This window comes from Aotus nancymaae, unplaced genomic scaffold, assembly GCF_030222135.1.
Source record: "Aotus nancymaae isolate 86718 unplaced genomic scaffold, 86718_ANA_hifiasm-v0.15.2.pri h1tg000010l, whole genome shotgun sequence".
Lineage (NCBI taxonomy): Eukaryota > Metazoa > Chordata > Mammalia > Primates > Aotidae > Aotus > Aotus nancymaae.
In genome coordinates, this window is record NW_026988421.1 from 29,077,552 (window position 1) to 29,365,909 (window position 288,358).

The 288,358-nt window shown below is 41.4% G+C and overlaps 1 protein-coding gene, 2 non-coding genes and 2 pseudogenes across 9 annotated transcripts; 1 reads left to right on the forward strand and 4 right to left on the reverse strand.

Annotated features, from left to right (window-relative positions):
* Nucleotides 1-4,789: 4,789 nt before the first annotated feature.
* BTRC (beta-transducin repeat containing E3 ubiquitin protein ligase) lies at nt 4,790-201,400 on the reverse strand. 7 transcript variants are annotated; one of them, XM_064373962.1, is made up of 16 exons: nt 152,716-152,831; nt 146,946-147,021; nt 134,617-134,724; nt 97,588-97,665; nt 80,326-80,415; nt 38,918-39,149; nt 34,944-35,130; nt 28,742-28,838; nt 27,598-27,735; nt 26,993-27,111; nt 25,084-25,333; nt 24,490-24,608; nt 23,019-23,129; nt 21,270-21,348; nt 7,352-7,544; nt 4,790-5,122 (listed from the first exon to the last, which is right to left on the reverse strand). In XM_064373962.1, the coding sequence occupies exons 1-15, from the start codon at nt 152,793-152,795 to the stop codon at nt 7,383-7,385; spliced, it is 1,926 nt and encodes a 641-aa protein (XP_064230032.1). In that variant the 5' UTR covers nt 152,796-152,831; the 3' UTR covers nt 4,790-5,122; nt 7,352-7,382. The 7 variants fall into 7 exon arrangements, with proteins under 7 accessions (XP_064230032.1, XP_012294916.1, XP_064230033.1 ...); XM_012439493.2 differs by lacking the exons at nt 146,946-147,021; nt 152,716-152,831 and adding an exon at nt 201,282-201,388; XM_064373963.1 differs by lacking the exon at nt 97,588-97,665 and having other exon boundaries at nt 152,716-152,810.
* LOC135274114 (5S ribosomal RNA) lies at nt 48,372-48,490 on the reverse strand (annotated as a pseudogene).
* On the reverse strand, nt 123,641-131,637 carry LOC135273965 (transcription factor E2-alpha-like; annotated as a pseudogene).
* On the forward strand, nt 186,813-186,914 carry LOC135274091 (small nucleolar RNA U13). The gene has a single exon (XR_010341902.1). It is a non-coding gene; the product is annotated as a small nucleolar RNA U13 (small nucleolar RNA).
* A 49,065-nt stretch (nt 201,401-250,465) lies between the features above and the next one.
* On the reverse strand, nt 250,466-250,648 carry LOC135274113 (U2 spliceosomal RNA). Its single transcript, XR_010341918.1, has one exon. It is a non-coding gene; the product is annotated as a U2 spliceosomal RNA (small nuclear RNA).
* Nucleotides 250,649-288,358: the final 37,710 nt, after the last annotated feature.

Here is a 288,358-nt window from a genome sequence, read left to right on the forward strand (position 1 = left end):
CTGGTGCCGCCTGTCCTTAGTTATTAGGGAGGAGACTTCAGTGTAGTTTTGGGCAATGTAGGTCCCTTTTCTTGATCCTCAGTTTCCTCATCCGCCAAGAGTTGAGTGCACCTGACACTCTGACATTCTTCCAGCTCTAGGAGGGAGGGTTCAGCACAGGAGCCCTGATGCTGACCACAGTGGGAGACTGCTCTCATGGCCAGTGGTCAGTCCAGACAAGACAATGAGACTACAAGGCTGATGGAAGCCAGGGAGCCTTGGTCATGTGGGAGGGTTATTAATACAAAAAGCCCATAGATTTTAAAACAAGGACAGGTCAATTTTGGCAAGGATCCTGTGACACTAGAGAGGGAAGGGGGACAGGACTAAGTGGGAGAGAGTCCCATTTGGCCAATGCCTGCAAACTTGTACCTCTCTCTGTTTGTCTGAAGGAGGGAAGGGGGATTTCACTCAGGAACTGCAATGTCATACACCAGATGGTCAAGGGTACCTTCATTCTTACAGCTTGTTGGAGTCCCTCTGGAAACTGCTCCCAGATGTGAGCTTGCTTGCCTATAAACTGATCAAATGGGATGCAGGGGAAACTCGTCTTTTCACCTGCAGAAGAAAAATGTAAATTCTGCATTCAGGTTGGGCTGTGGTTGGCTAAGGTGACCAATTCGCAAATGAGACATGACTCTGGCTTCAATTTAACTCAATGTGGAACAGTAGTAGGTGTATGCCAGGGACCCTGTGCCCATCCATAGCATCCATCCCTGCTTTCTCTCAATCTTGTTTTCTCACATCAGATTTATCTGCAAAGGCATTCTATCTGTGCATTTTTCAGTCTGAATACTGAAAAATGTATTGTCCTTTTTGATGCTGGGGCAAGGAGACAAGACACTTAGAAAATTCACTTTAATCTTATATTTGTGATTTAAGTTACTTTTTTTCTGAACAGTTAAAAAAAAAAACCAAAATGCACTCTATTACCATGATCCTAGGTTGTGAACATATTGGTACATTGACTACACATCACCGTAACATAATCACAAAAGTCAAAGCAGTCAGTACTTAAGAATCTAGAGAACAAAGAGCTGAACCAGCTGACAGCTCTTGGGGAAGCTCACATGTGTTGCCAGGCCTGTACCATAGTTGGAGTTCACCAGCCATCCCTCAGAGCTGTCTGGGTTGGGCTTGAGTGGTCACTGCTTTGAGAAAGCTGTTCGTTTCCTTGGTGCCCAGAGGCCTAATGTCCTAGTTGGTCTTTTCCTTCAGTGTCCAAGAAGGGGAAGGTTAGGAGGGAGGTAACACTTTAAAATACAACTTACTGCACCGATCCTTAATACAACAACACACACAACCAATCAGGAGCTAAGAGCGCCAGCTGTGCTGGTTGGAAAGCACATATTTTAGCTGTCATCCGCCTCCAGGACATTTTAGATCATAGGTACTCAACTTTTAACAGAAGGGGTTTCTAAAGATCAATGCATTAAGTTCCACCTGAAACCAGGCAACCATTATCATGCTCTTTTGATTTCTCTCTTCAGCTCCAAGGATTCTGACACCACAGATGAACTACAGGTAAAGAAGCAAAACCTAGTTTTATTCCCTTAAGAGATGCTCTCTTTCTGACACTATGTTGACACTGTAAGTAAGGAGGTCTGTCTGTTAGTGTCAGCTGTATGGAGGAAGACCAGGGAGGCTGCAACCTAGGCCTCAGGGCTGCATTAATCTGGGTTGGATTGCTCTGCTTCAGGCTGCAGGGTGTTGCCATCTAAGGCAAAAGGGAAATGCTGAGAAGGTCAACTGTACCAAGGTATCTAATCCAATTCTAGGAAAGAAAAAAATTGCCCTGATTACTTCCAGTATTCCCCACCCCTCCCACCCTTGTTTCCCCACACAATCAAGTGCTAAGTAAGGAGTAGACCAACTACAGCTCTTCAGATCAATGGTACTAGGAGTTGGCAAGGGAAGACAGCAGTTTTTTTTTTTTTTCTCTGTATCTTTAGACTGTACAGAAGAAAAATTAAAAAGGACTGTTCTTACTCAAGCCAAAAAAAAAAAACCCAGAATGATTTAGGGGTCTCACAGTCTTTTCTAGTTCAGAAACAAGTTATGAGGGCCGGACTTTATTACTTGTCAGTAGATATCCAAAAAGAGTTCTCGTGTCTAAAGTTAGGAGACACCAGAACGAATTTTGTCAAGGGACAAGTGCAATGGCCTTCCATCTGTAATTCACATCCTTTCAGACTGCATACAGAAAAGGATGTTCTCAGCAGTGAAATACACACATGTGCAGCAAGGCATGCTGGTCTTGTCCAAGTAGCCCCAGTGTGCACCAAGAGGTCACGTGCCTGTAACAGGTACATGCGCACCTCCTCACCTGCCTTCCAAGAGGTTTCAGCTTGTCTTTAAGAAAGGTTTCCTTTAGGCCCTATGTTGGAAAGTAAATTTTAGTCAGAAGAGACTAATCTACAATGAGGACACCTTCAGCTCTGTTTCTACCACTCCTTGGAATGTGCTGAGACTTTGTCTCTCTTTTTGTTTTAAAAGGTCAAACTTTTTACATTTATTCTAGCCCAGTTGGGGATTAGTGATAATCAATTCCCACTGAAATCATGCAGAGATAGTAAGTAGGGTTTACCTTCTCTGGAAATGAACTTTTACTTACCTGATTATTTCTTCTACATTGAACTGGTAAATGACCCCCAGAGCTGAGAAATGTGAACGATTCAAGTTTTTCAGACCACTTAACTTCATTCCCATTTCCATCAGCAGCAGAGAGGATAACTTGAAGGATATCCTCAACTGGGCTAACGGCTCCACATCTGCAGGGTCCACCCGGATCTCCTCTGTGATGCACTGGACATGTTTCAAAATAGTCTTAGAAACAATATTCTTTCAACTGAACCTAGATTGGAGAGCAAAACCCTGGGCACCAATAAACATTCAATAGCTTCCACTTTGTAATAGCAGCATATGTCAGAAGGGCTAGTAAAGTTATGGCTATTGGACAATATTTTGAGACAGCTCGAAACCCATGCCTTTTAAATGTCTGACCTATGTGTTTTTCAGGGCTGACAGCCCTCTCCCTTCATCTACAGCAAAATCCTTATGCAATCAAAAAACCATTAATAGTCAACACAACAGATGAGGAACCCTGATAGTGGCCAAGTAGAAAACATTTCTTTGTAGCATTTGGGTAGCGGGGAAGGGAATTATATTGAGAAAATATTTCCTAGGCAATGATGTATCATTACACTGGGAAATATTTTCTCAATATAACCTGGACCTAAAAGCTTAAAAGTACCCATAAAGCAGGAAAGGTAGAATGCATATGCATAAACTGCCTCTCAATATGCAGTAACAACATTCAGTCTGGGTACACCTTGGGAAGAGGATACCTTCTTGCCAACCAGGGGTCTCTGCTGGGTGCACCCATACTACCGGAGATAGCTCATGCAGGTCCACTCCTGCCTGAGGAGACCAGCTGGGTGCACAATAATAGTATTCTCTGTGCTCCCAGGTTGGTGTGGCACAGGTGCCCTTGCACCTGAAGCCCACTAGCATGGCAGCTCACACAGCTACCTTCCGAGTGGCCAGGTTTGCCTGGCTTTGGCTGAGGTCCAGCTGTTTATGCTGTTCACCAATTGCCACAGACATTTTACTGGTTGGGGAGAGTGAAGAGCAAAATAAGGTCAGAAGGAGGAAGAAAAGGCAGTTTTTGCCCCATTAATAAACCCTGTGTGCCAAATTTCACCCTGATCCTCTCTCTTGGGCAGCTTTGCCCTTCTGCAAACACTGGGTGTGGGAGAAGCAGAAGGAAGGTTCTGCAGTGCAAGGTTTACATGGTGAGATCAATTTTTGAGAGATGTTATTTACTGGCAAAAAAAAAAATCAGTGTTTTCTCCTGACCATCTCTCTTAAGCTACTTTGATCGTGGTCTTGGCAAAGATACAGGCATCTGGGTACTCACAGGCCCTGATGAGGAAATCGGAGATGGAAACCATTATGCAGAATGCACCAAGTGACTGGCTTTGGCCATTTCAAACCTTTCTGTAGGCTGAGCCTTACTAGTGATTTAAGATGAAGTACAATGCTTTTTATTACACACCTAATTGTTAATGAGAGGAAATGCAATCAGCAACTCCTTTCCACACTCTACATGGAATCAAGGAGACTGCTGAGTCCAGAAAAGATACAGCCATTGATGGAGCCCAGGAAACTTCTGCTCCCCCCGCCCACCCATCCTTCTCTTGGGTGTGGGGAAGGAGAGAGAAGAGTTGCAAATATGATGAGAGTATCATGTTCGAGAATCCACTGTTGCCACAGGGTCACTTGCAGCAAAGGCCTGGGTCTGAAATCTTGACTGAACAGCATTTCACTCTTGCAAATGTTGCATTTTCTGGCTGATCTGCCTCATGCTAAAGGAGGACACTCTCTTCATATACTTTCTTCTCAGGTGGAGCAGAGAGAGAAAAGAGTTGTTGAAGGGGAGTGGGAAAGTAGAAGGGAAGAGGAACAGAAACAAAGAGAAGGCAGGCAGGAGGCCCAGATCTTCCAGTGTATAAACTCCTGTTTTCTTTTTTTTGCCCCAGAGGCTATACAGAGAGCTCTGTCTCCTCTTAAGCACAGTGGGGCTGCGCTGCTCTGGCCAGGTGCTTTGCATTCCTGCATTAACAGGGAGACACTGGGCACTATCTGGCTTGAAGCTGCATCCCCCCTTCCCGGTCCCCTAGAAGTGGGTCTTTCCCAGCAGGCTATTCAGGGAAACTAGTTCTTCTGCTTAATGGCAAAGCAAGAGAGATTGTGGCAAAACACTAAATATATTTATAAGTCATCTTTGTCTGGAACCAATGGGAAATAACTAGGTGCAGAGGGGAAAGGAGGAGGGGAGGAGAGGTTTAAAAGTTCCAATCATTCACAAAAGATAGAAGACATCTTCTGATAGCAGCACTGAAGCAGTCAGCTGTGCTGAGTAGACTGTCCTGGGCCGACTGCAGACCAACTGTGTCCCAACAGGAGTTTCAAAGCCCTGCTCCTCGGCTAGTCCGGGGAAACTGGGCAGTAGTTTGATTGTTACTGTTGTTGCTCGTCCTGGTATTGGCAGATATGTTAAATACCGCAACTTTAATGGGTCCTGTGTGAAAACAGAGCAAACAGTCATTAGCCCCTTTCCCAGTATTTCTTACTTGCTTGAAGAGAAGAGAGCATTCACTTAGCTGCCAATGGGGAAAAGGCTTAGGGGTCCTTCCTAATGCCTGCTCTCCACCTATGCCATGCAGGAGCTTCTGTCTAAGGTGACCTGGCCTGATTGGGAAGTTATACTAAAGGCAGGGCTTGCTGACATGCTCAGGGCTGTGGTATTCAAGCAGAGTGACTCTGATGTCATGAGGCTGAGAGTGACCATGATTGGCTTAGCTTTCACCTGCCCTGTAGAATGGCAGAGCAGGGGTGAGGGATGGCTCTGTGGGCTCTGCCTTTGCCTGGCCATGAACATGGTGGTCCCACTAACAGAAGTGGGGGAATCAAGGAAAGCTGGCCTGGCTGTGTGGTTGGAGGGTACCAGCAATGTAAAGGAGGGGACAGTGTAGTTGAGGATGTGAGCACTAGAAGGGATCTTGCTAACTTCAAGGACAGCTGTGTGAATGGCAGCTGGAAATGTGGCCTGGAGACTAAGGCAGAGGCTTGGATGGGAGACAAAAATTTGAGTCTTCTACATTGAGATGAGAGCCAAGTCTTGGGAAGAGAGAAGGCAGCCAAGGAGGGGACCTCAGGTAAGGAAGAAAAACCAGAGACAGGCTGCGCGTGGTGGCTCACACCTGTAATCCCAACACTTTGGGAGGCCAAGGGAGGTGGATCACTTGAGCTCAGGAGTTCAAGACCAGCCTGGGCAACATGGTGAAACCCCATCTCTACCAAAAAAAAAAAAAAAAAAAAGAAATGGAAATAGAAAAAATTAGCTGGGCAGGGTGTCATGTGCCTGTGGTACTCAGGAGAATCACTTGAGCCTGGGAGGCGGAAGTTGCAGGGAGCTAACATTGTGCCACTGCACTCCAGCTTGGGTGACAGGAGTGAAGCCCTGTCTCAAGAAATAAAATAAAAATAATGAGAAAAGCCACAGAAGACTCTTAGGAGAGATATCTATGTCTCAGGAGTAAGAGGGGAAGGAGGCACAAGTAATCAAGAGAGCCAGGAAGAATATTAAAAATGGCAAAGTGACACAGAAGTCTAAGGAAGAGAAAATTTTGGGTAAAAGGTGGGAGTAGGTATATGGAGACTGCAATATTAATACTAATGACCTCTTTTTCCTGAGGGCATGCTATGTACTCAGTACTGAGCTAAGCACTAGGAATTTTCCATACAGTATCTCCATGCAGCCTTCACAGGGCTCTGTGAGGTGAGTGCTGCCCCTCATGTTACTCATCAGGAGATTCAGGCTCTGGGAAGTTATTTGTCCAAGGGCACACAGCCTGTGAGACCTGGTTGAGGAATGATGAACTGTGTCTTCTGTGAGAGAAAGGGGTGCTGAGGCAAGCCCAGTTGGGCGTGAATCACTACCCTCAGCAGGAACACTGGAAAGAGAGATGCAGAAACATGTAGCTAATGTGTACTTCTGCTACGAGAAGTGAAGCATGCGTGGGAAATACTAATGATAGCAACGCTCCTCAGCAGCATTCGAACTGGTTAGAACACCAGGTACAATATGAATATACCATAGTATGTATGGACAACCTGGATATTTTAGGGTCTTCCCCCTGCCTGAGAGAGAGGTAGGAGACTTGAGTGGGAGGACACATGGAGTTCTCACCAACGTCAGAGATCAAAAGACAGGTCGTCTTTTTGGAAGGTTGAGGAATGGGGACAGGGATATAAAAGCTACTTTTTATATTCCTTTTAAAATCTGCCCTTTTATTTATATGTCAGTGTGAACTTTCACCAAGAGATCTTTCCAGTCACACATTAGACTTCAGAGTGTCTACTTGGCTTGAAAGGACACTATTGTAGGTATTGTTTGATCTGGGAACTTAAACATCACAGGCCTTGCGTCATTACACTACTTAGGTTTTCAAACTGATTCAAATCTCATTTTATTTTCATAACAATGCTACTAGATAACTAGGGCAGGAATGACGAGGCTTACCACACAAGTAGGACCCTAGAATCATCTAGAACTGAGGCTGGCTACCTTGGTGAAAGGCACTGCCCACTATGGCAGCTTTAGCCCTGTCTCACATTGTCTGCTTCCTTGGCTTTACAGGACTTGGGGGACACAAACAGCAGGAGAAAGCTCCATGAAATAGCAACACCTTAGAGCTAATATCCCGTCTCCTACCCATAGTGTTATGTACATAATAGATTTTTATACCTGGGCAAGTATGAGGTCAGTTTATGGTTATTTATCTGGAGATGTAGGTGTATGTTCGAGAAGGGGAACGGGGGGGTTCAGCTTGGGCAGCTGGATCATTTAGGAAGTCCCAGATGAGGATTGTGTCATCATGTGAACTACTGACAATCTGGAATTCATCAAACTGGAGTCGAAAAACTCTTCCGGAATGCTCCTAAAGAAGTAGAAACAAAAAGGGTAGGAACTTGAATTACTCAAAATCAACAAGACACCAATTCAGCAAGATGTCAAAAGGAGTCTACAGAAAGGCTATGATTTGCTGTTAATTTTCTACCATTAAGTTGTTTTCAAAAATAGAGAAAATTTACTTTGGCTAAAGGCAGAATGGAAAAGTCAAATACTAGGCAGCTGTAAACAAAGTAATATTCTTTGACCTAGACATGCTAAATAGCACGCTATTAGTTTCTTATTGCCAACCCTTTTTGGCTTAGGCTGGATGACAGCATTCCTTAGTACCTCACTGGTTTTTATCTTCTCTAAGTGCCTTCTATAGTCAGAGGTCACGGGTTGGTGAGCAATAAGAACTAGTATACTGCTAAATGTTTATCAACCGAACTTCACTACTTTGTAAAACCACTGGTAGATTTCCATGGCATTAAAAACTCTTACCATGGCCAATTATAAGCTAGTCATAGTCAACCAGCTTGCAAAATTCACGAATATCTAATAGCTGGCTCTCATAAGTGAGTATGAGTCTGTTCTAGCATACCACTGGCAGTTACCACCACCCTGATGAAGATGTAAAATGTTACCAGCATACTGGAAAACAATCTTCACACCCCTTACTAAACAATGTTATCTTCACTCCACTCCAATTTTATCATCATCATCATCATATTTTTTAGAGACAGGTCTTGCTTTGTTGCTCAGGCTAGTGTGCAGTGGTGTGATCATAGCTCACTGTAACCTCAAACTACTGGGCTCAAGTGACCTTCATGCTTCAGCCTCCCAAGTAGTGAGGACTATAGATGCATGCCACCACATCTGGTTTGTTTTTTTGTAGAGATCAGGTCTTGCTATGCTGCCCAGGCTGGTCTTGAACTCATGGACTCAAGCAGTCTTTCTGCCTTGGCCTCCCAAAGCTCTGAGATTATAGGTGTGGGCCACTGTGCCTGGCCCAGTGTTGTTATTAATTTGTTTCATCTTTCATTGAATTTCCTATAAATATAACCATAGGGTATGTATTCTTTTGTGCCTGGTTTTTTTTTTTTTTTTTTTTTTTGAGACGGAGTCTCCCTCTGTCACCTAGGCTGGGGTGCAGTGGAGCGATCTCGGCTCACTGCAACCTCTGCTTCCTGGGTTCAAGCAATTCTCGTGCCTCAGCTTCCTGAGTAGCTGGGATTACAAGCACGTGCCACCATGCCCACCTAATTTTTGTATTTGTAGTAAAGACGGGGTTTCATCATGTTGGCCAGGATAGTCTCAACCTCCTGACCTCACGATCTGTCCACTTTGGCCTCCCAAAGTGCTGGGATTACAGGTGTGAGCCACCACATCTGGCCCATGCCTGGCTTCTTTTAGTCAACATTATAAGATTCTTCTGTGTTACTGCATGTAAAACAGTAGTTCATTCTTTTTTATTACTGGTTGATATTCCACTGTATGAATATACTACAATCCATCTATTCTCTTGTTGGTGGACATATGGGCTAATTATAGTTGATGGCTATTATAAAACAAAGCTGCTATGAACATTTATGTATGTGTCTTTTACTGAACATATGCACTCATTTCAACTAGGAGTAGACTCGCTGGGCCATGGGGTAGGTGAATGTTTGGCTTTAGAAGATACTATGAAACTGTCATGAGAACAGCATGGACAAAAAAAAGAAAAGAAGATACTATGAAACAATTTTTTAAAAGTTATGATACATCAACAATTTATCAGAGTTCCAGTTACTCCACATCTTTACCAATAATTGATATTGCCAATCTTTTACATTTCAGTTATTTTGGTAGGTTTGTAGTAGTATTTTATAATTTTAATTTGCATTTTTCTTTATGAAGTTGAGGAAAAGCCTCTCTATCCCTTATTTGCTTAAAGTTTTTATCATGAATGGGTGTTGAATTCTGTCAAATGCTTTTATTGCATCTGTTGATATAAGCATGTGATTTGTCTTCTGTAGCCCCCCTGATGTGATGGATTACATTAATCGATTTCTGAATGCTGAACCAGCCTTGCATATCCGGCATAAATCTCACTTGGTCACAGTGTACAATTCTTTTCATACATTGTTAGATTTGATTTGTTAATATTTTGTTGAGGATTTTTTTAAAAAATTAAGAGTTACTACATTTTATTGGCACATTTTCAAATATTTCAGAAATTGTGAAATTACTAAACATAAGGGCAAAAAAAAAGACCATAAAAGGCTGGGCATGGTGGCTCACGCCTGTAATCCCAGATTTGGGAGGCAGAGGCAGGCAGATCACCTGAGGTCAGGAGTTCAAGACCAGCCTGGCCAACATGGTGAAACCCAGCCTCTACTAATAACACAAAAATTAGCTGAATGTAGTGGCAAGCATCTGTAATCCCAGCTACTTGGAAGGCTGAGGCAGGAGAATTGATTGAACCCGGGAGGCAGAGGTTGCAGTGAGTTGAGCACCACCACACTCCAGCCTGGGCAACTCTTGTCTGGGCGAGGAGAGGAGGGAGAAGCCCATACATATGCCTGAATCAAATATTTATTTGTTTATTTTGAGACAGAGTTTATTTATTTCAGCCAGCTTTTAGTCTTGATGTACTCCATTGATTTCCTGTGTTCAATTTCATCGATTTCTGGTCTAGTTTTTATTCTTTTCTTCTACTTACTTTGAATTTAATTTGCCCTTCTCTTAGTTGGCTCTAGTGGAAGCTTACACTATTGATTTTAAATCTTCTTTTCTAAGCTGTGAATTCAATGCTATAAATTTCCCTCTAAGAGCTGCTTTCACTGCATCCCACAAATTTTGATAGTTGTATTTTCATTTTTATTCACTTCAAAATACTTTTCAAAACATCACATGTACACCATAAATACATAAACCTACTATGTACCCACAAAAATGAGAAGTAAAAATTAAATACATTTCAATTTCTCTTGAGATTTCTTTCTTGACCTACGTGTTATTTAGAAGTGTGTTGTTTAATCTCTACATATTTTGGGATTTTCCAGCTTTCTTTCCATTACTGAATACCACTGTAATCTGAGAGCATATGCCATATCATTTCTATTCTTACAAATTTTTTAAAGTGCATTTTATGGCCCTGATTGTGGTCTGCCTTGGTGTAATTTCCTTGGGAGCTTGAGAAGAATGTGTATTCTGCTGTTGCTGGACGAAGCATTCTATAGACGTCAATTATATCCATTTGACTGACAGTATCGCTGAGTTCAACTATGTTCTTACTGAATCAGTTGCCTGACAGATCTGTCCATTACTGATAGGGGGTGCTGAAGTCTCCAACTATAATGGTGGATGCATCTATTTTCCTTGCTTCTGTGTTTTGCCTCATATGTTTTGATGCTCTGTTGTTAGGTGTGTACACATTAACAATTATTCAGTCTTCTTAGAGAATTGGCCCCTTTATCATTACACAACACTTCTCTTTATCCCTGAAAATAGTCCTTGCTCTGAGGTTTGCTCTCTCTGAAATTAATACAGCTACCCCAACTTTCTTCTGACTAGTGTTAGAATGGTCCATCAGGGCTGGGGCTGCCATAACAAAGTATGGCATACACTATGGGGCTCAAAAAATAGAAATTAATTTTCTTAAAGTCTGGAGACTAGAATTCCAAGATCAAAGTGTTGGCAGGGTTGGTTTCATTCTGAGGCTTCTTCCTTTGACTTATAGATGGTTATCTTCTGCCTTTATCTTCACATGGTCTGTGTGTGTCCCAATCTCCTCTTCTTATAAGGACACTAGCCATAATGGATTAGGGCCTGCTCTAATGACTTCATTTAAACTAATTCACCCTTGAAAGCCCCTATAAGTCCAAATACAGTTCGCATTCTAAGGTAATGGTGGTTAAGACATCAACTTATAAATTTTAGGGGGACACAATTCAGCATATGACATGTGGTATATCTTTTGCTAACCATTTACTTTTAATCTGTCTTTTTTTTTTTTTTTTTTTTGAGACAGAGTTTCGCTCTTGTTACCCAGGCTAGAGCGCAATGGCGCAATCTCGGCTCACCACAACCTCCGCCTCCTGGGTTCAGGCAATTCTCCTGCCTCAGCCTCCTGAGTAGCTGGGATTACAGGCAAGCGCCACCATACCCAGCTAATTTTTTGTATTTTTAGTAGAGACGGGGTTTCACCATGTTGACCAGGATGGTCTCGATCTCTTGACCTTGTGATCCACCTGCCTCAGCCTCCCAGAGTGCTGGGATTACAGGCGTAAGCCACCGCGCCCGGCCTTTAATCTGTGTCTTTATAGTTAAAGTTGCTTTCTTGTAGACAACATATAACTTAGCCTTGTTCTTCAAATCGCTCTGACAATTTCTATTTTTAAATGCGATGTAGGAAAAATACAAAGAAAACCATACCAAGACACATCATAATCATATTGTTGAAAATAAATGATAAAATCTTAAAAGCAGCCAGAGAAAAAAGATACATTATATAATAGAGATGAGTGACTTCCAACTTCTAGTCAGAAACCAAGCCAGAAGAAAATGAAATGACATCATTAAAGTGCTGAAAGACACTGTCAATCTAGAATTCTTTTTTTTTTTTTTTTGAGACAGGGTCTCACTCTGTCACCCAGGCTGAAGTGCAGTGGTGCATGATCATGGCTTACTGCAGCCTCAGTCTCCCAGGCTGATATGATCCACACACTTCAGTCCCCCAAAAGTAGTTGGGACTATAGGCATTGCCACCATGCCCAGCTAATTGTTATATTTTTGAAGAGAAGGAGTTGCCATGTTGCCAGGCTGGTCTTGAACTCCTGAGCGCAAGTGATCCACCTGCCTCAGACTCCCAAGTGCTGGGATTACAGGTGTGAGACACCATGCCTGGCCTATATAGAATTCTTTAGGCAGCAAAAATATCTTTCAAAAATGAAGGCAAAATGAAAACTTTTTCAGAGCCGGGCACAGTGGCTTGTACCGGTAATCTCAGCTACACAAGAAGCTGAGGCAAGAGGATTGATTATGTGAGGCCAGGAGTTTGAGAACAGTTTGGGCAATACAATGAGACCCTATCTCTAAAAAAAAAAAAAAGAAAGAAAATTAGCCAGATATGGTGGCACAAGCCTGTAGTCAGCTATGTGGGAGGCTGTTAGGAGGATTGTTTGAGCTCAGGAGTCCAAGGCTGCAGTGAGCTATGATGATGCCACTGCATTCCAGCCTCGGCTACAGAATGAGATCCCATCTCTTAAAAAACAAACAAACAAAAAAAATTTTCCAAGTTAAACAACTGGTATTTGTCACCAGTGCACTTGCATATATCAAATGTTAAAGTAAGTTCTTTAAGCAGAAGGAAAATGATATCAGATGGAAACTGAATTTATACAAAGGAATGGGAGGCAACAGAAAAGGTAAACGTGTGGGTAAAAATAAACTCTTTTTTCCATCAAAAATTTTCTTTAAAAGATGAGTTTGGGCTGGGCATAGTGGCTCATGCCTGTAATCCCAGCACTTTGGGAGGCTGAGGCGGGTGGATCATAAGGTCAGGAGTTCAAGACCAACTTGGCCAAGATGGTGAAACCCCGTCTCTAATAAAAATACAAAAAAAATAGCTGGTGTGGTGGCGGGTGCCTATAATTCCATCTACTTGGGAGGCTGGGGCAGAGAGCAGCTTGAATCCAGGAGTTAGAGGTTGCAGTGAGCAGAGATCATGCCACTGCACTCCAGCCTGGGTGACAGAGTGAGACTCTGTCTCAAAAAAAAAAAAAAAAAAGACTGCTGATTGTTTAAAGCAAAAATAACAAGTGCTGTGGGGATATAACATATTTAGAAGTAAAATCTATAGCAACAATAGCATAAAGGATGGGAGGGGAAAAATGAAAGTATAGTGTTTTAAGTTTCCTACATTATACACGAAGCAGTACAATATTATCTGATAGTAGACTGCAATAAATTAGAGATAAATATTGTAAACCCTAAATCTGTCCCCACCAAATTAGTAAAATATAACTAAGAACCCAAAATAGGAGCTAAATTGAGATCCAAAAAAAAAAAAAATCAGTCTCTCTCTCTGTATATGTATATATGTAATATATAGAGAGAGCAGAAAAACAAGAGGGGGAAAAAAAAGGGAAAAATAGAAAATAAGTAGTAACATGATAGATTTAAACATAAACATATAAAAAATTACATTAAGGCAGAGATGGTCAGACTGGAAAAAAAAAAAAAAAAAAAAACAAGGCCCAACTATATGCTGAATATGAGAAATTCATTTTAAACATAACGATACAGGTATATTAAAAGTAAAAGAATATAGGCCGGGCACCGTGGCTCACGCCTGTAATCCCAGCACTTTGGGAGGCTGGGGCAGGTGGATCACGAGGTCAAGAGATCGAGATCACGATGAAACCCCATCTCTACTAAAAAATACAAAAATTACCTGGGCGTGGTGGCACACACCTGTGGTCCCAGCCACTCAGGAGGCTGAGGCAGGAGAATTGCTTGAACCTGGGAGGCGGAGGCTGCAGTGAGCCGAGGTCGTGCCACTGCACTCCAGCCTGGTGCCTGGTGACAGAGCAAGACTCTGTCTCAAAAAAAAAGACAAGAAAAAAAAGAGAACATAACAATGTTTATATTTAATATCAAAGCGTTAATTTCCCAAAACAAAGAATACTATGAACATTAAAGAAGGACATATCATAATGTCAAAAAGTCAGTTAATCACTAAGACAGTAATTGTAAGCATGCAGGTACCCAATAACAGAGTTAAAAATACAGGAAGCAGCCAGGCATGATGGCTCATGCCTGTAATCCCAGTACTTTGGGAGGCTGAGGCGGGCAGATCACCTGAGGTCAGGAGTTCGAGACCAGACTGTCCAACATGTCAAAATCCCGTCTCTACTAAAAATACAAAAAATTAGCCAGGCATGGTGGCAGGGTCCTATAATCCCAGCTACTCGGGAGGCTGAGGCATGAGAATCGCTAGAATCCAGGAGGTGGAGGTTGCAGTAAGCTGAGATCGAGCCACTGCACTCCAGCCTGGGTGACAAGAGTGAAACTCAGTCTCAAAAGAAACAACAAGGCCGGGCGTGGTGGCTCACACCTGTAATCCAAGCACTTTGGAGGCCAAGGCGGGCGAATCACCTGTGGTTGGGAGTTCAAGACCGGCCTGATCAACATGGTGAAACCCCGTCTTTAAAAAAAAAAAGAAACAACAAAAAAACCCCCAAACCATGAAGCACGCCAGGTGCCATGGCTCATGCCTGTGATCCCGGTACTTCATTGAGGTTGAGCCCGGAAGTTCTAGACTAGCCTGGGCAATGTGGCAAAACCCCATCTCTACACAAAAATATAAAAAAATTAGTCAGACATGGAGCATGCCTGTGGTCCCAGCTACTCAGGAGGTTGAGGCAGGTGGATTGATAGAGCACGGGAGTCATCACTGTTCCACTGCACTCTAGCCTGGGTGACACAGTGAGACCCTGTCTCAAACAAAAAACATGAAGCAAAAGCTGTCACAACTTAAGAAAAAATAGACAAATTCAAAACTATAGTGGAAGACATAAAAATTCCTCTCTCAATAACTGGTAAGGACAAACAGAAAAATCACTAAGGATACAGAAGATCTGAATATTATAAACCAACTTGACTTAATTGACATTTTTTTTGGATGTAGCTAAAGTAGTGATTAGAATTACTTCTAAAACATTTATAGCTCAACTGATTATATTTTTAAAAAGGTTCAAAATCAATGATCTTAGTTTCTACCTTAAGAAGCTAGAAAAAGAAAAAAAATCAATGAAATGGAAAAAGGAGACATGACTATGCTCCTAAAGACATTAAAAGGATAAGGGAATATGATGAGTAACTTTATTTCAATAAATTTGATACTTTAGATAAAATGGCCAAACTTCTTGGAAGACAAAGTATTAAAGTTGAATTCAGAAGAAATATTAAATCTGAAGAGTGCTGTATCTAAAGAAATTGAAGTTGTAATTAAAACTTTCCACAAAGAAAATTCCAGGCCCAGATGCTTCACTGGTGAATTCTATCAAGCATTTAAAGAAGCATAATATCACATAGGCAAACTCTTAGAAAATAGATGAGGGAACACTTCCAAAATTATTTTTTTAGGCCAACATTATCATGACAGTCAACTAGAGACATAGAAAACAAAGCAACAAAACAATATCCCTTCCAAACACAGATACATACACACAAAAATCCTTAAAAAGAGATCAGCAAAGTGAATCCAACAACATAAAAAAGGATTATATCTCATGAACAAGTGGGGCTTATATCAGCACTGCAAAGGATTTAAAACTAAAATATTCAATGTAATATACCAATTAACAGAATAAAAGTGAAAAAACGTATGATAAACTCAATGGATGTAGGTAAAGCATTTCACAAAATCCAACACGCATTCCTCATAAAAAACTCTCAGCAATCTAGGAAGAGAAGGGAACTGCCTAATCCCCTGATAATGCGTCACTATGAAAAACCTACAGCTGACATATATCTATATATACATATATATGAAATGGTGAAAGACTGAATGGCTTTTGCTTAAGATCGTGAACAAGAAAGGGACATTCACTCTTACCAATTGTTTTTAACACTGTACTGGAGGTCTTAGCCAGGGCAATTAAAAAAAAAATTGAAACAAATGGTACACAGATTGGGAAATAAGAAGTAAAAGTATATTTCTGTATATTTGCAATAAACAATCAGAAATCAAGGTTTAAAAATAGCTTTTCCCCCCAAAAAAATAGCTTTCCCAATAGCATTAAAAATTCAAAATACTTAGGGATAAATGTGACAAATGTGCAAAATCTTTACACTGAAAACTACAACATGGCTGAGAAATTTAAAAAGACCTAAACAAATGGAGAGATAAAGACTCAATATTGGGCAGAAGTCAGTATTCTCCAAACTGATCTAGAGTCAACACAAGTCCAACAAAAATCCCAGCAGATGGTTGGGTCTCAGGCTTATAATCCCAGAACTCTGGGAGTCTGAGGCAGGAGTACTATTTGAGACCAGGAGTTTGAGACCAGTCTGGGCAACACAGAGAGACCCCATACCTATGTATTTATTTAAAAATTAAAAAAAAAATCTAGCAGACTTTTTTTTTTAGTTGAAATTGACAAATTGATTTTAAAATTCACATGAAAAATCAAAGGCCCAAGAAAAACTCTGAAAAAGACAAAGCTGAAGGACTCACACGACTTGACTTCAAGAGTTAGTAAAAAGCTGCAGTAATCAAAAGAAAATTATATTGGAATCAAGATAGACAAAGATAAATGGAACAGAACAGAGTCCAGAAGTAGACTCACACATATATGGTTGATTCATTTTTGACAAAGCTGTAAAAGCATTTCTAAAGGATAGTCTTTTGAATAAATGGTGCTGGAACAAGTGGATATTCATGTGTAAAAAAGCCCAACTGTTTTATCTATATCTTGTACCACATGAACAGATTAACTCAAAATGAATCACAGACCCAAATATAAACCAAAAAACTATAAAACTTAGAGAAGAAAACACAAGGAAAAATCTTTATAACTTTGGATTAGTCAAAGGTTTTTTTTTGAGGTACAATAACAAGTAACATATGCCACAACAGAAAAAGTCAATACAGTGAACTTAAAATTAAGAAGTTGGTTTCTGAAAGACACTTCTAAGAAAACAAAGAAATGAATTATGAATGGGGAGAAAATATTTGTAAATCACATTTGTGAAAGCATTTGTAACTTAGACTATATCAAAGAAGCTCAAAACTCAATAACCACTCAATTAAAAAATGGGCAAAAGATTTTAACACACTTCACTAAAGGAGATATACACATGGCAAAGAAGCACATGAATAGATGTTCAGCATTATTAATCATTAGAGATAGACAAATTAAAACCACAATGAGGATGACTAAATTAAGACTGTGCTCAGTACTGGCAAGAATGTGGAGTAACTGGAACTCTCATACACTGCTATACCATAATGTAAAATGGTAAACCACTGTGAAAAAGAGTTTGGCAGTTTCTAAAAATTTTAAACATACACTTACCATATGACCTAGTCATCTGCTTCTAGGTATTTACCTCAGAGAAATAAAAGCAAAAAGCATACATTCATCCTAAGATGTTTATGAATTCATCCCAAGACATTTCTATGTTTATAGAAACTGTTAATAATAGCCAAAAATGGGAAACAATTAGTGAATGGGTATTGTTACAATACAATAGAATACTACTTAGCAAATTTTCAAAAGAAATGAAATAATTGATGAGTGACTCTCAAAAAAAATTGTGCTTAGAGGCTGGGCATGGTGGCTCATGCCTGTAATCCCAGCACTTTGGGAGGCTGAGGTGGGCAGATCATGAGGTCAAGAGATTGAGACCATCTTGGCCAACATAGTGAAACCCCATCTCTACTAAAAAAAAAACAAAAATTAGCTGGGCATAGTGGCGTGTGCTTGTAGTCCCAGCTACTTGGGAGGCTGAGGCAGGAGAATTGCTTGAACCCAGAAAGCAGAGGTTGCAGTGAGCCGAGATCATGCCACTGCACTCCAGCCTGGTGACAGAGCGAGACTCCATCTCAAAAAAAAAAAAAAAAAAAATTGTGCTTAATGAAAAGAGACAGGCAAGAAAGCACATAATATATGATTCCATTTTTATACAACCCTAGAAAATGCAAACTAATCATTGTTGAAAGAAAGCAGATCTGTGGTTGCCTGGAGACTGGGGCCGGAGGGAGGTGGGATAGAATCTGATAGGAAAGGAAGGAGGGATTAACCAAGGGGCATGAGCATATATCTTCATTATTTATGGTTTCACTGGTGTGTGTGTGTGTGTGTGTGTGTGTGTGTGTGTATATATATATAAAAGTCAAAATTTATTAACTTGTACACTTTTTTTTGAGACAGGGTCTCACTCTGTTGCACAGGCTGGAGTGCACTAACTCAAGCAATCCTCCCGCCTCAGCCTCCCAAGTAGCTGGGAGTACAGGTGCTCATTACCATACCTGGCTAATTTTTAATTTATTTTTTATAGAGATGAGGTCTCACTATGTGTTTCCCAGGCTGGTCTTTAATTGAGCTCAAGCAATCCACCTGCCATAGCCTCCCAAAGGGCTGAGACTACAGGCGTGAGCCACCATGCCTGGCCAAGTTGTACACTTTCAGTATGTCCATTATAATGTCAATTATACCTCAATATATCTATTTTAATAAAAAACTCAATAAATAAATGGTTAAAAAAGAATATAAGCATTCATGAAAATCTTTTTTCAGTATTATTAGCTACAACAGCAAAGATTAATAATCTTTTCAGTATTATTAGCACAATAGAAAGACAAATTAAATCAACAATGATATATCACTACACACCCCCACAAATGGCTCTAATTTAAAAAAATACTGACACTAGCAAGTGCTGGCAAGGATATAGAAAAATTGAACTCTTATACATTGTTGGTGAAAATATAAAATGCTTAAATTAAAAAAAAATTTAATAAATAAGTAGGGATGAGGTATTGCTATGTTGCCCAGACTGGTCTCAATTTGCAAAATCCCATGCTACTCTGAGAAATATCTTGGCGGTTTCTTTTAAATTTAAGCATACACTTTCATAAAATCCAGAAATCACACTTCTATATTACCCAAGAGAAATGAAAACAGTATGAACATAGAAAAGCCTGTATAGAAATGTTTTCAGTGGCTTTACTAAGAATCAGCAAAACCCGGAAACATTCCAAATATCTTTAAATTGAATGAATAAACAAACTGGCTCATTCACATAATGGAATACTACTCAGCAATAAAAAGCAACAAAGTATACATACAATCACATGGACGAATCTCAAAGCCAAACACAAAAGGCTACATACTCCATGATTTATCAGATGTTCATAATAAAACAAACTATAGGGATAAAAATCAGATGAACAGTTGATAACAGTTGCTAGTGGGTAGGGGGAGTAAACTGACATGAAGGGGCGTAGAGAACTCCTGAGGATGATGAAAATGTACATGTTGATGGGATGGTTACACAACTAAAAAATTAACAGAAAAATGTCTTAAAAAGAGTGAATTTTGCTGCCTGGAAATTATGCCTCAAAAACCAGACTTAGATTAATTATAAATGAATGAAAATACACATTTTAGGCCTGGCACAGGGAGGCAGAGGCAGAAGGATCACTTGAGTTCAGCAGTTTGAGGCTACAGTGAGCTATGTTAATAGCCACTGCACTCCAGCCTGGGCAACTGCGCCCTGACCCTTGTTGTATTTAAAACATAGCCCTTTTTTTTTAAGAGACAGGGTCTCTTAAAAAGAAAAGGTATACATTTTAAAAGACATGCGTGAAACATATAGGTAAAGCATGTTTGATATGGTAACAATGTGCTTTAAATACCACAAGGGGCAGGGCACAGTGGCTCTCACTTGTAATCCCAGCACTTTGGGAGGCTAAGGCAGGAGGATTACTTGAGGCCAGGAGTTTAAGACCAGCCTGGGCAACATAGTGAGACCCTGTCTCCACAAAAAATTAAAAAGGTGCTGTGGCTCGAGCCTGTAACACCAGCTACACTGGAGGGCTGAGGCAGGAGTACTGCTTCAGTCCTGGAGCTGGAGTTGCAATGAGCTATGATTGTGCCACTTCACTACAGCCTGGGTGACAGAGGAAGACCCTGTCTTATACATACACACATAAATCCAACAAGGAAGACAACAAATGTAACCTCTTTCTCTTCTCCAGAGCAAAGAATGCCAAATGCTGACAGTCAGGATATAGAACACTGGGCTTCATATGCCTGCTCTCATCTTTGAGTTGTGCAAAAGATTCTGTCCACCCTGTTGCTCAACTAATTTTCTAATGGAAGCAGCATTTATCAATTTGTGCCCTTGGCTAACAACATGATAAACAATTTGGTGCTTCTGAAGGTGATATTCCTCCTTTTGAATCACTTTTTTCCCCAGATGTCAAAAGCGGGTATATAGGGAATAAAAAAGATGGGTTTCAAGTTGCTGGAGGCACTAGCTCTTGAATAGGCTGGAGAACTAAGGGGCTGACCACGGGGGTTCATGTAGATTCCCAGGGCACTTTTTCTGAGGTGGAGTTTCACTCTTGTTGCCCAGGCTGGAGTACAATGGCATGATCTGGCTCACTGCAACCTCTGCCTCCCAGGTTCAAATGATTCTCCTGCCTCAGCCTCCGGAGTAGCTGGGATTATAGGTGCCTGCCACCACACCTGGCTAATTTTAGTAGAGACAGGGTTTCACCAGGTTGGTTAGGCTGGTTTTGAACTCCTGACCTCAGGTGATCCACCCACCTCGACTTCCCCAAAGTGCTGGGATAACAGGTGTTAGCCACCACACCCGGCCCCCAGGGCACTTTTTGAAGGCACAGGTGTACAGGTCCTCAGATTTTGGACAGGTTCCAATTTGAACAATTATATTTTCACTCCCTTAGTACCCCCGGCTGTTTCTGGTGGACGCAGAATTCTTATTCACTTCCTGCACTAAACTGTCATGTAGAGTTGCTGTGCAGCTGTTAAACAGCTGCCATATTTCTGTCCATATACAGTCTCTAAACCATTTTTGGATGAAAGGTTATATAAACAGATTTTATTGTATGTATTTGTTGCCTTACCACTTAGTTGTAGCTTTTGTGATGTTGTAACTATTAAATCCAAATCCATATTCCACAGCACATCAATGTTTAATTTCTTCTCCCACCTGCTCTCCAATGCTCTCTAAACAACAAGGCTCTTACCACAAGGGTCCGTAGACAGAGTGTCCCTGCAGGAGCACGGGGGTCCAAAGCAGCCACAAGATCCCACACTTTAATTTTTCTAAAGATCAAAAAGGGGACAAAAATGTTAGTTAAAAGCAAAAGTAAGGGAACACAGGAAGAACAGCAAAAATTCATGGTAATAACTATGGATGGTGAATATAGTTTAAATGTATGTGATTAACCTAAAAATGAGAAACAGGCTAGCTTTAACCAAACTGAAGACAGTTAATGGTGAAGTTATACCATACTTTGGGATCAAGAGGAGATCTTGTACATTAGACCTCTTAATGATAAGATATTACACAGACCTAGAAAACTACAACTCTGAGGCATCCTCTTCCTGGTCACTTCTAAGAGTAGCTCAGGTCACATATACTGAGGGACTGGGGTCCATGTAAGAGTACTGGAGTTTATACAGGCAAGCCCTCATGTTTTGATTTAAATAAGGTAAATGTAGCTCTTTGAAAAATCTTTTATAGCCATGTTTCCTCAAGGTACATAACAGACAAATTCCAGGAAAGGTGGGTACAGATCAAAGCCAGGGCAATGAGAAAATATAGTCTTGACTGAGCTGGGACATGTCACCACACTCTGAACAGTTTCCCAAGGTTATAACAGTGATGGCTGACTCAAAGCAGAAGTGAGTAGTCTACACTTCCTGCTGTTTGCGTTGGCTAATGAATGTATCAGTATGGTAAGCTCATGAAGTAAAATAATGTGTTAGCTTCTAATATGTAAAAAGCTGCCAATATTTGAACTGTAGCCTTCTACCCTTCACCCTCAAAATCAAACGCTTTGACAAAAAGAAATGATAAAGTGTCCTTCATAAGTGAATACACTTTTTTTTTTTTTTGAGACGGAGTCTCACTTTGTTGCCCAGGCTAGAGTGCAGTGGCGTGATCTTGGCTCACTGCAACCTCTGCCTCCCTGAATCAAGCAATTCTCCTGCCTCAGCCTCCCGAGTAGCTGGGATTACAGGCGCCTGCAACCACATCTGGCTAATTTTTGTATTTTTAGTAGAGACTGGGTTTTGCCATATTGGCCAGGCTGGTCTCAAACTCCTGATCTCAAGTGATCCACCCATCCTGGCTTCCCAAAGTTCTGGGATTACAGGCATGAGCCACTGTGCCCAGCTTACTTTTGTTTGAATTTACTGTGTTTAGGATTGGTGGACATGGGGTCTGTTCACAACATGAATGGATTCCATAACCACTAGAAATTAGAAGAAAATAAAGATGACTAAACTCATTATAAATGAAATGCTAGGATGACAAGTGATGACAAGAGAACTGTATTCTTAAAAATTACTCAAAGAGATCAAAAATCAAAGTAATCAAAATTCAAGATCCTACCACACCAAGTCCCCAAATTCTGCCCTCTAGTATTTCTGTTTTGTTAACAGGTTACCAATTTACATGTGTATCCTGTTAACACTGGGTTTCTCCTGTTCTTTGCTTTACAGGGCAAAACAGCCAAAAACATAACTAAATAACAAAATATTAATGACAACCTTGTGCAAACAAGTATAATAAAATGATTGGAAAGAATATTTCAGGACACTAAACCAAGGAGAGGTGAATATACAGATTAAAAAAATATGGTATCAGATACTTTGTGTAAAATCTATAAGCTTTTAGAAAGAAGGAATGGCTATGTTTAACATCATAAACATAAGGAAGGATTAAGAGGTAGATTTTCTTTTTTTTTACACTCTGTTAGCACACTCACCCATCATAGGCCCCACTGACTATCCTCTTGTTATCAAATCGAATACAACGCACTAATTCCTCATGGCCTTCTAACACTCGTAAACATGCACCACATTCTATGTCCCATAATCTGGAAGAGAAAATTGAGTCAAGTGAATTTTCATGTATTCTTTTCAAAGTCTGGAGTGTGATAATAATACACGTCATATGCCTTCTAAAAACTCACAAAATAAAATCAATCACCACTCACACAGAATGTACCGTTTTCAATGTAATTTATTTCCTTTCTGCTATATAACTCACACAGAAAAATGTAGGTTTAAGTTCAAATGTAATATATTTTCAAAGTATAATGCTTTATATAATTCTGTAACCAGGTTCTTCCAGGCATAAAAATGACGAATTCAAGGCACACAGTTGCCTGAGAATAAAATGACCAAACTAAGAAAGTAGTTTCCTGAAGTCACCATACCGAATGAGATACAGATGATCAGTGATGTCCTGTTCTCACAAAGCACCTCCCCCTCTGCCACAGTGGACACTTCTTTCACCACTGTCCAGGACAGTTTTTCTCAGAGAATGGAAATGCAAAGTCAGTTCTCAAAAACTTTTGTGTACTAATTTTAAAAACCATATGTTCTGAAATTATTTTTCAGAACAATTCAAGTGATTTCTAGGAATAATTTCCTTAGATATAACAGTAGCTCTATCTGTTGTTTTTTTTAGTGGCCTTTTCATCCTTTTAGTACTTCACTGAAGACAGAGGATGGATAGATCTTTCAAATGCTAATAATATCTACGTCATTCATCTTTGTGAAGAGAAAACCCAAAAATGACTTCCAACTGTGAAATCTTCATAATTTCAAGGACAAGTAACTCTCTGGCCAATTATGTAATGCTAAGACCAAAATTACATGATTTCTAGTAAGGAAACAAATCTTACTTTTCACTTCTTAAAAACAATGGCAAAGAGAAAACTTAATAGCATTTTGCAACTGTAGACAGGAGAAATTTAAAAAGAAGGGCAATGACGGGGCATGATGGCTCACACCAGCACTTCAGGAGGCTGAGGCCAGTAGATCACAAGGTCAGGAGTTTGAGACCAGCCTGACCAACATGATGAAATCCCATCTCTACTAAAAACACAAAAATTAGCCGGGCGTGGTGGCACATGCCTGTAATCCCAGCTACTCAGGAGGCTGAAGCAGTAGAATCACTTGAACCTGGGAGGCAAAGGTGCAGTGTGCCAAGATCACACCACTGCACTCCAGCCTGGGCAACAGAGCAAGACTCCATTTAAAAAAAAAAAAAAAAAAAAAAGGGCAACAAAAGGCTTTGTTGTGCTGCCTCTCTGCTTCTGACCTTTAGGAAGCTACAAAAAGGAAAAACAGTTGATTATAAACATAACTGAAGACTTGTATGATCTGTGCACTAATAATGAATGGGAGCATAATATTGATCCGTTATGATAAAAGGCACTTGCTGCTCACCTAATAGTATTGTCAGATGAGCCACTCACTACCAGCCTGTCCCTGTACTGCAAACAGGCAATGCCTCGTTTGTGTCCATTTAAGGTCCTTACAAATTCACAAGTACTTGTGTTCCATACCTGAAAAAGAAAATGGCATTGAGCAATTGATTTGGTGCTTTTACTGGTAAAATCTATGGCAACTTGGAGTCTTAGGGAAGGAGAAAACAAGACTGAACCATTAAAGGGAAGTTAAATTCTCAAGCAGAGCAAAAGACAATTTAAATTTCTGGTAATAGAGGCTAATTTGCAGTTGGCTATTATCAAGAGAATTCCTCAAACTGATTTACTCTTCTAGGGTTACTCTGATCTTGCAGATACATTTTTCTTGACCCTACATTTGCCCCTGACCTTCTCACCCTCATCATAGGAATAAAATACCAGCCCATATCGTCACACAATGTCTCATTTATTACCTTTTCACTTGTAGACTAGTCTCTGAAATAAATACTACATATTTCTTCAGCGATGTTTAAATATGACATTGCCCTTGATCAAATTTTCATATGAATTCCGCTATTCTAAGTTGGAGACTTACTGAAAAATACCTGATTACCTTTATAGTTCTATCCCCAGATGCAGAAACGATGTACTTGTCATCAAAGTCTACAACATTTACAGCAGCTCGGTGTCCGACCAGCACCCTCCGGAGGGTAATGTCAGTTGGGGAGGCCATATCCCATACAGCAATGGAACGATCTTTGGAGCAGGTCACCATCATGCCATTATTGAAACGCAAGTGCAGAACTGCTTCACAATGGTGAATCAATGTGTTTAGCATTTCACCTGTATTTACATCCCACACTCTGGAAGTGACACATGAGACTTAGAAGGTACTCAAGCTACAATCTGTTATCTATATTTGACCATCATATGCCCTGCTACCCCTCATCTTTTCATGGGAAGTGTTATAATTCTACTCTTTAATTCTTTTGCAGCACTGAGCTGAGGTAAATACTGATGGATCATGGGAAAGTGGTAGAGAGAAGCCCAGACTGGGAGAGTGGGAGAAGGAAGGGGATGGGATGTTGCCAGTGTGTCCTTTAGACACACTGCTTGAAATACGGGCAAGCTGTGGAGGGGAAGGATGAGGTGGTAGCCACTGTCACCTAATAATTTGGCCCAGACTTGAAGATTATTATAAAACTTCTGACATTCAATTTGATACCATTAATAAGATACATTTTAAATGGGGAATCTGATTAATAACAGTAGCATTAGTGCCCATTCCAATAATAGCCCTCAGGAGCCAGAAATGACATAGGCCAAGATGCTTCTGTCACATACTTAGTAATGTAAATTTGAGTTTGATTACCCTGGATCTCAGGTTTTATCATAGAGGTCAAAGGCCAAGATAACCACAACTCTTAATTCTAAGCCCCCATTTCTGTGCTTTGAAGTGGGTAGGGATTTAAAATAGCCCTCTCATTGTAAATATACAGGCTTCACAGAAGAGTGTGGGGCCGTTGGATAGCTTGGGAATTTTGTGTGATGATATATTTGATTATTCTATTTTTGTGTATTTACTTTGGGTTTTATGTTATTTCCTTTTTCCAGTTTAGCCCCCTTTTATAGAATATCATTTTTTCTTTATCTTATAAATGATGTTAGCATCTATGGTATTTCAGATTCAGTGAGGCACATGCTCCACAAGCACCAATAAATGTTAAATGTCAATAACTACAAGGACCGAGTTTGCTATGCCTTTAAGTCAAAAGACGAAAACCATGAACAGTCTTTTCTATTCACAGAGGATAACCTGGAATGGTAAACATTTAACTTCAGAGTATCTAACAATGCAGTTAACTGCTTTTTTTCCTAGGTTTATTTTTTTTTTTAAGTTACTTTTGATGCATTATGTTTGCTAAATCCTTCAGCTTAAGGCAAAATTCCTAACAGAAGTTCCCAGCAGTGCTGCTGGTACCCAGAACTCAAGCTATCCTGGACTCCAGCAGTATAATGGCTGTGTCATCAAATCACTAACGCCTCTGGAAATTGAGAGCCCCTCCCTGAGTGAAGCTCGCAATTAAAAACTGCAGGGACGGCAGGGGAAGGGTTGACAAAGAGAGCACAGCTCACCTGTACATGTTTCAAAGGAGGTAATACAGACCTGCACTACAGTTACAACCACCTAAAAGGAAGGCTTCATTACATTCATGTCATTCCCCTGTGAGGTGGTTTTTATAATGCAAGGCTTACCATAAGGATAAGAAAACTTTCTGTGATAGATGATTCTCCAAATTAAAATAGAATGTGTAGTTTCTTAAATGTGTGAAAATGTAAACTTACCTCAAGCATTCCTAAATCAAGTTTTCTAGTTCTAGACTGACACAAATGATGGGGACTCAGTGGTATATTCTTCTTTAGTTTCAGAACTGTGCTGATATATACAAATTACTATCTATGACAAAGAACAGAGCAGAGCTGATGTTTCAGAGTTCAAAAGAGCATTTGAAATTTTCTACCTGACTGTGGAATCCGATGATCCGGTTATGATCACTCTCTCATCATACTGGAGACACAGGACAGAACCTGTATGGCCTGTGAGAATTCGCTTGCATTCCAATGTGTTTTTATCCCAGATCTAGGATGGCAAATAAGATCCTTTTGATCAATGTGATGATGGGGTGCTGTGGAGACTTGTTGGTTCTATTATGTATTTGATCTCCCAAAATAATCAAAGCCCAGAGTAGTGTGGAATGCATTCTTTCCTATAAGTATAGCTAAGCACACATATAGATATATATATATATGGCTTCAGTACTAATACAAACCTTTATCCTTTTCATTAGAGAACAGGGTAGCTATAATTATGTGAGGGCCAAAAGAGTAATAGTCCATTCAGTTCATTTCAAGAAGAGAATTTAACCCTAGAGACTACCCATTTGTATAGTATTCTCGGGGGAAGCAGATGTCTGTCCTGTAACGATTTTGGCTTTGGGACTGGAAACAATCTAAAATCTTCACTTACTTTCTAGAAATAATGCTTAGAGTTTATGCTGCGGACTGCGTTATGAATGTGGTCATCCTTGCTCCCTCAGCTACCTTCCTACAACTGAACAGACCTCACCTTGATTGTGTTGTCTCGAAGGCCGCTTACTATTTTCTGATCATCATACTGTAAACAGTAAACTCCTTTGCTTGTTTCACTTCGGCAGTGGATTCTCTGTAAACTATGTCTTCCACATCTCCAATTAGATTCTATTGTCTGAGAAGACAGAAAGGTAAAGAGGCAGTAATTAGGAAACACCTAAAACCAAACCCTTTTTGGGCTTTAATGGCAATCAACGACTTAATGCTTTACTCTGTGGGAGATACATAGCTTAGGGAAAACTAAAAAATATCTATAAAAAAAGCTACTATCTAAATTTATAAATATATTTATAAAATACAAAATATTATAAAATAATTTATAAAAAATTTATAAAATAGTAATTAAAGATTTTTTCTAGAACTCCCCTGCATATAATTTGTTCAATTAAATAATAAATCTGGTGGGAAGAGATGACTCATCAAGAGAAGAAAAGCTACCAACTATGTGAGGTTATATGTTCAGTGCTCTTACATATGTGATGGCCATCGCTACCGATGAACTTCTATGGAGGTTGAATTCAGAAGATATTTAAATATGAGCTTATGGGTACAAGTTTACCAGTCACACTGCTATTATATGAAGGGATCAATCTCTTTAACTCTCTTTCATCTACATATCTATTAGTAAACAATTTTTTAAAGCTTTAAAATTTTGCCTAGCAATTTATTTTACCTACTCTACTTACCTATAAAGAGATTGATTTTCTTTTTCTTTCTGTTTTTTTTTTTGAGACAAAGTCTCACTCTGTCGTTCAAGCTGGAGTGCAGTGGCACGATCTTGGCTCACTGCAACATCTGCCTCCCTGAATCAAGCAATTCTCCTACCTCAGCCTCCTGAGTAGCTGGGGTTACAGATGTGTGCCACCATGCCTGGCTAGTTTTTATATTTTTTAGTAGAGACGGCGTCTCATCATGTTAGCCTGGTTGGTCTTGAACTCCTGACTTTAGGTGATCCACCTGCCTTGGCCTCCCAAAGTGCTGGGATTACAGGCATGAGCCACCACGCCAGCCAAGAGATTGATTTTCAACTCATGTCAATAACCCTTAATGGGCTTGGTGTAACCATACTGCGACTGAAGCTGTACCATTTGGAAAATACCCCAAAATACATAGATTCTTACCTCAATGTCTTGTATAATTTTAGGATAAAGTGCTCTATAAAAAGAGTTGGGAGGAGCATTCCCATCAGGAGGTTTGTTTTTGAATAAATACTGTCCCCTAAAAAAAAACAAATATTTCCCAATGAAAATCAGGACATTAAATATTTACTTATTTATTTATTTTTTGAGACAGAGTCTTGCTCTGTTGCCCAGGCTGCAGTGCAGCAGTGTGATGTTGACTCACTGCAACCTCCGCCTCCTGGATTCAAGCAATTCTCCTGCCTCAGCCTCCTGGTAACTGCAATTACAGGTGTTTACTACCACGCCCGGCTAATTTTTGTATTTCAGTAGAGACAGGGTTTCACCACATTGGTCAGGCTGGTCTCAAACTCCAGGCCTCAAATGATCTGCCCGCTTGGCCTCCCAAAGTGCTGGGATTACAGGCATGAGCTACCGTGCCCAGTCAACATATCTGTAAGGAGCTTCATACATTTCAAAGTGTTTTCACAGTTACCATTCTATATACTCCCCAAAGCTGCCTGGTGAGGTGCAAAAGTAATCTTGATTTCAGCCTTCTGGTCTCTAAGGAATCTGCCTAACATTGATTTGCTTTTGGGTAAAACATTATTTCCAGTGTAGAACATTGGCGTACCAAACCTTTAGGAATATTATGAGTAGACAAATGGAATATGTATAATCAGAATTCATCTACTGGTCTATTAAGACTCACTGGCCTCATCTTTTGGAAATTTTGTTAGTAATGGTAACTATTACCTTTGCACTAGCACATACCCCATAGTCTTTTTTTTTTTTAACTATGTCAGTGGACCCCTGCATTGTAGACAACAGCAATGCCTGTGATGGAGATCACTTTTTCTAGGTCTTTATTTGTGTGGGGTAAGATGTGGGGGCTGCTCAGTCACCCAGGCTGCTGCTGATCTGTGCAACTATTCTTTGAAATGAGCAATTCAGTTCATTTTAACAGAAAACAAAAGGATCACAGGTGTGTCCAGCGGCAGCTAGGGAAGAAGATAAATAGAAATGCCTAAGAGCACTGTGTTATCAAGTCTAAGGCATGAAACTGACTTTCACAGGTGTGTTCCTGGCTATGTACATACATACATGTACTTAACTGCCTTCCCTGATTCCAGTGAGCAGCATTTGTTAGTATCTCCTTCCTTATGACAGCACATCTCTGGAATACGCATATCCCAAGCTAGATCTTTGCTACAAAAAAAATCAGTAAATGGCAATCACTTCCTGCTGGGTAAAAAATTTAATTCCTCATCCTGAAGTTAAGAACCCACCAAACACGGTGTGGAAGCTAGTAAACCCCACTATGGGTGTACTAACTGCTGTTCTCACTGGCACCGTGCCTTGCAAAGTGGAAACAGGCAGAAATGCCTCTGAGTGTAATCCTGGCACCAGAGAAATCACGTTTTCTCAGGGCCAGTCATCCACTCCTCCCTCTATAGCTCCATTACAATGTAATTAATTGTTTGGTGTCTCCAGGAGTGCTTCTCCCCTGCCCTTTCCCTATTATACACCTTGAAAATTAGCTGAGAAAATTTCCTATCAGGAAGGTAGCTGGATCTAACTTCTATGTTAATACAGAAAAGAAAATCTGAAATAGAGAAGAGAAAATACTACTTATAAAAAGGGGGATTAATGAAACATAATACTCCAGCATAAACCAAGGGTCAAACAAGATGCATTATGAAAGAATTCCAGATTAATGGTACATTACTCTGTACAATATTCTATAAACACTTTGCAGGCAAATAATAGATTTTGAATGTGAAGATTTTAAATCTGACTCCCGAGTCCACATTCTTAACTACTTTAATGTTTCTCAATGCCCACCATTCCTGAGATTCCTGTCTTCTTTTAATCTCTAGCACTCCAAGATTTTCTTCCTATCCAATGATACTATCTCTACATTCTAAGGAAAGAGAACTCATGTAAGCTTCTGATTTTGTTTTCCACCTCACTGCATTTATCATGTCTTGGTAAGGTATCTGAATTTCTTCAAATCAAAGTGCTACAGAAAGGGGTGGCTAGGTATTGAAAACTGGCTTCTGTCTTTATGTTTTAAGTCAAAACCTTTTATGATGGAAGATCTTTGACAACAGGGACTACTACTACGTGAAATGCCTTGTACCTATGAGAATGTGAGGTACATGATAAATGTTAAATATTAAATTCAGAATGTTATCATATGATCTGCTGATTAAAAAAATGGACTTTTCCCAAGTGGTCTTTTATTGTACTTTTAAGAGTTACCATTACTGAGCAGAGATCATATTCAGTGTTATTGAAGAGAAAAAATCTACAGAGTTCATGTCCCAGGGGAAGACTGTCAAATCCATCTAGACATAAAATACAACATCAAAGACCAAATGAAACTTTAGAGATACAAAGCTTTATTAGAAAGCTGTATTTACTTACTATTTTGGGTTAGTAGAAATGGAAGAACCTTTCTTTTTTTTTTTTTATTTATTTTTTTAGAGACAGGGGTCTCACTATGTTGCCCAGGCTGGAGCAGTGGCTATTCACAGGTGCGATCCTACTACTGATCAGCACAGGAGTTTTGACCTGCTCCGTTTCTGACCTGGGCCAGTTCACCCCTCCTTATGTGACCTGGTGGCCCCTTTGCTCCCGGGAGGTCACCATATTGATGCTGAACTTATTACGGACACCCGATGGGCATAGTGCACTACAGCGCAGAACTCCTAGGCTCAAGCGAGGAGTTGGGACTCCTCATGCCTGTAGTCCCACCTCAGCCTCCTGAGTACCTGGGACTACAGGCACGTGCCACTGAGCCCGGTGGAAGAACCTTTCAAAGCTAGCATACGGGGAAAGGGATAACATGGAAAGATTTTATTGACGTATTAGGCTTGGTAAAACCACTTGAAAGAAGAAAATGAGAAACTGATGGAGTAAATTTTTTTTTTTTTTTTTTGAGACAGAGTCTTGCTTTGTCACAAGGGTGGAATGCAGTGGCGTGATCTTGGCTTACCGCAAACTCCAACTCCGGGTTCAAATGATTCTCCTGCTTCAGCCTCCCAAGTAGCTGGGATTACAGGCACACGCCACCATGCCCCGCTAATGTAGAGACAGGGTTTCACCATGTTGGCCAGGATGGTCTCGATCTCCTGACCTCATGATCCACCCACTTCAACCTCCCAAAGTGCTGGGATTACAAGTGTGAGCCACTGTGGCCAGCCGGAGTCAATTTTTTTTTTTTTAAAGGGAAGACAACTGACACAGGAATAAAGGCAACATGTAAAAATAGAAGCAGCAAGAAAGTCGAAGGAATACTGGAGGAGGTCAACATGGGGTGGATTATTTGCAATTTCATAGGTAATATCATGGGATTAAGAGGATACATGTGCCCAAAGACAAGGGGATATAGTCAGAACTCTGAAAAATACTCAAAGAGCAGGAATGGGTTTCCATGGATGAAGAGATGGGGGAAAATGTGTTAATTAGTGCTGGATCCTATATTCTTCACCTACCCTTTAAAATGGCTCAAAAGTCATCTTCTCAATGATCATTTTTAATTTGTAACTAACATAGCAGATCTTACCATTTAGTGCCAATCCCAAGCAAAACTGTGGAGCCTACTTTTACCTTTGGCATTTTCACATCCATCTGTCAAGAAATGCCCACTTACTTCTTGATCTCTCTGCTTTCAAAAAAGGACATAGTAAACTTCCAATGTCTGATGAAGGCTTACTGTCATTTACGGTCCAAATGAGAACACAATGTATTTTAACAGGGAACAGAACCTTTATAGCTAAAGGAGTGAATCTCCTTAATTGAAATTTCAGGAGTTATTTGGAAAAGATTCTTTTTTTTTTTTTTTTCCTGAGAATAGAGAAATCTTCTCAGCTGCCCTAAAATTTTCCCATGTAAACAATTACCTACTGTATTCCCAGGCTGGTCCCAGCACTCTTAGCAAAATGATGGACTCTGAATGCCATATAACTCTATTTTTATTAGCTTTGTTGTACTATTAAAGAGTTTATTTTTAACGTATGAAGTAGGTTATGAAAGGTAAGATTTCTATTTTTTCTATGTAGTGAAATAAGTGAGAATTTAAAAAGAAGTCGTAATAATATTCTGTGTGTGTGTGTGTGTGTGTGTGTGAGAGAGAGAGAGAGAGAGAGAGAGAGACAGACAGACAGACAGACAGAGGGTCTTGCTCTGTTGCCCAGGCTGGAGTACAGTGGCATAATGATAGCTCACTGCAGCCTCAACTTCCCAGGCTCAAGCCATCCTCCCACCTCAGTCTCCTGAGTAGCTGGGATTACAGGTGCACGCCATCAGGCCCAGCTAATTTTTTGATTTTTTTTTTTTTTTGTAGAGATGAGGTCTCACATTCCTGGGCTCAAGCGATCCTCTTGCCTTGGCCTCCAAAAGTGTTGAGATTACAGGAGTGAGCCACCCCACCTGGCCAACAATATTCTTTTACTATGTAATTGTTACATAGCCTAAAAATTGTCTAGTTTTTTGTTCCCTTAAATCAATTTGAGAGAAAAATTTAAACAGTCTTCCTGATAGCCAGAATGATAAAAATCTCTGAAGCATTTCGTATAATATTTATAGGTCATTGTATTTATTATGTGTTAATAAGTTTCAAAGACAGAAAAAAAAAGAGCCAACTATATTTTCATGAAAATTCTAAGGAAAGCTGATCCACGAAAATTAATCTTTTAAAAGTGTTCTCTATACTTGTTTTCCTCTTTATGAGGCAAGATAAACAACGGATAAAATTAATGTGGAAGGACACTATGAAGCACACACTGCCTATTATCATTTTTTCTGTCAACTAAAATATTTAATATGTCACCTTTATGAACGATTACTCTGAGAGAAAATTATTTAAAGAAAGATATCTTCCAAAAGTTCTAATGAAATGGTGCTATTAAGAGAATAACAAAAAATTAGTGAAGTCTCTTAGGCTGCTAACTATATGATGTTTCAGGGAATTCTAAATTAAACCAGAAAATCTTGAAAAACAGAAGTCTTAAGAAGAAACAATGATTTATACTGTATTTCATTTTCACTTTTTCTGATAGCTAAAGTTTTTATTCCACTTGGGCATAAAAATAATTTTTGATTACAAAGGTGACAAAACACCAGAGGCATAAGATAAAGGCAAGAAATTTTCTGAAAGAAAAGAAAATCATTTGTTCTAGATTATTTTAGGGGAAAGCTAGACTGGATCGTTTCTATGTGATTCAAAGTCATCTACTTGCCTCATACATTGCCCATTAGCCCTTTTGCAGGATATCAACTTCTTCCTTCTTCCTTTTTTTTTTTTTTTGAGACAAAGACATGCTCTGTAGCCCAGGCTGGAATGTAATGGCTTGATCTCCGCTCACTGCAACATCCACTTCCTGGGTTCATGAGATTCTCCTCACTCAGCCTCCAGAGTAGATGGGATTACAGGTGTGTGCCACCACACCTGGCTAACTTTTGTATTTTTTTTTTTTTTTTTTTTTTTTTGAGGCGGAGTTTCGCTCTTGTTACCCAGGCTGGAGTGCAATGGCGCGATCTCGGCTCACCGCAACCTCCGCCTCCTGGGTTCAGGCAATTCTCCTGCCTCAGCCTCCTGAGTAGCTGGGATTACAGGCACGCGCCACCATGCCCAGCTAATTTTTTGTATTAGTAGAGACGGGGTTTCACCATGTTGACCAGGATGGTCTCGATCTCTTGACCTCGTGATCCACCCGCCTCGGCCTCCCAAAGTGCTGGGATTACAGGCTTGAGCCACCGCGCCCGGCCACTTTTGTATTTTTAGTAGAGACAGGGTTTTGCCATGCTGGCCAGGCTGGTCTCAAACTCCTGGCCTCAAGTGGTCTGCCCACCTGGGCCTCCCAAAGTGCTGGGATTACAGGCATGAACCAATGTGCCCAGCCACAGGATATCAACTTCTGTACAGAGAACAGAATGCTTTAAACAGGAGGGCTGGTCAGCTTTCCATTATTTTTTGCAAAGCAGTATTAATACAATATCATGTCATTTTGTGAGTGATAGGTAAGAAGGAAAACTGCTGAGTACATGAACAATTGTTCTTTGTTACATTTTAAGCTACAAATCAGCAAAATCACCGTATTAAATGAGAAATGGTCTCACTGGCTCCCCAAAAATCTTTCAGTGACTGTGAATGGCCAGGTCCTGAGGCCCTGTAATAGTAAGAAAGTTAAAGGCTCACCACCCTCTTCGTTCTGCCAGGCCTCTCCACAAAGAATCTGTCCTGACCATTCTCTCGATGAGCTTCTTCCATAACATGCCATCAGAGGTCACTCGGTACCATTCCTTGCATACAAGTTCAGCAGCACATAGTGATTTGGCATCCAGGTATGACAGAATGTTCTCAGCAATATGATCCAAACCCCGAGCTTTCAGTAGGGGTAGGAGGCAAAGAAAAAGAACACAGAGGGTGGTGAATGATTTTTTACAAAAGGTCCTTTAAAACAGAACAGCATTTGTTCTGCTATGAAGGCACATCATTGTCCCTGGCGTGGTCCAGTTTCTTTTTCAAACAGAGGCTTGGGTAAAATGAGTGTCAATAATTTTTCCATAAGGTTACAGAAATGAATGGTATTTTCCATCTTCCTTTAGATAAGGAAGTTAAAGCTAACAATCAGCAAACCCCCCCAAGACATTAAAAATAAAAAGGATTCCAGAAAACAATTCACATCTATCTATATGGATTTCAGCACTAGGGGATGTTCTATGGATGGCATCTCAAACTCTATGATTCAGACCCCCCCAAATCTCTATATTAGGTCCATTTCTCATTCTGTTTCTATTACTGCTGCCGTTCCAAAGCTGTTCGGTAGAAGAAATATCCTTTAAATGTACTGGGGGAGAGACACTAAGTCAGAATGTGCTGGGTTATAGAATTTTGGGCATGCAGAATGGAGAGAAGAAGGAAATACAGAATGGTATGGAAATATCCCAAGAGAAAGACAAAAAGGTATGTTTAAGTTCAAGAATGGGTTTAATTTTAGATGTTAAAAAAACTGTATTTGAGAGTAGCTGCTGCTATAAAATCTAAATGACAGCTGAGCTGAGCAAAAATGAAAAAAATTCCAGACCAAAAGATAACTTGGTCATCATTTAAGAGAATACTTGTAGGCTATGCAGAGGAAAACAGTGGATAATAGATCTTGGGGGGTATAAACCAGGTGGGCTTCCCAATTAAAGTTTTCTACCACCCAAATCTGTACCTAGGTCTTAGAAGAAAAGATCCTATAAAATAAGGTGATCTCACTAAAAAAACTTCTTTTGCCTGCTGTTCTAAATTTACAACTGAGACAAAAACATTCAGTCATTTCTGTTTACAACATACGTATCAGAGGTTTTCTACAGCCTTAAATAGTTCAGAAGGATTCCTTCATACTCTCACTCCTGTAGGGACAAACTTAACAGGAAAGAGAACATTGCATTTCATTTTGTGCTTTTCCCCTGAATCATACAGAGGCACACTTGGACGCCATTAGCAATAAGCCAAACGTGCTTAAGTATCATTTTAATTATAAAGATTGTATGGGTATCAGTGACACTTTTCAGCAGACGTGAGAAAGAAAGCATTAAATGGATCTTGTTCGACTGACATCACATATTGGTATTTAAGCATAAGCAGATGGAGACATGCATTACCCAATTCTTATTAAAGGAACATAAACAAAAGCCAATTAAAGATATAATAATTAGTTTGTCATGTAAAATACAGTAATGGCACAATTCCTGGATCTTTATATTAAAACTTTCTACACCATCAGAAATTTCCAAAATGCAGTCTTGTGTTTTTAATGGCTTCCATCAAATTGCTCCTGATCATTCACCATGTACCTATAAGTCTTTGGAAGTAATTTCACCTAACACTCCAAACAAACCCATTACATTAATGGACTACAGGCACTTTTTGAAGTAGTTTGGTTTACTAAACATAGCCAGATGGTATAGGTTTATAAGTTTAAATGGCCATAAAGCATTAGATTGATGATTTAATACCTCATAGAGTGGTCAGCGGATACACACCAGGGATCAATATTAGGTAAAGAATACACAGGTCTAATCAACTCCTGTTCAATTCTTAGTGGTATAAGCTTGAGATAGTAACATGTCTCAGTGATTGGGGAGAACAAAGTAATGAGGTACACACAGACTGTTTGTACAAAGAAAACTGTTTGCCTATGGCTAAAACAAAATCCAATGACTAAAGAGGGGGTAAAAATCTATTCTATTTAACAACAGATATAGGTAAAATTCAGTTTTTACAGTGGTTATTTCTGATACAAATAGTTATTTCCTTTGTTTAAACAGTAACTTAAACTCCTAGTTCAGAAAAACAAAAACCTTAAAAAGCTATAATTAGCAAAAATTTAAAAAGTACTATTAATACTTGGGAGGTTACAAGCTGTTATATTTTTATTAGGGGATAGTTTGGCACCATGTATTAAAAGCCTTAAAAATGTTCAAACTCTTTAATATAAAGTGATTTCATGTCTGTATTTTTTCCCTAGGATTCCCACAAGATTAATGTATAAACATTGATCATCACATGGTTTATAATAGGAAAAAATTTTGAAACTACCTAAATGTTCAATAAAGGAGTTAAAGAATATGTGCTTCAACCATTGTAAAGAATACTATGCAATTGAAAAGTATGTTAAAAGAACACACATTTAGAAAAATACATTAAGGGAATATATTAAGAAAAAATGGTCACAAAACATTTATGATCAAAGTTTTAAGCAAAATACACATACCTACACAAAACAGAAAGGCTACCTGCCAAAATATTAGTAATTCAGCAAATTAGTAGTTCTTTCTGAATGGTGGGATTCTAGAAATTTTAAAAAATGTTTTCTAAATTTCCTATAACTTCTGTAATTGGAAAACAACAACCAACACCCCTAACCTAACAAGATATGATATTTAAGATAAGATTCATTCATGTTGGTATGATTTTTCTCTCTTGAAATAAACTTTGAATACACGAGAATCTTGTATTTTTCCTGAGATAGCATTCCCCCCAAATACTGACAACTTGGCAGTGCCCTAGTCTTCCCTTTAAGCATTTAGAAAAACCACAGTATCCTCCAAAAAAATTATTTTACATATCGTTTTATATTTATTTAACACCATAACAAGGCTTATAAGATATCCTTCTTTTTTTTTTTGAGACGGAGTTTCGCTTTTGTTACCCAGGCTGGAGTGCAATGGCGCGATCTCGGCTCACTGCAACCTCCGCCTGCTGGGTTCAAGCAATTCTCCTGCCTCAGCCTCCCGAGTAGCTGGGACTACAGGCGTGCGCCACCATGCCCAGCTAACTTTCATATTTTTTAGTAGAGACGTGGTTTCACCTTGTTGACCAGGATGGTCTCGATCTCTTGACCTCGTGATCCACCCGCCTCGGCCTCCCAAAGTGCTGGGATTATAGGCGTAAGCCACCGCGCCTGGCCCTAGATATCCTTCTTTCTAAAAACTTCAACTAAAAATGTTTCTTACTCATCTGTAGAATTTAAATATTCTGTTGATATATTCTCATAGAAATACAAATTCAAGTACACAAGCGAACATATCTTGAAACTAAGACATATTATTATAAAAGACACATCTTACACCAGGTAACACCTCAGAAAAGATTTTACTTGGACCTATGTATGGGTAAAAATAAGTTGATAGAAGGGCATGTACAAGAAGATAGGATAAAAAGAGTCTTGGCTGGGCATGGTGGCTCACGCCTGTAATTCCAGAACTTTGGGAGGCCGAGGTGAGTGGATTATTTAAGGGCATAAGTTCAAGACCAGACTGGCCAATGTGGTGAAAGCTTGCCACTACTAAAAATATAAAAATTAGCTGGGCACGGTGGTGGGTGCCTGTAGACCCAGCTATTCAGGAGGCTGAGGTAGGAGAATCGCTTGAACCTGGGAGGCAGAGATCACGCCACTGTACTCCAACCTGGGCATGACAGAGTAGGACTCCGTCTCAAATAAAAAAAGAGTCTTTATTTCTAGAGTTTGTTTTTTTAAAAAGCTTTATACCAAAAAGATACAGTTAAGGGACTTAATTTGTTAAAATCAAGCCAATAGATTTTTAAAGAGAGATATATAGCTGGAGACCTAGTTCTGTTATCATAGCAAATTAATAGTTTACAAACACCTGTAGACATACCTGGCAGGGCAGTTATGAAATCTCTCTGCAACATAGGTTTAAGATATGAGTTTATGTGCCCATGTTGGTAGTGACACATTTGGGATATAAGATGTTCCACAAATTCCACTTGATCTGACTCTGACCACTGCTCAAAGTATTTGACACACAGTTCCTTTTCCTTTTCATAGCTTGCCGAGAGTTTCCGTTGCTTGGGCACAATCATACTGGAAGTGCCATTGGCAAGTTTTGTCTGTAGAAGGGGGTTAAAAGAAATATAAAATGATTAGTATTGAAAATGAGGGAAATATATCTGATTTTCTGGTATGGCATGCTATGTTATGTCTACACGATTGAGCCCACTCTGTTATACTACTAGCAATTACGTGGAAAACCACAGAAATAACATACAAAGTTGACAAATCAGCTATAACACCAGAAGACTAAGCATCCATTTCCAAAAGTTTGTAGAAGACATTCTTATTGTTTGAAGATACACAGATAAAACCCAAAAGCTGAAAGCATGTTATTACTAGCAAGCCAAAAATCTAATTTGTTTTTTATTTTATACAACACTTGTTGAACATTTATACAATTACTTGCTCACAACTCTTTTTTTGAGACAAGGTCTCACTCTGTCACCCAGGCTGGATTAAAGTGGTGAGATCATAGCACAATGCAGCCTCCAGCTCCTGGGCTCAAGTGATCCTCCCACCTCAGCCTCCAGAGTAGCTGGGACTATATGGGTGCACACTACGATGTCCAGCTAATTTTTAACATTTTTTTTTTTGTAGAGGTGGAGTCTTCCTTTGTTGCCCAGGCTGGTCTCAAACTGGCTTCAAGCAATTTTCCTGCTTTGGCCTTTCAAAGTGCTGGGATTACAGATGTGAGCCACTGTGCCCAGTCAGCACAATATTTTTTTTTTTGAGACAGAGTCTCATTCTATCGCCCAGGTTGGGGTGCAGTAGCGAGATCTTGGCTCACTGCAACCTCCACCTCCCAGGAGAATCAAGCAATTCTCCTGCCTTAGCCTCCTGAGTGGCTAGGACTACATGCATGTGCCACCACACCCAGTTACTTTTTTGTGTTTTAGTAGACATGGGATTTCACCATGTTACCCAGACTGGTCTTGAACTCCTACCTCAAAGGATCCACCCACTTTGGACTCCGAAAGTGCTGGGATTACAGATGTGAGCCACTGCGCCTGGCCAACAACTTGGCTTTTAATAGTCAAATAAGAAATCCTTCATGGAAAGAGAAACCAATGAATATTCTGAGACTCTGTGGTACCTTTCTGGACATAAAGTTTAAATAACACTCATATGCTCAATCTACCCTTTTCCATGAAATAATCTGTATTTCCCATGAAGTCTTATTTATTAATTTATTTATTCAATAAGTATTTACTGGGCATCTACAATAGGCCAAACACTGTCCTTGGTACTAGAAATATAACAATGAACCAAAATGACAGTTTCTAACATCACTAACATATACTCTTAGTGTGAAAGGCACACTAAAAACACAAGCAGCTGTGTGTAGTGGCTCACACCTGTAATCCCAACATTTTGGGAGGAGAACACGCTTGTAATCCCAGCTACTCAGGAGGCTCAGGCAGGAGAATAGCTTGAACCCCGGATGCAGCGGTTGCAGTGAGCTGAGATTGCACCACTTCGCTCCAGCCTGGTCAACAGGCTCTGTCCCCAAAAACAAACAAACAAACAAACAAACAAACAAACAAACAAACCACAAGCAAATACTTAGAATAATGTAGGTAATGCTATGAAGAAAAATAAAGCAGGATAAGAGGACAGGAAAAAGTATGTTATTGTGGTAGGCAAAATTCTAAGATGGTTCCCAAGATTCTTGGCCCCTAGTGTACACATATCTTCCCTGAATTATTAAAATAGTAATGTACGTATTGCTGTGATTAAAAGAGGGATCTGAATTAGCTGACCTTAAGATAAGGAGATTACTTAGCTGGGGCTGACCTAATCATGTAAGCCTTTAAAAGCAGAGAGTTTGCTCCAACGGATTGCAGAAGAGGAAGGGGGCCAGCTGGCAAGGAATATGGTCAGTCTCTAGCTGCTGAGAGGAGCCCCCAGCTGACAGCCAGTAAGAAAATAGGGACCTCAGTCCTACAATGGCAAGGAACTGAATTCTGCCAACAAGAATGAGCTGAAGTCTGGGCAAGGTTGCTTACATCTATAATCCCAGCACTTTGGGAGGCCGAGGTGGGTAGATCACCTGAGGTCAGGAGTTCAAGATCAGCCTGGTCAACATAGCAAATTTCCCATCTCTACTAAAAATACAAAAAATTAGCTGGTGTGGTAGCAGGCACCTGTAATCCCAGCTACTCAGAAGGCTGAGGGAGAAGAATCCCTTGAACCCAGGAGGTAGAGGTTGCAGTGGGCTGAGATCGTGCCATTGCACTCCAGCCTGGGCAACAAGAGCGAAACTCCATCTTAAAAAAAAAAAAAAAAAAAAAAAAAAAGAGTCAGCTGAGAAGAGGATTTTTCCTCAGAGCTTCCAGGTGAGAACTCAGTCCAGTCCAACACCTTGATTGATTTAAGCTTTGAGATACTCTAAGCAGAGAACCCAGTCACAATGTGCCACACTTCTGACCCTCAGAACTATACACAGAACTAATAAATAGGTATTGTTTTAACTTGCTAAGTTTGTGGTGACTTATTATGCAGCAATTAACAAAAAACTAATATGATTATTTAAGTCTAAGCTGTCAGAGATAGTTTCCTGAAAGAGGTGGCATTCTAACTCAGACATGAAGGAAATGAGGGAACTGGAAGAATGGTCTAGGCAATGGGAATTTGGAGACCATATGTCCTGGGTGGCAATCTGTCTGGCATGTTCAAAGAACAAGAGGGCCTGGTGTGACTTGAATAGAGTGAGCAAGGAAAAGTAAGGCTGGAGAAGTGGCTGGGGCCAAATTATCCTGGTCATTCCGGTGATGGTGGTGGCAAATCTCCAGAGATTGCCCCCAGCAATTCCAGCTCTTGCTCTACATGAATGCTACTCCTCCTATCAAAAGGTGGAGATTATGTCCTATTCTGTGAATTTGGGCTTTGACTAAGAGAATGGGGAGAAAGTTGCATTCTATTCTGGGACTTCTAAGCCCAGGCAACTTCTGTTGACTCCTTAGATTATTGAACTACCATGTAAGAAACTCAGGCTAACCTGAGAGACAGGTATGGAGGATGAGAAACCATACAGAAGGGCACATGAGCAAACACCCAAAAGCATAATAGCGACACAATCTGACACCGTTTAAAAGGACCACTGCTATGTGGTTCTTTCAAATTACATGGGACATAAATAGAAGGAGGCCAATTAAGACAATGCTTCAACAGTCCATGGAAGAGAGAACAACCTCTTAGATCACAGTGGCAGCTACAGAGGTGGTGAGAAATAACTGGTATTCAGTGGATATTCTGAAGACAGATCCTACTGAATTTGCTGATAGATTGGATACGAGTATGAGAAAAAAGGAGGAGACAAAATGACACTCAAGTCTGAAGCTGGGGGACACTAGGAAAGATTCAGAAATCAATAGAAAAGATTCAGAAATCAGTGTTTTCTGGATAAAGACTAGAAATGCCAATAACAGAGAACAATCAGCAACTTAATGAATTTGTTCCACTTATACATTAAATAAACGAGATATTGCTATGATCATGAGGAGTCATGCTTTGATCAGTGGATATTAGACTGTTAGACTTTTGCTACTCTAAAGAAAGTGGGATTTTCTTTAAAGGATAATCACAAATGGTTACAACTGGGTACTTTTCAAAGTAATTTGATGAATCTTTGGCATATTTACTTAAGACAATCCAAATGTGGCAAGAAGACCCATGTTACCATAGAGTTCATCCCTGCTTAGATATACTCAATGTGAAACATGCTGTAAAACTGTACCCAATTTAGATAATTCATTTCAAGGCTCAGGCCTGCCTTACTGTCTTTTATTTATTTACTTTTATTTTTAGAAACAGGGGCTTGCTCTGTCACTCAGGCTAGAGTGGTGTGATTGTAGCTCACTGCAGCCCTGAACTCTTGAGGCTTGCCTTATTTTCTAGATATTAAATCCTATACACAGGCCTCTTTACAAAGTAAAGATACACAGCTGAAAGCGTATTTTCAAAAATGGCATTAGGCCATTTTCTTTAGACAGAAGGAGCTGATACCTGTGAACAACAAGTCCTGGTGTGCTGAGATGGATGTTTTCTAGCATAAATGCCATTGTTGCCTATGAAACAGACTAAAAATGATTAATAAGAACCTTGTTGAACACAGGCCTTGGGGGACTTCAGGGCTGCTTTTTGTGTAGGTTATTTGTTTGTATCTCAGAAATGAAAACTCGTGTAATGTGAAGATTTAGAGAACGAACAAACAGGTGAGTTTATAAGCTTGACCAAATGCCACGTCTCATCCCAACAATGAAAACCTCCCACTCTATCATTTTTTATATATTTGTCTTTTAAAAGGCACCCTTTGTCTTTTAAAAGGTGGAAATGGACCTGAGTTGGGTGCTACTGGAGTACTGTTTTCTGGATAAAGACCAGAAATGCCAGTAACAGAGAAGAACAATCAGCAACTTAATGAAATTGTTCCACATATACGTTAAATAAATGAGATATTGCTATAATCATGAGGAGTCATGCTTTGATCAGTTGCTATCAGACTGTTAGATAAAATTGCCTAAGGTTTTAAAAAGTTTGGGTATCCTACTGCAGAAGCTAAAAAGAAGGCAAGATTGATACTTTCAATGATCAAATCATAAGTGGGAATCAAACATTTGGTTATTAGACATAAAGTATAAACTGAGATTCCACATATTTATCAACTGTTCTGGGCTATTCTAGCTGGCATACATTTTAGTTACCACCTCTCAAAACAAAAGTATTTTTTTGATGAGGCAGAAAGACACATACCTGGGATCCATTATCAAATGGATTACCTTCAACCTCTACTGTTTTAAAAGCTTTGGCCCTGGAGTAAAAGGACCTGGTTTCAAATTCTAGCTCCTCAAATTAGCAGCTGTGTGACATGGAGTAAATAACTTGATCTTCCTGAGTCTAATTCTCTCATCTATAAAACGGGGATAATAGGTTCTATTTCACTGGATTTTTGTAAGGAACAAATAAGCTTTCCCCCTCTTTCTGAAGTACATTCTTCTTTTTCAATATATATTTTTTCCATTTTAATTTTCATTAAAGTATAACATACATAAAAATGCTTAATCTTAAGTGTACTTAACTAATTTTCACAAGGTGAACATACCCACATAACCAACACCCAGATCAAGAAACAGATCATCACGAGACTCACCAGCCCCCACTGTGTCCCTTTTCAGGTCACTAGCCACCCTGAGAGTACCCCATACAATTATTTAAAAAAAAAATTTTTTTTTAAAAAACCATTCACCTATACAATTTGTAGTACCATAAAAACATATAATTCTCAGGAGTAAATCTGATAAAATTTGGACCAGGCATGGTGGTTCAAGCCTGTAATCCCAGCACTTTGGGAGGCTGAGGTGGGTGGATCATGAGGTCAAGAGATAGAGACCATCCTGTCTAACATGGTGAAACCACATCTCTACTAAAAGCATAAAACATTAGCCAGGCATGGTAGCACACGCCTGTAGTCCCAGCTACTTAGGAAGCTGAGGCAGAAGAATTACTTGAATCTGGGAAGCAGAGGTTGCAGTGAGCTGAGATCCAGTGCACTCCAGCCTGGGTGACAGAGCGAGACTCTGTCTGGAAAAAAAACAAAACAAAACAAAACAAAAAACCTGATAAAATTTGTGTAATATTTATAAACTGAAAACTATAAAACATTGCTGAAGGAAATTTTTAAAATACTTAAATAATGAAGAGATACACTATAGAAATTGGATCTACTAAGATGTTTATTCTTTCCAAACTGACCTACAGAGTTAGTGTAGTATCAAAATCTCAGCAGGCAAATTAACTCGCTGATTCTAAAATTCGTATAGAAAAAACAAAGGACATAAACTTAACCAAAATATTCCTGAATTTAAAAAAAAGGTTGAGTGTGGTGGTTCACGCTTGTAATCCCAGCATTTTGGGAGGCCGAGGTGAGGGGATCACTTGAGGTCAGGAGTTCGAGACCAGCCTGGCCGACATGGCAAAACCCTACCTCTGCTAAAAATGCAAAAATTAGCCAGGTGTGGTGTGTATGCCTGTAATCCCAGCTACTATGGAGGCTGAGGCAGGAGAACTGCTTGACCCCAGGAGGTTGAGGGTGCAGTGAGCCGAGATGAGATTGTGCCACTGCACTCCAGCTGGGATGACATAGTGAAACTGCATCAAAACAACGACAACGATGACAATAACATCAACAAACCTCCACAAAACCCTTTGAAAAAAGATAGAAGACTCAGACTAGTGAATTTCAAGATATGTAATAGTAATCAAGATAGCATGGCTCTGGTGTAAAGACAAAAGTGTAGATCAATGGAACGGAATAGCGAGTTCAGAAATACATACAGCCAACTGACTTTCAAGAAAGATACCAAGATAATTAAATGGGAGGCTAGGCATGGTGGCTCACACCTGTAATCCCAGCACTTTAGGAGGTCAAGGCAGGCAGATCACCTGAGGTCAGGAGATCCAGACCAGCCTGGTCAACATGGTGAAACACCATCTCTACTAAAAATACAAAAATCAGCTGGATGTCATGGCCCACGTCTGTAATCCTAGTTAATCGGGCAGCTGAGACATGAGAATCACTTGAAACTGGGAAGTGGAGGTTGTAGTGAGCCTAGATTGTGCTACTGCACTCTAAATTGAGTGACAGAGTGAGACACCTTCTCAAAATAAATAAATAATTTTTTTTTTTTTTTTTTTTTTTTTTTTTTTTTTTTTTTTGAGACGGAGTTTCGCTCCTGATACCCAGGCTGGAGTGCAATGGCGCGATCTCGGCTCACTGCAACCTCCGCCTCCTGGGTTCAGGCAATTCTCCTGCCTCAGCCTCCTGAGTAGCTGGGATTACAGGCATGCGCCACGATGCCCAGCTAATTTTTTGTATTTTCAGTAGAGACGGGGTTTCACCATGTTGACCAGGATGGTCTCGATCTCTTGACCTCGTGATCCACCCGCCTCGGCCTCCCAAAGTGCTGGGATTACAGGCGTGAGCCACCGCGCCCGGCCATAAATAAAATTTTAAAATAAAATTAAATTCAATAAGGAAAGGATAGTCTTTTCAACAATTGGATATCCATAGAGGAAATGAAGTTTGTTCCTAACTTCTTACCATATACAAAAATTAACTTGATTCTGTATTTATATGTAGAAGCTAAAACTATAAAACTTCTAAAAGAAAACACAGGAGAAAACTTTGATGTTCCTGGAATAGGCAAACATCATAAAAGGAAGAAAAAGTCAGTAAATTGGTGTGTGGCAATGTTCAAAACCTGATTTCCAAAAGAAACAGTTAATAAAAATGACAAATCACAAACTGGAGAAAACATTCATAATAAACGTATTTCACAAAGGACTTGTATCCAGAATCTATTAAAAACTCTTAGAACTCAATAATAATTTTTTTAAAAACCCTGTTTAATAACCATTTAATAATTTTTTAAAAAACTTTTTTTTAATAGGCAAAAGATTTGAACAGATACTTCAAAAAAATATCCACAGATGGCTAATAAGCATATGAAAAGATGTTCAACATCATTAGTCATTAGAGAAATGAAAATTAAAATATCAAGACGTTACGACACACTCACTAGAATGGCTAAAATTTAAAAGACTGACAATACTAAGTGTGAGCAAGAACGAGGAACAACTGGGTTTCTCATGCATTGTTGGCAGTTATGTTTAATGGTACAACCAGTTTGGAAAACAGGTTGACAGTTTTTTTGTAAAGTTAAACATATACTTACCAAACGACCCAGCGATTTCACTTTAGGTATTTGCCCCCTTAAAATGAAACACAGTTCAACACAAAGACTAGTACATTAATGTTTTTTGCTTCAATATTAATAAAAATCCAAAACAATAATAATCCAAATGACCATCAAGAGATAAACTGGTAAACAAATTGTGATGTTTCTGTAGAATGGAATAGTATTCAGCAATAAAAAGAATAAACTACAGACACACAAAATGATAAGGATGAATCCCAAAAACATGCTTAATCAAAGAAGCCAGGTACAAATGAGTCCTTATGATTCTACTTGTATGAAACTTTAGGAACAGTAACTCTAATTGTTAGAAAAATTGATCAGTTGTTGCCTGGGGCTGCAAGTAAGAATGGGACTGATTGAGGAAGGGTACAAGGGCGTTTTCGGGGCAATGAAAATGTTCACTAACTTGATTGTTAAACAAGTTGTCAAAATTCATTGAACTATATACTCAAAATGGGTGTATTTTATTGTATATAAATTATATTTTAATAAAGTTGATTTTTAAAAAACTTCTGGCTGGGCATGGTGGCTCACACATGCAATCTCAGCACTTTGGGAGGCCGAGGCAGGCGGATCATGAGGTCAAGAGATCAAGACCATCTTGGTCAACATGGTGAAACCCCGTATCTACTAAAAATACAAAAATTAGCTGAGTGTGATGGCATGCACCTGTAGTTCCAGCTACTTGGGAGGCTGAGGCAGGAGAATCACTTGAACCCAGGAGGTGGAGGTTGCAGTGAGCTGAGATCATGCCACTGCACTCCAGCCTGGCAACAGAGCAAGACTCCGTCTCCCCCAAATTAAATAATTAATTAACTGGGTGTGGTGGTGCGGTGTCTATAATCCCAGCTACTCTGTAGGCTGAGGCAAGAGAATGGCCTGAACCAGGGAGTTGGAGGTTGGAGTAAGCTGAGATTGCACCACTGCACTCCAGCCTGATGATAGAGCAAGACTCTGTCTCAAAAACAAAAACTTCTAAGGGTAGAGTATTCTTACAGATAAATCCACTGTAATATGAATTTTATTTGTAACTAAGGTACTATGTTTGTAGAGAAATCCAGAGATAAAGGTCTTTGTTGTCAAGCCCCTTTCTTCTACCATTCTCCATTACCGATTTTTCTACAATTATCTAAAGTAAATGCAGCAAAATTCCAATTTGAGAGCACAGATTGTGTGAGGACACAGTGAAAAAGTTCAATGATCAAAAAAAATCAAAAGATTGTATATTAGGGAGATAGGATAATGGTTACTGGATGCAGTAGAATTGATTTGGCTTTCCCAACAAAAGCCTGATGACTCAACCACTACTGTTCAAGTGTCTTGGAAAGCTGACAAACAGCCTCAGCTTAATGGTAAGTTTCTGCCACCCCTCCACATCTCCCTCTTCTGCTTTTCTGTTTATAGTGAACAGCTGTCTCCAAAAGAAAAGAAAAGAAAGAATGAAAGACAGAAAGAAGCTGTCAGGTGACAAGCACACAAAACAAAAGGAGTTAAATATTTCTAGAACTGTCCTTTTTTTTTTGCCTGCAGCACCCGGTATTCCAAGGTGGTCTCCCGTCCAAGTACTAACCAGGCCCAACCCTGCTTAGTTTCCGAGATCTGACAAGATCAGGCGCGTTCAGGGTGGTATGGCCGTTAGAACTGTCCTTTAGCTTAGTTCTCAAAGGCTAGGGGCATTTCCCCTCTGAAAACATATTGCATGTACCACTTTCAAAATTATCATGAATTTCTCTGAAGTTGCAGCCTGGGCCAGGAGGGAAAAATAGAGTTGATGGTTTGATCATCAACTATCATCGTAATACTAAGTATGCTGACTTTACTAACTGTATTATGTATAGGTTGGGAAATACACAGTGGACTGACAGAACTTCATGGTGAAATGACAAATATTTCTAGTTTGCATGCAAAACTCGCTTTTACCAAAAAGGAGGGTGTGGTAAGTAGAGAAAGATGTTCCAGACACAAGACACTCTTAAGAACTAGGGTTGCAAGGGCTAGATGAAGAAAGTATTTATGACAAGAAAGATGCAAATGATAAAAGAATCCATTTGGCTTAGAGAAGGGCTTTAAGGAAAGGCTCTGGCATTGAAAACTATGGTGGGGAAAGGGGATATAATGATTAAATACTGATTTAATTTAAGAATAAAATAGGCAAGGGTTTTGCAGGGGGGATAAGGCTGCAGCCTAGGTGGGACAAGACAAGAATTCTGACTAAAGTTGGAACTTTAGTGGTACCAATCAGCCAACAACGGTTTATTGTGTAACTACACTATGCCAGGCACTTCACCAGGTGACAGGGAAACTGCTGTGAACAGGTATACAAAGTGTCTTTGCCTTCTCTCAGGAGGAGAAGAGAAAGATCATATACAAATATGTTAATTTCAGAAACCAATAATGATTGTAAAGAAAACAAAGAAAGATAAATTAAGGAGTAAAGGGTCAGGTATGGTGGCTCATGCCTGTAATCCCAGCACTTTGGGAGGTTGAGGCGTGTGGATCACTTGAGGTCAAGAGTTCAAGACCCGCCTGACCAGGCCAACATAGCAAAACCCTGTCTCTATTAAAAATACAAAAATTAGCTGGGTGTGATGGCATGTGAACCCTTGCTTGAACCTCGGAGGCAGGGGTTGCAGTGAGCTGAGATCGCCCACTGCACTCCAGCTTGGGGAACAGAGACTGCCTCAAAAAAAAAAAAAATTAGCTGGGCATGGTGGTGTGCACATGTGGTCCCCCCTACTTGGGAGGCTGAGGCACAAGAACTGAATGTCTGGGCAACAACAACAACAAAAAAGAAGTAAAGACTGCAGCCTACTTTAACTGGAGTGGTCAAGAAATGCCACTGAAGGAGGTGACACCTGAGCTGAGATTTGAATGACACGTCAGTCTTGTGAAGATCTTGGGGAAGATCCTTCCAGACAGAAGGAAGAGCAAGTGCAATGGCATGTTCAGGTGAAAGACAGAAGGCCAGTATGGCTAGGCAGAATGAATAAGAAAATGGTGGGAATGAAGGTGGCTGGGGGTAAGATCATATAAGGCCTTCTGGGCCACCCTAGAGTTTAGATATCATCTAAAGGGCAAAGGAGAGCCCCTGGAGGTTTTCAAATAGTCACGTATGGCATTATCTGATTTGTGCCTTAGAAATATAATACTAGCTGCCACACAGAGAATGGACTGGGGCTGGGCTGGGAAGGTGGGTAGGGAATAATAAGAGCAAGCTGCAAAAGGAGAGGAAGAAAGATCAATTAGAAAGCTGATAAAATAATCCAGGCAAAATGTGATTACGTCTAGGAGATTAGGCAGTGTTTAAAAGAAATGTATTTTAACTCTCATGACAGAGGAAGGAGGAGGAGTAGAAAGGCCCTGTTGAGAATTATAAGTCTAGGTCATAATATACACTTATTTTAGTATAATAATTTACTACCTCATTAAAGCTGATCCTTTAGATATTTAGTCTGGTACATTAATCTGGATAAGATTAATGTGTTCTTGCTCCTGTGGCCAGGAGAAACAAGGCAAAACTTAAAAGGATTTTGAGGGAGGAAGGAAGAGTTTTTTTTTTTTGAGGTGGAATTTCACTCTTGTTGCCCAGGCTGGAGTGCAATGGACCGATTTCAGCTCACTGCAACCTCCACCCACCAGGTTCAAGCAACTGTCCTGCCTCAGCCTCCTGAGTAGGTGGGATTACAGGCATGCACCACCATGCCCAGCTAATTTTGTATTTTTAGTACAGAGAGGATTTCTTCATGTTGATCAGGTGGGTCTTGAACTCCCAACCTCAGGTGATCCGCCAGCCTCAGCTTCCCAAAATGCTGGGATTACAGGCATGAGTCACCACGCCTAGCCAAGGAAGAGATTTTTTAAAAAGTCTATGTTATACTCTCTATAGGCTGTTGTCAGGTTTTAGTTAAATAAACATCCTAAAATGACGACTTAAAAAATATTTTCCAATTATTTTCCTTTGATTTCTTTATAAAAGCATCCCTTTTTTTTTTTTTTTTGGAGTCTCGTCCTGTTGCCCAGGCTGGAGTGCAATGGTGTGATCTCCGCTCATCGCAACCTCCGCCTCCCTGGTTCAAGCTATTCTACTCTCAGTCTCCAGAGTAGCTGGGATTACAGGTGCGCGCCACTATGCCTAATTTTTTGTATCTTTAGTAGAGACAGGGTTTCACCATGTTAGCCAGGCTGGTCTCGAACTTCTGACCTTGTGATCTAACTGCCTCGGCCTCCCAAAGTGCTGGGATTACAGGCATGAGCCACTGTGCCCATCTTTAAAAAAAAAAAAAAAAGTCAGCCAGGTGTGGTGGCTTATGCTTGCAATCCCAGAACTTTGGGAAGTCAGGGCAGGAGGATCATTTGAACCCAGGAGTTTGAGACCAGCTTTGGCAGCAGAGTGAGACTCCATCTCTGTAAAAAAAATTTAAAAAATTAGCTGTATGTAGTGGTACACACCAGCAGTCTTAGTTACTTGGGAGGCTGAGGCAGGAGGATTACTTGAGCCTGGGAGGTTGAGCCTGCAGTGAGCTGTGGTCATGCCGCTGCACTTCAGCCTGAACAGCAGAGTAAGATCTTGTCTCAAAAAAAAAAGAGTCCACATTGCCATTGCCATGGTTAAATTGAGAGAAAACAGGATTGTCTACATTTTTATTAGAATGGAAAGAGGTAAGTAAGCACACCTAGTGATGAAGATTATGATAGCAGGGAGACCTAGATTCCTAAAGAGCTAGAGTAGAAAAAAAAAAAAAAAAAAGGAACCCAGAAGGGATAGAGCCCATTGGCACCTGAGCATCCTCTTACAAGCAGATTTCAAGATAAATTGAAAGAATTTAGCCATAAATTGAACATGCAGAAAAAAGGAATGAATGCTCAAAAGTGGGATAACTTTTAACATTCTACTTTTAGTTCTTAAACTTTATAACTCTCAGTGATCAAAGGAGTAGTCCATTACATTTTTTGCAGTAGGGTGGGGAGTAGGAGTACAAATGAAAAGAAAATGGTACATACAGAATGGGGCACACATTTCAACAGACGCGAACATCATATTTCTCAGTGGGATTATTGTATTAATATTTTAACAGCCTCTACTAAATATGATTACATATTAGGTGAACTCATAAACATGTCAGATCTGATTAGTGAACATGGAAGACAGGAAGGGGCAGATTTGTCAGCAAAGGGAAAAGTTCACATTATGAATCTGAATGATTTCTAATAACCAACAAGAAAAAGCTTGCAAGTCATTTCAATTCTTTAAAATAAAACCTAGTAGGAAATGAACTGACATTGTCCCAGTATATATGATTATTTAATGATTGGATACTTGCCAATCATTTTTTCTATTTACTAAATAGGAAAAGCCATATATAAAATTCATCAAAATCAGAACAAAGCTGTTTTTCATTATTTTCTAATTTTTAACAGTTAAAGGGACAGGACAGTCATTTAACATTTTTAGGTTTTAAAACTGAGACTCTTGCTTCTTTATTGGACCCTCCTGCAACTTTATAGCTTCCAGGGTGATAGGTTCTTTTGTTCTAAACCAAGAAACTCACAGCAGTTTTATTTACTGCTGCATTATTATAGCTACTAACTACACACACCTCCAATGCTGGTAAACCCACTAATGTAGACAGTGCCACCTTAAAAGGATTTCTGGATGGGTCCTAGTGGTGGGGAAAAAAAAGGACATAATGTTTAATTATAAGAAATGATTGAAATAGGCACAGACGTACCCCGGGTGCCTCTGCACTGCAGCAAGCTCTAAACTTGTTATCGTTAATGGTTTAAATTTCACTGTGCTAATCATTTCAGGACACAAGCCTTTCTTGATAATCTAATGAATTATTCCAACATCCTTCAGCAAAAAAAAAATCTTCCATGACAGCACTAATTACAAGACGTTTTCCCAGTGCTTATGTAAAATATGACAGAGCAGCAGCTTAGGGAATTGCAGAAAACTGCCTCTAATTTCCACTGAGAAACTGACAAACACCTCTCTTTCATCTCTCCCAGCTCTCGAGTAAGATTTAACTTTCTCATTTAGTTAATTACCGAGTGAGGATCATCATTTCCCCGGATCGGAGCGGCACAGAGCCTTTATCGTGTTAACTTGTGAACTTGATCGATGGCTGCTGCTAAAACTTAATAACTTCACCCCCTGGCAAATTGTAAGATAAATATAATAGGAGAAACTCTGACAGTAAAAACCTGCCAGAAATGAGCACTGTGTTTATGTTTCTTTGCAGGCAGCAAAAAATCAACCGACAGCTTATTACTGGTTGCGTGTTACTTATATTTAAAAGACTCCAGGCAGTTAACTTTGTACATACTGTTAAAACTTTGCTCACAAGATGGGAAAAAATGGGGAAAAAAGCACCAGTGATATAGACTTAAGGAAGTAAGAGAAGAAAAAAACAGGGAGAAGGGCAATGCAAGGGAACAAATACATTGTATAAAATCTTTTAAAATGTCATGTTTATCTTATTAAATGTTCAATAAGCATATATAGGCATAAAATCCTGCAAAAATAATTCTGGATTCCTAAGACATGGTATGAACTATTTCTAGAAGCAAAGCCAGAGAATTCTACTCACTCAAATTTTTTCAGAGACCATGAGTCCATGCCTGAAGAATTCAATTAACTGCAGAATTCCTAGATCTCTTTTCAAAAACCCCTGCAGCCAGAAACCATTCGCTAACTACATCATTTAACCCTTTGCGAAACAATGAGTACACTATAGCTAGGAAATAAGTAAACTTCAGTCGTCTAGAGCACTTCATTTGGTCTTGCCATTCACCTTCCATACCTAGGCTTAGTCAACTGAGACTGAAATAGTCTGCTGAAAGATTTCCTTTCGGTCAATTTTGAATCTGAGCTTGGAATTTTAACATTTAACTTTGGCAGAGTTGGCATCTTGGCTTGGTACAGCATGACTGCTATGCTTTTTATAACCAACACTACCAAGGACAACAAACAAGGTGTATAACAACAGCTGAATAGGTGCTCATCAATACCTGTCCTCCCCAACCCCAAGACTGATAACAGAGCTGAAAACAAATCTGTATATAAATTGCCAAGTCTATCAGACTGAACGCTCTCCTAATATTGAAATATTATAGAAACAAAACATGAACTAAATTCTGGGAGGACAGAGAAAGGCAGGAAAGGTCTTATAGGACTTAGAGTTGAAGCCTAACTGGTGAACTGTATTTAACATCCACCATGTGCTATAATAGTGCCAATGAACTGAAGGCTTCATGCTTCAGTCCAAAGGGCCAACATTTTGAAAGGTAAAATAATTTGGAAAACTGAACCTCAAAATAGCAAATCAAATTCACCTTCAAAAGAATCAAATCTGAGTCATTTTGTTTTCACTTTCATTAAATAAAGATCTATGGGGGGGTCAAGCAAAGAATGTTTAATTCATTTTCTAAAAATAGCATTTACAGGCCGGGCGCGGTGGCTCAAGCCTGTAATCCCAGCACTTTGGGAGGCCGAGGCGGGTGGATCACGAGGTCAAGAGATCGAGACCATCCTGGTCAACACGGTGAAAGCCCGTCTCTACTAAAAATACAAAAATTAGCTGGGCACAGTGGTGCGTGCCTGTAATCCCAGCTACTCAGGAGGCTGAGGCAGGAGAATTGCCTGAACCCAGGAGGCGGAGGTTGCGGTGAGCCGAGATCATGCCACTGCACTCCAGCCTGGGTAATAAGAGCGAAACTCCGTCTCAAAAAAAAATAGCATTTACAGTTCACACATTTTAGTAAATATGAAAAATTCAAAAACACAAAAAACATAGAAATTGCCCATAATTTCAACTATCTACAAAGAGACAATGTTCATATGTTGGTGGGTATATACCTTTCTGGTTTTTATATAAAAATGTATTAGTCAAAAAAAAAATTTATTAGTCAAGGGCCTAATGATGGCTAATAGGCATGATGGCTCAGGCCTGTAATCCCAGCAAGTTGGGAGGCCAAGGCAGGCAGAGCACTTAAGGTCAGGAGTTCGAGACCAGCCTAGCCAACATGGTGAAACCCCATCTCTAATAAAAATCAAAAAAAAAAAAAAAAAAAAATTACTCGGTTGCAGTAGTGTGTGCCTGTAATCCAGCTACTTGGGAGGCTGAGGTAGGAGGATTGCAACCAGGAAGCAGAGGTTGCAGTGAGCTGACATCGCACCACTGCACTCTAGCCTGGGTGACAGAATGAGACTTTGTCTCAAACAATAAATAAATAAATAAATAGTCAAATATTTGATGGATGTGGGGGAGGGGAGAGTGTATCTGTGCCATCTAGAGAATTCTTCGTTCATAATAGCAAAATTAATCTTTGCTGAACACCTTAGAGAAGTCATGATCTGATCCTGGAGGAGACAGAATTATAGGTTATTACGATGGGGGAACAGAAAGGAGGAGAGGAAAGAGGAGAAATGAAGGAGAACCGAAGGGAGAGAGAGAAGTGAGGAGAGAAAGAAAAGGGAAGGGGAAGGGAGGAAATAGAAAAGGAGAAGGAGGAAAGGAAGGAGGAGAGGAAGGGCTAAGGCTAGAGAAGAGGGTAGGAGAGGAAGAGGAATGACAAAAGTGACTAAGGATTGGGGAAAGGACAGTGAAGACTAGGCAGTGGGGTGGGTGAGAGATGGGAAAAGGATGAAGGAAGAGTGATAAGCAGAGCTAGGGAAAAGATGGGGACAGGGAGAGATAATGAGCTGGGGAAGAGATGGAGGGAGATGGCCATAGGAGAGATGAAGTGAGAAATAGGTGGGAAGGGGGAGAATGAATATAACCAAATGCAAAAGGGACCTAGCATTATCAAGCTCACTTGCTCTAAGAGGAACAATGTTGCTTGGACAAATATCCTCTCCCACACAATAAACATCAACAGAGAGGAGATGAAAAGTATTTTTTTTAAAACCACTACTTAATATTTCAGGCAGAGTAATAAAGTTTAATTGTCTGGAATCTGGTTATTCTTTCTGTATAACTTCCTTAGGTGGAGGTTGCTCACCTAGATGTTAAATAATGTTAAGATTACCAAAACAAAATTTCTGTGATGCTGAAAGCTGAAACGAGAGTCTTCTGCCCAACTTCTCCCCAACACCCTCCTCCCTTTAGTTAGCATTAGAAAATTAAGTTCTAACATAAGCAGGGAATACATCAGTTGTCAAAGGAAAACACAGGCACATGTAAAAAAGAGTTAAGAAGTGCATGGGAAAAATACAGTCAAGTTTAAATAAAGAAGGAAAAAACTACCCTGCTCCTCTTTGTGCTCTAATCCTTTGATTTCTGTGTTCTAGAAAAAGGCCTCAACAACTTGGTGCAACTTACTCCCTAAAAAAAAGCCTTTGAGAAGCTTTATCTAAAACCGGGATTAGGAAACTACAAAGTTTTTTGGATAGGATCTCAAGAAGCCAACTCAGCTTTCTAGAAGAAATTCAACTCTCTCCAAATGCTTGTTAATGCATGTTAAATGCAGCAAGAAATAATCCTACGAGGCAGCAGCACAAGCCTCTCTTAGCTGCAGTGAATGAAGTAAATGACTTCTAATTTCTGGAAGTCTTGGTTATATTCAGGTAAAACTTTAATAACCCTGGGAACATCAAGGGACTAAAGACATTTCTCTCTGAAATTCTTCGGTAATTGTTTTCTTAATTTATCCAGGAAAAGCTTAGTTTAGATGCAGCATCTGTTTTTTCAGCAGAGGTGATCAAAATAACTTGCTCAGATTCACACAGGTTAATAAAGTTTAGATTTCAAAATGCAGTTGTTATATAAACTGAACAGTTTTTCTAAAATGAAATTCTGGTCCCCTTCCTCTTTTCAATGACAATGAAGCTCCAAGTGAATGACTATGACTAAATGTAGAAGACCAGGACTGCATTGCATAGATGGATAAATGCATGTCTATAACCAAAAGAGGTTTACATATGCACTGAGACCAAAAGTGTCACACTGAAGCCAGCTTAAATGTCTTTCTGAAGAAGTTTATGTTTATGTAATAGAATATCACAACAAAAACCATCATAATTTGGCACTGATTCTATCCCAGCTCTACTATTTACTTGGAGTGTGATCTTGGGTAAATTAATGAGCTTCTCTGGGCTTCAAATCCCTCATTCATAAAATGGTGATCGTTATAATACTTAACCTGGAATGGCTAATGTTAAGATTAAAATAATACATATAAAGGTATTTTCAGAAGAGTACCTGGCACATAGTAAGGGCATAAATTGTCATGAGTTTTAACTAAAAAGGATTGTAATCTACATAGTTACTTATTATAATTAGCTTAATGCTACACTGTATTTAAATACATTCTTCTTTGCTTTGACAATAATCTTTTGTCCAGAAACTTTCACTTTAAAAGAGACTGTCACATAAGTTTTCAGTCTATATAACAGCAGCTCAAAAATATTTGATAAACTGAATTGTTAAACTAAAAGAATGAGGAGGTGGGTATTGTTTTTTGTGAGTACAATGATAAAATGTCTTATGGTGTAAACATTTGGAGTTCCCTTCTCTCACCAAGAAGGAAGCTACTATCACTATATTGATGTTTTGTCCACAGGCACTCCAATTTGGAAATCTAATCCATTTTCTAAGATTCATATGCAAAAATATAAGAACCAAAATAAAACTGAACTTTCAAAAGGAATGATGACTAACAGTAGTTTAATATTTTGTGAAACTTAATAATTGAAGAAGATAGAAAACAGCAAAAGGAAGCCCTCAAAAATCTTCTACAATATGGAACAAAAGACATTTGCACATTGATTTTTTTTTTTCCTTTTCAATCTTTCAGAGCTATTGCTACAGTGTATTCCCATAACAACCAACTTTAGTGAAGGAAGAACAGTAAGGAAATTATCAGAATGGTAACAAGACTCTCAGTGCATAACTCAAATTTTTAAAATCCACTTTAACAATTTCTACCAAAGAGCTAACATCCTGTAGGGCACAGAGTACATTTTGCTTCCTTCTGATTTGCAGCATTGTTTTAGAATCAGCAAAGACAGAGCCAGGGCAGAAACCAGACTAAAATTCTGGCTGTTGTCAGCAACCTCTCCTTTCTCTCAGAAACTAGCAGAAAGACTCTACTACCCTGTAACTTTGGAGGTTATTTATATGTCCCCTACATGGGCACCATTTTTAATGGGGTTTCATAGACCATAGATTACAAATTTTTGGTTTTTCTGAGAAAAGACACAGAATTTTGAGGGTCACCAAAAATGGTTTGTCTGTTTAACCCAGAATGAGAATGGGACAAACTCCTACCAGAGGTTTTGTGTAGGTGTTTTCAGTGAAGAGAGGTTGTAATAAGAAAATGAAAATCAGCAAGTCATCTCCATAAAATTTATGCACTTGATTTAAAAACAGAACTTGTGGGCTGGGTGTGGTGGCTCACGCCTGTAATCCTAGCACTTTGGGAGGCTGAGGCAGGTGGATCACAAGGCCAGGAGTTCAAGACCAGACTGGCCAACATGGTGAAACCCCGTCTCTACTAAAAAATACAAAAATTACCTGGGCATGGTGGCTCGTGCCCGTAATCCCAGCTACTTGGGAGGCTGAGGTAGGAGAATTGCTTGAACCAGGACCCAGGAGGCGGAGGTTGCAGTGAGCTGAGATGGTGCCACTGCACTCCAGCCTGGGCTACAGAGCGAGACTCCATCTCAAAACAAACAAAAAACAAAAAACACAAAAACAAAAAACAAAAAAAAACAGAACTTGTATCCTTTCTTTGAAGAACTTAGCTTTTCTTAGAGCATGAAACAGTTTCTATAAAGACATTTTCTCGTTTACTACCTAACCTTTCTATTTCACCTGGGAGTGGTTTAAGTTCATATAGAACACTATAAATACGCGGCTCAAGGGTACTAACTCTTTCCCATGGAATTTTTCTATGCATCAAATACTGTAGTTTATTTCTATTTTCAATTTAAGGAAGACATACTGAAATTTGATGCTCTGGAAACAAACGATTCATGAAAAAGTTTTCTTATAGTTGACATATATGCTTTCATGAAGCCTGAAAGCAAAAGTGAGGCAACATGATGCTAAAAAGATTTAAGCCCAGTCTAAATCACTAATTAGCTATACAACTAATTAGCTACTGGCACAGGATCTCATCTGTAACATAAGTGAGTGGATGGGATTATCTGAAGCTCAGTCTGGCTCTTAAACTTTGAGTCTATAATCCAGTTCTACTGTAAGTTAAAATAAAATTGGGTACATAAATTTAGGAATAGAGATTCATTCTTCACATTTTTACTTTAAACCCATCATATTGCAGTTTACGCATACACCTCAATTTTTTTTTTTTTTTTTTTTTTTTGAGATAGAGTCTCGCTCTGTTGCCCAGGCTGGAATGCGCTGGTGTGATCTCAGCTCACTGCTACTTCTGCCTCAGCCTCCTGGGTAGCTGGGACTACAGGTGTGTACCACCATGCCTGGCTAATTTTTTTGTGCTTTTAGTAGAGGAGGAGTTTCACCATGTTGGCCAGGCTGGTCTTGAACTACTGACTTCAGGTGATCTGCCCGCCTTGGCCTCCCAAAGTACTGGGATTACAGACTTGAGCCACTGCACCTGGTCCTTGAATTTAGAAAACATTTTTCACAATATTATTTGGGCAAGCAAGATATTCTATAATCCCAAGAGTAAGTCAAACTTTTCTTAAACAATTGAGTTTTTAATGCAAAGGAGTGACAGGTACATAGGTAATATTATTATTCTCTCTTTTCTACATGCTGACTCCAAAATTAATAATTTAAAACCTTAGAAACTTTAGTTTTAGCCTTCTTCATGGCTGACACTAGTAACGCCTTCTTGAAGTTTTCTCTTTCAATATGCCTCATTTCTTTCACATCAACTCTTCTGATAATTTCCTCAACTATTCCTCCCAATAGTTTCCAGTATTTAATAAAAGGTTTTCTAGAAAACTGTCAGTAAATGAATGTACCTCTTTATTAATAATCCCTTTGCTTCATATGAAGGCAAAAAATCACATACACCAACTGGTCTCCTTTAGAGCCAAATCAAAGTACAGTCATGCACCATGTAATGACATTTTAGCCAATAACTGCATATACAGCCATGGTCCCTAAGATTATAGTACTGTATTCTTACTATACCTTTTCTATGTTTCAATATGTTTAGATACACAAACACCATTGTGTTACAATTGCCAACAGCATTCAGTATGCTGACATGCCGTACAGGTTTGTTGCCTAGGAGCAATAGATATACCATATAGCCTAGGTATGTAGGAGGCTATACCATTTAGGTTTGTGGAAGTACACTCTATAATGTTCGCAATATGAAGAAATTGCCTAATGACACATTACTCATAATGTAACCCTATCATTAAGCAGAGCATAACCACAGTAGGGCTACAAGAAAAGTCTGCAACTAGATAGAAAAAACCTGTTGGAATCCTCTCAAGGCTTTATTAAGATAAGTGCTCATGATCAGATGGCTACCGTTCTTTGCCAGTTGTATTTTCAGCATTATAGTCCATAGCCTGCTGTACTGCAGAGAGCTTTTTCTTTCCGATTTCAAAGTCCATCAGGTGCCCTCCAGATCAATGTGGCATATTAGTTATTGTAATAACTAAATGAAAATGGACAAGCACTGAGCCTTGATTTCCATTTGAAAAAATTAAGTTTCATTGGAAGTTAGAAGCAGAATTTATAACATCATCTTTCCGTGGTGATACAATTTTTTGATAGTGAGCAATCTAGTAGGCCTACATAGTAAGTAAGGATGGAAGAGTGGGCCGATATCAGAATAGACATGAACTAAGAGAGCAGCAGTGAGAATGGGGATTAGGGGTGTGACAAAGACAGAATCAAGACATTTTGGAGGATATATCCTTAAAGATAATATGAAGGAGCCAGGGTATTATTTTATGGAAGTGGTGAGATAAATAATTATTTAAAAAGTAGTACTGCATAGTGGCCAGGCATGGTGGCTCATGCCTGTAATTTTAGCACTTTGGGAGGCTGGGGTGGGCAAATCACTTTGAGGCCAGGAGTTTGAGACCAGCCTGGGCAACATGGTGAAACCCCACCTCTACTCAAAAAATTAGCTGGGCATGGTGGTGCGTGCCTGTAATCCTAGCTACTCAGGAGGCGGAGGCATGAGGATTGCTTGAGCCCAGGAGGTGGAGTTGCAGTGAGCCCAGATCGTGCCACTACACTCCAGCAAGATAGAGCGAGACTCTGTCTCAAAAAAAAAAAAAAGGTAGTACTGAATAGTGTCAGACAAGCCCAGGTTCAAGCCAAGTGTCTGTATAAGCTATGTAGGCCTGAGCAAGCTAGTTGCCTTCTTTAAACCTCATTCCCCCACTGTAAACCAAACTAATACAACCTACTTCCTACAATTGTCAAAATAAATAACAGATTATTTATATGAAATACTTAGAACAGGATCTACCACATACATGGTTACTAAAGGGAGTTATTATTATTTTCTAGCACCAAGAAACCATCTCAACAATTCAGGCTGTATTAAGGACCTGCCCACTAAACTTTAAAACTGTTTTAATTGAAACTTAATGCTAAATTCCCCAGGAGAGAAATTATGACTAAAATACTTTAAAAATATGCTAACTTATATGGCCACCATTAGCCAATAGAACTGAAGATAGAATTATGAAGAAAAGAAAAAAGAGATCTGGGTGCGGTGGTTCACGCCTATAATCCCAGCACTTTGAGAGGCTGAGGTGGGCAGATCACCTGAGGTCGGGAGTTTGAGACCCACTTGACTAACATGGAGAAACCCTGTATCTACTAAAAATACAAAAAAAAAAAAAAATTAGCTGGGCATGGTGGCACATGCCTCTAATCCCAGCTACTTGAGAGCCTGAGGCAGGAGAATTGCTTGAACCTGTGAGGCGGAGGTTGCGATGAGTTGAGATCATGGCATTGCATTCCAGTCTGGACAACAAGTATGAAACTCCATCTCAAAAAAAAGAAAAAAAAAAAGAAATAAATAAAAAAAAGATGCTGGGCGCTGTGGCTCACACCTGCAATTCCAGCGCTCTGGGAAGCCGGGGCTGGTGGATCACAAGGTCAGGAGAGTGAGACCATCCTGACCAACATGGTGAAACCCTGTCTCTACTAAAAATATAAAAATCAGCCGGGTGTTGTGGTGTCCGCCTGTAGTCCCACCTACTCAGGAGGGTGAGGTAGAATTGCTTGAACCCGAGAGGCGGAGGTTGCAGTGAGCTGAGATAGCACCACTGCACTCCAGTCTGGGCGACAGAGCAAGACTCTGTCTCCCCCCAAAAAAAAGAGTGTGATGTGATTTAGATTTTAAGAGCAGCTTAGGAGGCCGGGTGCGGTGGCTCATACCAATAATCCCAGCACTTTGGGAGACTGAGGGGGACAGATCACCTGAGGTCAGTAGTTCAAGACCAGCCTGGCCAACACAGTAAAACCCTGTCTCTACTAAAAATACAAAAATTAGCTGGGCATAGTGGCATACATCTGTTCCCAGCTACTAGGGTGGCTGGGGCAGGAGAATTGCTTGAACCCGAAGGCAGAGGTTGCAGTGAGCTGAGATTGCGCCACTGCACTCCAGCCTAGGAGACAGTGAGACTCTATCTCAAAAAAAAAAAAAAAGGCAGCTTAGGAGAGCCAGGTTAAAAGGCTCTGGGCAAAATCGGAAGAAACTATAACTTAGGGCATCTTTTTGTGTACAGAGTAATCACTCTCTCTGTATATGTCAATATATATCTCAACTTCATTTATTTATTATGGGTTGATTGATAGACAGGTTCTCTGTCACCCAGGCTGGAGTGCAGTGGCATCATCATGGTTCACTGCAGCCTCAACCTCCCAAGCTCATGTGATCTTCCCACCTCAGCCTCCCGAATAGCTGGGACTACAGGCACACACCACCATGCCTTTCTAAATTAAAAAAAAATTTTTTTATTTGTAGAGACAGAGGTCTCACTTTGTTGACCAAACTGGTCTCAAACTCCTGGGCTCAAGCAATCCTCCCACCTCGGCCTACCAAAGTGCCAGGATTACAGGCATGAACCACCATGCCCAACTTTATTAATATTTAAACAAATATATAAAGACTGTTCCATGTTCAAGTGCTGTAGTACACAAAGTGCAGATCTACAGCAGGTAAATATTGACAAGGTGATTCTAAAATGTATATGGAAATGAAAATGACCAAGAATAACCAAGATAATCTTGAAGAATAACAACAAAGCTAGGGGACTTACTATCAGAGTTCAAGATTTTGATAAAGACCCATAGGCATATGGTCATTTAATTTATGACAAAGAAAACAATCCAGTATAATATAAAAATATGCTCAATTTTGATAGTATTCAGGGAAATCATTAAATTAAAAACAATGTGATAACAGTGTGAATGTAAAGCTAATAAACTGTACACTTAAAAATAGTAAGATGGTTAAGTTTATATTATTATTATTTTTTAAATTGCAATTTTTTAAAAAGTCAATAATTCCAGCACTTTGGGAGGCTAAAGCAAGAGGACTGCCTGAGGCCAGGAGCTTCAGGTTACAGTGAGCTATGACTGCACTAATGCACGCCAACCTGGGTGACAGAGTGAGACCATGCCTCTAAAATAAAAATAAAAAATTCAAAAATGTCATACATAATACTACTACATATCACCAGAATGCTACAATGAAAAAGCTAGACAACACTAAGAGTTGGTTGGTGAGAAAAAGGAATAATGAAACTTTCATTCACTGCTGTATAAAATTGGTGCTAGTTTGGAAATTCCAACCCCTCTGCTGGTTAATATACCCATTCAAATACAGTCATTGTATATATTCATGAAAAGATATGTAAAATAACTTTTTATAGCTATTAAAATCAGAAAGAAACCTATATGTTCACTTACAGTAAAATGGATAAATTGTGGCACATATATAATGAAATATTACATATCAATAACAAATTTTAACTATATATATACAGCAATATAAATGACTCTCAAAAACAGTGAAATAATTCAGACAGTAAAAAAAAAAAAAAATACTCTATGGTTCAATTTACATGAAGCTCAAAACCAGGCAAAACTAATGTATGTATTAGTAGTGAGGAATAATGGTTACCCTTGGAAGGGTAGTGACTTAAAGAGGGTAGCAATGGGCTCTGATAATGGTCTTTTTATTTCTCTTTTCCTTTTAAAATGTGGGTAGATGTAAACTTAATCTGGAATTTTAAAAAAATAAAATAAAATCTGATGGTAATCACACAGACATAATCACTTCATGAAAATTCACTATGATTATATTCATAGAAAGTGTATAAGGATGAATGCAGTTCTGTTTAGTTATAGATAGATTGTCCTAGCCCTTATTTTCTGATATAAAGGAAACAGGGACTTCTAATAAAAAAGATTTAAATTTTTGCCACAGAAGAGCCTGTGACTACATCTTCACTTGCAAACCTATGGCCACTTACAGACAATTGTTCCCATATGCCACCACTCTGAACAAGGTTAGAGCTCCCTCTAGCACTTTTAACTAAGGAAACACCATAGGCTCTTACAGAGCTGACACAGTTTGGTGCTGCCCACCGTTAAATGCAATATGGTGATTTTTATTTTTAATTTGCTTTAATTGTTGCTATGATATGAATAATTAATAGGCTGCCTATGCCAGTTTTGTGAAGTTCACAGTACAGAAAGCCAGAAGAGAAATATCTACTTAGAAAGGAGGCTTAAAAATGGTTATAACTGCTATAATATTAGATAATTCAGAAAATTTATTCATGGTTTGTGGCAACATTATGTTCCGCCAACAAAGCAACATGCTACCAAACACTTCCTACTAAAAAATCTTGCTGGTCTTATTAATTTGTTTCTTCGTGGCCATATAACCACTGTACCTATAGTATTGTCTAAGAGCAAAGGAGGTCAGTATTAGGAGAACCTTGCTCGTTGGTGGAGGAAAATAGAAAAGTTTGGCTGTAAACACTTAACCTAGTTCCATCCATTCTAAAACAAGTATTTATTAGCATTAAATAACCCCCTGGACAACAGAGACCTTTCCAAGGTAAAGCCTGTATTCTTTTCCTATGCTTGTAAACTCCCTTTACCACTGACACTTTAAACCACTGGAAATTACGATGACAATGCCTCCATACAACAATGTCTATTTCACATTTGAATATTATAAGAAAGTATAATTTAGATATGCTGTAATTCTATGCAATTCAGACAGAATTTGAGCAGGTGTTAAAAGTTCAATAATTCTAATATACACAACTATTCTGGGAATGCAGCCAGAAATAAAAGGGGCTTCATTTTTCATGGTTGGATTTCAAATCTTTCTCATCCTGAAATATGTCTTTTCTATGTACTCGTTAAAATTGATACATGTATAAAACCAGCTAAGTAATAAGTTCCTTGAATCAAGGAGGGAAAATGAGAGAAAGAAAAAGAAGAAAATGTAAAGAGTCACCTTAAAAGTAAATTTATTTTAGAGAAGACAATTATGTCTTAATCAATATTCCGTATTCTCAAAATTAAGAAAATATTTTTTGAGTTATAATATAGCAAACATTTCTTACCAATTTCTTTTAAGTATATGGATCCCTCAAAAAGTCTGTCCATAATTAAAGTCAGCTTTAGCAATTTCCTAGAGAAATAGTTACAATTTTGTTTTTTAGCACTGAAATGAAGATTAATATAAATCAGTATGACTTCCTCTCTTGTACTCTGGTTATGGACAAGCACTCTTCTGCCAAAGATAGTATACCTCTGACACCAGTCCTGGATCTTTCCTGCACGTGCAACAAAGCCAAGATGCCAATTTACCACCTTAGTTTGGTTTTGCATTATGTCTGCTGGTCACATTAACCTGGCCACATTCATTCTAAGAGCAGCTCAAACTAGGGGTGAAATATTGTCTGAAAACAGTTATTCATTAACAGTTATTCATTAACCTGCTGATAGCCTGAATCATGAGTTGTGTTTTCCTAAGACAGAATTCACTACAGCTCCTCTTTCGATTCACCTAGTGAGTGTCTGGTGGGAGCTGTACATCATGAACTAGAACAAGAGTGACAGAGCTAAATTAACATGACAGAAAAGCTATTTGATGCTGCCTCTTGGTTTCTCTACCTCACTCTCTTTTGTGGCATCCAAAAGCTTCAGATCCCTGGCATTAATTAAGCAACAGTTTTATTACACACAATCAAAGCTTGAAAAGAAAAGCCTAACAGACAGTAAGAGATTACAAGTTTCAATTAACAGTTTTACTTTTTTGTGGCTGCTAACTGAGGCATTTTTAATTTTTATCATCTCATACGGAATGCTGAAAAGGAAAATACTAAGAATAACAAATCTAAAATGTATTACTGTATCATGATTTTACATAACCAATTTGCATACTTCTGTGATTTCCAAATCCTAGCTAGTCGTTAGTAAATTGTTAACATTCAAAAGATACCACAAAGAATGTTTCAGATAATCCTCCCATTTGCTACATCTATCATAATTTCTATGTACTAAAATTCACAAACACCATGGTTTGAAAGCACAGGGCCATGGGGCTAGATGGTCTGGGTTCAAATTCCAGTTCTGCAACATACAGTATGATCTTGGGCAAATTACTTGATCTGAATCCTACTTCATTTGTGTGTAAAATAGGGTTAAACACAATGAGACCGTTGTGATGATTTCAGTGAGGATGTATATGCCTGGCATATCATAAACATTCAATAAATACCTGTAATGGTGCAAAAAAGGCTATCAAATCTAATGACAAAAACCTCTGGATTTTAGTACTTAAAAAAAAATTCCACTTTTTTTTTTGTTAGAAGTCATTTTGAGTCAAATATATTTTGAGAATCTACCTGTACACAAGAAAAAAAATCCTATACAAACTCTATAATGCTTTGCATACAATTATTTTTTTTTTTTTGAGATGTAGTTTCATTCTGTCACCAGGCTGGAGTGCAATGCGTGATCTTGGCTCACTGCAATCTCTGACTACCTGGTTCAAGTGATTCTCCTGCTGTAGCCTCCGGAGTAGCTGGGATTACAGGCATGCGCCACCACACCCAGCTAATTTTTATATTTTTAGTAGAGACGGGTTTCATCATGTTGGCCAGGATGGTCTTGATCTCCTGACCTTGTGATCCACCTGCTTCGGCCTCCCAAAGTGCTGGGATTACAGGTGTGAGCCACTTGCGCCTGGCCACAATTAATCTTTTAGAAATAACTTTTATAACACATAATTGAAGGAAAGCAGGAAGTAACTAACAACTGAAACCTCAAACTTTAGAAGTTTCAAGAGCACTAAATAATATTAGCAATTTGTAATCAACAGTAACCTAAACTGCTGACTAAAAAATTAGATATATAAAATCTTACTTAGTACTTACCCTTATTGCATATAACCATGATGTTAATGTTGAGATAGTGGCTCCTCCACTGTCCTAGGCTAGATAAATTACTTAGTACCTAAACCTTTGAAAAGCATACCATATCCACAAAACTTTCACTGCAAATGGAATCTGCTATAATCTGGACACCTGTGGTATCTATACCATCTTTCATAAGAAAAAAAAATTTTAAATAGCTGTATTTTATGAACTTAATACATTTCAGAAATCACCTCATCTTACTATCTAAAGAAAGGGTTAAAGAAAACTCCTTCAACATCTAAAATGACACTATATTAATGCTACAAAAATAAATACAGAGCAAGAGTCAATGGAACAGATTATTAAAAAATCAGTAGAAAGTTCCCTAATTAAAATGTCAGGTTTGTAAATACTACAATCACAAGAATAAGAGAAAAATATACAAATTGAAAATGAACGTCACACATAGATGTAAATAAAAGCACTCTTTAGGTTGCCCATTAATCCACAAGTGGCATATTCATCTTATTTACAGTATTATACCCCCCGCCATGATATTCCATTACAGAGTCACGCTACAGACTCCATAGTTAACACTGTAGGAACCATTTCTTTCTAAACATGGGTTTCTCTCTATATTTCCCTTTTGGCTTGCTCCCACATTAAAAAAAAAACTGTACAATTAAATTTCTTATGCTCTTAGATATTCCTAGAAAATGTGGAATTAGAGAAGCAATGTTTGAGGTATAAAACATAATTAAATTTATGTTCATTCTTCTAGAAATATTTTACTCTTCTTGTTTGTCATGGTCTTAGTGCTCCAAGTGAGCAAGTGCTTCTTACATACTTTTATGAGTCTGTGTAGAAAATTTATGCCACCCTTAACTGTCAAACATTTCTAACCTTTCTGTTAGAGAATATGCAGGGAGTTAAAAAAAAACAAAACAAAAAACTACACATACACACAAAACAGTAATATATATGTTTGTTTGCTTTGTTTTCATTTGCTTTAAAAAAAATCTATTTCTTCTAATCAGTCCCTGTCCCAAGCCTTCTCTCTGAGACAGAGGATTTCAAGGTCCAACTAAATTCTCACCAAACCATCTAGAAGCATGAATTGAAATATAAAAATACTTACTGAAGTATAATCAGACAGACCTGAAGCCTTAAGGGACTGTTTTTTTGGAGACAGAGTCTTACTCTCTCACCCAGGCTGGAGTGCAGTGGCACGATCTTGGCTCACTGCAACCTCCACCTCCCAGGTTCAAGTGATTCCCCTGCCTCAGCCTCCTGAGTAGCTGGGACTACAGGCACCTGCCACCACACGCAGGTAATTTTTTCGTATTTATAGTAGAAATGGGGTTTCAGCATATATTGGCTAGGTTAGTCTCGAACTCCTAACCTCAAGTGACCCGCCCACCTCAGCCTCCCAGAGTACTGGGATTGTAAGTGTGAGCCACACGTGGCCAAGGGACATCTTTTAATTGACAGAATTAATAACCAAGTTTAAGTGTGAAAAACAAATGTGTTGGTATAAAAGAACTGCCAGTGCATGCTTACACTACAAATTGTGACACAGACAACAGGATAAGATCTGTATTCCAAAACAACTTCTAAAACAATTACTAAAGTAAGTCACCACCCTGAACCAGTTGTCTAATATTATCTCAGTTATTTTATATACAGAACAATGTAATATGGAGTCATAAAGTCATCTTAGATCCTTGAAAGATCTGTATACGTTTATAAGGCAGGTGACTATTTAAGCTACATGGAATTATTGACTAGGTAAACAAGAAAAGAGATAGTTCTTTTTTTTAAGACGGAGTCTCACTCCATCGCCCGGGCTGGAGTGCAGTGGCTGGATCTTGGCCTACTCCGCCTCCCAGGTTCAAGTGATTCTCCTACCTCAGTCTCCTGAGTAGCTAGAACTACAGGTGTGGCCACCACACTTGGCTAATTTTTTTTTTTTTTTTTTTTTTTTTTGAGTCGGAGTTTTCGCTCTTGTTACCCAGGCTGGAGTGCAATGGCATGATCTCGGCTCACCGCAACCTCCGCCTCCTGGGTTCAGGTAATTCTCCTGCCTCAGCCTCCTGAGTAGCTGGGATTACAGGCACGCGCCACCATGCCCAGCTAATTTTTTGTATTTTTAGTAGAAACGGGGTTTCACCATGTTGACCAGGATGGTCTCGATCTCTTGACCTCGTGATCCACCCGCCTCGGCCTCACACCCGGCTAATTTTTATATTTTTAGTTGAGATAGGGTTATACCATGTTGGCCAGGCAGGTCTTGAACTCCTGATCTCAAGTGATCCACCCCCCTAGGCCTCCCAAAGTGCTGGGATTACAGGTGTGAGCCACTGCACCCAGCCAAAAAGAGATAGTTCTAAGTTTTTGGAATATACTACTTCACTCAGTTCAGCCTGAACAAGATATTTATACAAGCAGCAAGAGGTGGGAAGAGGAGAAAGACAAGAAAATAACATTTGCTAGATGTCAGAAGTGCTAACAGAAATCAAATGGAGAAAAGCTATAGGTGCTACACAATGCAGCAGGGGAAGTATCCTGGTAGGAGAGGTACACAGGGCCTCCAAATACTACTTGAAAGGCCATCTAGTGAGCAAGAACTCTGAAGTCAGATCTTAGTTCAAAACTTGACTCTATAATTTAAAGGTGTGAAAATGTGGAAAAGGCTTAACTTATCTAAGTTGCACGTTCCTCATTTGTAAAGTGGGGTCCTGTCCATCTCACTAGGTTCACATGAGAATCCAAGTAGGTAACACAAAGCTAGCACTATAGTGCCTGAACTCAGGGGCTCAATACATTTTAATGCATTATCTCTCCTCCTCAAACTTCTGAGTGGTAGAAAACTGGGAGAGGGGAGGGAGAATTTTCTCTCCCACCCTCATTTTTTGTTTCCAAGTGTGTCTCCATATAAAGATTGAAAAAGTCCATTTTCTTTCTCGTATATCCATCTCGAAGATACATGAGAAAGAAAATGGATTTTTTCAATCTTTATATGGAAATACACTTGGAAACAAAAAATGGGGGTGGGAGAGAAAATTTAGAATTATAATAACCTTTATAATAGATACAACTGGTCCCACATATAAGAGCTTTAATTAAGGGTATACTGGGTAAGCGCCACAGGACTAGACTGATGAAAATTTCTTCAAGGTGAACCTTATAGGGATTAGTAGACTTTAAGGTGACTTCTTAAGTTTAGCTCTATTAGGAAATTAAAAGGGAGTTTTTTGGCCATTCAGCCAGTTGGACATTTTTGGGATTACAGTATAAACAAAAAAAGATGCCTTCAAAAACAGGACACCTATTTTAATGCTAATCTTAAGAAACAAATCTTTCTGGAAAAGAACTCTAACAATAGGAACAAATACCAGCAGAAACACTAGTCAGATGGAACTTTCCTTTCATGAAAAAGGAAAAAACACAATTTTATTTTCATACAAACTTGGTATAGAGTAGAAGAGTCATTTAAATTCATAGCTCATTTGCCTCATAAGCTGAAGTCACGATGCAAGAATAAAATTTTACACGTATGGTTCCTGAGCTCATGGGTAGTAAAAGGTTCAAAAGGAAGGCTCAGGTTTCACAAGCTTTGTAAGCGATCTTTTTACACCATATGACTAAGAACATATTTATTCATGGAGAGCTTATGAACCTAGGCTTTTGAAACTGTCAAACTAGAGCAAGGAGAATATTTACACCCATGAAAAGCCACAAAATCCATACAAGTATTAAAAATAAAAATCCCTCTTTCAGATTAAGGAATGCAGAAAGGGATCTGCAAAATAATAACAAGTGGGCTTTAGATATTAATATGCACAGTAGCATCAGTCAATTAAATTGTTATCTGGGTTGCTTTTATTTCTTGATTCTGGGAAAGAAAAAAAAATGCTGGCTAGGGGGAGTTCTAGACACTATTTGGTGTTACATCACTAAAATATTGGTACATCCAAGTCTAAATGAATGTTTTCAGGAAAAGCTCACTATCAGTCAAAACAAAACATAACAAAAAATCAGATTTCTGTTCTAACAGAATCCTAAGTTTTTTCAGAGAAGAGGGTAGGGAGATGGTACTGGGGGAAGTGAGGTACTTTTGTTCAATGAGTTTTGCATAGAGGCATGATATTAGGGACTGAAGTTTCTGTAAATGCAGTATCTTAGCACTGAAAGCCTAGAGAGTTATATATCTTATGATACATATAATCTACATTAGTTATAAATATTGTGAAAAAAAAGCCCTATGAGAAAAGATCACCATATAGCTAACCTAAATATTTCACACTATACTTTAGGGTCTTTCCTACCAATTCTGTACTCAGATGGGTACCTGGTAACCAACTTTTGCATATTAGTACTTTAAACAAATGCCTAAGTTAATTAACTATTATTATCAAGAAACAATCATTTTTTATATCTCTGGAAGGTATTTGAACTCATTTACATAGCCTATAACATATTACTTGCTTTTATAGCAAGTAACTAAGTCTAATATATAAAGACTAAACACACTGAAAATCATGATGGCCTCATATACTTTCCCAAAGTTAAAGCCTTTCAAAAAGGTATAGGAAATAGAAGCTGATTTGGTTCAGAAAATTTTGCTCATTTATGTCTTCTATAGCCTTATACCATTTGATTAACAAGGTTACAATTTTAGTGTATCTGAGCTTTGAATGGATGAATCAGCCTTTAGTCTCAGTTAATGCCTAGATTTTCTCCCTCTTCCTCCTATAAACACCTTACTTGATTGATATTCAATTCTCAATTACATAAATTGAAATAACAGCCCAACACTGAGAATTCAACAGCACAGGAAATAGAAAAATAAAACAGCAAATTTCGAATAAACAGAGTCAGGAAAGGAATATAATTTAAATATGTCATAGCTGGCTGCCTGGATTTTGCTCCTCTTTTAAATAACCCAAAGTGACAGAAATGCTCCAAACCAGAAAACTCTCATGTTACTTGCAAGGAAAACTCTAAATTGGAGTGATTAAAAATTTAATTCCTCTGGTTACCTGATTTTTAGAAAAATCAAAACTTAAAACCCAGAGTACAATGTCAAAGAAAGAATGCTGGTAATCAAAATCATAAATGACCCCTGATAGAATTACAGTCTGTAGATTAATAATATGTCGACCATATTTGTGGCATTACTTTAGAAAGTAGGCAGTATTTCTTTTGCCTGCAACCAGCTCTAGAATAGAAAGATAATGCCTGAACAGAGCAAGAAAAAGTAACATAAAATACAGATATTTTCCTTTCCTTTTCAGAAACTGTGCCTGGCATTGTGCAGCTGTGGTGCTGCCTTCATCATTCCCTCTGTTTCCACTCTTGCTAATTAAAAGGTTGATCACAGAACAATGCTCTTCTCATTAATTTCAGTGTTCCGATTGGGCAGGATCCCTGCTTACCCCACCTGATCTTTTCACACTGTTGAAGTTAATGTGACAGGAGCCTGAAGATGGATTACCTGCTGCCATATTGCCCATCGCCTCCAATCAGGAGCTATCTGTGTAAACTGATTGTTCTAATTTGCTCTCATTATTTTTACAATATCAGGAGAAAATAACGCACACAGCTCACTGTCAAAGCCATGAAAATCAGCCATTAGTTAAACCCAGACACTGAGTGGCTTTATTAGAGGCACTGTAGTTTATTGATGTGACTCCAGTCAAAGAAGGCTGCATTGGCTTCAGTAGAAGGAAATTTCTATACTGCAAGTAAGTATTTATTGTGGTAATACCCACAGCAACAGGATATTTTGAAAAATCCTGTTCTTACGTCATAAGGTTGGTTTTGACACAAATTATATAGCAATGAAGAGATGGGTTGGCCTAAGAGAGTAGGTAACATTTAATAAACATTCAGTAGCATGAAAATTTATTAAATCAAATCCATAAGCATTCTTCACCTCCTATACCTTATATAATAAACCCTATTCTGTGACTACAAATGCTAATCAATTAATAAGAGTGATTTTACTTTGCCCCATATAACAACAAATATTTTTTCCAAAACAAAAATTTTATTACTTAGGAATCAAAATTATTTCTACAATCATCACAAGTATAATTTTAAATGAGACTGTTTTTATAAAATGTAACTCTTTAATGAGATTACTAATCCTAGTATCACAGATATTCACAATGTATTTCAGAATGAGAAAATAAGCAGTGCAGTAAAGCCAGCTAAGCAAACAAGCTGAGATTTAAACCCTTCAGTAAGTGACAGTTTCTTAAAGCAGAAGTCAGAACTCCACAGAAAGGTCTGATACTCAGTGAGATAATATCTTTAAAAGATTTGTCCTGGGCACAAAGAAAATATGTTTTCATGTTGTAAAGAAAATGCTAACTCCAGAAGAAAATAGATTTAAACTTGGCATTTCTAGGCTTGCCTGAGTATGAACGTTTTATAAAAATGTTAGCTAAATGTTGCCTTAACAGCATTTTAGGGGGCTGGAGATGAAGGTATAAATAATAGAAACTGATGCCTTTTAAATAAAGGAATTTAATTCACACACTCTTTCCCCCACCTCCCCTCTTTAGTATTAGGAGGAAACATGGCTTCCTCCTGTTTGCTTTCTACACTAAGATTCCTAGGTAATGTGAAGGCAAGAGTATGCCCTTCTTGCTGTTCCCCTTTTAATGGCCACTTTTTTTTCCTTGAGAAACGTGTGCCATGCTTTTCTCCTTAAAATTCCTGCACTAAAAGACTGCACCATACTGCACTCCGCAAAACGTGCTGATGGCGCCAATTACAAGCCCCCAGCCGAATGCTCCAGCCCCCACCATTCGGGCAGATTTATGCGGACTCTTGCCGACGTTATTACAAGTCAGAGTTTATTGGGAAATTGTTACATTATGCGGAGTGTCTAACAAATTGCTTATGCTGCTATAATTGGATTACAACAGCCGCTTGCTCCCACCGGTAAGATTAGGCAAGTAGGACTCCTGCCGATCTCTGAGCGTTAGCAGTAATTTTATTTGCCTTGCCTCTCTCTTTCCTAACAACATGCCTCTCTCCCTGCCAGCTGTCTGCTGAAAAGGCACAGGCTTGTTCCTTGGCCCTAACAATGCAATTACAGCCCCGCAGATCGCACTGTTTGTGCATTAAGTACAGAGCCAAAACGAGGCGAATTGATCGTTTGACTTTTGGAGAAGCCATGTGATCTCTCTGTGCGGGTGATCCGACATGCATCAGCAGGCAATACTGCAGTCAATTCTTGATGAAGAACTTTCTTCTTTCATCCCGCTTTCCCTCAACCTCTCCCTTTTCACTGAGGACGACACTGACTGGGCTCAACTCATGCTAATCTAGATCAATCCACAAAGACAAGCTCGAGCTTATTAGCTCCCTGGCTAGATAGAAATGTGAATAGGTTCTAGCATCTTGAAGTGTCTCGGTCAGATGTATCAGTGGTTCCCAACAGCTGAACCACTGCTGCTATTTAAAAAAAAAAAAAAAAAAAGGTTCATAAAGAGTTCACAGATGAAGAGAAGTTTACAGAAACACGGTAGTTCAAAAGAACTACAGAAAGTTTCAGATTTGTCAAATAAAACTGTCTTGGAATGGCTTTGTCATAAGCTGTCTGTATTCAACGGCCATCCAGAATCAGCCCTGAATTCCGTGTCCTGCCTTTCTCTGCAGATCTGCCCTGCTGGAAGATGCTGGTGGCCAACATGCATAATCAATGCGGCTGGACTTCAGGCTTAAAAACAGCCAGTCTGATGCCCATTCGGAGCAAAGTTTTAAACACATTTTGTTGACAGCTTTCAGTTTCTTGTTTCTTTTTCGTGTATGTTTAACAAGGAGTACCGGTAGCAAGGAGACTGCACAAGCAATTACTCTTATTTTAGGGCATGATTCTGGGCTGGGGTCTGGACTTTTTTTTTTTTCTTCTTCTTAAAAAAAATTAAATCTCTTCTTGGTGAAAATGGTTTAAATTTTACTAACTTTAACATAGACCAAGATTCCTGTTTACACTTTCCTCAACCAATGGCATATGCTACTTAGGGTTCCTGAAGCTGATTACACAACAAATGTGCAGTCAATCTGCTGATCCGTTTTGGTGCCCCATGTCTGTATTCTTCTTAAACAGCACACACATCTAGAAGAAAATGTATTCTTACATCCTTAATCTGACAAACACACAAACTCTTGAATATAAGAGGGGTCCTGGTTTCTCTTATTAATGCAAAGTAAACTTGGAAAAGTCATTTAACTGTGTATTTCTCTGTAAACCAATTAACACATTAAGCTCATATGAATAAAGATTTTTAAAAAGAATATTATATCTGAAGTTTATTCCTGTCTTTTTGAAAGAATAAGCCTAATGTGTAACATGTTATACCCCAGAGTTTTTCCAATCACATCGGCCTCAATGACACGGTTGTATCTTAGTATGTTCTCCGTAAAGCTCATGTTGAGACCTGACAGAGGCGCCTATGTGAAGAACGGATCATCTGACATGCTACTTGTGGAACAGTGTATTAAAGAAGCCTGTTAACATGTAGTTTAAAACTCAAAAGAAACTCTGAACAGCTGAAATGCCTTATAAATAGCGCAGACCCAGAGGAAGTGCAAACGTCTGCATTGTGAATTGTAGATCTTAATTACCGACAATGGCTGGTACAGCAAGTAGCACGGAAAAAAAGTGAAACAGTTGCACTGTTCATGGTTGGCAATAATTCTTCAGGAAAATATTTACTATCAATCAGTTATGAGAAAAGGGACTCTGTGCTCGTAAAACAGCACGTTGCTTCTCATACCAGGACTATTTTACTTCAGCATAATCTGAATTTAAACAGCTTGTTTCCTGCGGATATAATTTTGGAAATAAATAAAACAAGTCTTCTATCAAAATCTGGAGTGAGTGGAAAGGAACATCACATTTTTCTGTCTCAGTCAGTTTCAAACAGATTATTAGTCTCAAATAAAAAAACAGTGACAACAAACAACAACAACTAAAACACATAATATCCACAAAGGACGACTGAAGGGGTTTATTTTCTAGACATAAAGAGGAAAAACTTCTCTTATCTGAGCCCGGAATCTGGATAGATGGATTCAAACAATTCAATTTTAACTGTATGTGTTTGTGTATCGGTTTGTGGGTGTGGGTAAGCGCAAATTAGGAAAAAAACCTAAGATCGAATTTTGCAGTAATAGTTTAATAAAGTCAATAGCAAGATAACATAAAAAAGTAATGCTTTTCAGCCTTCCAGTTAGTTTTCTTTACCAATTAAAAAACATCATGAAGGCTGACATTAACACACACAATGTGATTATGGATTTTAAAGACTAAGTTGACAGTTAATAATGACTGTCCATTTAAAGCTACAATAAACATAAAGCTCATCATGCTCTAAACACAAATCTCATGAAACACAGGGCCATGACCAGGAGAAAGAATTCTGAAAAAAATGAAAGGTATCTCAATGCCTCCAAATATTACTTGTATTAAGTTATGGTGATAAAATAGATCCTCCTCCATTTTTATTTTTAAATCTTTTCTTAGGCTTCTTTCTTCAAGTTAAAGATTCACAAGATTATTGTCAACCTAGGGTGGCTATAATTTGTTTTACAACTTTGTTTTCTTGTATTCTACTGAGGACTTACGGGCACCCTTTTTATAGAACTACTGTAAGACTCAGATGTTTCTGGCAAAAAGTCACATTCAAGGTACTACACACAGGGGTCCAAACATAATACCATTGCTGCTTTTAGGTAAATAACTGGTATTAATGTCTTCTCTAAAACTCACACGAACCATATTCAATAATAAGGTTTTGGACTATAATTAGTATCTCTAGCCAAACCAAAGTCACTCTTTAAACTAGAGAACAAAAATGGTTGATATCACTATATTATAGTTGTTTTCACATGGAAATGGTTACAGATTATGCTACAATGGAGTACAATCTGAATCAACAACAGACACTTGTACCAAGTTGAGAAAACACTGCAGCCATATCAATGTAGAGATGAAACTATTCAGTTAAGGGCTAAAGGTGAAGAACAGGAAATAGGGACAAGCTTGCAGACCAGCAAAAATAATGATGAGTCATTCCATTCAAAGGTCAAGCAATAAATGAGGCCAATAGAAACAGGAATCATGACACACAAAAAACACATGTAAATAAAAAAGAAAAATCTTGGCTAGGCGCGGTGACTCACACCTGTAGTCCTAGTACTTTGAGAAGCTGAGGTGGGCAGATCACCTGAGGTCAGGAGTTCGAGACCAGCCTGGCCAACATGGCAAAACCCTGTCTCTACTAAAAAATACAAAAATTAGCTGAGCGTGATGGCATGCACATGTAATCACAGCTACTCAGGAGGCTGAGGCAAGAGAATGGTTTGAACCCAGGAGGTGGAGGTTATAGTGAGCCGAGATGGCACCACTGTACTCCAGCCTGGGTGACAGAGCAAGACTCCATCTCAAAAAAAAGGGAAAATCTTTTTCACTAGTCTCATACTATGGGTACCTCACTGGAGACTGTTGCAAGAAAGAAAATTTTTCAGCTATGTGTTTTTATTTGACATTGACCAACTGATTATTTGGCTCAAATCTGAAGCAATGAACCAGAAGACAGGATGTGGGCCAATGAAAGGAACCAGTGATTTAGCTGGGTTTCAGTAGGAAATGATAGACGTCATTATTAAATTAGATTATTTAAAAGGACGATGAAAGGATATGGGTGTCAGAATAATGTTAAAACAAGCAACAATGCAATGAGAGGGTCACCATCTGGGAGCAAGTGAAACAGACTGATGAGCAGCAATGAGCAAACTTATTTTCCCACCCAAGATCCAAGAGCATGGAAGAAATTACATCATTGTGCCCGATGCCAGAAGATTTTTTAACCATGTACCACTAAAGGAGAGGGTGGGAGAAAAAAAAACAACAAAAAACCTCCACATCATATAGACACGCACCAACCTAACTATTTAGATTAGAGATCCTGGCTTACAAAGTATGGAGAAAACAAAAGGAACAGATGCTCACTTGGCCGGCTCTCAATGAAACTCATTAAAATCCCTGCCCTTGGATTGGTACTCATGCTAAAATTTTACTTTATTTAGCCAGAAGTCACACACTTGTGATAAAACTGAGAGCAGCATGGCTTAAAATGCTGCTAAAAAACAACAATTTTTAAAGGCCCAAATAACTGTGTACCCCTGTTTCCACACACAAAAGCAGGATATAAAGTAGACTTGGTCTGGGTTCAGTGGCTCATGCTTGTAATCCCAACTCTTTGGCAGGTCTAGGTGGGATGAACACTTGAGGCTAGGAGTTCAAGACCAGCCTAGGCAATATAGTGACAACTCATCTCTACCAAAAAAACAAACAAACAAAAAACCTAAAAAAACAAAAATTACCTGGGTGTGGTGGCACACACACCTGGTCTCAGCTACTCAGGAGGCTGAGGCAGGAAGATCAGGACTTGAGCCCAGGAGGTAAAGATTGCATTGAGCTAGGATTGTGCCACTGCAATCTAGCCTGGCTAACAGAGCAAGATCTTTTATCTAAAAAAATGAAACAAGATAAAATAAAATAAGGTCAATGGTTATATTTTGTGTGATGTATTTCCAGTTGATAGAGCAGGCTCACAGACTATTGCATGTTTTAAGGAAAAATAAAAAACTCTGCTTTTGCTATGGTCTAAATGTTTGCGTTCTCCCAAATTAATGAAGGCAGACCTCTTGTGAATGGTATTAGTGCCCTTAAAAAAGAGATACCAGGCCGGGCGCGGTGGCTCACGCCTGTAATCCCAGCACTCTGGGAGGCCGAGGCGGGTGGATCACGAGGTCAAGAGATTGAGACCATCCTGGTCAACATGGCGAAACCCCGTCTCTACTAAAATTACAAAAAATTAGCTGGGCATGGTGGCGCATGCCTGTAATCCCAGCTACTCGGGAGGCTGAGGCAGGAGAATTGCCTGAACCCAGGAGGCGGAGGTTGCGGTGAGCCGAGATCGCGCCATTGCACTCTAGCCTGGGTAACAAGAGCGAAACTCCGTCTCAAAAAAAAAAAAAAAAAAAAAAAAAAAAGAGATACCAGACAGCTAGCTAGTCTCTTCTATCATGTGAAGATGCAGTGAGAAGGCACCATCTATGAAGCAGAGAGCAAGCCCTCACCAGACACTGAATCTGCTGGTGCCCTAATCTTGGGGACTTCTCAGCCCCTGTAAGAAAAAAATTAGTTTTGTTTATAAGCCACCGAGCTTACAGTGTTTATGTTATAGCAGTCCACATAGACTAAGACAACTGTCCTTGGATTTTTGTAGGAAAGGATAGCAACTACACGACACCAGGCCTGGCTCTAATAATAACTGCAAGGAACTAAGGGCCTGGGTCTATAATAAAATAGGTTGAACTAAAATAGTTGAAGTTGAGAATGTTGCAACAGCAGCAAATCTATGAATAGATACAAAGGCAGTATTTTTGTAGATAATTCAAGTAAAAGAAACAGAGCCCATACTTAATAGTACTTACCCCTAAAATAAAATGTCTGACACTTGAATTTAAAGCATCAGATTTCTAACACTTAAGATTAATTTTACATCTAGGCTATGGAGATGACATATATATACATGAAAAAGAGGTAGCCCATAGACATGACTAAACATACGTGTTCATGTGGATCAAGATCACCAAAAACAGTATTTCTAACATTAGCCACTCAATAAATAATAATAGTGACATAATAATTGGGTTTTCTATAGCATATTTCACAATCTTGCAATGATGTACTCTATATGTAACTGCATTTAAAAAACAAAAACTTATGAAAACAATTGTGCATTATCTTATACAAATTTTACTGATATGTGATAAGCTACAACTAGTGTCAAGAAACAAATGTGAATCAGTCTAAAGTGTGACCAGAATTCATGATCAAAAGATTCTGTTGCAATTAAGAAGCGGAGAATCTAATTTGCAGTCTGTTCTAGATAAAATGATGCCTGTTTATTTTTTCTTGAATATATAATCCTGTAACAGTCCTTAAGCAATACTGAGTAAAGATGCCTACAGATACAGCGCTGTTATGGTGTGTTACAATATACACTGATGAGTAATATTACTTACTTTGGCCACACAATTCTCAGTCTTCATAGCAGTGCTTGCTAAACATACCGTTTCTTGGTTTAAGCAGAGTCTGGCACAGCTGTTGTATGTCTGTAAAGAGAATTTGTTGGAAACAGGTTTTAAAAATATTGAAATACTGCCATATACTGTTTTCAAATTCTGCTCTATTTCTCAAAGTGAAAACACAAATAGATTCTATCTATAAATTAAGACTTAGGGAAACTGAGAGATAAGTTAGAAAAGAGGGAGGGCAAAGATAGAGCCCACAAAAGCCACTGATGTGCCCATGAATAAGTATGTGAGTGGCAGTGGCTTCGTTGTATTAATGATTAATGAAAGGTGAAGGTACTGGTTACCTATTTTTAAATGCAAATTTGAAGGGTTTAGTTCAGTTTAAAACAGCAGTTACTGTTCTGAGAAAAGATTTATTTTTGTTGTTTTTCCTTCTAAACTGTCAAAACCATCAAGATCTGAAAGTATTCAGAGGACATGATTTTCTCCCCTCTAAGTCGGAGTCTTGCTCTGTTGCTCAGGCTGGAGTGCATTGGCGTGATCTCAGGTCACTTGGTTCAAGCGATTCTCCTGCCTTAGCCTCCCGCAGAGGACACATTTCTTTGTTTTCCTTTTCTTTTTCTTTTCCTTCCCTTTCCCTTTCCTTTCTTTTTTTTGAGATAGCCAAGATCTCACCACTGTACTTCCTCTGTTCACCCCAGCTGGAAGTACAGTGGTGAGATCTTGGCTCACTGCAATCTATGCCTCCAGGATTCAAGCAATCCCTCTGGAGTAGGCGAGGGACTACAGGTGCACACTACCATGCCCGGCTAATTTTTTGTAGAGACGGGGTTTTGCCATGTTGCCCAGGCTGGTCTTGAACTCCTGAGGTCAAATGATCCTCCTGTCTCAACCTTCTAATGTGCTGGGATTACAGGTATAAGCCACCGTGCTCAGCTGACATGTTTCTTATCCAGAATAATAAATGAAAAAACTTCAAACTATCCAGAAAAAAATGATTTTAAAACCAATCATGAAATATTTTTAAAAGAATCTCATTATAAGCTTTGACTTTTGGCTTTAAAAAGAAAAAAGAAATAAATCAAAATTGGAAGAACACTGAAAAAAGATAAAGCAACATTTACCAAGTTTTTCTTTTTTTTTTTGAGACAAAGTCTTGCTCTGTTGCTGAGGCTGCAGTGCAGTGGCACGACCTCAGCTCACTACAACCTCTGTCTCCTGGGTTCAGGCGATTATCCTGTCTCAGCCTCCTGAGTACCTGGGCTTACAGGTGCCTGCCACCATGCCCCACTAATTTTTCTTTTTTTTGTATTTTTAGTAGAGACAGAGTTTCACCATGTTGGCCAGGCTGGTCTTGAACTCCTGACTGCATGTGATCCACCTGCCTCAGCTTCCCAAAGTACTAGGATTACAGGTGTGAGCCACCACGTCAGGCCTATCTAGATCTTAAAAGTCCTCCCTTAAGCACATCTGGTAATGTTCAGGAGATAAAGTAGAAAAATCAGGCCGGGTGTGGTGGCTCATGCCTGTAATCCTAACACTTTGGGAAGCCGAGGTGGGCAGATCGCCTGAGCTAAGGAGTTTGAGGCTACCCTGGGCAACATGGTGAAACCCTGTCTCTACTAAAATACAAAAAATTAGCCAAGCATGGTGGTGGGTGCCTGTATTCCTAGCTACTCAAGGCGCTGAGGCACGAGAATTGCTTGAGCCCAGGAGACAGCAGTTGCAGTGAACTGAGATCACACCACTGTACTTCAGCCTGGGCAATAAGCAAGACACTGTCTCCAAATAAAAAAGAAAGACAAATAATAGGAAATGGATTTAAAAATTGGTGGTGGCTGGGCACGGTGGCTCACGCCTGTGTTCCTAACACTTTGGGAGGCTGAGGCAGGGTTGAGCCTTGGAGTTCGAGATCAGCCTGGGCAACATAGCGAAGCCCCGTCTCTACAAAAACCAAACAAAACATTGGTAATACTATAATTATACTTTATGAAAAGCAAACTTACTAGTAATTACTGGACAATATATTAATAGAAATGTTTCCCTTTAGTCTTAAGTTTTTATTGATGGTATAAATCATGTTTATCAAACTTTAGTGTGTATCAGAATAATCTGGAAGGAGTGCTTGTTAAAACACAGATCACAGCAGGGCCCGGTGGCTAACTCTTGTAATCCCAGCACTTTGGGAGGCCAAGATGGGAGGATCACTTGAGGACAGAAGTTTGAGACCAGCCTGCCTGGACAACATGGTGAAACTCCATCCCTACTAAAAATAAAATAAATAAATAAATAAATAAATAAAAATTAGCCAGGTGTGGTGGCAGGTACCTGTAATCCCAGCTACTTGGGAGGCTGAGGCAGAAAAGTCGTTTGAACCTGGGAGGCAGAGGCTACAGTGAGCCAAGATCGTGTCACTGCACTCCAGCATGGACAACAGAACGAGGCTCTATCTCAAAATAAAACACCAACAAGAAACACAGATTGCTACATTCCATCCCCAATACTTCCGAACATTTGCATTTTTAACAAGGTCCCAATTGATGTCAGTGCTGCTGATCTAGGAACAAATACTGAGAACCACTGCTATAAGCATTTGTGTTGGATTTAAAGAAGAAAAATCTTAAGACACAATCTTAAAACCAACAGTAAGAAAGAATTCAATTTTTTAACATTTTGAAATAATTTTAGAGAACAAGTACAAAAATAGTAAAGGTCAAGCACAGTGGCTCATGAGCACTTTGAGGGGTAGAGGCAGGAGAATTACTTGAGGCCAGGAGTTCCATACAAGCCTGCATTTCTACAAAACAAAAACAAAAACAAACAAATTAACTGGGCGTAGCGGCAGAGGCCTATAGTCCTGGCTACTCGGGAGGATTGACTGAGCCCAGGAGTTGAGGACTACAGGGAGCTATGATTGTGTCACTGCACTCCAGCCTGGGCAACAAATCAAGACATCATCTTTTTTTTTTTTTTTTTTTTTTTTTGAGATGGAGTCTCACTCTGTTGCTCAGGCTGGAGTGCAATGGTGTGATCTCTGCTCACTGCAACCTCTGCTCCTGGGTTCAAGCAATTCTCCTGCCCAGTCTCTCAAGTAGCTGGGATTACAGGCACCCGCCACCATGCCTGGCTAATTTTTTTGTATTTTTAGTAGAGACGGGGTTTCTCCATGCTGTTCAGGGTGGTCTCAAACTCCCGACCTCAGCTGATCTGCTCGCCTTGGCCTCTGAAAGTGCTGGGATTACAGGTGTGAGCTACCGAGCCTGGCCCTTTTTTTTTTTTTTTTTTAAAGAGATGGTGTCTTGGCCAGGTGCGGTGGCTTACACCTGTAATCCCAGCACTTTGGGAAGCCAAGGCGGGCAGATCACCTGATGTTGGGAGTTCGAGACCACCCTGAACAGCATGGAGAAACCCCGTCTCTACTAAAAATACAAAAAAATTAGCCAGGAGTGGTGGCGGATGCCTGTAATCCCAGCTATTTGGGAGGCTAAGGCAGGAGAATTGCTTGAACCTGGGAGGTGGAGGTTGCGGTAAGCCAAGATTGTGCCATTGCACTCCAGCCTGGGCAACAAGAGCAAATTCCATCTCAAAAACCAAACACACACACACACACACACACGCGCGCGCACAGAAAGAAAAAGTAAAGATTTCCTATATGCTTGTCACCTAGCTTCTCCATAAGTTAATGTCTTACATAATCACAGAACATTTATCAAAACTAAGAAATTAATGTGCCTGGGTGCGGTGGCTCAAGCCTGTAATCCCAGCACTTTGGGAGGCCGAGGCGGGTGGATCACGAGGTCAAGAGATCGAGACCATCCTGGTCAACATGGTGAAACCCCGTCTCTACTAAAAATACAAAAATTAGCTGGGCATGGTGGCGCGTGCCAGTAATCCCAGCTACTCAGGAGGCTGAGGCAGGAGAATTGCCTGAACCCAGGAGGTGGAGGTTGCGGTGAGCCGAGATTGTGCCATTGCACTCCAGCCTGGGTAACAAGAGCGAAACTCCGTCTCTAAAAAAAAAAAAAAAAAGAAAGAAATTAATGTGTTACTATATAAAGTACAGAACTTACTCAGGTTTCACCAGTTTTTCCACTAACATCCCTTTTCTGTTCAGCATCTAATCTAGGATCCCACATTGCATTTGTTTGTCATGTCTCTTAAGACTCCTCTTATTTTCAACAATTCCTCAGTCTTTCCTTATCTTTCATGACTGACATGGCTGAACAGCACTGATCAGTTAATCTACAGACTGCGCCTCAATCTGGGTTTGTCTGATGTTTTCTCATGATCAGATTGAGGTTATTTTGGAAAAAGCTACTTTAGAGGTGATGTGCCCTTCTCACTGCATCAAATCAGAAGGTATGTTGCTATTTCTGGTGATGTTAGCCTTGATTATATAGCTAAGGGCATGTCTACCAAGATTCTCCACTATAATCCTGTTTCTACTTGAATCTCTGCTTGCTGCTTTTAGCAACCATTGGTGAATTATGCCCATGGTAATTTTTACTGTGTATTCTAATAGTGAATTTATTATTTTTGTCTTTCCTTCCACATTTATTAACTGGAATTCTTCTGTAAGGAAAAGCTGTGATTTCACCCCTCATCTGTTTGTTTAATTACTCATTTGTTTATTTATATCAGCATGAACAGATATTTAAAGAATTTGATTTTGGTCAAGTATAATTCTTTGGCAAGAAAATAGATAAAAATAAAAATTGAGAAAAAATACGGAAAATAGTAGAGATATATGACTCCCCATCAATATTATAAAATCAGTTTTTTGTCTGTTTTTTTGAGAAGGAGTCTTACTCTGTTGCCCAGGCTGGAGTGCAGTGGTGTAATCTCAGCTCACTATAATCTCCGCCTCCCAGGTTCAAGTGATTCGCCTGCCTCAGCCTCCCGAGTAGCTGGGATTACAGACATGTGCCACTTCACCAGGCTAATTTTTGTAGTTTTAGTAGAGATGGGGTTTCACCATGTTGGCCAGGCTGGTCTCAAACTCCTGACCTTAAGTGATCTGCCTACCTTGGCATCCCAAAGTGCTGGGATTACAGGCATGAGTCACTGTGCCCATCCATTTTTCTTTTAGACAAGCTAAACCTTAAAAATCCAGCCTGGTCATTAGAGAAATGCAAATCAAAACTACACTGAGATACCATCTCACACCAGTTAGAATGGCGATCATTAAAAAATCTGGAGACAACTGATGCTGGAGAGGATGTGGAGAAATAGGAACACTTTTACACTGTTGGTGGGAGTGTAAATTAGTTTGGCCATTGTGGAAGACAGTGTGGCGATTCCTCAAGGACCTAGAAATAGAAATTCCATTTGACCCAGCAATCCCATTACTGGGTATATATCTAAAGGATTATAAATCGTTCTATTATAAGGACACATGCACATGAATGTTCACTGCAGCACTGTTTACAATAGCAAAGACCTGGAACCAACCCAAATGCCCATCGATGATAGACTGGACAGGGAAAATATGGCACATATACACCATGGAATACTATGCAGCCATAAAAAACGATGAGTTTGTGTCCTTTGTAGGGACATGGATGAACCTGGAAACCATCATTCTCAGCAAACTGACACAAGAACAGAAAATCAAACACTGCATGTTCTCACTCACAGGCAGGTGTTGAACAATGAGAACACATGGACACAGGGAGGGGAGCATCACACACTGGGGTCCGTTGGGGGGAACTAGGGGAGGGACAGCAGAGGGTAGGGAGTTGGGGAGGGATAACATGGGGAGAAATACCAGATATAGGTGATGGGGAGGAAGAGGATGGGGAGGAAGGCAGCAAACCACATTCCCATATATGTACCTATGCAACAATCTTGCATGTTCTTCACATGTACTACAAAACCTAAAACGCAATAAAATATATATATATATATAATAAATTTAAAAAAAAACCCAGCCTGGTCAACATGGTGAAACCTTGTCTCTACCAAATATCCAAAAATTAGCTGGGCATGGTGGCAGATGCCTGTAATCTCAGCTACTCAGGAGTCTGAGGCAGGAAAATCGCTTGAACCTAGGAGCGGGAGGTTGCAGAGAGGTGAGATTTTGCCATACACACCAGCCTGGGCAACAAGAGTGAAACTTCGTCTCAAAATAAAATTTTTTTTTACCAACCGGTTTTGTTCTTATAATGTAAGTAAAAATTATTTCAAAATATATATGAAAAAATAAATTAGAGCACTAGAAATTTGTGTATAGATTCAAACTATTGGTGCATGTAAATTCTGTGCTCCAGATTTGTTATTTCTTTTGCATTGTCTAATTCCGTAAACATTTACTATTCATACACACATGTGACATTTTTTTTTCTTTTCTTTTTTTCTTTTTGCCCACCTGCAACTGTCTTGATCGAGTTATAACAACGTAAATATTTTTAAAATAAAATTCACGGCCAGGTGTGATGGCTCATGCCTGTAATCCCAGCACTTTGGGAGGCCAAGATAGGTGGATTACAAGGTCAGGAGACTGAGACCATCCTGACCAACATGGTGAAACCCCGTCTCTACTGAAAATACAAAAATTAGTTGGGCGTGGTGGCGCATGCCCGTAATCCCAGCTGCTTGGGAGGCTGAGGCAGGAGAATCACTTGAACCAGGGACTTAGACGTTTAGGTGAGCCAAGATGGCACTACTGCACTCCAGCCTGGCCACAGAGCGAAAACTCCATCTCAAAAAAATAAATAAAATAAAATTCACTATGTTTTAAAGATAAATTTATGAAGTAATTAGTATCTGCTGAATAAAATACAACTTAAAGAGTTCTGCTCCCACTAATGGCAGAAATGTTTATATCACATCAACCCTCCTACAGATAGGAAAAACATTTTAAAGCTATGTTAAGCCACTGGAGATTGACTTAAAATAGGCAGTAAATGGGGAAGGAGAGGCCTGATCTTGAAAGAAGAGAACCACACTGGGTGAGATGTGTGTTTGTGTGCTTTTCCCCTGAAGGCACTCATGAGTCCACTTGGTGCAGGGTGACTAGTATTCAATCTGAAAGCCACAGTCTACTGGCTTGAGATATCAAGTGATACAGAGTTCAGAATTGCCATACTGGCTAGCAATAGAGAACAGAAATCCCAGAAATGAAAGAGAACCACAGGGGAAGGTGAAAGACTAAAAAATTACATATAAATTCCCCTCAAATCTATGGCTAACCTCCAAACTACATAAATGAAGGGGAGATTCCAAGGATTTCAATGGAGAGCAACAGCTGGAGGGTTGAAAGCCTGAGCAGATATTCAAGTTGCTGCTCATGAGGGGAGAAAGAGTTTAGAATTTGACTTCTATCAAGTTAGAAGGACTTAATAAGCATCTTAGGCTTTCCACTGAAAATTTAAAAAGACCATGAGTTTAGATTCCAGAGTATGTGTTAGGAGTAAGGGCAAAACCAGAACACATCTGACCTTAACAAATATAAAACCAAGCCTCCACAATATCACTGGTCATAGAGATCAGCCAGTAATTTAATCAGAGGAAGAAAAAAAGAATTCAAAGTTTTTGCAATGTACCATTTATAATATCTGTTATATAATCAAAAATTGCCAAACATGAGAAAAAAAAGATAAATGAGATCCACTGTCAAGAGAAAAATGAATCAAAAACCAACTCTGAGAAGATCTATTTGTAGAAATGAGCACATACTATAGCTCTAAGAAGCGATAATAAATATGCTCAAACTTGAACATAGCAATAAAAGATATGATCACAATGAATAAACACATGAAAAATTCTACCAGAAAATAAAAAACCTAAAATAAACTAAATAGAAATTCTAGAACTGAAAAGTACATTATCTGAAATGAAAAATTCAGGCTGGGCATGGCAGCTCATGCCTGTAATCCCAGCACTTTGGGAGGCCAAGGGAAGGAGGATAGCTTGAGCCCAGGGGTTCAGGACCAGCCTGGTCAACATGGTGAAACCCATCTCTAGTAAAAATACAAAAATTAGCTGAGTGTGGTGGCGCATGCCTGTAATCCCAGGTACTCGGGAGGCTGAGGCACAAGAATCACTTGAACCTGGGAGGTGGAGGTTGCAGTGAGCTAAGATTGTGCCCACTGCACTCCATCCTGGGAGACAGAGCAAGACTGTGTCTCAAAAAAAAAAAAAAAAAAAAAAAATATATATATATATATATATATAAACATGTAGACTGAACTTCATCCAAATATTAGAAACTTTTCATCAAAACACACCATGAAAGAAAGAAAACAACAAAAAAGAAAACAACAACAAAAAAAAAACACAAAATAAAAAATAATAATAATAAAAAAAACCACCATGAATAGGCAAGCCATAGAATTGAGAAAACAATCAGAGTACGTATATCTGACAAATGAATGGTATCCAGAATTCAATATAGTTGAGTCTACGACTCAATAATAAAAAGGCAAACAATGCAATTATAAAAAATAGCTACAAGGGCCGGGCGCGGTGGTTCAAGCCTGTAATCCCAGCACTTTGGGAGGCCGAGGCGGGTGGATCACAAGGTCAAGAGATCGAGACCATCCTGGTCAACATGGTGAAACCCCGTCTCTACTAATACAAAAAATTAGCTGGGCATGGTGGCGCGTGCCTGTAATCCCAGCTACTCAGGAGGCTGAGGCAGCAGAATTGCCTGAACCCAGGAGGCGGAAGTTGCGGTGAGCCGAGATGGCGCCATTGCACTCCGGCCTGGGTAACGAGAGCGAAACTCCGTCTCAAAAAAAAAAAAAAAAAAAAAAAAGCTACAAACTTAAAACAGATACTTCACAAAATATCTGAATAACCAATAAGCACATGAAAAAGCACTTAACATATGCTTACCAAAAACCTTCATAGAATAACATTCACAGTAACTTCACTTATAAAGATGGAAATGGCTCAGATATCCACCAAAAGGAGACAGAAAACAAACTGCAATATAGTTTTTCAACTACTGATATACACAGTAACATAGATGAATCTCACAAACATTATGCAAAGTGAATGTCAGACCCCAAAAATGTAGCATTCCATTATACAAAATCCTAGAAAAGGCAAACTAATTTATAGTGACAGTAAGTTGATCAATATTTGATTCACTGGTGGTGTGGAAAATAAGTAGAAAGGAGAACAAGGGATTTTCCTAGGTAATGAAAATATTCTCTAGTTTAATCAAGGTGGTGGTTACATAGGTGGTGAGATTCATCAAAAATTCATTGACTTACACAATTAATATATGTATAAGTTATTGTATGAAAACTTCCAAAAAAAAGTGTCTTAAGGGTAAATTTTTTACAGAGGTCTGTCCAATCAATAAAAGTATCATGCTGGCTGGGCATGGTGGCTCATAACTGTAATTCTAGCACTTTGGGAGGCTAAAGCGGGCAGATCACAAGGTCAGGAGTTTGAGACCAGCGTGGCCAATATGGTGAAACCCCATCTCTACTAAAAATACCAAAAAAAAAAAAAAAAATTAGTTGGGCATGGCTACTTGGGGGGCTGAGGCAGGAGAAGTGCTTGAACCCAGGAGGCAGAGGAAAAATGCGGCCGGGCGTGGTGGCTCACGCCTGTAATCCCAGCACTTTGGAAGGCCAAGGTGGGTAGATCACGAGGTCAAGAGATCGAGACCATCCTGGCCAACATGGTGAAACCCCGTCTCTACTAAAAATACAAAAAATAGCTGGACATAGTGGCACATGCCTATGGTCCCAGATACTTGGGAGGCTGAGGCGGAAGAATCGCTTGAATCCAGGAGGCGGAGGTTGCAGTGAGCCGAGATTGCGCCATTGCACTCCAGCCTGGCGGTAGAGCAAGACTCCGTCTCAAAAAAAAAAAAAAAAAAAAAAAAAAAGCTATTTTTTTGAAAACATTAAGTTATAAAAAGAATGTGTTTTCCTTCAAAATTACCCTCTTTTCCTTTCATGAATGAATATATGATAACATACTTAGGGAAACATCAGATAGATTCAGAAAAATCTATGCCAGGCCTGAGGGAGTTTCCAGAGTACGGCTATATATAGGACTTTATTTTCTATACATCCCATCTGTAAAATGGGTATATGACTTTGCCTATCTCCCAAGGAAGTAACACTGATCAGTAAACTGAAACTTGTCATAGTTTCTTTACCACTCTGCAATTAAAAGCCTAAAACATTCAATATTTTCCATTCGGTATTTTCCTATTATAAGACTCTCCTCAGTTTGAAATCCAACTAGTGATTGTAATAGCCACAGGCAAGATAGGTTCTGTCCCCATGCAACACTTGAAAAGGTAGCTTCATTGCTGAACCAGAGGCAGAGAGTTTTGCGTTGGAGTACTTTAATACATTTTTGTATCGCATATAAAGCACATAAGCATAAACTAGTAAGATGCCTTGCTGAAAACTACCTTCTTTGTGAAAGCAGGCTGTAATTCTGAACAAGTTTTCAATTTTCACACTGCTGCTAGGGTAAAACATTTTAAAGAGTTTAATTTTTTACAATGGATTCAATGACATAGGATTATCTAACAAAGTAATGGCTAATCAATAGAAGGTTTAGTTGTCAGGTGAAACATATAACACACTAAAAGGGATTGATTGCCAGACTTCCCCTTATTTACTAGAAAGTATATATTTAAAATGACACAAACTTGTTACTGGGCTGCATTCTTTTAACCTTGCAAAAAGCTGCTTAAGAAATCTGTTCAGCATCCCTATAGCATAACAAGATATAGGATAATGAAAATGGCTAGTGACTGGGGGTGGGGGGATAGGGAGACAGGGACTTCCAGATATATGGTAACATCAAATCATGTCCCACACAAGTATACAGTATAGAAAAAGCATTCCAAAAAGCGACATCCAAGGAAGCTGGAAGTAGGTTTTAAAAATGCCACACAGATGCTACTGAATCTTGTTCAATAGATGCAAAGCTGTATCTGATCTCATTCCATATTGTTTTTAGGGGAGATTTTTTTTTTTAGGACTCACGCAGCTGAGCACAACAGGCTTCACATGGGGGCGGGGGGGGACCTCTCCCTTTTTTTCCCTCCCCCTTTTTTTTCCTTTTTCCTTCTTTTTTCGGTGAAGAATGCGCCCCCTTTTTTAATGGTACATCCAGAGTAAGCACTGAAAACAAAATGAATTGGGCCCATATGGACTTTGACCAGCATATAAACTGTTTCCTTTATAATTTATTCCCAGTATCACAACTCTCTATATGAAAATATACTCTTTATGGTCATTGCAACCCAGGAGTTCAATAATATTTTTTCTACTAAGTCAGTGATTACACAATTTATCAAAGAATGATTACATTAAAATACAAATAAAACAAAACACCAACCCCCTATACAGTCTTCCTTCCTCAAAGTAATTTTAAGAAAGCTGGTTATTAAATTGCTTCTTTTTGAAGAAGGGTTTTTGTAGCTAGGCACAAATTGCTAAACCGTGTTAAAAAAAAAAATTATTAGACTCTAAAGGATTCAACAGAAGTGGGAAGTTATATAAACAAATCACTTCATCAGATTTGGAAAGATCACTTTTGTCTTACTTAAGAGACCTACATTAATTACCTTTAAGATCTTTTACATAGACTATTTAAAATAAGTACAATTTATTTATTTATTTCAAATGAGGTGCTTCTTCCAAAGTATTAAATAATGTCTACAAATGCAAAAACATTTTTATAAATAGGTAATTAAAACAGATGACTAAAATTAAGTCAAGCTGCAAAACATTACCCAGAATGCATTGTGATTTTTTTTTTAATAAACATCTCGGCAATTTTTTTTTCACCCAAAGCCCAAAGCACTTTAGGGGGGGCAAAAAGAGGTAGTAAATTTGATAGAGTAAAAAAAAAAAAACCCACAACAACCAATTACACATATATAATGAAATAATGCCAAACCCTAAACCAAAGTATTTACAAGATAGTCCCTTAAGCATAGTTTGTCATATTGCAATTACACCTTGCCTACTGCCAAGCCAAAGTGCTTACTATTGCCACTAGAGGGAGAAGTGTCTTACACAAAGCAACGGCAGATAGGGAATGGGTTTTCTTGAGCAATTATCAGAACAAAGCTCCCTTGGCTGTGTGTACCTTCTAATTACTCAATACAATTAAAATGACTAACCTAAAACAAATAGGGGGAAAAAAAAACAAAAAACAAAAACCCTGTCTGATATCAGGGACTTCATTAAATCTTTTTCCCTCATCAATCAAATCAGAAAGAAGGGAATGCCATCATATATTAACATTACAGAGCTATTAAAGGAAGCAAATTCTGTGTGTGGTTTTTGTTTTTGTTTTTTAAATGAAGAAAAGGAGTGGCTCTCTTGAAAAAAGAAATGTCTTGGTATTTACCCATCTGGATGCTGCTTGAAAACAAATTGTCCTCCAAAGAACAGAAATACAGTATGTTTTCTCTCAGTTCACTGGCTTATGAATGACTTTTTGTTGTTGTTGTTGTTGTTTTGTTAATACACACTCTAATGTCATTTTCTGTGTCAGTGATGTGCTTTTTCCTCCTACTCATCCAACTGTATAAAGGAGCTATGCCCATTAGACTTCCACGCTTATACTGGCTGATTTAAGTTCTTCACTGCTGTTTTTTGTGGATCTATTCCAAGGCAATGTTTAGAGCAACGTAGGAATTTTTTCGGGGTAGAAGAGTGTGGTAGAAAAGGAAAACAGCTACTTATTCCTTCTAAAAGACTTATGGAGTCCCTTTTATAAGGCCCAGTCATTAACAGAAGATGACAACAGAGTCATTTTTCTTTCAGCTGACAATTGTGACATTTTTCCAGCAGTGTGCAAGGTGTTGAAAACCTGGCAGCTGTTACCTCCTGGGATGAAGATACTTTTTTATCCTCCCTTGACAGTTTAACTCAGTGGGTCAGCACCTTTAAAGACTGCAAAGTATCCTTGAAGAGGATGGAAGCTTGAATTACTGCTCCCTCCCTAATCAATGTAAACCCTCACTGCAGGTGAAGTCTCCATCTATAGAGGTGCATGGGGGAGGAAAATGTAATGCCCTGAGCCAGATGGTTTTTATCTTGTTTTTAAAGAATAAAGGAACAAGCTAACAAGGGAGACAGCTACTTTGTTAGCTTCTTGGCCTCTCTCATGGCTTTGCATCCCCAGGGTTCCAGCTACACAAGAGAAAGAATACAGGAAAACGTAAACACTTAAAGAAATATAACTAGAGGGCTGGCATCATGCTGCTTTCAAAGAGTTGAGAAAGCTCTACTCAATGCTTTATTTATCACTGCCCACGTTCTCAGGGTGGTAAGTGGACACATACACAAAGGGAATGGGGGATGGGAGAGGGATTAGACAACGGTCACAATTTACTCAATTACAGAGAAAGGCAGGTCTGACAGATCCTATTAGCGCCAATGAGAAGCAAAGAGTTGCACGTTGTAAATGCCACATTTTCAGAAAGTAATAAGTACTTTCATGTATCCTCCCAGGCCTTTGCCCTTGATTGCAGATAGAAATAAAAGGTCGGAAAATAGTGGCTACCCTGTCCTTGACTTCACATTTTTAGGAGTAAAAGTAAAACAAAAATTGTAGCCATTTTGTACATCCTTTAAATAAAAGCTTATACTTTTGTCAAGAAATGAGATTATTCTGAAACTAAGAAAATTAACTTTCTTTACAAGGATATACTGCTCTACTTCCTTTCCCTACCCCACACTCTTCCACCTTCAGATGTTGGAAATGAAATGGAGAAGCAGGTAAGAGACACAGGGAATAGTGTCTTAATTTTCTCCTTCATTATTTCTTGTTCTAGTAATATCTTTGTGAGGTTTTGGAGTTACTGTTAAGGTGGATTTATAAGTCAAGAAGTGTTCTTTCCTTCTCTATTCTGTGAAAGGGTCAAAAAATTCTTATCATTTCTTTCTTAAATATTTGTTGAATTCACCAGTAAACCACATATGCCTTCTGATAATTAATTTTCTTTAATAGACATAGGGCTATTCAAATTTCGCTTCACCCTGTGTTATTTTGGTAAGTTGTATTTTTCAAGGAATTTGTTCAACTTGCCAAATCTGAACTTGCCAAATTTGCAAACATAAAGTTGTCTATTCCTCCAATATTTAGATAGCTCTCCAAATAAACATGTAGTAATGTTCTATCAACAATGGCAAAACATTATTTTTGAATAATATAGGTAAACTATAATGTTAGTTAAAAACAATACTAAATGGCTAGAATATAACTGAACTTTTTATAATCAATAGTGAAAGAGTTTCTGAAATACCATTAGAAATATCTGCAAAAGAATCTCAAGTTAATGAGATGCAAATCCTACTTATATTAACACTAGGTATAAGGTGGCCTTGACATCTTTTTGTCTATAGAAATTGACTATAGGAAGAAAACAAAAACAACAAACAAAAATAGCAAAACAGCAAATGGCGCTCCATTATGTCAAATGCAACAGAGAAAAGGAGTTTAAACAGCTTATATACTATGTCCTACCTTAAAAAAATCAGCAATGGGGTAATCAAGTTCAGGGCAGTCTTGGACAGCTGCCCTGTGACCTGCTTCTATTGACCCCTACTATTCCACTTTTCCCTAAGATAGAGAGGGCAAGCTCCCAGGGAGTGACCACCACAATAGACAGACACAAGCCAACAGTAATCTGGTTCGAGCAAAAAACCAGATGGCACTGCAATAAATTTACAAATCTGCATTCATGGGGCTGTTAAAACACCCAGAAGCTAAAAGACTTTGAGGGCCCCAGGAGGATCTCCTACTTCCCTGTTTCTAAAGGCCATTTCTCTTTCCAAGAACATTGAGTTCATGCTCTTCACAAAGAGAATGGAGATAAAACACTTTACAAAGAAGGGAGGAGAAAAAGCCTCATGACCTAATTAATCTCCAGAGCTTGGATCTCAACACTGAATGTCAGATATTAGAAAAATCATTTCAGAACACCATGAGGGGGGAAAAAAAAGGTTGTTAAAGTGGGAGGAGGAAGGGGGGAAGAGAACTGCTAAAACAGCAATGAAAAAAACAACATTAAATCTCTTTCGAATACTGCACACAACAGATCTTGCAAGTAGAAAATGATTCAATAATGTATGCATTTATTTTTAAAATGAATCAGATTAGTCCCATGTGTGACCTGCTGGTCCATCTGTATGTGCTGGACTTAATAGGCACGATTCTCTCTCTTGCTTCAGTTTGAAGTATGAGAGAGATAAATTTAGTTTAATTTTCAACAGATCAGCCTATCCATTTTCCAAATGGACCATCTGGATCAGCCTATTAAAATTAATTTATAACTTTGCAGAGTGAAAATTCGTTTGTTAGCTTAAATAAAGTTGCCAAAACTTTTTGTTGTGTCATTGTTTTCTGACAGTTGTTTCTGTATAGTGGGCAAAGTGTTTCTACTTCAATTTATCTTATTCAATATTGTCCTATTGATTTAGATGAACAGATCAGGTGTTGATTCTCCAAACAGTTAAAATTGTTAACTGTCTCAACATCAATTACTGATCTTTGTTTTTTTTAAAGAAAAGCTTCCTGGATGATTCAATTCTGTTTACTAAACAATTGTTTTTATAAAAAAGGAATAGTGTTCATCCAAAAAACATTTAACACATAGTAAATTAAAAAATGAATGTGTCACAGTTTCAAGTACTTACCCTCTAAATTAATACTATATATAAACTGAAGTCAGAAGGCACAAGTAGAAATGCTTTGGAAAAACCGAGATCTGAGTATCAAATCACTAACTACCTAGAGAAGTCATCTAACCTTTCTAAGCCTCCATTTTCTTCATCTATAAATTGGAAATCACATCATGTCTAAAAACTTTACAGGATTATTGTGAAGGTTAAAGCAAATAAGCATCATGTTCATGGTGAGTGCTCAACAAATACTAGATCTCCTGTTTCCTAGAACAATGCCATAAATGCAAGTAAATTAGAATTATTTTTACTGCTGCTCAGGCTCATTGTATCCAATTTTATATTAAAAATGAATAAGGGTCAGGCATGGTGGCCCATGCCTGTAATCCCAGCACTTTGGGAGGCCAAGATGGGCGGATCACCTGAGGTCAGGAGTTTGAGACCAGCCTGCCCAACATGGTGAAACCCTGTCTCTACTAAAAATACAAAATCAGCAGGGCATGGTGGCATGCACCTGTAATCCCAGCTACTTAGGAGGCTGAGGCAGGAAAATCACTTGAACCCGAACCCGGGAGGTGGAGGTTTCAGTGAGCGGTGATCACGCCACTTCACTTCAGCCTGGGCAACAGAGTGAGTCTGTCTCTAAACTAAACTAAACCAAATCAAACTAAACTAAAAAAAATTAAATTAAATTAAAAAACAAATAGGTACACACTTATTCTATGGCAACGTTGTAAGAACTTGTGTTTTTTGTTTATGCCAAAGACGTTTTAATATTTACAAGACCACAATGGTACTGAACTTTCACATGTAAAATGTGTTACCTTCTAGAGGTGGGGCACAGCAGTGAGCAAAAATTTTTTTTTTTTTTTTTGAGACAGAGTCTTGTTCTGTTGCCCAGGCTGGAGTGCAGTGGCTCGATCTCAGCTTACTGCAAACTCTGCCTCTTGGGTTCAAGCGATTCTCCTGCCTCAGCCTCCCCAGTAGCTGGGATTACAGGCACCTGCCATCACACCTGGCTAATTTTTGTAGTTTTTTAGTAGAGATGGGGTTTCACCATGTTGTCCAGGCTGGTCTCAAACTCCTAACCTCAGGTGATCTGCCCACCTCAGCTTCCCAAAGTGCTGGGATTACAAAGTGGCATGAGCCACTGTGCCCGGCCACAAAATTTTTTGTTATTATTAATAATGGCCTTTCCTTCTAGAAAAAGCAAACATAATATTGCTCAGACTAAAAGGGCTAACTTTATTATAGGCAGATCTGTTTTGATACTTTTAAAAAAAAGTCTGAAGAGTCGTAACAGGAAAATAGGAGTTATTAAAGTCAACTATTCTACCATCTATACTTAAGAAGTATTTAAAATTACTTTTCCCAAATAAAAACTCTTTTCTTTGAATCTGTATTCACTACACGTAACCAGCTGACTGTTCTGTACATGTATATCTAGAATGTTTTTTAAACAACCAAGAAAACAATGTCACCTGATTGAAACTGATGACTATGGCCAGGCCAACTTAGAGTACTCTTAATATAAGCTCCAGTGCTTAAAGAATGGCAAATCCAGGGTTTCCTATCTTTTGTTTTGTTGTTGATAGCTTTTTATTTTAAGTAAGACTGAATTTCATACCTGTCTAAGTGAATTCTTCTCTGGTATTATCTTCCTAGGGGGTTCACCATTATTACAGTCTTCTCTCTCTGAGGAATTCTGTGAAAGAAAGTAAGCTTTAATTCAGTTCTCATTATCTTCAATCTTATTCTGTGGGAGTAAACTGAATTACATTTCTAATTCTGTAAGCTAGAACATACATATATTTATACAATTATTCACTTGAATATTTGTATACATACAGATATTCACGTATGTAAAGGAAAACATATGTCCCTGTATATAAATAATGTAAGGATTTAGATGGGAAGTATTTTATGTATCTTTAAGCACTGTACAGGAGATCATATTCATTAGATCTCTAGCTTGCACTTTGATACAGGTTGATACTGGAAACAAGAATGTTCCAGCCCACACTTAGCTGATGACAACTAAAACCATGATTATTACCTTCTCTTTTAAATAATTAGTTTTCAGTTGTAGTAAATGTATGGTTGGCACAGGTCTCCAAGTCTGGGTCCTAAAAATAGTTATTTCTCTTCCCCCTCTTCTCAGATTTTATTTTCTTCAGTAAATGTAGCATAGGACTTAATAAAACATTTAATCAGTGGTTTAGGATTAGAGTCCATTCCTTGGCACTATCACCTCAAACAGCAGCTAGAGGACCCTAAAATGTCAGTGGGGTTTTTATATACTCAGGAGGGGAAAAAACAACAAGCCAACTGAAATGAGTTCATGAGTACCAAAAATCTGCTAGTCAACATATATAAATCACTATCTATAAGGCAAAATACAGAAAATCCGAATTAAGTAATATTTGAGTTCCATTTTCAGCAACGACATTAGTAACATTAATATTTCAAACCCTGCAGTTATGCTGGGTACAGTAGCTCACACTTGTAACCCTGGCACTTTGGGAGGCCACGGTGGGCAGATCACCTGAGGTCAGGAGTTCGAGACCAGCCTGGACAACGTGGTAAAACCCCATCTCTACTAAAAAAATACAAAAATTAGCCAGGTGTGATGGCAGGTGTCTGTAATCCCAGCTACTGGGGAGGCTGAGGCAGGAGAATCGCTTGAACCCAAGAGGCAGAGTTTGCAGTAAGCTGAGATCGAGCCACTGCACTCCAGCCTGGGCAACAGAACAAGACTCTGTCTCAAAAAAAAAAAAATTTTTTTGCTCACTGCTGTGCCCCACCTCTAGAAGGTAACACATTTTACATGTGAAAGTTCAGTACCATTGTGGTCTTGTAAATATTAATTAGTTGGGTGTGGTGGTGGGTGCCTATAATCCCAGCTACTCGGGAGGCTGAAGCAGGAGAATCACTTGAACCCAGGAGGCGGGGTTGCAGTGAGCCGAGATCATGCCACTGCACTCCAGCCTGGGTGACAGATAAAGAGTCCATCTTAAAACAATAACAACAACAAACTTGTTGTTAATATGTTCATTATATTACATACAGTTATAACATTCTAACTGGACAGTTACTTTATTTGTTGGTTCAGAAATTACTTCTAATATAAGAGTTTATCTGAAAATTTTCATACAAGCATGAAATTATTATTATACAATCATTACTGTGTTCTAAACCTACATGTAAGTTTTACTTTTTTGGTTTGTATTAGATATTGTATTTTGAAAGATAAAAAATGTACTGTGTCATTCTGAGGCCCTTTCACTTCTGTGGCTAACACCTGTATGTCACTTTTAGCAAGCCTAACAGGCCAGTACCCTAATGTGTTTCTTTTGAGCATCTTATGAGGTTTAACTTGATATTTTACATTTGTGATGATCCCTTATAAAAGTTCCTAAAATTAAAGAAGAAAAAGCATGCTATATTACAAAGAAAGGGACAGAGAGACTCAAGAACTTCAGAGTTCTAACTTCTTCTCCTCTCTATTTGGAAAAAAAAAATGGAGATCATCTACCAAAAAATGGAGGATTTTGGTAATGAAATTCCACCCTCCTTTATTTTACTTTATATTATTTTATTTTTTGAGATGGAGTCTCCCTCTGTCACCCAGGCTCACTGTGACCTCCACCTCTTGGGTTCAAGTGATTCTCCTGCCTCAGCCTCCCCAAGTAGCTGGGACTACAGGCACATGCCACCACGACCAGCTAATTTTTTTTTTTTTTTTTTTGGTAGAGATAAGGTTTCACCATGTTGGCCAGGCTGGTCTCGAACACTTGATGTCAGGTGATCCGCCCACCTCGGCCTCCCAAAGTGCTGGGATTATAGGTGTGAGCCACAAGCCCAGTCTCACCCTTCTTTAAATAAAAACCATATCAGATAATATAAACCTGTTTAATTCAGTGTAAGATCCTGTATTTCAAAATTAATTATGTTTTTTGAAATGTTATCATATAACTTGAGAGCCTAATTACTTTTTGCTGGAAGTTTATTGTACAAAAGATACTATAACTCACGTTTTTATTCTACAGGTACTCAGGTTGATACACAATTGCTGGCAAACTCCTCCATACTGAATTATAAAGTGAAAAATAGTGATCTCAACCTAACAGCATGAGTAGTGACTATCTAGCCCATACCCACAATTTTCTTCTTCCTGACCCTCTATTTTATCAGATTTAGATGGATAACCACTGATAGATATTATGAAAATGTTTAAAGAATGAAAACACAAAGGGAGCATGAAGGGTGTTACTGACAGAACACAGAGCTCCTTAGGAGTTCCTGTCCCCTTTCTATCCCATTAGGGCAAAGAATATTTAAGTGGTATTGTTAAAAATAACTCTTAAGCAAAAAAAGGGGGGAACCCATAAACATTGGCATAGCTTGTTCTTTTTATACAGGTTAACTCAACACTTTTACTCTGGGTCATCCATCATGAGAAATCAAATCAAACAAAAAATCCAACTTTGTGGTTACAAAAAATAGAAGTAGGGACATTAAACAGTCATGATACCAGGAACAAGGATTAGGTACTCTCCTAATATTGAAGAGTAAAAGCACAATGCTAGTGAATAAGATGACTAGGTCTACAGTCTTGAGGGTAAAGGGTAATGTTGAAATAGCCATGTGTACCTAAGTTGTCACCTCAATAGTTTTCAAAGCCTGTCCAACATCACCCAGCAGAGCTCAGCAGCACTGTTATTTCTTGCATTTTTATCTATAGAGGATTCCCAATAAGCTATGTGCATAATTTTCCTAGGTCATTAAGCTAAATTCTATTTAAGGATAAGTGATTAATATAAGCAAGAGTCATCAATGGATGCTAAAATTAGCAAGTGAGCCCAGTGCTGTGGCATGTGCCTGTCATCCCAGCTACTCAGGAGGGGGAGGCAGAGTGAGTACTTGAGCCCAGGAGTTTGAGAGCAGCCTGGGCATCACAAGCAAGATACCAGCTCAAAAACATAAGTAAAATTTAAGACTGGAATAAGTGAGTGAAAGTTTGACAAATAGCAGGATAGTCCAATAATCTAAAAATATTTTTTCTATAAGATACTTAATAGTTACAAATGAAAAAAGAATAACCTCAAAGTGGAGAAAACCGGCAGACGCCACCTTAACATTATGTGCCTTTTGATATGATGTACTGAAAACAGCACATCACTTGTGAGGTATCCTTGTCAAAACCACAAAACTTAAATCTACTTATAAGAAAACATCAGGTTAACCCCAAAATGAGAGTCATTCCATAAAGTTACTAGTCTGTACCTAAGAAATGTCAAGGCTATGAAATAGACTAAGAAATTGTTTCAGATTAAAGGAAACTATAAAGGTACAACCCATACTCTTGGGGTAATTGGAAAATGTTTACTAAGATCTGTAGATGAACTAATAACACTATACAATATTAATTCCTGATTGTATCCCCACTGTTAAAATTTACATACAGAAAAATTCACCCTTTTTGGTATATAATTCTGTAAATTTTAACAAACACATACAGTTGTATAACTACCACCACCATTAAAAAATGAAAACTTCCATCACTCCCAAAATACCTTGAAATTCTCCTTAATAGTCAACACTCTCCCCACTGAAAATCACTGATTTGTTGGCTAAATAATTTTTGCCACTTTCAGAATGTCATATAAATGGAATTGTATCATGTGTAACCTTTGAATCTGGCTTTTATCACTTAGCATAAAATATCTGAGATCCATTCATGTTGTTGCAAATACCAGTATTTGTTTTCCTTTTATTGCCAAGTAGTATTATCTACTACTTGGATGTGCCATAGTTTTGTTTATCCATTCAATTTCCTGATTTTGATCATTTGTACTGTGATTATTTTTATTAAAATGTCTCTATTTTTTGGAAACATGCACTGAAACATTTAGGGGGAATGGAACATTATGTCTGTAACTTTCAAATGGTTTGGAAAAAATAATACAAAATAATACAAAAATAAATGTTAGGGGAAAAATTTCATCAAATGTATAGCATTATATTCTATTGCTTAACTTTAAACCAACCCTAAGCAAACCTGACTGCTCAGAACAACAGAATCCCAATACTCGGATGGAAAGTTTCATTGCAGTAAATAAATTGTAGAATGCGTTTGAGTCCTCAAATAATAATATTCTATGAATAGCAGCTTTACAGTAGTCCCCCCTTACTCAGTTTCACTCACATAATTTCAGTTACTATAGTCAACTGAGTTTCTAAAATGTTAAATGGAAAATTCTAGAAATAGTTTTCAATTGTGCACCTTTCTGAGTAGCTCTGTCCTGCCCAGGATGTGAATTATCCCTCTGTCCTGTGTATCCACACTGTACATGCTACTTGACCATGAATCATTGACATTGTCTGCTCCTGACATCCCACCACCATCTTCATGGCTCAATAATCCAGTATCACCTGAAGCAGATGATCCTCCCTCCGGCAAACTGTCAAAGGGTCAATAGTAACCTTATGCTGTGTCACAATGCCTAGGTCATTTACCTCACTTCATTTCATCACATAGGCATTTTATTATCTCACATCATCATCAGAAGAGTGAGTGGAGTACAGTAAGATATTTTAAGACAGAAAGAACACATTCATGTAACCTTTATTACAGTGTAGTTGTAACTGTTCTATTTTATTCTTTTTGTTGGTAATCTCTTACTATGCCTAATTTGTAGATTAAACTTAATCATAGGTATGTGTGCATAGGAAAAAACACGTGGTCTCAAAAATCCACTGGGGTCTTGGAACATACCCCCTATGAATAAGTGGGGACTATAGTATATTAAAGTATTTCTGTAAAAGATTCTACACAACTTGTTACCTTTATTTATTTCTTGGCCCAGTGCTTACTAACTTAGAGTTGAAAGGGCAGAATAAAAGTCTCCCTGACAACTCTGAATTTCACTTCAAACTAGATGCATTTGGGCTGTAACACCTGCGGACTTAGTAACAGAGGTTTGGGTAGGAAAAGGTCAATAAATGAAATACTGCTAAAGCTTATACATTAAGTCTTGGGGATGCATTTTGGATAAAATGTTTCCACAACCAAACTGGGTGAATACAAAACAAGAGTAATTATATTAAAAAACTGTTCAGATGATAAGCTCAAACTGTCTCAAAATCAACACACCTAAATTTAAAGCACTCTTTTACCATCCTCACTCATTTCTAGGTCAGCTCTTTCCTCCCAACTTTTATTTCTTCCTAGACTTAAATCCTCAAGAGTAAGTTTTTACTCATTCCTTTTTTTTCTTTGAACATACCTAGCTAATTTCCAGTCTACAAAGTTTTCCTTTGAATCATCTATTTTAATACATCTGACCCTACTTTTGCATTCCTACTGCCTCTACTGTGGTCCAGACTGTATCTGGTATATTCTACACACCAGAGTCAGAATCACCATTGTTTTTTTTTTCCTTTTCTTTTTTTTTTCTTTTTGAGACAGAGTCTCCTTCTGTCACTCAGGCTGGAGTGCAATGGCGCAATCTCGGCTCACTACAACCTCTACCTCCCAGGTTCAGGCGATTCTCCTGCCCCAGCCTCCTGAATAGCTGGGATTACAGGCACCCACCACCATGCCTGGCTAATTTTTTTTTTTTTTTTTTTTTGTATTTTTAGTAGAAACAGAGTTTCACCATGTTGGAGAGGCTAGTCTCAAACTTCTGACTTCAAGTGATCCACCCGCTTCAGCCTCCCAAAGTGCCAGGATTACAGGCATGAGCCACCGCACCTGGCCATTAGAATCATCATTGTAGAAAGGTTACTTTTCTGCTCAAAAGCCTTTTATAGCTTTCTGGCAGTAACAGGATAAACCCAAACTTCTTAGTACAGCATCCGTAAAACAGCCAACTTAACTCTCCATCAAAGTGTATGCACCATTTACATGACATTATTTATCATTCACCAAAATAAGGAAACCACTCTTTCATCTCTGTGTTTTTGTTAATTCTAGTCCCTTAACATGTAACAGGCCTCTTTCCCAATCTTTTCATCTACTAAAAATCCTTATTTAAGAGTCAGCTAAAATGATACCTTCTCTGAGAAGCCTTTGTTTATCCCTTTATGGCCAACCCGCAGTTAGAATTAATTATTCCGAAGAAAAACTTCACTTCCAATTGGCACTTAATTTCTTTATATCTCTTTATGTTATATCTCTACATGAACATGCTTCCCACCCCACACTACACTGTAAATTCCTTCAAGGCAGGGCCAGTTTCTGTTTCATCTTATATTTCAGAGGCTCAGCACAAAGCTAGAAAATATAATGTGAATTTTAAAATGTTTTCTTGTTGGTAGGTGGAGGCAGGAGGACTGGTTGAGTCCAGAAGTTCAAGACCAACCTAGGCAACATAGCAAGACCCTATCTCTACAAAAAAAAAAAAAAATCAGCTGGGCATAGTGGCACATGCCTACAGTCCTAGCTACTCAAGAGGTTAAGGTGGGAGGACCACTTGAGCCAGGAGTTCAGGGTATGATCATGTCATTGTGCTCCAGCCTGGGTGACAGAGTGAGACCCTGTCTCAAAGGAAAAAAAAAAGTTTCTTGGATTGAATGCTATTGCCAGATTAATCTTTCTTCAACACCGTTACCATCATAATGGTCTTTCCCTAAAATATTTTTAGTGGCTCTTTATTTCCATGAAATCAAATATGAAGTTCTAGGCCTTGTTTTCAGGACCATTCAGAATTTCCTACATTTCACCAACTTATTTTCCTCAACATATCTTTTCTGCTCCAGTTAAGCAAGTTTCTTCATACTCTCACTAACAGGTGATATGATCTTGAAATTTTTAGGCTGGAAGGATTCTTTTTTAAAGACAGGGTCTTGCTCTGTCACATCAGGCTGGAGTACAGTGGCATGATCATAGCTCCTTGTAACCTCCAATTCCTGGGGTCAAGTAATCCTCCTGCCTCAGCCTCTCTAGCAGCTAGGACTACAGGTATGTGCCACCACACCAGGCTAATTTTTCTATTTTTTTTTTTTTTTTTTTTTGTAGAGATGAGGGTCTCACTATATTGCTCAGCTGGTCTCAAACTCCTGGCCTCAAGCAATCCTCCTGTCTCAGCCTCCCAAAGGGCTGGAATTATAGGTGTGAGCCACTGCACCTGGCCTGAAAGTATTCTTAACTCCAATCTAGTTCATTCAACAATTATAAACACAAGATTATCTCATCTATTCAAGCCTTACATATTCTTAAAATGAGGTTCAACTGTCATCTTCTCTAAGAAACCATACAACTACTCCACCTTAGTCTACTGGAAATTCCCTAACTAAATGTTAATCTTGATCCATACAACTGGCACTTAATTAGATAAATGTTTGCACTGTTACTTTCAGCTAACCAGTAAGATTGAAAGATTACTGGGAAAAGTCTTTGTAGCTCCCTCTACCCACTAACACATTACATAAATATACAGATAACAGACATTCAATGAATAATTAAAACCCTAAACCCACACTGTCCAGCTAGCTTAAAAAATGTCTGTTTGTTTTTTATTGCAGGGGAACTTCAATGGCAGCCCAACTGCAGTCCTACTATCCCACCACTTATAATGCCTGTATGATAATTTAGAGCACCAGTTACAAGCTCTGGCCTGACACATATTTTTGCAAATAAAGTTTACGTTTTGTCTGTGGCTGCTTTCACACTACAGTGGAAGAGGTAAGTGGCCACAAGAGAGATCCTATGTCCCACAAAGGCTCAAATGTTTATTTCCTGGCCCTTTACAAAGTTTGGCAACCGTTAACCAAAGCATTCCTAACTTTGAGGGGTTTTTGTTTGTATTTCTGACTGTCCAATTCAAGAAGTAAAGAGGTTTTGATGGTAGCCCACAGCAGGTTCATAGCTGGGGCAATATTCTCCATGACCTAGCAAGTGGCTTATTTACTATTTTCAGTGATCTATTTGAACACACAACTCCTGATAAAATGGATAATTAATAGTTGATTATATAATCAAATAAAAAACTAATTTATACAGTGATGAAAAGTCAAGCCACTCATAATGATTTATAATAATCTTTGAGTAAGCATCTTGCTCAAGGTTGGATGGTGGAATAAAGCCCAAGCTTGCTTGAAGAGACATCTGTTATAAATAAAATAACCGGGGTGGGCGCGGTGGCTCATGCCTATAATCCCAGCACTTTGGGAGGCCGAGACGGGTGGATCACGAGGTCAAGAGATCAAGACTATCCTGGTCAACAAGGTGAAACCCCGTCTCTACTAAAAAATACAAAAGTTAGCTGGGCATGGTGGCGCACGCCTGTAGTCCCAGCTACTTGGGAGGCTGAGGCAGGAGAATTGCTTGAACCCAGGAGGCAGAGGTTGCGGTGAGCCGAGATCGTGCCATTGCACTCCAGCCTGGGTAACAAGAGCGAAACTCCATCTCTAAATAAATAAATAAATAAATAAATAAATAAATAAAATAACCAAAGCTACAAGCTAACATTTCCTACTTACGCCACATACTTCACTGGGAGGATTCAAAAGACTCTGTAACTGGGATAATTATATCATTTTTAGCAAAGCAGGTAAATTGTAGTGAATTATAACTCTGATTTTGAACACATGTTAAAAATGAAATCATCTGCTCATCATTGTGTAGAATGACAACCCACATGAAGGAAAATCTTGAGACCAATTTCTAGTAACTAATTGCAAACAGAACAGTGAGCTGCAATGGTAAATTAGTAATTGGATTAATACTTTTTCCCATTAACTTATTATGTGACTTGGAGCTAATTATAGCCTCCAATTATACATGATTTATAATTTACAAAAACAGAAATTATTATTCTACAAGGTTAAAAGGTAATTTAGTTACACGGACAAAATCACTCAAACTCTTCAATGAAAGGTGACATAAAAACCACTGTGTGTATGTTATAAACAAATTTTAATTAATCCTTTTAGCATACAATGAGGTAAAAAACTTAGGTTATTTAAGTTCAGAAGCTGATCGGAGAATCCTATTCAAGGACTCGTTTTAGGGAGCACCTAAAGTGTCCTCATAAGATATTCTCTGGCATGTTTTCATGCACATTGCTTCTCCAGCATTTTTATCATTTGACATACTCTATTAAACCACAACCACATCAAAGCCTCCCTATACTGCTAAATTCAACAGATCCACCAGTTAAAGCTTTCTAGGAGTGCTCTTTTCTAGTAATATACCAATTCCGAGTACAGTGCTAACAACTAGATAGAATGGACAACATTCTCTGGGACAACCAAAGAGGACTTCCATTAGCACTGCCTTACTCCTTGTGACAGAAGTCAAAAAACTGCCAAGCAGGCTTTTTCCCCATCACGCTGTCCGACACTAATCATAAAACACTACAGATGCAGCCTTTCTCAAAATGCAGAGGGATTGTGTATATTTGCAAAGAACAACTATTTTTTATGCTTCCAAATTCTTAATCCTGTTTGGAGCTGTCAGTGGGGGTTAATGGAAGCCTTGGATAGGAGAATTCCAATCTGGTTGGCAGATGGATAGGTTGGTTATAGCTGCATAACTATGTCTTGCCTGCAGGCACAATTCAGAACACTGTTAAAGCAATATAAAGTCTCTGTCAAGCTGAACCATTTGGATCAGTAGCAAGGAGAAATAATAATAAAAAAGAAGTTCATTTCTGGGCCTTGTGCATTTATGCTAGTATGCAGAAACTGATTAATTGTCATAGTGCACTGGTCTTCTATACCTCAGATTTCTACTTCTGGAGTAGATTTTGCATGCTAATATAATCATTCTCCCTCTTGAGACATTAGCAAATAATCAAATGAAAAACAGGATCATAATTTACTGAGATTCGAGCAATTCTCTATGCAAATTTGACTTGTTATTGCTGCTGCCTCGTTAATCTGAATGCCTTTGACAAACTCCTTTGATTTATGAACTCGTGACAACTCCAATGTGTATATATTTTGCTAGATTGACATTATCATTAAGAGTGGGTGGACTGAGCTCACATGAATGGCTGATTTTATTCGCTGGTGTCTGCTGCTCAACAGCTGAGCATCTCCTCCTCACAAAGCCCCTGAGCGGCAGGCTCTTCCCATCTTCCCATCCATTCATCATCTCGATGTTAATTGGCCCAGGCTTTAAGCAAATTTTCAACACGATTTAAAGGCACGATGACACTGATTACTGACCCTCTGCCATACGGTGCCTATTGATTAACCTGACAGAGATGATGAGCTTGAGGGAAACTAGGTGTGTGGGGACCTCGGGGAAAAATATATTGCCTATACAGGCTAACACTTGTCATTACCTCACAAGCCAGAATTTGCACAGCACACATTCTTAAAACACACTACTGCTTTAACACCTACAGCTAACACAGAAAGTGCTTTCTGTATTCAGAGATTACAGATATGTCATGTCAAAGCGCATGACACATTCAGTATTTAGACGAACTCCCTAGATAGATGGCTGCCTTTCAACCAATTATGCTTGTTCTAGCTGATGTATATAATTTAGTTTCAATTCGAAGAAAGTAACTGGGTGGCCTGGTAATGTATCAGAAAAAAATAAGAATGAGAAAAATTAGATTCTTGAAAATAGAGGAAGGAAGGATTAAAATTATCTGCTGTCATTCTACCACTATTAAAAAGAGAAGTACTCTTAAAGCGGAGGAAAACGTCTATCTGATTTTATGAATTTTGTTTTCTATTCTTTTAATACTGCTACCTGAATACAACTGTAAAACTATTCCTAGCACAGAAATTATACCATCAACTGAATATTTTTAAATAAAATAATATTTTAAGTCTAACAAACATTCCCTTTAAATTCTTGCTTGCCCATTTTCAACAACTGCTGTGCAAACTGCTATACTTAGGAAAATTGTGCAGGATCTTTGAAGTTAAGCTTCATAAAAACTAAATGTTTCATTATCAGAGAAAAAAATGAAAGTTCATAATTAACAGTTATTGAGCACATTAGTAACAAAAATTTTCCTTAAAATATTGCTAGGTCTGCAAATTTACACAAGCAGTGTCATGCAGCACACTATCAGGTATCAGACAAAAAACATCTTTAGATAGGATCAATTATTATTTAAAACAAAGCCAACAAATATCCTCCCTCTGGCCACACATCACCTTGTTTACTTACGAGTCCTGGGGACAGCCAATATACAATTTTATACACGAAGATTTTGGGGCAGCACTAACAGTTATTTCGAAGCTAAAATAATAGAAAACTGAACAACCCGGCTGTGGTACCTATTACAGTGACATGGGCTGTTAATGTGAGAGATCGAATGTTTTTCAAGTCAAACAGCATTGGTGCCTGTTACACTGGAACATGTAGCTTACACCCTAAAAGCCTGCCTCCTGCTCTTTTAAGATAAACAAGCTCAAGTAAGCACTGAGATACTCTGATAAGAAGGATAGAAGAGATGAACTGCACCAGGGAGTGACAAGACAAGGGCATGAATGAGCAGTGTTGCTTTCTGTTAACTTTCGAGTCACCGAAAATATCACAATACAACATTTTTATTATTTTACCATTAATTAAAAGTCTACCTATGGGAGAAAGACAAATTTGTAGCAATAAATGTGGGGACCAAAAAAGGTGGGGGGCTAAAACAGTTATCTCTGTTTTGTGAATAGGAGCCATGTTACACAGCTGTCTGAACACATTCAGCTTTGTGACTTCTTAATCAAAGGTTTGAACATCAACTTAGCAATGACTATGAGTATATAAAAGAGTTTGTAATTATGGCAATATGCTCCACATCAGAAGTAATAGTCCGTTTAAACTTTAAAGGTTTTTTTTTTTTTTGGTGCTAAAGCCTTGATTTAAAAACAAAAAAACTTCCTACCTTACCCTTTCAAGTAGATTTTTTTTTACATTTTTATCCTGCTTAATGTACAAATGCAATTACAAACCTCCATCTATTTATTAAAATGTGGGTTAATATTTTAAAATCTCAAATTGGTTTGCAAGCAGGCATCTTATACTACTGTAGGTTGTTTTTTTCTTGATGGAACTAAAAGGACAATCATTATTTCAGGAAAAAAAAGCAATTCATACATATGTTCATACACTGTTCAAAATACAACAACAATGTACAAAGTAATGAAATAAGCAAAGTAAAATTAAAATTCACCAGGGGGATTTGAGATAGAAACACATACATAATAAAAAGCCAAGCATACTTATCATGTAAACAAAAATATAACTATCTTCACTTACTTTTTATCTTTAAATCTATATGAATCTTAAAAAAAAAAAAGCTTTCCTCTTTAAGACATTACCCTTACATTATGTGTTTTGGACAGATTTTTTCATGCCATGATTTTCTTTTCTGCCATATTTACAAAAATATTTATTTCATCCAGAGATCCTTTGCACATAGTTTTGTGCAAATTAAGAGGCAAGCATTTGCCTTCTACCAATAAGGACATCTGGTTATTTTTGTAACTCAAAGACCTCTGTAGATTTTCTTACGTATATATATATATTTTTTTCTCAAAATAGGATTGAGAACTATAGAACCCTTGGGATTACGCCAAAATTCTTTCTCTCTGATGACATTTTTTTTCTGTCATCCTTGTTTCCGGTTTTTTGTTGCTTTTTGCTAAATGACTTTCATCCCCTTGGATATCTTCCTTGCTTTGGTGTTACCATTTTATTATAATTCAACAATATCTTGAAAGAAATTTAAGATTCCTTTAAACTTGATAAAAGCTAATATCCCCAGATATAAAACCATCTCAAGTAAATAAACTACATTTCTGAAAGCTAGACTGGGCTAGATTAAGATCTGTGTGTAGGTGTATATCTCTAATACGGACTGGCTCTTGTTTCATCATTTTTTCCTTATTATTAAGAAATTATTAATACAGGCTTATTATTATACTTCCCCACTAATGATACTGCCTTAACGTCTCTCTGGGTCTTTAAAATTACAAATACCATTCCTCTCACCTATTTCTATAAATTTTTGGTTCCCAAGGCTGAAAAACATGTATTAGCATAGATTTTGAAGGGTATGCCTTAAAGAAAAGTAACATATGGAAAGAAAAAAAAACCACACACCATACATTATATCCCTTGCTTTCCTCTTAAAATGGCAAGTAGACTAATTATACTCCTTGTTTGGGATACTTGAGTTTAATCTGTAACTTTTGCTGTAAATCCTGCTTTGCATTTTCTGTTCATCTCTATTACAGAAATGAAAAAACTAGAATGAGAGAAAATATGTTTTTAAACAGAAAACAGCAAATGTAACTCAGATTAATTGTATTCTCATGGGTCTCTAAGTAGCCAGACCCTAAGGTAGTATTGGCCTAAGGATTTAAAATTTGAGTGAGAAGTCTTCTATTTCTGAAGGGTCAAAGGTTATAAACACCAATTCATGTCTTCAATTTTTCATTTGTTAACATCACCAAACAACAAAATAAAAGTAAAACCAAAACAGATTAGTCTGAAGTTCTACCAGGGGTAATTTAATAAATTTATTGGGGAAGATGGCTAATTATACTACTCCAGGGATAAACAACCTTGTTGTTTTTTGTTTTTGTTTTTAGTTGTTTTAAAGCAATGCTCTTTGATGGGTAAGTAACAAAATTTTAAAAGATGTTTTTTCTCCAAGAGAAGAAACTGCTTTTTTCTACAGCAATGCAAATAATTTCTACTTAAAGGATAACAAAATTATTTCTCTTAAGCCTAGGTCTTAAATTATTGGAATGCTAGAGAATGGCTATATACCTCTAATCTACTATTTTGCTAACTACACAGAATTTTGTGCATTTCTGACAAATGCTACAATTAATTTGATTATGCTGTCATTACTTTCCACACCATAACTATCTTCGATTTAAAGAATCACAAGACATGTACATTTGCTTTTCTCAAAATTATCTCACAAGTCACTAAATTATAGAAAATTTTACTATCATTTAGCAGAAATTGTTTTCTTTGGAAATATTAATAATTCTTTGTTGATTGAAGAAAAAAGTGATAAACAATCAAAATGTTTCCAAATTATTTTGTCTTTGATCAGAACCTAATTTTAAAGTGGCCTTTTCATTTAATTTAATAATCACTGTAGCACTGAAATTCAAATTGAGCTAATTTTAATGAATATTTTAAAATCTGCTATTAGTTATCATCAATGGCATGTTATTACTAATATCAGTCACTATAATTACTATTAGTAATTATTACTAATATACTAATATCTGTTATTAGCTATCATCAATAGCACTTGTTGCATTATGGAATGGAAAACACCACGAACTTCAGAGTTTGGTAATATATAATTGGTTTGACAGATATCAAACATTAATTTTAATATCATAGTAGTTGTTCTTGCAGTACAGAATTTGTGAATACCATAATAGCTAATTGTGGTATTAAAGTACCTCCTGCCAAAATACCCTCTTGTGGAAACAAGTGTATAATACACCTTTTGCTCCTATACACAATGAAAGAATAGTTGACTTCAAAACTAGTTGCCTAACACTGCTGTACAAAGGATATTCTGGGTAGCGGTCAGTAAAGAAAGCATGGGCATTTCTAAATGCCAGTGGTTCCCAACATCTCCTTTCCTTCTGAGTGGAATGAAGTCTGAGAGCACTGACTTGTGGGTCATTCAACCCACGAGGGCCTGGATAGGTTTCAAGAATAACAGAGGTCATGTAATTGCCAAAAGAGCATTAGCCACTCAATCATAATGGATAATTAAATGACCTACATGATTCCTGAAATAGCTGCTCTATATTTGGTCTATTACTTGTGTCCCTCAAGATAAGCTACTCTGTCTGGTCTGCCTTGACCCGCAAAAGTCCAACCTGTGCCTGAACACTAGCTGCATGCTGCTATTGCTTTGTAACCGCCCCCCACCACCCCCACAGTATACATGCCCCAGACTCTGCTTTCAAGAGGACACACATAAAAAAATCAATCTTGTATCCTTCTCCCTATTGTGCTCTCTGGAATACAAATGACTAAAGCAAACAAAAAAATTAGTAAATTCCTGGTTTAGATCTTTGGGAGATAGAGGGAAGAAACATAAGAACTACAGAGAAGGAAAGACATGGTTAATTTTTTTTTAATGTTTTGCTCATATGCCTTCAATGAATTTCTACATTTGATTATAAAGCTAGTCGGGGATTTTTTGTGGGCAGCAAGTCATTAAAACTCCAGTTGCCTAGACTGCATTTTTGATGGTGTTGAATATTAGAATCTTTCCTGGCCTGGTTTTGTAGTCCATACAGAAAGCAAAGTGCCTCTCAACAAAATGAAATATACACAGCATCAACCGTTTATATAATAGCAGTAGCCAAGAAAGCAAGAATCTATAATGCCTCAAATTTTCATCTCTCTAAATAGTTCAACAGTCTCACTACAATACTTAGTCAGAATTATAACCAAATAGAAGGCAGTTGTATCAAATAATAAAAATGTACTGGATTATTTGCTTCTTTAGGAGGAAAAGGTCTGCCTTTGGCCCTAGAGGTAGCTGCACATCTAGCAAACAATACAGAAAAAGACAAGAGACAAGTAAAGAAAGACAACCTCACAATAATGGCAAGGGACACAGGATGTGAGGGACAAAAGAGATCACATTTAGAATACCTTAGAGGCTAGTAGGATTTTTCTGTCTCCACAGGAAATTATGTAGCTTGAGGCTACTGGCTATCCTGATCTCTAGTACATGGATAGCTTATTAAACCTAGAACATATCTGTTTTAGTTAACTTCTGAGCAGGGGGAGTGGGTTAGAGGCGGGAAGAGAACAAAAATGTACTTAAATGCTGAATTTTTTCTCCAGGCTGAATGCCTTTCATCCAATAAGACATTCAAAGCAGTGACCCAGCAAATGGATTGAAAAAGCAATCTTCCATCCCAGTGCCACATTATCATTCCTATTCAGTATTCTCCATGAGATATCTCAATCAGCTGTGTGTAAGTGACAACGCAGCCCATTGCTGGGTTAATTAAACATTTGACTTTAACACCCTCCCCGTCATTAAGCAAATAAAAGCAGATAATTCAAACTGCACTTCATCCTCAGGGTACACAACACACATGTCAAAATTAAGAGAGTCCAAGGCCTCTGGGGAATTCTGTTGGGGCTATAATCAGTTTAAATCTTATCCGGTTTATCAATTATTCTATTGATTAAACCAAAGCGATTATACACAACTCCTCTGCCACATGGGATTGATGTCAGTAGAGCAAGAAAATAACTCCAGGAGGTTCCAAACCTATTTTAAAAGAGACCAACAGACAGACCAATAATAGTCGATTATTACATACCAGTGATCCATATACTGAAGAGTTGATTCTTAGTTTCAGGCAGGTGAAGTGAACTGTTTCCAATCACTATGTCCCTCCACTATACCTTACAGTTGGCTTGAGTAAATTTATGTCTTGAAAGATCAACATATTTTCTACTAATTTAAACAGAAGCTAGCATGCTCAGCAGTTGAAATATATTTTATAGATACTGACCCTAAGCGCTAACAGAGAGAATCTCAAACGGAGAAAACTAAAATTTTTTCTAATCTTACCTGTAAGATGTAAGAATGAAAAGGGACATATTTGAGAGCTGATATTCCTACAAATATATAATCACCTCACTATTCCAATGTCCTAAAACACAATTATTCCTGAAAAACTGAATCTAAGAAATCAGAAAGATCTTACCACAGAGTCATGACTCCTTTTATTAATTCCAAGGGCACACATCTTCAATGCCATTAATAACAATGAAAATATATAGTTGTATCTTCAAATGAAATATTGATAACTAAACCCTAACATATCGAGTTTTTACCAGAAATTGGTAACCACAATTTAGTTACCCTTCTGCCCCATTCATTGTGTAATAGCTTTCAAATGTCTAGAACCCCTATAACCTCAAGGCCATGCCCTACCATATATGAGAAAACCACTAATAAAACCTACTAACAGAATGGGGGAGGGTAGTTAGACTACTCCACACCTTAAATCTGTGCACTTACAGCCATGCTCTTCAGAAAGGAAATTTGTTCACTGCTATCCTGGCAACACATGTGCATTCAACCATAATTTAACATATCTCCTTCAGATTTTTTGTTTTCAGGCAGACTAAGTAAGAAACCTACATTAGCATGCTGTATTCTACACTCACCACCAGAAATACTGAGGGTGCTATTTGTAATTGTATTCTTTTTAAGAGGTTTATTCTCTGCAGCTGTTTTCTGCTTGCAGTGTATTTTGTGTAATCAGCACATCATCATAAATACATTGGCTGTTCCCCTGAGGGTAGCTGTCAGTGTTTAATTTACAGAACAACCTGGCCAATGTGAATTTTAACACTACAGCACTATGGCAAGGAGTTACCATACTCTGTGAAAAACAGGTTTCTATGAATTTTTATATCGAGCTGGTCCCAGGACAATTTAGGTTCTAGAAATCCACTGTTTAAAGAAGCACTTTATACCTTGTATGCAGCAGACTCTTTCTCAGTTATATCCTCAGTAGAAGCCCCAAACTAACCACCAAATCACCAGTGGGAACTACAAATTCTGAAGACAACAAGGATTGAAAATCTATGATCTACCAGTAGGAGGCACTGTAACAAATATTATCATCTCTTTTTAAGCTACATGTAGCGGTATCACAAACATCACTATTCTCTTAGGAGGTATGTAAAGACAGAGAGAAAACCATTTAAGACATAGACTAGTCTGAAATATACATTATCACTTTTTTGTTGAGATGAGATATATCTGATATGAACATAAGTATACCATTTCCTTAGGACTGCTACTAGGCCAGACCTCTAGATCAATAAGTGGGAAAAAAATACATATGACTACTGGTTATCAATACTAGTAATTTATATACATAATGACTGGTACATAAGTACTTAATACATGTATAACAAATAACTATAAGCTCCTTGAGGATAGAGTCTGAATCTTAATTTATGCCAAATACTTTGTACAGTAATTGGCAAATAAAAGATACTCTATGTGAATTGAATGGAGTTGTGGCTAGTTGTGAAGGCCATGTTATCTGTAAAGCCTTACATCTACATGATGTCAAAAGGATTTTCTAAATCAGTAAAATGGCCCTAAGGACAATATAGAAAGTACAAATTATATATGCTAGTCATTTTAGTGAGAGCTATTTGTATAAGAAATCTAAGTACCTCAATCTCACAATGAAAAACAAATTGGCCTACAAAATAATGGTATATACAAACATTTTAATAATGAAGATTACATAGAAGAAATGAAAACTTTTCTATGCTATATACTTGTTTCTTTATATTTACTGTGATCAAATGGAGAGTGATCATTTTAAATGCTCAGAACGGTAACCAATAGCACTTTCCTATTACTGAACTGGTTTTATATGCACACATACACATTCCATAAATCAAGTGATGATACATATGTATTTTTCTGTTAAGGGCCATTTTTACAAGTTAGAATGGCTAGAGTTAAACTGAATCAAAATACATTTCATATTGAGTTGTCCTCAATGTATTTGCTTTTAATGTTGCACAGGACTACATTTGCATCATGTTTACAAAAATCATTACATTGTGACTAAGATTCTTTTTTTCTTTTAAAGGAACAAAATCACTGACTTCACTTAGGAGGGTTTAAAACTTACCCAAATTTGTGGTAAAGTTAATTTTTAAACTATTAAGTAGAACAACAGCGATCTTTACAACTTGCTTTAATATTACTATAACTAAACATTTTTCTCTATAACAATTTTTCATTTTATATAAGCATAATCATATACAAGCAAAATCTGATAACATCTTTAAACTGACTGACCTCAGTATACATTTTTCTCTATAACAATTTTTCATTTTATATAGTAAAATCTGATTAACACCTTTAAACTGACTGACCTCAGTATTTCTAACAACCAAAAAAAAGCTGAATCTAAAAATATGAACAAGCCCTGTATCATTTATCCTTTCTATGATGCTAAGATATTTTTAAAATGTTAATTTCTTTTTATGTTTATGTCACTGAAGGGCAAAATGAGAAAAAAGATGATCCACCAACTTTTTTTCACTGATTAAAAGAGATTTTTAATTCAGTTGAATATTTACAACTTAGTACTAAAAAAACTTTATGCCTAATAAAACACACCTTAATTTTTAATAAAAAAATGTATCACATTCTTTTCTTTTCAATTTAGAATTACAAAAATACATCCTGGGACCTTTTGAACTAAACTGGATGGGGTTAGACTGAGGTCACACTGTATTTTCTCTTCCCTGGAGACCATGTAGTAGTTCCATAGGCTGCCATTAGATAGCAGCACAGTACACACCATCAGTCATGTCTCTCATAGTCTCTCCCGTTAAGGTTGGGATTCTCTCAGTTATACACACACACACACACACACACACACACACACACACACGATTCTAATTCAATTAGTGCAGTCGGCAACTCCAGAAAAGAGTAATTCAATTAGTGCATTGTGGAGCTCTACAGTACCTCTAAGCAGATGTTCACCATCTTCAGGAACTGGGGCTAGGTTTAAAATACCTGTACCACTCTGATATGCGACTACATTGTCATTTGTCAAAGTGCTTACATATGCTTTTCTGGCTTCAAAGAAAAGATGAGGAAACAAACCCAGGCTAAGTTCTTGGAAATTTTTCCGTCATTCACAACAAAGAGGTATGTGAAATCTTAGGCAGTAATTACATTATTCAAATTTGTTCAAAACAAGATGTGTTTACACTGTATTCTGCCTTATTACACTTTTTTTTTTTTTTAAAGACAGAGACAAAGTCTCACTCTGTCGCCCAGGCTGCAATGCAGTGGGTGTGATCACGGCTTACTGCAACCTCTGCCTCCCAGGTTCAGGCGATTCACATGCGTCAGCTTCCCAAGTAGCTGGGATTATAGGCATATACCACCATGACCAGCTAATTTTTGCATTTTTAGTAGAGGCGAGGTTTCACCATGTTGGCCAGGCTGGTCTCAAACTCTTGGACTCAAGTGATCCAAGCACCTCGGCCTCCCAAAGTGCTGGAATTACAGGCGTGAGCCACTGCACCCAGCCCACCTTTCTTTACACACTATATTATTGCAGATTTTTTTCAGCACTGCCTCTAGTTATGCATGCCACAATGTAATGAAGACACTATCAAATGTGGGATGTATTCATGAGGAAGGACAAGCAGGATAACACCAGAATTGGTTATGAAAATGGCAGGAATGATTATTGACAGTTTTCTAAAGAAACACTAACAGAACCAGAAAAGAAACATTCAACCTGGGGAACAGAAGATATAAGCAACATGATAGCTATCCTCAAACATACAAATATGTGAAAAAGATAAAAAGTTTAGTTCCTTCTTGAGAAAAACTTTTTTTTTTTTTTTTTTTTTGAGACAGAGTCTCACTATTGTACCCCAGACTGGAATACAGTGGTATGATCTCGGCTGACTGCAACCTCTGTCTCGAGGTTCAAGCAATTCTCGTGCCTCAGCCTCCCAAGTAGCTGAGACTATAGGCCCATGCCACTAGCCTGGCTAATCTTTTGGATTTTTTAGTAGAGACGGGGTTTTACCATGCTGCCCAGCCTAATCTTGAACTCCTGAGCTCAGGCAATCCGCCTGCCTCAGCCTCCTAAAGTGCTGGGATTATAGGCGTGAGCTACCATGCCCGGCCAAGGAAAAACTTTCTAATAGAATCAACAAAGTAGAAAGCAAGATCCTTCAAGACGTTCGATTGACCAATAATGGTGGTGAGCAGGCAGGGATTAGATAACTCCCTGCCAAACACATTTCATAAAGGATTCCTATATCATGAGACATATGTGACTAGATGGTCCTCTGATGTCTGGTCCAATGCTTAAATTCTATGGTTCCATAAATACACTGATGTTTGCTCATGAGGCAAGCCTGGAGTTTAAATAATAAAGCTAATCATTAATTGTGGAGGTGTGGTATAAAAAGCCCATAAACTGTGAGGCATTTTCAATGTATTGATGCATAATACACCAAAGAAGAAGAAATTTTGTATAGTGTCTTTGTACTAGATTTAGAAAACTCCATAAAAGTACATTTCAGTCTCATTTATTAAATACTTGCATTCCTCTTATTCTTCTAAGATTGCAAAAAATGGTTTGTTTTCATTCATCCTGTAGAAATCAGCCAATGAGAAATCAATTTCTACAAGAATGATTTTTGAAAACTCCCCCACTGAGTCAAGACAGTGGGTTCTCATAGCTTAAATGCAAATCTACATCAATGTTTATGCTTTAAAAATTCAGAGCAATACTTAAAAACAACAATAACTAGTTCTTAATATCCCTCCCTTTGGTATTACTTTCTGAGCACAATATTTTTAAGGACAAAAATCTGGATACAAAGGAGCAGGACTTATATTTTATAAGTATTATCTCCTCTCTTTCTAGCATGACCTCAAAGCAGGAATTACCAACACCATTTTTCCAGTGCATTTCACTGGACTGACACAACACAGCTCTTGCCTTTCATAGCTGCAGAGGAGAGGGCTAAGCTAAATAGTTGCTTTTTTTAAAAAGATAGAGTCTCACTCTGTCAACCCAGGCTGGAGTGCAGTCTTATGATCTCAGCTCACTGCAACCTCAACCTTCAAGGCTCAAGCAATCCTCCCACCTCAGCCTCCCAAGTAGCTGGGACCACAGACCAGTGCCACCATGCCTGGCTAATTTTTTATATTTTTGGTAAAGACGAGGTTTCATCATGTTGCCCAGGCTGGTCTGGAACTCCTGAGCTCAAGTGATCCACCCACTTCAGCCTCCCAAAGTGTTGGGATTACAGGTTTGAGCCACAGTGCCCAGTCACTGAAGTACTTTTCAATACAAATTCTTTTCAATACTCCAGAAGAACTGCATAAAGGTCATTCTCAGTAAAACTTTACTTACAAATTCTATGCCCAAAAATGGAGGAAAATGAGAGCATACATCAACAGTGCTTCCTTAGAAGAAAAAAGTTTTTTCAAATATATATGCTGTTTTAAGATGTACTGTGATTTACAAATTCATACTTATAGTTTAAAAAAAAAGATGTAATTTAAAACATAATAGAAAACTCATTCTATTACTACAAAATATTTTCCAAAAATATATGGTGGCTTTTTCAAGGAAGATTTTCTATTCATGTGCCATAAGTTGAACTAATATAAGCACAATGTTTCTTCCATATTACCTATTAATGAACTTTCTTACTATAAACACAAACTTTCCACATAAAAAAATTTTCTTTCCAAAATGTTAAAGTCTTCTATAATTTCACCACTTGTTGAAGACACTGGATAATCAGAGCAATAAATAAAATAGCTGGGTGAATTCTGATTGGCCTAGCAATACTGCCATATAGTAGACTATCAGTTTAATAAACTATCTCAACGGATCTCTTTACCCAGTACCACCTTCCCAACTTCCTGCCTCCACAAAAACAGAACTGGGACCTAACCTGATTCTTCCTTATAATAGGGTGTTCCATAAATCCCACTATTAATAATACACTAACCCAACTTTATCTCCTTTGCCCACAGCCTACATTTATTTTCCAGGGTTAAGTTTGTTTGGCTCCATCAGCACCACTTCTCTTTAACACTGTCCCTTTCCATGCATTTAAGGCAACTACTTCCAACCCTATCAATGAAAGCAGACAAATGGGGGAAAAAGGAATGAACTGCAAACACCTCAAACAAGAAAGGTTGCTTAAAAAACCAAGTGTCACATTCTGACAGTTCAATATTTCATAGCCAATACAAGGAATGTGCAACGATACTGCAACTTTAAATCTTTTCTTCCTATGTCAGTCTCTCTTTCTCTCATTGTAATGCCAAAGGGAACAGCAATCAGAGTGGAGATGTTCAACGTGATAGAGGTCAGGACACCATCGGATCAACGTACCAGAAACACGACCTTGTTTATTTTTTTTCCACAGTATTATTGTTTACAGGGTGCTTTGCTCATGTACCTTGTGGTTCTTAGCTAAAAGATGAAATTACAGCCCAGGATGAAGCGCTCAGGCACACATCCAATTTGTGTTTCCATCTCAGAAAACAAAAAGCTTCTAAGGCCCTCAGGCTGCCATTCAAACTTGGAGGCTGACATTTTTAACAGCATGAACCAGAGACTGGCAGAGAGAATGATCTAATGCATTTCTGACTTGTCAATCAAAAATCTCACCTCTGCTGTCTTGTAAACAGTTGGGGACCATCTAACTACATTCATAAACCTAGGGAGAGCTTACTGCCAGCTGGGGTGCTGTAGCCACATGCTCTGGCTTCTAGTCACCAAAATCATGATTCAGTTTTATAATCTCACTGTAAATAGTCCATAGGCACATTTCCAGGACTACTGGAATTGAACCAGAGTAGGAAATACAAAAGAGATTTTGGTCAAATACTATGTTATTTTCAAGCTGCTGGAATCCTGTATTCATTTTATCCTCATTTTACCACTTCTCCCCAAAAGATTGCACTGTCCTGCAGTTGACATAAATAATGACCTGCTTTTTTAAAATCTAGGGGAAATATGCTCTTATATTAAAATTTCCCTTATAGTTTATCACCAGTAACAAAACAGGTACTCCCCCGAACAATGGCTCATATAAAGGGTAGAAGCTACAACTAACAATAGCAAGTGTATTTTGGTAAAACTAATCATGTACTTTCTTTTAAATATAAAACTTACATTCATATACAAAAGCTTTGTATTTACTAATTTGACATAATGTAGTATATGTGTATGTGTGAAACATAAAAACATAAAATGAGATTACTTTGATTGCTATTCTTTCCCTTCTGTTTAAGACCATCTAATCCAACACACATAAAAAATTGGACCCAATCAGGCTAAAACTTGAATTTTTTGTTAAAGAATCAAGTATGAAAATGAATACTCCTTTTCTTCATGTCAATTTTACAGGACACAGAATTCCAATTTAATTCATACCAAGCCATAGATAATAGGTTTGCAACAAAGGTCTGGAGGATTAGAATGGTGCACCTGAGAACTTTAAAAGGCAGATGACAGATAACCCAGCAGGAGAAAGCACACTCCAAAATCCCGTTTCATTGTGATGTACTGCATCCCAAAGCCCAAATAACTATTTCAATATAATAGCCTTTTTCTTCCGAGGACTGAGAATAAGCTTAGAAAAGCTCATAACTACTCAACATCACTCCCAGGAAGAAGAAACTCATGAGTATCAGCTCCCAATGGTAAAGTACTGCAGTTCTTATATACCTAAACAGCCACACAGTCAGGAGATTGTTGTTGTTGTTGTTTTCCCTCAATGAGTCATCTGTAAATAACCTGGGCTTCTCTCTTCATGAAAAATGACAAGGGAAAGAGTTTTCTGAATGCTATCTACTAAGATTCTGTAGCTTGGCAGTAGACATAAAATACCAAGTTTACAACAACAAAACACTACCCTATAAAGTAGAACAATAGTGAAAGATGGTATAAATAGTTGTGGCAGTCACAAAACATCCAATAATGATTCCTGAATAGCACAAAAAGAACTCCTGTGGTACAATGGCCTCTACTCGGCACAAAGAAAGATGGCAATAACAAGAAGGTAATCTCATAGTATAAAGAAAGTAAGAGTATTTCTCCAGACTCCAGAGAATACAGGTGAGTCTTAACTTCCCATAGCCAGATTTTGTCTCATAAGGACAGTCATCCGCAGAAGTTCCCATCACCTCTTTAAGGTTTTCATCAATTCCATCCTTTTGGTTTGTGCTTCTTAAACTGGGGCAACATCAGGCCCCCAAAGTTATCTGTATCTCCCTTCTGCCATTAGAGGTACTGTGGAAGTTAGGTCAATTAGGAAAAATCCAACATTATTCAAAACAAAACAAAACAAAAAAATAAAGCAATAAACCCTTTATCTAGGGTGAAGAGTTTAATTTTTAGAACCCATCATAAAAAATTAAAAGAAAAAATTTAAGGAAATCTGACTGTCTCATAATAAGAGGATTTGGTTTACTCTAAATATCGGATAATACCTCATTTTAGCCTGTAAATGAACATTAGCTGTATCACAGACATATTGAAATAGCAATAAAAGAGTCTGTTATTTCAAAACTTGAAATATTTATTTAAGTAACCAAGCAGGCATCTGGAAAGACAAATCAGCCTAAGATATCGCTGCTATAGGCAGACTATTTCCAAATAAGACTATTTCCAGAATAAGATAAAATGTAGCAAATTCAGGTCATCTCTACTTTTCTCTCTTTTTTTTTTTTTTGAGACATAGTCTCACTCTGTCACCCACGATGGAGTGCAGTGGTGCAATCTTGGCTCACTGCAACCTCCGCCTCCTGGGTTCAAGCGATTCTCCAGCCTCAGCCTCCTGAGTAGCTGGGACTACAGGTACGTGCCACACCGCCTGGCTAATTTTTTGTATTTTTAGTGGAGACGGGGTTTCACTCTGTTAGCCAGGATGGTCCCGATCTCCTGACGTGATCCGCCTGCCTTGGCCTCCCAAAGTGCTGAGATTACAGGTATGAGCCATCGCGCCTGGCCAGGTAATCTCTACTTTTCTTACTGAATGTATATAAAAGTTGTAAAGGCAGAAGATGATCAATAGATTTCAATGTTGGCTAAAATATTTTAAAAATCCATAATTACATTCTTTTTAAAAGAAACAATCTTTAATATATTTCCAACATTTTACACATGCACTTTTTTTAAAAAATACAACGTTTAATCATCGGGTTGACCAGGAAATGCAATGCTTAGTCTAGAAACAGCAGCAGAAATAGCGAGAGACACAGAACTTTTATATAAAAAAACTTGCTGCTTACAAAACATAAGCAAAAAAAAAAAGCTTAAAAAAAAAAAAAGAAAACCCAGAGACCAAAGGCAGCATCCTTGCTAATTTTCACCTATATTAAGAAAAAAAAATCTTATAATTAATGTTCTTTATTTTCCTTTTAAAAAAAAAATTACACGTAGGCACAATTTGCTGGTGGCTTTTGAAGAATAAGCCAGGTTTCCACAGCATCTCCCTCGAGTGGTATGTTTCGATTTCTCCACATTTTACAGTTAAGACATTTTTTTTTTCTTTTCTGACGAGGTGTATGTTTTGTTGCTTGCTTTCAGGTTTTGTTTACTTTCACATGTGCCCGGCGGGGTTGTGGGCTTCGCTCAGGGCTGGGTGGACCATGAAATGCACCATCTGGGGGTCTTCGACCACGCCTGACACCTTCTCCTCTTCTCGCCATTTCCAACAGGCAGACTTCGGGGTTCAGGTTCCGCTCTCCCACTTGTTGCTTCAAGTTCAGGATGACCGGGACTGCCTGGTGCAGAGTGAGCAGTTTGGTCTGGTCTGAGGTTTCTTGCTGTTGAGGTGCAGTTGGCACATGCGCCCCAGCTCCTTAAAGGCCTTGTTGATGTTGAGAACCCGCAGCTGCTCCCGGGCGTTATTGGCCACCTGGCGCTCCTTCTCCCCCTCGGCCTTCTGCTCTAGGGGAAGAAGGTCGCCCTCGTCCTCGTCTGGACTGGTCTGGGGCCGGGGGGCCTTCAGCTCCTTCTTCTCCTCCTCTGAGTGGTTGGCCGCCGACGTGTTTTCCTTCTCCTTTTTCTCCTCCCGCTTGATTTCGCAGGCGGCAGTTGCTGTGGCACCTGCTCGCCCTAGCCGCGGAATGCACCATCTGGGGGTCTCCGAGGTAAGAGTCGGGAGGCCGGGAGAGATAGGGGAGGGTGCCTAGCTGGCTGGGGAGGGCCGCGTGGTTGTGCAACACATGCACTTTTAATTCGGTGCTTAATCAAGGCTTAATTAAGAGAGGGTCACTTTCGGCCGGGCACGGTGGCTTTCGCCTGCAATCCCAGCATTTTGGGAGGACGAGGCAGGTGGATAACCTGCGGTCAGGAGCTCAAGACTAGCCTGGCCAATGCGGTGAAACCCCATCTCTACTAAAAATGCCAAAATTAGCTGGGCGTGGTGGCTCATGCCTGTAATCCCAGCTACTCAGGAGGCTAAGGCAGGGAGAATTGCTTGAATTCAGGAGGCAGAGGTTGCAGTGACCTGAGATCATGCCACTGCACTCCAGCCTGGGCAACAGAGAGACTCTGTCTCAAAAAAAAAAAAAAAAAAAAAAAAAAGAGAGAGACAGAGAAAGGGTCATTTCAGTGTGCCTAATGATTTCCATCTTTTCTCTAGATTGCTGCTTATCACTACCAGCATTTTAATTTTCCCAGTGTCTATTATTTTATAGAATAACGATAAAATGCAATAAAATAGTTAAATAATTGCACAAACATATGCTGCTGTGAAGATAAAGATGTTGACATCATTGAAACTGAACTGTTAACTGGCTGGCAGTGCCACTATATAATAGCTTGAAATATACATTTGTTCAACAAGAGTCCAAATTCTGCATACAGGATCCACTTCCAGGGGGACAATCATAGTTTGAATTGAATAAAAGACAAATGTATAACATTTGAGGACTGCTCACAAATCAGACTCTGCATGTTTTTCATGTGTAAATGTGTGGTCTTTGGAATGGTTAATTATCATTCATTCTGAATACAGAACATGTGTGTATGTATAGGTACTACTAGCAATAACTCAATGCTTTCTTGCCTCCCACCCTATATATGCTATTTGATAGTTTTCTTCAAATTATCTGTCTATTCATTTATTAATTCAGCAAAAGTATCAACTACTATACTTGACACTGGAAATATGAAATGAACAAAACACAGTGCTGCCCTCAAGGAACTCACGGTCTAATGGGAGAGCGGGACAAATACAAAAACAACTATATAGCTTATCAGTGCTATGACAAGGGTATCTACTGCATGCTCTGGGTACATGTTCTGAGTGGTTTAAGAGAGAGAAGGTAAAGATCTGGAAGGACTTATATCCTAGCTCAACTCGAGCTGAATCTTGAAGATTGGGTAGATAAAGGTAGAGAATAGGTAAGGGACAATAGGTGTTTGTGGAGGGGTTTTCCAGGTAAGTAGAAAATTATATGCAAAGACACAGATATATAAAAGAACACTGCACTTCTGGGGAACTGCAAAATTTGAAATGACTAACAATTATATGAGAGGGAGGTGGTGGTGGGATATAAGCGAAATTCAAACTTTGTTCAATTCAAAAACGTGAGCAGCTATCAATGAGATAAACAGTGACCAAAATCATTACCAGATGATGAATGTAGAATTTGAGCAAGAATATGATATAGGTGAAATTCAGAAATTACTAGTATTACTGAAATGGTAATCTCTGGGAGGACATTTAAAATACTTACTTCCTTCTTTTTTTTTCTTCTCCTTTCCCCCAAACACATGATTTTTAACTTTCTTTCTACTTCTCTGTATTTTCTACAATTAATGTTAAATGTTTTAATTTTATCTTATGATTTAATTAAATGGTAATAAAAATACTTAAAAACAAAACTTATTTGGGCATGTGTGTGTGCACAGAGGAACACATGGATGGATAAGTCACTCCAGATCAAAGGACACTAACATGTGAATTTAACAATAATCATCTTAAAAAGTGTAAGGATTATGGGTGATACTCTTGTTTATATATTTAACAAATAATACACATATTCCATAATAAACAATAATTCATTTTACTAGGAGAACAAAAAATTTCCCCACAAAACAAATAAATAAAAATGTTTGATTTCTCATTCCCTGCAAATCCCTAAGGGGAGGGGTGTAGCTGGTATAAATACAAGTCAAATGTTAACATATGCACAAAAAATAAATTTTTTATTATATAGAAATTGTGCTATACTGAAATTATTCATATACAACAGAGCGGGCATCAGCTACAGACTGAGAACCATTTCTGTCACAGGATAATTTTCCTTATTGGTATTGTTTTGTAATAGAATTTGAATGTTAATGTATATTCAATTTGATAATCCATATTCCTCTAAAATCTCAATGTAAAATTAAGTCTTTCACATATATACTGAATAATGCTTAATTTTCCTAGTATTGTTCCCTTTTAACATTTCACTTTGTACATGGACTTGTAAGCATTCTTAAGTAATAAAATACAACATATCTCCTAAATTCAATACAATTTCAGCCTCTGACATGGAACCCTAGCTAATGAGAACACATGGACACAGGGAGGGGAACATCATACACCGGGGCCTGTCAGGGGTTGGAGGGATAGAGGAGGTATAGCATTAGGAGAAATACCTAATGTGGATGAGATGGGTTGATGGGTGCAGCAAACCATTATGGTACGTGTATACCTATGTAACAAATCTGTGCGTTCTGTACATGTACCCCAGAACTTAAGGTGTATTTTTAAAAAATCATGTTTCACTTAGCTCAAGATTTCCCTAAAATTACTGGCTATACTTGATACCTAAAGTATTTTAAGGCCATATAAATCTACATATATATACATATATATATATACACACACACACACACATAAATCTACATATATATACACACACACATATATATACACACACACATATATACACACACTTATATATATACACACACATATATATACACACACACATATATATACACACACACACACACACACATATATATACATATATATATATTTTTTTTAATTGAAGTAGGATCTTGCTCTGTCACCCAGCCTGGAGTGCGGTGGCGCAATCATGGCTCACTGTAGTCTCAACCTCCCACCTTGGCCTTCCAGATAGCTGGGACTACAGGTGAGTACACCTAGCTAAATTTCTGTAGAGACAGGGTCTCACTATGTTGCCCAAGCTGGTCTCGAACTCCTGGGCTCAAGTGATTTGCCAGCCCTGGCCTTCCAAAGTGCTGAGATTACAGGTGTACCTCACCGTGCTGGCCCCTTACTTATATTCTTACAGTTAGAATTTCATTTCTCTTTTCTTTCAATATCTAAAGCAAAATAACGGATCTTAATTACTCAGCTATTTTTTTTTTTTAAGATGGAGTCTTGCTCTGTTGCCCAGGCTAGAGTGCAGTGGCGCAATCTCAGCTCACTAAAACCTCTGCCTCCCGAACTCAAGCTATTCTCCTGTCTCAGCCTTCCGAGTAGCTGGGACTACAGGCACACGCCACCACACCTGGCTTATTTATTTATTTATTTATTTATTTATTTAATAGAGATGGGGTTTCACCATATTGGTCAGGCTGCTCTTGAACTCCTGACCTCAAGTGATCCACCTGCCTCAGTCTCCCAAAGTGCTGGGATTACAGGCGTGAGCCACTGTGCCCAGGCTATTACTCAGCCTTTTTTTTCTTTCTTCTTCCTGAGAATATACCAAGTAATATTCAGCTATTTTTAATTACTTTAACTCTATTACTCATTCTCATTTAATATTATAGATTATAGGTATCACCATTTGCTGGGGATGAGCAAACGATTCCACAAAATACATCTACTGGTAATCAACAAATCTTAATTACTCATACACTTTCCAGGATAAATCAATGGAATGATGAAAATAAAAATATGTTCAAACTAAACATATCCCCATAGAATCTATTTGAACAATTTTTTTCAGCATTTCCCCTGTCACTAGTGTTCAAACCATCTCAATACTATGGTTTCAATTTGAGCTACGGAATAATCCAACAAATTCAGCAATGATTCCATAGCTCTTCCTTCTTTATTGTTGTAAGAATTTTGACTTAAGGTGCTTCAAACTTACTAAAATAATCCAATGATTAAAAAAAAAAAGGCCATGAAGATATTATATTACTGAGACATTTCCTTAAACGTATTTGTCAATATTAGTAAAAATGAGTATTCCTACTGGGACAACCACTTTGAAGAATTGCTTGACTGTCTCTTTTAAAGTTAAAAATACACTTACTCTTTGACCCAACAAATTCCACTCTTAGGCATGTACCTAAGAGAAATAAAAATACATGCCAAAACGAGACTTATACAAAACTGTTTATAGTAGCTTTATTCATAATAGGCCAAAATTGGAAACAATCCAAATACCTATCAATAAATGAATGGATAAACAAATTGTGGTGTACTAATATAATGAAATATATTTAGCAATATAAGAGAAATACTGATACACACAACAACATGGATAAATCTTAAAAACATTATACTGATTGAAAGAAAACAGACACAAAAGAATGTATACTATATGACCACATTTATATGAAGTTCAAGAATAGGCAACACTAGTCTTGGTGACAAATCACAACAGTAATTGCATATGGGGGATGGGTACAGACTGGAAAGGACTATGAGAGAACTCTCTCAGATTATGAAACTGTTGGGTATCTTGAAATTGAAGTAGGTTACACAAAAGTCATTTGTCAAAACTCACCTAAGAGTATACTTACGATCTATGAATTTCACTGCATGTAAATTTTACTTAAATAAAAATCTAAGTAAATAAAATAAAACCTAAACCAGAAGGATACAAACGCATTAAGACTGCTGTAGTTCCAGTAGGTGGGCACAGAAGATACTAGATTCAAATCCAGTTTCTGCCTGACAACCAGCACTATCAAGCACCTGTGTGTACTGAACCTGACATAGAATAAATTATTGAATTGACAGGATAAAACCAGTACATAAGCCCATTTTTGCTATATAAGACATAATAATAATCTTGTTGAGGCCAGGTGCAGTAGCTCACGCTTGTAATCCCAGCACTTTCGGAGGCCAAGGTGGGCATATCACCTGAGGTCAGGAGTTAAAGAACATCCTGGCCAACATGGCTGAAATCCCATCTCTATTAAAAATACAAATTTAGTAGAGATGGGGTTTCAGCCATGTTGGCTAGGCTGTTCTTAAGCAGTGTTTTTCACAGGCACTATAGCCCTGAACTCCTGGGCTTAAGCAATCCTCCCACCTCAGCTTCCTGAGTAGCTGGGACTACAGACAACTGTACCTGGTTCCTGCTCATTTTGTAAGTATCTTTCGAAAAGCAGAATTTTAAAAGAGTGAAGAAGTCCAATTTATGTTATTTCTTTTATGGTTCATTTTTCTGTGTCTTAGTTAAGAAATTTCTGCCTAACCCAAAGTCACAATGATTATTTTCGTCACATTTTCTATTAGTTTTATTTAGGTCTATGATCCATTTCAAGTTAATTTTTGTTACACAGTGCAGTGTAACAGTTGAGGTTCATTGTTTTGCACATGGATATCCAATTGTTCCAGCATAATTTGTTGAAACAAACTGAGACCAATGGATTTTAATAAAATAACAGAGGAAGTTCACTGATAAGGTTTCAGACACTATACTGCAACTAATCTTCAAGAGACCGCAACTACCTGAAAATGGTATTAAAATATCTTTCCTGGCCGGGCACAGTGGCTCACGCCTGTAATCCCAGCACTCTGGGAGGCCAAGGTGGATGGATCACCTGAGATTAGGAATTTGAGACCAGCCTGGCCAACATGGAGAAACCCCACCTCTACTAAAAATGCAAAAATTAGCTGGGCATGGTGGTATGAGCCTGTAATCCCACCTACTGGGGGAGGCTGAGACAGGAGAATCGCTTAAACCTGGGAAGTAGAGGTTGCAGTGAGCCCAGATCACACCATTGCACTCCAGCCTGGGTGACAAGAGTCAAACTCTATCTCAAAAAATAAAACAAAACAAAACAAAACAAAAACAAAAAACTAAAATATCTTTCCCTTTCAAACTATATACCTGTGCCAGGTCAGATATTACTCATATATGTCAACCAAAATAACAAACCACAATAGATGGAGTGCAGAAGCAGACATGAGAATCCAGCTGTCTTTTCTTAATCCAGACATTAAAGAGATTTGTAAAAATGTAATACAATGTTAGTCTTAATATTTTTTGAAAAATACACTTTTCATAAAAATATTATTTTCATTACTAATTATTTATAGTCTTTGGGTGAACTAAAGCATATTTAATTTTTTTCTCAATTTCCATGATAAATACAGTGAATATCAATAGATATAAGCCATATAAACAAAAGTACTTTAGGGTCCTCAACAATTTTTTAGGGATTTAAAGATCCTGGGTCCAAAACCAAGCTGTCATCATCTCTCTCTTCAATTATTGAAATTATCCTTTTTATAGCCAGAGTAGCACATCTAAATGCATCTTCTTATAGCCAGAGTAATGCAAATCAGATCAGGTAAAACATGTTTAAATCCTTTCAGTGACTTAACTATTCTTAGCATCAAGACTAAACTACATACTTTGAATGACCCACAAGACCTGAGTGATCAAGCTTCCCCAGTCTTTTCTCACTTCATTCTCCCATTTCTCTTTATTCTCTGAAACAACAGTCTCGTTTTCAGTAAGGTCCTTATATGCACTAAGCCTCATTGGCTCTTGGGGCCTTTGCACTGACTCTTCCTTAGGCCTGAAAAGTCCTCCTTCTCCTCCATTCCTTCCTGTTATCGAGTTAATTCTTTCTCATCCTTTGGATCTTAAACATTGATTACCTGATCTTCTTTACCCCAACTTTCAGGTTAGACAGGGTCCTTCTTTTATATACTCTTACAGCTCCTTGTACATTTCCTTCCTAGAATTTACTGGCTTGGGAGATTACACTTTGAGAATTATGTGATTTAATAGCTTTCAATCATTTCACAAAATAGAAATATAATAAACATCTATATAAGTATGTGAACTATTAAATAAAATTTTGCCAAATACCCAAGATCAATAGTTCTCATCAGATTCCCAAAGGGATCCATGACCCCTGTGTAGTGAAGAATTAATCTTTACCAAAGAGAGGTCTGGTCTTTGCTCTTGGCTACCGTAAAGTAGTCTCTAGGCTCCTGGAACTTCTTGCCTGGTAAGAGCTTCTCTGTTTGCCTGAGAGCTTTAGCTACTGGACAAATGTGATTCATGTTGGGGGCACTAAACCATACCTATAAGTTTCAACACCACGAGGAAATAAGAGCCTAGAGGTCAGCCATGTGAGCAGTATGTGACTGAGCAGCAATGAATATGCTGAACATCAAAGGCTCAGGTGAGTTTCATGGTTGGTAATACTCTGTGTGTATTGTTACACACTGTAGCTGGGAGGCAGTAATGCCATCCATGACTCCATGGGGAGAAGATGACAGGAAATTCTACAATTGGATCCTTTCCAGGTTCTGCCCTATGTGTCTCTTTTGTTGGCTAATTTTAACCTGTGTCCTTTCTCTGTAATAAACTGTGAGTATAATTGCTTTCAGTGAGTTCTAAGTCCCTTCCAGCAAGTTATCAAACCTAAGAGTGGTTGTGGGGACCTCTAAACATGAAACTGGTTTCTGAAGTAGGAGCAGCCTTTTAGGAACTACTGTTCCCTCAGACTCTGCAGACTGGCTAAACTAACTGCAATTCCAAAAAGGCAAAAACAAAAAACAATACACTAGACTACAAATTCTTCAATGGCAGAACCCTGTCAATATGATATGTAGTTAAAAATATAAGATATAGCCAAGCACAGTGGCTCACATCTGTAATCCCAGCATTTTGGGAGGATGAGGCAGACTTGGGAGGATGAGGATCACTTAAGCTGGGGAATTCGAGACCAGCCTGGGCAGCATGGTGAAACCCCGTCTCTACCAAAAAATACAAAAACTAGCCAAGTGTGGTTGTGTGCCTGTAGTCCCAGCTACTTGGGAGTTTGAGGTGGGAGGATAACTAGAGCCCAGAGGCAGAGGTTGCTGTGAGCTGAGATTGTGCCACTGTACTCTAGCCTGACAACAGACAAGACGGACAGACGGACGGACGGACGGAAGGAAGGAAAGAAGGAAGGAAGGAAGGAAGGAAAAGGCTGGGCATGGTGGCTCACACCTGTAATCCCAGTACTTTGGGAGGCTGAGGTAGGCAGATCATCTGAGATCAGGACTTCTAGACCAGCCTCACCAACATATCACCTCTACTAAAAATACAAAATTAGCCAGGTGTGGTGGTACATTCATGTAATTCCAGCTACTAAGGAGGCTGAGGCAGGAGAATCACTTGAACCGGGAGGTGGAGGTTGCAGTGAGCCGAGATCTCACCATTGCACTCCAGCCTGGGTGACAGAGCAAAACTCCATCTCAAAAAAAAAAAAAAAAAAGATGTTTCACTTTGAAATAAATAAGCAGTCTCAGGATATCAATTACTCTCCAATAATACCAATAACGTTTGTGTTTGTAACAATGATGATAAAAGCAATAACCATCACACCATCACTGCATGCCCTTACCATAGTATCCATTTAAAGATAAGGAAATAACTAGTTCAGTATCATATCACTAGTGACAAAGACAGCATTCAAGACTTGATGTAGCTATTTTAAAACCTACAGGCTTTACTATATTATATCTCATAGTATAAGCAAAGGAAGTTTAATATTAAATTTTGTAAATGAAATGAAAATCTCCAGCTTTATGATCACTAAAATAGCATCATTAAAAATTAGCAACTCTTAGCACAGGTTAGGAATGTTGAAAACCTAAGTTCCCCTCTTTTAGCTAAAATTTACTCATAAGCATTCTGACACTTATAGCCTATCTTTGAAATTCTTCTAAATAGATATGAATGACACAGGTTAAAAGCAGACAAATATTAATATAAAAACAAATTTGTTGTGTATTACTATAAAATGCTAAACACAAATTCCAAATACCTGAGGTAGGTAAGATTCAACAAAGAAAACAATCACATATGGCACACTAATCTGTAAGCAATAAGCACCAAGCTCTTTCCTACATTTTTCTCTGCAATTTTCCACATTATTCCTCTAAAAGTTTCTCTCACCTCCTAAAACTGACATCCTGGCCTCTAAGAAAGGCTGAGGGGGCTGGGCACGGTGGCTCATGGCTGTAATCTCAGCACTTTGGGAGGTAGAGACTGGTGGTTCACTGGAGGTCAGGAGTTTGAGACCATCCTGGCCAACATGGTAAGACCCCATCTCTGCTAAAAATACAAAAATTAATTGGGCATGGTGGGGCATGCCTGTAATCCCAGCTACTTAGGAGGCTGTGGCAGGAGAATCGCTTGAACCCGGGAGGCAGAGGTTGTAGTGAGCCAAGATCGCACCACTGCACTCCAGCCTGGGCAACAGAGGGAGACTCCGTCTCAAAAAAACAAAAAAAAAAAAAAAGAAAGGCTGAAGGGAACTGGAATCTGTTAATCCATGAAATACCAGCTAGACTGTCTCAAGATGAGAATTGTAACTAAAGGTCTCAAAGGTTTTCCACCTAGAAACTAGAAACATTAATCAAGATATAAATAAAACAGTTGCTATAAAAATATATAGATATATTTAGTAGTATAATTAACAGGAGATAAAAGAGTAATAATTAAAAAATAAGAAAATATTCAGGCAACTGATTGTAATTAATTGATTATACTAATTGGCTTTATGTAGGTCCAGAGAAAATATTACATATTGAACTGCTATTTATTGAGATTACTTTAAAATTTACTGTCACAATTCTACTAGATCTGAAAGCCAAAAAGCTGTACTATGTCTATTTTGGTAACCAATCATGATAAAAATGTCTTAAGAGTGGATCAGTCTGGATCTACATTAAAAACTAATCATTAAAGGAGTATTGAGTGATGGGAGACACAGGCAATATGAAGGAGAAAAGGTGAATATAAGTAAAGCATGGGAAAGGAGGAGGAACATACTAATGAATTAGACACACACACTAATGCCCGCAAATAACCCACAGAGACAAAGAAAGTACCTGGAAAGCTGTGAGTGCGCCAGTCCCTGGGTTATACAGGCATCGCAGCGAAGGCATGCTGTCCGCCAGGCTGGAGCAGCCCAGCCACAGAGACCTGGGCATAGAGCACTGCAGAGAGAGGACAACTATGAGATGGGACAGTATGAGACAGGATGGCACAGATTACAGGAATTTTTAAGGCTTGGCTGAATGCAATATTCCAGTTGCAGCTGACCTTATGATAGAAACATCTTTAAGAAACACACTACTTAACTGGTTCTAACCCCAGAGAGAAATCCTAAAGGGGCAGTAGTGGCCAAAAAGTAAAGGGGAAAAAAAGAATTTATTGTTCAAAAAACCAATTAGTCAAAAAAAATTTGTCCCTATTCTTCTATGTATGAGTCTAAAGGAGATCTACTTCACAATCCAGTTGCTCAATTATTTTCCTCTATGCACCTCAACTCAGCTCCCATAAACTCACCACAGGGTGTAATACTGTGCAGACTAAGCAGAAAGACAGGGAGTTCACAGAAGCATTACAATATTAGGAATGGTAAATTAGAAAACAAAACACCACAGTTAGGTTGTTTTTATTTTTATTTTTTAGAAGGAAAAGAAAAAGTATTGTATCCCTACGGCTTTGACAGCAACAAACTCTACACAGTTTGCATATGTTTTATGTATCTTGTTAGTCTGCTATTCATTAACCAAAATGCAGTTACCATAGCAGCTGCCTCTTCATCTCCAGATGGATTAAGGGGTGTGTGTGGGGAGCGTAAGGTGGAGAGAAGAAACAACCCAAACAGAAGGGAAAACAACAACAAAGAAAGAGAGGCAGGGATAGAGAGAAAGGAGAAAGGAGAAGGGGGAGGGAGGAGAGGGGCAGAGGGGGAAAAGGGGAGACCCAGAAAGCTGCTGGTATTAAAACCTTCTAAACAAAGAAACAAACAAACAAAAATAACTAAGAATGTACATATACATATGGTGTATTCAGTAGCCAAAAAAGGTAGAAATTACAATTTCTAGTTGCTCTAAGTAAATAATACTAGTATTACTGCACCTATAGCTTTATAAGAAACTATACCTTTCAAAACTATTTTTACATTCTTCATGTTTCTCTAAAAGTATCCCAGGCTGAAGTTTCATCCATCAACTTAAGTGCTATTACAGTCTAATAATAACAACTAAAAAACTAAATACCTAATTGTGGCACATATAAAAACAAGGATACATCTTTTTAAATATAGTAGTCAATATAGGTAACATTAAATTTTAAATTACAGACTTCAGAATATTTTATATTGTCATAGACTTTTTTCTCCTTAAAACAATATAGTTGTAGAACTATTGTGAAGCAAAATATGGTATTCACTGTTTACACCATCTAAAATTGATAAAAGGACAATGAGAGCCATGCAAGGGGTTTGTGCCTGTGGTCCAAGCTACTCGGGAGACTGAGATGGATGGACTGCTTGAGCTCAGGAGTTCAAATCCAGCCTGAGCAGCACGGCAAGATCCTGAGAGAAAGAAAGAGAAAGAAAGAGAGAAAGAGAGAAAGAAAGAGAGAGAGAAAGAGAGAGAGAAGAAGAGAGGAAGGGAGGAAGGGTGGAAGAGAGGAAGGGAGGAAGGAAGGACGGACGGATAGAAGAAAAAGGAAGGAAATGGGTTGTAAATAAATCCAAAGGAGATCTGATCCAGACCCCCTGCTTTTATATCATTATCCTCATTTTATTTACCACCCATAGGACTATGCTTAATACGTTATCCTCATTTTATAGTTAAGGTGACTGATGCCCAGGAAAAATTAAGTATTTATCCATGATCATGAATTTACAGAATAGGGAAGCAGGGACCAGAGTCTTGGCCTGTTGCTTTCTAGTGCAGAACTCTTCCTCTTGCCTCCATCCATCCCTCACTCATAGACACGGGACTTCAAAAGAAGGGTATCTGCTAAAGGCATCATCACTGGATAACAGGCCAAGCAAAACAGCTAAACTGCTCTGAATTACTCCAACAATCTCCCAACTTTGTTCACTGTTTTCAATGTTTCTTCACCTCGAGCTACAATCCATTTTATAAACAGCAGCTAAATAGAATAAACAATTGTCACTTTGTTATCATGTCACTCTCATCAATAATTCATAAGGGTGCCTTATATCTACTATATGAAATCCAAGCACTCTATCAATCTGACATTTCCCCACTGCCAACATCAACTCACCTTCTCTGATCTTCCAATTGGCCCTGACACTCTAGCTAACTACCTACCTTGACATTTTGTTTAAATACTCATCCTACCCCTATGTCTTTAAACTTATAATTTCCTTCTCCCTCTCACCCTGTCAATCCACAACTACCATTTACATCTATATCTCCTTAGAATTATGTATACTAATTTCACTCTCTGCCAGTGGTTCTTAATAGCAGAGATTCTCACATTGGAAGGAAAAGGCAACAGAAAGAGAATCCAGAAAACAGGGTAAAAAAAAGCTTCCTTACCGTTGAGAATCACATTCTACTCATATCACTGCTCTATAATATAAGTATTAAAAATGCTTTGGGCTGGGAGCAGGGGCTCACACCTGTAATCCCAGCACTTTGGGAGGCCGAGGCAGGTAGATCCCCTGAGGTCAGGAGTTCGAGACCAGCCTGAACAACATGAAGAGACCCTATCTCTACTAAAAATACAAAATTAGTCGGGAGTGGTTGTGCATGCCTGTAATCCCAACTACTCCAGAGGCTGAGGCAGGAGAATCGCTTGAACCTGAGAGACAGAGGTTGCAGTGAGCCAAGATCGCACCATTGCACTCCAGCCTGGGCAACAAGAGTGAAACTCCGCCTCAAAAAAAAAAATGCTTTGCTAAAATAGTTTTTAATATTGTAATCATTTATTCAAAAAATACTTATTAAATGCCTTTCTTGTAGTAGATACTGATTGAGCCAGATGTGTTGGCTCAATCCCGTAATCCCAGCACTTTGGGAGGGCGAGGCAAGTGGATCCCTTGAGCCTAGAAGTTCAAGAGCAGCCTCAGCAACGTGCGAGACCCCATTTCTACAAAAAACAAAAAATTTTTTAAAAGCTGGGCATGGTGGCATAGGCCTGTGGTTCCAGCTACTTGGGGAGGCTGAGATGGGAGGACTGCTTGAGCCAGGGAGATCAGGGCAGCAATGAGCAGTGATTATGCCACTGTACTCCAGCCTGGGCAACAAAGCAAGACCCTGTGACAGGACAGGACAGGACAGGACAGGACAGGACAGGACAGAGGGGATGGAAGGGGAGGGGAGGGGAGGAGAGGAGAGGGGAGGGGAGGGGAGGAGAGGGGAAGAGAAGAGAGGAGAGGGGAGGAGAGGGGAGGAGAGGGGAGGAGAAGGAAAGAGACGGGAGGGGAGAAGAGGAGAGGAGGCGGAGGAGAGGAGACACTGTCCTGGGCACTAGGGCTAGAACAATGGACAAAAAACTCACAAAAATCCCTGTCTTTGTGGAACTTACATTCTAGTGACTTTCTCTCAACCTTAACTTTTATATTAAAAATCCTTGGCCAGGCGTGGCTCATGCCTGTAATCCTAACACTTTGGGAGGCCAAGGCAGGCAGATCATTTGAGGTCAGGAGTCCAAAACCATCCTGGCCAACATTAGCTGGACATTGTGGCAGGCGCTTGTAATCCCAGCTACTCAGGAGGCTGAGGCAGGAGAACTGCCTGAACATGAGAGGTGGAGGTTGCAGTAAGCCTAGATCGCGCCACTGCATTCTAGCCTGGGTTATAGAGTGAGACTTTGTCTTTAAAAAAAAAAAAAATTCTTAACATAAAAGTAACTCATTGTTATAAGAAATGCTGTACGTATGCAGTTGGTTAAGGTTCTGTGTATGCTGGGTAGAAAAAAGTCTCACAGTCATTTGGAAGGAAAGATTGAGTCTGAGAAAAATAGGAGAAGTCAGAAGCGGGAGTAAATAAAAAGAGCATGAAAACACAGGAAAAAGACAAAGGAAATAGTGGAAGAAAATGGAAGAGGCACTGGAAGATAGCTTGTCACTTCTCCTACTTCCCTTACAAGAGGGCAAGTGGCACATATACTTTTAACCATACAAAAGCCACCTGCATAACATACAGCAAGCACACTGGGTCTAGAAACCAAGCAGAACGCTTTCATTCACAGATATGGGGCTCTTTTTTAAATTAAAATATACATATCTATTTCTTTTTGTGAACATTACTTGGTAAGTTTTTAAGGCCTTCCTCTTGTGAATGATTTCTCTCCTCCATTTTATATAAAAATTTGCATTATTTTTGTAGTATGTACTTGATAAATTATTATCTGAGTTTACTTACTGTTACTTATTCTAACACTCTTCCTCATTCATTTATCCCTATTCTCCATCAAAACTACTAACAACTAAGAATTTGAAAGGGCTTACCCCATCCCCTTAAACTAAAATTTCAAAAGAAAATTATAATCAATAATGAGCCACATACACCCAGGAAAGCCACTAGATATACTGGTGTGATTTCCAAAATAGCATTTAACTTTCAAACACCACACAGAGGATGCATTCCCGATTATTACAAGACAATTGGTGTGGGTATGAAAACTGCACTTGAATATAGTCAGATCTGTACATTACCATAAGATTTTACATATTATGGCTCAATTTAAAAACTAATTTTCAAATTGGTTTGTATTGTAACAATTAATCTTATCCATACTGCTAAATGCCACTTAACACTGAGGAAAAAGATATAATTACAAAATAAATGGAGTAGGCTTTAACTTTTACTCTACCTCTTTCCCTTCTATCTTCACATGTAGAAGCATTTTCTAAATGAAGGGGAAAAAAGCAAATCTGGCCAATGAGGAACAGAGTGGAAACGACTGCCATTTTGGTTACTATCCTTATTCATTCTACACATTTCAGGGCCATTCTGATTGGTCAGTTTCTGACAAATATTTAAGACATTTCCCGTCCTTCAACATTTAAAGTTTGGATTGTTTTTGTTGTTTCTCCTTGTAAATTATATTTAAATTCCTAATATTTTCTTTCTATACTTAATTTTTTTTTTTTTTTGAGATGGAGTTTTGCTCTTGTTGCCTAGGCTGGAGTGCAATGGCGCGAACTTGGCTCACCACAACCTCCGCCTCCCAGCTTGAAACCATTCTCCTGCCTCAGCCTCCCAAGTAGCTGGGATTACAGGTGCCCGCCACCACACCCGGCTATTTTGGTATTTTTAGTAGAGACAGGGTTTCACCATGTTGGTCAGGCTAGTCTTGAACTTCTGACCTTGTGATCCGCCCACCTCGGCCTCCCAAAGTGCTAGGATTACAGGCGTGAGCCACCATGCCCAGTCTCTATACTTAATTTTTTCCCCCTTTCTTTCCTTTTATTGAGACAGGGTCTCACTCTATATTGCCCACACTGGAGTGCAGTGGCATGATCACAGCTCACTGCACCCTTGACCTCCTTGTTAAGTGATCCTCCTGCCTCAGCCTGCCCAGTAGCTGGGACTACAGGCGTGCACCACCACACCTCGCTTAAAAAATAATAAGTAATTAACAAAAAAAGCAGGTTCTAAACTAAGCAGCAACTACACATTCTCTTGTTTAAATACTTAACTTCTATTAACTGTTAAATAACTTGTAAATCACCTACTTCTTAAATGCAATCTCAAAAGCTACAAGTTTAGTTGATAGATATGCCTGCATCCTACACAAATCCACCCCTGCATAGCACATGTTAGTTTCTTCAGCTCAGTTCCCACCTAACCTCACCCCAATTGACTCTCCTATGCAAAATCAAAGAAAGTTGAAGACTGTAACAATCTATTACAATTGTTGTTATCCAATGACTTTACTAGCTTTTAAAAAGCATACACAACACAGAAAAAACAGACTGAACATGTTTTCAACTACCTAAATCAGAAAAAAAAATTGAAATGCTGCAATACAATAGTAAATACATGGAATCAACACAGGTACCCATCAATGGAAGACTGGATAGAAAATGTGGTACATACATACCATGGAATACTAAGCAACCATAAAAAATAATGAAATCATGTCCTTTGCAGAACATGGATGCAGCTGGAAGCCATTATCTTAAGTGAACTAATGAAGAAACGGAAAACCAAATGCTACATATTCTCACTTAAATGTAGGAGCAAAACGTTGGGTACATATGGACATAAAGAAGGGAACAGACACTGAGGAATATAAAAGGTTGGGGGAGAAAGGGGATAAAGGTTGAAAAAACTACTTGTGGGTACTTTGCACTCTCTACCTGGGTGACAGATTCATTTGGACTCCAAACCTCAGCATCATGCAGTATACCTTTGAAACAAACCTGCCCATATACTCCAATTTTAAAAAGTTGAAAAAAAAAATTGCAACGAAGGGCCTTCGGTGCTTCAAGAAGAATATAGTATCTAGTGCCCATCAGGTTCAATGGCACAATTCATTTACACAGAGAACACTGAAAATCTTGACTCTTCCCCCTACACTGGCTGTCTGGAGTAATGTCACAGATCCTCTTCACTGATAGCCCTGCAGGCAAAGGGCTGGCCTCAGCATTTACTATATGAAAGCTGAATGACAAAATCTCCTAACTCAGGTCCCTGTTGGTCAACTTCTAGGAGTAATAGAAGCTATAATAATCAACAATAAAAAGATTGCTGTACTGAGAGTTTACGTATCCTTAAGCCATGGAATAGAAGTATTCCCTTTTCACTAATATATCAACTAAGAAATTCAGAGAACTACAGTATTCCATAGTCATGTAATACATTCAGACTTTACCTACAAATCCAATGATTGCTTCTTAAGAATCCCAATTCAGTTCACACCAAAAACGAAACTCCCACCTGTTAGACAGGAAAATCATATCCACCTGGCCTTATTGTACAAGGTTATGGTAAAACTAAAATAAAGATTTTTTTTTTTTTTGAGACAGAGTTTTGCTGCTGTTGTCCAGGCTGGATCTCAGCTCACTGCAACCTCTGCCTCCCAGGTTCAAGAGATTCTCCTGCCTCAGCCTCCCGAGTAGGTGGGACTACAGGCATGCGCCACCAAGCCCAGCTAATTTCTGTATTTTTAGTAGAGACAGGGTTTCTCCATGTTGGCCAGACTAGTCTCAAACTCCTGACCTCAGGTGATCCACCCACCTCAGGCTCCCAAAGTGCCAGGATTATAAGCGTGAGCCACCATGCCCAGCTAAAATAAGTATTCTAAAAGCTACAAAGTGCAAAAGAAAAAAATGTAAGTGGCATCATCACCAGGAATAGGCTTCCGTGAATGCCACCTGCATTTCAAACTGTTTTGGGAAGTCATTATAAACTATAGACCATAGAATAAATATATTCACCCACCAATCAAATATGTATTTTTTCATTACCAAAGTGGGCACAGGTGGAGTACAAGAAGATAACTAAAATTTACTGGGAATAAACTGTCCGCCAGGCATTGTACTAGATCCCTTAAGTACATTATTTCATTTAAGCATTACTATCTTTTCAAAGAATTATTAGTATTTTCACTTTAACAAGAGAGTACACTCAAGTTTAGCAAAGTTATAGTGCCTAAATAATAATGGCAGAAATAAGATTCAAATGTGTTTGTCTCCCAAAATCCACAGACTCACCACTGCAAACACCTACTCTCAAGTAGTTTACACTCTATTTCAAGGAGATAAATTACTAACAAATAGTAACTACAAGGAAAAATTTTTTAATGTACTAAATTGTGTTAGACAACAGCTGCTGTAAGTTTAGGTAAATTTTCAAATATTTAGAAAAGCTCAGTCACAGAACTTTAATTTTATTGTACCACTTGTTACTATATGTAAGTTAATTACATATTTGCTTCCTCCATCAAGCTATCTTATCCTTTTTTGGGGGGGGGCGGGGGGAGACAGAGTATCACTCTATCGCCCCAGCCGGATCTCAGCTCACCACAACCTCCACCTCCTGGGTGCAAGTGATTCTCCTGACTCAGTCTCCCGAGCAGCTGGGATAACAGGCACGCATCATCATGCTTGGCTAATTTTTTGTATTTTTAGTAGAGATGGGGTTTCACTATGCTGGCCAGGCTGGTCTTGAACTCCTGACCTCATGATCCGCCTGCCTCAGCCTCCCAAAGTGCTGGGATTACAGGCGTGAGCCATCGCTCCTAGCGTTTTATCCTTTAATCTCTAGTGTCTCTCATAGATGTTCAATAAATGTGCGCTTCAGAGAAATCAATGAGAACTACGTATCAAAGAAAAGGAAGCATTGTTTGCTTAAAGAATAGTGAAATTACTGATAAAATAATACTCCTTGGTTACATTACTGACACTGATCTAACTAGACTATAAGGTACGTGCTGGATAAACTCCTCAGCAATTATCTGTATAACAAACTAACAAGCTCTGTTAGTTAGTTTTGTTAGTCAAACTAACAATTCATTGTTCTGCAATGAATTGTGAACAAGCTCTTCCAAAATTCATTCACCTGTGTAACAAACTAGTAAGGTAAATAAGACCCAAAGAGGGTCAGGTAAGGTGGCTCCCATCACTTTGGGAGCCCAGGGTGAAAGGATTGCTTGAGGCCAGGAGTTTAAGACCAGCCTGGTCAATATAGCTAGACCCCACCTGTATTTTTGATAAAAATTTTAAAATAAAAAAATTTAACTTAATTAAAAAAAAACAGAGACCCAGGGAGGTTAAGTAAATTAAAAGTTGGTAAGTATTTAGCAGCAAAGATGGGATTCAAAACTAGATATTCTGACTATCTAGAATAGTGTTGCATTAAAATGGCACTTTAAAAGGTAGATATGGAGTTACTTCATTTATTAAGAAATGGGAAGCCAAAAATGGTTTAGGGGCACAGGACTGACTACACAAACTAAAGAAAGAAATCCCATCCCAGAGGTTATTATATTTATTAAAGTAATGGCCATGGAGAAGATAACGTACATCAAAAGAAGGATCAACAGGACCCAATGACTGATTATAAACATGGGCGATGAGTCAGAAATAACTTCAACATTTCAAACTTGAATGACTAGAAGAAAAGTAGTGGTAGTGACAGACACTGGTAAACTGAAACTCGTTTGGAGAGTCCAGGGAGTAACTAAATTCAGAAATAATGAATTTGATGTGACAGTAAACCTCTACTATGCAAGATAAACATGGCATGAAAACACGGGTATAAACCTGTAATGATTACAGAGATGTGGGAGTAACTGACTTCTGTGTAAGTAATAACGAACTAAAAGCATTTGTTGTAAAAATATTAATGAGTTTTTCAAAGATAAAATTTAATTGCTATCTCTTCCCCTTCTCCTTTCCTATGTGAACAACTCAGTTCAATAGCCATTAGGTGAGTACAGGCAAAGTAGGCATCAAGCTGAGTGGCTGAGCTAACTACAGTGGCCCAATACAGACTTTTAGAGTCAAAGTGGTATGAGAAGGGTTTCCCCAAGAGGGAAAGGGATAGGGGCACAGTGTTTCAGGGCCTAAGCAGAGTGATAAGAAAAATCTGCTGGGAGGGAGACCCAGCATGAGGTGATAGAGCCCTAATGGAATGAGTAAGGCTTCCACAGAAACTGTAACAATAGCATTGAGCAGGATAATGAGGATGTCCACTTCAACACAGGGAGTGGAGGGTGGGGGATGGCAGTAAGGGTTCCCCATGTTGGCAGAAGAAGGCATGCATTAAGAGAGGGAGAGACAGGCCTCGTGCTGTGGCTCACGCCTGCAATCCCAGCACTTTGGGAGGCTGAGGTGGGCGGATCATGAGGTCGAGAGATAGATACCATCCTGGTCAACATGGTGAAAGCCATCTCTACTAAAAATACAAAAATAAGGCAGGTGTGGTGGTGCACACCTGTAGTCCCAGCTACTTGGGAGGCTAAGGCAGGAGACTTGCTTGAACCTGGGAGGTGGCGGTTATGGTGAGCCAAGATCATGCCACTGCACTCCAGCCTGGCAACAGGACGAGACTTCATCTCAAATAAAAAAATAAATAAATAAAAAGTAAAAAAATAAATAAATAAAAATAAAACATGGAACATTAATAAAAATGCATATTGGGATTTTGCTTTTGGCCATAATGTAGTAATTGTTATCAGACTAAATTTCATGCAGAAAATTATAGAAACGAAATAAAATATAGAAAACAGAAAGCATTAAAACAACAACTAATACAGCCAAAACTTTAGGGGCGAAGATCCCATGCAGAAGGGAAATGCATTATGGTTAACCTGACATTCTGTGTATAACTTTTCCCCTGAGGCATTTGCTGACTCCTAAATTTTACATGCAGAGAGCAAGATGCTGAAAAACCAAATATGAAGTGTATTTCAGCAGTCTCATGATGCTGTGAAGCCAGAGACTGGAGTACAGAGTGTATATAGGACAAGGTACCCTGGTTTTTTTTTTAAAAAAAAAAAAAACAAACTCAGGCTTTCAATTGACACCATGGAAGGGTTACATGAACCAGAAAAATGAAGGGCACCAAAAATAGAGATGCCACAATTGAACCAAAGGGATATGTCTGTGAAAAGAATATTAAACACCCTGTGAAGAATGATTTCAAAGTCTCCAACATTTTCATTTAAAAATATCTAGCTCTCAGTGAATAATTACAAAGCATTCAAAGCAAAGGGATCAAATGGCTAAATTAAAAAACAAACAAAAACCAGGGGAAAAGGCAAACCATAAAGTGGACAGACTCAAAATGGCAAAAAGGTGGAAACAACTGAAGTCTCCATCAGCAGATGGGTGGGTAACTAAAATCTAGTATATGCATACAATGGAGTATTACTCAGCCTAATAAAGGATGGAAAATCTAACACATGCAACATGGATGAACCTTGAGGACGTTATGCTGAGTGAAATAAGCCAGTCACAAAAAGACAAATAAAGTCATGTGACACTTAACAAAGGGGATACAGTCTGAGAAATTCGTCACTAGGTGATTTCTCGGCTGTGTGATCACAGTGTACTCACACAAACCTAGAAGGTATAATCTACTACATGCCTAGACTACAGGTAGAGCATATTGCTCCTGCGCTACAAAGAGGGACAGAATGTTACTGTACCAAATATTGTAGGCAACTGCAATACAATGGAAAGTATTTGTGCATCTAAACACAGAAAAAATACAGTATAAAAGATTAAAAAGGCTGGGCGTGGTGGCTAACGCCTGTAATCCCAACACTCTGGGAGGCAGGCAGACCCCTTGAGTCCAGGAGTTCAAGACCAACCTGGGCAACATGGTGAAACCCCATCTCTACAAAAAATATGTAAATTAGACAGGCATGATGGCACATGCCTGTAGTCCCCGCTACTTGGGAGGCTGAGACAGGAGGATCATTTGAGCCCAGCATGTGGAGGCTGCAGTAAGCTGAGATCTCACCACTGCACTTCAGCTTAAGTGACAGAGTAAGACCCTGTCTCAAACAAACAAACAAAAAAAGACAAAAAAATAAAAAATGGTACACCTATATAGGGCACTTAACTATGAATGGAGGTTGCAGGATTGGAAGTTGCTCTGGGTGAGTCAGTGACTGAGTGGTCAATAAATATGAAGGCCTAGGACATTACTGTACACTACTATAGACTTTATAAACTGTGTACTTAGGCTAGACTCAATTTATTAAAACGTACTTTTGTCTCTTCAGTAATAAATTAACCTTAGCTTACTGTGACATTTTCGCTTTATACATTTTTTTAATTTTTAAAAACTTTGACTCTTTTGTAATAACACTTAGCTCAAAATACAAACATATTGTACAGTTGCACAAAAATATTTTTCCTTTTATCTTTATACGTTTTTTCTATTCAAAAAATTATACATGTATATATATTTAAACATCTTTGTTAAAAACCAACACATGAACACACACATTAGCCTAGGCCTACACAGGGTAAGGATCATCAATATCACTGTCTTCTACCTCCACAGCTCATGGCACTGGAAGGTCTTCCAAGGCAATTAACATCCACGGAATACCCCCTGAAGGACCTGCCTAAGGCTGTTTTACGGTTAATTTTTTTTAATAAGTAGAAGGAGTCCACTCTAAAATAGCAATAAAAAATATAGTATAGTAAGTACATTAGCCAGTAACATAGTTGTTTATTATCAAGTATTATGTATTATACATAATTGTATGTACTATACTTTTTTATGACTGGCAGTGCAGCAGGTTCATTTACACCAGTATCACCACAAACACTTGAACAATGCCTTGCACTATATGATGTTACATTGGCTACAATGTCACTAGGCAACAGGAATTTTTCAGCACCATTATAATCTCAAGGGACCACCATCATGTACACAGTCCATCATTAACTGAAACAACATTATGAAGCACATACCTGTACTGTACAATTCCACTTATATGAGTTACTCAGAGTAGTCAAATTCAGAAGGTAGGATGGTGGTTGCCAGGAGCTGAGAGTTGGGGAGTAATAGCGAGTTGTTATTTAATTAATATAGAATTTCAGTTTTGCAAGAGGAAAAAGTTCTGAAGACTGGTTGCACATAATATGAATGTGCTAAAAGTGCTAAATTGTACACTTAAAAATTGTTAAGATGGTCAATTTTATGGTTTGTATGTATTAACACAGTTAAAAACAACAGCCCCCAATGTGGTAAGTAATCGCAGACTTTAAAATAACCATATTTTAAATATTCAACTAGATAAAAAAGTTGTACCAGAAAATTGGAATCTAAAATTTAAAATATAGAACGTGAAAATCCTGTACATTTAAAAAAACACAAAAGTTGAAATTAAGAATTCATTAGATTGGTTTAAGAGAAGATTAGAAACAAAGCAAGATTTCAAAACAAGAACAGCAGAAAAAAAAAGAAAGCAAGATCACATTCTAACATTTTATCCTTTGTACTTTCAATTTTGTGAAATATCTCAAGATCTTTTCATGTAAAGTGTTTTTGCTTTAATGTAAAGTGTTTCCTCTGGGACATCTTCATCTTTTTCATCTAAACCATTTCCCTCATTTGTTAATAATTTCACCTTAAATACATTCCTTTGGCTGCATATCTAGAGTCTATCAAATGGTGACAGTATCAATTTTCCTATGGTCAGCTATTTCTTCTGTAAATTAATTTACATTTTACTCAAATTTCAATTAAAGTGTTATCATATTTTGTTACTTTGCTTCATCTCTGTTGGCCAATTTCCACTTTTGATTATTTATTTCTATAAAATATCATGTGGGCTTAACATTGGGAGAGAAGACAATACAACTAAACTTTATTGTCTGTATGTAAACTTAATCACCAACGGACCTTGAAATGAATGACTGATGTGTATCTGTTTTTCACACAGTCATGTGTGAACCAGAGAACTAGCAATGACGTTTGTCCTTTACATAGTTACTCATAGTTAATATACTATGGTAAAGGAAATTTGAACCATGGTGTTGGGTGACTAGTGTCATTTAGTGATAACTGAAATTTATACATATTAGAAATATGTAACCTGAGGACTTCAAATACATTAAGTTTAAATAAAACAGAAACTCTAAGTAAAAAGCACTAGACTTTAGCTTCTACAATAAGGCAATAATTGGTATCAAATTTACCCTCCTGCCATCAACAAAACTGAAAATATGTAAAACATATTTCAAGACACTGAACAACAAACAATGCCAAAATGTAATCCTTGAATGACAGAAAACAAATTCGGTGACCCTTAAAATTATCCTAGTCTTCTACCTGAAGGTACTGTCCAGCCTGCAGCACAAGAAAGGGGAACTCAGAGTATAATGCAACTACTTCCTTGAGGAAACAAAATTTATGAAGACTAAAGAGACTAGAATTAGTGATGCAGAATACTGAAGAATGTGTAGAAAAAGGTTCCATATAGCTGAATAGGACACCCCTTATTCAGTTCCTGAACACTAAGTCCTCTACGCATATAGTGAAACTCTACAACACTAGGCAAAAAACTACAACAGAGCTAGAAGCTCAACAACTAGACTCTACACAGACCTGGGGCACATTTCTGTTCTGACTGGTCAGATTTTAGAAGCCTAACGAATACTTATGACATTCCCTAGGAGCCTGAGAAAGCTCACATCTCAGTTGCTGGGATGAACTACACTAGAATAAAGGCTACACTAAACCTATCATAATAAAGCTTAAAATTAGCCACAAGAGCATCAAGCTGATCTGCAAAAAAACTTAAGTGCACCAAAATAAACTCAACATCCTTTTAAAAAGATAAAAATATGTATATAAATATTCAATAATATAATATCACAATGTCTACAACTAAACCTAAAATTGCAAGACAAGAAGCACAAAATGTGATTTATAAATAGGAGGACTATCAGTTAATGGAAGCAGACCCAGAAAAAAAACTGACAAGAGATGATGAAATTAGCAGACCTAAACATTAAAGCAGCTATAATAACATGAACATAGTGATGCAGGGTATAAAAAAAGGGATGAAATAAAAAGTTCCGAGAGAGATCCAAGATGGCTGATCACTAGCAGCTCAGGCACATAGCTCCCAGTGAAAGCACAGAGAACGAGAGGACGCCACACTTTCAGACGAATATTTGTTGCTCACAGACCAGGAGATTCCCAGCGGAGGAGCCCCACAGGTCGGGTCGCCAGAGCGACTCTTGTGGCCAGCGCAGCAGTTTTGCTGGCACCTTAGTGCAGCAGTACTTGGTGCAGAGTCCGGAGATTCCCGGGAAGAAAAGCACCATCAATCTTAACACCGCTGTTTTGGCCGGCACAGTGGATTGCTCAGATTTCGGCGCTGGGAATCAAAAGTTGGACATCCTCTCAGAGACCTAGTTAGAAAGTCAGTAATTACAAAGACGACAGAGGGATAAATATATAATGAAGAGAAGAAACCAGCCTAAAAAGGCAGAGAATACTCAAAATCAGAATGCCTCTCCCTCTACAGGGGATCGCAATTCCTCATCAGTAACGGAACAAGGCTTAATGGAGAACGAGTGTGTTCCAATAACAGAAGCAGGTTTCAAAATGTGGGTGATAAGAAACTTCTGTAAATTAAAAGAACTTGTTCTAACCCAATGCAAAGAAACTAAGAACCTTGAAAAAAGGTTTGACGAAATGCTAATGAGAATGGACAATTTAGAGAGGAATATAAGTGAATTGATGGAGCTGAAAAACACAACACGAGAACTTCACGAAGTATGCACAAGTTTAAACAGTCGAATTGATCAAGCAGAAGAAAGGATATCAAAAGTCGAGGACCAGCTCAGTGAAATGAAATGAGAAGACAAGATTGGAGAAAAAAGGATAAAAAGGAATGAGCAAAGTCTCCAGGAAATATGGGACTATGTGAAAAGAGCTAATTTACGTTTGATAGGTGTACCTGAATGTGACGAAGAGAATGAATCCAAGTTGGAAAATACTCTTCAGGATATCATTCAGGAAAACTTTCCCAATCTAGCAAGGCAGGGTAATATTCAACTCCAGGTAATACATAGAACACCACAAAGATATTCTTCAAGAAGACCAACCCCAAGGCACATAATTGCCAGATTTATTAGGGTTGAAATGAAGGAGAAAATACTAAGGGCAGCCAGAGAGAAAGGTCAGGTTACCCATAAAGGGAAACCTATCAGACTTACAGCAGATCTCTCAGCAGAAACCCTACAAGCCAGAAAAGAGTGGGGACCAATATTTAATATCCTTAAAGAAAAGAACTTTCAACCCAGAATTTCATATCCAGCCAAACTAAGCTTTATGAGCGAAGGAAAAATTAAATCTTTTGCGAACAAACAAGTCCTTAGAGACTTCACCACCACCAGGCCTGCTTTACAAGAGCTTCTGAAAGAAGCACTATACATATAAAGGAACAACCAATATCAGCCTTTCCAAAAATATATCAAAAAGCAAAGAGCATTAACACAATGAAAAATGTACACCAACTAATGGGCAAAACAGCCAGCTAGCATCAAATGGCAGTATTAAACTTATATATATATTCTAATTGGATAAAAAGCCAAAACCCATTGGTATGCTGCATCCAGACCCATCTCACATGCAACAATACACAAAGACTCAAAACAAAGACAAGGAGGAAGATTTACCAACCAAACAGAGAGTAAAAATAAACAAATAAACAAAAAGCAGGAGATGCAATTCTCACCTCTGATAAAGTAGACTTTAAAGCAACAAAGATCAAAAGAGGCAAAGAAGGACATTACATAATGGCAAAAGGATCAATGTAACAAGAAGAGCTAACAATTCTATAGATCAACCAGACAGAAAATTAACAAGGACATCCAGGACTTGAACTCAGACTCGGAACAAGTAAACTTAATAAACATTTATAGAACTCTCCACTTCAAATACACAAAACATACATTACCACCTCACACCTATTCCAAAAGTGACTACATAATTGGAAGTAAATCACTCCTCAGTAATCGCATAGCATTTCATAGGTTTAAATGAAATATTGGTTGGCTGCTTGTTTGTTATTTTCTTCCCTTATTCCTTCCTGTCTACATCATTAAGTATGATTATTGGTATAAAAGAGGTTTTCAATACCCATTACTAAATTGCATTCTAGCCTGGGCAAGAAAGCAATACTCCCATTCTCTCTCTCTTTCTCTTCGTTTTTCTTCCTCTTCTTCATTGTTTTTTTCCTTTCTTTCTTAAAAAAAAAAAAGTTCCAGAATGAAAAATACAATGTTCGAAATGATAATTTCATGAAATAGGATTGGCAGCAGATTTAAACTCTGTAGAATATCAGTGAACCTGAAGAAACAAAAATAAAGCACTAAGAGAAAAAAGACTGAATAAACAAAGTGAACAGAGCTCAGTGACCTATAGGAAATTATAAGTGGTCCAACATATGTATATCTGGTGTCCCAAAAGGAAACTAGAGAAAAGGGATGGTCTGGAAACAGAAAATACATTTGAAAAATGTATAATTCCAAACATATCTGAAGAATGATAATAGACACAACCTTACAAAACTATAAGAAGTGCCAAAAAAGGGCCAGGGCAGTAGCTCAAACCTATAATCCCAGCACTTTGGGAGGCAGAGTCGGGCAGATCACAAGGTCAGGAATTCGAGACCAGCCTAGCCAACATGGTGAAATCCTGTCTTTACCAAAAATACAAAACAGCCAGGCATGGTGGCGTGCACCTGTAATCCCAGCTACTCAGGAGGCTGAGGTGGAGAATTGCTTGAATCCAGGAGGTGGAGGTTGCAGTGAGCCAATATTGCACCACTGCACTCCAGCCTGGGTGACAGAGTGAGACTCTGTCTCAAAAAAAAAAAAGAAAGTGCCAGAAATACAAATTTGTGAATATTTAGAAAATCATTTTCATTTAATTTTAAAAAGTAAGCAATTTAACCAAAAATAATGAGTTGTGGTGTTTTTAATATATGCAAAAACAAAATGTATGACAATAACACAAAGGAGTGTAGACAACTTAAATACAGTATATGTGAAGTGAAATATTTCCAGGCTATGTTAAGTTAAAGATGCACATTGTTTAGTAAATCATATCTCTAAGAACAGTCGAATATCCATAATATATTTTTACAAGTTAACCAAAAAAAAAAAGACAGCCCAATTAAAAAATGAGCAAAGGAACTGAAAAGATATTAGTCTCAAGAGCACATAAAAAGAGTACTCTTTCCTTTATTCTCCCCCTTTCTGCAAGACAGAGTGTTGCTCTGTTGCCCAGGTTGGAGTGCAGTAGCACAATCTCAGCTCACTGCAAACTCTGCCTCCCGGGTTCAAGAGATTCTCCTGCCTCAGGCTCCCAAGTAGCTAGGATTACAGGCATGTACCACCATGCCTGGCTAATTTTTGTATTTTTAGTAAAGATGGGGTTTCACCACACTAGCCAGACTGGTCTCCAACCCCTAATCTCATGATCCACCCACCTCAGCTTCCCAAAGTGCTAGGATTACAGGCGCGAGCCACCGTGCCTGGCTAATTCAATATTTTAACAAGCATACTGCCATCTCTAAAGCAACCATTAAAACAAAACAAAGGTACCTAGTAAGCCAGCACAAGACATAAAGAGGAATACTAAAATAGTAACAAAAAATAAATCCAAAAGAAAGCAGGAAAAATTTTTTAAAGGCAAAAAGGGCCAGGCCCAGCGACTCACAATTGTAATTTTAACAGTTTGGGAGGCGAATGTAGGCAGATCACTTGAGTCCATGAGTTGGAGACCAGACTGGGCAACATGGCGAAACCCTGTTTCTATAAAAAATACAAAAATTAGCCAGGCATGGTGGCGCATGCCTATAGTCCAAGCTACTCAGGAGGTTGAGATGAGAGGATCACTTGAGCATGGGAGATCGAGGTTGTAGTGAGCAGAGATGGTGTCACTGCATTTCAGCCTTGGTGACAGTGAAACACTGTCTCAAAAAAAGAAAATAAATTTAAAAAAAAGGAAAAAAAGAACAGATGAGAAAAACAAATATCAAAATGGTCAATTTAAATTTAACCATACTGATTACTACACTAAATGTAAATGGTCTATACTCTCTAATAAAATAACCACTAGTTACATATGGCTACTTAGCACTCAAATGTGGCTAAACCAAATTGAAGTATGTTATAACTTTAAAATAACTATTGATGGCTGGGCATGGTGGCTCATGCCTGTAATCCCAGCACTTTGGGAGGCCGAGGCAGGTGGATCACGAGTTCAAGAGATCGAGACCATCCTGGCCAACATGGTGAAACCCCGTCTCTACGAAAAATACAAAAATTAGCCGGGCTTGGTGGCACATGCCTGTGGTCCCAGCTACTCAGGAGGCTGAGGCGGAAGAATTGCTTGAACCCAGGAGGCGGAGGTTGCAGTGAGCCAATACTGTGCCACTGCACTCCAGCCTGGCGACAGAGCAAGACTCCATCTCGAAAAAAAAAAAATTGATTTTTAAAGACTTAATACAAAAAAAGTAAAATATGTCATTCATAACTCTATATTAATTATATTTTGAAACAATGTTTAAACTATACTGTGTTAGGCCAGGCACAGTGGCTCAGGCCTGTAATCCTGTACTTTGGGAGGCCAAGGTGGGCGAATTGCCTGAGCTCAGCCTGGGCAACATGGCAAAACCCCATTTCTACTAAAAATACAGAAATTAACCCAGTTTAGTGGTGCATACCTGTAGTCCCAGCTACTCAGGAGGCTGAGGCACGAGAATCGCTTGAACCTGGAGGTGGAGGTTGCAGTGAGCCAAGATCACGCCACTTCACTCCAGCCTGGGCGACAGAGCAAGACTCTGTCTCCAAAAAAAGAAAACAAAAATAAAAAAACTATATTGTGTTAAATAAAATACATTAGGAAAATTTCAACTTTCCTTTTATTTTTTCTAAGGACAGAGTCTCACTGTCAACCAGGATGGAGTACAGTGGTATGATCATAGCTCACTGTAACCTCAGTCTCCTGGATTCAAGAGATCCTCCTGCCTCAGTCTTCCAAGTAGCTGGGACTACAGGTAGGTATACCACCACACCTAATTTTTTTGTTGTTGTTGTTAGAGACAGGGTCTTGCTATATTACTCAGGCCGGTTTCATACTCCTGGCCTCAAGTGATCCTCCCACTTCAGCCTCCTAAAGTTCTGGGATTACAAGCATGAGCTACCTTGCCCAGCTTCTTTTTATATTTTTGATGTGGCTACAAGAAAATTTGAAAGTATATACTTGGTTGGCATTTGTGGTTAACATTTCTATTGGACAGTCCAAGTCTAAACAAAGAAGGACAGATGATCAGGCTTAATTAAAGAACCAGACACAATTATATATTAATGTATACTGATAAATTAAAAGTAAAAAGCAAGAAGCTAATCATAAAAACTGTACTAAGACAGCTGAGGCTGGGCACAGTTGCTCACACCTGTAATCCCAGCACTTTGGGAGGCTGAGGTGGGCAAATTACCCGAGGTCAGGAGTTCAAGACCAGCCTGGCCAACATGGCGAAAACCTGTCTCTATTAAAATAATAAACACAAAAATTAGCCAGGTATGATTGCACACGCCTGTAATCCCAGCTACCTGAAAGGCAGAAGAATCGCTTGAACCCAGGAGGCAGAGGTGTAATGAGCCAAGATTGTACCACTGCACTCCAGCCTGGGTCAAAGAGTGAGACTCCGTCTCCAAAAAAAAAAGAAAAGAAAAAGAAAGGTGAGATGGCTATATTAACATAAAAGTTCACCTGAGAACAAAGAGCATAAGCAGTAATAAAGAAGACTAATTCATAATTATAAAAAGGTTAATTTATCGAGAATAATCCTGAAAGTATACATACTACTACTAACAAAATTTCAAAATAAGCAAAATACTCAGAACTAAAGGGAGAATACACAAATCTACATAGTCTGAGAGTCTAATATAACTCTCTCAGCTATTGATAGAATAAGCAACACAGAAATGACGAGCACAGTAATGATAAACTTGATGTAATGATTTATCTAGAACACTTCACCCAACAACTGGAATACACACATTCTTTTCAAGCACACTTGCTTCACTTTACCAAAACAGACCTTAAGATGGGCCATGCCAGGTGCGGTGGCTCACGCCTATAATCCCAGCACTCTGGGAGGTCGAGGTGGGTGGATCACAAGGTCAGGAGTTTGAGACCAGCCTGGCCAATACAGTGAAACTCAGTCTCTACTAATAACTACAGGCAGATGTGGTAGCAGGTGCCTATAGTCCCAGCTACTTGGGAGGCTGAGGCAGAAGAATTGCTAGAACCCAGGAGGCGGAGGTTGCAGTGAGCCGAGATCACGCCATTCCACTCCAGCCTGGGAAACAGAGCAAGACTCCGTCTCAAAAAAAAAAAAAAAAAAAAAAAGTGGGCCATGACGCAAGCTCAAAAGACTGAACTTGCAGTACATGTTGTTGACTGGCATAAATCAATTTAAAAAAGATAATTAAGGGGTTCTGCTTCCATCTAAGATGGAAAGCACACTCCATCCTATATTTCTCACTGAAGGCAACCACTAAGAAATGGACAGAACATATAGAACAACTATTTGAAGACTCAAAAACTTAATACTAGCAGACGAATTGGGGAAGCTTTTACACAGCAATGAACCAACAATGGATTTATCTTTTTATTATTCCTCTAATATCCACCAGCCTGACTGCTGCCTGAAACCCAAAAATGGGTACTGGTGTCAGTAAAGAGTTCCAGGAAGAGCCCTCTAGTTCTAGCTTAAGGAATGCAGAAGGGGTACCCTAACACTCAGAGACAATGGAAAAAAACTCCCATTTCTCTTTAAAGTTCTTGCCATTCTCTCAAAGCAATCCCATGAGGAAAGCCAGAGTAGAAGCAAAGACCCACAGAAGCCTAAAAGTCTGAACTAAGGAAACCTTCCTCTTTGATCAGAGGAGCTGTGATCCTAAAAGGGTGAGGCAAAACCTCACTGTTTTTTTTTTTTTCCTTTAGCCTCCCATCGTGTAGCCCCAGATGCAGTAACAGATGCAGGATTAAATAAAGCCTTAGCTTTCTGGCTGGAGGACTGAAAAAAGGAGCCCCAGGGAACTAGTATTGGGAAGATTGTACAGAGGAAGGAACTCAGGAAAACGGTCCCATAATGTGGTTAATGAACTCCTATGTTCACCCCCAAGCTGCACATAGGTGGATATAACCTAAAACAGTAAGGCACGGACTTTGAGAACTGAACTACAAGATGGTCTATCACCCAGATTCCACACTGGCTATCCAGTGGCACACACATGGAACATATCTGAATAGAACTGCAAAGGCTTTCAAAATGTAATAGACGTTGAAACTACAATCCTACAGAAATCTGAACTTGCAGACTGAAGCCAACTGGGTTGAATGCCTGACAAAATAAAAACACCAACATTTTCAATAGGATTTAAACAAACTCAGAGTTGCATAATATTAAAAATGCCAAGGATATGACCAAAAATTATTTGGCATACCAAAAATGGGAAAATTTCAACTTGTATCAACAGATGCCAATATCAAGATGGCACAGATGTTGAAATTAACCTTAAAGCAAAGACTTTAACATACCTAGGATTAAAATGTTCTAAAAAGTAAGGGTGAACGCTCTGGAAAGAAAGAGAGTACCAGCAAAGAAACAATAGATATAAAGAACTAAACGGGCCAGATGCAGTGGCTCACACATATAATCCCAGCAATTTGGGAGGCTGAGGCAGGAGGATTGCTTCAGCCCAGGAGTTCAAGATCAGCCTGGGCAACATGACAAGACTTTGCCTCTACAGAAAATTTCTTACAAAATGAGCCAAATCTGGTGGTGCATTCCTGTAGTCCCAGCTACTTGAGGGGCTGAGGTGGGAAGATCTCTTGAGCCTCAGAGGTTGAGGCTGCAGTGAGCCATAATCACGCTACTGCACTCTGGTCTGGGCAACAGAGCTAGTAGACCTGTCTCAAAGGGAGAAAGAAAAAATAAGAGGGTCGGAGGAAGAACTAAATGGGAATGTTCCAAGAACTGAAAATAAAATTTTTAAATTCACTGGATGGGCTCAATAGCAGAATGGAAATTATAGTCCAATATCCCTTATGACCATATAGACAAAAATCCTCAACAAAATATGGCAAATAAAATCCAGCAACACAGAAAAAGGATTATACACCATGACTAAGTAGGATTTATCCCAGGAATGCACGGGTGGCTGCCTTGAGTCCTAGAGGTATTCTAATGCCTGGTTCCTAGTTCTTATGGGGCCTGACTGGACATCTTTTTCCCCGTTAGTTTCATGAGCTATCTCTTGTACCTTTAAAATAACTACCCCTTCTTGTTTAAAGCGGGAATGAAGCAATCTGTTACTTGAAACAAAAGTACTTGATGAAGACAGAAATACAATTCTAAAATGTGTATTGTCCCCAAAGTAGACATGATGGGAAGCTACACTTATTCCAACAATGCCATCAACGCTTGGAAAAAAGATTTTAATTTAAGTCTTTAAAAATGAAACTGGATTGACTTTACAAAAGCTAAATGAGTCCCTGCTTTTAAAGAGGTCATAATCTAGTAGAGAAAAATGAGATTTAAAGGTTTAGCCACCACACATTAACATTTATAAATATTAGAAAACACCAGATAAAATTAGGATTAAAATGCAAAATATTACTAGTTTGATTACATTATTGTTAGACTATATAAACTCACACTATTGTTATAACCTCTGGATGCCTAGCTCACTGTTGTACACATGTAAGTGTTCAAGGAATCCCTGGTAAAATAAACTGCTGAATTATTATGACAACTGAGGACGCATGACAATAATCCAGGAGTTGAGTCATCAGGTTCTGGGAAAGACCTGTCCTCAAACCAACTGTATGACCTTGAGAAGTTTACTGAATTTCTATGAACTTCACCTTCTTTTCTGGTAAAATGGATAGATTAAGATATTTCTAACTACCTTACAGCAATAAAATTCCACAATTCTGCAATATAAATCCATCTACAATACTTCTAATATAGAATTTTAAAAATAGGAATTATTAGTTTCTCCATAAAATTTGGACTGAAGGGATGAGAATCCCTTTAAACAAGAAGGTGGAGAGAGGGAACGACTCCTAATGTTTATTTACAACTGTTAAAATTTGGCTGCCTTCTAAAATAAATTATATTCATTATTATTTATTAAAGAGGCAATTAGTCAAATATAACACTGATAAACTAGAATTTTGAACAAACAAATGCTTTAAAATTCTAATAACTATGCATAAGCAGTAAATTATTCTTACTTGAATTTCTACTGCTTTGTAGAGCAGGGTTACTAAGTACATAATTACATAAGAGAGCCACCCAACTTCCAAAGGAGCCATTCCAGTGAATTGTGTAAATAATATACTTTAAAAAAACATAACCTCCTCACATATGAATTTAGATTTACCAGATATGGAATAGCTGTGTACCTGTGAGACTAGCATACAGTCTTAAAAAGACCTTCCTAATTATGAATTTACCAGAGAGACTAGAATGACCCAAAGCAAATTAATACAGACTTTTTTTCATAACTTCTATAAAAATATTTTCACTACTCTGCTTCATACAGAAAACAAAAGATCTTAAAAGTCAGGCTTGAGGTAAGATCTCCAGAGCATAAGGCAATAACCAAATTTTTCTAACATCAACATTCTGTTTTTTCTTTTTTCCTTCCTTTTTTCTTTGCCCTGCTGAACAGTCCAAAAAGAAACATTGTTTTTCTTTTTTTCTTTATTTTTTTTGAGATGAGGTCTCCCTCTGTCACCCAGGCTGGAGTGAGCATGATCATATAGCTCACTGCAGCCTCGAACTCCTGGGCTCAAGTGATCCTCCCAACTCAGCCTCAAAAAGTGCTGGGATTACAAGTGTGAGCCACTGCACCCAGCTTGTTTTTCTTAATTTACTCAATATTTGTGTTTTATGTTTCTTTCAATTGTAGCAACATAATAAATTCTCAATATTTGGTCTACGGCTGCTTTTACTCTAAGATTGTTGAACTGAAATAGTAAGATAAAAACAATTGTTTTTAATCCCATAAAATATTCAACATCAGCAGAAGGGAGGGCATCACAATGCCTAGATGCTACATGTTTTCTATACCAAAAAAGCCATTTTTAATACTCACAGGAAATCAACCATCTTAGCAAATTTATATATACAGTCAGGTGGTATCTTTATTCTCCCCTTGACAGAACAAAAAGTTAAGGATGTTCACTTACACTCTTTGCCATATTGTTAAAAAATCAACTTATGCTGAGTAATGTCTGTATTTTTTAACTGCTCATTCACGTGTGAAACTACACTTACCTAAGATTAGGTTTTACAAACTCAATCATCTATACCTGTACTTAAAGACCCTTTAAATCATGCCACAAAAATATTACTTGGCTATTCTGAAATTTCATTGTATTAAATTCAAGTCAAGTCTCCTTGCAATAAGCTCTAAGGTACTGTCCAAATTATTTTATTGCCATAGAATTTATTGCATTAAATATTATTTGAAATAACTAGGCCACCAGCTGGAGGCCTGGGAATCATGGAGTTACACAACAATTTCTGATGATGTGAAGCTGGCCTATAGACAAATTTCAAATGACTGCAGTGTTCATTGGGAAGATTCAGCTTTGTGTATTTCTGAGAGATTGAGGGTAGTGAGGACAGAAAAAAGGAGGGAAAGAAAGGGAAAGAGAGGAAGAAAAAGAAAGCATGGTTATAACAAGAAAAGCAAAAAGAAGTTGAAGCAGTCTTCCGTTTTGATGAAAGCCATTTGCAACACTCTTTTTTTTTCCCTAGATGGATTTACATGTCTGTTCATAGCAATTGCTATGATGCGAGAGAGGCAGATATCATGTCAGTATTCTATATATTGAGGCCAGGCTGGCTGCTATAGGAAAGATCAGAGCTCTTGCCCCTGGCCTCTCAGGCAAAAAGAGCCAAAGAAGCCAGAGTTAAATCCTTTGATAGGGAGGGGAGACAAACCCTTTGCATTAGACTTATGGATCATCTTCCTTTACAGATGTGTTTACTCTAACAGTGACTTCAAAAGGGAGCTATCTGGAGCTTGTTCTTAAGGACAGGGAAACTCCACTCATGAAAGAATCCCCTGATATCCGGCGGTATTTCAATGACTGCAAACCAAGTTTCCCAGTCCTCTTGGGTACTCCATAATTTAACTTTTGTGTAGGAGTAGAAAAAAGAAAAATTACTAGCTCATTAAGAAAGAGAATAAATGCTTACATAAATAAATACAACCATATTACATCTGATTTCCCGGGCACCACAGTTCAGCACAGAGAAGAAACTCATTTTCAGCAGTGTGTTTACTTTGCTATTTGCAAATCACTGACTGATTGGCAGCTACAAAATATGAAATAAATAACCAATTCAAAGACCACGTGTCATGTTCCCTGGTAAGTAACAAAAATGAACATTATCTACCCTCCCCATCCAGTTTATGGAATTTAGCAGGAGAATAGGTTATTGGCTATTTGATTGCTTGATATGTTGTGAGGACATTTTCTGTGATGGTATGGTTATTACTGAGATTAGACAAGAAATTCTCCTTTCTCTCAGGACATCAGTATTAAGAGTTACATATTCACAGGAAGAATTCAAAAGGAGTATTTCTGAAGCAAGTGAGATATGACAAGAAATTGTGAAATGGGAGTGATGAGTATACCCAATTTTTTTTTTCTTCCAGGAAAATAAAGTATCTGATCTTCCAATCCAATATATCATAAGCCAAGATGTAAACTAGTAAATCTCAAATGCACAACCTGATGATATTGCCTACTTTAGACACCAATCTAAAAATCAGTGCATCAAATTTTAATGTAAAACATTTTAACAGATTTACAAACTTTCGTTTGCAAATCTGTTAGCTTTAAAAACTTCTGTTCGGAGAAAGGGAGATTCACATCCTTGCATTGTTACATTCCAGTGGGACAACAATAGCTAGGCACAATGGAATACAGGTACTGACCGTCTTTCGTTTTGAACTCTTTTACAAAATGTTAGCTAACTTGTTACTGCAATCTTTGAACTGTTTGCTGGGTATCTGAACCATTTAATAGCCCAAGCTGTATGACCTAAGCTATGAGTTATACATGACCTGCTACCATTAAATAACAGCAAAAAGTAATGAGCTTTTTAAAAATTCTAAAAAAAAAAAAGTGACTCTAGTTCTCCCTTTTCCACTTCCATCTTTTTCTTCTTTTTAAAAATAAGTTTCTGGACAGGGACAATGGCTCACGTCTGTAATCCCAGCACTTTGGGAGGCCGAGGCGGGTGGATCGTTTGAGGTCAGGCATTCAAGACCAGCCTGGACACCACGGTGAAACCTCGTCTCTACTAAAAATAGAAAAAATTAGCCAGGCATGGTGGCGCATGCCTGTAGTCCCAGTTACTCAGGAGGCTGATGCAGGAGAATTGCCTGAGCCGAGGAGGCAGAGGTTACAGAGAACTGAGATCGCACTACTGCACTCCAGCCTGGGCAACAGAGTGAGACTCTGTCTCAAAAAAAAAAAAAAAAGGTTTCTTTTCTATACCCACATGAAAGGCCAGAAGATTTGAGTTAGCCAGGCAAAACCAGGCAATGCATAAAGTGAAGAGGTTATTGATGAAAATCAACTTATGCTCAGGCAAAATCAACATTAATATTTGAACTTTCATGAAAATATTCAATTGATTACTTTAAAACACTGCTCCTATGGTATTATTTCTCATAACTGACGTGTTCACAATGCAGTTTTCAACCACAACACAGGAACATCAAATATAAAAACCTCCACTAAAGGGCAAAGGATGATGGTATTAGTGTAAACAACTCATGTTCAGATAATGTTCAACTATGTGCAATTAAATGTGGATTAAAACAAGAAAACTTTAACAAATATTTCTAGATAAAATACTAAGTTTTATGGATATTTATAGCATGTGTCCAGCCTTATAGAACTCCATCTTCTTCCGCTCATTTGTAATATAAACTGCTCTTAAACCACTTCAATACATTGTTAGTAGGAGACTTCTTTCACACAGTACCTACCAAGCAGCAGATCAATACTCTAATACAGAGACGCCGATTCCATTACCACGAAAACCTGTGCAAGCAGCCAGCTGCTGAACAAAGACCATGGCTTTCATCAGGTTTATTTCTAACATGTCTCCACTCCACTAGGATGAAACATCTTGCTATGACGAACAAGTGGAGTTTCTGAAGGAAATAATGGCATTTTTAAAAACACTTAAGAAGCTTTGATTACAGAGAAAGTTTGAAAGATAGAGCTAAAATAAATGTATTCACACTTACAGGATGCTTATCATTTATCATCAAATCTATCTGTTCATATGCAATCATAATGCTGCATCTGATGCTTTACCAATTGCCACGATATTAGATGTTTACATTACAGTTCAACACTTAAGACAAAAATGATTCAGCAAGAGGGTATGGAAAAGAATGAAAATTAAGCACTGAGTGAGAAATGGGGGAAAGAGAAAAGGAAAACATCCTATTATTTTTTAGAAGTCATTTTCAATAATTAAATTTCCTAACTTTGCTTTCTAAATTTGCTACCAAAAAAATCATTATTCACAAGCTTTTCACAGTTATTATATTTGTTTCCTTCAGAGCACAATTATGATTTGAGGCAATAAATTGAGTTGAAACACAATTAGAAAGGACAGAGATTTGTCTATACATGGTGGTACTAGCAACCTGTGGTACCAGAGGGATTTAACTTTTGTCGAAAACCAATTCTCCCTGTCTTTTCTTACACTATTTACTTTCAATGGACTAAAGCTGCAATACATCCTTTCTAGACTAGCTTTAATCATTTCCACAACTATGGTTGCTATGACAACAGGATGCAGCTTATCTGTGCTGTTTTCATTTTTCCCCACTTCAGTTGCCATAACAACACAATCATTCTGCCTTTCTCCAATATGTAACAACTTTATTTTAGGATTATTCTTAAGGATAGTGGATTTCCCCACTAACAAAGTAAATAAGATAATTTATATAAGAATTTTATTTAAGTAATGTAACACCCAACTTTAAAATCTTTTGGAGAGACCAGGCACAGCGGCTCATGCCTGTAATCCCAGCACTTTGGGAGGCCAAGGCGGGTGGATCACCTGAGGTCAGAAGTTCGAGATCAGCCTGGCCAACATGGTGAAACCTCCTCTACTAAAAATACAAAAATTAGCTGGGTGTGGTGGCCGGCGCTTGTAATCCCAGGGGGCTGAGGCAGGAGAATTGCTTGAACCCGGGGGGCGAACGTTGCAGTGAGCTGAAATCGCACTACTGTACTCCAGCCTGTGTGACAGACTGAACATCAACAAACCCTGCTGAATATCTGCTGAAATCTAAAGACTATCTACCGTTAGTAGTGACTGATGTTTCCACAGACTTTCACAAACAAGAGACAGCAATACCTTCATGACTACGAGCTACAGGAAAGTATCCATTAATACCTGCCCTAAGTAGATCAAGAATGAAGATATTCTATACCACATACTTTGCTGTGGTAATACAACATCATTTGTTAAGAGTACCACACAAGTGAGTAGTGGGCTTAATACTAGCTGAACTCCATTTAAAATCTTTAACTCACTTGAGACCAGCCTGGGCAACACAATGAGACCATGTCTCTACCAAAAAAAACCAAAAACCAAAAATCAAGCAAAAAACAACTTCACCTCCCATTCAAGTTTTCCCTTTGTAGCAGAATTTTGCAGAAACTCATAAATTTCAACTACTTTTACAGCATAAAATGAGCACTTATAAAAACTGACATTCATAAAAAAATCAAAGAAAAGTATTATTCTAATTAACAGGATAAAATTTTAAAATATTCTGGCTACTGGATGACCATATCCATTACTAGGACCATCATGTTGAGACATGAGAGCAAAGACAGTGTTTTTTAAAGAACTCTATTGTTATGACCCTTTGTTGTACCAGTATTTGCTATAACAGAACTTTGTGTATGCAACAGGTTATCTTTAATAGCTTAAATCACAAGTTCAGATCCTTTATAACTTTGATCAACTAACAAAGATGTATTAAAAACTTCTCTCTACATCTGAGAAAGCTGAGGCAAAAAACAAGAACAAAAAACTTCTCCCATCATATAAAAAATACATATATATATACACATATACATATTTGTTGCTTACAAACAAAACATGGAAATATTACTACTATTTAAGGAAAAAATATGCAAATATTACCAAATTTCCCATTAGTCCCCTACAGGCAAGTAAAAGATTATTCATAATATGGTAGTTTTTTTACAGGATAGAACTAATTTTCACATACCAATGTAACAAGACACATTTTAATTTTAATCACAGCTGAGATAATTTAATAAATTTTATAGTATGCAATGAACTGAAAAATATAATTTATTAACCAAACCTGAGCACCAAAAATAAATCTAAGATCTTTCATAGCATAATCATTTTCTTAAGTTCATTTTTTAAAGAAAAACAACCCACTGTTATTTCAAATTCTGAAGTAACAATTTAACAATTTCTATTTTTAGCCATTTTTATTAAGGGGAGGAAGGGTCTGTAAATGTTAAAAGCAAAATTAATTACTGGATCAATGTCTTTTCTTTAGAATCTTTTCTACCCTCAGGAAAATGAGGAACTCCAAGGCAATGATAACAAAAATAAAGCAGTTGGAGCAAAAGGGTGGATTACATTACTTACAGGTAGAGTCAAGGGAGGGAGAACAGTAACACAGAGGGTGTTAGAAAAAAAAGAGGGGGACAAAGAGTAAGATAAAATAAATTCCAAGCCTGACTAGACGCTCACATGAAGATTAAACAAACAGACTGGGCTGAAATAATAGAAAAAACCCCATCTCTCTCCATCAGGAAAATCCCTCTATGTGAGGCCTCAACTCCCCAAGCAAATGCCATCTAGTTATGACTTCTACATTAGCTGAAGCCAGTAGATCCTAGGCTATACACAAGATGCAACTTTGTTATAGTGCAGTAATGTGAATTTCGGTGCTACTTCTGTTGGAATCATGTTAGACTGGATTTTTGTGATGCACGCTGACAGGATCGGTGAATTACCTGTACATGTATGTCCTAGCATTCTTGGTAACTGCTATGACTCATCCAGAACCTCTCTTAAAAAATGAGCCTCAGGCTTCATCTCAAAGGCAGTCCACCATAAGCAGACATGCATCACCTGTCTGTGTAAAAAAAATCTGTGCTTTTGCTGTTACACCTGCTGGAACTCACTGGTCAAATTGCTATTCCTGCCCTGATTTGACAAGTCTAGCCATGTACTCCACAGGGAACTGCAGACTACTGGGAAAGCCCTTATCATTCTTCTCAAGAGTATTACACCCTGCCCAGACTGGTAAGAATTTTAACCCTTACTCTCTCTGAAATAGGGCCTTCTTCTTTATTTCTTCTCTGTTCCTAGATTAAGAGGCAGTTTGCTTTTGTTTTACTCATAACTAGTCAGTCCATGACTATGTATTTTGTACATAGGGGGAAGAGGAAGAAGACCCTGCTTTAAGCTTTACCTTTGATACTAAACAATTGAGTCTTTAAACAGACAAAAACCCTTATCTAAGAAACAAACTAATATCCCCAACAGAAACAAGGTGAAATCCACAAGCCAGGCAAGCGCAAAAAAAGCACTTTTTCAGTGATTTTAAGGGACATGTATTTCATATACACAAAAGACATCTATATGTCCCCTAACATCTAAGATACAAAATAGTATTTTTATAAAGATTCACGATATTAGTCATTGGCAATTAGATCTAAAAATATCCAATTTCCTAAATTTATATTTGAAAATAATTGAGTTGCTATTTGAACCATTTCCAAATTGAAAGAATGCATTATCATAAAAAATAAATTACCAAGAGTCCCCTTCTTTCATAAAAAAATTTCAACATACCCTTAGTGATAGATCTCTACCTCTAGCTCCATAATATCTTCTAAATAGAATTGAGATGGAAATATCTCTTTTCAGCTAAACAATGTCTGCATTCTATAATCTATCATTTAATTACTAAGAGCCCTGGAAGTCCTAGGTACAGACTCAAGTATATACACTCAGTTTTAGAGGGACATGCTCTACAGTCTCCGAAGTCTGCATTACACTAGCTATGCTTGTTCGAAATATGAGTTTTCTTATTCGCCTGCTTTTCAACAATATATGAAATCTGGAGAGAAAATGAGAAAAGACAATTCAATTCTGCCACAACGCATCTTCATCCCTTGTGTGAGTCAAGGTAGTTTCCCAAGCTAGGTGTACACATGCCAGAAGGTAGGCAAGATGAGCCTCCAGGGTGGGGGAGTGTGTAGAGAAAGACTCTCTCCAACCTCGTGTTTTTCCACTACTCTCACACTACAACAATCATCAACACAGAAGACTTCTCTGTGACCAAATGTGGGTTTGTGTTTGTTTGTTTTGTTTTGTCTAACCTCAGCCCTAACCTCAAGACTGCAATGCTGCTGGAACCATGAGACTGGATTTTCGTGGTGTACTTTGACAGGACTGATGAATTATCTGTGCCTGTATGTCCTAGCATTCTTGTTAACTGCTATGACTTATCCAGAACACCCCTTGAGAGTCCCAAGATTGTTCCCCATGCCTCTAGATATCAGTCATAACTCTGGGCCTCTGGAGCTTCTGACTCACTGGCTTCAAGTTGGGGTTATCATGATCCCCTCTTTGGGTTCAATTAATTTGCTGAAGTGGCTCACAGAACTCAGGGAAACATTTACTTATATCTGCTGGCTTATTATAAAGGATATTATAAAGAATACAGATGAAGAGACCCGTAGAACAAGGTACGGGGAAGGGGATCAGAGCTTCCATGACTTCCTAGGCACACCACCCTCCAGGAACCTCCATGTATTCAGCTATCCAGAAGCTTTCCAAACCCAATCCTTGGGTTTTTATGGAAGCATTCCTACCTCCAACCATGGTATGAGGTGGGACCTTCTCAGTGGATTGTATTAAACTCCACAATCAGAAAGGAGGTGGGGGAAGATTGGAGTCCTGCCATGGGGCAGGTGAAATAAAGGCAGGAGAGAGATTATTTTCTGAGGCCTAACATACCCAGCATTATTAACAAAAGACCATAATAAAGGATATGGGAATGAGGAACCAGGACCATGGATATATATAACACCACAGGGGGAGTATTAAAACTTTTAATTGGCTCACACCTGTAAAGTAATCCCAGCACTTTGGGAGGCTGAGTCAGGCGGATCACCTGAGGTCAGGAGTTCAAGACCAGCCTGGTCAACATGGTGAAACCCCGTCTCTACAGAAAATACAAAAAAAAAAAAAAAAATTAGCTGTGCGTGGTGGCAGGCACCTGTAATCCCAGTTGCTTGAGAGGCTGAGGCACGAGAATCACTTGAACTTGGGAGGCAGAGGTTGCGGTGAGCAGAGACTGCTCCACTGCACTCCAGCCTGGGCAACAAGAACAAAACTCCATCTTAAAAAAACAAAACAACAACAAAAAAAAACTTTTAATCAAATTAATTTTTAGTTAAAAAAATCCTTTAAAAAATTTTTGATACTTGTTCCCCTAATCTGATGTCAGATGGTCAAATGTCACTTACTAAAGACTGGGAATTCCAAACACAAAGGGTTTGGCAATGGTGTCTTCCCTCATTCATTCCCTTTCAGCATACGGCAAAAAATTGCAGTGTGCTCAGAATTTAATAGTATCACTGGGCACGGTGGCTCACTCCTGTAATCCCAGCATTTTGGGAGGCCGAGGAGGGCAGATCGTGAGGTCAGGAGTTCAAGACCAACCTGACCAACATAATGAAACCTGTCTCTACTAAAAATACAAAAATCAGTGGGGCGTGGTGGCACACACCTGTAATCCCAGCTACTCGGGAGGCTGAGGCAGGAGAATCACTTGAACCCGCGAGGCAGAGGTTGCAGTGAGCTACAATCGCACTACTGCACTCGTCTGGGCAACAGAGTGAGACTCCATCTCAAAAAGAAAGAAAGAATATTATCTAGTTTTAAACAAACTGTCAATTGACTCTTCTCTAATTCTTTGCACAAACCCTTCATTAGTCACTTTACAAAGTAAAAATAATATTGAAATAACCATATATGAAAAAAGCCAAAGACATCATTACAACTATTTGGACACAATTTATACACACATATTTACTTATTTATATTTATTTGCCCTAAGTGTATATATTGTGCCTTGATCTAGCAGCTAATGAGAGCAGAGCATGAGTACAATTTGCAATTTAAAAAGTAGAAATACTTAGGATGAGTCCTTATATTTTTTCTGATGGATTAGGAGACTACTGTTCTAGACAGTAAATTTCTCAAATTTGTTTTTAAAAGAAGACAGCAAAGTAAGGTATATGTCAACATTGCCATTTTTATAGAGAGTCTCTGAATCAGCTCCAACGTATACCAAATGAACAAAAAGCATTTTGGGAAGCCTGAACTAAGAAGGTTGTACCCATGCTAAGAAATGAATTTATTAACCTAAGACACAAAAACAAAGAATTTTATTGGCTAACAATACCATTTGCTGGTAAATTAGATCTCTACTTCCAAAGATGACCAAACTTGATATATTCCAAAGTAATAAATTTCAAAAAACTAGTTCTCCCACTTGAATATATTTCTGTTGAGAATCACTTTTCTAATTCAAAAAGATGTTCCAAGGCCTTCAAATTACACTATTCCCCAAGCCTAATATAACTGCTTAAGGGCTGTAATATTTGAATCACAGCAGGAGTGGTAGTTACCACACAGGATAAATAGTAACCTATACTAGTTGTTTTAAAAGATAAATCAGACTGTACATCATATCAAGAAATCCTGATTATATACAAGCTAGTTTCAAGAAAAGTTCTTTAGGCAAAATTATTATAAAAACTTTAATTATCAAGAGTAAAATTTCTAAATATGATAAAGAACCATTTGTATTTACTTCTTTCCACACAAGTTTCAAATAAATTAATGAATTCCCTACAAGTCTTAAAAAGTATAAAATTAATCTATCTTAACTGATGCACCTCCTTAAAGTGTTTGAAAGCTGATTGGGACAGAAAAATTAGAAAGACAGTGACGGACAGTACATTTACCCTTAAAAGCTGTGTGTGTGTGTGTGTGTGTGTGTGTGTGTGTGTGTGTGTGTGTGTGTGTTTTAAGACAAATGAACAAAGTTAAATAAAAGTGGTTGTGTGGGATGGCAGGTTGCTTTTTTTTTTTTTACTTTCTCAAATTTGTTCTAATGTCTTAAAAAAAACTAAAGCTCATTTATAAAAAATTATCATACCAGGACATCAAAACTGATTGACATTGTTTGATTTACTCCCTATAATGACTCCATGAGGTAGGATGGGCAATTTACCATCGCTTCCATTTTACAAGATGAAGAAGGTGAGTGACTTCACAAATATTTGTTGCCTACTACTTGTCATACACTGGGATATACCCAAGGGTAAAACACAAAATTTTACTCTCATGGGATTTATTTTCGTTTCTAGTAGAAATAATAGGCAAATAAGGAAAGGGGCATTTACTTTAAATGGAGTGGGCTCTAAGCAGGTGATCCGAACTGAGATATAAAGGATAAAAGGGGTCAAGCAAAAAGACAGAGTTGGAAAAATGCAAAGACCTTATAGTGGTCTTGCAAGAGTTTGGCAAATTTAGCTCACACCTATAATCTCAACACTTTTGGAGGCTGAGGTGGACAGATCACTTGAGCCCAAGAGGTAGAGACCAGCCTAGGCAACACAGTGAGACCCTGTCTCTACAAAAAATTTAAAACTTAGCCCGGCATGGTGGCATGCACCTGTGGTCTCAGATACTCAGGAGGCTGAGGCAGGAGGATCACTTGAGCCCAGGAGGTCAAGGCTGCAGTAAGCTGTGTTTATTCCACGGCACTCCAGCCTAGGCAACAGAGCAAGACTCTGTCTCAAAAAAAAAAGGTGTTTGGCAAAAGGCCAGTGCAACTTGACTGTAACTGGAGAGTGAAGTATTGGCCTAACATAGTCAAAGAGGTGAGAAAGGACCAGCTCTGCCAGGTAAAACAACAAAGTTTACCATGCATGGCTTTAGTCCAAAGCAAGATATTAGAACATTTTAAATTTAGATTTTTGAAAGATTACTTTGGCTATTGTATGGAGACAGACAAGATTTAAAAGGGAGAGTAGACAGAAAATTGTTATATTTTTCCATAAAAGAAATGATAATAAAAATGATAATAACCCATAGTAAGTTGACAGCAGTGGAGGCAGAGAGGAGTGGATGAATTTGAGATATATTTTGGAAGTGGAACAAATAAAATCTTATTAATTGCATATCAGCATAAGAAAAAGTGAGGAGCCAAGGATGATCCCAGGTTTGAGGCTTCAGTAACTGGATAAATGATGGTACCATTTATTAGAATGGGAAGATCAGCAAAAAAAAAAAAAAAACCCCACAAAGAATCATAATTATGCAACATTCAAGTGGATAATTGTTGAATACATAAAGCTAGAAGTCAGAGTAGAAGGATGAGTTAGAGACTATTAGCCCATTAGAAATCATCAGCCCACAGACGGTATTTCAAAGCAAAAGGAATAGATAATAACCTAGGAACAAAGTGTAGACAGGAAAGGAAAGACAAGGGCTGAGAAACTTAGCATAAATAAAATCTTAACATAAATAAAAGATTTGTCTTAAGTTCAAATGCTTACTAAGTGATCTGGCTCAATAAAGTGCTCTTTCATCATATCTAGCGATCTCTTAACATTCAAAATAACTGGGCTGGGCGCAGTGGCTCAGGCCTGTAATCCCAGCACTTTGAGAGGCTGAGGTGGGCAGATTGCTTGAGGCCAGGAGTTCAAGACCAGCCTAGGCAACCTCATCTCTACAAAAATGCAAAAAAATTAGCCAGCCATGGTAGTGTGCACCCATAGTCCCAGCTACTACAAAGGCTGAGATGGGAGGATCATTTGAACCCAGGAAGTCAAGGTGGCAGTGAGCCGAGATCATGCCACTGCACTCCAGCCTGGGTGACAGAATGAGACCCTGTCTCAATCAGTCAATAAAAACAGGCTGGGCAGTGGTACATGCCTGTAATTCCAGCACTTTGGAAGGCCAAAGTGGGAAGATCGTTTCAGGCCAAGAGTTGGAGACCAGCTGGGCAAACTGATTTATTAAATTAAATGTAAAAATTAGCTGGGTGTGGTATGGCATGTACCTGTAGTCCTAGCTACTTGGAAGGCTGAGGCAGAAGGATCACTTGAGCCCAGGAAGTTGATGTTACAATGAGCTATGATCACACCACTACCCTCTAGCCTGGGCAACAGAACAAGACTCTCCTCTAAACAAAAATAAAATAAAGCCATCTTTCCTAGCTAAAAGTTCTCAAATTTTAGTTTTTAATTGTGAAGTAACTCCGTACTTTTGTTTCTATCAAGAATTAACTAACTTGAATCCCAACAGGCTTAGTATATTTTTGCCTTTAAATATTTGTTGCTTTTGAACTTAACAAGCTACCTATAAAAATTCCCACAAAGGTATAAAAAGCCACGAATAGCCAAGAAGAAAAATAAAGTATGAGACCTTAACTACCAATAAAAAGGTGTATTATAAAGCCGTGTGAGCTATACAGAAGGAATAAGTTCTAGTGTTCTATAGCACTGTAGGATGACTATAGTTAACGATAAAATATTATATAGTTCAAAATAGCTAGAAGGAGAATATTGAATGTTCCCAATATAAAGAAATAATAGGCCGGGTGCTGTGGCTCACATCTGTAATCCCAGCACTTTGGGAGGCCAAGGCAGGCAGATCACCTAACGTCAGGAGTCCAAGACCAGCCTGGCCAACATGGAGAAACCCCATCTCTACTAAAAATATAAACCATTAGCTGGGCATGGTGACATGTGCCTATAATCCCAGCTACTTAGGAGGCTGAGGGAGTAGAATCACTTGAACCCGGGAGGCAGACTGCATCATTGCAATCCAGCCTGGGCGACAAGAGCAAAACTGCATTTCAAAAAAGAAACAAAAAAACAAATAATGAATGATTGAGATAGATATGCTAATCACTAATCTGATCACTATATGTATCACAATATCACTATATACCTCATAACTATGTACAATTATATTAATTTAAAATTTTTAATATCAATGTTTTAAAAATATAAAATATTTGCCAAAAAAAGCTATGTGAATAACATAGTATGGTACTGATATAGGTATAAATGAACAATAGAACAGAATAATAAATTCAAAAACAGATCAATGCATGTAATGACATGATTTATGATGAAGACAACACTGCAGATTGGTGAAGAATGCATACCCTTCCAATAACTGATGCCGTGGGCCATTATAAATCCATATGGAAAAAAGTGAAATGGAATCCCTTCTTCACAACAAACACACAAAAAAAATTCTAGAAAGACTAAAATTCTAAATATAAAAAGCAAAACTCAAAAGTCTCTAGTAGAAAATATGAGGCTATTTTCATGATCTTAGAGCAGGGAAGGCTTTCTCAAACAAATCACAAAAGTGCTAATTAAAAACACCCCCACCAGTTCACTTATCAACCATATCCAGTAGAAGAAACACAAGCTAAACCACAAAAAAAACAAAGAATCAGAAGAGCACCAACTAGACTTGGACTTAGGAAATGTGGGCTCTAATCCAGGCTGTCATCACTTGTGACACTGGCAAGTCACACAAGTCTTTGGGTCTTCGTGTACCCATTTTTAAAAGGAAGAAGTATTCCACACTACTTTTTACTGATACCTCATAAAAACTGTTTTTCTAAGTGGCATGTGGGATACATAAGATAAAATCCAAACCAGGTCTTCTGGCCAAAGTGTACTGCTGATGTAAAATTCTCACAAAAAAGTCTTTCTTGAATGAGCTAATTAGATAGATAGCATTCTCAGTGTTGACACCTTAAGAAGATGAAGAAAAAGAGAAGATAAGTGTTTCCCAGGCCTCCCCAGAACTGCAGAGCATAAATAAGTGAGCATGCTGACAATGTTTAAGGCTGACCTTGATAGAACAGAGTTTATTCCACATGCTGCTAGATGCAGGGTGTACTCACAGAGTAAACTGACCTTGCTGGGCATTTGTTTGGTCATACTACATCTTTAATAAAACTGATAAAAATAGAAAGGTCCTGGAAGTATCAGTAAGATAATAATCAAAGGATTTATGTGTATCTGTACACATATCCTGACAAGTAAAATTACATCATCATAGACAGGGATTCATTGTGGTTGCTTGCTTGAATAGCTAGGGGAAGAAGAACAGGATGTTCTGGGAGGATTTTTGATAACTACCAGCCAAGTCATCTCTGTACCATTTTTCCTGACACTACCAGGCAACATATTCAACATTTCATTAGCTTCTCAAAATGACATTTTATGATGAAGCTCAGGTTTTATAGTCAGACCCTTATTAAAACAGTCACAAGTAGTTATATTAAAATAATTATTATCAGCAAAGCCTTTTAAATAAAAATATACTATGCAAGAACCAAAAACATTAACCTAGGGTTAATAGATAGGATTCAGGGATCTCTGAACCTCCTGAAATTCTGCATAAAACGTGTGTGCTTGTATAAAACGTGTGTGTGTGTGTGTGTGTCTCTGGAAAGAAGTCCATAACCAAAAAAAGGCTAAAAAGCCTTGAATAATCAAGTAGAATGTGCACTAAAAAAAGAAAATAGAAAAACTACATTAAAAAAAAAAAAGCCTTGAATTAGATGATCCTTCTCAACTCTTAAATCCTATGACTCCATGCAAATTTAGTGACATTTTAGATAAGAAGGGAAATGATATTCCTATTAAGGAAACAGTATTTTGCTTCCTTCTAATTCATCTATTCTATCCTACATCCAAGTTCAGTAAAAGTCAGTTTCACTTTTTTTCTTCTCTTTTTTTAGAGATAGGGTTTCACTCTGTGTTCCAGGTTGGAGTGCAGTGGCAGAATCATAGCCCACTGCAGCCTCAAAGCAACTAGCCCACTGCACCACCATGCCTGGCTAATTTTGTTTTGTTTTGTTCTGTTTGTAGAGATGAGGTCTTGCTATGTTGACCAGGCTGGTCTCAAACTCCTGGCCTCAAGCAATCCTCCCCCCTCAGCCTCCCAAAGTGCTGGGATTACAGGTGACAGCCACCAAACCTGGCCTCAGTTTCACCTTAAAAGTTTTTAGAACTCCATGGCTTCAAATAAGCAATGAAAAACTCAGTTAAGCAGTGCCCCATGATTTCAAAACCTTCAATGTCTTGTTCTCAGTTGATCTTCCTATTTTTTAAGCCTCTCTAAGGTATCAAATTTTAACTACAATATATTTTACTTCTCAATAAGAAAAATAATCTCTTCTTAGGTCTTTTCCATCAGAACCCGCTCTTTCTAGGTCCCGAGTATATTTTCAAATCACCTGAAAAATAAGATCTCACTCTTTCCTACTGCTAATTAGTTGGGCTGTTAGTCCAAACCTTAGCCTTTGAAAAAAGCTATTAGTCAACTGCTAGTCTGGCCAAAATTAAGTGACCGATTCCTACTCCTACCTCATAAATACATACTTTAAAAAAACACACAGAACTTATTAACTAGAACTATGATTTACCATAAACTACTCATAAGAAATTATAGTTCTGCTGACTGGCAAGTAATTTGCAAAGGCAGATCAGTTTGGCTACATAATATAAATATCTACCTGCATGTACTGGCACTAATCAGGGCGTGAAATTAAACTCTTTATTCAGAAAGAAATAGCTGCTTCAAGGCTGTGATTTAGCCTGGGAGGCAAATATTAAGGTCATCCTCTTCTCTCTAATGTTTATAGTATTCCTAATAGGGGAATCAAGGAAGGAGGCTGATGGCCAACTTCTGTAAAAGTGAAAATAATCTCTATGATGAAACACATTTGCCACTTGCTTTACTAATTGCACAGACTTAACAAAACCAAGTTGCTAAAGCATATCAGAGATTACTTAAATACTGAAAGCACAAACTGAACATTATGGATACCTAATTTGGTTACTTCATTGAGCGAAGTAAAGAAAATTCAACAAATATAAATGCTACAATAAGTTTTACAATAGCCTAGACAGGACATGGTGATACATGCCTGTAGTACCGGCGGCTACTTGGGAGGCTAAGGCAAAAGAATCACTTTTGCTCCCAAGAGTTTGAGTCCAGACTGGGCAATATACCAAGACTCCATCTCTAAAAAATAAATAAATAGATACCTAAAATAGCCTATAACCATTTTCATTACAACACAGATAATTCTGAATTAGCTGGGTTAATGAGATCCTATTAAGTAATTTAGCCAATTGCCAAAATTTTCCCAACAATTATCAAAATCCACTAATACAAATTTCAACTTACTTTGTTATACTATATCCATATTATTCTCATATCTACTCAAAAAAGCAAAGAAGTAGAAAAATGGCCCAAGGCCAGCACAGTGGCTCATGCCTGTAACCCCAGCACTTTGGGAGGCTGAGGCAAGAAGGTTCCCTGAGCCTAGCATTCAAAGTTGTAATAAGCTATGATCACATGACTACACTCCAGTCTGTCTCAAAAAATAAAAATAAAGAAAATATAGAAAGAAAAATGACCCAAAAAAGGAAGATTTATACAAGCCACAGAATTTCTCAAAGTGTAGTCCCGGAACCAGCAGCATCACCTGGAAACCAGTTGGAAATGCAAATTCTCAGGCCCCAATCCAGGTCTAAAGTACAGAAAACTTAGCCTGGGTGAAACCCCATCTCTACAAAAAATACAAAAACTAGCCAGGTGTGGTAGTGGTACACACCTGTAGTCCCAGCTACTAAGGAGGCTAAGGTGGGAGGATGGTTTGAGCCTGGGAGGTCTAGGCTGCTGTGAGCTGTGATAGCATCATCGCACTCCAACCTGGGAGAAAGAACAAGACCTTGTCTCAAAAAAAAAAAAAAAAAGAAAAAAAGGAAAAGAAGAGAAAGAAAGAAAAATTCCAAGGAAGGCCCAACAAGCCCTCTAGGCAATTCTGATGTACTTTTTGTTATAAAAAGCCCCTAAAAATGTAACCCAATTCTCTAAGCAGCTTTGGTAGTGTTTTCCACAAAAGATAAAAGTTATCTTTATCTTTTTTACAATGTAAAAAGTACACTTTAACTGGTCTAAGTTCAAAAACGAAATAAAGATGACAAAGCCCATGCAATGTCCTTCCAAAATAGTAAACAGTCACCATTTCAAAATTGAGAAAGAAGAAAATTATTTAGAACTACCTAAAAATAAATAAGCTGATTTTACAACTACCACAGAAGAATCATCAATGGATGGTAAAACTATTAGGTGAAACAATGTTGTGAAATAAGATATTTACATAGTCTCCAAGTTTGCTCCTCTGAATACTTACAAATATACCTTTATAACATAAATCTAGTGAATACAACCTTAATAATCAAACAATCTAATAATGGAACAAACTGACATTATATGCCTTCTGATGTAGTACACTAAGAAGAAAAAAACAGCATGTATTACACTCCTGCCAAATGTTTTACCCTGATCTAATCATGGAAAAACAATCAGACAAATCCAAATGAGGGACATTCTGTAAAATTACCTCACACTCTTCAAAAACGTCAATTTCATGAATAAAAACCATTAGGGAACCACTGTAAATTAAAGGAAACTAAAAGAGATATTATATATAACATGTGATTGGGTCCTGGATTTTTTTTTTTTTTTTTTTTTTTTTTAAGAAATGTGCTCACACCTGTAATTCTAACACTTTGGGAGGCCAAGGCAGGCATATTGCCTGAGGTCAAGAGTTCGAGACCAGCCTGACCAGCATGGTGAAACCCCATCTCTACTAAAAATACAAAAATTAGCTGGGTGTGGTGGCAGGTGCCTGTAATCCCAGCTATTCAGGAAGCTGTGGCAGGAGAATCACTTGAACCCAGGAGGTAGAGGTTGTAGTGAGCCAAGATCGTGCCACTGCACTCCAGCCTGGACGACAGAGCAGGACTCCGTCTCAAAAAAAAAAAAGACATTCTTAGGACAACTAGAGGTTTTGAATATGAACTGTATATTAAATAATAAAAGGTTATCAGTGTTAAATTTCCTGAGTGGAATCTTGTATTGAGGTTAGGAATGAGGATGCTCTTGTTCTTAGAAAATACATGCAGAAGTAAAGGTGAAATATCATGTCTGCAACTCTCAAATAATTTAGAAAGAAAGTAAAGCTATATATCAGGAAAAGTCGCCAGGCGCGGTGGCTCACGCCTGTAATCCCAGCACTTTGGGAGGCCGAGGCGGGTGGATCACAAGGTCAAGAGATTGAGACCATCCTGATCAACATAGTGAAACCCCGTCTCTACTAAAAATACAAAAAATTAGCTGGGCATGGTGGCGCATGCCTGTAATCCCAGCTCCTCAGGAGGCTGAGGCAGGAGAATTGCCTGAACCCAGGAGGCGGAGGTTGCGGTGAGCAGAGATCGCGCCATTGCACTCCAGCCTGGGTAACAAGAGCGAAACTCCGTCTCAAAAAAAAAAAAAAAAAAAAAAAGGAAAAGTCAAATGTGGCAAAATGTTAACAATTAGATGATCCAGGTGATGGGTATATGAGTTATCATCGTGTGTTTCTCATAATTTTTCTGAAGATTTGAAAAAAGAATGACACCATCCTCAGCTCTCCTCAAAATTGTATTTCTCAAAAATAAGTCAAAAGATAACATCTCTCACTCACCAAAAAAACTATAAAATACCTACTCTAAGGTGCATGTTAATTCTAAAGTCGGCATATAACTTATATTTATGGTACACTGTGATGTCAAAGTGCTTTTATGTGTATTTGCTTACTGGATCTTCAACCCAGTAGATAGAATAGTTATTGTTATTCTCATTTCAGAGAAGAAGAAATTGAGTAACAGTGTTAAGACAGCACAATGATTAAGCACACTCACTCTGGAGCTAGAATGTCTGGGCTGGAATACCAGCTGTGCCATTTACAAACTGTTTGATCTTGAAAAAGTAAGTTAACCTCTCTGTGCCTTAGTTTCCACCTTTGTAAATCAGGATGATAATAATCAAACATACCCAATAAGATGACAGGATCAAGTGAGTTAATATACGTAATGTCTAGAATCCTGCATGATATATACTGAGCTAAAAGTGTTGGCTGCATTATTATTGTTATTTTTATTATTATCACCACCCAAGAATAAGGTAAGAGAATAAGTAAAAATACAGTCATGAGCCCCCTAATGACATTTCAGTCAAATATGGTCAGATACCCAACGGTGGTCCCATAAAATTGTAACATTGTATTTTTATTGTACCCTTTATATGTCTGGATATGTTTAGATACAAACACTTACCACTGTGTTACAATGGCTTACAGGATTCAGTGTACAGTAACAAACTGTACAGGTTTGCAGCCTACAAGCAACAGGTTATATCACATGGCATAGGTGTATAGTAAGGTGTACCATCTAGGTTTGTCTAAGTACACTCTATGAGATTCACACAGCAATGTAATCACCTAACAATATATTTCTCATAATGTATCATGTGTTATTAAGCCATGCATGACTGTAATTAAGATAGGACTTGAAACCAGGTCTTCTGACTCCAATTCCTGTGTAATTTCCACTATGCCAATATTGTTTCAATCACTTAGTGGACAAGGAAATAGAAAACTAATAGTATCATTTCATACATACGTACATGACAGAGTGCATAAACGAGAAGGAAGTTTGCTAATTAAAAGAGCTTGTTAAATCTAATTCATCTTTAAGAGACACGTGATCTGGATGCTTACAGTCTTTTATAATTTCAAAAATTATTTGTTCTTTTTACAATAATTTCATTTACTCCTCATAACAGCTCTTTGAGATACAAAAGTAGGTATTATTATCTTTGCTTTCTATATGAGCAAAGTGAGACTCAAATAGGTTAAGCAACATGCTCAACGTCTCATGACATCTAGAAAGCAGAACCAGAAAACCAGGTCTTGTTTTCACTACAGTACAAGGTAAAATTTACCTACCAATACAAACTGATTACAAGGTATTTCAAAGAAGACACACTAACAAAACAGGTAGAACTCCTGTATTGTCAGTTATAAACAAAAGAAGCTGTAACTAGTCCATTCAGCAAACAGATGTCACTTTGTAGAGCTTTGATATTTTTCTTAAATACCTTTGAAAACAAGGATCAAAAAATATGAACTCTTATAAAAAGGGCTTTATTGTATTTTTATAGCTTATTACATACCTTGTAACAATCATTTTGTTAAATGTGAATGTCAGTTTTATTTTCGGTCCCTTTTTTCCTGGCTATTTACAAGCTTTGTAAGAATTGTTCCTTAATTAAGTCAACATAGTTTTATATAAATGGATTCCTGGAAATAAAACGTTCAGACTTAAGAAATGATTGTTACAGAGACTGTAACAGGCCGTAAAAAAACGAGTACCACTTTAAACAAAGATTTCTCATTTTAATTAAAAAGATAATCATCAGAACATTCCTACACTTAACAGAACCATTTACAGAAGCTTCTTAGGAAAAAAAAAAATGTAGTATATTATGCAGGCTCCCGTACTATAATTTATAACACATTTAAATCAAAGTCTCAGTTGATCCCTTACTATGAATTCTTATATACCGTACCTACATTTTAAAGACAAATTGAAAGAGAACAGGTCCTAATGAGATAAATCACATGTCTAATTCTTTTTAACATGAATGCTTTCAAAAGATTATATTTTTCCGCAAGACATTAGTGAAACACATTAACAGTACTTAAGAAAACCTTTGTAACATGACCACATATAAACCTAAGGATTCTATGCAGTTTATTGATGAGGTGGGTCAGGTAAGGGAACCACATTCAGAAAACTACTATATAATCAAAGGTGGCACATACCTACATAAAAAGAATTTCTACTTTCAAACTCTGATGTAAGTGGAAGCAATCCTTTCTGATTTTTCAAAATGCCATACATGCCGGTATATGATTACAGGTAAAATTTGATAAAGCAGGATTCTTTACAATTAATTCATTTGACCACCTTTTAAATTATTTGTTTTTAAATCATGTGAAATTTATAGTTAGTCAACATTACAAGAGAGGAGGAAATAGATCTTATAAGTTGTCATTATAATTCGGTGCAATTTAAAAACAGATACATCGATGTTCTTCTACTTAAGTCACCTTTTCTAAATTACACTGAACACTAAACATGAATCACTGCTTGACAGTCCATTTGTAATTTCAATATATTACTGAATACTACTTCAAAGCGGATGTTTTCCTATGGAAACAAGTTATAATTGAGGCTGGGCAAGGTGGCTCATGCCTATAATCCTAGCACTTTGGGAGGTGAAGGTGGGTGGATCACTTGAGGTCAGGAATTTGAGACCAGCCTGGCCAACATGGTGAAACCCCGTCTCTACTAAAAATACAAAAATTAGCCTAGCTTGGTGGTACATTCCTGTAGTCTCAGCTACTTGGGAGGCTGAGGCAGGAGAACCACTTGAACTTAGAAGGTGGAGGTTGCAGTGCGCTGAGATCATGCCACTGCACTCCACCTGGGTGACAGAGCAAGACTCCTTTTCAAAAAAAAAAAAAATTGCCTGGGTGCAGTGGCTCTGACTCATGCCTGTAATCCCAGCACTTTGGGAGGCTAAGGTGGGCGGATCACAAGTTCAGGAGTTTGAGATCAGCCTGGCCAATATGGTGAAACCCTGTCTCTACTAAAGATACAAAAATTAGCTGGGCATAGTGGCACACACTTGTAATCCCAGCTACTCAAGAGGCTGAGGGAGGAGAATCACTTGAACCTAGGAGGCAGAGATTGCAGTTGAGCCAAGATCATACCACCGTACTCCAGCCTGGGCAACAGAGTGAGAATCTGTCTCAAAAAAAAAAAAAAAAAAATCATAATTGGGAGACTATTTCCTAACTGAGAACTTGGTAGCAAATAAAGTACTGACATGACTAACACCACCAAAACAAAGATTCAATAACTGTAAAACTCACAATCGTTAAAAAGAAGGAAATTATGTTCCAGCTTCATAAAATGGGAGTAACATACGAATGATCAGCAAGTATGCATTCCAAATGTGAAAAACATAATTCTTCCATATTCACTCATTAAACAAATTTAACCTCAAGCTAATAACCAACTTAAAAAAACACTAAACATTTAATTAGCAATCATTTAGTTTGCTTCTTATAACACAGATTGTTGCTTGGGATGATTTACAAAGGGAGAAGAGATAGATGGGACCGAATTAATATATTACTCAAGAGAAAGCCTTCCTTGCCTTCATCTAAATTATTTCCCTCAATAAGAGTTACTAAAACCATACCATTGATCTATGCTACCAGGAAAATGAAATCAGTAAATGTAGATCATGATCTTGTTCATGATCTTGATCACAGTGTCCATGAGTGCTTCTCACTTATTTCTCCTTTACTTAAATATATATATATATATATATGCATATAAAAAAATCTGATCATCCTATCTCCTCAGTTTGTTTATTTATTTATTTTTGAGATGGAGTCTCGCTTTGTCACCCAGGCTGGAGTGCAGTGGCACGATCCTGGCTCACTGCAACCTCTGCCATCGGGGTCAAGCGATTCTCCTGCCTCGGCCTCCTGAGTAGCTGGGATTACAGATGCCGGCCACCATGCCGGCTAATTTTTGTATTTTTAGTAGAGGGTTTCTCTATGTTGGCCAGGCTGTTCTCAAACTCCTGATCTCAGGTGATCCACCTGCCTCGACCTCCCAAAGTGCTGGGATTACAGGTGTGAGCCACCACGCCCAGCCTCTCCTCAGTTTATTAAAGGCCACAAGTGTTCTACACAACACCAAAGGCCACCAGAAAAAAAAAATGCTCTGATGTCACTCTCTTATTCACACTGTCATATGGCTTACTTAAAACTCTGCAGATAGGTTTCAGAGTACCTCAAACTTCATTGAAAAACCATGAATATTCAATAGTACAACTCCTTTCTAAAAATATTCATGAAGTCTTTCACAGAATGTTAAAGTTAGGCACAACAAATATTTTTTCTGATGACCATCTATTATCTTTTGTTTTGGATCCTCCATTGATAAAGGCATCAAGAACCAGGGAACACATTAGGGAAATGCAAATTAAAACCACAGCAGGGTATCACTATTCACCTATTAAAATGGCTAAAATAAAAAATACTGACAATCCCAAATGCTGACACAGATGCAGATCAACTAGAGCTTTCACACATTGCAAACTGGTACAATCACTCTGGAAAATAGTTTAGCAACTTCTAATAAGGTTAAACATACATTTATCATGCAATTCTCCTCATGGATATTTACCTTAAAGAAATGAAAATGTTCACACAAAATCTATACACAAGTATTTACTTATAGTAGCTTTATTTATAATCACCAAAACCAGAAACAAACCAAATGTCCTTCAGCAGTGAATAAACAAAATCTGGTTATACTACACAATGAAATACTACTTAACAATAGTAAGACACGAACTCCCGATACATGCAACAAAATGGATTAATCTAGCTCAAAGGTATTATGCTGAATGGAAGAGGTCAGTAGCAAAAGGTTTCATATTGCACAGTTCCATTTATTTGACATTCTCAAAAACATGAAGTGAGGAAGTGGGGGTGAGAGGAGGAGAAACAGTATAAGAGTTTTTTGTGGGGAAGTAATAGAATTGCTCTTATCCTGATTGTGGTTTACATGAATCTACACATATTAGAATTCCTAAAACTGTATACACTAAGAAAAGTCCATTTTACTGTACATTCATTAAAAAAAACTGGAATCAAAATTTGCACATAGCAGGCATGAATGAATATATAAAGAGTAAAATGAGGCCTGGTGCGGTGGCTCACACCTGTAATCCCAACACTTTGGGAGGCCAAGGCGGGCAGATCGCCAGGTCAGGAGTTCAAGACCAGCCTGGCCAATATGATGAAACCATGTCTCTGCTAAAAATCCAAAAAAACACTAGCTGGGCATGGTGGTGCACGCCTGTAGTCCTAGCTACTCAGCAGGCTGAGGCAGGAGAATCGCTTAAACCCAGGAGGTGGAGGTTGCAGTGAGCTGAGATTGCACCACCACATTCCAGCCTGGGCAGTAGAAGGAGACTTGGTCTCAACAACAACAACAAAAAGTAAAATGGAATGAGAATTGAATGCCTATTCAATAAACTTTGGCAGTCTGCATGAACTAGTTTGTGTTAGAATGTTGTTGTAAAAGCACCACCACCTTACACGTATGACCTATAAAGCAACTTTACATTTACCGTATTTAATTGTACTGAATTATATCTCCTTCCTCTATCTATGTAAAGATGCCATGGCTGATGGTGATTATGAGCTGAGGGACCAGTCACAGCATCTTTAAAATAAATGAAGATGATACACATAGCTCATAGTACTGTTCATAGTACTAGGAAGCACTACCAGTTTTATTGTGATGTGATTTTAATGTAGTACCTGAGTGGCTATTGTCCTTCACTAGGTACACCTCTTCTAAGTGTCATATCTTGCTTATGTCATATCTCGCATAGTTCACCATTTCTCTAGCTGCAAACAGCCTACAGAAATAAATTTTCTGAAATCAACTTATTACCAACTAGTTGGAATTCAGAGAGTCGAAGCCTCAGCCATATTTGTCTCATTCTGCCATCACTTGTTGTTGAGATGGAGTCTTGCTCTGTTGCACAGGCTGAAGTGCAGTGGCACAATCTCAGCTCACTGAAACCTCTATCTCATGGTTTCAAGCAATTTTCTGGCCTCAGCCTCCCAAGTAGCTGAGACTACCAGTCGTGGGCCATCACGCACAGCCAAATTTTGTATTTTTAGTAGAGACGGGGTTTCACCACGTTGGCCAAGCTGGTCTCGAACTCCTGACCTCAGATGATCCACCCGCCTCAGCCTCCCAAAGTGCTGGGATTACAGGCGTGAGCCACCGCGCCTGGCCTGTCACCACTTTTGATTCCAGTTAATGCAGCTCCTTCCCCAAGTACAAGTCCTCACCTTTCACTCTGGTTCTAGCCACATCATTTCCCACACTTCCCCTGTGTTGATACACTGACCAGCACACAGTGGACTAGATGTTTTGTCAAAGCATTGTCCAGAGAAACACCAGCATCAGAAACATCTGATATGCTTGTTAAACATGCCAATTTTTTAGACGTACCAAGTAAACAGGAAGAGGAGGGAAAAATAACTAAGAATCTGTACTATATTTTAACATGCATTCCAAATAATTCTTATACAGAGTACAGTGTAGAACTATTGCAATAGGCACTAATTAGTACAGGCTGAATGAACGAATGAATTGAATGAATCAATTATTCAGTTCCTTGCTAGGTTTCCCAGTTCCACTTTTGAGTTCAAGCTTGAAGCAATGCTTTGCCGCCTGTTTCTAGTATTCACTGATGCTTTCCGCCTGTTGATCTCCCCAGAATATCCGCCCCAGACTCCCTGCCATTATTCTCCAGCTGAAAGTATACCCTAGTGTATGAGTCCATTTTTGCACTGCTATAAAGAAATGCCTGAGACCGGGTAATTTATAAGAAAAGAGGTTTAACTGGCTCACAGTTCTGCAGGCTGTACAAGAAGCATAGTGAATTCTGCTTCTGGTTGTTTCTGCTTCTGGGAAGGCCTCAGGAAATTTAAAATCACGGCAGAAGGTGCAGGGGAAGGAGGTACATCTTACACGGCCGAAGCAGGAAGAAGAGAGGTGGGCAGAGAAGGTGCCACACACTTTTAAACAACCAGATCTTGTGAGAACTCTATTACACAAGAACAGCACCAAAGGTGGAAATCCACTCCCAAGATCCAAACACCTCCCACCAGGCCCCACCTCCAACACTGGGGATTACAATTAGACATGAGATTCGGGTGCATACAGAGCCAAACCATATCACCTTCCCTTGCTAAATTCCCCTAAGTCCATACACCTGGTTGAATTGCCAACAGATACCATGTTCCATCTGCCTAGCTCAATTTCTTTTCAACTCCTAGCCACCCCGCAGCACCTGGCCTCTATAGCTTTGTGCCTCCTTATCTGTCAGATTTTGATAAAATTGTGTCCCTAATAGACAGTGGTTATAAAATTACTCAAACCCAAATCCTGATATTTCTCTCAAGTAAGAATTTGAGTACAGCTAGTCCAGAGAACTCCAGTTCAACCTACTTTTTATGCAGATAAACTTTTCTTAACTTCTTATTATGGATACTTTTAAATATACAAAAAGTACAAAATAATATATAATAAATCCCCATCTAACCATTATCCAGCTTTCCACCTTCCAAATTTCATATATTCTATCACTTTGCCCATCTTTATTTATGTGAATATATTTTAAATTTAAAGTCTCCTTATTATAGTTAGGGACTATCCCACTATCTTCACCCACCAAATACTCATTTTCCCTTATCTACCTACTGCTTTGGTAACCCTCTAATTGCCTTGAACATGACTGATGCCAGCTCTATTTTACCCTTTTTCTTCATTTTTTTCTACCCTACTCTCAGCAACCTTACTCATTCTGTCTCTAGAAGACCCTTGAATGTCCTTCCTCCTTTTCCATACCCACTGCCCTAGCTCAAGCCCAGTCTCTTGCCTAGATTATTACATACATTAAATGGTCTCCCTGCCTCTCTCTGTTCCCCCTCCCTAGTCCAATCTACTCTAAGTTAAAGCACTAAAGTCCTCTTTAATCTTTTTGTTATTGCCCTTAGTGGAAATCAGATTCAAATGTAAATTACAGATCTTTCAGGAAAAAGTATAAAAAGTGTTTATAGCTTGTACAGGGGTCATAGACCTCAGATTTAAAACCTCTGCACTATCAGCAACAAAGAGGATTAAATTTTTTAAATAACACCTAAAAACATCTAATTTCTAGGAATAATTTAACAAAAGATATATAAAGACCTCTATACAGAGAAATTCAAGACCTAAATAAATGAAAAGATACATGATTTTCATGGACTATGAAACTCAATAGGGTTAAGATCTCAGCTCTCCCAAAACTTACATATAGATTCAATGCAATTCCAATACAAATCATAGAAGTATGTTTTGTGGAAACTGACTAGCTAATTCTTTTTTTTTTTTTTTTTGAGACAGAGTCTCACTCTGTTGCCCAGACTGGAGTGCAGTGGCACTAACTCCACACACTGCAACCTCTGCCTCCCAGGTTCAAGCGATTCTCCTGCCTCAGCCTCCCAAGTGGTTGGGATTACAGGTGTCCACCACTGAGGCATGTAAAAATACAAATAATTTTTGTATTTTTAGTAAAGACGAGGTTTCACCATGTTGGCCAGGCTGGTCTCAAACTCCTGACCTCAGGTGATCCACCCACCTCAGCCTTCCAAAGTGCTGGAATTACAGGCATGAGCCACCATGCCCGGCCTAGCTAATTCTAATGAACAGCATGAAAATGCAAAAGGCCAAGATAATCAATGCAATCTTGTGGGAGGGGGAAGCTGAGAGGCATATACTATCAGATATCAAGAATTGTTATTATATAAAAATATAGCAATTAAGACAGTGTGGTATTGGCACAAGAACAGACCAAAGGAGCAACTGAGAGAATCCCAAAAGCAGGCCCACACATATATATAGACACTTATATGACAAAAGTGACCCTGCAATGCAACAGAAAAAGAATAATCTTTTCAATAAATAGTGCTGAATAAGTTGCATATAGAAAGAAAAGGAAAAAAAGAATTCTGATCCTTCTGTAGTTTGCAAACATGATGGTTGGGTTTTCATCCTCATGTGTGAGGTGTGCCTCCCCTCAAACCTTGTTACCTAGGCACATTACCTGTCTGACATGGAGAAAAAAAAAAAAAAGAATGCTGACCTCTACCTCATAACATATGCAAAAATTAATTCCAGATGGATTGCAGAGTTAAATGCAAATAGTAAATAAAACTTCTCAGGGACTTGAAGAGATATTTATAACATATGCAAATAGTAGCATTATTCACAAAGGTCAAAAGGTAGAAGCTTGCCAAGTGTCCATTGACAAATAAAATGTGGTACATACAATTAAATGTTATTCATCCTTGAAAAAGGAAGAACACTGGCCAGGCGCGGTGGCTCACACCTGTAACCCCAGCACTTTGGGAGGCCAAGGCGGGCAGATCACAAGGTCAAGAGATTGAGACTATCCCGACCAACATGGTGAAACACCATCTCTACTAAAAATACACAGATTAGCTGGGCGTTGTGGTGGGTGTCTGCGGTTCCAGCTACTCATGAGGCTGAGGTGGGAGAAATCACTTGAACCCTGGAGGCAGAGGTTGTGGTGGGCTGGAATTATTCCACTGCACTCCAGCCTGGTGACAGAGTGAGACTTCATCTCAAAGAAAAAAAAATAAAGAAGAACATGCTATAACATAGATGAAATTTGAGGACATTAAGTAAAATAAGCTAGTCACAAAAAAGAAAATACTGTATGATTCTACTTATATGAGATATCTAAGAGTCAAATTCATAGGGGGGAAAAAAAATAGAACGCCAGGCACAGTGGCTCATGCCTGTAATCCCAGCACTTTGGGAGGCTGAGGCAGGTGGATCACCTGAGGTCAGGAGTTCCAGACCAGCCTGGCCAATGTGGTGAAACTTGTTTCTACTAAAAATACAAAAATTAGCTGGGCATAGTGGTACACGCCTGTAGTTCCAGCTTCTCAGGAATCTGAAGTTCAACTGCTTGAACCCAGGAGGTGGAGGTTGCAGTGAGCTGAGATCACGTCACTGCACTCCAGTCAGGGCAACAGAGCAAGACTCTGTCTTGGGTGTTGGGCGGAATCCCAAACAAACAAAAAAAAGAGAATAGTGGTTGCTAGTAGTTGAGATAAGGGAGAAATGGGGAGTTGTCTAATGGGTATAGAGTGTCAGTTTTGCAAGATGAAAAAGTTCTAGAGATTATATATGCACAACAGTGTGAATATACTTAACTACTGCATTGTACACTTTAAATAGTTAAAAGAGAGAATTTTATGTTACATGTATAATAAATTTTTAAATAAAAATGTTTAAATAAAGCTTATTGTGTGTGTGTGTGTGTATATACATGTGTGTGTATATGTATACAAATAAAATCAACATCTTGGCCCAATGAAGTGGTGCACATCTGTAACCTCAGCATCCCAGCACTTTGGCAGACTGAGGCAGGTAGATCACCTCAGCCCAGGAGCTCAAGACCAGCCTGGACAACATGGAGAAACCTCATCTTCACTAAAAATGCAAAAAAAATTAGTCAGTGTTTGGTGGCATACGCCTGTAGTCCCAGCTACTGGGGAGGCTGAGGTGGGAGGATCACTTGAGCCCAGGAGGTCGAGGCTGCAGTAAGCCTCAAGGGGAGAAAGGGAAAAAAGACAAAAGAGGAGGGAGAGAGAAAGGGAAGGGAAAGGAGGGGGAGAGAGGGAGGAAGGGAGGGAGGAAGGGAGGGAGGAAGGAAGGGAGGAAGGAAGGGAGGGAGGAAGGAAGGACAGACAGACCTGTATGATCTTGGGACAAGCAAAAAGAAAAAGTGCTAACCATAAAAAAAAAAAAAAAATGAAACTCTTGACTATATTTTGACTACAACAAACAAAATTGAAACTCTTGACTACATCTTGACTACAACAAACTACTACTCATTTTGTCAGGGCCAGGCAAAATAGGCATCTGCAGGAACAGCAGAGGTCTTAGTACAAGATGACAGAACATCACCAGGATAAAGAAGAAGGGGTGAGCACGGTGGCTTACACCTGTAATCTTCGCACTTTGGGAGGCCGAAGTGAGTGGATCACCTGAGTCCAGAAGTTTGAGACCAGCCAGGGCAACATGGCGAAATCCTGTCTCTATCTACAAAAAGTTAGCTAGGCATGGTGGCAAGTACCTGTAGTCCCAGATGCTCAGGAAGCTGAGGCAGGAGGATCACCTGAGCCCAGGTAGTTAAGCGAGGCTGCTGTGAGCTGTGATTGTGCCACTGCACTCCAGCCTGGGCAAAAGAGTGAGACCCTGTCTCAAAAACAAACAAAAAAAACCAACCAACAAACAAACAAAAACAGGATAAGGGATATGTCAATACAGAAACATGGCAGGCAACATGGCAGCCCTGCACAGAGTGCTCAAGTCCAAATGAGATGAAGAAAGCAATCTAGGAAAGGTATCAGAGAAGGGTGTTCATGCAAGGGTGTAGGCCAGCAATCTGACATGGGGTTTTGGAGCCTAAGTAAGTAAGGTAAGGATGGCATCTACATAGTGGATGTGGGGAAAAGCAGCAACATGAGAGAGTGGTCACATAGAAGTGGACTGATTGACTAAGAAAATATGTTGAGGACAATGAGAGCCAAGTTACTCACTGTCAGAAAAGGGAGTTACAATTACAGAAATTATTGAACAAACCCTGTGGTATTAAACTGGAATTGGGGATATCAGTGTGAACTCATGGTTTTAAATAATACATAATATAAAGTAATGTAAATGTACAATGTGCACCTGTGTGTATGCATGTTTACATTTATATATATTCCCTATCTCTGTCCAGTATGATGGCTTGGGAGAAGTGACACCCCAATACCAAGCATCCTTAACACCCAGATCTGGACTTCTGCATGTCATTCTCTACTAAAAGGAACTACTAAAAGAGCTTCTTGGAGAAATCACTAATTCCTGGGCTAGGGCAAAAAAAGTACAAGAAGAGCCTGGAATATCTTTCAGTAAGTAAGAAAATGCTCGGCTGGGTGCTGTGGCTCATGCCTGTAATCCCAGCACTTTGGGAGGCCAAGGTGGGTAGATCACAAGGTCAGGAGATTGAGACCATCCTGGCTAACACGATGAAATCCCGCTCTACCAAAAATACAAAAATTAGCCAGGTGTGGTGATGCATGCCTGTAGTCTCAGCTACTTGGGAGGCTGAGGCAGGAGAATCCCCCGAACCCGGGAGGCGGAGGTTGCAGTGAGCCGAGATCACACCACTGTACTCCAGCCTGGCAACAGAGCGAGACTCCGTCTCAAAAAAAAAAAAAAGAAAAAAGAAAAAAAAGAAAATGCATGCTCAATAAATGATGGTAACACATCAAAAAACAGAGGAAGCAGTTTGAATGCACTACCTACTGGCCAAATAGGGAGCAATTCAAGCATCAAAATAAATAATGAGACTCATGTCTCAGCGCTTTGGGAGGCCAAGATGGGAGGATATTTGAGCCCAGGAGTTGGAAGCTACAGTAAGCTATGATTACACCACTGTACTCCAAAGCCAGGGGAAGAGAGCAAGATCTCATCTCTCTCTCTTTTTTTTTAATGTAATTCTCCTGATTATAGAGCCCATCTCTTAAAAAAAAAAAAAAAAAAGATAATCCAATAGGGAAAAAAGGCCAAGACTTAAATAAACACTTCACAAAAGAGTATATCTAAACAGCCAATAAACCTAAAAAGGTGCCTGTTTACAGCAGTCATTAAGGATACACAAATTAAAACAGTGAGATAGTACCATCATCCACTAGAATGGCTACAACAAAAAAGATATTACTATTATCATTATTATTATTGAGACAGAGTATCACTCTTGTTGCCCAGGCTGGAGTGCAATGGCATGGTCTCAGCTCACTGCAACCTCTGCCTCCAAAGTACAAGCAATTCTCCTGCCTCAGTCTCCTGAGTAGCTGGGAATACAGGCGCCTGCCACCACTCCTGGCTAATTTTTTTTGTATTTTTAGTAGAGATGGGGTTTCACCATGTTGGCCAGGCTGGTCTTAAACTCCTGACCTCAGGTGATCTGCCTGCCTCGGCCTCCAAAAGTGCTGGGAGTACAGGCATGAGCCACCGCACCTGGCCCTATTTTTTTTTTTTTTTTTTTGAGATGGAGTCTCTGTCACCCAGGCTGGAATGCAGTGGCACCATCTTAGCTCACTGCAACCTCCATCTCCCAGGTTCAAGCGATTCTCGTGCCTCAACCTCCTGAGTAGCTGGGATTACAAGCGCCCGCCACCACACCCAGCTAATTTTTGTACTTTTAGTAGAAGCAAGGTTTCACCACGTTGGCCAAGCTGGATTCGAACTCCTGGCCTCAAGCAATCCGCCTGCCTTGGCCTCCCAAAGTGCTGTGATTACAGGTGTGAGCCACCATGCCCAGCCTAAAAAAAGACGATATTAAGTGACTCTGCAAGAATGTTCAACAACCGCGACTCCCATAAACTGCTAAAGAAAATATAAAATGAAAAGCATTAGCTGAGTGTGGTGGCACATGCCTGTAGTCCTGGTTACTCAGGAGACTAAAATAGGAAGATAGCTTGAGCCCAGGAGTTCGAGGTTGCAGTGAGCCATGATCACGCCACTGTACTCTGGCCTGGGCAACAGAGTAAGACTCTGTCTCTAAAAAGAAAGAAAAACAGTTGAATAATATCTACTAAAATGTCCTAGTCCATTTATGTTGCTATAATGGAATACCTGAGGCTGGATAATTTACAATAAAAATAGGTTTATATGGCTCACAGTTCTGCAGGCTGTACAAGAAGCATGGTGCTAGCATCTGCTCCTGGTGAAAGTCTCAAGAGGCTTCTACTCATGGTGGAGGGAGAAGAGGAGCTGCATGTGCAGAAATCACATAGCAAGAGAGAAACCAAAAGAGAGAGGAGGGAGGTGCCAGACTCTTAAACAACCAGCTCTGGCAGGAACTAATGGAGTGAGAACTCAAGCGTTACTAACAGGTTGGTACCAAGCCCTTCATGAGGAATCCACCTGCATAATCCAAACACCTCCCACCAGGCCCCACCTCCAACACTGGAGATCAAATTTCAACATGAGACTTGGCGGGGCCAAACAAGCTATATCCAAACCATAGCATAAAGCTAAACATTTTCATACCCCATGACCCAGGGATTCCATTCTTAAATACATACCTAACAGAAATATGTACCTATGTTTAAGGAAAGACATGTGCAAGATTATAATAGCACAATTTAAAGAAGCTAAAAACTAGAAATAACCCAAATGTCCATCAAAAATAGAATGACTAATCTGAATGACTAAATAATCACAGTGGAATACATTAACAAGAATAAACATACCACACCTCCCACCACAACCTGAATGAATCATCTTAATCATCTTACAAACAACGTGGGACAAAAGATGCCAGACACTAAAGAACACACCCTGGAATGATTCCATTTAGATAAGCTTAAATACCATTAATGGTAAAACTAATCTATAGATAGTATAAGATAGTGGTTTTCCTTGGGAGCAGGGAGTTCATAACTAAAGGGGGCATGAAAGCAACTTGTGGAGTGCTGGCAAAGTTCTATTCCTGATCTAGATAATGTGTTACACAGATGCGTTTCATTAGGTAAAAACTCACTAAGCTATATATAATTATTTGTACATATTAAAAATATGTAATTATTTGTATACATATTTTACTTTAGTAAAAAAGCTCACATTGACATATATATAAAGTACACCAGAATACTCTTCTTAAATATAGAGCTAGGCCAGGCGCGGTGGCTCATGCCTGTAATTGCAGCACTTTGGGAGGCCAAGGCGGGTGGATTACGAGGTCAAGAGATTGAGACTACCCTGGACAACATGGTGAAACCCCGTCTCTACTAAAAATACAAAAATTAGCTGGGCGTGGTGGCACACACCTGTAGTCCCAACTACTCTGGAGGCTAAGGCAGAAGAATCACTTGAACCTGTGAGGTGGAGGGTGCAGTGAGATGAGATCACACCACTGCACTCCAGCCTGGCAACAGAGCGAGACACCATCTCAGAAAAAAAAAAAAAAAGATCTAACCAAACTAGATTAAGTCCAAACTCCCCAGGCCTCCAATTTATATTTTCCTTCTTATCTGCTATGTACACCTTTCGCTCAAATTATACCTATCTACCCACCTATAAATCACTGCACCTGCCCAACTTCTGATCTCCTGGCCTTTACCCAAGCTACTTCCTCTTCTTGGAACTGCCCACCTCAGACCCAAGTCTGTCGAAATCTGTAAGACCCATTACAAAACTTTCTTCAATAAAACTTCTAAAGATCTCTCCAGTTAAAACTAATTTCTTCTTCCTTTAACTCAATTTACTTTTTTTTTCCTGTTTCCTCCCTTAAATTCTACAGTACTTTGTGCCACTATTTTAGCAGTTAACAAAGTGTGCCTTAAGAGATATTTATAAATGCCTATCTCATTAGATTGTGAAGCTCTAGAGAAGTTTTATTCAACTCTGTATCTTCACCCCCTTCTGCCCCCACAATGTCTTCCCCTACATGTAACAATGCTTTGCAATCAGTTCAGGCTCACATTTTTTTTATCAAATTACATTACAGGCACATTATCACGACCTCACTTTGTCAACCCAGATTTTTTCTTCCTACACTTTATTGTCAAGTACTACTTAACAGAAAATGTGGTACTCCAGCACAATTTAGGATCATACAGTCCTAAATTTCCTATGAAAATCTTGGATACATAAAGGGGTTTTATGGTGTAAATTGACAATTAACGCCTTACTTATACATGGCAATTTAGAATTTAAGACGAACTGAAAGGAAAAACAGAGAGGCCCTTTTTAAGTAGGTAAAATTAACAAGAGCCCATTTTCTGATTAAGAAAACTGGAGCTCAGAGTGAGGAGTCTGTTCAAGCAGCCACTGTCAACCCACTGGCCAGTATACTTGCTACAATGTAGTCCATGATCATTTTGGGTATTTGTTTTATAAATGCATATACTCAATATACTAAATTTTACTTTTTCCCATTATGATATACATTCACTGTAGAAAATCTGGAAAACATTAAAGAATTAAAGAAAAGAAGGCTGGGCATGGTGGCTCACACCTGTAATCCCAGCACTTTGGGAGGCCAAGGCAGGTGGATCACTTAAAGTCAGGAGTTCGAGACCAGCCTGGTTTACATGGTGAAACCCAGTCTCTAATAAAAATACAAAAATTAGCCGAGTGTGGTGGTATACACCTGTAGTCTCAGCTACTCAAGAAGCTGAGGAAGGAGAATCACTTGGGAGGTAGAGGTTGCAGTGAACCAAGATTGCACCACTACACTCCAGCCTGGGTGACAGAGTGAGTGAGACTCCATCACAAAAAATTTAAAAAGTGCCGGGCACGGTGGCTCATGCCTCTGATCTGACCACTTTGGGATGCCGAGGCAGGTAGATCACCTGAGGTTGGAAGTTCAAGACCAGCCTGACCAACATGGAGAAATGCTGTCTCTACTAAAAATACAAAATTAGCTGGGCGTGGTGGCACATGACTGTAATCCCAGCTACTCGGGAGGCTGAGGCAGGAGAATCGCTTGAATCCGTGAGACGGAGGTTGCGGTTAGCCAAAATCATCTTATTGTACTCCAGCCTGCGCAACAAAAGCAAAACTCCAACTCAAAAAAATAAATAAATAAAAAGAATTAAAGAAAAATCACCTGAGTAATGCTTTTCTGTGTCTTTACTAGTATATTTTCAGAATATCATTAAATATATTGAAATATTACCCATAATCCAACAACTCACAAATAACCACATTGTTTGGTGTAGTACTTCCTGTATAAAGGATTTATGAATCTGTGCTACAAAAATAGTTATCCACATGCTATAATTCCTGGATGTCTGTCTCTATGACTTTTCAGTGAAAGCATGAAAGTTTTCCAGACATCTATATATATATCAGCACCAGATCTTTGCAACCTGAGGTTTAGGTGCAGTGAAGAGATGGAAAAGCTCTAAAACTGCTACCAAGGGAGTTGTTGGATTATATATGACCTTGATACAAACTCTGTTACAGTTCAAATTCTGCTACAAATGCCATTCCAGTGACATCAAGCTTATCACTCCCAAAGACAGAATAGCACTGTGATATTGTTGAACTTTTCAGGGCATCACTGTAGAATTGTCATGATTCTGATTATTTATTTTTGCTTTTTTTCTGTATAACATAAAGAAAAGAAATATGCTGTACTACACTGTGATTTTAGGAGTATCCAACCAACAGGTATTATTCAGCAAACAAAATAAAAAAGTGCTATCAGGATAGTGCCAACAACGGAGAGCAGAAAGAAGAAAGCAAGCACAATAGTTGTCATAATAAGCATATTACCATTCTTCTCTAAATCAACTGTACTAGATCATTGAAGTAGATTACTGTCACTGTAGAATTGTGCAAGTTACTCCCTCCCCTACTTCACTCTGGGCTTTTGACTTTGAGTAAGCCCAGTGGATGACTTAGATCATCCACTACCCAGCAAACCCACAATCTCATGAGAATAAATACCTATCGTTGTAAGCTGCTGGTATTTTGTGATTCTAAACTTCAATAGCTAACTGATATAATACTGTGACAACAGTAAAGTATTACTGCACTTCATCAGTAATTTAAATAATCAGGAAAACTATATGTAAACCCGGACAGTAACTCTTCCACTCTGGCCACCACTTGAATGCCTACCTCCGAGAGATGTCTGTCAAAATCTATCTATTCATCAAGATCTAATATGAAGCTTTCTTCTATGAAGCTGCTAAAGAGCTCTTCAATTAAAACAAACTTCCTGGTTGGGTGCAGTGGCTCACATTTGTAATCCCAGTACTTTGGGAGGGTTAGGTGGGCGGATTACCTGAAGTCAGGAGTTCGAGACCAGTCTGGCCAATATGGTGAAACCCCATCTCTACTAAAAAAAAAAAAAAATACAAAAATTAGCCAGGCGTGGTGACGCGTGCCTGTAGTCCCAGCTACTCAGGAGGCTGAGGCAGGAGAACCACTTGAACCTGGGAGGCAGAGGTTGCAATGAACTGAGATCACGCCACTGAACTCCAGCCTGGGTGACAGAGTGAGACTCCATCTCAAAAAAAACAAAAAAAACCGAACTCCCCCTCCCTTAAATTCTATAGCACTTTGTGCTTCTATTTTAGCATTTACCAAAATGTGTCTTAACAGAAAATAAGAAAATACGCCATCATATCCCACTGTTTTCCTGCTCTTCAGAGAGGAAGTATGCCGAAGTAAGGGTCTCAAGTCAGACTGCCTGAATTTAATCTCAGGATACCTGCTAGCATGACTTTGAGCAAGTTACTTAACCTCTCTGGAATAATTTTTCTTACATGAAAAATGAAGATAATAATAGTACCAAATCTATCTCACAGGATTATTGGGAGGATTAAATGAAATAATACATGTAAAGAGCTTAGAACAGTACATTTAGAACAGCAAATAGCAAAAGCTAAATAAATACAGTCAAACCTCTGTATCTGCAGGTAGCTGGTTCCAGGATCCTCTCCCCAGGATACTAAAATCCACACATACTTAAAAGTCTCTTATAGTGCCTTATGTAAAATGGCACATAAACTACACACATCCTCCTTGTACTTTAAATCATCTCTAGGTTACTTATAATACTTAACACAATGTAAATGTTATATAAATAGTTGTTATATTGTATTGTTAATTCCCATTTTTACTGTTATGTTGTTGTTTTTTACCGTGGTCTCTTTTTCTGAATATTTTCAATCAATAGTTTAATCAGTGGATGTGGAACCCATGAATATGAAGGGCCAACTAGAATAGCTGTTAGCTATTCGTGGCTGACTGTATTAACAAAACACAAAAAATTTCTTCCACCTCTGTGTTGTCCTGTAATTGACAGCATCAGGTCAGGTCACAAGCCTAGGAGCAGGAATGCAAAAGTAGATTCCCTTAAAGGAAAGCCAAACTGCAGAAAGGAGCAAGGCTTCAGAAAGAAATTCCAACTCAAGGCCAGGTGTGGTGACTGACACCTGTAATCTCAGCACTTTGGGAGGTAGAGGTGGGCAGATCATGAGGTCAGGTCTGACCTTAGGCTGGCCTTGACTGGCTGTGACCAATAGTGACATTCTTGGACTTCCAAATCTAGGACTTAGACGATTGTCAGTCACTACTTCCTGTCTCCTGGAATGTTCCTTAGAACGTTGCCACCACACTTTAAGGAAATCCAAGCAGCCAGGTAGAGAAAGGCCCATATACAGGAGAACTGAAGGTCTTTAGCCCTAGCTGAACTCTCAGCCAGCGGCTAGCCATGTGAATGTGGCCACTTTGAACATTGCAGCCATGCCCACACCTCAGCCAACACCAAGTAAAGCAGAAAAACCATCAGACCTGAGGGGCAAAATTAATTGGTTTTTTAAGATGCTAAGTTTTGAGATGGTTTGCTAAACAGCACATATTTACCCTTTATACTGTTTCACTTACCAGCTCTACAAACAAAACTTATATACATTCTAAAATTATTTAATCTCAGTTTCAAGCTACCCTACTCAATTCTGGGATTGGCTGGATAAGAATATGCTTATCCTGTTTTTAAAAAGAAACGTGGCTGGGCAAGGTGGCTCACGCCTGTAATCCCAACACTGGGAAGCCAAGGCAGGGTGACCTTGAGCCCAGGAGTTCAAAACTACCCCTGTCAACAAAGGGAGACCCTCGTCTCTACAAAAAGAAAAAAAAAATTAGCCAGCATAGTGGTGTGTGCCTGTAGCCACTTGAGAGCCTGAGGCAGGAGGATCACCTGGGAGTCTGAGGCTGCAGCGAGCTATGACTGTACTCTAGCTTGGGCAACACAGCAAGACTCTGTCTTAAAGGTAAAAATAAAAATAAAGTTCAAATTCCTCCTCAGCTTGTCTTTTCATCCCCTATATTGAGAGAGAGAGAGAGAGAGAGTGTGTGTGTGTGTGTGTGTGTGTGTGTTTTGGGGCCTATATTCCCACAATCATTTTCATTTCTCTTCTTAGGTTTCTGTTCATACTTTTGTTAACCAAAGAAGTATTAGGAAAGGTCCTTGAGGACCTGCTAGAAGTTAAATGAGAGACATTAGCACATAAGTTATTTAATGTAAACGGGTGCTTTCAATATCATTTATTTGCTTTTAAAAGCTAAACATTCTGCTTATTTTTTCACAAGTAAAACAATAAGCTTTTAGTCTCGATCATGTGTAATTTATGGTTAACTCTGAATCAACAGTCTCATTAATAGGATTTTATTGTAAAATTCCTTATCAAAGCACGTTAATAGCAATGAGCAAATCTGTGAGAGTATCCATTTCATTTTGGCATTTTAAAACAATTTTATATTTGTTTAAACTATGGAAATTATGGCATCTGTATAAAAGTTGTCATTAGCGATTCACAATTGAGGGAAAGGTTAAGACCAGAACAAAGCCAAATACTAACAAAAATGTCAGTTTGATTAAAAGAATAGTTATTCCATGTGTACTGTGCATTAATTATTTGATACTAGCTCAAGTATCTTCCTTCCTTTTTTTTTTTTTTTTTTGAGACGGAGTTTCGCTCGTCTCCTAGGCAAGAGTGCAATGGAGCAATCTTGAATCACTGCAACCTGTGCCTCCCAGGTTCAAGCAATTCCCCTGCTTCAGCCTCCCAAGTAGCTGGAATTACAGGTGTCTGCCACCACACCCTGCTAATTTCTGTATTTTTAGTAGAGACGGGGTTTTGACATGTTGGCCAGGCTGGTCTCAAACTCCTGACCTCAGGTGATCCACCCGCCCCGGCCTCCCAACGTACTGGGATTACAGGCGTGAGTTACCGTGCCCAACCATCTTCCTTTCTTAAAATTGACTCTGAATAAACAGACATGCTATAGCAGGGTAAATGGCACCAAAGGAAGTTGTGACTTACTTAGATTCGTAAGACCGTTACTGCACTGAAAGAGAATACCCAATCTCAAACTCTTCATTCTCTGTTTCTTTTGTTAAGGTGTCATTCTGGTGACCCTCTTCTAGTTGACCTTTTGTAAAACAGCAGCCAAAACAGCAGGCAAGGTCAAAAACGAAAGTACTAAAATTAAAGAAAAAATTGGCTTCTCCCTATGGAAACTGATTCAAGGTTTAATAATGTGTGGTGCCCTAAAAACTGCAACTATTACACAGTCATCTCCAAGTCCACTTTAATTCAACTAGGAGGCCATTATCAAAACATAACTCACTGGTACAAAGCAGAGATTAAGTAGCTAAGAATGTTCCTAGGCTGAAGTCTAACAGAGTAAAAAGGATGATCTCATAATGTCTCTTTATGATTTGTAAATCACATTATTCAATAAATCTGACTCAAGTGTCAGGATTAGGATTAAGAGTCACCCCTTGTCTGGGCACAATGGCTCACGCCTGTAGTCCCAGCAGTTTGGGAGACCAAGGCGGGAAGGCCACGAGGATTGAGACCATCCTGATCAACATGGTGAAACCCAGTCTCTACTAAAAATACAAAAATTAGTTAGGCGTGGTGGTCCGCACCTGTAGTCTCAGCTACTTGGGAGGCTGAGGCAGAAGAATCGCTTGAACTCAGGAAGCAGAGGTTGCAGTGAGCCGAGATCATGCCACTGCACTCCAGCCTGGGTGACAGATCAAGACTAGGTCTCAAAAAAAAAAAAAAAAAAAAAAAAAAAAAAAAAAAAATCCCTCTAAGTAGAAAAACAAAAATAAGCAGTACCAGTTTTCTGACTTAAGTCTAGTAACTTTCACTTACTTCTAAAGTCCAATAAAATTTCAAGGTCTCTTCTTTATATTTAGAATTTTAACACTGGGCAGAAATCCAAGAACCTTCTTCAGGCTCAATGAAATTTTGTTAATGATACCCTTGAACTTTAATTAGGTGTTTTTGAAAACACCAATACAAAATAAAGTTTTAGTAAATTTGACTAGTTTCTGAAAAAGTATCCCCTCTAAATGGGGCACTTTAAAAGGCTAAAATACAGTTAAGTTAGTATCCATTTTTATTTGGATTTGTTATGGTATTTTAGGCAAAGATACAAAATAACTATTTTTTAAGCAAAGGAGTGAGATTTGGAGTGACAAGTCACAATAACTTCTGAAATAGCAAGACTTGACTGCAAATAATATCAATGTCCCTAAGGCTACCTGTTAAACTTAAAGTCGATGCATTCCATCATTCTTTAGTTGTAACCACAAAGTCTGGTTTTACACTTAGGATATACAAGAAATATCAGATTAAAAGCATCAAATATCAGACTATACAAGTTTGCCATAGATAAGCATAGCAAAAAGGAAAGCGTGATACAAAGTTAAAGAGGTTCCAAGGGGTTTAAACACACCCACAAAATCCAATTTTTGCTCACACTGTGCTTCAAACTAAAACTGATGGGTAATCACAAATCCTGACTTATTCCCTACCTCCACCCTTTTAATCTCCTGAATTTCTCAACTGATCTCATCACTTCTTATGGGTCTTTGCAACTCTCCACGGCCTTTCCTTTCCCAGAAAATGATACAAAGCACCTGGCCTCCACATTTTACAGTCCCACAATTTAGCTTCAAATTTTGTTTTGCTTATCCCATTAGACATTCATTTTGCCCTCAATCTCCTGTACCCGTTTCCCTGACCAATCTTTCTCTTACTTTTCATCACCTTGTCCTTCCTATAGTATTATTTAGCTTCTCCTTTCAAAGTAGAGTATGTATCCCTCTCTCTGACATTTGTAATTCTAGTTCATTGTAAACATCCTCTTCCCCTCCCAGGGACTGTCATTATAGCCCTAGGTCTTCATTCCCAGTCGTTATCTTTTCTTTAGTGAGGCCTCTTCCCTTCCAGAGTTTGTCAACATCAGTTTGGCCAAGCTGGGATTCCACCTTCAAGGCAAAGGCTATCCTCCCTCCTCATTCTACTAAACTATAAGCCTGTCACCAGCCCTAGCGTTCCCTCCTCCACCCTTAAATCCATCTGCATCCAGTCCTGCCCGTTCCCCTCTTGGTACCCACAATATCTGTCTGCCCTCTATCCCGCGCTCCCCTTCCCCAGTCCTGAATGCACCTCCTCCCCGGGCCTTACCCGTGCTCTGACACAGGGAAGGCCCAGCCAGCGGCCTCACAGCGCTTCTGCACAGAGTTCCCTCCGCTCTTCAGTAAATGTCCCCACGCCCCTTTCCCTCCAGGGCCCCGCGCGCCGCCTGGAGCCCCCTCCTCGATTAAGCTCCCGCTGTCACTTGGCCTCTCATCCACAAGATGGCGGAGCTGCTGCCCCCACCCCTGGGTCCGCTCCGCAACCCCCAGCCTCCCTTCCGGAGCTCCCATCCCGTCCCACCAGCCGCCCTGCCGCCAGCCTCGGCCCAGGGTCCCGCTGCCCGGTCCGGCAGTGGGCTGGCGGCCCAGGCCCGAGCTCAACAACGCCGCCAACGCCACTGCCTCCGCCGTCCCCCGGCCTGCACTGTGTCCTCACCATAAACTTGAGTGCTTTCTCTTGCAGCACCGCCTCCGCTGGGTCCATAATCGCCGAGGCCACTGGGTCCGCTCTCCGCCGGGGCCGCCCCTTTGGTGCCAGGCCGCAGCCAACGCAGCGCCCGGATCCCGCCTCCTCTTCCTTCCCCCCGCCCTCTCTTACCTCTCAGGCACAGGCTGATGGGGCCAAGAAGAATCGGCTTCTCCGTGGGCAGGGGAAAGCCCACTGGCTCACGGGATTAGTAGTTCTAAAGCTTCCCGAAGCAAAAACTGAGGCTAGGCCGTGAACCGCAACTCCCGCAGTTCACTGCGGCAGCGTTGCGGTTGCCGACGAGTCAGATTTCGATAACTTGCCCTCAAGCAGAGGAAATCGCCTGATGGGAATTGTAGTTAATAGCCTCTAAGGATGAGAAACGGGAGGGGGCATGGGTGTCTCCGTGGTTACCGAGGGACGCCAGTAGCGGTTTGCCTGGCATTTGTTATCAAGATGGCGATCAACTCCTCACCTGTAGCCCAAATACTAAGAAAAACTGTGAGTAGAATCAGGAGTCCTAGAGCCTGCCTAACTGTGGTTTTAGAGAGCTGAACGTCCCCAAATTTCATATATCTGGCGTCTGCGGGAGGTTTGCGACCCAGAGGAGCTGGGCCAATGGGCACCTGGCAGCAGCTCAAACACCAATGCAGCATTTCAAGGTCCTCCTAAGCTATCGCCACCCACACGTCTCCCGAGGAATCTTTTCTCTCCTACAGCAAGTCAGGGCCGAATAGAACTCGGCTCAGGAAATTCTTGGCGTTTAGAGCTCAAGAAGCACATAGCTTGCTATTGCTAACCCTGGGATGTAAGCCCTGCACTAAGGGTCAAACAGGTACTTACGAAAGTCCTTCAACAGTGGAATATAATGGCCTCCAGCAAATAAAGCATATAAGTATTTTCTTTGCCTTTAAAAGGTACAATATGAGTTTATTTTGGAAATTGGGTCGACCTTAGGAGGAAAAAACTCTAGGGTTTGGTTGAAAGTGATTTAGGGCCAGGCACGGTGGCTCACGCCTATAATCCCAGCACTTTGGGAGGCCGAGGCGGGTGGATCATCTGAGGTCAGGAGTTTGACACCAGCCTGGCCAACTTGGAGAAATGCCAGTCTCTACTAAAAATACAAAAATTAGTCGGGCTTGGTGGCACGCTCCTGTAATCCAAGCTACTCAGGAGGCTGAGGCATAAGAATTACTTGAACCTGGGAGGCGGAAGTTGCTGTGTGCCGAGATCATGCCACTGCACTCCAGCCTGGGTGACAGAGCAAGACACTGTCAAAAGAAAGAAAAAGAAAAAGAAAAGTGAGTTAGATTGTCACAGTCTTGAACAAAATATCTGAATTTATATAATAAATGAACTAAGAAAATACTTTTTCACTTATGGGAAAAAATCTTCATTTTAAATTATTTTATTCATTCATTCACCTCACAAATAGTAAGCCAAGAAATGGGTATTCATCACTACTTGGATGACAAAAATCTTAGACTTCACCACTATACCATTCATCCGTGTAACCAAAAAACACTTGTACTCCAAAAGCTATTGAAATAAAAATAAAATTAATGAATTTTTTAAAATGGGGATCCATTAGTGAACAAGACAGACCCAGTTCTTTCCTCCTGGAGCTTACATTTTTACTCTGTTGATACTTTGTCCTAGCTTCTATGTCCACAAAACTCAGCACATAATAGGCTTTCAGTTAATAAAAAGTTTTGCTCTTGAATTAAAAAAAAATTCCACACAAGTGCAAAGTGGAGACTTACTCATTCATATGAAAATTAGCTGGAAGCTTTCAGAGGACTAAGGCAGTAACGTGATGGAGTTACAAAAAAAAAAAGCTAAACTAAAAGATGGGGTGGAGGCCAGGCACGGTGGCTCACGCCTGTTATTCCAGCACTTTGGGAGGCCAAAGCGGGAGGATCATGAGGTCAAGAGATAAAAACCATCCTAGCCAACATGACAAAACCCCATCTCTTCTAAAAATACAAAAATTAGCTGATCATGGTAGCTTGCGCCTGTAGTTTCAGCTACTTAGGAGGCTGAGGCAGGAGAATCGTTTGAACCCAGGAGGCAGAGGTTGCAGTGAGCCAAGATCGCGCCACTGCACTCCAGCCTGGCGACAGAGCAAGACTCCACCTCAAAAAAAAAAAAAAAAGAGGGTGGGATGATGGTGCAGCCACAGGAAAAGAGTATTCCAGGCAAAGGTAACTACATTTTTGGTGATTCATTCTGGGAACCAAAACAAAGTCAGTGGGACTTTAGAGGAAGAGTGGCCCTAGATGAGACTGCAGAAGAGTATGGGACTTTATAGGCAAGGCATTATTTAGCTGGCATAAACTGATCAGATGAATCAGCTGACATGCTTTCTAACTGGCATCAGGGCCTGTACCTTACCAGCTATAAAACATCTTGACTTTCACTCCAGCATATAGGCCAAGTTAAAGCATTTGGACTTTATCCTGAGAGCTGTGAGAAATTAACTGAACAATTTTTTAAATAGATTTGCGTTTTCAGAAAATCAGAGTCCAGGGTGGAGGAGAGTTTAGAATGGAGCACAACTGGAAGCTTGGGGAAAGGATTATGAGGTTGCTGAAATCTTCCTTCCAAGGAGAGACGATGGCAGCCTGAATGAGGCGGTGAGAACAGAAAGAAGTAGATGGATTCCAGAGATGCTAAGGAGGTAGAATCAGTGGAGTATGGTGATTGATTAGATGTGTCATGGATGATGTCAAAAGGATGTGTCAAAAATAACTTCTATTCATCTGGCTCAGGTAATGAATGAGGGATGCCTTTTTTATTTTTGAGACAGAAAGCACAGTACAAGGACCAAGCAGGAGGAGGATAATCAGTTCTTTTTTTGGACATACTGCTTCAAGATACCTGTGAGATTTCTACATGGATTCAGGTGCTGGGGAGGCCATTGGATATTTAAAACTGAAGTTGGAAAGGCCTGGGCTGCAAATACGTGGTAAATGAAACCTAACTCCCACTTCTCCCACCACAAAGAATGAATCACCCAGGGGGCCGGGCACAGTGGCTCACGCCTATAATTCCAACACTTTGGGAGACCAAGACAGGTGGATTACCTGAGGTTAGAAGTTCGAGATCAGCCTGGCCAACACAGTGAAACCTCGTCTACACTAAAAATACAAAAAAATTAGCCAGGCATGGTGATGCACGCCTGTAGTTCCAGCTACTTGGGAGGCTGAGGCAGGAGAATTGCTTGAACCCAGGAGGTGGAGGTTGCAGTGAGCCAAGAACAGGCCATTGCACTCCAGCCTGGGTAGCAGAGTGAGACCCTGTCTCAACAACAACAAAAAGTCACCCAGGGAAAGCATAAACAACAGAAAGAGCAACAAGTCTAAAACAGGGTCCTGAAGAACTGTAGGATTTACAGGATGAGCACAGGAAGAGAAGCCTGCAAAGGAACCCAAGAAGTGACCAGAGGGGCAGGAGGAAAATCTGGCGAGTGAGGATCATGAAAGGGTTGGGGGGTGCAGATGCCATACTGCAGCATAGTGTTGTTTGTTTGTTTGTTTGAGATGGAGTTTCACTCTGTCCCCCAAGCTAGAGTGTAGTGGTGCAACCTCTGCTCACTGCAACCTCCACCTCCTAGGTTCAAGCTATTCTCCTGCCTCAGTCTCCCGAGTAGCTGAGATTACAGGTGCCCACCACCACGTCCAGCTAATTTTTGTATTTTTAATAGAGACAGGGTTTCACTGTGTTGGCCAGGCTGGTCTTGAACTCCTGACCTAGTGATCCACCTGCCTCAGCCTCCCAAAGTGCTAGGATTACAAGCGTGAGCCACCATGCCCAGTCTGCAGCATGTTAAAGATGGAGGTGAGGATATGAAGATTGCTGAATCTCTTCTTTATAAAACATGTGACTGTCAAGGGAAGGAGAGAAGAGCTAGCACAATGGTTAGGTGTAGAAGTTGGAAGTCTAAGGAAAGCATTGTTTTGTTTGAAAGAAGGAAGATTTAGTTCAAAGGAAATTGAAGAGGCATGGAAACTAAAGGCAATGAATGATCCCTGATTGGACACTGGAACAACACACATACACTGACACTGACACACAGCAAAGAAAACAGCTATAAAATTAGCTGGGCATGGTGGTGCATGCCTGAAATCCCAGCTACTCAGGAGGCTGAGGCAGGAGAATTGCCTGAACCCAGGCGGAGGTTGCGGTGAGCCGAGATCGCGCCATTGCACTCCAGCCTGGGTAACAAGAGCGAAACTCCGTCTCAAAAAAAAAAAAAAAAAAACAGCTACAAAAGGCATTAATAGGGCTGGATGCTGTGGCTCACACCTATAATCCCAGCACTTTGGGAGGCCAAGACAGGAGGATCTCTTGAGCCCAGAAGTTCATGACCAGTCTTGGCAATGTGGCAAGACCTTGTCTCTTTTTTTTTGAGACAGAGTCTTTTTTTTTTTTTTTTTTTTTTTGAGACAGAGTCTTACTCTGTCACCCAGGCCGGAGTGCAGTGGCGTGATCTCGGCTCACCGCAACCTCCACCTCCCAGGTTCAAATGACTCTCCTGCCTCAGCCTGCTGAGTAGCTAGGATTACAGGCACATGCCACCATGCTTGGCTAATTTCTGTATTTTTAGTAGAGACAGGGTTTCACCATGATGGCCAGGCTGGTTTCAAACTCCTGACCTCAAGTGATCCACCCACCTCGGCCTCCCAAAATGCTGGGATTACAGGTGTGAACCACTTCACCTGGCCAAGACCTTGTCTCTTAAAAAAATTAATTAATTAAATAAAGACATAGTGGAACAGTCAGGGAAAAACTTAATATGGGCTGTATATTAGGTAACATTATTTTATCAATGTTAAGTTTTCTGAATATGATAATTGTGAGAATAAGACAATCAGAGAATATCTTAGACGATACATGCTGAAGTATTTAGGGTGAAATGTTATGAGGCCTGCAGCTAACTCGCAATTGGTTTAGGAAATAAGAAATATATCTATGTGGAGACAGAGAAAGAGAGAAGGAAGAAGGGAGAGATAGAGACAACTAAAGCAAATGTGGCAAAATGTTAAGAATCGGTGAATCTGGTTGGACATGATGGCTCATGCCTATAATCCCAGTACTTTGAGAGGCCAAGGAGACCAGCCCGGCCAACAAGGTGAAACGGCATCTCTATTAAAAATACAGAAAATTAGCCAGGTGTGGTGGTATGTGCCTCTAATCCCAGCTACACGGGAGACTGAGGCAGGAGAATTGCTTGAATCCAGCAGGTGGAGGTTGCAGTGAGCTGAGATTGAACCACTATATTCCAGCCTGGGCGACACAGACACTGACTCAATTAAAAAAAAAAAAAAAGAATTAGTGGATCTAGGTAAAGGGCTGTGGAAATTTGTTGTACTCTTCTTGCAACTTTTCTGAGGCTTCGATATTTTCCAAAATTAAAATTTGGGGAATAAAATGAAGTGAGAGACTTGAGCATATGTAAATGTTGATTGAAAAGATTCATTAGAGAAAGGCTAAGGATAAAAGAAAGAGGATAATGATGGCAACAGTTCCGTAGAAGACAAGACAGAAAGGGATCTAGAAACAGATGGAGGGATTAGCCTCTTCTGAGAGACACATGAGAAGCATATGAGGACAAATGCAGGTAAGTTTAGAATTGGAGGAGAAAGATTGAGGTAGTCCCTTCTTTTTTTGTTGTTGGTTTTTTGTTTTGTTTTGTTTTGTTTTTTTGAGACGGAATTTCATCTGTCGCCCAGGCTAGAGTGCAGTGGTATAATCTTGGCTCACTGCCACTGTTGTTCTGACTGGTCTGGAACTCCTGACCTCGTGATCTGCCTGCCTCGGCCTCCCAAAGTGCTGGGAATGCAGGCATGAGCCACTGCATCCGGCGAGGTAGTCCCTTCTAATAGGTGTTGAAATAGGCAACTAACAATTTTTGCATTTGTTGTGGTTGGGGTTTTTTTGTTTTTTGTTTGTTTGTTTGTTTTTTTGAGACAGAGTCTTGCTCTGTTGCCCAGGCTGGAGTGCAATGGTGCGATCTTGGCTCACTGCAACCTCTGCCTCCTGGGTTCAAGAGATTCTTCTGCCTCAGCCTTCTGAGTAGCTGGGATTCCAGGCGTGCGCCACCACGCCCAGCTAATTTTTGTATTTTTAGTAGAGACGGGGTTTCACCATGTTGGCCAGGATGGTCTCGATCTCTTGACTTCGTGATCTGCCCACCTCGGCCTCCCAGAGTACTGGGATCACAGGCATGCGCCACCTCGCCCGGCCGCATTTGTTGTTCTTCTGGATTATGTTTTTCTCTTTTCTTTCATTAGCACAAATAATGAAAGAGTCGCTTTTCTTTTTAAATTAATATTGCTTTAAATTGACAGATTGTAATTGTATACATTGATGGGGTACCATGTGATGCTTTGATATATGTATATAATGTAAAATGATTAAATTAACCTAATTAACGTATCCATCACCTCACTTACTTATCCTTTTTTTTTGATAAGATGTGAAATTTACTCTTAGTTATTTTGAAATAGATTATACATTACTATTGGCTATAATTACTCTACTATGTAATAGATTTCAAAACTTATTCGTCCCGTGTAACTGAAACTTGGTACTCTTTGAGTAACGACTACCTGTTTCTGCCCTCCCATGGGCCCCTCAAACACCATTCTATTTTCTACTTCTATGAGTTTCACTTTTTTAGATTCCGCATGTGAGACGCTTCATTATTTGTCTTTTTGTGCTTGGTTTATTACACTTAGCATAATGTCCTCCAGTTCACTTATGTAAAAAAATGACAGAATTTCCTTCTTTTTAAAGGTTGAATAGTATTTTATTATGTATATTTACCACATTTGGCCGGGCTTGGTAGCTCACGTCTGTAATCCCAGCATTCTGGGAGGCCGAGGCAGGTGGAACAGCTGAGATCAGGAGTTGGAGACCAGCCTGGCTAACACGGTGAAACCCCATCTCTACTAAAATTACAAAAATTAGCCAGGCGTGGTGGCCTGCACCTGTAGTTCCAGATACTTGGGAGGCTGAGGCCAGAGAATAACTTGAACTTGGGAGGCGGAGGTTGCAGTGAGCCAAGATTGCACCACTACACTCCAGCCTGGTTGACAGAGCAAGATTCCATCGCAATAAATAAATAAATAAATAATATATACACATGTGTATACCACATTTTCTTTATCCACTCATCTGTTGATGGATATTTAAGTTGATTTCATATCTTGGCTATTATGAATAATACTGTTACGAATATATAAGTGCAGATATTCCTTTGACAGACACCATGATTTCAGTTCATTTGAATACATACCTGGAAGTGGGATTGCTGGATCAAAAAATAGCTTTCTGGGCTGGTGAGGTGGCTCATGCCTGTAATCCCAGCACTTTGGGAGGCTGAAGCAGGTGGATCACCTGAGGTCAGGAGTTCGAGACCAGCCTGGCCAATGTGGTGAAACCCCATCTCTACTAAAAATGCAAAAATTAGCCAGGTGTGGTGGCAGGTACCTGTAATCCCAGCTACTCGGGAGGCTGAGGCAGGAGAATTGGAGATGGAGATTGCAGTGAGCTGAGATCACACCATTGCACTCCAGGCTGGGCGACAAGAGCAAAACTCCATCAAAAAAAAAAAAAGATAGAAAAAACGTAGTTTTCCTTAGATGAATGTTGTTCCAGACTAGTAATTCTCAACTGGGGTCAATTTTGTTCCCTAGAAAATATATAGTAATGTCTGGAGACATTTCTGTTTGTTACAACCAGGGACAATGGGAGCTGCTACTGGCATCTAGTGGGAGACCAGAGATGCTGCCAAACACTATGCACAGGACAGCCCCCCAACAACAAACTGTCCAGCCCAAAATGTCAATTACCTTGAAGATGAGAAACCCTGTTCTGAACCAAGGCTGTCCAAAAAATTGTTAATTTTATATTGAAACTCAAATATAACTCTGTTCATGCCCCAGGTGACTTTAAGTAACAAACCAAGTAATTATGATTCCTCATTCATTTATCCATTCATTCACTACAAACGTATTTTATACAGAACAGTATACTAGAGTGGTTAACATTGAGCTCTGGAGGCAGACTACTTAGGTTCAAATCTGACTTCTATTCCTGTGTTTCATTTTCCTTACCTGTAAAATGATGATTATCACAGTAACTTCTTCATAGGGTTGCTCTAAGAATGAGATCAATTAATAAACGTAACACACTTAGAGTATTGGTACATAGTAAGAACTCAGCAAGTGTTAACCATTATTATTGTAATGATTAACTCTCTGCCATGAAGGGTACACAGAGAACAAGAGACATTCCCTTCCTCACTGTCTATGAGAAAACTGGGGGGAAAGAAACAACAAGACTACAATATTGTGATTATCACTATGAGTGAGGAATATAGGAAATGCTATGGTAGCATCCAATAGGATGTTAACTAGCTCTGTTTGGGAAACAGGACAAGACAAAAGCAATAATATTTGAACTGAATTGTAAAGGATAAAGACGATTTAGACTTTGTTTACTATTTCCTTGTTAACACTTTGTCTTCATGGGTGTGAGCACCTGTTTTGTTTGTTTTTAGTGTGGCAGCCTATTTTTTTCTTTCTTTTTTTTTTTTGAGAGGGAGTCTTGCTGTCACTAGGCTGGAGTACAGGGGTGCAATCTCAGCTCACTGCAACCTCTGCCTCCTGAGTTCAAGCAATTCTCCTGCCTCAGCGTCCCAAGTAGCTGGGACTACAGGTGCACACCACCACACCCATCTAATTTTTTGTATTGTTAGTAGAAACAGGGTTTCACCATGTTAGCCAGGACCATCTGGATCTCCTGACCTCATGATCTGCCTGCCTCAGCCTCCCAGAGTGCTGGGATTACAGGTGTGAACCACCATGCCCAGCTGTGGCAGTCTATTATTAAGAAATGTATGGCCTTGTAAAATCAGGGTAAGGAAGAAAAATAAATAAATAAATAAAAATAAAATAGAAGGAAATGTGTGGCCAAGGCCCAGTGAGGTGACTAACGCCTGTAATCCTAGCACTCTGGGACGCCAAGGTGGGAGGATAGCCTGAGGTCCAGTGTTTGAGACCAGCCTGGCGGATATGGTGAAACCCCTTCTCTACTAAAAATACAAAAATTAGCCAGGCATAGTGGTTGGTGGCCACCTGTAATCCCAGCTACTCGAGAGGCAGAAGCAGGAGAATTGCTTGAATCTGGGAGATGCAGGTTGCAGTGTGCCAAGATGGCATGATAGCTCTCCAGCCTGGGTGACAAAAGCGAAATTCCGTCTCAAAACAAACAAACAATGAAAGAGAAATGCAGCTGGATGCAGTGGCTCACACCTGTAATCCCAGCAGTTGGGAGGTAGAGGCAGGATGATCAACTTGAGCCAAGGAAATAAAGACCAGCCTAGGCAACATAGCAAGACCTCATCTCTACAGAAAAATACGATAATAGTTAACCAGGCTTGGTGGCACATCCCTGCAGTCCCAGCTACTCAGGAGGCTAAGGTGGGAGGATTGGTTAAGCCTCAGAGGTTGAGGCTGCGCTGCAGTAAACTGTGATTGCTCCACTGCACTCCAGCCCAGGCAACAGAGTGAGACCCTGTCTCAAAAAATAGAAATGCTCATACAGGAGAAGTTGCTGAAGGTACCATCAGGTGTGCACAGAGGCCAGTCAGGCTTTACCACCCGCACTTCCTTTCATGGGGTAAAGAAGTGCAGATGGGTGAGATTTAGAGAATTGAATTTATAACATTTCTTGATCTGGGTGATAGTTACACAGATGTGTTCATTGAATAAAAATTCATTGGCCATGGACGGGCACAGTGGCACATGCCTATAATCCCAGCACTTTGGGAAGCTGAGGTGGGTGGATTACTTGAGGCCAAGAGTTTGAGACCAGCCTGGCCAACATGGTGAAACCGTGTCTCTACTAAAAAAAAAAATATATATATACACACACACACACACACACACACACACACACACACACACACACTAGCTGGACATGGTGGCATGTGCCTGTAGATCCAGCTACTTGGGAGGCTGAAACATGAAAATTGCTTGAACCTGAGAGGTGGAGTTACAGTGAGCCAAGATCATATCACTGCACTCCAGCCGGGAAAACAGAGTGAGCCTCTGTCTTAAAAAAAAAAAAAAATGCATTGAGTCGTACACTTATAATTTCTATACTTTTCTATATGCATATTTTACATTAATAAAAAGTATACATATCCATAAAAAACTTACAGTAGAATGTTTCTAAATACAGATATAATTAAGCTGCATTTAGTTCAAACTCCCCAGTCTCTGAGCTTTCCCTCTCCTTTCTTACTTCCTTCCCTGTCTGTATTGAATGATCAAGTCGTACCCATTTACTTACCCTTAATGCCCCCTGCATCTGCCCCTCTCTGCTCTTCTGGCCATTTCCAACCTAGTCTGTCTGCCTGGAATGCCCATCTCAGATACGACTGATCTGTGAAAACACTGTATGTGGCCATGAAACTCTTTTTTTTTTTTTTATTATGAGAGAAAGAAAGAGAAAGAAAAAGGGGGAGAGAGAACAAGATTCTTGCTCTATTGCCCGGGCTAGAATGCAATCTAAAAATAGGTATTAAAAACCTCTTTTATGCCGATAATTGTGCTTAACAATGGAGACAGGAAGGAATAAGGGAAGAAAATAACAAACAAACAGCCAACTAATATTTCATTTAAGTCTGTGAAATGCTATGCAAATACTGAAGAATGATTTACTTCCAGTTTTCCAATTATGTGGTCACTTTCAAAATAGGTATAATGTGATACTGAGAAAAATGTATGTTCTGTGGACCTGGGGTGGAGAATTCTACAAAAATTCACTAAGTTTACTTCTTCCAGATCTAAGTTCAAATCATAGATGTCCCTATTAATTTTCTATGTCGTTGATCCATCGAATATTAACAATGTGGTGTCAAAATCTCCCGCTATTATTGTGCAGGATTCCAGGTCTCTTTATAAGTCATTAAGAACTTGTCTTATGTATCTGGGTGCTCCTGTATTGGGTGCATATATATTTATAATCATTAACTCCTGTTGTTGCATTGATCCTTTTACCATTATGTAATGTCCTTCTTCGTTTCTTTTAGTCTTTGTTACTATTAAAGTCTATTTTGTGAGAGTCGAAAGTTACAACTCCTGTTTTTTTTTCTTTTTTTTTTTTTTGCTCTCCATTTAATTGGTGAATCTTCCTCCATCCCTTTGTTTTGAGTCTTTGTATGTTGTTGCTTGTTAAATAGATCTGGATACAGCGTACCGATGGGTTTTGACTTTTTATTCAATTTACCGGTCTGTGTCTTTGATTGGGGCATTTAATACATTTAAATTTAGAATTAATATTAATATTTGTGAGTTCAATATTGTCATTTAATGCTAGCTGGCTATTTTGCCCATTAGTTGATGTAGATTCTTCATTATAGAGATACTCTTTATGTTTCGGTAAGTTTTTGGGATGACTGATACTGGTTGTTCCTTTCTGTTTGTAGTGCTTCTTTCAGAAGCTCTTGTAAAGCAGGCCTGGTGGTGATGAAATCTCTGAGTGCTTGCTTGTTCATGAAAAATTTTCTTTTTCCTTCACTTACAAAGCTTAGTTTGGCAGGATATGAGATTCTGGGTTGAAAATTCTTTTCTTTGAGGATATTGAATATTGACCCCCCACTCTCTTCTAGTTTGTAGTATTTCTGGTGAGAGGTCTGCTGTGAGTCTGACAGGCTTCCCTTTATGGGTAACATGACCTTTCTCTCTAGCTGCCCTTAGAATTTTCTCCTTTATTTCAACCCTAGTGAATCTAGCGATTATGTGTCTTGGAGTTGCTCTACTTGATAAATATCTTTGTGGTGTTCTCTGGATTAGCTGGAGTTGAGTATTGTCCTGCCTTACTAGATTAGGAAAGTTTTCCTGAATAACATCCTGAAGAATATTTTCCAACTTGGATTCATTCTCTTCATGACATTCAGGTACACCTATCAATTGTAAATTAGGTCTTTTCACATAGTCCCATATTTCTTGGAGACTTTGCTCATTCCTTTTTACTTTCTTCTCTAATCTTGTCTTCTCATTTCATTTCATTAAGTTGGTCTTCAGCCTCTGATATCCTTTCTTCTGCTTGATCAGTTCGACTGTTAAAACCTGTGCATACTTCGCGGAGTTCTCCTATTGTGTTCTTCAGTTTCATTAATTCACTTATATTCCTCTCTAAATTGTCTATTCTCGTTAGGAGTTCTTCAAACCTTTTTTCGAGGTTCTTAGTTTCTTTACATTGGGCTAGAACATGTTCTTTTAGCTCAGTAAAGTTCCTTATTATCCACTTTCTGAAGCCTAAATCTGTTAATGGAATGCACTTGTTCTCCATCAGGCCTTGTTCTCTTGTTGATGAGGAACTGTGATTACCTGTAGAAGGAGAGGCATTCTGATCTTGGGTATTCTCAGCCCTTTTACGCTGGTTTCTTCCCTTCATTGTGAGGTCATCCACCTGTCGTCTTTGTAATTGCCTACTTTCAAATTAGGTCTCTGAGTGGACGTCCAACTTGTTGATTCCCAGTGCCGAAATCTGAGCAACCCACTGCGCTGGCCAAAACAGCGGCATCAAGATTCGTGGTGCTTTTCTGCCCGGGAATATCCGGTCTGGCTTCCCTCTTGAGGCCCTTCTTCAATCAGGTAAATAGGCGACTCTGCCTTCCCGGAGCTCCAAACATCGATCAGTCCCGTTTACTCTGCACCAAGAACTGCCGTGCCTGGGCGCCGGCAAAACCATGACGCCTGCCACAAGAGTTGCCCTAGCGACCCGTGGGGCTCCTCCGCTGGGAATCTTCCAGTCCATGGGTAACAAAAATTCGTCTGAAAGTGTGGTGTCCTCTCGTTCTGTGCGTTTTCTCTGGGAGCTACAATCCCGAGCTGCTAGTGATCAGCCATCTTGGATCTCTCTCTGTGGCCATGAAACTCTTAAGGCCAGTCAATATGTTTGGATTGTAGCCAATGTAATTTGTATTAGTTAACTCCATTTTTGGTATTTTTTTAATTTTAAAATAACTTAAACTTCCAGAAAACTTGCAAGTGCAGTACAAAATTGCAAATCTGAAACCCCAGAATCCTCAAATACTTTAGTTTTATTTCCTACACACAAATACATTCTATATTACGAGTATACAACCACCAAAATCAGGAAATTAACATCGATACATAGCTGCCATCTAATCTGCAGATTCCACTCAAGTTTTGCCAGTTGTCCCAATAATATTCTTGGGAGACATTGCAGAATGATCTAGTTTAGATCATGAATTGTATTTGGTTGTCATATCTCTTTGGTCTCCTTCAATCTAAAACAATTCCTTCATCTCTTCTTTAACTTTCATGACCATGACACTCTTGAAGCTTACAGGCCATAGGCCAGTTTTTTTTTTTTTTTTTTTTAGAATATTCTTTAATTTTGATTTATCTGATGTTTCCTTTTTGTTTTCTTTTTTTGAGATGATGTCTCACTCTTGTTGCCCAGGCTGGAGTGCAATGGTGCGATCTCAGCACAGTGCAACCTCTACCTCCCAGGTTCAAGCGATTCTCCTGCCTCACCCTCCAAAGTTACTGAGATTATAGGCACCCACCACTATGCCCGGCTAACTTTTGTATTTTTAGTACAGATAAGGTTTCACCATGTTGGCCAGGCTGATATCCACCCCCTGATCTCAGGTGATCTGCCCACCTCGGTCTCCCAAAGTGTCAGGATTACAAGTATAAGCCACCTCACCTGGCCATGATGTTTCTTCATTATTAGATCCAGGGTATGCATCTGTATTAGTTATCTGTTGTTGCATAATAAATAACCCTGAAACTTAACAGCTTAAAACAATAATAAGCATTTTTTAAAATCTCACATGCATTAGAAATTAAGGAACAATTTAGCTGAGTGTTCTACCCAGTGTCTCACAAGATTGTAATCAGTGTTGGCCGGGGCTCTAGTCATCTGAAGGTTTAACTGGGGCCAGAGGGTCTGCTTCCAAGATGGCTCACTCACATGACTGGCAATCTGGGACTGAGTGATGGCAGAATATTTTAGTTCCTTGCATGTGAATCTCTCCATAGGGCTGCTTATGGGACCATACAACATGGTGGCAAATTTTTCCCAGACTAAGGCAGAAGCCACATATTCTGTATAACCTAGCCTTGGGCATCACCTTCTATCATTTCTGTAATATCTTATGGTACCAGGGTTCTCTTACATGTAGTCTAACTCCAGATCTTAAACGCAGTGACAGTCTCTTTTATTTATTCACCCAACTATCCAAAGCAGGAACTCATGTCTAAACAAACAAAAAGAGTATTCACCTTGGTTATAAAGATGTACTTTATATATTTGCTACATGTTTCCCAGGTTGGGAGGTTAATCAGTTTTTAGTTTTTAGTGCTAACAAAGCTATCTTTCCCATGATTTCTGTGCCTGGATTTGTTAGACACTTTTTGACCAACATTATTGAACGTACTTTATTTTGTATAGTTTAATCAAAGTTTAAACAGGTTATTTTATCTTTAACTGACATTTGTCCAGACTCCCCCACTACTGTGTCTTCAAACTGGTGGTTTCCTTTATTTGGCTGCTATAATTTCCCAGACATTTACATCACCTGCAGCTATATTTCATTTGATACTCCTTCCCTCCTAAAAATGCCTTTTAAGAAGAGGTGATTTAAGTCAGGATTAGTTCTAAAAGTCAGTGTTTAAAAACTCACTATGTGTCTATCACTCTGCAGATAAGCAAGATATGGGTCTTGCCTTCAAGAAGCTTTCCATTATGCAAAGGAAATAAAACATAAAAACAGATACTAACCAGGGCTCTCTTGACAATAGTATGGATTTGTATCAGTCAATGTCCTGGCTGAGCACGGTGGCTCACACCTGTAATCCCAGAACTTTGGGAGACCAAGGTGGGCAGATCTTTATTGTGTCCTTTTTGGGCCTGAGTCCTTGACAGGATTCTTTGTTAGGTCGTTGTCATCATCATTACCATCATCATCATCATCATTACTAGCATCTGACATTTACTGAGTCCTTACCGTGAGCTGGGGCCTGGGCAAACTGCTTTACATAGATTATCTCCTCCTGGTCTAGCTAAATCTGGACTACTAAGTCTAAACCAGAGGGTCAGTCTCTGGGCTTTGCTGTGAAAAGGCAGATCCTCAGACCACCACTAGACCCAGCAGGGAGAAGCGAGGGGTTGGGCATAAAGTTTAGATAGATTGCTCTCTGACAGTTGAGACAGGTTTGGGACAGTTCTCTGACAGAGACTGAAGAGTAGTGTTTGGTCATGCGTTCATTTAATAACTATGTAGAAAAGTGCTTGCTAAGGATAAGGAAACTCTATGCTCAGGAAAGCTTTGAGCTCAGAAACAGATTGGTATAGCACTTCATGACCTTAATATACTGCAAGCTACTGATAGATTTATGGATGAAATGATATGATACCCGACATTTGCAGGGGGAAAGAAGTGGGTAAGGGCACACACAAAACAAAAGTGGCCATAGTCAATATTTTTGAAGCTGGGTAATGAATAAAAGGAAATTTATTATATTATTTTCTTTATCTTTTTTATATGTTTGAATGTTTACATGATTGAAAGTTAAATATACACACACTAGCCAGGCACCGTGGCTCATGCCTGTAATCCTAACACTTTGGGAGGCCAAGGCAGGTGGACTGATTGAGCTCAGGAGTTCGAGACCAGCTTGGGCAACATGGTGAAACCCTGTCTCTACTAAAAATACAAAAATTAGCTGGGCGTGGTGGTCAACACCTGCAGTCCCAGCTACTTGGGGACTGAGGCAGGAGGACTGCTTGAACCTGGGAGGTTGAGGCTGCAGTTAGCCAAGATGGCACCATGGCACTCCAGCCTGGTGACAAAGTGAGACACTGTCTCAAAATAAAATAAAATAAAAATAAATGAATAAATACCACACATCCATATTCTTCCATACCTTTTTTCCTTTTCTCTGTGTGTGTGTTTAATTCTAATTGTTTTCTTTTTTCTGGTTGTTTTGTTATTACTTCTGAATTAAAGTACTTTAAAAAAAAAAAAAAAGCAAGTTCAGGCCAGGCACGGTGGCTCATGCCTGTAATTCCAACACTTTGGGAGGCCGAAGCGGGCAGATCACGAGGTCAGGAATTGGAGACCAGCCTGGCCAACATGGTGAAACACGGTCTCTACTAAAAATACAAAAATTAGCAGGGTGTGGTGGCGGGTGCCTATAATTCCAGCTATTCAGGAGGCTGAAGCAGAAGAATTGCTTGAACCTGGGAGGCGAAGGTTGCAGTGAGCCAAGATGACACCACTGTACTCCAGCCTGGGTGACAGAGCAAGACTCCATCTTGGGGAAAAAAAAAAAGAATAAAGAAAATATTCATTTACCAGAATTTGGCTTTGAACCTAAGTACAGCAGAGTAGCTTTTTGTTTGTATATTGAATTCTCCAGACATCGATAATTTAACAGGAAGGAGACATTCTATTACATTACATGACGATGTGCAAAGGATTGTAAAGCTGGCTTTTGAACTTTTTTTCTTTTTTCTGTTCTTTTTTTTTTTTTAAGCTGTGGTCTTGGCTGGGCACAGTGGCTCACGCCTGTAATCTCAGCACTTTGGGAGGCCCAGTTGGGCAGACTTGAGGTCAGGAGTTCAAGATCAGCCTGACCAACATGGTGAAACCCCATCTCAACAAAAATATATATATATACACACAGCTGGGTGTGGTGGCACACCGGAGGCTGAGGCAGGAAAATTGCTTGAACCCGGGAGGCGGAGGTTGCAGTGAGCTAAGATCGCACCACTGCACTCCAGCCTGGGTGACAGACTGAGACTCTGTCTCAAAAAAAAAAAAAAAAAAAAGACGTGGTCTTGCTATGTTACCCAAGCTGGTGTTGAACTGCTGGACTCAGGTGATCCTCTGGTCTTAGCCTCCCCAGTAGCTGGGATTACAGGCACATACCATTACACCCAGCCAAGCTAGGCTTTTAAAGAACTAATTATTGTGTTATGAGGGTTTGCCTCCCAACATTCTCCCCGGTTCAATCACCTGTCAGGGAATCCAACAGAGGGAGTCATTCAGAAAAAGGGCCAGACCACAGAAGCCAGGAATAAAAGAGGCTCTGAGGATGGACCAAGGTGGAGGTGGAAAAGAAGAGAAGAAGCATGTGGAAGGTCATGCTCTGCCTCCCAGTAGGGTTAAGGGCATGAAGTCCCCACACTGACTGAGCAGGAGGAGGAGCCAGACAACAGAATTAAAGAGCCACTCTTGAATTTTCAGGTCTCTTTGTGGCTGTAACAGGAAAAACAGGCTAGGTACGGTGGCTCACACCTGTAATCCCAGCACTTTGGGAGGCTGGGGCAGGTGGATCACATGAGCCCAGGGGTTTGAAACCAGGCTGGGAAACATGGTGAGGCCTTGTCTCTACTTAAAATATGTATATATATGTATATACAATTTTTTAAAAAAATAAAAACCAGGCAAAACATTTGCATTGATTTCATCAGCACTAGGTGAGAACTTGAATGGCTCACAGGCAAACCTTTTGGGGCATGGACTGCTCTGCCCCTGCCCTTCAATGCTGGGGCATCATCTTTGCCAGTTTGGGAACAAAGCAGTGTAACTGCTAAAACCACCAATGAGACTCTTGCTTCTAAACCTCCAAGCTCCAAAACAGAGCTCCTTTGTGATTCTCCCAGTGATAACTGAGAAACCAGAGAAAGAAGGCAGCTCAGGGCTTCCTGTATTCTCAGTTCATTGAGGACAGACTGAGGGTTGATTTCAAATCTGTGTTGAGAGAGAGGAGACGCCATACTGGCTACACAGGTGTACCACTTTTTAAAAATTAATTCAGCAGTATCCTTATGCATTCTCTGCACTTTTCTGTATATTATACTTTAAAAAAACTTTATTATAAAAGAGAGTAACAGGCCGGACTCAGTGGCCCACACCTGTAATCTCAGCACTTTGTGGGGCCGAGGCAGGTGGATCACCTGAGGTCAGGAGTTCAAGAGCAGCCTGGCCCACAGGGTGAAACCCATCTCTACTGAAAATACAAAAAAATTAGCCAGGCATGGTGTTCAGTGGCTATAATCGAGCTCCTTGAGAAGCCAAGGCAAGAGAATCGCTTGAACCCGGAAGGCGGAAGTTGCAGTGAGCCGAGATGGTGCCATTGCACTCCAGCCTGGGTGACAGAGCAAGACTCTGTCTCAAAAAAAAAAAAAAAAAAAAAGAGAGAGAGAGTTCTAAACCAGGCCCAGATGTGCAAAACACAAAGATAGGCTGGGTGCCATGGCTCACACCTATAATCCCAGCACTTTGGCAGGATGAGGCAGGTGGATTGCTTGAGGCCAGGAGTTCAAGACTAGCCTGGCCAACATGGCAAAATGCTGTCTCTACTAAAAATACAAAAAATTAGCCAGGCAGGGTGGCTGGTGTCTGTAATCTCAGCTACTTAGGAGGCTGAGGCAGGAGAATCACTTGAACCCAGGAGGCAGAGGTTGCAGCAAGATCGGGCCACTGCACTCCAGCCTGGGCAACAGGGCAAGACTCCATTTCAAAAAACAAACAAACACACACAAAAAACTCTCACACACAAATATAGGCAGGGAGTGGAGGGGAAAGCATAGATGAGGGCGGGGACCGGGATGAATTAGAACAAAGAAAGGAGAAAGGAGCGCAATGGTCCTGTAGGAGAGACTGAAGACAGGCTGGGCATGGTGGGTCACGCCTGTAATCCCAGTTCTTTGGGAGGCGGATTGCCTGAGGTCAGGAGTTGAAGTCCAGCCTGGCCAACATGGTGAAACCCTGTCTCTACTAAAAATACAAAAATGAGCTGGGTGTGTCAGCGCATCCCTGTAGTCCCAGCTACTCCAGAGGCTGAGGCAGGAGAATCCCTTGAACCCAGGAAGTGGAGGTTGCAGTGAGCTGAAATCACACCATTGCACTCCAGCCTGGGCCACAGAGCAAGCCTCCGTCTCAAAAAAACAAAACAAAACAAAAACTGAAGACAGCAGGGAAAGTGGAAGTGAAGGCTGCCTAGGGTCAGCTTAGTGAGGGCTTGTAAGACATGGTGAGGAGTTTGGGTTTGCTTAGGAACTGTGTTGTTTTGTTTTTTTGAGACAGGGTCTCACACTGTTACTCAGTCTGGAGTGCAATGACATGATCATGGCTCACTGCAGCTTCAACCTCCCCAGGCTCAAGTGATCCTTCTACCTCAGCCTCCCGAGTAGATGGAACTATAGGTGCATGCCACAATGCCTCACTAATTTTTGCATTTTTTGTAGAGACAGGGTTTCCCCATATTGCCCAGGCTGGTCTCAAACTCCTGAACTCAAGTGATCCACCAGCCTCAGCCTCCCAAAGTGCTGGGATTACAGGCAGAAACTGTTTGAGGGAAGTGTTTATAGTTTATACCCGTGGCATTCTGATTTGGGGTGCCTAAGAAGCATCTGGAGAGCCTGTTAAAGAGCACCATATTCAGAGATTCTAATCAAGAAGACTGAGTGGGGTCAATTAATCTGCATTTTAACAAGCTTCTCAGATGACTTAGTTAAAGATTGTCCTTTGGCCATAATTTGAGAAACAGAACAGTCTTTCATTCCCCCTTGCAGCCTTGGATTCTGGGTTCTTGTCAGATATTTGTCAATTTTGATGAACATCAGATATAGTATCAAAGTGAGCATTACTCTAATACTAGAAATCCTGTTTCTAGCTTAAATCAGAATTTAGGCCAGGTGCGGTGGCTCACACCTGTAATCCCAGCACTTTAGGAGGCTGAGGTGGGCGCATCACAAGGTCAGGAGTTCGAGACCAGTCTGGCCAACATAGTGAAACCCCATCTCAATTAAAAATACAAAAAATTAGCCAGGTGTGGTGGTGTGTCCCTATAATCTCAGCTACTCGGGAGGCTGAGGCAGGAGGTAGAGGCTGCAGTGAGCAGGATCATGCCATTGCACTCCAGCCCAGGCGACAGTGCGAGACTCTGTCTAACAAAAAAAAATCAGAATTTAAATCCTGCTATAGAAAGACATTTTTTGTACTGAATACCATTTAGGAGTTTTAATTGGTGTTGTGGTGTTGATTAAAGGCTCTATAATCAAAACCTAGGTTCAAATCCAGGACCAGTTATGGAACTTTTCTAAGCCTTAGTTTCTTCATCTATAAAATGGAGATAGATAATAGGATCTGCTGCACAGAATTATTGTGAAAATTAAATAAATTAATGCATGAAAGCCCTTACCACAGTGCCTGGAACATGGTATAACTCTGATTAAATGATGACAAGCGTCATTATTTCCCTTGTAGTCCTCCTCTCCTAGCCATTCCCTCTGCTAGCTTCTTCCCCAACACTGAGTAGTAGAAATAACTAGTGGCTGGGCACAGTGGCTCATGCCTGTAATCCCAACACTTTGGGAGGCCAAAGTGGGAGGATAGCTTGAGTCCAGGAATTTGAGACCTCATCTCTACAAAATAAAAATTTTTTTTTGAGACGGAGTTTCACTATTGTTGCCCAGGCTGGAGTGCAATGACGAGATCTCCACTCACCACAACCTCCACCTCCCAGGCTCGAGCAATTCTCCATTCTCAGCTTCCCGAGTAGCTGGGATTACAGGCATGCGCCACCATGCCTGGCTAATTTTCTGTATTTTTAGTAGACACGGGGTTTCTTCATGTTTGTCAGGCTGGTCTTGAATCCCAACCTCAGGTGATTTGCCTGCCTTGGACTCCCAAAGTGCTGGGATTACAGGTGTGAGCCACTGTACCTGGACAACATTTTTTTTTAATTAGCCAGGCACAGAGCATGCCTATAGTCCCAGCTACTTGGAAGGCTGAGGTGGGAGGATCACTTGAGCCCAGGAGGTTGAGGCTGCAGTGAGCTGTGATCATAGCACTGCACTTCAGCCTGGGCATCAGAGCAAGCTCCTGTATCAAAAAATGCCGGGCACAGTGGCTCATGCCTGTATTCCCAGCACTTTGGGAGGCCAAGGCTGGTGGATCTCCTGGGAACAGGAGTTCAAGATCAACCTGACCAACATAGTGAAACCCTGTCTATACTAAAAATACAAAAATTAGCCACGTATGGTGGTGGTACATACCTGTAATCCTAGCTACTTGGCTGGCTACGACAGGGAGAATCACTTGAACCAGGGAAGCAGAGGTTGCAGTGAGCAGAGATCATGCCATTGCAATCCAGCCTGGGCGACAGAGCAAAACTCTGTCTCAAAAAAAAACAAATCTTCCTTCCTCCACCCACCCCCTACCTTCCCCAGTGGCAGGGCAGCCAGTCAGGGAGAAGTCTTGCCTCCACAGACCTCTATCAGCATCTGTGTGGGAGAGGGTTTTCATTGAGACTCAGTCTTATCTGTCCCAAATTTTGCTAATGCTAGGTCTAATTTATTTTAGGCCTTGGATTTGTGACTTCGGGTTAATTAATGAATTGATATAGTTGTGCCTCATGAGAATATAGGTCTCCTTATCATAGATTGTCTCCAGCAGGAGGTTGAGAAATCAGTAGAAACCAGGAAAATTTCTCAGAGGTGGTAGAAGAACAGGTGTCAGGATTGTCATCTTTTAAAAATTCTTTTTTTTTTCGAGACAGAGTCTGGCTGTCGCCCAGGCTGGGGTGCAGTGACGCGATCTCGGTTGGCTGCAACCTCCACCTCCCAGGCTCAAGCAGTCCTCCCTCCTCAGCCTCCCAAGTAGCTGGGACTATAAGCGCACATCACCACGCCCAGCTAATTTTTGTATTTTTTTGTAGAGAAGGGGTTTGGCCATGTTGCCTAGGCTTACCTTGAACTTCTGGGCTCAAGTGGTCCGCCTGCCTTGGCCTTCCAAAGTGCTGGCATTACAGACATGAGCCACCACACCCAGCCAAAAATTCCTTATTTAGGAGCAAGCACAGCAACCATTCCTCATCACTTCTCCACTGGAGCAGCTCACGTACCAGCACTCCAGTGTTTGCTAGAACTTATGAGCAGGGAATGGCCAGGCTTGCAGAATCACACTCCCTTCCACGGCCAGGCTTCAACTAGCGCATCTAGCAGTTATTTGTCAATATTATTTGTTGTTAGCTTAATTGTAGGAAAATTGAAAAGTGTAATGCATAGCCATGAAACCCTTAAGGCTGGTTAATCTTTTTGGATTGTAACCAATGTAATTTTTTATTAGCTGATCCCATCTTGATTATAATATGCAGAGCCCTGGAAAAGTTGCTGAAGGCTCCAAGTCATGGTGTGCATAGGGAGCAGACAGCCTCCGTCATCTGCATTTTCTACCAGGGAGAGAGAAAGGGCAGAGCGGGGCTGAATGAAAATAATTGGGTTTGGGATGCCAGCAGGGAGAGGAGAGCAGTCTCCAGGATGGACACAGAGATGATCCTGGCAACCCAATGAGGATAGAGGCCAGGCCAAGCCAGGTTAGGTTCTGTACCTTTATATGGTGGGGGTGCGGAGGCCAGCAGTGTGCTGAATGCTGAAATGAGAATATTTGAGTAAGGGCCATAAGCTCAGAATTAGGTTTTAGTAGATGAAACCGAGACAAATCCAAAAGGCCAAAGAAAACATTTTCTTTCATCAGCACTGGTTTATTTATGATTGTTTGGAGAGATCCTATTCTTCAGCTCAAGCATGGTGGCATCCAAAATCACAACTGTAATTGTGACTTAGAATTTGGAATTTGGAGGCTGGATATGCTGGCTCACACCTGTAATTCCAGCACTTTCGGAGGCTGAGGCAGGCAGATCACTTGAGGTCAGGAGTTCAAGACCAGACTGGCCAACATGGTGAAACCCCATCCCTACTAAAAATACAAAATTAGCCGGGGGTGGTGGCACACGCCTGTAGTCTCAGCTACTCAGGAGGCTGAGATAGGAGAATTACTTGATCCTAGGAAGCAGTGACCCAAGATGGCACCCCTGCACTACAGCCTGGGCGACAGAGCAAGACTCTGTCTCAAAACAAAACAAAACAAAACAAAAAGAATTTGGAATTTGTTCCAGCACTTTGGGAGGCCGAGGTGGGCAGATCACTTGAGCTTAGGAGTTTGAGACAAGCCTGGGCAACATGGCAAAACCCTGTCTCTACCAAAAATACTAAAAATTAGCCAGTGTGGTGGCACACACCTGTGGTCCCAGCTACTTGGGAGGCTAAGGTGGGAGACTTGCTTGAGCTCCGAAGGCAGAGGCTGCAGTGAGCCGAGATCGCGCCGCTGCACTCCAACTTGGGTGACAAAGTGAGACCCTATCTCAAAAAAAAGAAAAATGAAAGAATTTGGAATTTGTAAAGGATGACTGTAACAGTCTCTGGTACTTCTTCTCTGGACTTTGATTTTTCTGCACCAAAGAATGGGAAACAGATATTGTCATCCATTCTAACACTCCTTTCTTGACCCTGACATACGAAAGGGCTTTCTTTCCTGCTTTGACATCTCCAGAGAAGGAAGGAGTTTTGCCCACTCTTGGGTACCTTGTAATACCCGATCCAGGAACAAAACCCTTTTGAAAGGTGAAGCTGGGGACCAGGAGCACTGGGATCCTCCCGACACTTGACTTGTATCCTTTACTCCCAACCATAGACCGCAGCAGATGAACCGGCAGCCTATTCTAGATTTAATGGGGAGCCTAGAGGTAGCATGTGGGCATTTTTTTCTTAGCCCTTTTATGAATATAAATATTTAGTGCATGGTGTTTTGCAGAATTAAATCTCTGAGCCTAGATTAGCCTGGTAATATCATTATGTAGATGCCAGGGATGAGATACCTGTGACTGCTGTGTGTCTTCTCATTCAACGATGCCTGTGATGACTTGATGCACTTTAATTTGCCAGGGCAATCATTAATTGCATATGAAACAGTTGGTGTTTGGCTTTAAGGGAAGCTGATTGGGTCAGTCACTGAGTGTTTGGCTCAGTGATCTACAGCTGGCTCTTTGCTCCTGCACTCCTGCTTTCTTTTCAAAAGCATTCCCACTCAGTGTTTTTGGGACCCCCTGAGGAAGAGGCCGTGAAACACTGGGGGTTTTCATCTGTGTTTTCCTTTGGGCATTATAGCTTTCATTTTAATATTTTGGATAATAAAGAATGGTTTTAAATTAAATTTGCGATCTGCCATCTGTGATTCTTTGGACTCTTTCCTCCTCTCTGGCGGTTCTTTGACTTCATTTTTTCCCGAACATTAGCAAAAGTGGGTTGAGGGCAGGAGGGGCAAGGGACAGCAGAACAACAGGTCAGCCTGGGAACTGAGAGGAATGGGACAAGGCTTCGATCCCTGGCCTTTGGCCCTGGAGGGTGGTGGAAAAGCTTGATGCCCAGAGTGAAAATCACAAAAGCCAACTCAGAAGTAATTGCAACTGCCTGTCATGACCTCTTGATTTGGAGTCGAGAAAGGAATTTCCCAAGATTATACCTCAGTTTGCCCATCTGTTAAATAGAGAAGTGATTTTAAATAGAAAAGTAACCCCCTGAGTGCCATTACATTTTTATTTTCTATTTTTTTTTTTTTTTTTTTTTTGAGACGGAGTCTCACTCTGTTGCCCAGGCTGGAGTGCAGTGGTGCAATCTCGGCTCACTGCAACCTCCACCTCCTGGGTTCAAGCAATTCTCTGCCTTAGCCTCCCAAGTAGCTGTGATTACAGGTGCCCACCACCATGCCCAGCTCAATTTTGTATTTTTAGTAGAGACAGGTTTCACCATCTTGTCTAGGCTGGTCTTGAACTCCTGACCTCATGATCCACCCACCTCAGCCTCCCAAAGTGTTGGGATTACAGTTGTGAGCCACCACGCCTGGCCACCATTACACTTTTGATACAGTTTTTCATCCAAGGACAGCCTACTCAAAGCCAAGATATTATCATTATCCACTGAGGGCTAAAGGGTCTGAAGGCATATGTGTGTTTCCAGATCTAGAGCTAAATCCGAGAAGTCTCTCCCTAAAAATGTGTTCCCTGTGTTGTCAGTGAAATCTAAGAAGCAGAATTTTCTACCCTTCTGAGAGAAGTGAGGACACATCATCATCACCACTGCAGACCATGGCATTAATGAGTCAGACAGACAGCGCCACTGAACACACAGACAAATGCCGAGTGAATGCCAGAATAAAATGAAAAAGCACCTGCCAGCAGAGGGGCTGGGATGATGAGTGGGTTAGCTAGGGAAGGCGAGAGTGTGGGGCTTGCACAGCAAGGCAAGTAAGTCTCCCTCCTTTATTTAGTAGGAGGAGGCTTCTGGGAGAAGTCAGATTTGCATTTTGGGAGAGGGAGAGAGTTTGAGGTGCTGTCCAGGGAGAGTGTCCCTGGCAGAGCACAGGACCATCTCAGAAGCTTAGAGACAAGAAAGCGAAATGGTGATGGAGGCTAAGAGGGTGAGTGGAAGGAATCAGGCCGGGGAGGGAGTTAAAGCAGAGGATGAGCAATGCCACCTTAAATAATGCTTTCTGAAACACGAATGGGGCAGACAGAGAATACGGGATAGCTGCAGGAGCCTTAAGTCAGCTCTAGGTAGGAAGCTTTGCTAGCATCAGAGTAGTTTCCTTTGCATCTGCTGATTTCCCCACCTTCCCCTCCACCCCAAATCCAGGTGGGGCTCCCACACAGAGAAGGACCAAATTCATTGTTCCACAGGTTAGAAGGCAAAGGTTCATAAAATGACCTTGAAGGTTGGGGAGGCAATATTCATGGCTCTGGGCAGGATCGAAGCTCAGGTACACCAGTATTTATCATGTTTTTAAGACCTCACAATAGCATCCTTTGTCCCACATGACTAAGAGTAAGCTTGCAATCTCAATCAATCTGTCTCTCTCTCCTGTCTGATTTTCCCCCTCTCTTAAACACACACACACACACACACACACACACACACACACACACACACAGATTCTCTCTCTCCTGCCTCTTTTTCCTCTCTAAAATCCCTGGTTCTCCTAAATACAACCTTGGTATCCCCCCAGTAGTAGAAAACAACCCCAACAAGTGCCTATAAAAAAAGCCTTTAAGACTCATGAATATTTAGCTCGTCCTCATGTAAAATATATGACTTTGTGTAAGGATCAGGCGAACGAGGTGCATGATTTTTTTCTGATTTATGGGCCTAGAGACGGATTATTCATAGCAGAGCAGCTGTGTGGAAAGATTCATCCGCTGCAAAATGTGATTGTACATCAGGCAGTGTGTGGGAACGGAGCTATGACTAATGGCTGCTTTACATATAAATGAGAAGGTTTGTGCTAGGAACTGTAAAAAAATACAATCACTCAGCTGACGGGCAGGCTCCTTATCCTGGGTACAGGAGAGGGACCACAGGAAAGGAAGGCAAACGAATGCTTCGCCCCACTCCGGAAAGCTGAGCCAGGTGGTAGTGAGAGTCAGGGAGCAGGAGAGAGAGAAGGGGAGAAGTTTGAAGATGCAGCTGATTCTCCTGATCTGGCCATAGTCAATCTCTGAATTTATAACTCCATCTTCCAGGCCCCACTGTGACCTCTGAGAACCTGTCGGGGCAGATATAGGGCCCAAGAGAAGAGGCTACATTGCCATCATATCCAGGGATGATGACCAGGACCCAAACCCTCCAGAGCTTGGCATTCGGCTGCTGATAATTTGGGTCCATTTCAGAAGCCAGCACAGCAAGCCTTTGGGTAAACATCTGAAGAGAAAAACTGTATGAATCTGAGACTTCTCTGCCACTCTTCATGTCTCCCTCGCTTTCCCTCGTTCGTCTCTTCTCTCTTGTAGCTGAGACAGACTGTCTAGACATTGCAGATGTGGACAGATGTTGGGTCTGTAATTTATAACAACGGCCTCCAGAAGGCAATTCCAATTTGTTTCGGTAAGGCTTTGAGTTACAGGCAGAAAGAATATCCTGTAAATACCGTTGACTTACATGGTAACTACACCAAGGGTTTACTTAGTGAACAATCACTAACTACAACATAATTACATATCCCTGCAGATTACCAGAAAATTCAGTGGCACAGTGCAGGCAATGACCACCAAATTGAGTTTCTGGCTTTAGGAGGGCCTGGAGAGCAAGGAAGTTGACCCACACTTAATAGAAATGTATGCCTATTTCTTCAAATCATCAATTAGTCCCCATTTTGAGGGGCCTTTCAGTTTTATCTATACACTAGACACCCCCTCACCATCATACTGAACTCCAACCAGGGTGAATGCTGGTTGTTGCTTTTCACCAATGGAGTTTGAAACCATGCACTATCTGTAGGTACTCCTCAAATCCTCAGACAGCCCAGGATGCTGGAAAATTATCTTTGCTGTTATCATAATGGGTCATGCACTGAGAAGCAGGGCTGAGCTGCACTGATCCATCCGCACTCTCTCCTGGTGACCGATGACTAAACAGCTGTCCAGGCCAGCAGTAAAGCTGACTGGCCCACCCAAGATCATATTAATCCTCTTGAGGACTCTATTCTGATCTGGTGATGATAGTGAGAAATAGGAAGGTGAATTTCTACAATAGTATTCCAAGAAGTTTAGAAGCTTCTCGCTATCATCTGGGGTGGTGTGTGTGGAAGGGGAGCAGGAGGCTGATATTAAGGCCAATACACAGAGAAGTTAAGGCATCTGATCATGATCAGAGACTGTTGGTAGCAGAGGCCCAATCTGCACTGGGGTCTGCTATCCCTGAGAACTCTGACCAGCTGGTCTCTTTGGGATTAGGGGATCAGAGTTGGCTGGCAGCTGGGGAGCTCAGGCTTCCCTAGATATATAGGGTTGCAACTGAAATAGCCATCAAGGTATCATGTATGTCAGTCTGGGCATGGAGAAAGTGGAGTGGGAATAAAGGGGGTAGGAAAATGTGAAAATCAAATAAACACATCAACAGGGTTGGATTCCAATTTCTAAGCCATCACCAACTTCTTCTAGTTTATTCGTTCCATATAATCTTTCTTCACTTTCCTGCCTGTCCAAAGACAATCAAATAAAACTTAATCCTTTTTTTTTTTTTTTGAGATGGAGTTTTGCTCTTGTTGCCCAGGTTGGAATGCAGTGGCATGGTCTCAGCTCACTGCAACCTCCCTCTCCCAGGTTCAAATGATTCTCCTGCCTCAGCCTCCTGAGTAGCTGGGATTATAGGCATCTGCCACCATGCCAGGCTAGTTTTATGTAGTTTTAGTAGAGATGGGGTTTCACCATGTTGACCACTCTGGTCTCGAACTCCTGATCTCAGGTGATCTAGTCGCCTCAGCATCCCAAAGTGCTGGGATTACAAGTGTGAGCCACTGCTCCCAGCCAAAACTTAATCTTAATACATTTCTAGGCACAGACCCTTGGGTTTGCGCCGATCCTGCGAAAAAAAATGTCTTATGCCAATTTCAGGACAGATACCGTCTGGAGAATCGTGATTCTTTGCAATGGTTGGTCGTGTTCTCTCTCTTCTTTCCCCCTTTCCTGAACTTGCTTACTGAATGCTCTGTATGTATCTGATTTGAATGATATGTTGCTTTACCCGAAGAAGCAGGTCTGGTTTGGAATGTCAGTTCCTGCAAGAGCCAAAGAACCTATCACTAGCTAGGAGGATAGGCCACTTGGGCCAAAGGAAAGGAGTTAGGATTATCAAGTGTGTTTTCGTCTGTTTTCATGCTGCTGATAAAGACATACCTGAGACTGGGAAGACAAAGAGGTTTAATTGGACTTACAGTTCTACATGGCTTGGGAGGCCTCAGAATCATGGCAGGAAACAAAAGGCACTCCTTACATGGTGGTGGTAAGAGAAAATGAGGAGGAGGCAGAAGTGGAAACCCCTGATAAACCCATCAGATTTTGTGAGACTTATTCACTATCACAAGAATAGCACAAGAAAGACTGGCCCCCACGATTCAATTACCTCCCCATGCATCCCTCCCACAGCACATGGGAATTCTGGGAGATACAATTCAAGTTCAGATTTGAATGAGGACACAGACAAACCATATCATTCTGCCCTGACCCCTCCAAATTTCATGTCCTCACATTTCAAAACCAATTGTGACTTCTCAACAGTCCCCAAAAGTCTTAACTCATTTCAACATTAACCCAAAGTCCACAGTCCAAAGTCTCATCTGAGACAAGGCAAGTCCCTTCTGCCTATGAGCCTGTAAAATCAAAAGCAAGCTAGTTACTTCCTAGATATAATAGGGGTACAGGTATTGGGTAAATACAGCTATTCCAAATGGGATAATTTGGCCAAAACGAAGGGGTTACAGGGCCCATGCAAGTCTGAATTCCAGCAGAACAGTCAAATTTTAAAGTTCCAAAACAATCTCCTTTGAATCCAGGTCTCATATCCAGGTCACACTGATGTAAGAGGTGGATTCCCATGGGCTTGGGCAGCTCTGCCTCGTGGCTTTGCAGGGTACAGCCTCCTTTCTGGCTGCTTTCATGGGCTGGTGTTGAGTGTCTGAGGCTTTTCCAGCAGTGCAAGCTATTGGTGGTTACCATTCTGGGGTCTGGAGGACAGAGGCCCTCTTTTCACAGTTCTACTAGGCAGTGCCCCAGTAGGGACTCTGTGTGGGGGCTCCAAGCCCACGTTTCCCTTCCACACTGCCTTAGCAGAGGTTCTCTGTGAGGGCCCTGCCCTCAAGTAGCAAACTTGCCTGGGCATCCAGGCATTTCCATACACTTTCTGAAATCTAGGCGGAGGTTCTCAAACTTCAATTCTTGACTTCTGTACACCCACAGTCTCAATGCCACATGGAAGCTGCCAAGGCTTGGGGTTTCCACGCGCTAAAGCCACAGCCCGAGCTGTATGTTGGTCCTTTGAACCATCGCTGGAGCAGCTGGGACACAGGGCACTAAGTCCCTGTCTGCACATAGCACGGGGACCCTGGGCCCAGCCCATGAAACCACTTTTTCCTCCTGAGCCTCCTGGCCTGTGATGGGAGGGGCTGCCTTGAAGGTCTCTGACATGGCCTAGAGACATTTTTCCCAGGGGGATTAACATTAGGCTCCTCGATACTTATGCAAATGTCTGCAGCAGCTTGAATTTCTCCCCAGAAAATGGGTTTTTCTTTTCTACTGCATCATCAGGCTGCAAATTTCCTGAACTTTTATGCTCCATTTCCCTTTTAAAATGGAATACTTTTAACAGCACCCAAGTCACCTTTTGAATGCTTTGCTGCTTAGAAATTTCTTCTGCCAGATACCCTAAATCATCTCTCTCAAGTTCAAAGTTCCACAGATCTCTAGGGCAGAGGCAAAATGCTGCTAGTCTCTTTGCTAAAACATAGCAAGAGTCACCTTTGCTCCAGTTCCCAACAAGTTCCACATCTCCACCTGAGACCACCTCAGCCTGGACCTTATTGTTCATATAACTATCAGCGTTTTTGTCAAAGCCATTCAAAATCTCTAGGAGTTTCCAAATTTTCCCACATATTCCTGTTTTCTTCTGAGCCCTCCAAACTCTTCCAAACTCTGCCTGATACCCAGTTCCAAAGTCACTTCCACATTTTTGGGTGTGTTTTCAGCAATGCCCCACTCTACTGGTACCAATATACTGTATTAATGTGTTTTCATGCTGCTGATAAAGACATACCTAAGGCTAGGAAGAAGAGGTTTAATTGGACTTACAGTTGCACGTGGCTGGGGAGGCCTCAGAATCATAGCCTGAGGCAAAAGGCACTTCTTACATGATGGCAGCAAGAGAAAATGAGGAGGAAGCAAAAGCAGAAACCCCTGATAAACCTATTAGATCTCGTGAGACTTATTCACTGTCATAAGAATAGCATGGGAAAGACAGGCCCCCATGATTCAATTACATCCCCCTGGGTCCCTCCCACAACACATGGGAATTCTGGGAGATGGAATTCAAGTTGAGATTTGAATGGGGACACAGCCAAATCATATCAAAGTGTCATGACTGAAACAATACTTCTCTGGTAGGCATTGGCCAGTGTGGCTGGTCTCAGGTCTGGTCTAGAAAAAATGTCAGCTGCAGAAGGATGGGTTTAGGAAACAATTTGTTGTCTTAGAAATTTAAGGTTTTGGATGCAATGTCTACAGAAACCCCTGAGACTTATTTTATAGAGACTTTAAAAAATATGAGTGAGTCCTGCCTGCCAGGGATGTGTGAGATTTTCATCCCACTGAGAGATATGGATGACAATGGCTGGAAGCCATCTCACCACGGGAGACCTTTACAAGCGCACCAAGCCTCACACAGCTCCCTGGCAGGAGTGGCTATGGGTAGTTGTACTTCCAGCCCTAGCAGGGCTATGGTAGAAGGAGGTACGCCCTCTGGTCAAGGAGGACAAATGAGCTATAATAATGTTAATAGCTAACATGAATTGAGAGGTTACTGTGTGCCAGGCATATATTATTACTCTGATGATACATCTATGCATTAGCATTTTGATAAAGAAAAAGTTAACCACTGCCAGGAAGTAGAACTTTCCTCAAAATAAGAGGAAGTAAATAGCACTGTATCCCACTCTATGGCGCGTGAGCATTAGCTGGAAGGTAACACACAGTTTCTAGGAGTGGAGAATAGAAGTGAGTAGAAAAGGCAGGTCCAGGAACACTTGTCCATAGATGTCTGTTGGGAGGGAAACTCAGGATGCAGACCCTGGGGTCTGCATACACAGATAGTAGATACCATTGAACTACAGGAGAACTAATGAAAGGATGGGTTTACTAACACGTATGTATACATACATGAACATGTCTCTACACACAACATGCACACACAACTATGTATCGTCTGTGAGTAAATATCTCTGAGTTAATGAGAAATGGTCACATAGCTTTGGCACAAGGTACATTGGTTGATTCTACCCATGCAAGAATGATGTTCCATCTCCCAGACTAGTGTCTTACTCAGTCCTTTTGATAAGTTAACCCAAGTTGGGGGCATTGAAAGAAGATTGAGCAGGATGGGGAAGGGTTCATCTTATGGGCATCTTCCAGAGGGCTTGAGATCTGGTCTTCTCTAGTTTTAATCTTCCTGCCCTGGCCAGACCTGGTGTCTGAGGTGCGATGTGCAGCTGTGGGAAGGCTGTGGATCCCAGATCAGAGGAATCACAGATCCAGAGCCCAACATCAGATTATTTTTCTAATATTGACTCTGAGAGTTCAAAACTAATGTTTGGAATAAAGAGTAGAAAGAGACAGGACTTTGGAGCCAGAAAGTCTAGGTTTGAGTCCTGGCCTTTCTGCTTATTAGTTTCTCATTTATTCATTCACTCATTCACTCAATAAATATTTAACAAGCATCTATTGTAGGTCAGGTGTGTGATCTTTTGGGGGGCAAGCTATTTAAACCCAGCTTCAGTTTCCTCATCTCTAAAACAAAAATAATATACCTAGATGTCACAGTTGTTGTGAGACTGATTATGAGTTGAGGTGCTCAGCACATAGTAGATAATCAAAAAATGCTTCTTGCTGTTATTATCACTAGTAAGAGAAATCTAGTTATCGCTCTTCAAAAAAGTTTCTTTCATCTGTTGGTATTTTTACCCCACCAGTAACTAAGCTGTGTCTTGGGGAAGTTCAAGGACAATTCTATATGGCCCCAGAGGATCAGCCACATCTTGTAGATGACTGTGCCAGTGGGCAAGGATGTGACTCTTCTCTGGAGTAAGGCGGCACAGGACAGGTGTAGCTCCATGGCTGTCTCCCTACCTCCCCTCATGAGCTCCTCATGGGCAGGGACTATGTCTTCACTTGTTTAGCACTGCAGTCACAGTGCCTGGCATGAAAAAGGCATTCAGTAGATGTTTGTGGAAGGAAGGAAGGAAGGAAAGAAGGAAGGAAGAAAGAAAGGAAAGAAGGAGAGGGAGGTTGGTTCTAGCCTTGTAATGCTTGTGTATGCCCCTAATTTCTTCATTCAACACATTTTTTTTCATCAGCTGCTTCCATATGGGAACAACAAGTATTTATCTAGCATCTACAATGTCCCCAGGTACTGTGGCAAGTCCTGGGGATATAATGGTGAGTGAAATAGGCATGGTCCCTGCCCTCATGGAGTGCAGAGTCCAGTAGGAGAATCCAGGCTATAATCAGAGTCACAAACAGAAGTAAATGATGCCAAGAAAGTGTATAAAAGAAGACAGAGCTACTGAGTGTGGGTAGTCACAGAAGGCTTCCCCCAAGACAGAAGGTTTCAGTTGGCAACTGAAGCGAGAGTAGGAGTTAAGACCATGCGGGATGGGGTCTGGTGAGCTGCCGCTGCCACAGGGAATCTTCCAAGGAGAAGGAAAGGTTCGGGCACAGCCCCCATGGCTTCTTAGAACGTGGCACCTTATTCAGACTACAGGAAAAGGCCCATATGGCTAGAGCATAGTTGTGACTTCGAGCATGGGACTAAGAAGCTGGAGAGGTAGGGTCTTAGGGGACACCCTGCAATGGTCTCCCCTAAGAGCAAGGGGACACCATTGCAGGGTTTTAAGGTGAGAGATGGTAGTGATGACATGATCCCTACCTGGCTGAGTTGAGGGAGCAAGAGGGGCCAGAGGGGACAAGGGGCTCATGGAGGGATCAGTCAGGAGAATACTGAGGTATCTAGGCAACAGATAGCAATGGCCTTGGACTGGGGTGGGGGCAGGGTGCTGATGGATGGAGAGAAAAGAGTGGAAGAGAAGAACATTTTTGAGTGGCATTGAAAGGGCTTGGGGGTGGCCAGCTGGGTCCTGCAATTGCCGAGGGTAGGGGAGTAGCCATGGAGAACTCCTAGATTTACAAAACTTACTCCTCATGTCTGTCTGCTCCTTGTTCACTTTTACAAAAGGGCTTCTTTCTTGTTTACTGGAGAGTTTTGTTCTGATAGTCTTGAGAGGTGGCTGGGTTTCCACTTCCAGAGAATGGAAGAGGCTGTCAGGGGCCCTGTGGTATCTGAAATGCATGCAGAGGGTCATTTCCCCAACCAACCCCTGGCGGCTTAGGCACTCACATTCATCCTTCCAAACTCATCGAAACCCACACACTTCCAAACACTCCCTCCAGACCACTTCATCCTACCCTTATTCATCCTCACCTCCCCAGAGCCCTCCGTGCCCCTCCCTTACCCTCTCTCCTCCGGACCCCCGCCCAGTCCCTACCTCCCTCTGCCTCCACTTCACCCTATTAAGAAACAACAACCCCACAGAAACCCCTGCCCCCGGCTGCTGCTCCCTGAGCCCCGCCTGCCCTCCCTCCTCCTGCTCTTCTCCCTGACAGATGCCTCAGAGCCCCGGGCCGCAGTTAAGGTGACGAGATGCAGCAATTCTTTATGAACATTTCATTCCTGCTCGCTACACGACGTAAATTAGATGGTGTGTTACATTCGGGCAATAAGAGAGATATGTCACCACGACGCTGGCCCATTGGATGGAGAGGGTAATCCTGCCGTGAATTTCATTACTGCTTTTATATAGACAGAATTAGCTCGGTGACAGCGAGCCTGATTGTCTTTCACTAGGGGTTTGGCGAAGAGCTGAAAGGATTTCACCCTGATGTGCACACTACTGAGTGACCCCGCTCACCAGCGGCTCCACTGATTGCTTTGCACCTTGCAGACGCGCAATTGGCTCAGCCTCTCTGCCCGCCTCGCCTCCCTCCCTGGTCCCCAGCCCTCCCTGCCTGGGTTTTTCTTGAAGCAAGAAGAAAGGAGACCTAATGGAGTCACAAGGTCATGAAGGGAAATGGGGTGGGGTGAGGGGCAAGGTAGCAGAGTGAAAAAAACACCACCCAAAACCATCCCTTTCTGATAGGGGTCTCCGGGACAGAGGCTATGACCACTCACTCTTTTGCCCCAGAAAAGGGCAAGAAGGACCGTGTGTCCCTGTGGGCAGGGGCTGGTCTCTTCCCGTGAGTCTCCCTGCAGAGACTCCAGAGCTGTCATGTTCCTGTCCCTTTGCCTCTTGCATGTCTGGGTCCTTTCCTCATGACAGCTCAGGCATCCTTTCTCACCTCCTAGTCAGCAAGAGTTGAGAATAAAAAAGAGCAGAAATGGTGGTTGCTCCTAGCCTGTGCTGTGGACCCAGTGGTTCCAGTGTGAAGGCAGCGGAGACAAGTGGATTCCCTTCACTCCATTCCCCAAACACATCTGATGGTGGCACCGCCTCCACCCCAGCCCCATCACACACACACACACACACACACACACACACACACACACAGAGCATCCAGTCCTTATTTACCTTCCAAATCATTTTTTTTTTTTTGACAGAGAGAGTCTTGCTCTGTCACCCAGGCTGATGACAACCGCCACCTCCCTGGTTCAAATGATTCTCCTGCCTCAGTCTCCCAAGTAGCTGGGATTTTTGTATTTTTAGTAGAGATAGGGTTTCACCATGTTGGCCAGGCTAGTTTCGAACTCCTGACCTCATGATCTGCCCACCTCAGCCTCCCAAAGTGCTAGAATTGCAGGCATGAGCCACTATGCCTGGCCCCAAATCCTTAATAGACCCAGATGTCCTGGCCCCAGCAGCCTGAAAACAAGCCCAGACATGGGCCTCTCTTTCCCATATCAGTTTCTGTGGGGGTGGCTGGTCCTGAGGGGGCCAGACCCCTCCTGTTCCTTGGCCTCTGCCTCAGCGTCTCTCATCTTCTGTCACCTCGTCCACTCCCTCCTTCACCTCTGTTGACCCCTCAGCAAATGCCTTCTGCCAAGCCTTTTGGAGACAGTCTGGGGCTGACCAGAGAAGCTGACCATTGCTAGGCCCCTGCTGAAAGCTCTGGCCCTTTGTAGAAGCCAACAAGGAGGCCCTCCGAGCCTCCATTTCTTGGGGCTTAGGGGCCAAGTATGGAGCAGACAGCATAATCTCTGCAAAGCCCCTTGTCTTTCGGTCAATCCAACATCTGTCAGGAAAGCTTCTCCTGTGGCCTGAAGCAGCCAGCACTGTGGCCTCTGCGATGGGAAGGATTAAGGTCACAGTCTCCACTTTCCAGGGGGGAAAGGAGGCTCCCTGGACCTCAGCAGAGCTCAGCAGGCCCTCTGGAGGCCTGGCACAGGGTCTCTGCACCCTGACTCTTCTGCCTGGGGGAAAGCACACTGAGTTCCTTCTCCTAGCCCCTACTCAGCGCACCCTTAGCTCCAATGCCTGTCCTGCATGGAGCTCAGGGAGAGGGTGTTCCCTCAGTGGTTGACTCCTGTGGTTATACTGGAGGAGTTTTACACTGAAAGTCCCTCCCCCACTTTTTTTTGAGATGGAGTTTGGCTCTTGTTGCCCAGTCTGGAGTGCAATGGAACGATCTCGGCTCACTGAAACCTCTGCCTCCCAGGTTCAAGCAATTCTCCTGCCTCAGCCTCCTGAGTAGCTGGAATTATAGGCATCAGCCATCATGCCTGGCTAATTTTGTATTTTTAGTAGAGATGGGGTTTCTCCATGTTGGTTAGACTAGTCTCAAACTCTCGACTTCAGGTAATCCCCCTGCCTCAGCCTCCCAAAGTGCTGGGATTACAGGCATGAGCCACTGCGCCTGGCCTGAAAGCCCCTCTTAATGCTACAGCCACACTGTAACCTTGCCCACGTGATAGCTGTATAATATGGCAGGTCATTACCTCTCTCTCAGCTTCTTCCTCACTTCCGCAGTCAGAGTTGTAATTGCTAGAGGGGGTGCCATGCTGCCATGCCGCATTCCCCTTCCATACTGAAGGAGGTCCCCTCAGCTGCCACCCTGGCCTGTCAGACTTCCTAGGATTTGCCTCTGCTGGAGTGCCACCCCGCCTAAGATGATGCCCCTTTTCCAGGGTCACCTGCATCCAGTGACCGGTCACCATGGGTGTGCGAAGGCCCAGCTGCCTCTCCCAGCTCAGGACAGTTCTGAAGGGCCATCCAGCTTCAGAGCCCGCTGCGGTCAGACTGCGGCACAGCCCCACTACTCCCTTGCCCAGTCCTGCACTTCTAGCACCTTCCCAGAGCACTCTCCAGGGAAGCTCCTGCACAGTACCTGCCATCTCCAAATCTGCTTCCAGAACCACACCTGGGGACTTTATTTGGTAAAGTATGGCACCATGAAAAATACAGCTGCTGCTATTTATCATCGTTGGCGTCATCATCTTCACAGCAAGGCCTACCCAGCTAGTGTGAGACAGGCTTGTCGTAGTTTGGCCAGGAAGTTCAACAAGTGAGTGTCCTGTATTGTCATTTTACCTTAAGGACAAGGTACTTTGCATTCTGCTTTTTCTCTTCTGATTAGAATGACCTTCCCAAATTGGCCAGACTTGTCCCTTGGGAAGCCTGACATGATCTCAAGAATCTAGGGGTTCCAATCCCTGCAGTTTTGTTATCCACATCTTATTCTCTGCTCCAAGAAAGAATCTGTGAGCTGCCGCCCATTGGATTGTCTCTGCTACCCGCTCTGAATGCATTCCTTGGTGGCTTCCTACTCCTATTCAAAGTGTATACTTTCCTCTCATAAACCAAAACATACATCCTTTCCAGGGGGCAGACAGAAAGGTCTCAAGCGAGGCCTGAGAGCAGCATCCCCTCCCCTTTGAGCCAAGACTTCCTTCTAGGCCTTGTTTACAGTTCCCCAAAATAAAGAAAGCCTAAGATCTCTCCCTCCTAGGAGATAGGGAGGAGCATGGGCAGTGGTCCCCGACTACTGTTACCCTACTAGTATGCCTGCACTGTCTCACTACTGGACCCACAGGCTTGTCAGCCTTTTGGAACAGGGTAGCAGGGAAGGGCACTGCCAGATGAATCAGATCTCCAACACAGTCCCTATTCCTGGGCCCTGACCCAGAAGTGTACTCTCAGGAGGGCAATGCCCTACGTCTTTTCCTCTTTTCAGAAGCATTCCCTTCAAGGCTGCAGAGATTAAGCTGGGAGCCAGGGACATGGGGGATGGCGGTTTCTCCACCCACCCCCTATCCTTGCCTGACGTCACAGTCCTCACTTTCTGACTCTAATTGGTTGCCTTGGAAACAAGTTCCTTAAAGTACATGATGACTTAAGGTGGTGGGAGGGAGAGCCAGCTCTGCCATCGAGAGCTTCAGATTCTTTGTCATTCATTCAGCAAGTACTTGTAAGCCTTTGCTATGTTGCAGACCCTGTGCCAGGCACTAGGGATACATCCGGGAGTTGGCAGGGCCCTGTTCTTACAGAGCTCACAGTTAAATTGCATTACAGGTGACTAATTATCTCTGAATTTTCTCTTTTCATTCCGGTTCTCCAAACGTTGAGAGCTCTCTGGTTGTTGGTAGGGTCAGTGCGACTTGCACGTTATCCCTTCTACTCATGGGCTTGAGAACCTTGATCCTGTGAATGCACATCCTTGCTTCACAAAAAACCCCAAGATTTGGGCTCTTCAAGCTCCTTGTCACTTCTTTGGTTCTCCCTTCCTTCCTTCCTTCCTTCCTTCTTTCCCTCTTTCTTTCTTTCTCTCTCTCTCTCTTTCTCTCTTTCTTTCTCACACAGGGTCTTCTCACTCTGCCCAAACTGGACTGCAGTGACAGATCTCAGCTCACCACAACCTCTGCCTCCCAGGCTCAAGCGATTCTCCTGCCTCAGCCTCCCAAGTAGCTGGGATTACAGGTGTACACGACTACTGCCTGGCTAATTTTTGTATTTTCAGTAGAGACGGGGTTTCACCATGTTGGCCAGGCTGGTTTTGAACTCCTAACCTCAAATGATCCACCTGCCTTAGCCTCCCAAAGTGCTGGGATTACAGGCATGAGCCACTCTGCCCAGCCCTTATCGGTTCCTAAGTCAAAATTACAGGAAACAGCTCCCAGCGCCAGCCTTCTAAGGATGCTAGATTCTTTCATTCCCTTTCAAAGCCAAGGAGCAAAAGAATGGATGGAACTTGAGAATGAGAGAAGAAAGGTGTCCCTGCTGTGTGTCCACCGGAGTTCATGGATGGGCCAGATACACAGCCACACTTCCACGCACCTGTGTCCTGCCATCACACGTGCAGCTTGTTGACTGGTGCCAGTATCTGTGACTTCTCTCAAATTGGCCAGTGCAGGGGTGTGAACGTGTGTGTGATTCGACTTATGAGCATGAGTGAGCATGTGTTCAGGGGCAGGGGAATTTAGGGGGAATGTCTCTATGTATGTTTTTTCCAAATGCTTGGCTTTTTTCAAAATGGCTTAGAGCACTACTGTCATTTATGGGGTTTAAAATGTCAGAACAGGGCCCGCGGGGAGGCAGGGGAGATTAAACTGCAAAGAGTGAAGGTTATAGATGACGTTTCTGATAGGCTGACAGGCAGACTCAAATGATGCTGCACTTTAACAATCATTTAAACACACACACAACACACACACATGCGCGCGCATGCACGCGCACACACACCAGATCATCTTTCCATATTTTAATGGCATATTCTGAAGGCTAAAAACATAAAAGGGCTGGATGCAGTGGCTCACTCCTGTAATCCCAGCACTTTGGGAGGCCGAGGTGGGTGGATCACCTGAGGTCAGGAGTTTGAGACCAGCCTGGCCAACATGGTGAAACCTCAACTCTACAAAAAAAAAATGCAAAAATTAGCTGCATGTGGTGACGCTTGCCTGTAATCCCAGCTACTCGGGAGGCTGAGGCTGGAGAATCACTTGAACTCAGGAGGCAGAGGTTGCAGTGAGCTGAGATCGCTCACTGCCAGGCTGGTTTTTCTTTCTTTCTTTTTTTTTTTTTTGAGACTTTGTCTCAAGAAAGAAACAGACAACAACAACAAAAAAAAAAAAACAAAAAACAAACATAAAAGTCCATGACTAGGAAACCACAGTTCTGCTTTCCAAAATCTAAACAGCAGCTCTCCGTGTGGTGTGTGCGTGTGTGTGTGCGCGCTCACTCAAGTGCAGCTACCTGTGCAAATGAGCACAAGTGCTTATTTGTCCTTTTGTCTGTGAGTTAATTCCACCTTCCTTTTACATAGGACCCTACATAATTACCAAAATGTATCACATCCAAGTCTACCTCAGCATCATAACGATCTGTTTAAGGTAGGTATGGTGGAGACTACTGTCCCCATTTTACAGAAACGAGTAAGTGAGGCTCCAAGACGTCTGATGGGTTGCCCAAGACCACCCAGCTAGGAAGTGACAAAGCTGGAGTCTGGAACCGGGGTCTTTTTATATTTATTCAGAGCTCTTTTCTCCAGGCTGTTGTTCTCAGCACTGGCTACACGTTGGAATCAGCTGGGGAACTTTTAAAAACCATCAGTGCTTGGGCTCCGCTCCCAGAGATTCTGATGCAATTGTTTTGGAGGTGGCGCTTTTGGTATATTTTTAACATTCTCCTCTCCTTAATTCAAACAGCCAGGCTGGTTGAGAACCACTGCTCCGGGGCCTGGAGGCCACACTCACATCACCTCTACTGTGAATATGGATTCCCGTCTCTTTCCTCCTCAAAGTCTCCCTGCATCTCTTCCCAGGAGACTTGCTTCCCAGGAGGATCAGGTCCTTTTTCCTGCCACACCCCCCTCCCAACTCTCCACCCCTCCTAGATTCTAAAGACTTCAAAGGGTGCTTGCTCACTCAGGCTGATGAATGCAGGTTCACTTATGGCCACTTCCTAAGGGTGGACTTTGTTGTCCCTCTAAGAGTAAGGGAGGAGAACCAGCTCCACTTAGCCCAGTCACAGGGAGAAGCCCAGGCAGGTGAAGGAAGTTGCCTTAGGGGACCTAGACTGAGAGGAAATAAGGAAGGAAGGAAGGAAGGAAGGAAGGAAGGAAGGAAGGAGGGAAGGAAGAAAGGAAGGAAGAGAGAGAAAGAAAGAAAAGGAAAGAAAGAAAGAAGAAAAGAGGAGAAGAAAAGAAAGAAAAAGAGAGATCTGGGTGGAAGGAAGGAAGGAGGAAGGAAAGAAGGAGGAAGGAAGGAGGAAGGAAGGAAAGAGGAAGGAAGGAAGGAAAGAAGGAAGGAAGGAAGGAAAGGGAGAGGAGAGCTGGGCCCTTGGAAGTCTCCACTGACCACCTAACTGCTGAAAGTCATGAACAGTGCTCATCTCACTTGGCCCTCTGCAAGAGAGGTGGTGTAGCACGTGTGTGGTTGTAGGCTGCCTGGGCTTGAATCCTGGTTTCTGCTTACTAGTTGTGTGAGTTAGGACAAGTATTTAGCATCTCTGTGCCTCAGTTGTATTGTGCTCAAAATAGCAATGATAATAATACTTGCCTCATAGGGTCTCAGGAAGACTCAGTGAATTCATGTAAAGCCAAGATAAGTACTGGGTAGGCGTTCACTGCTATTATTCTGCATTATTTGATGCTTTTGAACTCTCCTCTCTCTACTCCACAACACCCCTCTTTGCCGTTTTGCTTCCTGTCTTCCTGAACATTCCTTCCCAGTTTTCTTTGCTAGCCTGGGTCCTCCGCCCTTCCTCCAAGTCCTTTTTTTTTTTTTTTTTTTTTTTTTTGAGATAGGGTCTTGTTCTGTTGCCCAGGCTGGATGAGTGGTTGCAGTGGTGAGATCTTGGCTTACTGCAACCTCCACCTCCCGGGTTCAAGTGATTCTCCTACCTCAGCCTCCCCAGAGGCTGGAACTATAGGCATGCACCACCACACTTGGCTAATTTTTTGTGTGTTTTTAATAGAGACAGAGTTTCACTATGTTGGCCAGGCTGGTCTCAAACTCCTGATCTCAAGTAATCCACCTGCCTCGGCCTCCCAAAGTGCTGGGATTACAGGCATGAGCACCTGCACCCAGCCCAAAACTTTTCTTTTGAATGCCACACATGTATTTCCAACTCCCTCCCAGCCTGCAGAAGTGTGGAGATGAAGTTGTTCTTCAGTTCTCTTAACCTCCTGGATATCTTTATTGAGACATGCCCCAGACTCCCACAGTATATGTCTCAATCAGATCTTAGTATTTTTGCACTCTCCTCAAATCTATTCTACCTCTTCTCTTCTCCATCTCTGTCAGCATCCCACCACTTACCCAAGGCAAGAACCTGGTGGCCATCTAGGAATCTTCCCTTCAGTCACCTCCCACATCCAATCAAGCACAGAATCCTGTCCATTCTCTCGGAAGGCCCTCTCTAGACTGTGACTCCTCGGCATCCTCACCACCACTGCCACAACTCGGGTCCTCCATGTCTCTTGTCTGCCAGGCATGGTGGCTCACTCCTGTAATCCCAGCACTTTGGGAGGCCGACGGGGGTGGATCACCTGAGGTCAAGAGTTTAAGACCAGCCTGGCCAACATGGCAAAACCCCATCTCTACTAAAAGTACAAAATTAGCCAGGTGTGGTGGCGCGCACCTGTAATCCCAGCTACTCAGGAGGCTGAGGCAGGAGAATCGCTTGAACCCAGGAGGCAGAGGTTGCAGTGAGCCAAGATCACACCATTGTGTTCCAGCCTAGGTGACAGAGCAAGACTCTGTTTCAAAAAAAAATAAAAAAAAAAAAAGAACTCCTCCCTGGTCTCCCAGTCTCCAATGTTTTCTGGTTGTATGCTTCCCCCATTCTCTGTATCATCCTCAGAGCTATTTTTCTGAAATGCAAACCACTCCATGTGAAAGCCCTTCGGTGGCCCCCGGCTCACAGGGTAAGAGCCTGACTCCTTGGCAGAGCCCTTTACTATCTGTCTCCTTCTGCTGGCCTCGCTCCCAAAGTGCCCTCCCTATGCCCTCCTCTGTAGGAGGGTCCTCCAGATGTTCAGACTGTTCCGCACCTCAAGAGATTTGCACGTGCGATTCCCCCTGCTTGAATGCCTTTCCTTCTCTGTGTGCTTCCATTTTGCCCATATTTATGTTAGCTGGAGCACCATCTCCTCTGTGAAGAGATGGCTCTTCAAACTGAACTGACCACTCTTTTTCTGCCTGGCTACACCCTGCGGTTATCTCTATATGTGTCTCTCACTCTGTGCTTCGTTTCCCTGTTCTCATGCCTGTCCGCCAACACTAGGCAATGATTACCTGGAAGGCATGGATCCTGTCTGTGAGCAGGGGAGGGAGGCGCACGGAGGAGACCAGACTCCATATTCTGTCATGACTTTACAGACAATTCAGTTCCCTTAGCTACAGCACTTGGTTAACAATGTGTTGGTTGGCCAGGCGCAATGGCTCACGCCTATAATCCCAGCACTTTGTGGGGCCAAGGCGGATGGATCACCTGAGGTCGGGAGTTGGAAACCAGCCTGGCCAACATGGTGAAACCCCATATCTACTAAAAATACAAAAATTAGCTGGGCGTGGTGTTGCAAACCTGTAGTCCCAGCTACTGGGGAAGCTGAGGCAGGAGAATCACTTGAACCTGGGAGGCAGAGGTTGCAGTGAGCCGAGATCACACCACTGCACTCCAGCCTTGGTGACAGAGCGAGAATTTGTCTAAAAAAAAAAAAATGAATGTATTGGCTTATGGCTCTGGATTTTGAGGTAAGTAGAGTCTTCTTTCCCCTCTTTCACATGAAATCAGGTTGGAATGCCTCCCAAGAAGCCTTCAGAGAGAAACCAAGAGAAATTAAAAACAAGCAAGAAAACCAATCCCCTAAACACTTAGAGCTACAGAAATGGACAGAATGAGAATGTCTGATTCTAATTTGCCCCCACCCCCCCGGCCAAGAAAGCACATGCAAGAGTCACTTTCTCTCCCCACCCTCACCCAGGAAAGGCTCCAACCTCAGAAAAGGGGGCAACTGAAAAGGTGCCATTCTTATAGCCAGGGAAATTGACGCAAGTCCTCATCCTCCACAGGAATGAAAGGACAAGGCCATTATCGGACACTTGCCTTAGGAAAAGTCAGGGACCGAGACAAGAACCCACAGAGAGAGTGTGGTCTCCAGGACAGCCACGGCAGTGCTGGCCTTACTTATGGCTGGATCCACAGTGATGGACACTTACTTGAGAAGATTCGAGAGCTCTTCTCACATATCAACACTGTGCCAAGCGCTAGAGGAGCCTGAGTAACCCTCACAACCACCCTATGAGGTAGGAACGGAACTGTTATTATTCCAGTTTCAGAGAGACTGTGACTTTTCCAAGGCCTCAAAGCTAATCAGTGCTAAGCCAGGATTCAAATTCAGATCATCTGTCTCCAAACCCCAGGCTCCTAACCTCCATGGTGCCCTGTGTCTCACACATAGCAGGTGATTATTCAATAACTGCTGAGAGTAATAATAATTGCTAACATGTATTGAACATTTAACAATGTGCTGAACACTGTGTTACACACTTGACATACTTTATTCAGTAGGTATATTACTATGCCCATTTTATAGATGAGGACAAGGAGGTTTAACGAAGTTAAGAGCACTGTCTACGATCCCAATGCTAGTTTAAAAGAACTGGCATATAAACCCAGGGGGATGGATACAGAGGCACAGAAAATTCCCCCGCCAGCACCACTACCAACCTGGAGAATGTCCATGAAGGAAAGAGAAGCCCTTTCCAGGAGCTCCGACAAAGTGACTGACATCTTGATCAAGGATCTGTGGGCCTTTGTAACATGTCCTGGCAAAGGCAGCTCCAGCCTGAACTGCTGTCAGGCTCAGGACCCAGTCATACTCAGAAGTGACCCTAGGAGGCTGGACCAGTTTCTCTTCTGGAGGCATCTACAGAGCACCCTCTCACCAGCTGAATCTACTCACAATCATCTGGCATTTTCAATCTGGTTGTGTTTGGGTCCCTCAATACCCAGAAAATCAGGGCCTCCAGGACCTGCCCCTAAGCAGGAATTTTTCAGATCTCCCTTCTGGGTCCTTTGGTCCCTAAGCCTCTGGCTTTGGCATTCCTGGTAGGAATCCTTGCAGAGCGCCGTGCTGGTACCTAAGGAAAGAGGGCGAGAGGAGGGAAGGAGCAGAGTCCCCTCCCTGCTCCACACCCTCCTGGAAAGCCTAGCTGGCCACCCCACCCCCAGCCAGCAGTTTCTCACCTTCAGGCCAAGGCAGATGATGGCAGAGCTGGGGAGCAGAACTTAACTGAGCCATGGGGCACAGCAAATCCCTGCCATTAGTATTTAGGGAATATGAGTCACAGAGGATGAAGGGGAGAAAGAGGCAGTGGGAGAGGAAGGTGGAGGTGCTCAGAGACGCAGAGCTCACCAGGAGGGATTGCAGAGAGAGACAGAAAAGGAGGGTGTGAAGGAGGAAAAGAAAGGAGACTGAGGTGGGTGGGAGAGAGGCATAGAAAGGGGGAAGGGAAGAGAGACAGAAAGAGCCAGTTGCTTTATTCATGGCTGGTGATATTATAGACTGAGTGAAAATCACATTATCGTAATGGGAAAGTTAGAGTTGCTGAGATGATGCCCTGAAGCCTCTGCGCTGATTGGGGTGTGATTGCTATCTGTATTTATATGTAGAAAGCAAAGTTCACTGCCAGTTCAAGATGGTGGCGGCTGCTTTATGCAACATAATTCTTCAGTAGGGAGACGCCCCGAGCAAGCTGAGCACACCGGGCCGGGAGTGAGAACGAGAGGCGGATCGGGAGCCGGCGCTGGAGCAAGCGATGGAGCCTGGGGTGGAGCCGAGCGGGGCTCAGCAGCGGAGGACAGAGACCAGGAACCAGAGAGCGAGCCGGGGCAGCGCCTGGGGCCCGAGTCCAGCCCGAGGCCTGACGGGGGTGGGGCAGCGGGAAACTTGAGAACTTGGGGATTTAGGGGTCAGAAGTCCCTCCCACCATCTGTCCCCTCTCTGGCCCGCCCAGAGTTAGACTCCCCGGAAGGGAAAAGAGGAGGAGCTGGAGCCCCAAAGGCAGAGCTGGGCTAGACCTTCCTAAACCTTGGCCAGATTTTACAACTGACCCCACCCTCACCCACACTGTATAATTCAGTGTTAAATCGTACAGTGAATGTCGGGAAGGTTTCATTCTTTCCCAAGCGGACTGCTTGACGCTTTTTTTTTTTTTTTTTGACATGTCAAATGTCTTGATTTTTGTTTTGTTTTGTTTTGTTTTGTATGAGATGGAGTTTTGCTCTTTTTTCCCAGGCCGGAATGCAACTGCACGATCTCATCTGACTGCAACCTCCGCCTCCTGGGTTCAAATGATTCTCCTGCCCCAGCCTCCCAAGTAGTTGGGATCACCCGCTTACACCATCATGCCTGGCTAATTTTGTACTTTTACTAGAGACAGGGTTTCAACATGTTGTACAGACTGGTCTCGAACTCCTGACCTGAGGTGATCTGCCGGACTCTGCCTCCCAAAGTGCTGGGATTACAGGCATGAGCCAACGCGTCCCACCAAATGTCTTGATTTTTTTCTTTCTTTCATTTTTTTTTAACAAAAAAAATTTTTTTCTTTTTTAGATAAAGACGGAGTTTCACCATGTTGGTCAGGCTGGTCTTGAACTCCCGACCTCAGGTGATTCACCCGCCTTGGCCTCCAAAGTGCTTGGATTACAGGCATGAGCCACCATGCCCGGCCGTTTTTTTTCTTTAATTTTGCATTTCTTTTTCGGAGATCCCTGCTGTGGTGGTGCACCACTTGTGGTTTGCTTGGTCTGTTGAGCAGCCCAGTACTGGGATGAAAAATCCCTTTTGATTGGTAAACGGGTGTGATCTCTGATATCCCCAGCACAGAGCCCGGGAGGCTGGACAGGGCACCCTAGACTTCAAGCCCTGCCTTTCCTAGCAACACTCAGGAAGGGAGAAAAGGGCTGTTAGGGCAGCCTGCAGAATCTAATTGAGCTCAGATCATCCCTTACTTGAGGCCTGTTCCTCTCAGGACTCTCTTAGGAAACCGGGGCAGAGCTGGGCTAGGCTGTCACCACACTTCCCGCCAAGAAGTGCCAGATAAAATACAGGGCACCTGATTAAATTTGAATTTCAGACAAACAACAAATTTTTAGTATAAGTATATTCCATGCACTATTTGGGATGTATTTATACTTAACTATTTGTTGTTTGTATGAAATTCTTATTTAATTGGGCATCCTGTATTTGCATTTGCTAAGTCTGGTGACCCTACCCTACCCCCACCTTGCCCATTGACCTCAGGTTTTGTATTGATTGAGGAAGGCAGTGCCCTTGAGTGGAAACATCCAGATTCCCCAGTTAATAGCTGCGTGGTTTTGGACTGGTTTTTAACCTCTTAGTGCCTCAATCTCCTTATCTGAGCAATAGGCGATAATAAGACCTCACTGATGGTTATAAACATTTAATGAAATAAAGTAAGTAAAAGGCTCAGTTCAATGGCACAAAATAAATGACCAAAAAAAAAAAGAAACTCAAAAAACAAAAATCAAAGAAACAAACCCAAAACCCAAAATCTGACACTCAGTAAACAGCAGCTATAAAAGATTAGCTCCTGGCCGGGCACGGTGGCTCACTCCTGTAATCCCAGCACTTTGGGAGGCTGAGGTGAGTGGATAATGAGGTCAGGAGATTGAGACTATCCTGGCCAACATGGTGAAATCCTGTTTCTACTAAAATACAAAAAAAAAAAAAAAAAAAAAAAAAGCCAGATGTGGTGGTACACGCCTGTAGTCCCAGCTACTCAGGTGGCTGAGGCAGGAGAATCGCTTGAACCTGGGAGGTTGGAGGTTGCAGTGATCTGAGATCGCAACACTGCACTCCAGCTTGGTGACAGAGTGAGATTCTGTCTTAAAAAAAAAAAAAAATCAGCTCCCTTACAAAAGTCACCCTTTCTTCCATTCCCATCACCATCCTAAGCTTCTTAGAATCCAAATAAAAGGCTTATATCAGGATTCCTGCCTTAGAAGCTGCTGCCTATGTGGGGGCATCTCAGAGATAGATATGATCTAAGTATGGGTCCCCCATGGTGGAGCCTGACTCTATAAGCTCCACTGAGAGTTCTGGAAAGCTGATTGCAAGGATGAAGCAGGCACTAAGAGCCAGCCTATCCTCAACCTCAAACCAAGCCCCACCTGTTTCCAGCTACTCTTCCAAGCTTTCAAAACAAAATAGAATCGATCCTCCTTTGGGCCCCTAAACTTCCCTTTCTCCCAAGGAGACGGAGGATGGGCAGCGTGGTGATATGATGCTGGGCAAGAAGCAGGGCTCTGCCTACCTGAGAGGCCACACAATGGACTGTCTGAGCAAGCAGTCTACCCAACGGCCAGCCCATCAGCGTGTCAGGCCAAATCCCTTTCCATCCTCTGGCAGGGGCCCATGTCCAGGACATACCAGTTGGAAACTAGTGTGTGCCCCAGGGTCTCTGTGCTTGTTCTCCTTCTAGCTCTTACATCTCAGCCTCAGCTCAGAACCCACTTGATGAAGGCAAGAGACAGTGTGCAAAATAGGGGTTTTGGAGTCCCACAGAGGCAACCTAGAGCCTATTATCACCTGTATACCCTTGGTCCCCTCTCTCATAGAAGGTTGGGACTTGTTTGCTTCCCTTATACAGATGTTTTTGACTCAGAAGAAAAAAAAGTAGCTTCCAGTACCCTTCAGTCCCAGAGAAGCTGGTAGTTGGACCCCAGCCATTATCTCTGAGGGAAGCTAATGATTCAAAAGCTAACTGATGGGCAAATAGGGGCCTATCTCCTTTAAGAACTCACAGAGTCTGCTGGGCGCGGTGGCTCACGCCTGTAATCTCAGCGCTTTGGGAGGCCGAGGCAGGCAGGTCATCTGGGGTCAGGAGTTCGAGACCAGCCTGGCCAACATGGTGAAACCCCATCTCTATTAAAATACAAAGAATTGATCAGGTGTGGTGGCATATGCCTGTAGTCCCAGCTACTCCGGAGACAGGGGAATCGCTTGAATCCGGGAGACGGAGGTTACAGTGAGCTGAGACCACGCCACTGCACTCCAGACTGGCGACAAAGCAAGACTCCATTTCAAAAATAAATAAATAAATAAATAAAGATCACAGAGTCAAGACTTTAGTGCTAGGCAGATTGCATAAGTGAAGGAAGTAGTGAAATGCAATAGAGAGTGGCAGGGTCTGTGGCTATACCTGAGAAGCACATTTTTCCTAAAGGTATTCAATTTCGTGTTTGTTTTAAACACTGTGCTCATCAAACCAAACACCCAAGTGCTCTATGGGCAACCCCCTAGTTTCTTGTTCTTCTTTCTATTGACACAGCTATCCTCAGCCACATGGTCACAAAGCATTGTCACAGAGTAAAGACATACCACACGTTCAGATACACTGACCCATGAGGATGTACAGAGCCATCTGCAAGTATACCAATACCATGCCCCAAAGGAGCAGAGTGTCTGTAAGGAAAGTTCAGGGACACTCACAGGGGAGTGGCCCATCTTCCTGTCCATCTCTTGCCAGTCTCCCACCTCTTGCCTCCTCTTTCTTGTTTTCTCACTGGCACCCAACCCTGCTACTCACACCATCTCGTCCCCTTGCCTCTCTCTCTGGGAATGGAACTCTCTCTTGCCCCCTGGTGATGTACTGTTACTGGAGGTCCTGCAATACCAGGTTGATGCATAGGAGTGGATGGAGCAAGCTCCTTTTCCATCCCCCTGCTTCAGAAACCCATATTGTCCTCAGATAGAGGATGTATCAGATGGTAAGCTGGTAAAAACATACTACATTTGATCCTAGCCAACAGACAGCGGGGTGATAGGAGTGGAACTCTATAGAACCCAAAGGGTGTAAGTGGAAATGGTGGGGTGGGGGTGCTCTGCACAGCTGACCCCTGTAGTAGCACCATCACACATGCATCTGGGGACACTAGGACATACCCTCCTGCTTTTTTAACCTCACAATAAGCCTGTATGGGGCTCCTGGGAAAACTGATTCCCTTTTCCCTTCTTTAAGGCACACCTTTCACTCTGGAGCTCTGGAGTGGGCCTTAGCTCCTCTACTCAATCATCAGTTAAAAATTCAGGAATTCTACAAAAGCTCCTAGAATCTCAGGGTCCTAGAAAAGGTCATTGAAAGTTCATCTCTGCCATTCTCCTGCTTCCAGGCAAGGGTGATCCTCTTCATGGAGACAAGTGGCATGGAGAATCCACACACTCCCTTGGCCCTACTTAGCCTCGATATCAGGAAGTTGAACTCTAGTCACAGTGATTTAATCTGTGTTTGTTAATCACTCCACCAGGATATGTGAAGCTCCTCTCCCAAGGGATACCTAGACATCCCCAAGACCTCCTGGGGGGACCATGCCATAAAGCAGAAGCCTTAGGTACTTAGGCCATTGACCCCAAAAGGGGATGTAGAGTCTGGGGCTTTTCCATGCTCTTTCTGGTACATTTCCTCTTTGGCCATCAGTGCTAGAACCTAAGCAACCTCTTCCTAGGCTTAGTCATTTCAGCAAAACAGACGTAGATCAATCAATTGCAATAAACAAAAGAAAATAAATTTAAATTCAAGACTCTTGCAAAGATCCTGATAAATGACTTCTGAATGATTCACTGGAGTTTTCTGTGCTCTCGTCCCTTTCCTTTTCATGATTATAAATACTGTTGATCGTCGCCTGCATCTTATCGAAGCTGGGATGTCACCACGTTAGAGACTGAGTACCCAATCACATGGGGGTGGGCCAGGAGGCAGTAGAGGGCCCATCAAATAAGGTTTTGTCAGCATAGAGGTGAGGAGAAAGTCCAAACACCTCTGTCTTGTCTTGGAGATGTGAGGCTTTGAGGATGAAAGTGAGCTGCCTCCAAGGACAGGAGGTTTGTCTGGCAGCTCATTTATTCGGATTCCTCTGAGGTTCCTATTTTAAGTCCCATTTGGCCTGTGTCAGTGCATCTATGTTGGAGGACTGTGCATGTGTCCCTGATTCCTGGAGTGACCCACCACTCTTCAAGAGGAATTGAGGTTTGAAGAAGAATATACTGCTGTGGTAGAGGAGAGATGAGGCACCAGCCCCAAAACCATCCCCAACTCCCCTCACTGGCTAGAGAAGAGAGAAAAGAAAATAGCCCCGAGGGGCGCAGTGGCACATGCCTGTAATCCCAGCTACTCAGGAGACTGAGGGAGGAGAATCGCTTGAACCCAGGAGGCAGAGGTTGCAGTGAGCTGAGATCTCACCACTGCAAGAGGAGCGAAACTCCATCTCAAAAGAAAAGAAAAAAGAAAATAGCCCCATGCCCCTGGGACAGAGAAAGGCTAATCTGCTCAAAAGCTGGAGGTTGGAGGCTGGCTAAAATGACCCCTGCCTGGGATGGATGTCAAAGGAATGTCTCTGAGGAAATGTCATTCCACTCCCCCAGAGGGCTCTGGAGGTGGTTGGTAATCCACCCGTGCTCCCCCCACTCGAGTCCCCCCCACAACCCACTCCCCTGCAACACATGCACACTCGCGTGCACACACGCACACACACATACACATAAATCTTGATTGTGTCCAGGGCTTTTTACTGCATTAATTAATCATATTTAGGGCTGTTTCCAGCTGTTGCTGAGGGAAAGAAGGTCCCACACGCCTGTGACTTAGGGTAAATCCAATCAGACGGAGGAATTCTTTGATTCTGGAGAAGCCGAGCCTGGGAAAGACACTGCTAATCCCAGAGCCTCTCTGGGCCCTGCCTGCCACCTCCCCATCATTGCCTTTGGAAACTGATCCGAGCTGAGGAAGCGGGGTGGGGCAGGGGGGCTGACACGTAAGTGGGCACAGGGCTTTGCTGAGCTGAGCTGACTGCCTGGGTCCCTGCTTCAGGTGAAAGGAAGGTTGATAGGAAGGAGGGGTTAGGGCCTTGGTGCTGACCAGGAGCTTCTGTCCCTGTACTTAGGTCATTTAGTGAGCTTGGGAGGCCCCTGATTCCTGGGGCTACTGGGCCCGAATTATTACAGGAGGCTGGGCCTGAACTAGCAGACCAGCAGGAGGGCAGAATCGACCTAATTACAGTTCTGCACAGTGTGGTCTGAGAGGTGGCCTCACCGAAGCCTTTCTTCTTGCCTGTGACTTCTCCCGAAGCCCGGCGGCATCGCTCTCGGCTCCTTCCGGCTCTCGCATGTGTCTCTCCATGTCTGGGCTTCTTTATCTCTCTCTTCCTAGGGCTCTGCAGCTGGATTTCTGACTCTTCTACTGATCTCTGAAATGCCAGGGCACTACCTCACACCTTCATGAAGGCAGATGAACCTTCAGACAGGGACATCTTCAGGGGAGGGGCAGCCTGGCAGGTGCTAATGACCTCTTCTTTGGTTTATGCCAGTGGCCCACGGGGTACTCATGTGGAGCAAATATGGGATGGAGGGGAGAGAGCTGCTGTTGAGGACAGGGGCAGGAAGAGACTGTCTTGTCCCTTAGAGACCTACGTGTGATTGTGGGGAAGGGGGATCCTACGGTGGAAAGTGAGATGGTAGAGAGCTATAAGGCCAAACAGGAGCCAAGTAGTTGCTTCCCTATCCTACCCCCTACGATGACCCCACCCCAGCATACCCCCTTGTTGAGGCTTTCTGGGTCCTGGCCTACCTGGACCTAAATAATTGAGGAGCCCATTATAGCCTTGCTGTTTCCTCACTGTCAAGTGTAAACGCTGCACTGGTTGGGTGGGGAAATGGGGCTAATTTGAATTGATAATAGGAAACGCGGGGAAAAGTCATCTATAGTGAGTGAGGAGCTCGAGATCCCTGAGCAGATGCTAAATCTTGTATAATGAAAGAATCTGCCGATGTCAATTATGTACGAGCGTCTTTGCAGTGGTTGGAGGCGGTGGGCGGGTGAGGGAACGGAGGGCCGGGTGCATCCCATAAACCCAAACACCCATCAAAGGCTCATACATATGGAGCGGTGGAGATTACAGCATAAATTTGAATGTTATGAATGTGGATGAGGGACAGGCAGGAAGCCCACCTCATAAGGGGGTAGGAAAGGGGCTGTTTTCCGTGCACGTGTACAAGGGAGCTTTTGTCCTCCTGGTTCCTCAGCTGTGTTTCCTCTGTGTCAGCTGTGTGCCCTCTGTACCCAGTTCTGTCCCAGGATGAGAAAGAAAGTCAGGATATGGGGGTGCTGGGACAGGGTAAGGTCAGCTGTTCTTCTGGGGTCTGGATGTGAGTCCCTTGGGAGCTCTGGGCCCAAACTGCCCGTGACCCACTCAAAGTGCTGCCAGGATGTTTAGCTGGGTGTGGTGGTGCATGCCTTCAGTTCCAGCTACTTGGGGGAGCTGAGGCAGGAGGACCACTTGAGCCTAGGAGGTTGAGGCTGCACTGAGCCAAGATCGTGCCACTGCACCCCATCCTGGCAACAGAGTGAGACCCTGTATCAAAAAAATAGTGCTGCCAGGATGAGATCTAGAGATCAATGTGACCAGAGATCCAGAGGGATATCCTGAAATATCTCTGATGTGACCACAACTTTCCCTCCCACCTGACGGAAGAGACGGGAAAGAGCAATGTAGACGATGATGCCGACCACAGATTGGGCAGGGAGATCCTGGAAGACAGCCTGGAGGAAGAGGTCAAAAACTGTGCTATAAAGGGGGGCTAACAACTCAGAATGACAATATCAGCAGCACATCTTTCCATTCCTAAGTACAAGTCCTCATCACACATGGGATCAAGTGTTTGTGAGTATACACGTGCATGCACACCCTTAACAGGGCCCAGACCCCTCCATCAGTTCCCAACCTGCAGCCGCTCCCTGAGCCGACTTTGTGATTTGTGGTGCAGGCCACCCAGGGACTTTAATCTTCACCGTGACAAATGCAATAAAAGGAACAATTTGGAGATCACAGCTAAGGAAGACACATTTACAAACCCTTCCCCAAAGGTTGGATGTGGCTGTCACCCTGTGATTTGTGCTGGAGATGAAGCAGGGAGGGGGAGGGGGGAGACATAGAGAGCTGGAGAGGGAAGGCTGGGGAAAAGGAAGCATCCCCATCTCTCTCCTCCTCAGCGTCTCTGCCGGATCACAGTGGAAGGGGCTAAGCTAGCAGAAGGAGGACTGGACCCACCGGCAGCCCCTGCCACCCTCCCCCATCATGATTGGGAGCACAACTCAATTACCAGGAACACAGCCCAGAACCACGAAGCTTCAGAGATTCATCTCAGCAGTTCTGGGGCTCTATCTAGAGGAGGGATGGCGGGGCGGCGGCGGGGGGGGTGGTGGTGGGTGGAGAGGGTAGGGTTTGGAGAACAGCGAGAGAAAGGGAGAGGCAGAGTGGAAAAGCCATTTTAATAGAGAGACAGTGACATCTCAAGTTGCAAAGGGAGTGCCCTAAGAAGCTCTAGTCTGAGACAGGAAAGAGGAGGGGAGATTTTCCAATCACGGCTCCTCCATCAGGCCTATCTGGAGGGGTCCAAGCATAGAGCAACAATGTGGGTGGAGAGGGCACTGAATCTGGGGACAAATCCATTGGGCAGGCAGATAAGCCTGGAGTTCCATAGGATGATGCCAAACTGAGGTCTTAGAACTAAGCTCCTGGAGGACTTGAGAAGGTAGGTGGTGCAGTCGGGAACCTTCATGTCCCCTCTGGGTCTCCTTTTCTCTATCTATACAATGAGTGTTAGGCAAGATGATCTGTAAGGTAGCTGCCTGCCTTGCATCTTGGACTCTCTGAGACCCAGGTGTCTTGGAGTCAATAAGAGTCACGAGTGGTAATCCACCGCTCGCTGACTCTGACTCTCTTGTGGCTGTAGTGGTTACTAACATATAGGCTCCGTTCTACTGGGATCTCAGCTGTGCTCCCCAGGGTTCAGGTCTATACTTCTCTCCGCCACTCCCACTCCAGTGAGAGTTCCAAAGGAATCCATTGGCCCTCTTTGGTCTCTAAAAAGCTGGTCACTCTTAGCTTCCTTTTTAATAAGATCATTCTCAAACCAAGGCCACCCTCCCTAGCTCCCCCTACCCCATGCACAGGGGATGTTCTCTCTGCTCCAGGATTTCACTTTGAAGCCTCTAAGTTGCTTTCAGTTTCCTAACTTTGAGCTTTGAACAACTGAGATATTTGTTCCCTTGACCTGTGCTCACCCACCCCATTCCCCACCTTCCATCTGCCTGTGTCCCCCAACTCCCCACCACCCCACTTCCAACCAGCCTGAGGGACCACAGAGGTGCCACGCTGGCAGGGAGGGGAATGTTACTAGGCTACGAGGCTTTGGGTTTTCATTGCACTGAAGGCCACACCTCAGATCTCCTCCACCTAGCTGCTGCCCCTGTGCTACTGGTCCCTAGCACAGGACCATCTTCTTGAACATCTCCAGGGCCAGACCTGGTCCTCATATCCAGGAAGTAAGCCTGGTGAATGCCTAAGTGGGGGTAGGGAGAAGGAGACATTAGGAGTATGGGCCCTCATTGGAAACTCCCTAGGGATGATGGGGGTCAGATGCTAACCATGTCTAGTTGTCACAGTCATGGCTCAGCATGGCCACAGGGCAGCTCCCCTAGAGAGACAGGCCTCTCCAGGGTGGTGAATCTGGACTGGATCATGGCCTCCAAGGGGATGAAGGAGGTACGGAGTTGGGGAGGTTGAGGAATGTAAGGAGGTGGGGAGTGGACAAACGTATGTTTTCTATGCTCTAGACACAAAGGAGAGAAGCTCCTGCCTAAGAATGAAGAGAGGGGCTTCTGAAGGACTAAATCAAGGCAGGCTTCCCAAGGCATCTCTCCATCAGAGGGACTAAAAGTGTAAACACATTCCAATGAGGCGAGTCCCTAGATATGGGCTCCATGGTAGACAGTGACACAAAGGGAACTGAACTGCTAATGCTGGATGGGGCAATTCCCATGGTCCTCTGCTGCCTCCCTCTGGAGAGGGCATAAGGGTGAGCTCTGCCCTCCCGCCAGCCCCTCTGCAGGTCCTCCTGGCTTCTTTCCACTGCACCTCACCTCCATCTAGGTCCTTGATTTCTCCCCAGGTCCTCACACGCTGTATTAGTCAAGTTTTTCCAGAGAAACAGACCAAGAGGAGAAAGAAAGAAAGCAAGAAAAAAAGAAAGAAAGAGAAAGAAAAAGAGAGAGAGAGAGAAAGAAAGAGGAAGGAAAGAAGGGAGGGAGGGAAGAAAGGAAGGAAGGAAAGAAACAGAGAGAGGAAGGAAGGAAAGAGAAAGAGAAAGAGAGAGAAAAAAGAGAGAGAAAGAGAAAGAAGAAAGAAAGTGAAGGAAGGAAGAAGGTAGATAAAGGGATTTATTATGAATGATTGATTCACACAATTATGGAGGATAAAAAGTCCCACGACATGCTGACTGCAAGCTAGAGGCCCAGGAAAGTGAGTGGTATAGTTCCAGTCCAAGCCCAAAGTTCTGAGAATTGTGTGTGTGTGGGGTGGGGGGCGGGCGCGGTGGGTGCTGACGTATAAGTCCTGGTCCAAGTCTTAAGCCCCAGAAACCAGAAATGTCAAATTATAGGACAAGAGAGGATGAATGGCCTAGATCAAGCAGAAAGCAAATTCACCCTCACTCTGCCTGTTTCTTCTATTCAGGCTGTCAACAGATTGAATGATGTCCACCCACAGTAGTGAGTGTGAGTCTTCCTTACTCAGCCTACTGATTCCAGAAACTCCCTCACCAGACACACCCAGAAATAATGTTTTCTCAGCTATATGGGCATTCCTTAGCCCAGTCAAGTTGGCATATAAAATTAAATATTCCAGACCGGGCATTGTGGCTCATGCCTGTAATCCCAGCACTTTGGGAGGCCCAGGTGGGTGGACAACCTGAGGTCAGGAGTTTGAGACCAGCTGGCCAACATGGTGAAATCCCATCTCTACTAAAAATACAAAAATTAGCCTGGTGTGGTGGTGCATGCCTGTAATTCCACCTACTTGGGAGGCTGAGGCAGGGGAATCGCTTGAACCCAGGAAGCAGAGGTTACAGTGAGCTGAGATCGTGCCACGACACGCCAGCCTGGGCAACAGAGCAAGACTCTGTCTCAAAAATAAATAAAATAAAATAAAGCAACCTAGACACCATCTTAACACCTGACAATGCCTCCCTGATACCCCCTCTCCCACCACAGAGAAAGCATTAGATAACAAATAGACTATGAGTCCAGTGAAGTGGCTTATACCTGTAAGCCCAGCACTTTGGGAGGCTGAGGTGGGCAGATGGCTTGAGGCCACAAGTTCAAGACCAGACGGATCAACATAGTGAGATCCTGTTTCTAAAAATTAGCCACATGTGATGGTGCATGCCTGCAGTTGTAGCTAGTCAAAAGGCTCAGGCGGAAGGATTGCTTGAGCACAGGAGGCAGAGGCTGCAGTGAGCTATGATCATGTTGCTGCATTCTAGCCTGGGCGACAGAGCGAGAACTGGTCTCTTAGAAAAAAAAAAAAAAAAAAAAAAGACTAGTAGGTGAGTAAAAGGGACTCTCTCTGACATCTCTATTTTCTCTCGCCCTTCTTAGAGAAGAAAGGGACTTTGACTTGGCTTACTCATTTGCATCCCTGCCCCCAAGGGTAGGCTAGGCTGAGAAGGTAGGAGAGACGAGTAAACCAAGAATTGGTTCATCCCCTGTGGCCTCCTCCTTTCCCTATATGACTTTACCCAGGGCCAAGACCAAGCCCAAACTCAGGTGGGAGTCTCTGTTGACTGAGTGCCCTCCCCTACCAGAGGACTAATCCCAACCGAGCAACCCTTGACCTTCAGCTCTGCCTGCCTCTCACCAGGCTTAGTCTAATGGTGAGGGGCTTGAGACTCCAGATGGTGGAGGTGGCAGGCGGAGCAGGGGGCGCTGTGAAAGAGACTCAGAAATGGCCAGTGGGTCACATGGATTCTAAGAGAGGCACTGGCCGGGTGCAGTAGCTTATGCCTGTAATCCTAGCACTTTGGGAGGCCAAGACCAGCGTGATCACCTGAGGTCGGGAGTTCAAGACCAGCATGATCAACATGGAGAAACACATCTCTACTAAAAATATAAAAAATTAGCCAGTTGTGGTGGTGCATGCCTGTAATCCCAGCTACTCAGAAGGCAGAGGCAAGAGAATCGCTTGAACCTGGGAGGCAGTGCTGAGATCGTGCCATTACACTCCAGTCTGGGCAACAAGAGCAAAACTCTGTCTCAAAAAAAACGGGGCGGGGGGGCATTTCCCCTTCCCAAGTCCTTAGACTTAGTCCAGTAGACTGGAGGTTGATGGGAAAATAACAAAGTCAAGGACAAAGCCATTCTGGGTTTCCCCCTCCTTCATGTTCATACCTGTTTGGCACATTCTTACACATGTGCCGACAAACATGCATGCACACACATGCACACACAGAGCTGGGCTACATATGACAAATCACGTAGTGGCGACTGGTGTGGCAGGCTTGGGGGAAGAGCACATTAGGAGGCTGTGATAGACAGCTGAGGGGGCAGGGGCAAAGCAAGGGGCACTTAGTGGGGAGCAGTTAGGTGAGTATACATGGGGGGTTGGAGGTTGAGAGGGAGATGAATTGAAGCAGAGGGTCTTCCAGAGGCTGAGGATGGGGTGCATCTAAAAGGAAGGATCTAGGCTATGAGTTGCGCTTGCAGAATTCCGTGGTGACTGGGCACCCAGGCATTGGGTAAACCAGCACACCCTGTCCTGAGTAAGAAGTGGGCCACTCAGGCCTCCGAAGGCAACCCCCGAAGGAAACCAGAGGCCAGGAGTGCTCCAGGTATAATTCTTCTTCCCCTCTGCTGTAAAGTGGATGGGGTAGGTGGGAGTTGGGCTGCTGATCCCCACTTCCCCTCTCCCTCGAAAGCCTGGACTCACCCACTCTCTCCAAATTCAGTTGCCCCTTGATGAGATCCACTCTCCCACACTGAGCTTCCCTATCCCCTCCCAAAGGGGACTGGGGAGACCAAATCAGTTTGCTCTGTCTTGCTCTATTTTTCTTCTTTTCCCCCACCATGTTCCAGGACCCAGGACCCAGGATGCGCTCTGCTTGCTCTAAATCCCAAACTGGACAAGTTCAGGGTAGGAAGAGTCAGAGGCTACTGTGGCTTCTTACCCACTCTCTTATTTGCCTGAGCCTGGCCTTACGACCTCTTGTCAATAGGTAGGATGTCAGGTCAGTGGGGGTGGGAGAGTGAGCATTTTGACCTTGGGAGGCCTGCCTCTGTTTTCATCCATTCCCTGCCAGCCCTCAGTGCCCTTTGAAGGTTTATAGTCATATAAATCGCAGAGTCCCATGCCAGGCTTGGAGTTTGCAACTATAAATAGGCACGAGGTAAACAAGGTGGCAGATGCAGGGGCTTGGGACAAGACGGAAAATCTGCCCCTCTTTGCCTGGGCAGGGGCCAAGGCACATCCGTGGAAAGGGATATCTTCCCTCCCTTCTCACCCCTTCTCCTCTGCCTGCTGCCTGCTGGCTGCCTGTGCTCTGGGCTTCTAGTCTTTCCCCTCTAGGGATTTGTCCTCCAAGGCAGCTTTCTGCTCCAACTGTCCCATGTCACTTGCCCTGTTTCATCTTGCCCTGAGTCAAGACAGGGCGGAGGGATTGCCTCCATTAGGCTCTGTGCCCCTAGGCCTCCCTCCTGCTGCTTCACACTTAATCCTGTGCTCCTCTAGCAAGTCTGGAGGGGGTGCTGCCTCTACCAACCACCAGTCTCCACCACTAGGGGCGCCGTGATCCCTTCTCCATCCTGACAGCCAAGGTGATGCTAACATTTCTCAGGCAGGAAACTGTATTAGGAAACTCTGGGGAAACAAACCAAAGACCCTCACCTCCCATTCATTCCCTTCCAAAGCACAGAACATGAGCGTGAACATATTTCCTGTTGCCTGGGTTGATTGACACCTGCCTGGCTACTTGGAGTTTCTACCCATGATCTCTGGGCTGTGTGAGCTAGATTCTGAGCAGAGAGTTTGAGTTTGAGACAATTTAGGTAGCATGCTTTCTAGATCCATCCCTGCCTTCTCTCTGCCCCAGGGCCAGGCTGATTTTATGCTCCGTTTTGTCCTGGCCCTGGCAGGTTCCCAGTCACCAACAGTCCTCTGAGGAATGTCAGGCCCCACTGGCCCCGCAATTATCTCTCTTCATCCCTCTTGGAAGAGTCTGGATCTTCAGCCCTGAAATTCCTTCTTTCATCCTAAACCTGGGATCTCCAAACATGCTCACTCATCAGTTTAGAATCACAGAAACTAGAACGGAAAGAAATCTTAATTTTTCTCATTTTACAGATAAGGAACCTGAAGCCCAGAGAGGTGAAGTGACTCTCACCTCCGTCACATAGCTAAGATTGGCTTTGTTGCTAAGGCTGGAAATACTCCTCTGCTAAGCTTGGCTTCTGTACCTGGACCTTAACTTCCCAGCTTCTGCTGGCTTCCTTTGCCCCCCAGAAGCAGAGTAGCCACCTTTCAAAAGCTCATTCTCCTTTGTGCCCTACCTCTATCTGGCCTCTACATAGCGAGAGGGAAAGGACAGACTCTGAATTTCAATAAATGGTTGAATTATGTGTGGCTCTGTTTTCCAGTACCTTTAACCCCCCATTTCCCTGAGTCCTCTCTGATGGCTTATCAGGCAGACGATCCTGGAGGAATGATTTCCTAAAGCCCATCTTCATAAATCCTGGAGGAGTGTCCTTCCTGTTGTGGGAAGCCACTTCTCTGGCTGCTCCTTTATTTTTCTAACGAATGTCAATTTCCTAAATTGGATGGCAAGGTAAGACCAAGTGCGGTTCCTTGAATGGCATCCCTTATTCCCTGTGTGTGCAATGCCCAAGTGAGCACGTGTGTGCATGTTCTCATCAGCATCCTGTTCAAGGGGTCTGTCTTAATCCATTTTGAGAGCCATAACAAAATACCTCACACTGGGTAATTCATAAATAATAGAAATTCAGGCCAGGTGCAATGACTCACGCCTGTAATCCCAGCACTTTGAAAGGCCAAGGCGAGAGGGTTGCTTGAGCTCAGGAATTTGAGGCCAGTCTGAGCAACATGGTGAAGCCTCAACTCTACAAAAAGTACAAAAAAAAAAAAAAAAAAATAGCTGGGTGTGATGGCAGGGGCCTGTAGTCCCAGCTACTCGGCAGGCTGAGGTGGAAGGATCACTTGAAGCTAGGAGGTGAAGGTTGCAGTGAGCTGAGACTATACCACAGCACTCCAGCCTGGGTTATAGAGTGAGAATCTGTCTTAATAATAGTAATAGTAGGAATTTGTTTCTCACAGTTCTAGAGTTGCAAAAGTCCAAGATCAAGGTGCCAGGAGATTTGGTGTCTGGTAATTATCTCTCTGCTTTGTAGATCGCACCTCCTGCTGCATTCTCACATGGCAGAAGGGGGAAAAGTGGCAAAGAGCTCCCTTAAGCCCCCCACTTTTTGAAACGCAGTCTCACTCTGTCACCCAGGCTGGAGTGCAGTGGCGCCATCTCAGCTCACTGCAACCTCTGCCTCCTGGGTTTGAGTGATTCTCCTGTCTAAGTCTCCCAAGTAGCTGGAACTACAGGTACCTGCCACCATGACTGGCTATTTTTTTTGTATTTTTAGTAGAGAAGGGTTTCACTATGTTGGCCAGGCTGGTCTCGAATTCCAGACCTCGTGATCTGCCCACCTTGGCCTCCCAAAGTGCTGAGATCACAGGCATGAGCCACCGCGCCTGGCCCTCAAGCCCTTTTATAAGGGCACTAATATCATTTGTGAGGGCACATCCTAAGCACTTCTGAAAGGCCCCACCTCTTAATACTCTTGAGTTGGGGATTCAGTTTCAATATGAAATTTTGAGGGACACAAACACCACAGTGGGTCCTAAGCTGGGAGCAAGACCAGAATCTCAGGGTCCATGTTTCAAATGAGTCACAAGGAAAGGAAGACAAATACAGGAATTGATTTGGGAGGCAGAGTGGGGACATGAGTTCCTGTGGTTCACTGAGGGCAAAGGGAAGGAGGTGTCACAGGTAACTAGGGCAAGTGGGAGTGTCCTGGCTCCCTGACAGCTGGAAAGGGACTCCCTTTCCTCGGGGATGTCAGGATGATTGAAGTCTGTAGGTGAGAGGGAAGATGCTGATGGCGGTCAGACAGGGAGAGTTCTGAGAAGGAGTCCAGTTACCCCAGAATACTCCCATCCTACAGCTGGACTGGAGTTCCCATGCCATCTGGGAGTGCCTGGGATGTGTTTGGGGCAGCTGGAGGGATGGCCATGATCTATCCAGCACCTGTCCTGCCCCTAAAGGCTGATGATGTAACAGTATAACAATGTGGCAGAGGACAAGAGGGGTTTTGTAATGTTGCTCTGGGGAGGAACAGTCCAGCTTTCAGTGGTATGGCTGGATAAGGCAGCTGTTGTCTCTGCTCTGAGCTCAGAAGAAGCCCCTGCCCCTTCAGTGAGGGTCCACTCACCTTCATTCCAGTCCTTTAGTCATAGGATGGCTCATGACTCTCCTTCCAAGGAACAGAAATGATTTGGGCTGCATCTGTCAGCCACATGGACTCTAATCAGAGATCAGGCAGGGCACAGAAAAGACCCTGCCCAGGAATGAAATGTAGGTCTTCCTATTGAGTAGGGGACATTCGGGCCATGGAAGGATCTTTATCCCAGGTCCCCAGGCATTGCCTCCTCCCTCTCCACACCCGCATCCCATCTCCCTGGTCTTCTGATGCCCCTCATTTGCCCAAGTACCTTCAATTTAGGCATCCCAAAAAGGCCCTCTTCCCACCTTCTACCTGGTCTCTCTAGAGGGCCTCACCTTGGTCTTCAGTGATCCATCATCCAGGCCCTCCAGAGAATTTCACCGGGATTCCTTGCAAACAGCTTGGATGTGATCTTGCCTATAGATTCATTGTCCGCCATTGTCCAAGTTCCCTAGATGCTTTGCCAACCAGGCTCAGAGAGCAGACTGGAGAGTTAAGACGCCCTTTTTTCTCCCCAATCTGACCACTTTCCCTTCTGCCTCTTCATTCAAGCTCCCCGGCTGGTCACGCCCTAGAAAAGCAATCTCAGCATCTACTTTCTCACTCTCCCTTTCCTTATCTGTAACCAGAAACCACAGATGGGAGGCTGAGGCAATAGGCTTGCTAGGGACTAGGAGTTCGAGTCCAGCCTGGCCAACATAGTGAGACCCTCATCTCTGGGAAAAGAAAAAAAAAAAAAAAACCGGCTGGCATTCTCCAAACTATTAGACAGTCCTTGAAGGCAGCAGCCATGCCTAACTTACTCCTGTGCCTCAAACTCAACACTTCAAAAGTTAAAGGTTCAATAAATATTTATTGAAAGAAGCAGTCCTCAGACTTCTCCAATATATTTCCTTCTTTCTCAGTACACTGTCCTGTCAAGTTCCCAACAACCACATACTTTTCTATTCCCAAGGCAGCTTTTGAGGAGTTGTTAGAAGCATTAACCTCTTTCAGTCCCGGCTGATGAGGGGGAATGCGCTGATGTCCAGATCTGGGACCATGAGCAGAGCACATGGCCCACCTGCCTCCCCAGAGCCTGGAGGCCCCAGGCGGGATTGTCTGTCCTCACTCATCCTTGCCGCCAAGGCCTCTTCGCCTGTATTTATATACACTAAAGCCTCTGCTCGAATAAAACGTCCATGTAAAATCCAATTTCCTCAGAATCTCTTTTGGAGCCTGGGCCTGAGATGGAGTAGGTAACCCTGGAGGTAACTGCCTGAACCACTCCTGCTGGCTTCAAAGGTGAGGCCCATTTTTCAATTATCTATCTGCTGTGACAGCAGCGGTCCAGCCACCGAGCCAAGGCAGGGGGAGGGGAGAGGCAGAGCTGGGGAGGAGGGAGAAAGAGGGCAAGGGCATGGTGGGGGAGAAGGGGAGGGAGAAACCTAGGGAGAGGAGGCACAGGGAGAGACCCTTGCACGTGGCACCCAGTAGGTGCTCAATAATTATTTGGAAAATGAGTGATCAAAGAGTGAATAGAGAGGGTGGGGTGAGGCGAGGAGACGGGGAGAGCGGGAGAGACAGAGTGGGTGGAGAGAGAGAGGGCGGGAGGGGGAGGGGGAGGGGAGGCGAGCGTGGATGGAGCCAACAAGAGGCTCCTGTGTCAATCCGTGGAAACGGGAGGCAGAGTGATGCGGTCACAGCTCCTGCCATCAATATCCTCTAATATAAATGTCAGTGATGCTATTTTCCGCGCAGTCATTTCGCACACTGCTGATTACATTAACGTATAATGGAGGGGCGCCGGCTCCACTGCTTTCTCCCCTAACCCTCCCCCCGGTGATGTGTCAATAGCCGCCTCCATGAACAAGTCAATTTTCTGCAGGCTTGGCAGCGGAATAAATCTGCCCGGCTATGGGGAGAGCTGGAGATATTTATATACCCGGTGCCTGCCTTCCGTGTGCGCGCGTGCGTGTGCGCGGCGGGCGCGGGCGCGGGCCGAAGCGGGGGTGGCGGTGGTGGGGCCGGGGGTCTGGGGCGCGCCGCGGAGCTGAATGATTTCCAGCCCCGACTCAATAAGAGGAGAATTTAGAGCGGTCCCTGAGCTGGGCTCCCAGAAACAGCCTTACACGTTTATTTTCCTTAGCTGAACAGGAAAGGCGAGAATTATATGTGGATTTATAGGACAGGCGCAGCTCAACCCAAATGCTCCAGCTCCGGGGCGGGGACGGGAGTAGGGAGGCGGCAGGCCCGGCGCCGGCCGCTGGGACCCCCCCTCGTGCTCGCGCTAGTGGGAGCGCATCCCCCTCGCCGGTCGCTTTAATTACATTTGTTCTTGTCCTTCGTGAGGGCGAGACTTCGGCGCGGCCCGCGTCGGGGGCGGGAGGAGGCGCAGGCCAGGACTGCCTGGAGGGGGGCGCCGGAAATGGGAACGTGGGGAGCCCTGGAGGGGGGTGCTGTCAGCTTTTGCTCAGAAGCGGATCAATAGTACGAGATCTAATGGGCTAACTGCCAAGCGGGCGCATCGAGGCGCTGCCTCGCGGGGGCGGGAGGGGGTGGGCGAAGGACGAGAGAAAGGAACGGGGGTGGGAGAGGGAGTGAGGACGGTGAGGGGGAAGGGCAGGAAGAGTGGAAGGGGTGGGGGGAGGAGGAGGAGAGAAAATAAAGAAGGGGAGAGAAGGAGAGCTGGAGCAGGAGGGCAGGGACAGGCCAGGACAGTCCTCGTAGGGGCATCGGTTCACCACCCTTTCCCTTCTTAACGCCGGGAAGGGGGAGCCTTCCCCGGTGCTGCCAGACCCCGCAGCCACCCGCCTCCCGGGCCTCAACTCTGTCACTGAGCCACCAGGGGGCGGCGCGACCCTGTGCTCTCCCCGCGGATCTCCGGGTCTCCTCGCTGGGGCGCGAGTGACCAGTCGCCGTCTATGACTAGTCCCCGCCCGGCGGCCTCTGCCCTCTCCCGGAGGCCTCACTCGTGGCAGGGTGGGCGTAGGGCGACTCCCCCGAGTCCCTGCCCCAAAGGAAGGAATCTTTCAGCTTTCCTGGTGTTGGCTCTGGCGCCCTGGGGCCCTAGAGCCCCGGGGAAGTGCCCAAAGGCTGGGTCACCTGGCCCAGGGCTGGCCTCTGTTCCCGGAAGACCCCCGAGACCGCGGCTGAATCGGCGTAGGGGCGCTGGGAAATCTGGGCCTTCGCGGCCCGGCTGGGGAGCGCGGGCGAGCCTCCGGGAAGTCCTGCCCGAAGCGTCCTTCCGTGCCCGCTAAGGAGGCCAGCCAGAGTCGCCAGGGATCAATGCGATAGGGCCCGGTTTTAACTCATTCTGTTCCTGGCCACTGACTGTCCTTTTCTCAGCCCTGGGCTTCATCCCTTCCCAAACGGCGTGAGAAAATAAAATACAACCCAACACTATCAACGGCAAGTTCTGCCACCCTGGAGAGGGGAAGCTGGTGGTGGCAGTTCAATATTCTTGACCTGGGAAGATGTCAGAATTACTTGGAAGGAGCGTTTCAACATAAGCGTGTTTACCTGCACACACACTCATTGTAAGCGTGTATGTAGAGGCAGGGCTTCCTGGAAGCATGCCTGATGTCAAAGCTCCCCAGATAACGCTGCTACAGTCCTTGATGAGCATAACCTGAAGAAACTGCCTGTAAGGGGGGACACTAGGAATGGGAACATGGGGAGACAAGGAGTGAGGCACTGTCAGCTTTGGCTCCAAGTGGATCAATAATAGTTCAAGATCGAATGGGCTATTTGCCAAGTGGGTACACCGAAAAATGTCGCATATTTTTTCATGTTTGATGTGGTAGCTGGGCCTGGGCTATTTGCCCTCATGGATGTGTCTGTGTGTCACTGCATGTGGATGTTGCTGCACCATTGGGTAAGCATTGCTTCGTGCATCTTTATGTGTATCCGCTGTGTGCGGATGTCACTGGGTACGAATCGTCCCGTGTATCGCTGGTGTCATCGTCAGCGTTTACTGAAAGCACGGATCGTGTGTGTCGTCGTACCTGCCTGTCCTGATGAGAGCGAGTGCGGATCCTGGGGTGTGTTTGTGTTGCATTGAGCACATCTCTGTGGGCTCCATTGTGGGGCACAGCCATTGTCTCCATGTCATTGAGAGTGTGTGCTGGCAAGAGCTTGTGACACAAATGGAACGAAGCTGATCTGCCCTAGAAGCGAAGGCGGCAATGACCTTCTTTTTCCAATTATATCCTGGTCAGAGGTGAGCGACCTCTCTCCACTGAGGCCACTTCTTGTCATGCAAACTGAGCAGAAGGATGGAGATTAGAGGAATGTGACCAAGTCACGTGTGAAAACAATCAGCTATCAATGGGCCCCCGATCAATGCCCCAGATTATAGATGAGCCCAGGGCAAGCAGTCACTTTGGAGTTTTTCCCAAGGAGGCAAAAACACACAGCACACAGCCATTACATGTCACACATCCTGAGAGACCCACAGCCTGGGGACAGGTAGGAAGTGGGTTGGGGAGAGCTGGGCAAATCAATGGCCACCCACTTTGAAATAGTGGGCAACTGCTATTATTAGTAGGTGGTTATGTTTTTGCTAAAGATTCAGCCTGTGTTCCGCTGGTAGCAGGAGTGTAAAAGCTTGTGTTTAGTGTTTTCTATTTTAAGTCCAGAGAGTTAGGACTCTTAAGTGGGTCACAGGAGGCAGTGTGGGGATTTGGAGGAAACTCATGTCAGGAACGGAAGCAATAGAGGGCTTGTATTGAGAGAGTGGCAAAGGAAATTCTTTGGTCAGCTCTGGGCAGGGGGCAGGTGTGAAGCAGAGGGGCTCCTGGGACCAGGGCACTTGTCTTAGGACAACTTGAAACCAGGCTGCAGGGTGAGGGGGCTGAGCTTCTGAAAGGCAGGGCCAGCCCTAACCACAAATATGCTCCATGACACTAGGAGAGTGCTGGGCTTGGGGAGTTGGGGCCTCTGAAGCGCAATGCCATGAAGCCCCTCATGATGTGTGACTAGTCTTTGGAGACAGGTGATGCAGGCACTTCAGGGGCTCTAAGGACAAGCTGAGGGGTCAAGACTGGGTCAGTACCTATAGGGTCAAGGGAGACCAATGGGAAAATGGGAAGAGTTCTGGAAAGGCCGGAGGCCTCATCAGACCTGGCTGAGCCTGGTATCTGCTGAGCTTGCTTCTGGCCAGCAGTCAGTGTGGCTGAGTCTAGCACCCATGCTAGCCAGGGCTGAGGCAAGGGGAAGGATCACGTGTTCTGTGGCCACTGGGGTGTTTCAGGCAGTCCTTGGAGGCCTTTAGTTGTCTTGGAATCCCTTTGGTGCACATTTATGGTTGGCCCACTTTGCCTCATCCTGTGAGAATGTAATGATGGCCAAGAAAGCCCTTAGAGAGCCTACATCTAATGTAGAATAAAGAACTTAAGTAAAGACTTTAAACTCTTTTTTTTTTTTTTTTTTTTTTGCTTTGGAGAAAGTAGCATTGCATAAGCATATACCACCTGGCTCAAAATCCCAGCTGTGCCATTCACCAGCTAAAGCTTATGAATTCTCAGGCCCTCCTTTCCTCCATCTGTAGGACACGGGTACCTACCTCTTAGGATTGTTGTGCAAATCTTAGGAAAAGTCTTTAGAACAGGGCCTGGCCATGATAACATTAAGTGTTGGCTCTCCTAGTCTTTCCTTCAGTTTTTAATTAATTTATTTATATATTTAATTTTTATTTTTGAGACAAAGTCTCACTCTGTCACCCAGGCTGGAGTGCAGTGGCGTGATCTCGGCTCACGGCAACCTCCTCCTCCTGGGTTCAAGTGATTCTCCTGCCTCAGTCTCCTTAGTAGCTGGGATTACAGGTGCATGCCACCATGTTAGGCTAATATTTGTATTTTTTAAGTAGAGATGGGGTTTCACCATGTTGGTCAGGCTGGTCTCAAACTCCTAACCTCATGATCCGCCCACTTCAGCCTCCCAAAGTTCTGGGGTTACAGGCGTGAGCCACCATGCCTGGCTTTCCTTCAGTTTTGTGGTACGGCGCCTTTGGAAAAGTCTCACTCTTGGTGTTAGCAGAATTAAGGTAAACAAGGACTTATTCACACGTTGGACAAGAGAAGGGGGTGGTTAGAAGACCCTGAGAAGTTGGAGTGTGGGGTAGAGTAGAGGCAGGGAAGGGGCAGCTTGGGGGTGTGGAAATCATGGTAAGGGGCAGATGGAGCAGTGAGATAGATTCTTTCTGGGTAGGGCTGAGGGGGTGCAGGACAGAAAGGTCCTCTGCGCAGAGCCCAGCACACTTAGGCCGGTTCAGTGCTGCTAGCTCTGCCCCCTCTCCCTGGAGGAACAGCCCCTGCTGGAGCTGCTAGCCCATAGATGTCCAGGGGCGCTGCACGGGGAGGTGCCTCCCACACAGGATAATGAGCACTCCGCTCTCCTGCGATGGGCCTCTCTCAGCTTCCCTCTCCCGCCACCTGACCTCAGGACAGTAGCCCCCTCTGCTGGCTTCCACAGAGCTAGGCTGGGCTTGCGTCCACCTGTGTCCTTTCTTTCCAGCCGGCTCTGAGTTAGGAGATGAGCGGTCACAGTAGGCCCATTCTGTAGCCTGGGAGATTGAGGGCCAAAGGATCCCAGAACTAAACCTACCTGTTTAACTAGACTCCAGTAACAGCTGAGAGATCCATACAGACAGCTTAGTAAAATGGTTAGGTTGTAGGTTCTGCAGAGTCCTGAGTTTGAAGCCCGATTCTTTCACTTCTTAGCTGGTATGAACTTGGGCAAGTCATGTACTTGTGAGGCCTCAGTTTCCCCATCTGAAAGTTGGGAACAACAATAATACCTACCTCGTGGGGTTGTGATGAGGATCAAATAAGGTGGTGTCCTTTATAAAGTGCTTAGCACAGATCACCAAGGAAAGGTCAACCAGTTCTCCAACAATTTGCCAAAGTAAGAACTTCATGCTGTGGCAGGACTGGGATCCTCTAGGGGTCTCAGCCCTTAACTGTGGACTTCTGGGGACCTCACTATCCCTAGTTCGTTTATTCAAATCCCATTGCACCAAATGGCTGAGCAGCTGCCAGAAGCTGCTGCTTCTTTATAGGACTCGGTGGGAGGGAGGAAATGGGGGAGTCTTGGTTACTGTCCAGGGGACAAAGGGTTAAGGCAGGTGAAGGGTGCTGGCATGGGAGTGGGTCACCCCTCCCCTTCCAGTGATTATTCTCCTCTCCAGGTGTTTTTGTGGCTTTTTTCCCCTCCCTTGGGGTGGGAGTGGGGGCTGTTGGGTCCACTTCAGGCTTAGTTATTGTTTTAATTTTGGTGCTGGCTCCCTGGTGCCTGGAGCGGATAATGAAAGAGGAAAAGAGAGGTCAGGGTGGTGCCCAGGCAGCAGATTTCTGCCCGTCAGCCTGGGCCAGGGCGGGTGGGGAAGTGGCAGGGGGAGTGTTAAGTTAATATCAATAAAGCAACTGGAGTCTCTGAAGTGAGGAGCTGCAGAGCCAAGCACAATGTCTTTGTGCTAAGGGAGCCTGAAGGGGCACTTTGCCTGTCCACGATGAATTCTTAAAATGGGGCTGGGCAGGGGCAGGAGTCCAGTGAGCACACAGGCTGGGTGGGCGCAGCTCAGCAGCAGCAAAGAGTGACAGTGAAATAAGGGAGGAGCTGAGCAGAGAATGAGTCTCCACTCTGTCTCATGCTCAGGCCACTAGCCAGCTTTTCCTTCTGCATTGCCCTGTATCTGTTCAATCCCACACAGGGTGGATTTGAGGGGGCCATGGGGTCACTGGAGATGGTGATAAATAGAAAAAGGAGGCAGGGTGCCAGTTGAGGTGGCTCACACTTGTAATCCCAGCACTTTGGGAGACTGAGGCAGGAAGATCACCTGAGATCGAGACCAGCCTGACCAACATGGAGAAACCCCATCTCTACTAAAAATACATAATTAGCTGGGCATGGTGGTGCATGCCTGTAATCCCAGCTACTCTGGAGACTGAGGTAGGAAAATTGCTTGAACCCAGGAGGCAGAGGTTGCTGTGAGCCGAGATTGCGCCATTGCGCTCCAGCCTGGGCAACAAGAGCGAAACTCCGTCTCAAAAAAATAAATAAATAAAAAAGAAAAGAAAAAGGAGGTAGGAAAGTATAGGGGTTGAGATGACAAGCTTTGCTGTCAGACAGACTTGGGTTCCTGGCCAAATTCTACTTACTGGCTGTGTGATATTGGGCAAGTTACTGAAGCTTTCTGGGCCTCAGATTCCTGTTCTGGAAGATGACACTAATAGTGCCAGCTTCACAGTGTCATTGACATTGTACTAAGTGAATTCAGCACGGGCCTGGCATGCAGTGAGCACTCAATACATGCTACCTACGCTGTGAAGCCTGTTTCCTCAGCTGTAAAATGGGGATATCTGTTGTAACTTCCCCATAGTGGTCTTATGGGGAGCAAATTAGATAAAGCCTGTAAAGTGCTTAGCACAATTCCTAGTACATAAATAAGCCCTCAATACATGTTAGCTGTCGTTATTATATTATTTTTATCTTTATTATTCCCTGCTGTCTTGGAACTGGTGATTTAGTTGAGGAGACTGGGGCCGGCCACTCCCTTGGCCATCTGAGGTATTTGGCTCCTATCAAAAGGGCTTTCTGAAGCCCAACCCTACTTGGAGAATACTTCTGGTATTTCTTTCATAATCCTGGGCACAGACAGAAAGTCCCCAGAAGCTGAGATGACTGCTGGATGTGCAAGAGAATGAGACCCACTGGCACGACCACATTTGGACCTAGGAGAAGCAGGCCGGCCACATGGCTGTTCATGGGTGGGCTGACAGCCTCACTCTGACCCCCACCCCAAAGTTGAAGACTGTGGGCTAGATGAAGACACTCACCTGTTTTCCTGTGGGGAGGCCCAGCAGGCATGTTGCAGAGAATGTGGGTCTCAGAAAACCTGCACCCTTATCCCATCCCTGCTCCTCCAGTGCCTCTTCCTCGTTCCAGTCTGGGGGTGGGGGTGGGGAATGAGTAGGTGGAAAAAGAGGGTAGTTAATGCTTCCCATTGACCTTTCTTTCCTCCGCCCCCACCCCACCCCCAGCAGGCGGGCAGGCTGAGGAGATGAATGGGGTAGAGGGCACGATTTCCACACTCATGGCAGCATATGTTGTGTTTATTGACACTGCAGGGTCGGTGCTTGTGGTGGTTGGGGGGGGTGCCTAGGAGGCCACAGACAGGAGGGGGCCAGGGAAAGAGGAGGCAGAGGGGAGGGTTGCCGGCGGGTGGGGAGGGGGAGAGGGAAGGGAGCCTGGGGCCTGGGGGGAGGGAGACAGGAACAATATTGTTGGAGGAGCACACCAGGTGCTCGCTGTCAGCCCGAACAAAAAGGAAGAGTCAGCAACTCTTGAAGGGGGGTGTGAGGAGGCGGGAGCCACCGCCTGCTCCAGCCTTGCAGCTCCAGCCTTGCAGCCTCTCCCCGTTAACCCCTGCTCTGCCATATAGCTGAACAGGGGAGGGGCATCTGGGGCTTGCCCCAACCAGGAGCCCCCACCACCACCCCCGCTGAGTCCAGGAGCTCCCCACAGTCCTGGTCTCCTCAGAGCCACCATATGGCTTTAGTCACCTGGGAGATGCGGTTGTCTCTGGAGTGGGCAGTGGCAGGACTTGCCTTTGCCTTCCCCAAAGCCTGAAGGAAAAGAAGCCCCTCTCTCCGTCCCACCTGTTCCATAACAGTTGGGCCTATGGGATCCTTGAGTAGTTGGCAAACCAGAGTGGCAGGGCCAGTGACCTTGGGCTTCTGAAGGCAGCTGCAGGTGGAGGATGTGGAGAGGGATGAGCAGGAAGGATGGGTCCCCTGCTGGAGGTGGCCTGCACACACCCCCACAGTTCCTCTCTCTCTGCCCTGGCTGCAGATCCCTTGCCTCCTGGATGTCTTCCCAGAGTCCTCCGGCCTGAGGCAGGGAGAGCAGGAGGAGATGGCACACGGTATGTTCTGTAGACATTCAGAACTAAGAAGACAGCTCACTGACTTAGCCTGGAGAGCGCTGGAGGTCCAGCCTAGAATACTCAGGTGTGAGGAGGATAGATGGCAAATAAGTTGCCCACCCTGGAACACCATTTTGAGGGTCTGGGAGGGGCTCCTGGGGTCCCGGCTGAGGAGCAGAGCTGCAGGCGATATCTCCAGCTGCCATCGTACCCTTCCCTGCCTCCCTTCCTCTTCCTACAAAACCCTGCAGGAAAGCAGGTGCTCAGGCCTGCTTGGACAAGCTTCTCCAATTCTTTTTGCTTGAGGACCTCCTCTAGGGTTGAGGGGTTACTATATAGGGGAGGACGGGAGGGAGAGTCCTCCCAGGAGGAGGAATTGGTCTTCTTTCACTCCAAGGAGTAAAGAGGCTTCCACCTCCAACCCTGGAGGCTGGTCTTCTCCAGTGTGTGATCTGACATTCTGGAGCCTTCCACTCTCGTGTTAGTTATTCTAGAGTCCAAGTCTAGGTTACGCTCGACGCTGGACAAGGTGCTAGTTCCCCACCCTTGCACAGAGGGCGGGGCGCCAAGAGGGGAAGGGTGTCCTTTCCGCACACACACCTCCCGCCCCATCTCTCTCTGGCCACCTGAGTTTAGGCGCAGAGGCCTCCGTGGATCTCCTTACCCAGGGCTGGAGGCGAGGCAGGCACGCCGACCTGGAACCCTCCTCGACACCCTCATCCTGTAGACAGTCAAGGCCAGCTCGTGGCACTTCGACCCGCGTCGCGGTGCGAAGCCCCGGGGCAGACCCAGCCGCGCCGCGCCCCTCGCCGCTCGCCTCCCGGCTCCTCCCCGGGCTACGGGCCCGGTCCGCGCCCCCCTTCCGCGGCCCTCTCGCCGGGCTCCAGCTGCGCGCGGTGCGGTCCCCGGCTCGGCTCCAGCTCCTCAATGGCCCTGCTCCCCCATTACCCTGATGTCGGCCCCTCTCCCCCTCGGCTTTATCGGCTCTCAGCCGGCTCCGCCAGAGTAATGAGGGCCCTCCTAATTACCATTGCAGAAACTCCACTTACATTAACAGCTCCATCCGAGGAGCGGCAACATCTGCTGTGCGCAGGCAGGCGCCCCTCCCCCGCCCCTCGCTCCCCTCTCCCCTCTTTCCCAGTCCTCTCCCCTTACCCTCCTTTCCACCCTCTCTGGCCCTTCTCTCCCACCCTCCCCTTCGAATCTCTTCCTTTTTCATGCCCTCCCTACCACCGAGCCAGCCAGGTCCTTTTCCACTTCAGCATCCCGGGGTGAGAGATCCACACAGGGACAGGGCCCCAGAGATAATGAGAGGAGGAGACACTCAGAGGGTCTGGGCCAGAACGCCAAGAGACCCATAAATTCAGGATCCCAGAAACACAGCCAAACAACCCAGGCACATATAGAAAGTGGTAGCAGCACAGACTGGGAAAGAGATGGACTGGGGAATAGGGAGAACTGTCTATGTGTGTTCGGGGTGGGGGATGGTTCTGACGTCTACCGGTGTGCAAAGGTATGCGTAGCATGCATATGTGTGTATGCACATGCATCATGGACTTTGCATGCTCATTTACTGAAGCATTATGTATATGAGTATGTGTGCACGTCAGTGCTATCTTCACTTGCATATGTATCTTGTGTGCATATGTGAGTACATCTATTATACATTTGCATCAGGTATGCAGTAACACATGTTTGTCAATATGTATCTGTGTGTTTGCATTTTGCAAATGTATATTTGTGTGTATGCATTACTTGTCTTTTGTATATATAATTTTGCATGTGTATCATTTAAGTGTGACTTGTATACATGTATGACCCAGGTTCAAAGTCATGTGTGCACCATGTATGGATGCATATGTGCCTCTGGGTGTGTTTGCATCTCTGTGTGCATGCCTATGCATGTGTGTATCATCTGTGTAATTATTTGATGAGAGAGGGAGCATGTGTGTGTTCCTGCTCCATGGGGGATGACAGGCAGTTGGGAAGACGCTGAGCCCATTTTATCTGAGGTTAACAGGGGTCACATTTCACTCCTGGAAGTCCCCCACCCTCCTCCCAACCCCATACAATTAAGCCTCAGTGTGGTGGAAAGACAGCCAGCAGACATTAAGAAAGGTCAACAGTATTATCGGCTCCTAATCCAATTAGTTACTGTTTATTTGGGAATCCAGCTCCAGGTCAGCTTCTAGGAAAGAGGCCTGGGAGAAAGGAGGGCATTTGATGGGATGAGCTGAAAAGCTAAGATGGCCAGGGTTGTGGATGGCAGGAGCTGTCCCCAAAGCATCGCTAGATAATGCACCTCCCACTGGCTATTTTTTAGCTGGGGGGTGTAGGGGGTGGCCCTGTGTTTCACAGGAGAGGGTGAGACCTGGGATTTCATCTCCAGAGATCGGAGTATAAAAGAAGAGGAATTCTCCCCCTCACCTTGAGATACTTATTGCCACTTTCCAGGGCTAGGATCCCTAAGAGGTGGACTTCAAGCTGGGCAGGCTGCTTCGGGGCTGTGGCCATGTTCCCTTGGGATGGGAGAGTCAGAGGAGGAGATGTTGGGAAATGTACTATTAGCTTTTGAAGCTACTTCATTAATTCTGCCCTCTATTTTATTTCCCTTTTTCTCTTCCCACATCCTTTTCTGAGCCCTAGCCCTCTATGCGCTCCCACCTCCATGCCAGGACATGCAGGGACCCTAGCTTAGTCCCATTGGGTCCCCACTACTGAGTATAAAGAGTGGAAGAGACCTAGAACTTGGCCTTGTGGCCTTGGATAGAGAGTGGCCCAGGGGAACTAAGGTCCCTGGGCAGAGGGGGAATCTGTGGGATGGTCTTTGATTAATAGCGGTGTTTGTTTGGCTGGGCACGGTGGTTCACGCCTGTAATTCCAACACTTTGGGAGGCCAAGGCAGGCAGATCACCTAAGGTCAAGAGTGCAAGATCAGCCTGGCCGACATGGGGAAATCCCATTTCTACAAAAAATACAAAAGTTAGCCGGGTGTGGTGGCATACGCCTGTGATTCCAGCTACTCGGGAGGCTGAGGCACGAGAATCACTTGAACCATCTCAGAGATGGACAATACCCTGGGATACCCAAGCTATAGTGGGGAAGTACTAACAGAAGGAAGAGAGTTGGCTGTCGGATTATCAGGCCAGATCCCAGGGAGCTCTTCACTAGCTCAGCAGTTACGGATCTGCAGGAACTGACCATCCCCGCAAGCATACCATCACTACATGCAAATCAGGGTGACAGGATTAGCCATGCTCCTCAAGGAGCTGAGCCTGAGGCCACTTTCACTTGTTTCTCGTGGTTAGGGGCATAGGCCTGAGTCACTAGGAATCAGACTACTTGCTCTTCCTGGTTCCCGTAGCTTCCTCTCAACACAGAAACCCCTCATAATTTGCTTTCTTCTCATTGCCTTTTCCAAGCACATAGACATGAAAACACATACACACACACTTATGAACCTGCCTCCAGACCCCAGGTCAGAAATGACCAGGAAGTGAAGACAGTGGCAGTGGTCCTTATTTAAAGACTTACAATGAATCTAAGTGCTTTATAGACTTCCCTGAAGGATGCATCCTCATTTTCATCCTCCAAAAGATAACAACAGTGATGATCATACTGTAACAATAATGATGATCATACATGTTTTTATCCCAACGGTTCTCACCCTTAGCTGAGCACTGAAATCACCCAGAGAAGATTTTTTAAAATGTACATACCCAGACCCCACCCTAGATCACGCCAATTTGAATCTCCAGGGCTGGGTCCTTGGAATCCATATATTTTAGAAAGTTCCACAATGGTGGCTATGGTTAAAAAATTCCATCAATTTACAAATTAAAATGTACAAATGTCAAAGCACTGCCTCTCATTCTCTCATTAGCCAGGGCAGTATTATTATCTGCATGTTACACACGAGGAAACTGAGGCCCAATTGATTAATGGTGGTGTTTTGGCTGGGTGCATTGGTTCATGCCTGTAATCCCAGCAATTTGGGAGGCCAAGGTGGGCAGATCACTTGAGATCAAGAGTTCGAGACCAGCGTGGCCAACATGGCGAAAACCTGTCTCTACTAAAAATACAAAAATTAGCTAGACATGGTGGCAGGAGCCTGTAATCCCAGCTACTCGGGAGGCTGAGACAGGAGAATGCCTTGAACTGGGAGGCAGAGGTTGCAGTCAGCCAAGATTGCACCACTGCACTCCAGCCTGGGCAACAGAGCAGCACTCTGTCTCAAAACAAACAAACAAACAAATAGTGGTGTTTTTCCTTTCTTCCTTTCTTCCTTCCTTCCTCCCTCCCTCCCTTCCTTTTCTCCTTTCTTTCCTTCCTCCCTTTCTTCCCTCCTTCTTTCCTTCCTTCTTTCCAAAAACAAGATCTGATTGCAACTAAATCTAGTCAGTCACTGGAATTTATTTACTTATTTATTTTAAAATATATTTATTATAATTTAGCACTCTGCATTCTCAGGGAATCTTCTCTAGTAATGAACTAAAGACGTGATCCCTGGCCGGGTGCAGTGGCTCTCACCTATAATCTCAGCACTTTGGGAGGCCAAGGCCGGTGGGTCACTTGAGGTCAGGAGTTTGACACCAGCCTGGCCAACTTGGAGAAATGCCAGTCTCTAATAAAAATACAAAAATTAGCTGGGTCTGGTGGTATGTGCCTGTAATCCAAGCTACTCAGGAGGCTGAGGCATGAGAATTGCTTGAAACTGGGAGGCGGAAGTTGCATTGTGTCGAGATCATGCCACTGCACTCCAGCCTGGGTGACTGAGCGAGGCTTTGTCAAAAAAAAAAAAAAGAAAGAAAGAAAGAAAAAGAAAAAGAAAAGTAAGTTAGATTGTGACAGACTTGTACAAAATATCTGAATTTATAAAATAAATGAACTAGGAAAATACTTTTTCACTTATAAGAAAAATCTCCATTTTAAATCTCCAAGAGATTGAGATCATCCTGGTCAACATGGTGAAACCCCGTCTCTACTAAAAATACAAAAAAAATTAGCTGGGCATGGTGGCGTGTGCCTGTAACCCCAGCGACTCAGGAGGCTGAGATAGGAGAATTGCCTGAACCCAGGAGGAGGAGGTTGCAGTGAGCCGAGATCGCGCCATTGCACTCCAGCCTGGGTAACAAAAAGCGAAACTCCGTCTCAAAAAAAAAAAATACAAAAATTAGCCGGGCGTAGTGGCACACACCTGTAATCCCAGCTACTTAGGAGGCTGAGGCAAGAGAATCGCTTGAACCTGGTAGACAGAGGTTGCAGTGAGCCGAGATCGAGCCAGTGCACTCCAGCCTGGGCGACAGAGTGAGACTCCATCGCTGGAATTTAGAGCACCTGGACAGGCCTGCCCTGATGCAAGAGCTCCCTCCTTTGTGTTGTCTGCTCCCAGCACAGCCTCTTCATGGAAATGAATTCATTTAATTTAATAAGCCTTGTTAAGCTCTTACGTAATCACTACGGAGCATCTCAGAGGAGAAAGACAAGGCTCTTGCCCCCTACCGTGTGGCAGGAGAGGGGCAAAGAGGCCTTTACTGTCAGAAGATTCTGCATTGGTGTTCTGGTTCTATGACTTACATCCATGTCACCTTGTTCAACTATTAGTCACTCAGAGCCTTGCTTGTAAAATGGAGATAAAATACCTACTTTATAGAGTTGTTAGGATTAAAGGCAATGGATGCTAAATTTCTAGTGCCAATAGGTGGCAAATATTATTAATATTAATATTATTTCAAAATATAAAGAAATCGTGATCACATCTGCTGGAATGGTTAAAATTAAAAAGGCTAGGTGGGGTGTGGTGGCGAATACCTGTAATCCCAGCACTTTGGGAGGCCGAGGAGGGTGGATCACTTGAGGCCAGACATTCAAGACCAGCCTGGCCAACACGGCCAAACCCCGCCTCTACTAAAGAATACAAAAATTAACCAGGTATGGTGGCACACACTTGTAATCCCAGCTACTTGGGGGACTGAGGCAGGAGGATTGCTTGAACTCAGATGGTGGAGGTTGCAGTGAGCTGAGATTGGACCACTGAACTCCAGCTTGGGCAACAGATTAAGACTCTGTCTCAAAATAAATAAACGAACAAACAAATAAATATAAATGAATGATAAAAAGACTGGCTGGGTGAGGTGGCTCACGCCTGTAATCAATTCCAGCACTTCGGGAGGCCAGGGAGGGGGATCACCTGAGGTCAGGAGTTCAAGACCAGCCTGGTCCACATATCGAAACCCACCCATCTCTACTAAAAATACAAAAGTTAACTAGATGTGGTGGCATATGCCTGTGGTCCCAGCTACTTGGGAGGCTGAGGCACAAGAATCACTTGAACCAGGGAGGAGGAGGTTGCAGTAGGCCGAGATTGTGCCACTGCACTACAACCTGGGGGACACAGTGAGACTCCGTCTCAAAAATAAATAGTGGCCGGGTGCAGTGGCTCACACCTGTAATCCCAGCACTTTGGGAGGCCAAGGCAGGAAGATCACCTGAGGTCGGGAGTTTGAGACCAGCCTGACTAACATGGAGAAACCTCATCTCTACTAAAAATCCAAAATTAGCCGGGTGTGGTATCCCATGCCTGTAATCCCAGCTACTTGGGAGGCTGAGGCAGGAGAATCACTTGAACCCGGGAGGCAGATGTTGCAGTGAGCTGAGATTGTGCTATTGCACTCTAGTCTGGGCAACAAGAGTGAAACTCTGTCTCAAAAAAATAATAAATAAACAAATAAATAATAAAAAGACTGACAATAGTGGAGCAACTAGAACTCACATACGTTGCTGGAAGTCTAAGTTGGTAGCATCTCTGGACAACTCTGGAAAGCTAAACATATGTGTGTTCCACAACTCAGCAAATCTGCTCCTGCATATATATGCTCATGAGAACAAATACTTATGCTCAGCAAAAGTCAAGTACAAGGATGGTCACAGCAGCTGATTTTGTACTGATCCCAAATTGAGACAACCTGAATGTCTATCAACAATAGAATGGGTAAGTACATTTTCGTATATTTCCACAGTGGAATACTACAAAGCGAGGAAAGACAATGAACTACTGGAAGGTGCAATAATGTAGGTAAATTTCACAGATACAACATTACATGAAATAAGTTGGACACAAAAGAGTGTATGTTGTAAGATTCATTTATATAAGTTTCAGTAACAAGACCCTATAAGGTAGCTCACACCTATAATCCCAGCACTTTGGGAGGCCAAGGCAGGCAGATTGCTTGAGCCAAGGAGTTTGAGACCAGCCTGGAAAACATGGTGAAACTCCATCTCTACCAAAAAAAATAGAAAACAGAAAAATTAGCTGGGCATCATGGTACACACCTGTAGTCCCTCCTACTCAGGGAGGCAGAGGTGGGAGAATCACTTGAGCCTAGGAGGTCAAGGCTTCAGTGCGCTGTGACTGTACCACTGCATTTCAGCCTGGGCAACAGAATGAGACCCTGTCTCAAAAGAAAAAAAAAGCTTCAATAACAAACAAAAAATATTTTTTTTTAGACAGAGTCTCAATTTGTTGTCCAGACTAGAGTGCAGTGGCATGACATTGGCTCACTACAACCTCTGCTTCCTGGGTTCAAGTGAATCTCATGCCCCAGCCTTCACAGTAGTTAGGATTACAGACAGGTGTGCACCACCATGCCTGGCTAATTTTTGTATACTTTGTAGAGACGGGGTTTCGCCGTGTTACCCAGGCTGGTTTCCAACTTCTGAGCTCAAGCCATCCGCCTGCCTCAGCTGCCCAAAGTGTTGGGATTATAGGCGTAAGCCACTTCGCCTGGCCCAATAACAAGCAGAATTAATCTATGATGATATAAATTAGAATAGGAGGTACTAGATTTTACAATGCAAAATTTATTAAGGTATAAATAGTTATTTTAGCCATTGCTCACACCTGTAATCCCAGCACTTTGGGAGACCAAGGTGGGTGAATTGCTTGAGCCCAGGAGTTCAAGACCAGACTAGGCAACTGGTGAAACTATGTCTACATGTGGCATGCGCCACATGTAGGAGGATGAGCTGACCAGGGAGGTCGAGGCTGTGGTGAGCTGTGATTGAGCCACTGCACTCCAGCCTGAGTGACAGAGTGAAACAGTGTCTCAAATAAATAAATAAACAAATATTTTAAAATAAAAGTTATTTTAAAAAAAGAATAGGAGGTCTTGGGGAAAGAGGCAAAAGGATCATTCTGGGACACTAGAAATGTGCTGTATCTTCATCTGGTTAGAGGTTACAGTATGTGTGTGTAAAAATTCATTTAAAATTCACTTAAGGGCTGGGCGCGGTGGCTCACTCCTGTAATCCCAGCACTTTGGGAGTCCAAGGCGGGTCAATCACCTGAGGTCAGGAGTTTGAGACCAGCTTGGCTAACATGGTGGAACCCCATCTCTACTAAAAATACAAAAATTAGCTGGGAGTGGTAGTGCGTGCCTGTAGTCCCAGCTACTCGGAAGGACTGAGGCAGGAGAATCACTTGAACTCGGGAGGTGGAGGTTGTAGTGAGCTGAGATTGCACCACTGCACTCCAGCCTTGGCCATAGAGCAAGACTCCATCTCAAAAAATAAATTACTTAAGATTATTATACTTTACTGTATATGTTATATTTCAATTAAAAATAATTATGCTATAAAAAACATTGTGCTATCACAAATAAAAAACATTGTGCTATCAGATAATGATAAAAATCATTGTGCTACCAGGCAGCCTAAGATCAATGCCAAGAGGAGTATTAAAGGACTACAGACCTCAAAAGAAGAGATATACCTGGTGGTCATCGTGCCTGGGGAGGGTGATCAGGAAAGGTTTTGTAGGAAGAGCCATTTCCTATAGGACTTGAAGGAAAGGCGCAGTGTTAATAAGGAAGAGCTACTGAGAAGGAGTTTTCCAGTTAGGGTGCAATTGTGAGCAGGGTGGGCAGCAGAAAGAAGCCTGCAAAGGCAGTTTGAGGTTAGATCAGCTAGACCTTCTCTGAATGCCAGCCGGCTAAGAAGTCCATACTTAATTGGGTGCCATGGCTTTTGAGCAGAACAGGGACAAAAGGGAGTCAGCTTTAGGTGATTCACGTGGTCGCTGGTGGATTGGCTGGATGGAGGGCAGAAAGGTATTTCAGCTGCTGCAATGATCTGGCAAATGAGCCTGTGGGCCTGCTGCAGCCCCAGGACTGTGGGATCCAGGGTTTCAGGTCCTTTGGGTGGCAGGCCCATGCCCCAAGAAGAGACAGAATGCAGTGATGGGAGTTGACGGGAGAAGTGGGCATTAGGTGAGGGCTCAGCTGAGAGTACATTCCTCAGGGAAACTCCTTCCCAAGCCCCTGCTGGCGGCATCTCTTGCTGCTGCTTCTGCATTGCTTTCTCCCTGGGCAAGAATATTGTTCTCTGGTCCTTGCTCTACAGGGCTGCTGGCAGCTGGGCCCTGGAAAGCTTCTCTGTAGCTGCCTCCTGCCTTCCAGCAGGGCCCAGCATGATGCCTAAGACAGAGGAGGTAAGCAATAAATATTTGTAAAGTGAAGGCTAGAGATCTGGCTCAACTAAGACAGCAAGAGGCTATAGGAAGCCAGCAGGGAAGTCCTCAGAAAACAGAAGAGCTAAAAGACTGGAAGGAGGCCAGGTGTGGTGGCTCACGCCTGTAATCCCAGCACTTTGGAAGGCGGATCACCTGAGGTCAGGAGTTTGAGACCAGCCTGACTAATATGGTGAAACCCCATCTCTACTAAAAATACAAAAATTAGCCAGGTGTAGCAGTGGTACCCTATAGTCCCAGCTACTTGGGAGGCTGAGGCAGGAGAGTCACTCGAACCTGGGAAGCGGAGGTTGCAGTGAGCCAAGATCGCGCCACTGCACTCCAGCCTGGGTAACAGAGCGAGACTGTCTGGAAAAAAAAAAAAAAGGAAAGAAAAAGACTGGAAGGAAAGTGGAGTTTGCCCAAGTCGCATCCTTCTTCTATCCCTTACTAGCTGTATGATCTTGGACAAAGTACCTTCCATGCTTCGGCTTCTATTAAGCGGGGATAGTCATGGCACCAGTTTCCCTGGGTTATTGTGAGGATGAAATGAAATAAAGCATCCAAAGCATTTGGAATAATGCGGGATACAAAGTGGTACTCAAGAAATGTTCGTTAATTTTTTTTTTTTTTTAATTGGAGACGGAGTTTCGCTCTTGTTACCCAGGCTGGAGTGCAACGGCACGATCTCGGCTCACCGCAACCTCTGCCTCCTGGGTTCAGGCAATTCTCCTGCCTCAGCCTCCTGAGTAGCTGGGATTACAGGCATGTGCCACTATGCCCAGCTAATTTTTTGTATTTTTAGTAGAGACAGGGTTTCACCATGTTGACCAGGATAGTCTCGATCTCTTGACCTCATGATCCACCTGCCTCGGCCTCCCAAAGTGCTGGGATTACAGGCATGAACCACCGCGCCCGGTCCTGTTAATTTTTATAATTGCCTGTGAGTGGTGGGATTAAAGGTTTTCTTTCTCCTGCTTCTTTACACTTATTTTCTACTTGGCTAAGCAGGAAAAAATAAAAGAGGGAAGAAAAAAGAAACTGGTGACAGAAACATGCTTGGAGGGGCAGCCAGAGAAACAGACACTGTTATTCAGAAACATTTCTCGAGCCCGAGAGGAGGGAGAAGCTGTCCCCACAAGCCTGGGTAGGAACAGGTTGGGTTTTCACCTTAAAGGGTGGAAGAGGTGTAGATTGATTGGCAGGGAGATGATGTAGATCTACCAACAGATCCAATATCTTTTTTTTTTTATTTAGACAGTTTCTTTCACTTTTGTCACCTGGGCTGGAGTGCAGCGTTGAGGCCTCGGCTCACTGCAACCTCTGCCTCCCGGGTTCAAGCGACTCTCCTGCTCAGGCTCTCGAGTAGCTGGGATTATAAGGTGTGTGCTACCACGTGCGGCTACTTTTGTATTTTTAGTAGAGACAGGGTTTCACCAAGTTGGCCAGGCTGATCTCAGACTCCTGATCTCATGTGATCCACCCACGTTGGCCTCCCAAAGTGCTGGGATTACAGGCGTGAGCCACCATGCCCAGCCTTTTTTTTTTCTTCTTTTGAGATACGGTCTCACTCTGTCTCCCAGGCTGGAGTGCAGTGGCATGATCTAGGCTGACTGCTACCTCCACCTCCAGGAATCAAACGATTCTCCTGCCTCAGCTTCTCAAGTAGCTGGGATTATAGGTACCCACCACCATGCCTGGCTAATTTTTTTGTATTTTTATTAGAGACAGGGTTTCATCATATTGGTCAGGCTGGTTTTGAACTCTGAGCTCAAGTGATCCACCCACCTTGGCCTCCCAAAGTGTTGGGATTACCAGGCATGAGCCACCGCACCCGGCCTATTATTATTATTATTATTGTCACTAGAAGTCCAGTGCGCTATCCATTTTGACACAGAGCCACCTTATTATTTTTTTTATAGAGACAGGGTTTTGCTGTGTTGCCCAGGCTGATCTTGAACTCCTGGACTCTGGCAATCCACCTGTTTCAGCCTCCCAAAGTAGATCCAATATCTTTAATAAAACACCATCATTCACTGAGTGCTTCCAAGGTGCCACAGTTTTTATATGTTACTACTGATCACCACAACCCTGCAAAGTAAACATTATTACTCCAATTATTGCACTACTTAGAGAAGTAACTTGCCAAGGTCCTCCTGCAGAGCCAAGATTTGAACCCAACGTTGAGATGACTTATTTCCACTAAACTTCAGGGCCATTTTCCACATAGGAGAGGCTCGAGATATATGGACCTCATATATAAGGGTCCATATATGAGACCCCTAAAAGAAGAGAGGCTGTGCAGCCAGACTCTTGAGCCCAAACCCCCGGCCTCAGCCAGGACTGAGCTGTATTGGGCATTCCCCCTCCCCATCCCTTTTCTTCTCTCATGTTATTGCAGAGAACTGCCAGTCCCTGCACTTGTCCCCGACCTCCTCCCTGAAAGTGGGTACCAGGCACTGGTCCTTGCTCCCAGCCCAATGAAAATTCCATCTTCTGTTCACTCTCCACTGCTGGTTCACTCTCCCCTCCCCTGCCTGCCGCCACCACCAATCAGCAGCACTTTCAGCTCTGCCACCGCCCCTGGAAGTTGCTAAATCCCTATCTGGTTTAGTTCCACTCCAGCTCCCCCTGCACAGAGGGACCCGATGGGACGCAGGGAAATTATACACGTAATAAAGAACCTGTTTGCTCCGCTAATTCTGATAATGATACATACCTCACTCCTTCCCATCACACACGTGGCTGTACACACATGCAGATATCATACCCCATACCTCCCAAGCCTCATGTCCACCAAAACACCTTCCAACCTGCTGATATGCAGCTCACATCCCAGGGTCGCCCACCCGACCAGGGTCTATACTCACTGCACTAAGGTACACACCCTGTTCTTGGGAAATTCTCTGGGTCACTTTGCCTGTTCTCAGATCCCATAGTACATGGCACTCCCCCTTCAAGGCATTTCCCAGCTATGTCCTGAGGGCCTGTCTTCTCTGGAGCCCATTAGATTGTGAGCAGTGATAGTGTCTGTGTCGTTCACTGTTTAACCAAGTGCAATGCTTGGGACATGGTGGCTCCTCCATACCTGGCTGAGTGAATGATGGAGTGAATGAATGCATGCTTTACTACATTCATCCTCTGACAGACATACATCGCATCTTGGGGTATCCCTTGTCCCCACCCACCCACACACACCCCCCGAATTGCATCTTACGTGGATACACACACATCGTGGGTACTCACACTCATTCCTGCAGATCCAGGACTATTGTGAACAGCTTTCTAGGATTATCTTTGGTGTGTGTGTGGTTGGGGAGTGGCAGGGTAGGAGGGAACATATGTTTAGGAGGGATGCCAGTATGAGTGTGCGCACATGGCAAGGAAGGAGGAACGTGAATGAGTGCTGTATGTGTGTGTGTGTAAGAGGATACACGTGTGAGTCAGTGAGTGCGGGTGTTCAAGTCAGCACAGGTCTATGTGGGTACCTGCGTGCATGTGCGCCTGTGCACACAAGCCTTGAAGTCCCCAAGCTTACCTTATTCCCCGCCCGCCTACAAATGTGGAAAAGCATGATGGGGTTCCTGTTCAGGTTTCCTCTTCTCCCTCCCTCCCCTAAAGTCTGGCTCCTTCTAGAGAGAAATTTTCTTTTCTACAGCCCAGGGATGCTTAGAAAGAAAGGGAGATTGGGACTAGGCACGGTGGCTCATGCCTGTAATCCCAGCACTTTGGGAGGCCAAGGCGGGCAGATCACCTGAAGTAGGGAGTTTGAGACCAGCCTGACCAACATGGAGAAACCCCAGCTCTACTAAAAATACAAAAATTAACTGGGTGTGGTGGCGCATGCCTGCAATACCAGCTACTCAGGAGGCTGAGGCAGGAGACTCACTTGAACGCGGGAGGCGGAGTATGCAGTGAGCTGAGATCATGACATTGCACTCCAGCCTGGGCAACAAGAGCGAAACATTGTCAAAAGAAAGAAAGAGAGAGAGAGAGAGAAAGAGAGAGGGAGGGAGGGAGGGAGGGAAAGGGGATGATGTAGCAGGGGGCCCAGTGAGGCGACCTCACTTCCAGGTCAGCTCTGCTCCGCCATCCTGGTCAGTGTTCTCCCATGGGACTCCACCAACCTCTACTACCACTTCCTTGCCTGTCACACCCAGGAGAAGGTGAAAACAAAGCATGACAGTGTCTGCCCCCGCGGACTGGGAGGTGGGACCTGCAGAGCCTCCAGGCTTGCCAGTCACCCAGGGGCTGTCCCTTCTCTGTCCCACTCACAAACCCTGCCACTGCAGCTCTGTGCTCTTCCTGGCCCCCTACCTGCTCCTGACCTGGTGCCTTTGCTCTGTGCATCCCCTTCCAACCTGCGCTCAACCACTGTCCCTGGCTCCTTTTCCTACACTCATGCCAGGAGGTCCCCAAGGCCTCATCCTTGGACATCTTTTCTCCAGGGGACCTCAGAGATCATTTGAGTCATTGAGATGTAGCCATTTTCCCAAGGTGGAGCCCTCTTCTGGGCAAACTTAGTCACTGCCGTAGCTTTGTGCCTCCGGGAGTGACTCCAGCCCTGCCTTCTCTTCCAGGCTGCAGCCTCTCCCTCCACTGCCTGCAGGACCCTACTCATGTGTCCTCTTCATGTGCCCCTCCCCTGGTCATAACGATCCCTTCTGGACCCTGCCCCCAGCTTATACTCTGTCTGATCTTCACAGTCACCCTGTCCCCTTTGCTTTTCTTCACTGCCACCCTAGGCCTACCTCAGCCTCCTGCACACTCTTCTCAGATCAGCCTTCCAATCTCCAGGGCTTCCAATCTCAGGGGCTGCCTGAGAGAGAGCTATTCATGTCAGCCTGCCCTCCTCACATGTACCAGAAGGTTTGATTTTTTTTTTTTAGCAATAATCTGGTCCAGGCACAGTGGCTCACACCTGTAATCCCAACACTTTTTGGGAAGCTGAAGCAGGAGGATTATTGAGCCCAGGAATTTGAGACTAGCCTGAGCAACATAGTGAGACTCTGCCTCTACAAAGAGTAAAAAATTAGCCAGGCATGGTGGCACATGCCTGTAGTCCCAGCTACTCAGGAGGCTGAGATGGGAGGATCACTCGAGCCCAGGAGTGGAGGCTACAATAAGCTGTCATCTGGTTACTACACTCCAGCCTGGGCAACAGAACAAGACCCTGTCTCAAAATGTAAATAAACACTGATCTGGGCCAAGTGCGGTGGCTCATGCCTGTAATCCCAACACTTTGGGAGACCGAGGCGGGTGGATCACTTGAGGTCAGGAGTTCTCCACCAGCCTGGTCAATGTGGTGAAACCCCATCTCTACTAAAAATATAAAAAATTAGTCAGGCATGGTGGCAGGCGCCTGTGATACCAGCTACTCAGGAGGCTGAGGCAGGAGAATCACTTGAACCCAGGAGGCAGAGGTTGCAGTGAGCCGAGATCACACCATTGCACTCCAGCCTGGGCAACTAGAAACTCCATCTCAAAAAAAACCCTGATCTGACCATGTCACAATCCTGTCAATGGCACCCCACTCTTCTAGGATAAACTCCCAAACCTTCCTGGAGCCTGCGGGGCTCCAGCCTCTTTTCACACCATGTTCCCTGATATCCAGCCACAATGACCTTTTCCCTGATCCCCTCCTGGGGCTCCTGATCCCCCCAGGCTTCCTCTGCAGGCCACAGGGCTTTGGGGCATGCTGCTTGCCCTGTCTGAAATGCTTTTCTCTCTTCT

What these genes read in the sequence shown, in the direction of transcription:
- BTRC (XM_064373962.1), bottom strand. Translation starts at nt 152,795, where the DNA reads ATGTTGCCCAGTCTGGTCTCCAACTCATGGACTCAAGTGATCTGCCTA. An exon ending in CTGAGAATTGTGTGGCCAAA is followed by an intron (nt 39,150 to 80,325) that starts GTAAGTAATATT and finishes CCCCTTCTACAG; the next exon opens with ACAAAACTTGCCAATGGCAC. An exon ending in TTTCATAACTGCCCTGCCAG is followed by an intron (nt 35,131 to 38,917) that starts GTATGTCTACAG and finishes CCCTACTGAAAG; the next exon opens with CTCGGGGTTTGGATCATATT.